Below are 217586 nucleotides of genomic sequence, written 5' to 3' on the forward strand. Positions count from 1 at the left end.
TAGAAAGGTAAAAAGTAATCTAAGCTACATATTTCTGTGAGCTGTCTCTAAGGTAATATTCACACATGGAAGAATTATCTGCCACAGATTTTAATGCAAGTTTGCATGCATAACAAGGGAGATTTATCAAAAACTGTGCAGAGGAAGAGTGGTGCAGTTGCCCATGGCAACCAATCAGATTGCTGCTTTCGTTTTTAAAGAGACCTGTGAAAAAGGAAATAAGCAATTTGATTGGTTGCCATGGGCAATTGCATCACTCTTCCTCTACACAGGATTTGATAAATCTCCCCCAACATGTGGATTTTACCCCTACTTTATTGACAGAGCTCAAATCTGATGGGAAAATCTGCAACACATTTCCATGCTGAAAAGGGCCACAGAATTTGACTGACTCATCCTGTATTGTAATATTTATTATCTTGCTCTGTATTTTTATATAAAACCATGAATGGGTTCAAAACACTGATAAAGATGCAAATCTTCCCATTATAGTTTTTTTCTTGGTCAGTTTTACAATACTGATCAAAATGTGTGAACCCAGTCTAACAGGCAGAAGTTCCGATCAGGCACATTCACATGTGGTGTATTTGTTTCTGCAATTTTCTCTTCCATCTGGAAGAGAACCGCAATGAGAACTGAATCAGGACATGTGTAAACAGGCTCGGGAGCACGTACAATGATGTCACTCACCATGTGTGCACCTGAGTACAGCAGAGGAACAGATCCTACTGGTGGGGGAACATACAGGAGGTGAGTATGTAACTGTAGTGTTTATTTGCTTTACTAACGGGGCTTTCTATACTGGGGCAACCATTATCCTTATTGTGGGGGCACCTGGCTACCTTTTTAGGGGTACCTCAGAGCACTTATAGTGAGGCAACCACCTTCTAGTGGGCCGCTACCTACTAGGAGGTACCTACTGGGGGTCCCGGGCTATCTACTAGGGGCCATTAATATACAGTCATGGGCGTAAATGTTGCCACCCCTGAAATTTTTCAAGAAAATGAAATATTTCTCATAGAAAAGGATTGCAGTAACAGATGTTTTGCTATACACATGTTTATTCCCTTTGTGTGTACTGGAACTAAACCAAAAAAGGAGGAAAAAAATCAAATTGGACAAAATGTCACACCAAACTCCAAAAATGGGCTTGACAAAATTATTGGCACCCTTTCAAAATTGTGAAAAATAAGATTGTTTCAAGCATGTGATGCTCCTTTAAACTCACCTGGGGCAAGTAAAAGGTTTGGGCAATATAAAAATCACTCCTGAAAGCAGATAAAAAGGAGAGAAGTTCACTTAGTCTTTGCATTGTGTGTCTGTGTGTGCCACACTAAGCATGGACAACAGAAAGAGAAAATGAGAACTATCTGAGGACTTGAGAACCAAAATAGTGGGAAAATATCAACAATCTCAAGGTTACAAGTCCATCTCCAGAGATCTAGATTTGCCTTTGTCCACAGTGCGCAACATTATCAAGAAGTTTGCAATCCATGGCACTGTAGCTAATCTCCCTGGGCGTGGATGGAAGAGAAAAATTGATGAAAGGTGTCAATGCAGGATAGTCCGGATGGTGGATAAGCAACCCCACACAAGTTCCAAAGATATTCAAGCTGTCCTGCAGGCTCAGAGGGGGAACAGTGTCAACGCAAACTATCTGTCGACATAAAAATGAAATGAAACGCTATGGCAGGAGACTCAGGAGGACCCCACTGCTGACACAGAGACATAAAAAAGCAAGACTACATTTTACCTAAATGAACTTGAGTAAGCCAAAATCCTTCTGGGAAAATGTCTTGTGGACAGATGAGACCAAGATAGAGCTTTTTGGTAAAGCACATAATTCTACTGTTTACTAAAAACTGAATGAGGCCTACAAAGAAAAGAACACAGTACTTACAGTGAAATATGGTTGAGGTTCAATTATGTTTTTGGGGTTGTTTTGCTGCCTCTGGCACTGGGTGCCTTGAATGTGTGCAAGGCATCATGAAATCTGAGGATTACCAATGGATTTTGAGTCGCACTGTACAGCCCAATGTCAGAAAGTTGGGTTTGCGTCCGAGATCTTCCAGCAAGACAATGACCCCAAACATACATCAAAAAGCACCCATAAATGGATGGCAACAAAGCGCTGGAGAGTTCTGAAGTGGCAGCAATGAGTCCAGATCTAAATCCCATTGAACACCTGTGGAGAGATCTTAAAATTGCTGTTGGGGCCTGGGTACCTACTATGGGACAAATATCTACAGGGGTATCTGTCTACGATTCTACTGGAAGACACCTGGCTACTAAAACCTGTGCAGAGGAATAGTGGAGCAGTTGCACATATCAACCAATCAGATTGCTTTTTACTTGTTATAAAGGCCTCTGAAGAATGAAAGAAGCAATATGGTTGCTATGGGTAACTACATCACTCTTACTCTACTTAGTTTTTGATAAATTTCCCCAATGGCTCAAATTTATTATTCTGTCCTTGAGTTAAAACTGTCTGGTTTTCCCATAACAACCAATTATAGCTCAATTTCCATATCTCCGATATTTTAGAGCTCTGATAAAATGTACCTGAGCTGTGATTAGTTGTTATGGGAAAACCAGACATTTTGGATTTCAGGTAGATTGATAAATCAAGGCCCTATACACTCACCACTTTATTAGGTACCCCTTGCCAGTACAGGGTTGCACCCACTTTTGCTTTCAATCCTCATGACATACCTCAGAGATTTTGGTTCATATGGATCCATGATGGCTTCACACAGTTGCTGCACATCCATGATGCAAATCTCCTGTTCCGCTACATCCCAAAGAATGAGACTGAGAGCTGGTGACTGTGGGGGCTATTGGTTTATAGTGACCTCATTGTCATGTATGTATGCTTTGTCACATGGTGCGTTACCTTACTAGAAATAGCCATCAGAAGGTATTTACACTGTGGTCATAAAACGACCTTGACATGGTCAGTAACAATACTCAGGTAGGCCTCAGGTAGGCTGTCGTGTTTAAATGATACTCATTTGGTGCTAAGAGGCCCAATATATGCCAAGAAAATGTCCCCACACACCATAACACCACCACCAGCCTGAACCGCTGATGCAAGGCAGGATGCTTACATGTTGCTTAACCCTTTAAGGACCCAGCCCATCTTCACCTTAAGGACCCGAGCATTTTTTGCACATCTGACCACTGTCACTTTAAGCATTAATAACTCTGGGACGCTTTTACTTTCATTCTGATTCCGAGATAGTTTTTTGTTGTTGACGTATTCTACTTTATGTTAGTTAGCCCAATGGCGCTCCTTCTCTTCTGAGCATTGTAGTTCGCCAGCAGAGCACTTTACATCCACATATGGGGTATTTCCATACTCGTAAGAAATGGGTCTATAGATTTTGAGGGTCTTTTTTCCCCCTATTTTCCCTTGTGAAAATGAAAAATGTAGGGGATATGTATCCGCCACCAAAATACCCTATGGCAGTGTTTCCCAAACAGGGTGTCTCCAGCTGTTGCAAAACTCACAGCATGCCTTGACAGTCAGTGGCTGTCCGGCAATACTGGGAGTTGTTGATTTTCAACTGCTGGAGGCTCCGTTTTGGAAACAGTGTCGTACAAGACATTTTTTATTTATTATTAGGGGGGAGGGGGGTATGTGTATATGTAGTGTTTTACTCTTTATTTTGTGTAGGTGTAGTGTAGTGTTTTTAGAGTACATTCACACGGGCGGGGGTTTACAGTGAGTTTGAGCTGCAGTGGAAAATTTGCCACAACTCAAACTTGCAGCAGGAAACTCACTGTAAACCCCCGCCCGTGTGAACGTATCCTGTACATTCACATGGGGGTGCAAACCTCCAGCTGTTGCAAAAGTACAACTCTCAGCATGCCCTTTGGCTGTCCTTGCATGCTGGGAGTTTCAGTTTTGCAACAGCTGTAGGCACACTGTTTGCGAAACACAGAGTTAAGTAACAAACTGTGTTTTGCATCCAGTGTGCCTCCAGCTGTTGCATAACTACAACTCCCAGCATGTACGGTCTGTCAGTACATGCTGGGAGTTGTAGTTAGCAACAGCTGGAGGCACACTGGTTGCGAAACACTGAGTTAGTTAACAAACTCTGTGTTTCGCAACCAGTGTGCCTTCAGCTGTTGTAAAGCTACAACTCTCAGCATGCACTGACAGCTGAAGGGCATGCTGGGAGCTGTAGTTATGCAACAGCAGGAGGCATACTACTGCATCACCCAGCATTCCCTTTGGCTGTTTTTGCATGCTGGTTGTTTCATAGAAAAAAAGGGCCTCCAGCTCTTGCATAACTACAAGCCCCAGCATGCAGAAATAGCCAAAGGACATGCTGGGAGTTGTAGTTTTGCCACCAGCTGATGCAAAACCACAATGATGGTATGACTTAGGGGTTTGCACTGGGTGCCTGCCTTAAATGTCAGGGCGTACCCGTACTCCCTGGGCCCTTAAGTGGTTAACCTCTTCAGGACCCATGACGTATGCATACGTCTTCACACCCTGGGTCTTAAGGACCCATGATGTATGCATACGTCATGTCTTTTCCTGGTCTCCGCCGCTCACCCGGCGGAGATCGGAAGCGGATCCCTGCTGAAATCCTTCAGCAGGGATCCAGGGCAAACGCCACAGACAGCCAGGACCATGCTAACGTATAGGAGCGAGGTGGCAAGCCTGCCACCTCCTCCTATACCCTGCGATCTGTCGGTTAGTTAACCGACCAATCGCAGGAGGGGGGCGGTTACTTCCTCCCGTCCTGCCCGGCCCCTGAAAGTCCGGAGAGGACGGGAGGAAGACCGGAGGACGCGGCGGGGGACGGGGGAGTGCTGGGGACCGGCCCCGGTACTTACCTCGTCCCTGAAGACCCGGATCCCGGCGAGGAAGATGGCGGCGGCGGCGGCGACAGGTGAGTATATCTTCAGCCGCGGTCGGGCCCTTTACAGCAATGCACGTCGCCGTAAAGCGACATGCATTGCTGTAATAGGACCCTGTAAACTACAACTCCCAGCGTGCCCAGACAGCCCTTGGCGCCTGGGCATGCTGGGAGTTGCAGTTTTGCAACATCTGGAGGTCCACAGTTTGGAGACCACTGTGCCCTTCCAGATGTTGCAAAACTACACATTCTCAGCATGCCCTTACTGTCCAGGCATGCTGGGAGTTGTAGTTCTGTAACATCTGGCCCTTCAGATGTTGCAGAACTACAACTCCCAGCATGCCTGGACAGTTTTGCCATACTGGGAGTTGTAGTTTTGCAACATCTGGAAAGGCACAGATTGGGAACCACTGTATTAGTGGTCTGCAAACTGTAGTCCTCCAGATGTTGCACACTACAACTCCAAGCATGCTGGGAGTTGTAGTTCGGCAACATCTGGCTCTAAAGATGTTGCCGAACTACTACTACCAGCATGCCTGAGAATGTTTAGGAGTTGTGGTTTTGCAACAACAGGAGGCACACTGGTTGGGAAACATTGTCTGTTTCCTAACTCAGTGTTTCCCAACCCGTGTGCCTCCAGCTGTTGCAAAACTATAACTACCAGCATGCACTGATAGACTGTGCATGCTGGGAGTTGTAGTTTTGCAACAGCTGGAGGTCCCCCCTTGTGAATGTACAGGGTACATTCACATGGGCAGGGGGCTTACAGCGAGTATCAGGCTGCAGTTTGCGATGCAGCTAATTTTGCGCGGCAGCTCAAACTCGCAGCGGGAAAATCGCTGTAACCCCCCCGCCCGTGTGACTGTACCCTAAAAACACTACACTACACTTACACAAAATAAAATAAAAAGTTAAAAACACTACATATACACATACCCCTACACAGCCCCCCTCCCCAATAAAAATGAAAAACGTCTGGTACGCCACTGTTTCCAAAATGGAGCCTCCAGCTGTTGCAAAACAACAACTCCCAGTATTGCCGGACAGCCGTTGACTGTCCAAGCATGCTGGGAGTTTTGCAACAGCTGGAGGCACCCTGTTTGGGAATCACTGGCGTAGAATACCCCTATGTCCACCCCTATGCAAATCCCTAATTCAGGCCTCAAATGCGCATGGTGCTCTCACTTTGGAGCCCTGTCGTATTTCAAGGCAACAGTTTAGGGTCACATATGGGGTATCGCCGTACTCAGCAGAAATTGCCTAACAAATTTTGGGGGGCTTTTTCTCCTTTCACCCCTTATGAAAAGGTGAAATTGTGGTCTACACCAGCTTGTTAGTGTAAAAAAATAATTTTTTTACACTAACATGCTGGTGTTGTCCTATACTTTTCATTTTGACAAGAGGTAAAAGGGGAAAAAAGCCCCCCACAATTTTTAATGCAACTTCTCCCAACTACGGAGATACCCCATATGTGGGCGCAAAGTGCTCTAGGGGCGCACAACAAGGCTCAGAAGGGAGAGTGCACCATGTACATTTGAGGTGATTTGCACAGGGGTGGCTGATTGTTACAGCGGTTTTGACAAACGCAAAAAAAAAAAAAAAAACACATGTGACCCCATTTCGGAAACTACACCCCTCACGGAATGTAATGAGGGGTGCAGTGAGAATTTACACCCCACTGGTGTCTGACAGATCTTTGGAACAGTGGGCTGCGCAAATTAAAAATTTTGTACAGCCCACTGTTCCAAAGATCTGACAGACACCAGTGGGGGGTAAATGCTCACTGTACCCCTTGTTACGTTCCTCAAGGGGTCTAGTTTCCAAAATGGTATGCCATGTGGGTGTTATTTTGCTGTCCTGGCACCATAGGGGCTTCCTAAATGCGACATGCCCCCCGAGCAAAATTTGCTCTCAAAAAGCCAAATATGACTCCTTCTCTTCTGAGCATTGTAGTTTGCCCGTAGTGCGCTTCAGGTCAACTTATGGGGTACCTCCATACTCGAAAGAGATGGGGTTACAAATTTTGGGGGGTATTTTCTGCTATTAAACCTTGCAAAAATGTGAAATTTGGGGGGGAAACACACATTTTAGTGAAAATTTTTTATTTTTTTTTACGTATGCAAAAGTCGTGAAACCCCTGTGGGGTATTAAGGCTCACTTTATTCCTTGTTACGTTCCTCAAGGGGTCTAGTTTCCAAAATGGTATGGCATGTGGGTATTTTTTGTTGTCCTGGCACCATAGGGGCTTCCTAAATGCGACATGCCCACGAGCAAAATTTGCTCTCAAAAAGCCTAATATGACTCCTTCTCTTCTGAGCATTGTAGTTCACCCATAGTGCACTTCATGTCAACTTATGGGGTACCTCAATACTCAGAAGAGATGGGGTTACAAATTTTGGGGGCTATTTTCTGCTATTAACCCTTGCAAAAATGTGAAATTTGGGGGGAAGCACACATTTTATTGAAAAATGTTTTAACATTTTTTACATATGCAAAAGTCGTGAAACACATGTGGGGTATTAAGGCTCACTTTATTCCTTGTTACGTTCCTCAAGGGGTATAGTTTCCAAAATGGTATGCCATGTGTTTTTTTTTTTTGCTGTTCTGGCACCATAGGGGCTTCCTAAATGCAACATGCCCCCCAAAAACCATTTCAGAAAAATGTACGCTCCAAAATCCCCTTGTCGCTCCTTCGCTTCTGAGCCCTCTACTCCGCCCGCCGAACACTTTACATAGACATATAAGGTATGTGCTTAGTCGAGTGAAATTGGGCTACAAATAGAAATATACATTTTCTCCTTTTACCCCTTGTAAAAATTCAAAAATTGGGTCTACAAGAACATGCGAGTGTAAAAAATGGAAATTGTGAATTTTCTCCTTCACATTGCTGCTATTCCTGTGAAACACCTAAAGGGTTAAAATGCTGTCTGAATGTCATTTTGAATATTTTGGGGGGTGCAGTTTTTATAATGGGGTCATTTGTGGGGTATTTCTAAGATGAAGACCCTTCAAATCCACTTCAAACCTGAACTGGTCCCTGAAAAATTGTGATTTTGGAAATTTTGTGAAAAATTGGAAAATTGCTGCTGAACTTTGAAGCCCTCTGGTGTCTTCCAAAAGTTAAAATTCGTCAATTTTATGATGCAAACATAAAGTAGACATATTGTATATGTGAATAAAATAAAATAATATTTGGAATATCCATTTTCATTACAAGCAGAGAGCTTCAAAGTTAGAAAAATGCAAAATTTTCAAAATTTTCATCAAATTTTGGGATTTTTCACCAAGAAAGGATGCAAGTTACCAAAAAATTTTACCACTTAGTTAAAGTAGAATATGTCACGAAAAAACAATCTCGGAATCAGAATGATAACTAAAAGCATTCCAGAGTTATTAATGTTTAAAGTGACAGTGGTCAGATGTGCAAAAAATGGCCGGGTCCTAAGGTGTAAAATGGCTGGGTCCTTAAGGGGTTAAGCCAAATTCTGCCCCTGACATCTTAAAGCATACCCATCAGATCCAACAAAATTTTTTTTTTTTTAATATATCACTCAGTACCTAATCCTGACCATGTACATCTAATTTTTATGTGTCTAGCACCTTTTATTTATTTTATTACACTTTTAATTTAGCTCGCTAGTCTGAATTCCTCTCAAAGGGAGGGGGCGTGGCCTCATTGTGCAGGTCTCCACCCCCTCCCTCAGTATGCTGTCTGCTCACATCTCCCCTAGCATTAGCAAAACTACAACTCCCAGCTTGTCCTCACTGACAGTAGCGGGACACAAGCTGACAGTGGGAGGATTTTTCCTCCAGCTGTGAGTCCTGCGCTCCTCCTGTCACAAGGAAGTGTGTCCATGACATAGGTGATGATGCATGGACACAGCAGGACTAGTATGTGTCCAAGCAGGCGGGGGGGGGGGGGGGGGGGGCAGTTGTTTGACTGGCTTTTTCAGTATGAAATACTGAAAATTTTCTAATGAAAGCAATTGCAAAACCTATTGGTTATACATGCTTTACAACATATCAAGAGTTTTTGTATCTGACCGTGCCCATTTAATCTTGCAGATGGAATCAAGACTGATTGGATCAGGCAATGTTCTTCCAGTCTTCCATTGTCCAATTTTGGTGATGCTGTGCGAGTTGTGGCCTCAGGTTCCTGTAGCTGACAGAAGTGGCACTTTGTGTTGTCTTCTGCTACTGTAGCACATCTGCTTCACGGTCGGACATGTTGTTCAATCAGAGATGGCATTCCGCATACCTTGGTTATGTGAGTTCTATGGCCTTAATGTCATTTAGAACCAGTCTGCCCATTCTCCACTTATCTCTGACATTAACAAGGCATTTTCTTAGGAATAACTGCTGCTCACTGGATATTTTCTCTTTTTTTTTGGACTACTCTCTGTAAACCCTAGAAATGGTTGTGTGGGAAAATACTAGATCACCAGTTTCTGACATCCTCAGATCAGCCTGTCTGGCACAAACAGCTATGCCATATTCATAGCCACTTCTTTCTTTCCATTCTGATGCTCGGTTTGAACTTCAGCAAGTTGTCTTGACCACATCTACACACCTAAATACATTGAGCTGCTGCCATGTGATTGGCTGATTAGCTATTTGTGTTAACCGATTCACCAGGTGTGCCTAACAAGGTTGTCAGTGGGTGTGTGTGAGTAGTTATGCTATGTGGTAATGGTTTGGTGGTATTATTGGTAATATTGGTCTTGTTATACCGAATTTGGTCAGTAATAGTCTGATTGTAATATGTATGGTGAAAATATTATTCCTTGTATACTGGTATTATTGGTAAGATTGCCCTCACTATACAGGATTTGGTCAGTAATAGTCTGATTGTAATATGTATGGTGAAAATATTATTCCTTGTATACTGGTATTATTGGTAAGATTGCCCTCACTATACAGGATTTGGTCAGTAATAGTCTGATTGTAATATGTATGGTGAAAATATTATTCCTTGTATACTGGTATTATTGGTAAGATTGGCCTCACTATACAGGATTTGGTCAGTAATAGTATGATGTTAATATGTATGATGATAATATTCCTTCTTGTATTTTGTTATTTAGTAGCCATAGGATGAGTATTTGAAGGGATATGGTATTATGACACATACATTTTCTTGGATATATATATATATAGGTGTATGTTTTTGAGGTACATATTTGTCTTATCTGACCAGGCACCAGACCACCTTGTCCCGACCCAGTATAAAGGTGTAAGGTTTTGCTCCTCTCTGGATCTCTCCCCCTCAGGGCCCCCTGTCCTTCCATGGCTCAGTATCACAAAGCCTGTTACCTCAGGGCAGTGCCCCCACCTGTATACTGTACACCTGGACTTCATATGACACTTTAGGGAGACCTTCCTAAGTGATGGGCGACACTGGTGCCAGGCAGAGGATGAATGGTCTCTCACACGCCGTCCACGACTGCCCCTTCTGTGACCGGCCATACAGCACACACATCCCGGGATGGTCCCGCTGCCCTCCCGCCCCTCTCTCCTGTCCGGCTGGGGAGCATCCATAGAGGCTCAGGGGGGAGGGCAGAGCCGCCTCATCTGCCTGTGAGGTGTGAGGAGCCCTGGGTCACTCAGTCCAGCAGGAGAGGGGAGGGGGCTGCCGGCTGCTCACACTGGCCCAGCAGGAGGGATGGAGGAGAATCCCAGCCGGACCCGGAGCTCCTGACTCCTGCGGAGGGGAGGTGAGAGGCCGGGGAGAGGGTCGGTCCTGGGGGGGCTCAGGGGCTCGGGGATGGCGGCTTCTCCTGCAGAAGGTATCCCGCCTCCTCCTCCTCCCGGCTGCCTCCTCTTCCTATATGTCCACGGCTGACACCAACATCATACGTGTCTATACAGCGGGGCGACATATACACAACACGACGTGTCTCACCTGAAGTAGTGACATGTTACCTATGGCTGTGAGAGCACGTACATGGGAACATAATATGTGCTAACATATAGGAAATATTTGCTAATATATATCATAGGAAAATATGTGCTAATATATATATAACATAGGAAAAGATGTGCTAATATATAGAACATATAGAAAAATGTATGAGAACACTCAGCAGAAGCTATGTGCTAACATATATAACATATAGGAAAATGTTTGAGAACAGTAAGAAACAGCTATATGCTAACATATAGGAAAATGTATGAGAACACTCAGCAGAAGCTATGTGCTAACATATATAACATATAGGAAAATGTATGAGAACACTCAGCAGAAGCTATGTGCTAACATATATAACATATAGGAAAATGTATGAGAACACTCAGCAGAAGCTATGTGCTAACATATATAACATATAGGAAAATGTATGAGAACACTCAGCAGAAGCTATGTGCTAACATATATAACATATAGGAAAATGTATGAGAACACTCAGCAGAAGCTATGTGCTAACATATACAGCATATAGGAAAATGTATGAGAACACTCAGCAGAAGCTATGTGCTAACATATACAGCATATAGGAAAATGTATGAGAACACTCAGCAGAAGCTATGTGCTAACATATATAACATATAGGAAAATGTATGAGAACACTCAGCAGAAGCTATGTGCTAACATATACAGCATATAGGAAAATGTATGAGAACACTCAGCAGAAGCTATGTGCTAACATATATAACATATAGGAAAATGTATGAGAACACTCAGCAGAAGCTATGTGCTAACATATATAACATATAGGAAAATGTATGAGAACACTCAGCAGAAGCTATGTGCTAACATATATAACATATAGGAAAATGTATGAGAACACTCAGCAGAAGCTATGTGCTAACATATACAGCATATAGGAAAATGTATGAGAACACTCAGCAGAAGCTATGTGCTAACATATATAACATATAGGAAAATGTATGAGAACACTCAGCAGAAGCTATGTGCTAACATATATAACATATAGGAAAATGTATGAGAACACTCAGCAGAAGCTATGTGCTAACATATATAACATATAGGAAAATGTATGAGAACACTCAGCAGAAGCTATGTGCTAACATATACAGCATATAGGAAAATGTATGAGAACACTCAGCAGAAGCTATGTGCTAACATATATAACATATAGGAAAATGTATGAGAACACTCAGCAGAAGCTATGTGCTAACATATACAGCATATAGGAAAATGTATGAGAACACTCAGCAGAAGCTATGTGCTAACATATATAACATATAGGAAAATGTATGAGAACACTCAGCAGAAGCTATGTGCTAACATATACAGCATATAGGAAAATGTATGAGAACACTCAGCAGAAGCTATGTGCTAACATATATAACATATAGGAAAATGTATGAGAACACTCAGCAGAAGCTATGTGCTAACATATACAGCATATAGGAAAATGTATGAGAACACTCAGCAGAAGCTATGTGCTAACATATACAGCATATAGGAAAATGTATGAGAGCACTCAGCTGCAGCTATGTGCTAACATATACAGCATATAGGAAAATGTATGAGAACACTCAGCTGCAGCTATGTGCTAACATATACAGCATATAGGAAAATGTATGAGAGCACTCAGCTGCAGCTATGTGCTAACATATACAGCATATAGGAAAATGTATGAGAGCACTCAGCAGAAGCTATGTGCTAACATATACAGCATATAGGAAAATGTATGAGATCACTGAGCTGCAGCTATGTGCTAACATATAGCAAAATGTATGCATATCTCAGTGTATACATGGCTGACTTCTCATATGCACATAGCTCAATTGTTAAGGACCAAATATTTCACACAACCATCACCCCCTCAAGGAAAATGGATTAAAAGTGAAGCAGTTGCCATAGCAACCAATCAGCTTTAGGGAAGGGCTACACCATGGTATTGGCCACTGCATGGGTCACATTACCAAAGATGCTCACGTGGCAGTGCAGCCATTGTGCACAAGTGGCTATTACCAGATGGATGGATTCATTGCAGTTGTCAGGTAGCGGTCACACATTCACTTACTTGAGGTGTGATGCAGCACAATCACCCACGTGTCACAGCCAAAATTGGCAAGTAGCTCTATCTCATTGACACGACAGAATATCCGCCATCTGAGACATTCTGTGTGCGACAGGCGCCAACTGAATCAGTGGGTGCTAAACCTTCTTAGACATGCGCTGTCTCCATAGATGGCAAACATATCTGAGCGGGTTCTGCTGAAAGAATGAATATTATTATTTCAGCAGGGTCTGAAATTTGAATCTTCCCGGCAGAATTTTCCATTTGCACAGTGCAGCATGACATGAAGATCACAATGTTGCAACGCTACATTGCATCTAATGATTATCAATGTGGAATTGATGATCATTAAAATAATACAATTTTATTTATTTATCTGTGCTTCCAATTTTTCTCTGTAACCATCTAAAAAAGTAAATAAATTATGGCTGTATTTTTTTCTGCATGTGAACATGTGTACCACGAAACTGCAAATGTAACAAACTTGCATGATTATGACCCCAGAAATCTAGAATAAATTCTACCTTCAAAGGGTCAGGGTAAGGCAGCTGTGTGCAATAGGCAATACTGTGTATTGTATGCATTAGAACTAGTGCTGACTATAGCTCTGTGCTATATGATACCTTCTCCAGATGGCTTTGTAGTTGCTGTCAGCAAAAGGGTTGGAGGTTTATTATATAGTCACACGTAGGTACTTATATACAGCATGTATACTTTGAAGCACATTCATTGGTCTTGTATCTTACACTACGGATGATTTACATTTGGATCTCATTCACAGACGACTAACTGGATGCTCAGCCTCCGCCGGACCATATGCTGCAGGGATAGACTGGAGATTCACTATGACATGCTGCACCTTTAAAGACAACAGACTACCCTCCATAGCCCATGGATGTTTTCATCTTCGGCCTTGCACAGTGTGGCATCGGGATATGTGCATGGACACATTATGTCATTCCAAAGAAAAACTGACCCTTGTGCAGGATTTGGGCATCTGTCTCTGCTGGGGGCAACGGCCCCTCTTGGAACATTTTCTGAAAAGAAGAATGATTGTGCGCCTCCAGTCTCTGCCAGGCTCTTCGTTGGCTGCTGTCCTGTTTCTCTTGATGGTGCTGTCCTGGAGGACCTGCGAAGCAGGAGACCTAAACTGTTAGTAGCCGGATCTGGGTAAACTATGGGGGCAAGATACTGAGCTCATTGCCTGGTTTTAGCTTATGCTGGAAAGAGTAGTAGTCATAGTTTGTGTAATATGAGCCTTCCCAGGGGTTAACTGCTGGGCCTACTGTAGGAATCATTTCAGACAAGGGGGGGATGTCTTTAGTCAGCAATAACTGTGTTCTTCAAAAAAAAACATGTAATGTCAGTGAAATCCAGATGAGCTTTATCCCAGGGGAATTACCAGCTGTTTATACGTGTCCTGCACTAACTGGAAGTAGAGCGGTCCTCCTCGTGAAACAAGCCAGTACAGTAGCAGACTTCTACAGGTCACCAGGCACTGTGTATTGTTAAATGATCTCTTATAGAGTATGTACTTTTAGGCAATAGAACTAATATTCTTAATAGCAAAGCTGCATAGGTATGTACACAAACACATATACAATATAACACAACACCAAATAAGACAAATTATGTGGCTGATACGTTGTTCCCCAGGAGAGGTTCCCAGTAACACTTGGGTTCCTTGAGGCCTGATCAGGTTTTGCTCAGAACCCAGAGACAATACATGTCAATTCTACAATAGGGAACGTAAACGGATTCCCCTGGACAAGAGTTATAGATTGCTTTATCTGTCCCTACACCAAGCTTATTTGAGGCAAGAATGGTATTAGGGGTTCCCCAGGAGTGGAAACATTTTGTGAGGTTCCCTGAAGTAATGATTGAGAATTATACAGCACCCACTGAATTCATTAGGCAACCAAGTAATACATGATAGCGCCAAGATTTTTTACAGCAGCCCTCTTTCCTCTATCCTCATCTTCTGTACGATTTATATGGACTAGGGTGGTCCTTATAAATTTTAAGGGGTAATCCCATCTCAAACATTGATGAGCCATCCAGTGAATATACCATATATGTTGATAGATGACAGTCTCAACTTGGGGACCCGGACATGTCTTTTGATGGAGGGCTTCCTTGCCCATTTGGCCTGTTTGCAGTGTCCAGATGTGGCTGAGAATATTTATGCAGTATACTTGAAGAGGTTTTTCCATCTGACAAAACTATCCCCACTTCATTCTTTTTCTATGAGAGCTGCAGAATCTGCCATGTCCAGTGTTGGGCTATTTCCAGCAACTCCTGTAGAGAATGAAAGGAACCCACCGCTTAATTTTTACAGATTCTAGTGATTTTGTAAGTGTGTGTTTAGGTGAGGCTTTAGTCAGATCCCTGCCATCAGCTAGTTATCCTCTATCTTGTGGATAAGGTCTAACTTTGTCAGATGGGGAAACCCCTTTAACTCTCAAAGATGTTAATAGGAATAATGTATGCTGTTTCTGTAAAACAAAACAAACCACTCAGTGGTTTCCAGAATCCTTTTTTCAGTTACAGATCAGAGATTGCGAGATAGGTGCAGATCCCAGAGTTTAGACTCACATCTGTCAGACATTTATGGCATATTCCCACTTCTCTTTTTAAAGGGGTACTCTGCTGGAAATCATCTTATCCCCTATCCAAAGTATAGGGGATAAGATGTCTGATCACGGGGGTCCTGCCACTGGGGACCTCCGCAATCTCCAGGACGGCAGCAGCGGAGCTTCTGTGTTCGTAACCTCACGCCACGCCCCCTACATTTATGTCTATGGGAGGGGGCATGACGGCTAGTATGTAGCAGACATGCCTCCTCCCATAGACAGGAATGGACATGGTGTGGCGGCTGTAGTCGCCAGTCATCTGGCACGGAGTAGAGTTCTCTCCGTGCACCAGATGATTGGGGTGCCCCAACTGAGATCGTGGGCATCCTTTGGATAGGGGATAAGATGTTTTCTGGCTGAGTACCTCTTTAAGGTGCTTTAACACTACTACAGCTTTACCTTTATACATAGACACATGCTGGTCATGTCTGGGCTGACTGTCTTTTCATGATGACAGCATCTACTCACGACACACAGCCATACTCCCCAGATTATCTACATTAGAATTATATAGAAGAAACTCAGTTGGCACTGCAAGGCTTATCAACTCCACCTGGTAGCTCAGGAGTAAGTCCAGGCTCAATCCAGCCACAATTCCCCAGGAACCCCGATGCTCTGAGGAAAAGAATACTCCAATTAAATGTAAGTTTAGAACATATGATCCACGGCATTCAGATACTGGAATTAGTCCATACTTTAATTGATAAAAGGATCTGCATCGGGATCCAGCAGAGTGACGGGACGACGACCTCTTCGCAGCATCTGCTGCTTCGACTGGTCCCAGACGGACACTGCAAAACTGTCATTGTCCCACCACTCTGCCGCCTCCTGATGCAGATCCTTTAATGAATAAAAGTATTGACTAATTCCAATTTCTGAGTGGCGTGGATCATTTGTACTGAACTTATATTTTATCCATATAGGAGATGGTTTCATGTGTCCCCGCTGTGGACAGTGGTATGGTCTACCCATTCCATCATGTTGAAATTCCAGCTTTGATCAGTATTGAAGCTGTAGGCCTGTAAGCAGGTAAAAGCAGATTTATGAACACCTCTTTATGCTTCTTTTAAGATCGCTTAAGGGTATGTTCACATGCACAAGATCTTCTGCAAATTTTGCTGCATATTTTCTGCACAGCCTGCAAGTTTGAATGTACCCTAAGGGTACGTTCACACGTGTGGATTTTCGCAGCGAATTTCGCTGCGGATCAGCCGCTGAAGGACCTCTATATGCTGCCTTTACATGTGCCTGCTCGGAGCGGCAACATGCGATGGCCGAGTCACTGCGCGCATGCGCAGTACACTCGCACATCGCTGCAGCTCTCGGCCTAGCTCATTGAGCAGGGGGAGTGACCGCGATGTGTGCGAGTACACCGTATTGCCGCTCCAAGCAGGCACATATAAAGGTAGCATATGGGAGGTCCTTCAGCGGTGGATCCGCTGCAAAAATCCGCTGCGAAAATCCGCACGTGTGAACGTACCCTGAAGGATCTTTTCACATTGCAAAACTCAGCCCTTTCTGCAGGCAGCATTTTATAGAGCTGGAGGAGTTAAGTAGATTGAAATATAAATTTGTGAGAATAGATTTAGTATAACTTGTAACTTATTGATTATTAATGGGCAGTTCTAATCGGTGACCTATATTAGGTACCAACAAAGAAAAAGCTTAGTTATTAGTCAGTCCGCCCACTGGATTTTGGTTTCGATGAACAGATGACATGTAATCCTGGAACATTTCCCACAAAACTATATATCAATCTGCTCTATAACATGCTGCCACAGACAGAAATACATTTTCAATATAACTGGTTTGCCTTGATATGGAGTCCCCAGACTGTAAAAACCTTTGAGGACTTGCTATGTTATTTTCAGAATTCCTGCTCCAGTAAGTGGAGAAATTCATATGAAAAGAGCATATTGGGGAAGTTCTTTTCTTGCTAATATATTATGTATTGACATAGGCTTCCCAAAAGTTAATATTTCTTTAAGAAAAAGAGGACAATTGTCATTGAATTCCATGCTAGCCGCCATCTGTTTGCTGTACTGTATCTGTAATTTAGTAACAGATGGAGAATTAAGTGTTACATACATACAACTTTATTCTAATGTGTCAATAGTGACAGCTGTGTTTCCATACATACTCGGTACACTACAGCCAGCTTTAAAGGATAACTGTTGGAACACTTTTATATGTGCCTGGGCCTCAAAAATAAACAAATTAAACGTATACATACCTCCCTACGAGCCCCCGTTGGTCCGGTACAGGCCTCACGGTGTGGCAGTGCTGACCTCATTCCACTTCCTGGGGACGGGGACGCCGCAGAGACGTCGGCGTATCACCGGCCGCAGCAATGTCCCACCCCGGCCTGTGATAGGCTGAGCCCACTGTCATGTAAGGAGATCTGGCCGGCTTCTTACATGACAGTGGGCTCAGCCTATCACAGGCCGGGGCGGGACATCGCTGCGGCCGGTGATACGCCGACGTCTCTGCGGCATCCCCGTCCCCAGGAAGTGGAATGAGGTCAGCACTACCGGACCGTGAGGCCTGTGCCGGACCAACGGGGGCTCGTAGGAAGGTATGTATAAGTTTATTTTGTTGGTTTTTGAGGCCCGTGCGCGGAGGTATATAAAAGTGTTCCACTACAGTTGTCCTTTAAGGACTTCCTCTTTACTAGACCACCTAAAGGTTTTTCCTGCCAGGCACCTTTTATTTTCAATTAGCACTTTGATAAAATCTTATAACATGTATCCACAAAGGCATTACAGACAGCAGCTAGAGAGAAGAATCTGAACACTTATAAGGCTGATCTAAGGAAGGAAAGCACAGTAGCCAGAAGAAATGATTTTCCCAATTGGAATAAGGTTTATGGCCGTGTTTACACATTGTATTTTGGGAGTTTTTTGAGCCACAAACTGCTTTTTAAATCAAGAATTTGAAGCAAAAAAATGCTTTTTTTTTCAGTCATTGTTTTCTTTGGTTTTCTGTTTTATAGCTATTTAAGGGTAAAAAAAAGGCCTAAAATACAATATGTAAACATAGCCGCTATCAGATTTTGCCCCAAAAATATATTTAGCTGGCGAAGCTCAAAAGTAAAAGTGACAGTATAGAGGCAGATTTTTTTTTCTTGAACGTTGAAAGGCAGCATCCAACTATTTATTTTACTTCAGGACATAGTAAATGGCACTGTGGTGAGGGTGTGATGAAGGGAAGATGTTATTACCGTAGGGGCAGATGGCATTAACCCCTTGTATTTGGGATGCCAGTGTCGTGGTTAACCTCTGCACCACCCGAGGATCCTGGGCTAGGCACGGGGCGAATAATGACTCAGACGCCAAGTTAAGGAACAATGACAGCTTTACTGAGGCAGACAGATGGAATAGTCTTTACAGTTCAGTTAGGCCCAAGGAGGTGACCAGTGATTTTAGAGACTTGTGGGCTTGCTGGGACATGTAGTGGACTTGGACAAAATGCTGCAGACCCACGCTGAATTTAGACAGACTTGACTGACTTGACTAGGACTGACTAGACTTCACCCCTTGTGTAGCTTACCAGGCTTTGACGTTCACCTGTGGTGCACTTGGTGATGGAAGCGTGGCTGCGTGACTAGGCCTTGGGTTTCCTCAGGACACCAGACACTCTCAGGTCTTGACTGTTCCTCAGCATGTACTCAAAGAGACTGAACTAGCTCCTCCCAGGGTTTATATGGGGGAGACTTTGGAGGGGTCCTATAGGTCACCCACAAGTCATCTGGTCACAGACACCTTCCCTGGTTACAAGACTTGGCAACAACATTTAAAGGCACATAACATTTTACAGACAATGCAATAGATAACATAGGGTATAATTAACCATTTATGATACACAGATTAAGGGGAACTCAGGGGACAATGCAATAGAGTCTGCCACACAGTACAGCAAGGGTACAGGGGTACAACTCCTGTACTGATCCACCACAGCACCATTACTAAAAAGGCCATAGAGGTAAATTATGTAGCTTGGTAATTGTAGCAAAGGCACAGGCTGAAGGTAATCTCTGGAGATAGGGAACCTTCAGTAACAGAGCACTGAGCTCTTATCGGTTGCTGGAACAAACATGACTAGTTTTTCTGTTGTACAGTTTTAAGAAATGAGGCCCAGTTCACACAGTGACTTATAACATATATACTTAGCATTATTGAGTATGTGAATTGAGGACTAGTGTTTAAAAATACAATGACTAGTTTTATTGTTTGTTTAGCAATGCCAAACAGCACTCTTGATGACATCATCACACTGAAACATCTGGATTTTAGCGCCATGAAGCGGTCGACACGTGAGATTGCAGGTGCCCCCCAAGTAGTGAGAGACAATGGTCTGACAAATGGCAGCCACCACTTGAACATGCAATGGAAAGGGAAGATCTGGCCTTGTGATGTACTACTCAAGCTGTCCCGACATGTTTTAGTATCTGCTTTAGGACCCAACATAGCTTGGAGTATTTTTCCTTATGACAACTGTGACCAGGATCTGAAGCCCACGGACACTCTTATTAGCCCTTTGAAGCTCTTGCAAGTCAACGTAAAACCAATGGTGCTCCACAGAGTGCTGAGATTCTTAGGGGATTTGGGATTTCTAGTTGAGATACAACAAAGTAAAGCATTATCTTTGCTGAAGAAGAGAATGTACAAATCAGGAAAACCATTGAAGGATCCCAGCATGCAGTCCATCGGTATGTGATGTGAATGGATAATGCATGACGTCTCCTATCTTCCTCTTTTGCTCCTGTTTTTCTCTGTTGCATGCTGCTTTCTATACATGAAATACATGTTGCATTGCAAAACAGAACTTTCTGCCAGACCAGTTCCTAACTCTCTAAGGAGTCCCTTATTTACATACATATATATGTGTATACTGTATATTGATGTATACAAGAAAACACAACCTCAAACACAAAAGATGGGAAAACCCCCTTAATATTGTATCTGGTGCACTGTTTTAAGTATTTTTCCTTTTTAAAGATGTTGCCTTGTGAAAACAACTGAAATAAAGGTGGTGCAGTGATCACGTGACCACTGCAGGTACTTTTTTGGGAACTCCCAGCTATTCTTCCCATGCTGCCATGGGTGTCTTGCTGCGTCTCTTATACCCCTCGCCTAATTGAGAACACATTCACACTTAGATGATCGCAGTGTGCATGTGTATTTGAGGGTTGGAAGGAATAGCTGTTGGCCATTTTCATTCCCTCAGCATCTGCTTTTGGTTGACTGTCTGTAACCCATAAATATTAGGCCATCTGCAGTCCCTTTACTTTTTCAGTTCACTTACAAATCAGTGACTAAAAAAACAAAAGTTGTGGCCAAGGATTTGAAAACCACTCTCATCCTTACAATCATTGCTGCTAGCAAGTAGGGCTGCACGATATGAATTTTAACCCATACCGCAATACCGGTTTGCCCCCCCCCCCCCCCCCCCGGCAATGAATGAATTATCAGCCCAGCGCTGTGCTGTCCCCAGAATTATCAGCCCAGCGCCCCCATCGGGGTAAATACTCACATGTCCCCCGCAAGCGCTGCCCTCCTCGTCCTCCTGTTTGTTGCGGCCGCAGGCGCTGACACTCTATACCAGTGGTCTTCAATCTCCAGATGTTGCAAAACTACAACTCCCAGCCGTTGGCTGGGAGTTGTAGTTTTGCAACATCTAGAGGTCCACAGGTTGAAGACCACTGCTCTATACTGTATCCCTATGCCCGGGCTGCAAAAGGTAAACAAAATAAACTTTCTCACCTTCCTCGTTGGTCCGGACCAGCTTCCTAGGGAATGGAACGTCGGAAAGCCGTCAGCCTATCACCGGCCGCAGCGATGTTCCGCCTCGGCCGGTGATAGGTTGAGCCCACTGTCATGTAAGAAGCGGTAAGAGCGTAAGGCCAACGTAGGAACAAGCGTTAAAGTTTATTTTTGTTTACCTTTTGCAGCCCGGACATAGGGATACAGTATAGTGTCAGCGCCGGCGGCCGCAACAAACAGGAGGACGAAGTGGGCAGCGCTTGTGGGTGATATGAGTATTTACCCCGATGGGGACAGCGCAGCGCTGGGTTAATAATTAATTTTGGGGGTGGGGGGAATACCGTTATATACCGTGGAACCGCCATAAGTTACAAAAATACAGCGATACACATATTTGGTCATACCGCCCAGCCCTACTAGCAAGTACAAGTGCTTACATTAGACTGCAATAGTTATTGGTTAAATGTCAATTTGGGCATGTACATGTATGGTACCAAAAACATTTTCTTTTTTTATGCACTCTTGATAAATATCAGCAATAAATGACGTATGGTTAATCTTGCCATGCATTCACACTGGGCATTTGTTACTTTAGCCTATCACTGTGATTGGCCATTATAAATTGGTATACAAACTTAGTGTACTCAGCATGATGTCTGATACGGTAGTGTCTGGACCAGAGGTACACAGTACACAGTGCTGTTTAATAGCTGAAAGACCATACATGCTGTATGCAAGGCACAAAAATATAGTAAGCTTCAGGACGAGCCATCCTTACATTCAGCACTATGCTCAATGTAGTAAATAAAAAGCTCCATTGTCCAAGGCAGTAACACTAAACAAATATTGTAATTCCTAAGCCTTACACCTGCCAACAGCTGCTGTCTGACACAGTTTCTTTGAGTTTCCCAGTAACAGAAGGAGCCATGTATTTCTCCTCAGTGTCAGAATGGGGTGCCTAGATTCAGGGGCCCCTACCTAAATAAAAGATATTCAGAGAGTTTATTACAATATAGGCTCAGGAAGGTTGTAAACATAAAAAAAACTACACTTACCTTCTTTGCTCCCCTGCCACTGTCCTGAAGCTCCGGTCCCAATATGCCTAACTTTCTGTGTTTGGGATGGGCACTTACCTGCTCATCCAATCAGTGGTTGCTGCAGGATCCCACCTCAGCCACTGACTGGCTGACCAAGCAACTGCATTAACCGACCCTGAACATGATTACGTGAAGTGCTTTGCAGCAGCAGGGTAGTGAGGAGGGTAAGTATAGGGCTTTATATATACCACCTTCCCGGGTTTGTTTATCTTTTAATTGCCTGTTCATTTAAGACCGTCAGAATTCTGAGATTTCTTTTTTGTGTTTTCTTTTACTAGATTCCATGGCACTATCTTGGGGTTCATATCATTTATTTATTTTACTTTAATTCATTTTCATGGGTAACTATTTGTTAGGAGGGAGGGATAACATAGTTTTTTTTTTTTTTAATACAATGTATTTTCACAATTCACCATTCAGTATGAATACTATATTAACTTTGTTCCATGGCTGAGTGCGTTCCGTGTGTGTGTGTGTGTGTGTGTGTGTGTGTGTTCTAGCATATATATAGCTTTTTATAGTTTATTATTTTTTATAAACTATAAAATAATTTAAAAAAAACTATTTATGTAATTTATAGACAGAAAGACCACACCTGACACCTCATTACGACATATTCACATTACTGTGTTGTGGTTAGTCTGAACGCTGTATACTTTATACCAAAAATGAATTGGATACCCATCAGAGGTAGGCAGGGCATCCTCCTTCATAACTTTCTATCAAGGATGGCTTTTACTGGTTTGTGCTCCTGGGATCTGTGTTTTTTATTCATATAGAATACACAGCCTCCAGCTTAAGGACTATCTAAGACATGATGCGTTTAAGGCCATAACACAAATGTGTCATAGGGTTCAAATCTGTAGTGTGAAATAATATAGACTGTAAACCACATCTGGATAATAGCCATGTTAGAACGGTCAAAGTTCTGCCCTAATCGGATGGTCACATGACTACTACATTCAGGGACTCACAGGTCACATCTTCTATGGTTTGTAGGTATTTTCTTTACTTTTATTTTGCATCTGGCTCAGACAGCTAGGGCAATTGTTGACTATACTTAGACATCTTCAGCCACTCACTTTACTGCAGCCAACCCCATCCTCTATAGCAGCTCAACCACTGTCATCCTGCTCTTATTGCTGATAATAATTCCCAACATTACTGTACCCTTTGTGCTTCCCAGTACCCACAAATACTATATTGCATATAGAGGGGTATAGAGATAACGGCAGAGTCTTAACTACCCCAGACCAAACCCCAAAATTAATTTAGACCCCCAGATGAGATTTAGACCCCCCAGATGAGACCAAAGGATACCCGTCCCCCCACACACACACTTACGCACACACTCACACACAGACTGCTTACCATGGCTCCTCTCACACAGGCTGCAGCTTGAAGAATAACATAGCCTCATGCTCTTGGCCCCCTCCCTCATATAGATTGATGACGCTCATGGACCCCTGCTGCTTAGGCCACCCTTCCCCCACTATATAGACATGATCCACCATTTCCCTGATGGGCTGATACAAGCCTTTCCTCTTGTCTTCACATACTGGCCCAGGCTTATCAATCTGCATAAAACTAAACTTTCATATCTTAAAAAGCTCTGGTATATTGGCTGTTAGGGGAAAACCAGACAGGTTTGGTTTCAAGCAGATTGATAAATCCTGAGCCACTGTTTGTTCTTACAGTGCACCAGCCTACACACAAAAAAACATAACTATATCATGCAAACATGTGTCGGAACAGTATAAGTTCTTAAAGGAGAGATATCATGTACAAAAACTCCTGCGGATAGGGGATACGTTTTAGACCGTGGGGTGTCCGACCAATTGGAACCCCAGCGATCTCCTGTATGGGGCCCCAGCTCTCTCCAGGAACGGGGCATGTCGACCCCTGCACAAATTGGTGGACGACACACCCCTCCATATATCTCTATGAGAGAGCCATTCGACTATCTTCGGCTCTCCCATAGAGATAAACGGAGGGGGCATGCTGGTGGTTGGACACGCTCTGTTCCCGGGGAAGCCAGGACTCTGTACAGTTGATAGCGGGGATTCCAGCGGTCAGACTCCCCAACCTTCCCCTCTTCCCCTCACCCCCAATCTGAAACTTCTAAAAGTTTTTGTATGTGATACTTCTCCTTTAAAGGGGTACTCCGGTGGAAAACTTTTTTTTTTTTCTTTAAATCAACTGGTGCCAGAAAGTTAAACAGATTTGTAAATTACTTCTATTAAAAATTCTTAATCCTTCCAGTACTTATTAGCGGCAGTATACTACAGAGGAAATTATTTTCTTTTGGGATTTCTTTTCTGTCACGAGCACAGTGCTCTCTGCTGACACCTCTGTCCATTTTAGGAATTGTCCAAAGCAGCATATGTTTGCTCTGGGGATTTTCTCCTACTCTGGACAGTTCCTGACATGGACAGAGGTATCAGCTGAGAGCACTGTGATCGTGACAGAAAAGAAATCCAAAAAGAAAAGAATTTCCTCTCTAGTATACACCCGCTAATAAGTACTGCAAGGATTAAGATTTTTCAATAGAAGTACCGTATTTATCGGCGTATAACACGCACTTTTTAGGCTAAAATTTTTAGCCTAAAGTCTACCTGCGTGTTATACGCCGATAAGCCGCTGCAGTTCAATGATTTAAAGCGGGTGCTTTAAATCAATGAACTGCAGCGGCTTTGCAGGTGCAGAGACCTGCCGTCGCTGCCAGCTTCTCTGCCCCTGCCTGTCCTGGGGTCTAGAGCCCTGCTGCCGGCCCTTCTCTCCCCCTGGCTATCGGTGCCGCTGCCCATTCTCTCCCCCTGGCTATCGGTGCCGCCGCCCCATTGCCGGCGCCGATAGCCAGGGGGAGAGAAGCGGCGCCGGCAATGGGGCAGCGGCGCCGACAGACAGGGGGAGAGAAGGGGCAGCGGCACCCATTGCCGGCGCCGCTGCCCCGTTGCCTCCCCCATCCCCGGTTGTATAATTACCTGTTGCCGGGGTCGGGTCCGTGCTGCTTCAGGCCTCCGGTGTGCGTCCCCTGCGTCGTTGCTATGTGCTGCGAGACGCAATGACGTCACTCGTCACTGCGCCGCGCTGTGCAGTGCATAGCAACGACACATGGGACGCACACCGGAGGCCTGAAGCAGCGCGGACCCGACCCCGGCAACAGGTAATTATACAACCGGGGATGGGGGGAGGCAACGGGGCAGCGGCGCCGGCAATGGGTGCCGCTGCCCCTTCTCTCCCCCTCGCTATCGGCGCCGCGGCACCGATAGTCAGGGGGAGAGAACAGGCAGCGGCGCAGATAGCCAGCAGGAGAGAAGCGGCGGCAGCAGGGCTCTAGACCCCAGGAAAGGCAGGGGGAGAGAAGCGGGCAGCGACTGCCTCCCCTGCCTTTCCTGGGGGTGTATCGGGGTATGCGCATGCACACACACGCACCCTCATTTTACCAAGGATATTTGGGTAAAAAACTTTTTTTACCCAAATATTCTTGGTAAAATGAGGGTGCGTGTTATAGGCCGGTAAATACGGTAATTTACAATCTGTGTAACTTTCAGTTGATATCAGTTGATAAAAAAAAAAAGTTTTCCACCGGAATACCCCTTTAAGCACATGGCACAACAGTTCCCCAGTTTTCGTGGTGTTTTTTATGGCCCTTTCCAACTTCTATTTGGTTGCTAAAAACCCAACAGTGAGAAATTTGCTAGGAGACTATGGCCCTGATTTATCAATCTGCCTATAACCCAAACTGTCTGGTTTTGCCCTTAACCGCTTAAGGACCGAGCGTTTTCGTTTTTTCCTCCTTGCCTTTTAAAAAATCACAACCCTTTCAATTTTGCACCTATAAATCCATATTATGGCTTATTTTCAAGCCACCAATTCTACTTTGTAATGACATCAGTCATTTTACTCAAAAATCAACGACAAAACAAAAAAAAATTATTATTGTGCAACAAAATTGAAGAAAAAACACAATTTTGTAAGTTTTGAGGGCTTCTGTTTCTACGCAGTGCATTTTTCTGTAAAAATGACACCTTCTTCTTATTCTATAGGTCCATACAATTAAAATGCACGAAAATTAATACTTTTAAAATTGTCATCTTCTGATCCCTATAATTTTTTTTATTTTTCCGCGTAGGGGAGGTATGAGGGCTCATTTTATGTCTGTGATCTTAAGTTTTTAGTGGTACCATTTTTGTATTGATCAGACTTTTTGATAGCTTTTTATTCATATTTTCATGATATAAAAAGTGACCAAAAATACGCTATATTGGACTTTGGAATCTTTTTGCGTGTACACCATTGACCATGCGGTTTAATTAATGATATATTTTTATAGTTCAGATATTTACGCATGCGGTGATACCACATGTGTTTATTTTTTTTATGGTTACATATTTTTTATATGGAATTTGTTCAAAACCTATAAAAAATTGTGTGAAGGAGGCCATAAAGGGGTACTCCTTGTGGGAAACTTGGTGCCAGAAAGTTAAACAGATTTGTCAATTACTTCTATTAAAAATCTTAATCCTTCCAGTACTTATTAGCTACTGAATACTACAGAGGAAATTATTTTCTTTTTTGAACACAGTGCTCTCTGCTGACATTATGACCACAGTGCTCTCTGTTGACATCTCTGTCCATTTTAGGAACTGTCCAGAGCAGCATATGTTTTCTATGGGGATGAGCACTGTGGTCATGATGTCAACAGAGAGCACTGTGTTCCAAAAAAAAAAAAAAATGTCCTATGTAGTATTCAGCAGCAAATAAGTACTGGAAGGATTAAGATTTTTTAATAGAAGTAATATACAAATCTGTTTAACTTTCTGGCACCAGTTGATAAAAAAAAAAAAAGTTTTCCACCGGAGTACCCCTGTAAAGCGCAACTGTCATGAAATCTTGGTGCAATAACCTGCACACAGGGTTTGTACTGTGTGCAGGTGGTGGGTATAGCAATGTTTTTACCTAATATTTGCAGGATTTCATGACTCCAAAAAACTGCTTTTGATCAAAGCCACTGACGGTCTGATAGGCGTGGAGCGAGGTACGTGATGCCCCGCCGCCACGCCCATCCCCAGAATGTCAGCGCTGGGACCGCTGTGTGATTGACACAGGTCCCAGCGCATGCACCCTTCAGCTAGTCTAACGTGCGCGCCACTGCGTGTCATCCAGCTAGCAGGCGCACTGAGGAGGAAGACGGCGGCGGGAGCGAGCGCTTGCTGGATGACACGCAGCGGTGCGCACGTTAGATTAGCTGAAGGGCACATGCGCTGTGACCTGTGTGTCAAACACATCGGTCCCAGAACTGACATACAGGGGGTGGTCGTGGCGGCAGATAGGCGTGGCGCGCAGTACGTGATGCTCCGCCACCGCCACGCCTATCCGACAGTCAGTGGCTTTGATCAAAAGCATTTTTTGGGGTCATGAAAGCCTGCGAATATTAGGTAAAAACATTGCTATACCCACCACCTGCACACCACCACCTGCATGTACCACCAGCTTTTTAATTTAAATGCGGATCGCAGCAGATCATTCTCTGGAGATCTGCTGCGATCCGCATTTATTAACTATACAAACCGGCGGTACATGCGTCTACACTGCGCACCCCACCGGCTTCTATATAGACTGTCATAATTCATAATCCCCGCCGCCGGGAGAGGGGAGCTCTGATTGTTCAATAGCTATTCACCAATCAGAGCTCCCGTGTTCCGGCGGCGGGGATTATGAATTATGACAATGTATATAGAAGCCGACGGGCAGCGCAGTGTAGACGCATGTACCGCCGGTTTGTATAGTTAATAAATGCGGATCGCAGAAGATCTCCAGAGAATGATCTGCTGCGATCCGCATTTAAATTAAAAAGCTGGTGGTACATGCGTCTACACTGCGCTGCCCGCCGGCTCCTGTATACACTGTCATAATTCATAATTCCCGCCGACGGGAACTCTGATTGGTGAATAGCTATTGACCAATTAGAGCTCCCATGTCCCAGTGGCGGGGATTATGAATCATGACAGCTGTATATAGAAGCCGGCGGGGTGCACAGTGTAGACACATGTACCGCCGGATTTTAGCGTTAATAAATGCAGATCGCAGCGGGTCTCTGCAGAATGACCCAGTGCGATCTGCACCTCAGCCCCTGGACTACAACTCCCGTCATGGGCAGAGTCTGTCCATGATGGGAGTAGAAGTCCTAAAAGTCCTGCAGCCGGGGGATGTGCCAGTGCCATCCCTCAGCAGCGCTGCGGTACTACAACTACTCCCATCATAGGACAGACTCTGTTCTGTGATGGAAGTAGTTGTCCAAGGACAGAGGGGCAGATCGCAGCAGATCATTCTCTGGAGATCCGCTGCGATCCGCATTTATTAACTATACAAGCCGGCGGTACATGCGTCTACACTGTGCTGCCGCCAGCTCCTATATACAGTTCTTATAATTCATAATCCCCGCCGGAACACGGGAGCTCTGATTGGTGAATAGCTATTGACCAATCAGAGCTCCCATGTCCCGGCGGCGGGGATTATGAATTATGACAGTGTTTATAGGAGCCGGCACAGCGCAGTGTAGCCGCATGTACCACCGGCTTTTTAAATGCGGATCGCAGAGGATCTCTGCAGAATGACCCAGTGCAATCTGCACCTCAGCCCCTGGACTACAACTCCCATCATGGGCAGAGTCTGTCCATGATGGGAGTAGCAGTCGTTACTGTGCCAATATAGACACTTTGGTACGTGTCTTCCGAGGTGGTGTATATTTGCGCAAGAAAACCAAACACTTTGTAAGTTCGATTCTACAGTAGAAAATCCTCACCGGTAAACTTAACCGTAGACAAGGCAATGAAGAATTCTATCAAGAATTTGCGCAAGAAAAAAAGACTCAAAAAAACACTTGCGCATATTTTTGCGCAAAAAAATAGACACAAAACAGTTCTATATACAATGATAAATTTCCCCCATTGAGTTTTATATATATAGAGGTGGACGACCTTCTGCTTTATCTTAAAGACCCTCATAATTTATCTTAAAGACCCTTCTTTGCCTTTGGATAATACTCAGGATTGACCATAAATTGGGAGAAATCAATGTTGATGCCGCTAGGACCAGGGATAGATGTGGGCAACTCTGCAGTAAAAACCTTAAAGGGGTACTCCGCTGCCCTGCTTTGGAAGCTCCGCTCCCCAGCGTCCAGAAGTTTATTGTTCCCAACGCTGCGTGCGGGCTTCCGTGTTCAGGGCCGCCCCTCGTGACGTCACGCCAACCCTCTCAACAAAAGTCACGCCCCCTTCCCATAGACTTTCGTTGAGGGGGCGGGCGGGATGTCATGAGGGGCGGCCCTGAACAATGAAGCCCGCAGGCAGCGTTCGGAACAATAAACTTCTGGACGCTGGGGATTGGAGCTTCTGAAGCAGGGCAGCGGAGTACCCCTTTAAAGGAGAATTAAAAATTTAAGTATTTGGGGATACAGATATCAAGAAGTGTACAGGAGTTCCACTAATTAAATACCTTCCCTTTGATAAGAGAACTGGAAAGGAACCCTATTGCCTGGAATAAGTTACCAATCTCCAAATCAGATAAAATACTGCTTATAAAAGCTATAATAATTTAGAAACTGCTATATTTGTTTTGTGGGACCCCTGTATGGTTTGGAGAATAAATATTTAAGTGAATCATTGCAATTTTCAAATCTTTAATTTGGGGAAGGAAGCATACAAAAATAAAGGTGGAACATAAAGATAAAGGAGGATTATCGTTCACCGAGATTAAAAATTATTTTCTAGCCACTCAACTAGCTTGGCTTATTGATTGGTGGAACGATGGATTGTTGAGATATGTATTTGAAGGTTTCCAAGGGAAATTAAAAAATATATATCCAGGGGTGGACTGTTTGACTAAGACCTGGGCAAGGCTTAAAAAGATCGAGGGAGTCTATTATAGTCTGGGAATATGGCATAATAAAAAGCTAGAGGAATTTTATAAATTAGGATAATTGAAAAATATAGAGGAGAAGGGAATTAGGAAAATTTCTGATTTGATAGAAGAGGGTAGGCTTATTAAATGGTAGAATACAAAATAAAAATTTGAATTAGAAGAAAAAGCCTGGTACGAATATGTTAAAATCAGACATGCATTTTTGGCTACAAAGGAAAAAGACCTCTTTAAAGTAGAGGCAGTTAGGGGTCTTCTGGAAAAAAATTGTAAATAATAAAATAGGAAAGAACAAAATAGTAGCAAACTTATATAAACATCTGGTAGGGAAGACCACAGAGAAGATTAAATTCAAAAGTAAAGAAAAGTGGAATAGAGATTTAGGGGAGATTGTAGAAGAGGAATGGGGGAGGATATACAGGAACGTGAATAAGTGTTCATTTAATAGTGAAAGGGAACTACAACTACAACTCCCAGCTTGCACAAATAGCTAAAGTGCATGCTGGGAGTTGTAGTGGTGCATTTGCTGGTTGCATAACTACAACTCCCAGCATGCCCGCTGGCTGTCGGTGACTGCTGAGAGTTGTAGTTTTGCAACAGCTGAAGGCACACTGGTTGTGAAACACTGAGTTAGGTCACAAACTCAGTGATACATAACCAGTGTGCCTACAGCTGTTGCAAAACTAAAACTCTCAGCATGTACAGTCTGTCAGGGCATGCTGGGAGTTGTAGTTTTGCAACAGCTGGATGTTCCCCCCCCCCTCCCCAATGTGAATGTATAGGGTACACTCACATGGGCGGAGGTTTACAGTAAGTATCCGGCTGCAAGTTTGAGCTGCGGCAAATTTTCTGCCGCAGCTCAAACTGCCAGCGAGAAACTACTGTGAACTCCCGCCCGTGCGACTGTAAATAAAAAGTAAAAAACACTACATATACACATACCCCTACACAACCCCCCTCCCCTCCCCAATAAAAATGAAAAATGTCTGGTACGCCACTGTTTCCAAAACGGAGCCTCCAGCTGTTGCAAAACAACTACTCCCAGTATTGCCAGACAGCCACTGACTGTCCAGGCATGCTGGGAGTTTTACAACAGCTGGAGGGACCCTGTTTGGGAATCACTGGCGTAGAATACCCCTATGTCCACCCCTATGCAAGTCCCTAATTTAGGCCTCAAATGGGCATGGCGCTCTCACTTTGGAGCCCTGTCGTATTTCAAGGCAACAGTTTACGCTAGGTTCAGACTACGGAATTTCCGCCGGAATTTTCGCTTTGAAATTTCCGGCAGAAATTCCGCTTACTATAATTCATAGTGTAGTGAATGGTTTTCCGTTCACAAATTCACACTTCGGAATTTGTGAAGCGGAAAATCCGGATGAAAAATCCGCTAGAAAATTTTCGCCTGAAGAAAGGGGTTGCTCTTTCTTCAGGCGGAAATCCGAGCGGAAAACATAGCAGTCTATAGGAGACTGCAGTGTCCGCGCGGTCCTAGCGCCGACTAATTCAGTCGGCGCAGGCGGAACTCAGAATCTCCGGGCGGAAATTTTCTGCCCGGTGATTCCGTAGTCTGAACCTAGCCTTAGGATCACATATGGAGTATCGCCGTACAAAGGAAAAATTGCCTAACAAATTTTGGGGGGTATTTTCTGCCTTTACCCTTTTTAAAAATGTAAAATTTTTTGGGAAAACAAGCATTTAGGTAAAAAAAATTTTTTTTTTTTTTTTTTTTTTTTACATATGCAAAAGTCGTGAAACACCTGTGGGGTATAAAGGTTCACTTAACCCCTTGTTACGTTCCACCGAGGGGTCTAGTTTCCAAAATAGCATGCCATGTGTTTTTTCTTTTTTTTTTTTTGCTGCCCTGGCACCATAGGGGCTTCCTAAATGCGGCATGCCCGCAGAGCAAAATTTGCTTCCAAAAAGCCAAATGACTAGTCCCCTTCTGAGCCCTCTACTGTGCCCGCCGAACACTTTACATAGACATATGAGGTATGTGCTTACTCGAGAGAAATTGGGCTACAAAATCAAGTAAAAATTTTCTCCTTTTACCACTTGCAAAAATTGAAAAATTGGGTCTACAAGAACATGCGAGTGTAAAAAAATTTAGATTTTGAATTTTCTCCTTCACTTTGCTGCTATTCCTGTGAAACACCTAAAGGGTTAAAACACTGACTGAATGTCTTTTTGAATACTTTGGGGGGTGTAGTTTTTATAATGGGGTAATTTATGGGGTATTTCTAATATGAAGACCCTTCAAATCCACTTCAAAACTGAACTGGTCCCTGAAAAATATCGAGTTTGAAAATTTAGTGAAAAATTGGAAAATTGCCTCTGAACTTTGAAGCCCTCTGGTGTCCTCCAAAAGTAAAAACTCATAAATTTTATGATGCAAACATAAAGTAGACATAATGTATATGTAAACCAAAAAAATAAAATATTTGGAATATCCATTTTCCTTACAAGCAGAGAGCTTCATAGTTAGAAAAATGCAAAATTTTCATTTTTTTCATAAAATTTTGGGATTTTTCACAAAGAAAGGATGCAAGTTACCATAACATTTTGCCACTATGTTAAAGTAGAATATGTCACGAAAAAACAATCTCGGAATCAAAATGATAAGTAAAAGCATTCCAGAGTTATTAATGTTTAAAGTGACAGTGGTCAGAATTGAAAAAAACGGCCGAGTCCTTAAAGGAGTACTCTAGTCCAGAGTATTCCTGCTCCTTTCTGCCCGGGCTGCAAAATAAATGAAAATGAACCATCACTCACCTCCCTGGGTTCCCGCGGAGCACCACTACAGCTGTTCGGTCCTCCGGTGCATCTCATTTATACTTCCGGGTGTAACGAAGCGTCACATGGCGCTCAGCCTATCGCCGGCCGAGGCTGAACATCGCGGCGGCCGGCGATAGGTTGAGCGCCATGTGACGCTTCGTTACACCCGGAAGTATGAAGAGGATGGACCGGAGGACCGAACAGCTGTAGTGGCACTCTGCGGGAACCCAGGGAGGTGAGTGATGGTTCATTTTCATTTATTTTGCAGCCCGGGCAGAACGGAGCAGGAATACTCTGCACTAGAGTACTCCTTTAAGGTGAAAAAGGGCTAAGTCTTTAAGGGGTTAAAGCCTGTCTGAGCCTGCTTCACTAGTTATGTTACATGGGGCTGAGCTGCAATTCCAGATGCACTCCATGGACTTTTTATGGAAGAAGGCAGTGATTCTTTTCTATTCTAATAACTTTTATGCTTTTTTGCATGATTTATATACAGTATTATTCAGCTGCTATGAATTCCATCATTAAAAAGAATAACAAGAGCATTCATTTTTAATATGAACTCTGAGACTGGGACATAGATGTCCTATATAGTCAGTCCTAGTTAAAGGGTTACTCCCCTGGAATAATTTTTTTTTTTAAATTAAATCAACTGGTGCCAGAAAGTTAAACAGATTTGTAAATTACTTTTATTTAAAAATCTTAATCCTTCCAGTACTTATCAGCTGCTAAATGCTCCACAGGAAGTTCTTTTCTTTTTGAATTTCCTTTTTGTCTGACCACGCTGCTCTCTGCTGACACCTCTGTCCATTTTAGGAACTGTCTGGAGCAGGAGAGGTTTGCTATGGGGATTTGCTCCTACTCTGAATAGTTTCTAAAATCAACAGAGGTGTCAGCAGAGAGCACTGTGGTCAGACAGAAAGAAAATGCAAAAAGAAAAGAACTTCCTCTGGAACATACAGCAGCTGGAAGGGTTAAGATTTTTAAATAGAAGTAATTTACAAATCTGTTTAACTTTCTGGCACCAGTTGATTTACATTTTTTTATTTCCAGTGGAGTACCCCTTTAAATGATTTCCTCTGTCCACATATGTCGTACATGCAATGATTGGGAAAACAATGCAACTTTATCAAGTAAAAGTAAATGCCAATCTTAACTGGCTTTATGATTAAATATAATGGGTTAATGTTCCATAGTATGTGTTACCAAAAGGCTATTGTACAGCTGCAGATGGCTGTGCATTGGTCATACAGTGGGGCAAAAAAGTATTTAGCCAGCCACCAATTGTGTAAGTTCTCCCACTTAAAAAGATGAGAGGCCTGTAATTTTCATCATAGGTATACCTCAATTATGAGAGACACAATGAGAAAAATATCCGTAAAATCACAGTCTGATTTTTAAAGAATTTATTTGCAAATTATGGTGGAAAATAAGTATTTGGTCACCTTCAAACAAGCGAGATTACTGGCTCTCACAGACATGTAACTTCTTCTTTAATAGTCTTCTCTGTCCTCCACTCGTTACCTGTATTAATGACACCTGTTTGAACTTATCAGTATAAAAGACACCTGTCCGCAACCTCAAACAGTCACACCCAAAACTCCACTATAGCCAAGACCAAAGAACCGTCGAAGGACACCAGAAACAAAATTGTTGTCCTGCACCAGGCTGGGAAGACTGCATCTGCAATAGGCAAGCAGCTTGGTGTGAAGAAATCAACTGTGGGAGCAATTATTAGAAAATGGAAGGTATACAAGACCACTGATAATCTCCCTCGATCTGGGGCTCTACACAAGATCTCGGCCTGTGGTGTCAAAATTATCACAAGAATGGGGAGCAAAAATCCCAGAACCACACGAGGGACCTAGTGAATCACTTGCAGAGAGCTGGGACCAAAGTAACAAAGGCTACCATCAGTAGCACACTACGCCGGCAGGGACTCAAATCATGCTATGCCAGACATGTCACCCTGCTAAGCCAGTACATGTCTGGGCCCCTCTTAAGTTTGCTAGAGAGCATTTGGATGATTAAGAAGAGGATTGGGAGAATGTCATATGGTCAAATGAAACCAAAGTAGAACTTTTTGGTAAAAACTCAACTTGTCGTGTTTGGAGGAGAAAGAATGCTAAGTGTCATCCAAAGAACACCATACCTACTGTAAAGCATGAGGGTGGAAACATCATGCTTTGGGGCTGTTTTTCTGCGAAGGGACAAGGACGACTGATCCGTGTAAAGGAAAGAATGAATGGGGCCATGTATCATGAGATTTTTTGTAAAAACCTCCTTTCATCAGCAAAGGCATTGAAGATGAAACGTGGCTGGGTCTTTCAGCATGACAATGATCCCAAACACACCACCCGGGCAATGAAGAAGTGGCTTTGTAAGAAGCATTTCAAGGTCCTGGAGTGGCCTAACCAGTCTCCAGATCTCAACCCCATACAAAACCTTTGGAGGGAGTTAAGTCTGTGTTGCCCAGTAACAGCCCCAAAATATCACTGCTCTAGAGGAGATCTGCATGGAGGAATGGGCCAAAATACCAGCAAGAGTGTGTGAAAACCTTGTGAAGACCTATAGAAAACATTTGACCTCTGTCATTGCCAACAAAGGGTATATAACAAAGTATTGATCCAAAGTGAGAATAAAGTCCAGAGTTGGCACTGCCACTGGGTAAAACACTGGAATAATATCACAAATGTCACTGCTACTCACAGATCATCCGCTGGTGCCGATGCTCTTCCAGACAACAAGAGCCGAAATTCAAAACAAAAAGATACGGAGGCACTCTGATATCTGCGGGTGGTTTATTTAGTGCAGGTCATAGAGCGATGCTCAGTCGACGAATCGTTACGCGCAGCTGCGCTTAATCAATGACCTCTCATTGATTAAGCGCAGGTGCGCAAAACGATTCGTCGACTGAGCATCGCTGTATGACCTGCACTAAATAAACCACCCGCAGATGTCAGAGTGCCTCCGTATCTTTTTGTTCTAACAAAGTATTGAGAGGAACTTTTGTCATTGACCAAATATTTATTTTTCACCATAATTTGCAAATAAATTATAAAAAAAATTAGACAATATGAATTTATGGATTTTTTTTTCTCATTCTGTCTCTCATAGTTGAGGTATACCTATGATGAAAATTGCCTCTCATCTCATCTTTTTAAGTGGGAGAACTTGCACAATTGGTGGCTGACTAAATACTTTTTTGCCCCACTGTATGTATACTTAATTGTCCAGCAGATACAGATGTGTGATTGCAAGTATAGTTTAAATACTGTGTGCTGAAATACACTCAGATTGATATACACTGAGGTGTCTGAAATTGCATCACTATTAGGATCCCAGTACACATGGCGATTATTGGCAAAAAAGGACAGTATTGCCCTGTGTGTAAGGTCCAACGATCAGCTGATGAACAAGCAAATTTTCATTTTGGCTGATCGTATCACTTTGACATGTTAATAAACCATTGCTCCTCAGCTGAACATCTGCCCTTGTAATAGAGGATGACTGGGAAGGACCGAAAGAAGGATCCAGTGATCTTTTGTGCTGTTCTCACCACACATTAGTCAAGCCTTGTAATAGGCTCTTTAAATCTAGGAGATCAGCACTCATAAACAGCCAACATTGGCCCATGTACTAAGACCCTTATATAGTAAGTACAGTTGAGAAAAGACAAATGTCCATCTTCTTTACATAAGGGCATCAGGGAAGGGTATAGGCTAAGTTAGAACTTTGTTTCCTCTCTGTCAATCCACAGTATGGTAAGAGACTTATGAGGCATACACCAATCTGTTCTAAATCAGTGATCAGATGGGATCAACAGTCAAAAACAAACTAACTTAAACTACAACAGTGGACTATATATACAAATTATATAGCATAGTTAAATAATTCTGAATGGAGAGATGAGTATTACGCTGTACTAATTGTACCAGCAGTTCCTGGTGAATATGAAACACTTTTTAATCGTGTGGTATTGGGGCCTTAAAATATTGATGAAAGCAAACACTGAGGTTTGTTTACATGTGGATACCTCCCTTTAGCCACTGGGAAATTGGTCTCTTTGTCTGCAATTGCAGACTTGATGTAAATGTGGTAGGCCTCTGGGGTAGTGGTAGTGTAGTCAGGGTTTTGCTTTAGTATATCAGGGGTTAAGGTTAACCCTATTGTTTGTGATGCCAGGCTGAGGGCTAGTATGCTGAGGTAATACTCCGGCCTATCGCCGCCCTTCCCAGTAACGATATGTGCATGCGAATAATGACTGAAGGTCCACAAGGTAGTTGAACTTGGATAAACTTTACTTAAAAGGCTTTCGGTACATCCAATGAACAGCAACAGTCTCATTCAAACAGTCTCTATACACTTCAGTGACTAACAGTTGTTGCGGACCTTGACTTTGGATATAAGTCTCTGAATTTCGGGTTAATTGCGAAGATCCGTCCGGATTTAGGGGATAGATAAGGTCTGGTGATCTTGCAGAGTGCTTAGGGATTGATACACTCACGGTTTTGTAATAATCAGCCGCAAGGCTCGGGCCTAACTCACTGATGACAGCAGCACAGATCCTTCTCTCACAACAGCCCAGGAACAAGAAGAGCGAGCAATGGCCGCCGCGCCCTTATATGGGAATGGCTGTTTTGATTGGTCCGAATAACTGTCACTCACCGTTACAAGGAACTATGGGTGCAATACGTCTTAGGGACCTCCAAAGGTCCTTAAGCAAAAACAATAGAGTTTACCTGATCACGTGACCCGCAGGTCCTGCTACGCTCCATACAGGTAATTAACCAATTATATATATTTGTACAATTATATTTATATAAATCCTGAATAAACTGTTAAATTACTAATACCTAGATGAGAGGTGACAAGGGGCGGACTAGATAAGAAGGACCCCGACGTCCTAGGGACTCTGGCTATGGGGACCTATATACAGGTACCGTATAGGATGCGGTACCGGGACCCCACATAAATATATGTTATTAGACCTGCCAGTTCCGTTAGGCCCTACGGTTATACTGTTAACTCCTGAGGTAGACTGTTCCACAGATTCAGATTAGGAGTAGCGAGGGCTTATCACATCTACAGAGTAAACTTTTTTTTTCTCCAGATACAAATTGATTAGATATGCATTAAAAAGTTATATGAACAAATATATATACTGGATAAAACAATAAAATGTGAAATGTCATAAAGATCTGTGAAACACCAATGGGTTTCAAACCATATATAGTTCTTAGTCTACTGCCATGACTAAGGACTATATAAAGTTCAAAACACGCTTGGAGTTTCGCTGTTTTATCCAGTATAGTTTTGTTGATATAACTTTTTAATGCATATGCAATAAATTTGTAGTTTTTACTATTTTTTATTTATTTTTTTGTTTGGAAGCTGGAAGCAAAATTACTTTTTCTAATGAATCTATTTGAATGGGATAAGCCCCGCTACACCCTGCTGTCCTGGCTCCTAACATCTAAATCCTGAATTCTGTCCTAGGTTCCTATACACATTGGGTGGTGAGCTGAGTAGCGTCTGTGTTTCCTTTTTTTTCAGACAGGGTCTTATACAACAGTGTGCCACAGTAAGTTGCTCCTGATGCCGTGTTATAATACCCTAGAAGCAATGCTTTCACAAAAAGGAAAAGCTCTGTATTATGGCATCCAACACAACCTATGTATGCATTCAAATGAAATTGGAATCATACGTGGGTGCATTAAGGTTCTTGATTCTGTACAATTGATATTTAGAAGAATTTTCCCACCAATAACATCACTTATCCATGTACTCTACTGTTTCCATTATCCCATAGACTTTGAAGTGACAGAGCGTGTATGTGGGACTATTGCTCCATTCGGACTCTTTCTCACTGTACAACTAACAAAGCAACATTGAGCATATGCCCATTCATTCCAGGCCTAGAGTAGATGGAAACAGTCTGGAACTCTGGACTCCTGTTCTAGAAAATTAACTTTAGGCTACATTCCCACCTGGCCTATACCGGCATATTTCACGCTGCGCAAAATCTGCTGCAGCAGCGGGAAATATCTCTCGCTCACCATACACACAAGACTTTCCGTGGCAGCCCTATGTGTGCAGTGAGTTTTGGAGGCGGGGCTGTGTGCCGACGTGACTCACTCACTACACACATAGGGCTGCCGCCGGAAAGCCTTGTGTGTATGGTGAGCGAGGGATATGCAGTGTATTTCCCGCTGCTGCTGCAGATTTTGTGCAGAGTGAAATACGCTGAATGTACGCCAGGTGGGAACGTACTGTTAGAGTGTATTCACACGTATAGTATCCTGGGCATCCTCCTTTAGGGTATGTTCACACATACGCAGATTTGATGCGCAGGATTTTCTGCTGAAGATTTCAATGTAAACTAAATGACTGAGCACAGCTTCTATTCTGCTGTAACAAATCCTGCGCATCAAATCTGCGCAGGATCCTGGATGTGTGAACGTACCCTAAAAGTGCAACTGTCACATCTGTACAAGATACAGAGTTGCACATTTAAACAGGGCAGATGGAGACGGGACAGAAGGTACCTTTATTTACTGTGGCTGCAGTTTATAAAGTTATATTGCAGCTGTTTTTAAGCCAGATAAACAGTCAGTGCTCCCAGTATAGAGCCCTGTGCCTAAATCGTGCAGGGTCACTCGCTGTCCTCTCCAATTGTGCGTCTGGATTAGAAAACAGACGCGATATAGCTTTACATACTGCAGCTATAGTAAGTAACTGTACTATATATTTACTCCTTATGCCCTAACTGTTAATGTGTGCAGTTCTGTACTGAAAGATGCACTTTAAGGGATCTGCAGAATTTGAAAATTTTATGCTGCATATTTCAATGTAAACTAAATGACTGAACACAGCTTTAAATCTCTAGTTTTAAATCCTGAACATCAAATATGCGCAAGATACTGTACATATGAATAGACCCTTAAAGTGCATCAGTCAGTGCAGGACTGCACACATTAATAGTTAGAGCATAAGTAAACAGACAATATATTTACTTACTGTGGCTGCGGTATGTAAAGCTATATTGCATCTGTTTTCTAATCCAGCCGCACAATTGGAGAGAGGCCAACTGAGCTGAAGCGCACACTTCCTACCTGCACGATTGGCGCACAGGGCTCCATGCTGGGAACGGGTCAGGACGGGAAGGAGGCAAGCCGCTCTGACTGTTTGTCTGGATAAGAAAACAGATATAACTTTACAAACTGCAGCCACAGTGAGTAAAGGTATCTTCTGTCCCATCTCTATCTGCCCTGTTATGATGTGCAAGTCTGTACCTTGGACAGGGATGACACTTGCACTTCAGGGCTCGTTCACACGGATGGATACGCAGTGTATTATATGCTACGGAACCGCCAACGATGGACCCTACAGTGTTGCCTCCATCTGTGCCTGCTCAAAGGGGCAATCCGCCGCTACGAGCAGACATGCTGCAATGTGTGAGTTGCCGTGCACATGCGCAGTATACCCGCACACATCGCAGCTGCTCCCCCTGCTCCCTGTGCTAGGTCGAGAGCAGCCGCGATGTGTGCATGTATACTGAGCATGCGCGCGGAGATTCGCACATTGCAGCATGTCTGCTCGTAGTGGCGGATTGCCGCTATGAGCAGGCACAGATGGAGGCAACACTGTAGGGTCCATTGTCAGCGGATCCGCAGAGCAAAATATGCTGCAGATCTGCAGCCCTAAAGGAGGATTTCAAGTGAAGACACGTATCCCTTATCTACAGGATTGGGGGTGGGTACAACCTCCTGTCATCTCAAGAACAGGGACCATAGTTGTGCTTCACACTAGAGTAGTGAGTTGAGCATGCCACCGTCACTCTGTTTGTTGCCTATGGGGCTGCCGATGATAGGCAAGTGTTGCACTAGGCAATCTTCCTCAGCTCCATAGACAATGAATAAAACGGTGGTGCACATGTGCACAGGTCCTTGTTCTGCAGATCCCTTTAATAAGGCACCAAGGTGCAGGAGGCCTAAGGCTAATGAAAACTATTCTATTAAGTACAAAAAAAGTATATTGCAAATGGACCCAAATACGGTATATGGGTATATGTTACAGTATATGGGTATATGCTGTATACAAAACAAAAAGGAATGGTCAACGTCTCCTCAGTTAATGCAAGCAAAAGCAAAAATACAGATCTACAAAACTTATTATAATTTGAGTAATTCATGAAGGATGTTACCTTTATGTAAATATTATACAAATATTTCCTTGTTAGTAAAGCTGGGTACACACTTGTAGCTAGCTCCTTTTGTGCCCGAGGCAAGCCCAGAAAATTGCATCCCCCCCAAAATGAGAAAAATAGAATAGTGAGTACAGCTCTGGGGTATAATACAGGATATAACTCAGGATCGGTACAGGATAAGTAATGTAATGTATGTACACAGTGACCACACCAGCAGAATAGTGAGTACAGCTCTGGAATATAATACAGGGATATAGCTCGGGATCAGTTCAGGATAAGTAATCAAATGCCTTTACACATTGACCTCACCAGCAGAGTAGTGAGTACAGCTCTGGAGTGCTGACCAATTAGTTGCGGGTGTGGTCGTGCTTCAGCTGTGCTGTGTGTCTGCTGTGTCTCCTGAGCTCCAGGGATTTCCATCTGTTCCACCTGGGGCCTGCTTCCTCCTCCCCAGGGAGGGAGTGGGTTTCCAGGCATGAGTGAGGGAGGCGAGGCCCAGGCTTCTGCTCCTCGGAATAGGCCGCAGGGGAGCAGTAGAAGCCAGCAAGCGGCCGGAACATCGGAGGATTTGGGGGTGAGGCGATCCACCAGGAGTCGCAGCAATGCTGCTCCAACTCCCCCCACAGAGGCGAAAAACTCCAAGGTGGGATCCTCCTTGGGAAAGCTGGGTGCTGCCAGTGGAAAGCTGGGTTCGTCCGGAAGAAGGCAGAGTACTCACGGAGGTGAAGCCGACCTCAGTGAGGAAGGCTGGGGAGTGCTGAGGACCCGGGAGTCTATTTCCACCTATACCTCCCGGGTAAAAAGTCACCTCCGTGAGTATGAAGACACCTGTAAGGCCATCAGGAGGCTCCGAGAGGAACTGCGCTGTGACCGTGCCAGGGCTAAGGTAACTCCAAAAAAGAAAAAGACGGAGATCCAGGGGCAGATAAAGACACTTATGGCTGAAATACAAGTTTTGGAGGAGAGGAGAGCAGAATTACTGGCGAAGAGTGGGCCATTTAAAGAAAAATTGGAAAATGAGGAGCGCTTCAGGGTGACAGAAGAAGAAAAAAATAAAAGGTTGATGGGGCTGCAACCTGAGAGCCAGGTGGATGATGTGGAGGAGATGGAGGAAGAACAACAGCCAGATCCACCTGGTGGCCTGCGGCAACAGCAGCAGGCCCCGTACATTGGGCCCCCTGCACAGCAGCCAGCATTATCACCTGCCGACTCAGGAGAGGACAGTGACAGCAGCTACAAGGGAGGGGCGCTAATGGCCCAGATCCGCATGCTGGAATCCCCAGTGTGTCCTCAGAACCTGGTGTTTGGAGATGAGCTCCCAAATGAGGCACCTGGGGGTAAGAAGAAAAAGACCAAGCCAAAGCAGCAAGAAGTGGTGAGTTACATCTACACCCCCCTCCCTGTATACCCTGAGTCGGCCGCAGGGTCAGCTCATTGTGCAAGCCCCGTTACCCAGCCCAGCCCGTGTTCTGTGGTGGACTCGGTGCAAAGGTGCGGGGAGAGTACAGATACTAAAAGGGCGCAGAGCTCCATGCCTGTTTGCAGTAGCAGGGATGGAGCAGAGAAGGCATCGGCCGCAAGGCCGTACAGTGAGGGCGGCTCAGCGGTGGGCATAGAGGCAGACTCCGGTGCTGTAGTTCGCTCCCCTGTGGGAGAGGGGGGTGACTCAGTGCCGGAGGTAGTAAAGGGCATAACGGACACTCCCAAAAGTGAAGAAAAACGTTTGTTTTGCATTGGTGCCGCTGATCCCATTGATCAGCGGCGCCATGAAAAGACTGGAGATGATGCTGATGAGGCGGAGGGCACTAATAAGAACAGGGCTGGGGCCTCCTCTAGACCGGGCAAGCATGCTGCCCGGTCCCTTAAAGGGCCAGCGGAGGTTGTCCCAGCCCTAGTGCCCCGTGATGCTGAGGCCGGATTATCTGTTTCTGGTCCAGCCAGTGTGAATGAGAAGGTAAATGGGGGTACGGGGTGTATGACTGGGGAGCGGATGGAGGTTAATGTTATTGGAGAAGGTGATTTTGCTGTTGCTGTAATTGGGGGTGGTGATGGGACTACAGATGATGTTATTGGAAACAATGTTGTTGGGGGAAGTGCTAATGTTGTTATTGAGGGTGGTGGGGATGTTGTCATTAGAAGTGGTGTAGGCGTAGGGTCTGGTCCGGTTGCCCCCCCAGTGGTGACAGACCATAGGAGTTATGCCAATGTCACTGCTGGGGGAAGTAGAATACTTTCCTCGTCTCCTGACTCTAGGGACGGTTTATTGCAGCGACGTCTCCTGGAAGCTCTGAAAAAGGGGGAAAGGTCGATTAATGTAGAGGGTAGAGCAGTTGATCTGTCCTTCTGGATAGAGAGACACGGTCTCTCTGCCTTCCGAGAGGAAAGAGGGGGCGATACTGTGTGGTCCCTCCCAACAGCCGGGGCAGGTAGTAACCGTAGGAATGTGGTCCGTCTTCGGTGGCAGGGCGAAGATATGTGTCCTTCAAGGACCAAAGTGGTTGAGCTCTTGCTAAAGATGGGCTTCAAGGCAGTTGATATCTTTGCCTTGATACATCCCTACGGTGCTCCTGAATTCAATATCAGTTTTGTTCGGCCAGAGGGGCTTGAGCTTTTCTGGTCGAATTATGAATTGGTAAAGAATGAGCCCGGCTGGCGAGACTTTGCCGTACAGGCATTGTCTCGTCAAAACGAAATCAAGAGAGTGACCGTTTTGACCCGTAACGAATCACTCTCTTGTGTTGACATTATCACCTGGTTAGGACGATATGGCGAGGTAATGGGGGTCCCGCAGAAGAACAGGGACGAGTTTGGCATCTGGTCAGGAGCCTGGACGTTTTTGGTAAAACTTAAGCGTTCAGGAAATACAGTTACCCATATTCCATCCTCTGCCTTTCTCGGCAGGGATCGTATCCAGATTTTCTACCGGGGTCAGCCGAAGCTCTGTCACAGATGTGGTGACCCCACACACATCAGTGCAAACTGTACGGTGCAGAAATGTGCCTTGTGTGGGGGTGTAGGCCATCTTGCCGCATCTTGTGCAGAGATTAGGTGTCACCTGTGTGGTGACTTAGGTCACCCATTCAGTCGTTGCCCTTGTTCTTTCGCTAATGCGGTCTTGTCCCCAGCGGGTGAAGATCACGAGCCGGAATCTGCTGGGGAGGGGACTAGCAGGGGTGGAGGAACTGAGGGGTCAGTGAGGAACAGCAAGAGAAAGACACCAGCCCAACTAAGACGTCTTGATAAACGCCAAAGGGATAGGGTGATGGGGAAAGCCCGGGTTACTGGGACGACCTCTCATTCTGTCCCAGAGGCCAACCTTGCTGCTGAGACCCCGAGGGATGGCGAGCTGAATGAGGAGGTCAGGAAGATCCAGAATGAGGAAGGTGCCATCTCCTCAGATAGCGTGGAGGAGGAGGATGTGGGATGGCAGAAGGAGACACGAAAGCGGGGTACAAGTAAAAAAAAAAGGGAGATTTGAGATCTTCTCCCACCCTGGTCCAGGTGCCAAAGGAAGGCAAAACTGACTCCCCTCTGGTTGGCCTTTCCAATCGATTCCGACTCCTCAGGGACATCTCCTCCTCTTCTTCGGAAGGGGAGGATGAGGGGGAGGTGGCAGAGGGGCTTCCAGGGGGCGCCGAGTCCTCTTCCCCTGGGGAGGTTATGTCCTCGGGGGAAGGGACTGGCCTAGAATCCGGAGACGAGGAAAGTAAAACGACGTCTGGTGAGATGGACACTTCTATTTCTCTGAGTTCTTCTGATGTGGAGGGTGAGAAGGGGAGTGGGAAAAAGAAAGCTGTCTAACTCAATCACCCTTGATGGCGGCACCCTCTCCGTTGACTCTGGCATCCATTAATGTTGCCAGCATTAAGTCAGATACAGCTCGATTTGCGGCCTATGATTTTTTTGCCCATATTAATGCTGATATTTTATTTTTGGAGGAGACCAGGCTAACAGATATGTCATCTATCTACAAGGCTAAAAGAGAGTGGAGGAATGGGCCCTCCTACTGGTCTCTTGGGGCCGAGCCGTATAGCGGAGTGGCGGTCCTTTTTACCGCAGCGGTAGAATGCCGACGGGTTATCGAGTTAGAAATGGGGAGGTGCCTGATCTTAGATGTCCTCATGAGGGGACAAGAACTTCGCCTTATTAACATCTACGGCCCACAGTCTAAGTGGGACCGGAAGTGCCTCTTTATGAGGATCAAGCCCTATCTTTTTACAAGTCGGCAGGTGGTCTTTGGAGGGGACTTTAATGCTGTCACGAGGCCCCAAGACAGGGGAGGTGCCAGAGACAAGCTGACTTATGATAGCGTCGCCCTTAATAGCATAGCGAGTGAGGCTCGCCTGGTGGATGTCCACATCCGGCACACCCCAGGCCACGCGGGATTCACCTATCATAGGGGTAGTTGTAGGTCTAGGATAGACAGGTTTTATTTAAAGGAGGAAGCCGTCTCTTCAGCAGTGTCTGTTGTTGAGGTGGAGTTCTCCGATCACTGTTTAATTTTGTTTTCTCTGAATGTCACAGAGACCCCCCGGATGGGCAGAGGCTATTGGAAGCTGAATTCGTCTCTCTTGGAAGAAGCGGAGATAAGACAGTCCTTTGAGGATTTTCTTCAGAGCCAGGTACCATTGCTGGGCCTTTGTAGCAGTAAGTCAGAGTGGTGGGAGATCTTCAAGGAAAGGGTTGCGAGATTCTTCCGCCAGCTCTCGGGCCTCAGAAGCCTAAATAGGTACCGCTTGTACCAGGGTCTGAGGAAGAAACTTGAGAACCTTGTCTCGACTGGAGGTAGCCGAGAGGATATCTCCAGAGTGAAGTCCTTGCTGATGAAGTGCCAGTACGATAGGCACGCATCTTTGGTTTTTGAGAGGGATTACGGGAAGTACCGCTCGCCCGACCCTTACAGAAACTGCAAGATGTCAGTGAGTAGTAAAATAGTCTCAGGACTGATTGATAGTACGGGATCCTTGAAAAGGTCCAGATCAGGGATCCTGGAGGTCGTCAGATCCTTCTACTCGCACCTCTTGGGAAGGAAGGATCTAGATCGAGATAAGGTATCAGCTTTCTTGGCTGAAACCGTCCCTGAACCAGGAGTAGACCCCTCTCTTGACGTTTTGACAGAGATGATCCGGGAAGAGGAAGTCAGGATGGCTATTGATGGGCTTGCCCTCAAGAAGTCACCCGGTCCGGATGGCTTAACATCTGAGTTCTATAAGACCTTTAAGGACACTTTGGTTCCCCTCTTGACTGCGGTTTTTAATGAGTGTCTATCCTCGGGCACTCTGCCAAAGTCAATGAGGAGGTCAGCGCTGATCATCCTGTCAAAGGGTAAAGACCCGTCCCACATTGAGAATTGGCGTCCCATAGCACTTCTCAATGCGGACAGAAAGATTCTGGCAAAAGTGCTGTTTAACCGGTTGGTGGAGTTTGCACCCCGGCTCCTTTCGGGGGCTCAGCATTGCTCTGTTCCGGGCCGCAGTACATTCAGTGCTGTGCTCAGTGTCCGAGAGGCTGTGGAGCAGGGTAGGGCTGGCCACTGGAAGGGGTACTTGCTGTCCTTGGATCAGGCAAAAGCGTTTGATCGGGTTAACCATGAGTACCTCTGGTCTGTCCTTCTGAGATATGGCCTGCCAGGGGGTTTTGTTGATTGGCTTAAGACCTTGTATGTAGGGGCAGAGAGTTTCCCGCTTGTGAATGGTTGGATTGGCCGCTCTTTTGAGGTTGGGTCTGGTGTCCGTCAGGGTTGTCCTTTGAGCCCTTTGCTGTACGTGTTTGCAATCGATCCTTTCCTTAGAAGGATTGGTTGTGGACCGTTGGCGGGGGTGAGAATGGACCTGGCGGTGCCGGATTCGGCTCTGAGGGTGGTAGCGTACGCTGATGATATCACCGTGTTTGTCTCCTCACAAGAGGAGGGCAGATGGTTGATGTCAGAGGTGGACCGCTACTCGGAGGTATCCGGGTCCAAGATCAATCAGGATAAGTGTGAGAGTCTCTGGCTGGGAGGGGGAGATCCTGATTTTAATCTCCCGGACGCCCTTCCAGAGCCCCAGGAATCCGCAAAAGTCCTCGGCATCGAATTTGGTCAAGGGGATTACCCCAAACAAAACTGGGACAGCAGGCTTAAGATCGCCGCTCAGAGGGTGGATCAGTGGAAGGGTTGGTCTTTGACCCTCCGGGAAAGGGTTAACCTGATGAAAACTTTCCTGCTCCCTTTGCTGATATATCTGGGCAGCGTATGCATGTTGCCAGAACCTCTTTGGACCCGGGTCTACAGTGTGTTCTTCCAAATGTTATGGGGGAACAGACTGAACCTAGTGAAGAGGGAGGTTACTTACCGTACGAGGAGACTAGGGGGGTTGTGTATGGTCAACCCTGTGGTGTTCCTAGTGAATACCTTTCTTAAGACCAATATAGCAAACCTCTGGTCAGAGAGGGCTCCTCCGTGGGTATCCTCCTGTAGGGGATGGTTTCGGCCTTTCTTCCAGGAATGGGAGACAGGAGGGCAAGTGAAGGATCTTCGCACACCACACGGGCATCTCCCGGCTTACGCTACCCCGGCTCTGAAGGTTATTCGTCGGTGGGGTCTGGGGATGTGGGAGATTAGGACTCTGTCGAGGAAATTCCTTGACAAGAGGGTCCTGTCTTCTCATTTCCAGAGGCCATTGGCGCTCAAGGACTGCCCAAGTCGGGATCTGGAGGTGGGTTTAGAGCTTTTGAATTCTATCAGGATCCCCTTGAAGTTTTGGGACTTGACTTGGCGCTGCTTCCACGGGAAACTGTGTGTGAGGGACAATCTGAAGTGCAGGAGCTCTGATGACCGGGGATGTCCCCGCGAAGAGTGTGGAGGCATGCTGGAAAGCATGGAGCATTTTCTGCTTCATTGTCCCTTTAACACAGAGGTTTACAACAGGGTGGGCGCTTCCATTGGTTGGCCTCGGCTGGCCAGTCTCTCCTATGCGGAATGGGCCTATGGGGCATTCAGAAACCTTGGAGGCTGGGACCAGTGCACTTTATTCCTAGTCAGCTCAGTGGTCAGGTATTACACGTGGAACGCACGGTGTTTAGTGTCGACGCAGCGTAAAATCCTCCCTGTGGGTGAGGTGGTTAGGAACATTCTTGGTGACCTGGTGAAGGTGCGTTCTCTGGAGTACGAGAGGCTGGGTGCTGGCAGGGCCTCTCGTCTGTGGAGGGGCTCTGCCTTTAAAGTGCCTTAGCCTGTTGTCTCCCCCTGGTGGTGGGCTGATGCTGGCACATTAGTCTTTTTGTTTTGTGCTGTAGATATATGGTGATATAGGGCTTGCAGGCACTGAACTTGAGCTTTAGGGGATTGTGTGATTGAAAAGCCTTATTGTTGTTTGTTTTGTATAGTTTGTATTATTTTGTATATATTTGTTTTGTTTGTACATTTATGTATATGTGTATATATGTATATATATTGTTTTTTTTCTAGGGGTTGTGTTGTGTTGGGGTTTAGTGTTAGGTTGGGTGGTGGGTAGATGGGGGGAGGGGGGTTTCTGTGTGGGACCTTTTATAAAAAATAAAAAAAAATAAAAAAATCCTGGACTGGTTCATGGACGTCTGTTATCATGTACTGGGGGCATGGGATGCGGGACCAGCTCAGGGCCAAAAAAAAATTGTATATTCTGTTTTTCTGTTTGCGGTGTTTGTTGGTGGTTTGACACATATTTATTATATTTATTATTTTGGGTGGGGAAATGCAACCGGACCAGTTTTTTGTTATTATTGTTGTTGTTATTATTATTACTGTAAGTATTATTATTATTGTAGAGTGTTTAGTAGTTGTTGTTATTATAGCGGTGTGTTTGGTGAGAATGAGGCTGGACCAGAAGATACTTGGTTGGACATTTTTGGACTAATATGGACTCATTTTTGTATATATTATACAGGTGTATGTTGTTTGTATTATTGTTATGGTGATGTTCGTTCTTTTTGTAATGTTTTATATTTTTTAATAAAAGATCTACAGGATATAACTCACGATCAGTACAGGATAAGTAATGAAATGTATGCACACAGTCACTCCACCAGCTGAATAGCGAGTACAGCTCTGGTGTATAATACAGGATATAACTCAGGATCAGTACAGGATACGTAATGAAATGTATGCACACAGTCACTCCACCAGCTGAATAGCGAGTACAGCTCTGGAGTATAATACAGGATATAACTCAGGATCAGTTCAGAAAAAGTAACGTAATGTGACCTTGCATTTACTAAAATAGTGAGATTTTGTCCTATGGGTTGAACCCATTGTAAAAAAAAATCTATCCATTGCAGTAAATGCAAGTTCACATTACATTACTTTCCGTGGAAGCAGCATGTCACTTACCTAGTCACCTAAGGAAACAGAGTTGACTAATGATGCTCCCCAGTTTCTCTTATATCCGTGGCAGCTCTGGACTACAATTAAATATGACTCAGGATCAGTACAGGATAAGTAATGTAATGTATGTACACAGTGACCTCACCAGCAGAATAGTGAGTACAGCTCTGGAGTATAATACAGGATATAACTCAGGATCAGTACAGGATAAGTAATGTATGTACACAGGACCTCACCAGCAGAATAGTGATTACAGCTCTGGAGTATAATACAGGATATAACTCAGAATCAGTACAGGATAAATAATGTAACATAGTAACATAGATCATAAGGTTGTAAAAAGACCAGAGTCCATCAAGTTCAACCTATATCCCTAATGAGTCCCTACTGAGTTAAAGAAGAACTACGGGATTGAAAAATTTATCTCCTAGCCTAAGGATAGGGGGTAAGTTTCAGATCGCGGGGGGTCCGACCGCTGGGGCCCTCCGCGATCTCCCGTACAGGGCCCTGGTTCTCTGGTTAGAGAGGGCGTGTTGACCACCGCACGAAGCAGCGGCCGACACGCCCCCTCCATACACTGCTATGGGAGAGCCGGAAATTGCCGAAGGCAGCGCTTCGGCTCTCCCATAGCAGTAAATGGAGGGCGCGTGTCAGCCGCCGCCTCGTGTGGTGGTCGACACGCTCTCTCTATGCAGAGAGCCGCGGCCCCGTACGGGAGATCGTGGGGGGCCCCAGCGGTCAGACCCCCCGCGATGTGAAACTTATCCCCTATCCTTATGATAGAGGATAGAATGTTAAATCCCGTAGTTCTCCTTTAATCCAGAGGAAGGCAAAAAACCCTCATACTAGAGGTAAAAATTCCTTCCCGACTCCTAATATGGCATCAGAATAAATCCCTGGATCAACGTTCTGTCCCTATAAATCTAGTATACATAACCAGCGATGTTATTATTCTCCAAAAATGCACCCAGACCCTTTTTTGAACTCTTTTACAGAGTTCACCATGATCACCTCCTCAGGCAGAGAATTCCACAGTCTCACTGCTCTTACAGTAAAGAACCCCTATCTGTGCTGGTGTAGAAACCTTCTTTCCTCTAAATGTAGAGGATTTCCCCTTGTTATAGATACAGTCCTGGGTATAAATAGATCATGGGAAAGATCTCTGTACTGTCCCCTGATATATTTATACATAGTTATTAGGTCATCCCTAAGCCTTCTTTTTTCTAAACTAAATAAACCGAATTCTGATAATCTTTCTGGGTACTGTAGTCCTCCCATTCCCCGTATTACTCTGGTTGCCCGTCTTTGAACCCTCTCCAGCTCCCCTATATCTTTCTTGTACACTGGTGCCCAGTACTGTACACAGTATTCCATGTGTGGTCTGAATAGTGATTTGTACAGCGGTAGAATTATTTCCTTGTCGTGGGCATCTATGCCCCTATTGATGCGCCCCATGATTTTATTTGGCAGCAGCTGCCCGACACTGGTCACTACGGCTAAATTTACTGTTAACTAAGTCTCCCAAGTGCTTTTCCACGTCAGTCATTACAAGTGTTCTCCCATTTAATACATAATCCCAGCCCGGATTTTTCTTCCCCATGTGCATTACCCTCTGTTTCCTATCACTGAGCCAGTTACTTACCCACTTGCACACATTCTCCCCCAGCCCCATCCTTCTCATTTTATGCACCAACCTTTTATGTGGCACTGTATCAAATGCTTTGGAAAAATCCAGATATACAACATCCAGCTATTTCCCCTGGTCCAGCCTGGAGCTCACCTCCTCATAAAAGCTGATCATGTTAGTTTGACAGGTCAGATCCCTCATAAAGCTATAGATAGAGCCGGTACCCGACAGCGAATTGGCCCAGTTCTCCATGAACTCAAACCCCTCCTTCCTACACCAGCTTCTGAGCCACTTGTTTACCCCCTAATCTCCTGCTGACTCTCTGCTGTGGCTCGTGGTACAGGTAATATTTCAGAAAATATTACCTTGGAGGTCCTTGCCTTAAGCTTGCGGCCTAAGTCCCTGAAATCATTTTTAAGGTCACTCCACCTACGTCTTACTTTGTCATTGGTGCCAATATGTACCATGACTGCTGGGTCCTCTCCAGCCCCACCCAGCAACCTGTCAACCCGATCTGCAATGTGCCAAACTCAAGCGCCAGGAAGGCAACACACTGTTTGGCGATCCTGGTCTTTGTGACAGATCGCCCTTTCTGTCCCCCTAATAATTGAGTCCCCCACTACCAGTACCTGTCTGGTCTGCTCTGCACTCCTCCCTCCCTCCTTACTGGAGCAGACATCCCCCTGGCGGTCAGAGGCAGAGTCCGGCTGCAGTACTGCTAGCTCTGAAATGGCATTCCCCTCATCTGCCAGCCAGGCAAACTTGTTGGGGTGTGCCAGATCAGGACTAGCCTCCCTGACACTTTTCCCTCTATCCCATTTTCTAACTGTAACCCAGCTAGCTGCCTGACTGTCCTGCACCTTCGTCCCACTATCCTCCCCCACCTCTACCCTAAAGAGTACTTGCTCAGTGAGCAGGAGACTCCTCTACAGGTTGTCAATGCGTCTCAGTGTTTCCAGTTGCTCCCCTAGATCCAGGATCTGGGCTTCCAAATGAACAACTCGCACCCATCTCACACAATATGCACCCTCAAACTGCTGTTCAAGGATTGCATTCATTGTGAAACATGGACACTGGACTGCATTTTCCAACATGGAGGCCATACTAGATTTGGGGATTGCAAAATTTAACAGTAAAGAAAAAAAAAAAACAACAATCAAATATTTAAATTTATACTCCCTGAATTTAAAGTCCCTTAATATTAAGTCCCTCATAATTTTAAGTCTCTGTAATGTATGAATACAAAGACTCCACCAGCTGAATAGTGAGTACAGCTCTGGGAGTATAATACAGGATGAGGATGTAACAGGGAGGCATTAGAAGAATGCCCATACTACATTATAGAAAAAAATACCTCTACTCACCTCCAGTGCTCCCGCTGTGCCCTGTTGGCTCAGTGTGTCATACTGCTGCTGAGCCAACCACTGACCGTAGTGATGTCCCGCTTCGGCCAGCTAAGCAGCAGCATGACACACTGGGGCCTGATGTCACTCCGAGCCCGAGCGTCACGCTGCAGCTCAGGAAGAGGATTGCATCTGGGGACCGGAGAAGGGCACAGCGGGAGCGCTGGAGGTGAGCCCTCATCCCTGTATATGGAAAAATAGAATAGTTATAGGAGCCAGAAGAGGACAATTTTAGGCATACTGATTTACATACAAAAAGTTATCATTTTTCAAACATAGTAAAATATAACAAAACTTGCATAAATTGCAAGTATCGTTGTAATCATATGGACCTATAGAATAAAGATAAGGTGTTATATTTTTTTTACCGAAAAGTGCACTGCGTAGAAAGGGAAGTCCCCAAAACTTACAAAAACATTTTTTTTTTTTAATTTTTATTTCCCCCTTCGCATAATTATACTTTTGTTTCACTGTAGATTTTGGGGTATAATGAGTAATTTCATTACAAAGTACAATCAGTGGTGCAAAAAACTTTTCTTCCATAATGTCTGGGCTGCCAGCATATAAAACAACAAATGGTACTCACCTGCCACAGCTTCCTTGGTGCCCCGGTATCTCCGCCCCAGTTCTCCACTGCTGTCTTCTTCCTGGTTGTCTCTGGTCAACATGTCACAGCTAATCGCTGGCCACAGCGATGTCCCACCATGTACTCCTAAATTGAGCGACAATGTGATGCATTGAGCCTCAGCACAAGGATGAAGACCAGGGCCAGGGCTCAATACATAACACTGTTGCTCAGCCTATCGCCGGTCAAGGCCGGTGATTAGCTGAGCTGCAGTTTGATGCATTAATCATGTACAACCAGGAAGAAGACAGTAGTGGCGATGCCAGGACACCAAAAAAGCAATGCCAGGTAAGTCCAGTTTGTTTTATATCATATCAGCCAGGGCATTATTGCTGAAAAAAGATCTGGATGACACATCTACTTTAAGGCCCTAAGGCAGTGATCCCCAACCAGGGTGCCTCCAGGTGTTGCAAAACTACAATTCCCAGCATGCCGTTAGCTGTCCAGGCATGCTGGGAGTTGTAGTATTGCAACATCTGGAGGCACCCTCGTTGGGAAACACTGCCCTAAGGGGTACTGCTGGTTAGGAAAATGTATCCCCCAACACCCCTCCCCCCATTTATCCCCTATTCTATGGATAAGGGATACATTTTCCTAACCTGAAATACCCCTTTAAGGGTATGTTCAGACGAGCAGATCCACAGTGGTTTTTACGCTGCGGATCTGCCGCTGAAGGACCACTACAGGGTGCCTGCTCGGTGTGGCAATGCGCTATGAGCAGACACACTGCGATGTGCGAGTCGCCACGTGCGTAGTGCCGCTCCGAGCAGGAACATCTAAAGGCACCATGTCGGGTTCCTTTTGGTGGCGGATCCGTAGCGTAAAATACTCAAATGCAAAAAACGCAAGAAAAAAACGCCAAACACAGGAAAATGCTGTGGTGTTTTTTCTGGCGCTTTTTTCTTGTTTTTTTTGGGGCCACAAAAAAAGCAAGTAGAAACTTAGCCTCAGGATGCAGTAATTAGGTAGGAGGGGTGGTTAGGTATGTGGGGCCTGGGGGGGGGGGGCGATAGTTGTTATTGGGGTAGGCAGGTGGGGGGAGGGAATCAGGTAGGTGGGGGGTTAACTATATGTATATGGTGACACTGGCAGGCAGGTGGGTGGGGGGGATTACCTATATGGTGGGTGGCAGGTGTTTTCAACAACAAGCCTGGCGCTGTGATATTCAGCAGCAGCGGTAGCTCAGACGGGCCCAGGACGCACTGGGGAGGGCGCATGCGCATCTGCTGCGCGCTCCTCTCTGCCGGGAACACTTCATCACTGACGTCCCGCTGACCCGCTCTACTCTCAAGCAGCCACTGTGGTACTCTTAAGGGGCCGCACGCCGCCTGGGAGGTAGCAAAGACTGCGACTCGGGAGCATGTCTGCGCAATCGCTCCTTTATAGATGCGGGACTGCGCCTAAGGAGACCCGGTCCTGGGAGGGAACACATCTGCGCCCCCTTAATGGTCTATTCACACGTACAGTATTCTGCGCAGATTTGATGCGCAGGATTTTCTGCTGCAGAGTCCAATGTAAACTGAATGACTGAACACAGCTTGAATCCGTGCAGAATACTGTACGTGTGAATAGACCCTAACAGAGGCTGTAGCAGTGCCTGTGGCGAATGCCTCCGTCTCCTCATGGCAGCTATGGCTCTGCACACTTGTGTTATTATTTCCTTCATAGGAACAGTACATGTCAAATGCAGATGATGACCACCGGACCACACAGCATAGTGTCTGAAATTTTACCAGAAAAATAGTGCAGCATGCAGTGCTATTTTGTGATTTTTGCTTTACTTTGTTACCTGTGACAGCTGTGAACACAGCAATAAAATTCACCAAAATGTATTGGCTTTACTGAATGATCACAAGTTTGTTTGTAAATTACATGCTTCTAAAACATACAGATAATGCAGGTGTCGCTATCCAACTAGGGGGGTCAGAGTCTACAACAGTTTTTTGCTTTATAAATTTGGGACATTCAGCATCAGATTTAAGAAAAAAAAAATCCTTTGTGACAGTTTTTATGCATGTGCTAATATCGGTGAATTCTGATATGTGTCAGTGCTACAATACACTTTCTATCTTGAAAGAATGTATTAAACATATAACACATAAAAGAGTAAAAGCTCCGCTAGTAGCCTTGAGCCATTTTTTTTTTTAGAACTTCATTACTTAGTTACATAGTTTTTACGGTGAAAACCAAAAAAAAATAAAAATAATAAAAACATCAAGTTTAACCAAGAACATACTATATGTCCTATCCCTTTAGTTCACAGACCACCCGATAAAACTCTTTGATCTGGTTATATAAAAAGAAAGCTTAGGTAATAGGATTATTCATGTATTTGCCTGCAGATATTCAGGTTGCCCCTTTTGATATGATCAGGTCTGACTTAGTTGCAGTGTCACGTACAATGTCTATATAACCACTTCGGTTAGTTAGTTCTCTGGCCACTGTAAATGAAATACTTTGCTGCCCCCTGTGGTGGAGTCAGGAATAATTCATAAATCGCTGCATACTGTTTCCTCCAGTGAAATAAGAAATTCCCAATGAAGAGTTTGTTATCTTGGCTGAACACTTATCATCAGCTCAAAGAAACGCAGGAAACGGCAGATAGAAGTGGAATGTGGCAAAGAACAGGTTAAGCCTGTATCTGGTTTATATTACTGAAAGAGTGAAATGACAAACTCATTGTACCTAGCGGAAAGTTTCGGGGATCACACCCATAGATTGGGCAGAGGTGCTGAGAGACTGATAACTGCCCATTGCTTGTGCATCCACAAGGATACAGATGCAGCTATGGGAGGTACCATACAGGAAATATCCGAAACCTCTAGAGGGGCCAAGCTGCTTGATCCTGCCAAATATGTGTCTGGGACAGGCCACCACCTCTCACCATAATATAGTCCCCTCCGTACAGCAGTCTGGCACAAGCAGATCCCCAGAAGGCCCATGATATGTATTCATTGCCATCTATTTGGAAGCTAGTATGAAACATAAACAATGAGGCCAAATTCCAGTTAAATCTGATACTTTGATGCATGGAAAAAAGTTGGACTCTTACGTCATAACAACCACTGCTATAATATTGAGACTGATAGCGATTTCTGTAGAAGTTTGTATAAATAATCGTTGGAAGAGGGGGACTATAGAAATATCTATTACAAACTCTAAGGCTAGGACTCCACTTGGTTTTTTTTCTGGCAGTTTTTGGATATCTGCCACTGCAATTTTTGAGCCAAAGTCAGAAGTGGATCCATAAGGGAGGAGAAGTGTAGGTCCTTCCTTTATATGTCCTATTCCTTTTGAATACACTTCTGGCTTTGGCTCAAAAACTGCAGTGGCAGTATTCCAAAAACTGCCAGAAAATAACCAAGTGGAAACCTAGCCTAAGAGGTTTTCTAGGGCATCCAGCCAATGTGCACCACAAATCCCAGACTTAACCCTGGTTACAAAACTAGGGGGGAATTTATCATTATATGTGTAAAGTAAATTCTTTTTCCCACTGTTTGCCTGTGCATAAGCCATGTGTACTCCCCCCCCCCCCCCCCCCCCCCTCCCAAAGGTGCATGTACTTCTAAATTGGTTATATAGCTTTCATCTAAGTAAGGTTTGGGTGAAGTAACATTGTACAAAACTTTGCTGAATTGCACAAAAACTGTGCGCAATCAGCACCTTTTGCAAAAATAAAGGAACATTTCACTTCATCCTAAGGATTTTTGCTCCTAAATCATAGTCTTTGAAATCTGCTGACCACTTTGGCCCATTTTTTTTATTTAAGGGATACTCCGCCCCTGGCATCTTATCCCCTATCCAAAGGATAGTGGATAAGATGTTAGATCACCGCGGACCCGCTGCTGGGGACCCCGGGGATTGCTGCTGCGGCACCCCGTCATCATTACTGCACAGAGCAAGTTCGCTCTATGCGTAATGACGGTCGATACAGGGGCCAGAGCAGCGTGACGTCATGACTCCGCCCCTCATGACATCACGGCCCGTCCCCTTAATGCAAGTCTATGGCAGGGGGCGTGAAGGCCGCCACGCCCATCTCATAGACTTGTATTGACGGGGGCGGGCCATGACGTCACGAGGGGCGGAGCCGTGACGTAATGATGCTCCGGCCCCTGCATTGCCCGTCATTACGTGCAGAGCGATCTCGCTCTGCGCAGTACTGATAGCGGGGTGCCCCTTTAAGACTAATGTTTCAAGTGCCTGTCTAAAAAAATAGATAATTGAAGTGAATTCTATGCCTCCTAATAAAGTAGTCACATTTTGAATGGTCTTTATCCTTAAAGGGGTACTTCGGTGAAAAAAAAATTATTTTAAATCAGCCGGTGTCAAAAAAAAGTTAAATATGAATTGTAAATTACTTCTATTTAAAAATCTTAATCCTTCCAGTACTTATCAGCTGCTGTATGCTGCAGGGAAAGTTGTATTGTTCTTTTCAGTCTGACCACAGTGCTCCCTGCTGACACCTCTGTCCGTGTCAGGAACTGTCCAGAGCAGGAACAAATCCCCATCGCAAACCTCTCCTGCGCTGGACAGTTCCTGACATGGACAGAGGTGGCAGCAGAGAGCACTGTGGTCAGACTGAAAAGAACAATAAAACTTTCTCTGCAGCATACAGCAGCTGATAAGTACTGGAAGGATTAAGATTTTTATATAGAAGTAATTTACAAATCTGTTTAAAGGTGTACTCCGGTGTTAAGGCATCTTATCACTGATCGTGGGGGTCCCGCCGCTGGGGACCGCCGTGATCTTGCACACAGCACCCCGTTATAATCAGTCCCCGGAGCACGTTCACTCCGGGTCTGATTACTGGTGATCACGGGGGCCGGAGCATTGTGATGTCACGGCCCCGCCCCCGTGTGACGTCCCGCTCCGCCCCCTCAATGCAAGCCTATGGGAGGGGGTGTGACAGCTGTCACGCCCCCTCCCGTAGGCTTGCATTGAGGGGGCGGATCAGGACGTCACACGGGGGCGGGGCCGTGACATCACAATGCTCCGGCCCCCGTGATCACCAGTAATCAGACCTGGAGCGAACAAGATGTCTTAGCGCCGGAGTAACCCTTTAACTTTCTGGTACCAGTTAATTAGTAAAATACATTTTCCACCGGAATACCCCATTAAGTCAGAAAATAACATCCTTACCTGTTATGTAGATGTGTGTAAATGAACTCAGGGAGGGGTGGGGGAGGGAGGAGGATTGCATTCTGCGGCCTAGCACATCCTAATTTGACACTTCACTCTGAGCTACAGCTGACAGATGCCCTTTAAAGTAGACCATGCCCACTCTCAGTAAACTACTGCTGCTTTTCTTCAAAACTTGCCAGTGCCAGGGAGAGTCGCAAATTTCTGTGTAAAGTTGTCATCATTTGCAACTGAATAATAAATGTGCACCCGTAAGTGTTGTCTCCAGATTACATGGACCAGGTTGGTAAGATTTGATTGTATGCTCCAACTGCACATTCAATCATAGAAGGCCTTTTGTAAATACTGAACTACATAACAGTCAGTAATGTTATATACCACTGAATTTCATAAGGCTTTAGTGCATTGTTTCCCAAGTGCAGTCCTCAAGTCCCCCCCCAATAGGTCAGGTTTTTAGGATTTCTTTAGTCTTTTACTGGCGATATAATTATAGCCAGTGCATCAGGCATCACTGCAAGTGTTCTCTGTATGGGATATCCTTAAACATGACCGTTTGGGAATACTTAAAGGGGTACTCCACCCCTAGGCATCTCATCCCCTATACAAAGGATCTCCGGCCCGGCACCCCAGCCTTCTGAAAATGTATATGTTCAGAACACCGGTTTCAGGCGGCCGTGGTCAGACCCCCTACATTTATGCCTATGGGAGGGGACGGGAAGGCTGTGGTCGAGCCACAGCCCTCAAGTCCCCTCCCACAGGCATGAATGGAGGGGGCATGATGTCATGACCACTCAAAAATGGTGTTCTGAGTATAAATGTTCAGAATGCCAGGGTGCTGGGCCAGAGATCGTGGGGGGTCCCAGCAGCCAGACCCCCATGATAAGACAAAGGATAGGGGATAAGATGTATAGGGGCAGAGTACCCCTTTAAAGACTGGGCTTGGCAAAAACTGCTTTAGTGCATTACTATGCAGTCAGTTTCTTTATGTTGCCCCCTTTATTATGCCACTCTTCATCTCAGTCCAGAACTGTCATGGCTGCCATCTTCCTCTGCCCAGTAGCTGTACCAGTTCTTCTCCTGAATGTGAAAGACAATACAGGAGCTCCACAAGGGCATGGATATCTGGCATTGTAACCTTTAGGTCAACTTTAGAACTTTTTTCTGCCGATTAGGGAGTCGCCTCCAAGACTCTATAAAGAATATGGGAAATGAAGAACTCAGTTTTTCCAAGTGGTTCCCTTTAAGTTTATGCTGAAGTGAATGTTATCCCTCCAGATGAAATGTGTTAACGTCACACCATGTCAGCACAATCAAATTACCCAAATCTACAATCCCGCAGAAATCATTTCTCACTACCATGTCCTATTTCCGCAAGGTCAGACGTAAACTGAAAATGTTGGAGGTCTCTGTAGCCTAATTTGCCAACTCTGTATTTTACATTGCTTGTGGGATTATACATTAGATGTTGGTTGTGCTTGTAATGACTGGGTAAAGTTCTGACAGGATATAATACCTTGGCCAAAGAGTTTGATGTTTCCATGACCTGTGTTACTTCCCGTAGGGTTATCTGTGGTTTTAGACACAGCAGATCCTACCAGGAGCGTCAGTCAGTTCAGTCTTAAAAGTCCCAGAAGGTCACAGGACTATATGAGTCGTATTATATGTTCCATTTCCACATCTGAATTCTGTCCCATATAGCTAAAATCGTCTTGAAAAAAATCCATGCACATGGGGGGAGATTTATCAAAACCTGTCCAGAGGAAAAGTTGCTGATTTGCCCATAGCAACCAATCAGATCGCTTCTTTCATTTTTGAAAAGGCCTGTGGAAAATGAAAGCAGCGATCTGATTGGTTGCTATGGGCAACTCAGCAACTTTTCCTCTGGACAGGTTTTGATATATCTTCCCCATAGTGCAGAAACAGCTTTATTAAGATGAATGGAAAGGATTTCTGCAACAAATCCATCATTGGCAAACATACCCTTTAGATCATTGTGTCCGATTTATTCTCCCTTGGTAATAGAACAATAGAACTAGAGACTTGTAGTTCTCCAATAACTATTTTCCCATCTTTAAGAATGGGTTGAGCAGTTTATCATAATTTCAATCATCGTATTTATGACTTTGAGACATTTTGGGCAGCGTCTGCCCCTAACAAGCAAGGAAAGGGCAACCATGAGGAAATCCACAGATTTGCGGAGCTTATGCTGTATGTTCATTGTCCACTCTCACTGTGAACTCCGTGTACAAAAAAAGAGAAGAGGGCATCCAAGGACAAATAAAATGAAGCTCATACTATGCCAGAGGCTAATGCTTCACGGCTGCTTTCCCAATAGCGGAGAAAGAGAATATGACTGAACTTGAAACAATGTAGTTGTGTTAGATATGTTGTGTCGCTTAATCTGAAGAATGCCCTATGGTTTTATCAGGTGCTTACTGACCTGGAAATGGACATGTAAGGGTAGATATTCTATATATAGGCATATTATTAGTGCAGGCCTGTATTTAGGCATTATTTTATATGTATCACATGCTTATTACTGTGGTTCCAAGCTATTTGGGGCTATTCTATTCAAAAATAACATTGCTATGGGAAAAGTTAAAACTCTTCCAAGAGCTTTTTGTGTATCTGTATATCCGTTTGTGATTTGTCGTCTCCTGGTCTGTTGTCAGTGGGGTTATCCTGCTTAGAAGGGAATCCTCTGTTCAGGATCCTGCCATCTTGGATAGTACCATGTTTCCCCGAAAATAAGACATACCCGTAAAATAATCCATACCAGGAGTTCTATGTATTTGCTCAATATAAGCCATACCCCCGAAATTAAGCCATAGTGGTAGGCGTGGCTTATTGAAGGTAATGAAGATGGCCAGCCCTTCTCATCTGCCCCATCTTGACAGGTACCGTAGGGATGTCCCGATACCGTGCAACGGCAGGTCACATGTCACAGTTTATCAGCGTGGGGACACTACGTCAGTGAGGCGGCGGCTGCTCCCAAGTCCCTGCGGTAGCCTAGCACTGGGAGGAAGGTAAAGTCACTGCCTTCCAGTACTCTATGGTGCATCCCCATGGGAAGGAGACAACCATACAGCAGGCCAGGTGGGTATGGTTCATGAAATGTAGGAGAAATGGAGATTATTGTACTGTAAGACATCCCATGAAAATAAGCCATAGTGTGTCTTCTTGAGGAAAAATAAATATAAGACAGTGTCTTATTTTCGGGGAAACATAGTAGCTGCAAAGAGCAGTCCTGACCTATCCCACACAGACAACCTATGGATTTAAAGGGGATCTGTGTAATAAGGGCTAATCCCCTGTGGTGGCACTGTTGGCATATGGAACACTTCTTGCCAAAGACTACAGCTGATCACTGAAGGTCCTAGCAGCAGGGCACTGCGATCAGCTTGTAGTGGTAATAACTCTATCTAAAGAGCAATCCACCACAGCAGTCTGTTAAACGCCATGGGAAAGGCTGAGAAATCCCTGTCTTTAACTATTATTACTAAGGGAAGGTGCAGACGGCCACATAATTGCTTACAACACCTCGACTGCTCTAGCTTATGGCAATTGTATGCTCTTGTACAGAGTACAGTGGTCTCCCAACAGTGGTCTCCATGCTTGGAATTGCAAAACTACGATTCCCAGCAGCCGTTGGCTGTCCAGGCATGCTGGGATTTGTAGTTTTGCAACATCTAAAGATAGGAACTTTAGAAAAATGGCAGCTCTATGATCAGTTATTCATCTTCTGAGAACCCCAGGAACTTTTACATACTTTTCTTTGTAAATGTGATGATTAGAGATGAGCGAATCGAATCTGATGAGTCAAATTCGTTCCGAAATTCATGAAAAATTTGATTCGGACCGAATCCAAACTTTGACTCTATTCGAAATAACAAATTTCTTCATTAGCGCCACACCTGTGATCGTCCTGTATAATGTATAGATACATGCGGCTTTCTCCTGCGCTCACATCTCTGCAATAGATAGGGCGATCGCAGCAGGTGTCAGGAGTGACACCTGTTGTGATCTGTCCTTAACTGCAGGAACTACTGCTCCCAACATGGAGCACACTTTGCTCCATGCTGGGAGCTGTAGTACCTGCATTAATAGACAGATCGCAGCCGATGCGATCGTCCTGTATAATGTATAGATGCAGGTGGCCGGCCGCTCTTCTCTGGTCCCACTGTAGTATGAGTATATGCCGTATATATACCTATTATTCATATTTCCTGCAGAGAGCTGGAACCATCTGGCCAATCACAGTTCTCTGCGGGAAATATGAATAAGTGATGTGAATTCTATTCACATCACTGGCCGGCCAGAGTATAGTGTAGAGATGCGAGCACAGGAGAAAGCGCTCCATCTCTGCAATAGAAAGGACAATCGCATCGGGTGTCATGAATGACACCTGCTGTGATCTGTCTATCAGTACAGACACTACAGCTCCCATCATGGAAAAGTCTGTTCCATGCTGGGAGTAGTAGTACTACCTAAAAAATTTAAAAAAGAGAAAAAAAAAGTGAAACACACATACACTTATTAAACACAATATTAAAATACATTACTAAGAAAAAAAATTACAAATGAATTATAAAAAAAATATTATTTTTACATTTAAATGGCCCCTTTCTATATTTTTATTATTGTTGGCTACATTTTTAGGTCCCTCGCTCGCCCACTTAAATTGATCCCTGTTTAAAAATTAACATTAACATTTTTTTTTTATGTTGCTTTATAATTTTTTATACACCCAAGAATGGAGTCTACATTTTATTCTGTTCTGCCAGAGCAGAAAAAATCATTAACTGCACAGGTTAAATATGTGGTTAACCACAATTAATTTGCATAATAAGTAGGTCAATTGACTGTGCTCTCACAAAAATTTTAACAGCTTTTTAATAAAAAATGATTTTGTATTAAAACATTTAAATTGTGTTGCCTACAAATTCAGGCATGGCCACAGTGTCACTTTTACATCTTTTATTTCTTTATTTGTGTGATACATAAGGAAATCCACATAGCAGACTAATTAATTGTGGTTAACCACATATTTAATCTGTGACCTTTGCAGTTAATGATTGCTCTGGCAGAATAGAATAAAATTTAGACTCCATTCTTGGGTATATAAAAAATTATAAAGCCACCCAAAAAAATGTTAATGTTACATTTTAAACAAGCATACATTTATGTGGGCGGGCGGTGACCTAAAAATGTAGCCGACAATAATAAAAATGTAGAAAGGGGCCATTAAAATGTAAAAATAATATATTTTTTATAATTCATTTTTTTTATTTTTTATTTGTAATGTATTTTAATATTGTGTTTAATAAAGTGTGTGCGTATTTCACTTTTTTTTCACATTTATTAGGTAGTACTACTACTCCCAGCATAGAACAGACTGTTCCATGATGGGAGCTATAGTACCTGTACTAATAGACAGATCACAGCAGGTATCACTCCTGACACCCGATGCGATTGTCCTTTCTATTGCAGAGATGGAGCGGCTTTCTCCTGCGCTCGCATCTCTGCACTATACTCCGGCCGGCCAATGATGTGAATAGAATTCACATCACTTATTCATATTTCCCGCAGAGAGCTGTGATTGGCCAGATGGTTCCAGCCAATCACAGCTCTCTTCGGGAAATATGAATAATAGGTATATATACAGCATATAGTCATACTACAGTGGGACCAGAGAAGAGCAGCCAGCTGCCCGCATCTATACATTATACAGGACGATCGCATTGGGTGTCAGAAGTGACACTCGCTGCAATCTGTCTATTAATGCAGTTACTACAGCTCTCCGTATGGAGCAGAGTGTGGTCTATATTGGGAGCAATAGTACCTGCAGTTGAGGACAGATCACAGCAGGTGTCACTCCTGACACCCGATGCGATCGTCCTATCTAGATGTGAGAAAGCCGCTCGCATCTATACATTATACAGGACGATCGTAGCGGGCATCAGGAGTGACACCCGGGACGATCTGTCTATTAGCACAGGTACTACTACTCCCATCATGGAACAGTCTGTTCCATGCTGGGAGTAGTAGTACTACCTAAAAAATTTAAAAAATGAGAGAAAAAAGTGAAACACACACACACTTTATTAAACACATTAATAAAATACATTACTAATAAGAATTTATTCGGATAGAATCGATTTTCTTTTTTTAATTCGGCGAATCGGCCAAATCAAATTTTTCAAAAAATCGCTCATCTCTAGTGATGATGTCTCTATTTGTAAGTTACTATATCAGTTTTGTGATTTGTTATCAGACCTGTGGTACATTTCTGACAATGTCTTCATCTGATATATGATGCTTCTGATGTTGATTCATGCTGGATTTCTGCATTGTTGTAGATAAATGTTTTATTCGTCTTTTGCAATTTCCAATAGTTACTTTAATTACTTCTCTTGTATCTGTGGGCACCAGAGCATCCTCCTTCAAGATTGATGTCACAGTTTCACAATAAAACATGCATGTAATAAAGAGCACCATGACACAATAAGTGTTATTTTAGGGGTTAAGAATGTGAGGTGGGAGAAGCAGAGTTGCCCAATCTTGGCATCTCATGGCAGCAGTATTGTGACATGCTCCTTAAAGGGGTTATAACAAGATAAAAAATTAGCAACAGGATAGTGGATAAGTATCTGATGGGTATGGGGTATAACCACCAGTAGGTTGTACACATATTGTAGGGCAATAGAATGCTAGCAGGACACCAAATAAGCTTCCCATGGCGCATGGCAGGTATACATAGAAAACATGAATCACGATTTCCTTGGAAATATTCTTCTGATTTTATTGCATAATTTCTTATTGTACAAAAATTCGTCTCACAGGACAAAATTAGCAGCATAACAGCAGCAGAAAATAGCAGCATTTCCTGTGATTTCACCAGTCATGGCACAACGTTTCAGTGACGGACCCCCTCATGCGCACCCTGAAACGTTGTGCCATGACTAGTGAAATCACAGGAAATGCTGCTATTTTCTGCTGCTGTTATGCTGCTAATTTTGTCCTGTGAGACGAATCTTTGAGCAATAAGAATTGATTCAATAAAATCGGAAGAATATTTCCAAGGAAATCGTGATTCATGTATTCTATGTATACTCACTTGCCATGTGAAGCTTGTCTGGTGTCCTTCTAGCATTCTATTGCCCTTATATGTGGACAACCCAGTGTGCTTTATAGAGTTTATTGGAGCTCTTATAGTGTGGGCTATTCATTTGGATTATAATGCCTTACTAGGAACCCAATTGTTGTTGTTTCTAACTATAACCACAAGTACCCTACTGGTGGCAAAAATGTAGGGTAAATGAAGAAGCAGCGCCTTTATTCCCCTGCTGCTCGATTGACTCTCCATGGGACAACAAATAGTTGACCACTGTGCTCAGCTATCGTTGGAAGTCCCATAGAGAGTGAATGGAACAGCAACCAAGCATGCTCACTGTTGCTTCATTCACTTGGGAACAAGGGTCCTCAATTCTTATAATTAGTGGGGTATCAACATTTGGACCGTCACTGATGGGTTACTTATTCCCTATCTCATGTATAGTGCTACGACTTAATCTTCAAATAATCCCTTTAAAGGTAAACTTAGTTTAAAGGGATACTCCGCCCCTAGACATCTTATCCCCTATCCAAAGGATAGGGGATAAGATGTCAGATCGCCGCGGTCCCGCTGCTGGGGACCCCTGGGATCCCCGCTGCGGCACCGCGCTATCATTACAGCACAGAGTGAGTTCGCTCTGTGCGTAATGACGGGCGATACGGGGGGTGGAGCATCGTTACGTCATGGCGCCGCCCCTCGTGACATCACGGCCCATCCCCTTAATGCAAGTCTATGGGAGGGAGCGTGACGACCACCAAGCCCCCTCCCATAGACTTGTGTTGAAAGGGGCGGGCCGTGACATCACGAGGGGCGGAGCCGTGACGTAACGATGCTCCGGCCCCTGTACCGCCCATCATTACGTGCAGAGCGAACTCGCTCTGTGCTGTAATGATAGCGCGGTGCCGCAGCGGGGATCCCAGGGGTGGCCAGCAGAGGGACCGTGGCGATCTGACATCTTATCCCCTATCCTTTGGATGGGGGATAAGATGTCTAGGGGCGGAATACCCCTTTAAGGAAGTTTTCTGTACTGGCCAGTTCCATCATAACTGAAGAGTCTTTTACAATGAACTGATCCCAAAGTGCCCCCCTGCTTGTCTGAAATATGACATTAAAGCATAACTGTCATATCACAGAAAAAAATGATGCTTATATATGTTACTCACTAGGTCATGCAGATACTTTACATGTCTTTTTTATGTGTAGCTTCTGTATTTGGCTGAATATTGTCTGTTTGCTGCTCACTCATTCTGACATCCACTGCTCAGAAAGAGTGTCTGTGCGTGAGCTTGCCCTCACTCACTATGCAGTCAGTTCCTCCCTGAGTCTGCTGTGCAGTGCTGGGTCTCTTCATCCAATCACTGAAGGCTGTCCTGTAACCCCTTCTCTCTGTTTTCAAACAGGAGTGTTATAGACAGAACAGGAGTGAGCACAGAGGAGTGCCAGTCCTGCCCTCACTTTCTGGACTTTGTCCCAGCTTGGACAAATATAATGTTGCAGCTGGGCAGGACTATTTTCTGGATTGTATGGGGACTCCTAGTGGTGTTTTTTTTTTTTTTTTTTTTTTTTTTTTTTTTAAAGCCATAATTTCTATAAAAAGTTAGTGCCCCTTTAAACACTCAGGAAGCACCACCACCAGGATATTAAGAATTAGAGAGTGCACATTCAATGAGATGGGTTGTCTGTGTAATGCAGGACAAGACAGGACCTCCAGAATGAGAGATACTGAGAGAGTACTGTCCACTCTGAACAGAGGAGGAGGATCCCAAACTGAGTTCCTACTAGGGCATATGAATGGGTTTTCTAAACTAGAAAACCCCTTAAAAATTAAGAGTTTTTAAGTACAGTTCATACTGAGAGCTACAACTATCTATAAAAATGTATGTGCATATGCGGTAAAGGTTAGTATATAATGTCACTTTTTGGAGGGGTCGCCCAGGCATACTCTCCTGTCTGATCTGAGAGATAATTTCACACTGGAGAAGGAATTGTCCCAAATTTAGCAAAGTATTGTGGATGTGCTGTTTGTGGACATCAGATGTTGTCTTGGTCAGTGCTCAGCTTGGAGTCACATGTCTGTTACCCAATGCCAGATTGGATGGGATAGTATGCCTGGACAACACATTTAATACCATATGTGCTTCATATTCACGGTCTTAGGGTTGTCCAGTCAGAATGGAGCATTGGTCACACATGCGCACTGCTGCTCCATTCTTTCCCTAAGGGAGCTGCTAGAGATAGCTTTGGGCGGTGCTCTTCCATCTTTGGCGCTTCCATAGATAACAAGTACTGTTCACCATGACCACTGCTCCATTCTGATAAGAGACTCAGCTCCCTGCTCTCAAGATCACAGGGGGGGGGGGGGGGGGGTTAAGTAGTGTTGCTCGCGAATATTCGCAATTCGAATTTTATTCGCGAATATCGCATATTCGCGAATTCGCGAATATTCGCGAATATAGCGCTATATATTCGTAATTACGAATATTCGTTTTTTTTTTTTCACAGTACACATCACAGTGATCATCCCTCTCTGCTTCCAGCTTATGTGGTGTAAGAAGGCTCTAATACTACTGTGTGAGACTGGTGTGCGAATTTTAGCATATGCGAATTTTCGCTTATGCTAATTTTTGTATATGCAAATTTTCGCATATGTTAATTTTCGCACATGCGAATATGCGCATATGCGAAAATAAAACGAGAATATTACGAATTTGCGAATATTCGCGAATATGACGAATATTCGTCCATATATTCGCGAATATTCGCAAATTCGAATATGGCCTATGCCGCTCAACACTATTATGCAGTTGGACCTCCCTCGATCAGACGAATATCCCTTATCCTGTGTACAGGAGATAACAGTTGGACAACCCCTTCTAATAGTGGAACAACCCCTTTAAAGGGTTATTCCAATTGCAGACACTAATAGAATTTCCATAAGATATTCCGGAAATGCGTGATAGATACTGGTACCAACAGCGATGTTGAGAGCCTTATCCCAGGGGGCAAGATGGCATACCCAGAGGGAAAATGAATTCAGAGTTGGCTGCACCTTCAATCTTGTGTAATAGGAGCCACATAAGTAGCAAACAACCTCATTGGACAAGCTTATTACAAGAATGCAGGACGTTTAAGGCTGCATTCACACACTCAGCTTTTCAGTTGCAATTATTGAATATAAAGTCAGGAATGGAGTTGAAACGCGGAGAAGTTTTTCTTTTCAACATGTCCTCCATTTATGATCTGTTCCTTGTATTCAATATTGGCACTTAAAAACCTGAAGGTGTGAACACACCTTTACCTTGAGCCCTAATAAGAGTCAAATGAATTCATGTCAAATGATAAACTCAGCTCTGCAACATCTGACATCTATGCATCGGATGCTTTATGATTTGGATTTATGTGAGATAAAGCAGGTACTACAACTCCCAGCATACCTGGACAGCGTTTAGCTGTGATAACATAGATCAGTTTCCCAACCAGCTGTTGTAAAACTACAACTCTCAGCATGCATTGATAACCTTTGGCTCTGATAACGTAGATCAGAGTTTCCCAACCTGGGTGCCTCCAGCTGTTGTAAAACTACAACTCTCAGCATGCATTGATAACCTTTGGCTCTGATAACGTAGATCAGAGTTTCCCAACCTGGGTGCCTCCAGCTGTTGCAAAACTACAACTCCCAGCACCCAGGTTGGGAAACTCTGAAGAAGATTGTGGAGTCGAAGGCTGTACATACTATATATTATGTAAAATCCCTTTTAATGCAGAAGCTGCGGTTTTCAGATCGCATCCTACTGTGTGAACATCAGCTTTGTGTTCTTATCCTGCACTATAGTGAAATTCTCTCCTTACTAGTCGTGTGCAGAACGCTGGCATTCTCCTAGTACTGCTGGCACTTGTAGTTCTACACCAATTTGAGACAGCTCTGCTACATCTGATATATGAGACTTTATGACTTGGATTTATGTGAGATAAGATAGATCAGAGTTTCCCAACCAGGGTGCCTGCAGCTGTGTCAAAACTACAACTCCTAGCATGCCCGGACAGCCTTCAGCGGGGATAACATAGATCTGAATTTCCGAACCAGGGTGCCTCCAACTGTTGCAAAACTACAATTCCCAGCATACTTTGATAGCCCTTGGCTCTGATAACGTAGATCAGTGATTCCCAACCTGGGTGACTCCAGCTGTTGCAAAACTACAACTCCCAGCATGCCCGGACAGCCTTTAGCTGTGATAACGTAGATCTGAATTTCCCAACCAGGGTGCTTCCAACTCTTGCAAAGCTAAAACTCCCAGCATGCCCGGACAGCCGAAGGCTGTCCGAGCATGCTGGGAGTTGTAGTTTTGCAACAGCTGGAGGCACCCAGGTTGGGAAACTCTGAAGTATATTGTGGATTCGTATATTATATCAGAAATGTCTGGTTTAACAGGGAACATGAGACACTGCAAATGGACAATATTACTATACAGTATATTATGTAAAATCCCTTTTAATGCAGAAGCTGCGGTTTTCAGATCGCATCCTATTGTGTGAACATCAGCTTTGTGTTCCTATCCTGCACTCTAGTGAAATTCTCTCCTTACTAGTCGTGTACATGTCCTTGCAGTTCCTACAGGAAGCAGCGCTTTATGGCCAGTGGGTAATCAGCAGAACGCTGGCATTCTCCGAGTACTGCTGGCACTTGTAGTTCTACACCAATTTGAGCCAGCTCTGCTACATCTCATATCTGAGACTTTATGACTTGGATTTATGTGAGATAAGATAGATCAGAGTTTCCCAACCAGAGTGCCTCCAGCTGTGTCAAAACTACAACTCCTAGCATGACAGCCTTCAGTGGGGATAACATAGATGAGAGTTTCCCAACCAGGGTGCCTCCAGCTGTTGCCAAATTACACTTCCCAGCATGTTTGGATAACCTTTGGCTCTGATAACGTAGATCAGAGTTTCCTGACTTGGGTGCATCCAGCTGTTGCAAAACTACAACTTCCAGCATGCCTGGATAGCCTTTGGCTCTGATAACGTAGATCAGTGATTCACAACCTGGGTGCCTCCAGCTGTTGCAAAACTACAACTCCCAGCATGCCCGGACAGCCTTCAGCTGTGATAACGTAGATCTGAATTTCCCAACCAGGGTGCCTCCAACTGTTGCAAAACTACAACTCCCAGCATGCCTGGATAGCCTTTGGCTCTGATAACATAGATCAGAGTTTCCCAACCAGGGTGCCTCCAGCTGTGTCAAAACTACAACTCCCAGCATGCCCGGACAGCCTTCAGCTGTGATAACATAGATCATAGTTTCCTAAACAGGGTGCCTCCAACTGTTGCAAAACTACAACTCCCAGCATGCTTGGATAGCCTTTGGCTCTGATAACGTAGATCAGTGATTCACAACCTGGGTGCCTTCAGCTGTTGCAAAACTACAACTCCCAGCATGCCCGGACAGCCTTCAGCTGTGATAAGGTAGATCTGAATTTCCGAACCAGGGTGCCTCCAACTGTTGCAAAACTACAACTCCCAGCATGCCCGGACAGCCTTCAGCTGTGATAACGTAGATCTGAATTTTCGAACCAGGGTGCCTCCAACTGTTGCAAAACTACAACTCCCAGCATGCCCGGACAGCCTTCGGCTGTCCAGGCATGCTGGGAGTTGTAGTTTTGCAACAGCTGGAGGCACCCAGGTTGGGAAACTCTGAAGTATATTGTGGATTCGTATATTATATCAGAAATGCAACACTGCATTGCAAATGGACAATATTACTATACAGTATATTATGTAAAATCCCTTTTAATGCAGAAGCTGCGGTTTTCAGATCGCATCCTACTGTGTGAACATCAGCTTTGTGTTCCTATCCTTCACTCTAGTGAAATTCTCTCCTTACTAGTCGTGTACATGTCCTTTCAGTTCCTACAGAAAGCAGATCTTTATGGCCAGTGGGTAATCAGCAGAACGCTGGCATTCTCCGAGTACTGCTGGCACTTGTAGTTCTACACCAGTTCTAGCCAGTCAATGGGAAACCTGCCCGTAAGCCAGGTCAGGGGTCCACCCCATGTCTGCATCCATCACCCTACCTGAATGTGTGCAGCAACAAGTGGCCGGCGGATTTCTCCAGCGCTGGTATGTGCAGCATGTGCTGGCGTCATCAGGGGAGGAGGAGGAGGAGTGTGCACTCAGACTCCACTGCTGAGGTTACAGCTTCAGGGTTACAGTGTACAGAAAAGAGAGGGAGGGAAGGAGGTAGCACAAAAAGTGGGGGACATGAAACAGAGGGATAGATGGAAACATAAGAGGAGGGATGGAGATAGAGGAAAGGAGGTAACATAAGAGGGGGAGGGAGGGAGCCCTCCTCCCCACTACACACTATATATAAGAAAGAGTTTACCATCCACTGCACAAAACACAGCAGCGCTGACGACTACAACCATCACCAACAACAACTCCCACCATCCTGCTGCCATCTAAGTCCCTGTTATCTACTTCTTCTAGAAGGGAGGTCATCCAGACAGGTGAGACTCTCAGGGAGTGATGCTGAATGTAACAGTTTGTTATTTATTGTGTGTATTTATTTGTTTGTTTTATTTCTTTATTATGTGTTTACTGTGTGAAACAAAACAAACATAAAGCTCCCAATAACAAGCAGATGCACAGTTGTGGCAGATGTTCCCATAAGCAGGTGCAGGAGTTTGTAGACAGAATTTAGTATGGTGACTTGGCTTCCTCACTATAGAATTGTTTTTTTGGTTTGGTTTTTTGCACCCATCACTTATCTGTTCCGTTCATTTCAAGCCTCAGCTTCCTGGGTGACTTTGGAGCTGCCCAGGATAGCCTTATATGCAGGGAACATAAAAACAGAAGGCAACAGGTGGGTGGACTGTGAGCTGCTTTCTCTTGGCTGATCTCCTCTGGCTCCTAAGTGCAAGCTGCTTTATCTGCATTCAGCTTTTGTGTCTGACAGCTAAGCTATCTGTCTGCTTGTTCCAAAAATCTTCAAATCCAACCCCTTGTGTCATATGTTATCCAGCATGCATCTCTTATCTGTCCTCCATGCCAGCTATGTGCCAGTCCTTTAAGTGTGCGGAGTATGATATAAGAATGTGTTGCAGACAGGTGTCCTGATAAGAAACCTTATCTCATCCCTTGGCACCCTGGCCACGATGGACGAAGGTCAGCTGTTATAGGACGTGGTGTTGCCCTAAGGCTTGAATCCTCAGCCACCTTTCACTCATTGTTAATTCAGGATGGAGGTAAATAATGATTTGGGGGGGTCATAATCTTTGCTATAGGAAGATATGTGTATGTAGGATCAGTATTGTTCTCCAGAATGTGTCATTTCAGCCCGTTGAGCACTATAAAATAGCAAAATGTACTTGTCCTGTAAGGCTGGGTTCACACCACGTTTTTCAAATACGGTAACCGTATACAGTTTTCCACAAAAAAACGTATACGACCGTATCCGAAACTGTATGCATAGAGAATGCATTGTAAACCGTATTCCAAATGTTATGTACGGTTGCATCCGTTTTGCCTCGGATACGATTTTGCCAATTTTTCAACCGTAGGCAAAAAACGCTGTCGACCACGTTTTTGCCTCCGGTTGGAAAACCGTATGCGAACCGTATGCGGTTCTTTTAACATTGTTGTCTATGAGAACTGTACACAGAATTTCAGAATACGGTTGCACACGGTTTTTCTAATCCGTTTTTGGAGTTGACACATGCGCAGATTGGAATTTCAATAGAACAATAGTAACTTTATTAAATTGCTGGAAAACTAATTCCAACAAAATAGCAAAACCGTTGGCAAAAACTGATGCAAACGGATAGAACCGTACGTACGTTTTGGAACCGTATACGGGGAAAAACCGTATACGTTTTAATTTGGAGTCATACGGTTGCATACGGTTTTTGCCATACGTTTTTTAGCGAAAAACCGTATACGGTAACCGTATTTGAAAAACGTGGTGTGAACCCAGCCTAAGGTAGTATTCCCCAACCTGCGGCTCTCAAGCTGTTGCCTACTACTGTTGGAGGTGGAGTTTTGCAAGAACAGGATGGAGAACACTACTTTTAATGTATCTGATCTTTTTAGCTTTCAATGACTCATTAATGTAAAAGGATGTTTGCACTTTGTGGTTGATCTCTATTGGGTTACATTTCTCTCATCTGTCTGTAGTTGGTGAAGGTTTACCTACATACTTTGTTTAATCTCATGTCAGATCTTAAACTAAACATAAAATGTACATTTCATATCAGTTGAATGGTGTTCTGTTTACACCAGGATAAAAAGAATGGACAAGGGGAAATGAGATTTAAGAATGTCCTGATGACTTCTGGTTCATCAAGCTTTTATCTCACTGATTTTTGTATTTCAGGGTCTTTAGTATTTGCAGACGACCAGATACCAATAACTATAAGAACTCAGTATATCTTAATTAGAAATGGGGGGTCTCTACACATTGGATCAGCCCAATGTCCCTATACCTCTGATGCAACCATATCTCTCTATGGAAAGTCCACCGAGGGGGATGACATAGATGACTTTGGAAAGAAATTTATTGGTGTAGATAAAGGAGGAATCTTGGAACTGCATGGAAGAAGACCTTTATCATGGACACAGCTAGATGCAACTCTGCATTCTGGTGGCCTCCCTTATGGATCATACAAATGGGAGAAACACTGGGGAAGCCGAGGTATCAATATAAGGATTATTGATCCAGAAACTGGTCAGGTTGAAGCTGCTGACAGATTTGATACCCACATGTTTCTGGAAGAAGGAAAGAGACTGGAAGAATTTTTGTCCAAACAGAGTCCTGGTAAGGTGGTGGCTGCAGCAGTGGGAGACTCGGCTGCAAAGAGTTTAAGTCCAGATGTGAGAAGATACTTGAGAGAATTTCTGAGCAGCAGATACATCTATCATCTAGGCTACAGGTAACCTTATATGACCTTATATTCCCTCATTTTAGTAAATGCATGGCACCTGATGTCTCTGTCTACTGTGTCATGACTTTTCACTTTTATTACTACTATAATCTGTCAAAGATAAGTCACGAATAGCAACTAGTACATGTGGAACTACAAGTTTCAGCAATCTAGGATTTGTAGTTTCAAAACACCCGGAGCCAAGCTCCTTAAAACAGCATTGTGGGCTGCATGTCCTATTTAATCTTATTTACTTCAATTGGATCCATCGGAAAAATTCACATTGAAATCAGTGGGGATCTTAATGTGTATGTGTGTGTATACAATATATATATATATATATATATATATATATATATATACAAAAATATTATGTCAGGACAAAAAAAAAACATGAAATAACATCATAGGGAACAAAACCTTGCATGAACATTTTGTTAGAAAAGAAATAAATAGCCCATTCGCACAACGATTAATATTGGCCTGTTTGTTTAGGAATTGGTTGGAGATATGCACTATAACAGTCTTAGGGTAGGTTCACACTGGCGGATTTTTTTTGTGGGTTTTCCGCTGCGTATTTGAAAGTGGGTGGGCTCTTCTCGGCTGTCCGCAGCAGATTTTCCGCAGCGGAATCTACACTGTGGAAAAGCCGCCGCAGTCCCTTCTGACTTCAATGGGACTTGGGGGCGGATTTTCCACAGCATAAATTCCGCCGCGGAAAATGTGCTGCGGACAGCGGAGAAGAGCCCTCCCACTTTCAAATACGCAGCGGAAAACCCGCAAAAAAATCCGCCCGTGTGAACCTACCCTTAGGCTGAGTTCACATGTAGTATTTTTGTCAGTATCTTTAGCTGACACACACTGTTTTCTTTGGATTCCTGGTTTTGGCTACAAAATACTGACAAAAAAAAAAAAAAGGACCACATACTATATCTGAACCCAAATGACTGCCTGGGCCCCTGACTAGACAGTTATTTATCCTTTTACCTGCTAGGGTAAAATAAACATTGATAGATGTGCTAAACCATTATCATAGCCCACCACCTTAGAGTGAGTGCCATTGCCAGATGTGTAGCCCCCCTGCTCAAAGATTTAGGCAATCCCAAATTACTACTGCCCTTGTAATGCCACCTGAGAGGGGCAGTAGTCTGAAGTCCCAATATTATGTCTACCGCTGGGTTTTAAAGGAAGATTTAAAATATATTAAAATAATAATATGTTAAATAATCTGTTATCTGCTACTTTAAATATTCTATAGATGGACTAGAAAAATCCCCAGGGTAATATCTTCAATAGGCTATTTTGCTGTGGGATCTTTAATATAGGGAAAAATGACAGGACAATTGTGTTGTTGTCTGTGTGCTATCTCTTACAATGTCTAAACTATTACTGAAGCTATTAATGAAAATTGTCCCAGAGCTGAAGCCTTCCCTATAAGTGCTTATGTGTCTGCTGGAAACTCTTAATAGCTCTAGAAGTTCTCAAGCAGAACATGTACTTGTAGGAACAGGGGAAGTCTACCATGGACAGCTCCTGGGCGGCTGATAAGATATCAGGAGTAGATAGACACTCTAAACACCAAGTTTACCTGGACATCATTCTATATGTGAAAAACAACAGCAATGTAAGGAATGTAAGAAGGGAGTCTGGGCATAGATGAGTCTGCAATAATACCGGCATAGGGTCTGTTCACACTGTCATCGCTCGCATTCGCTCCCCCATATCACACAATTACACACCTATGTATTTTGTTATAAATATTTCCTTTAGCATTGGATGAATTACAGGGTTCAGTAGATCTGAGACACGCAGGGAATTCCATGGTTGTCTGTTCTCGTCTGCTTGTAGTAATTTGCCGCTCTGACTCGCTAATCCTATAGGGATTTCTTACGTAGTTATCCATTTTAAAGTCTATACACTATGTAGAGAAGCGTTTCCCAACCTAAGGCTCTCCATCTGTTGCAAAACTACTTCTACCATTGCAAAACTACAACTCCCATCATGCCCGGACAGCCTTCGGCTGTCCGGACATGATGGGAGTTGTAGTTTTGCAATGACTGGAGTGTCTCAAGATGGGAAACACGAATGTAGATGCTATTGTAAGAACGGATGGAACGCTGATTAAAATGTATGGTGTTGGGCAAAGTCAACTTTTTAACCCACTTTTAAAAATATGGCCTTATTATGTGATGATAATACGCAACATTGCTTCAGTTTTATGATGGCATCTTTGTTTTATGTGTATTTATATATATTTTTATAGACAGCCATGGGCATTGGTTGGTATCCTGGGAGAAGGACCATTAAAAGTAAATGAGGACAGAAAACACTATGAGAGCAATGGGACAACTGGACTAGCAGTGGCAACAAGAGAATTCCAGACTTACAGAGGAGTGCACTTTACAGTTACTGCCTACAGCGGGTGGATTAAAGGTAACATGTATGGATTATACCGTCACCAACAATACAGTGGTACTCAACTTGTGATGGACATACCAACCTTTTATCGTATAATTGACATAAAGTAGCAAAAAGTTTTTTTTTTTTTTTGTTTTTTTTTTATCATGAAGTACTATAGGAGATATTGCCATTGTATAAAGATTCTTATTCTTATTTGTATATATTTGAGGATAGATAAAAATGATAGATAGATAAAAAAAAAAAAAAAATATATATATATATATATATATATATATATATTAGATGGATGGATAGATGGATAATAGAAGAAATATAGATATATATTAATTGGATAGATGGATAAACGATAAATAGATAGATAGATAGATATTAGATAAATGGATAGATAGGTAATAGATTTATATTAGATACATGGATAGATATGAGATAGATAGATAAATAGATACTAGATGGATTGATGGATAGATATGAGATATATATATATATATATATATATATATATATATATATATATATATATGAGATAGAGAGATAGATACTAGTTGGATAAATATTAGATAGATATGAGAGATAGATAGATATGACATATATATGAGATAGATAGATCGATAGATAGGAGATAGATAGATATGACAAATAGATAGATACTAGATGGATAGATATTAGCTAGATATGAGATCAATAGATATGAGAGATTGATAGATAGATAGATAGATATGAGATATATATGAGATAGATCAATAGATAGATATGAGATAGATAGATATGATAAATAGATATAGATAGATAAATACTAGATGGATAGATATTAGCTAGATATGAGATTGATATATAGATATGATAAATAGATAGATACTAGATGGATAGATATTAGCTAGATATTAGATCAATATCTATAAGATAGATAGATATGATAAATAGATAGATAGATACTAGATGGATTGATATTAGCTAGATATGAGATCAATGGATATGAGATAGATAGATAGATAGATAGATAGTAGATGGATAGATATTAGATAGATATGAGATTGATAGATATGATAAATAGATAGATACTAGATGGATAGATATTAGCTAGATATGAGATCAATATCTATGAGATAGATAGATATGAGATTGATAAATAGATAGATATATGAGATAGATAGGTAGATATATATGAGATAGATATGTAGATAGATATGAGAGATAGATAGATAGATATGAGATAGATAGATAGAAAGATAGATATACTTTTTCTTGATTTTTTTATTTTTATTTCTAATAATCACAGCTCGATAAATCTCCATGCTCTATATTGTTGTGCATATATTAGTAAATGTAAATATAAATATTGTTATAGTTCTTATAAACAAAAATAACATTTGTTTCTGGTCCCCTAAGCATCATAAGCAGCACAGTGATTTTCTTCATTGCTGGACTCATTGGCCTGTACAGTGCAGATCCGGCTGTGTCATTTACTTGTTCTAGGTTTTAACACTTTTGCTTTTCCCCTTCAGGAGTTCCGCGGAATGGGTTCCGAGTGGCAGTGTCCAGGGGCATCATCCTGACGTTAGCGGATGATGTTACAAGTTGGTTGCCTGGTAACAGGATAGTCATTGCCAGCACTGATTACTCAATGCATCAAGCCGAAGAATTCAATCTTCTTCACTGCCCCGAATGTAGAAGCAATCAGGTCAAAATTGATGGTAAGAAACTACTTAGTAAAGTCTCGGCTTATGCTCATTAATCTTCCTTAATTTAACAAGGCATTAGGGCTTCCCATCATTTATATGAGAATAATCTGCATTTTCTACATATTATTATGCGAAAGGATTATTAGTAGATGGCATGTTTACCCATTATAAAAGTGGAGTCACATCAAGTTAATTTGTGGATCACTGTGTACCGTACTTGATATCACAAATACTTTATAATCTGATTACATGCAGCGCCAAATTGTTGAAAAGGAATACAGACTCCATTTTCGTGTTTTGAAATAAAAAATAAAATATAAAAAAAAGAAAACACACAAAAAAATAATTTTTGGGAGTGAACTCCTGTTCCACCACTATAAACAGTACTTAAAGACATTTTATATGAAGTCTCACTCACAATTGGTGACTGGTATATCTGTTCCACTCACGAACAGTAAGTCTGAATAGGTCCTAGTGTCTGCTGCCTTCCTTTCGGCTAGAAACTCGTCCTGCCCGAACAATATTGCAATAAGTGAACAAAAAATAAAAAATAGATTTCATACTCATATTTGTTATAAAGACAAGCTTGCTGTTCACTCTTAACACTGCAACAGTGTTGAGTATACAAATTGTAAAACCAAATGTACATTTTATAACCCAGTTTTGATGTTTTTGTGGATATAAAATCCCTTATGGTATAGTGTAATTTCATATTGGCCACTAGATGTCATCATAGGAGACAAATACTGTTGACTAAGACCATTTCACTTTTCATCTTGCTGTGAAGGTGTTTAGAAGTGACTAGCTGCTAAAGTTCCCTATGTGCCTGTACCTGGTTCATTACATTACACAGCGTGTGACCTGCGAAAATAAGCACTCTTCCTATTTTTAGGGATTAGAGTAAAGCAATATTGAGTGATTTCTTACTTACAAAACAGGTTTAAAATCTGTTCTCCAGGCTACCCACTGTATCTGCATGTTGGAGAAATACTTGATGGAATTGACATGAGAGCAGAGGTTGGACTTCTCACACGAAATATTGTTATCAAGGGGGAAATGGAAGCCTCCTGTTATGGTCATAACTATTGCCAGTTCTTCAATTATGACACCTTTGGGGGCCAAATTAAGGTAAAATGTATTGCTCACTCCTACTAAATATCAAAGACTATAGCTGGATCAATTACTTAAAGAGGTATTCCGGCTTTATACATCTTATCCCCTATCCAAAGGATAGGGGATAAGATGTATGATTGCAGGGGTCCCGCCGCTGCCTCTGAGACAGGGACGTGACGTCAGGGCTATGCACCCTAGGGACATCACGCCACACCACTAGGGGCATGGTCATGACGTTACGTCTCGTCTCGGAGGCAGCACCTGGCACAGAATACCGGGGGCTGCACCGAAATCGCGGGGATCCCCAACCTTTGGATAGGGGATAAGCTGTATAAAGCCGGAATACCCCTTTAAATCTCCAGAATTTTTTACATAGACATATATCAAATGCATTGCATCAATAAGAAACCAGATTATGAAAATCTGAATGTTATGATGTCCATTCTTGGTATCTTGTGAGATCTTAGCTATACGTTTCTTTTTTATATAAAATTTTAATATTTGTGTCCTTTCTTCTTAGATACAAAGGCATTTTACCTCAGTTCACCTGTCGGGGGTAGAGATCACCAACATGGGGCAGCAGATATTAGGAAGTTACCCAGTGCATTTTCACATGGCTGGAGCTGTGGATGAAGAAGGTGGATACAACCCCGCCACCTACATTGATAATCTTGCCATCCACCACTGCTTTTCCAGATGTGTTGCTATCCATGGAACTCATGGTCTTCTGGTATGAGTCCTACAATTTTTTTTTTATATATTTGCTGTCTAATTTCACTTGTTTCCTGTTCTTTTGAACATCTTTTCATTCTCTGTCTGACTCTATATTTTGCTAATAAGCACACTTAAAGGGGTACATCGCCCCTAGACATTTTATCCCCTATCCAAAGGATAGGGGAAAAGATGCCTGATCGTGGGGGTCCCCAGTGGTCTCCCTTATTGCACCCGGCCTTCGTTTAGAGCATCGGGTGCAGTGCCGGAGGCTCAGGACGTCACTACTTTGCCCGCTCGTGATGTCAGGCCATGCCCCCTCAATGCAAGTCTATGGGAGGGGGCATGCCTGCCATCATGCCCCCTCCCATAGACTTGCATTGAGGGGGCATGGCCATGATGTTACGAGCGGGGCGTGACTGTTACTTCACAAGCTTCTGCCCTGCATCGCCAGTAATCCGGTATGGAGCAAAGTTCGCTCCGTGCACCAGATGTCTGGGGTGCCGCAGCCGAGATCACGGGGGTTCCCAATGGCGGGACCCGCATGATCAGACATCTTATCCCCTATCCTTTAGATAGGGGGATAAGATGTCTAGGGGTGGAGTACCCCTTTAAGCTGGCCATACACATTACCGAATTCTTCATAGATATGCACACTTGACTTGACCCTGTTGGCATATGTTATCAGCCTTAGTGGGCTCTGTTGCCAAAGGACACACATGAACCTTGAGCCGGTCCTGGCAATCCTTATTCCTGACTATCATTACTGATTTCTGTTGATGAGCATTTACATTTTATACAATACTGGTATGGTCTTCTCTTATATGGAGACTGTAGTATCTTTTTTCTTCTGTCATGCAGATAAGAGATACAATAGGCTATGACACACTTGGCCACTGCTTCTTCCTGGAAGACGGGGTGGAGCAAAGGAACACCTTCTATCATAATCTTGGACTGGTCACAAAGGCTGGCACTATCCTGCCTACTGATCGCAATGAGGCCATGTGTCTGGCAATGCGAGAAAATGTTCATGGGGGTTATATCCCTGTGCCTAGTGCAGAGTGCATGTAAGTTGTAAAAAATATATTACTCTTTTCTATTGGTTTATTCTAAGATAAGTAATATACTAGTGAACATAAAATCAATACAATGCATGTATCATGTAATTTGGTGTCAGACTTTATAGAGGCCGACCTTTGGAAGCTATTTGTAACAGTATTTTATTACCATTCATAGGGCTGTCAGTACATTTTGGATCTCAAACCCTAATAACAACTTGATTGGGAACGCTGCAGGTGGAGCTCAGGTGGGTAGAGATCAGTTGACAGAATAAAATCAATGAAACAAACTACAATTGGTACTTTATAATAGCAGGTTATCCATTGATCCATTGCAGTGATGCTTATACTCTACTGGCCCTGCCATGTATATTTTTACAATCTTCTTCTATTGACCTTTCCAGGATGTTGGGATATGGTTCATATTTCATCGAGTACCATCTGGACTTTCAGAGGGCCAGTATCCAGAAGGGCATTCAGAATTTACTCCTCTGGGGATATTCCTCAATAACAGAGTACATTCCAACTTTAAGGCAAGTCTACATATAGTATACCTTGACATATAGTTTAATTATAAATGTCATTTCACTTCGGTCATTAATTACTTCCTTTCTTTAGGCTGGTTTATTTATTGGCAAAGGTGTAAAGACAACAGTGGCGAGTGCAGAAAACCCTAGGGAATATTTAACAGTAGACAATGCTCGGTGAGAATTCACTCATTACATTGCAGTATGCATTTGGTCTTTTCAGAATTATGGTTCATTGTGGCTGTGCCAATGCAATACATGTGGCCTTACCCAAAATGTTCTTTAAGTCTGGATAAATCTGAGATACTAGTAATCTCACTGCTTTAGCTTTAGAGAACAAGATTATTGGTGTAGAAATCCCTTAAACCTGTTTAATTTGTTTTTCAGCTTCCGTCCTCACCAAGATTCAGACCCAGCCAAGCCCCGAGTGCCCGCTCTTATTGATAGACTCATAGCCTTCAAGAATAATGATCATGGTGCATGGGCCAGGGGTGGTGATATCATCTTCAGGAACTCAGGGTAAGTTATTCATTGGTTGTCATGTCAATACATATTAAAATGGTTTTCCAGGCTTTACAAACAATTGCCAGGGGGCAGGGATTTGGAGAGTCAATAAAAAAAAAAAAGTTATATAGTCCCTGATGAAAGTGTCCTGATGGCGTCACTATACACTGACCTCAGCAGTCACATGCACTTGTTATTGCTCATGATTGCATTCGTCCCATGCACAATATGCGGTGATGTAATTGCAGGACTTTTGCTGGGAACTCCAGAGCAACGGTAGTGCTGGACCGAGAGCAAGGGGTTAGTGTAATTTTAAAATATATTATATTTACCCTTCCCATTCCCTGCCTCTGGAAAGATTTGAAAAAGCATGGAAAACCCCTTTCATGAGGTAAATGTCTGCCTTGATTGGTTTGGAACCCACAAACCCAGGCTTGCAAGACAGTAGTGCTAACCACTGAGCATTCACAGTTATTTGATATGAAAATGTTTAAAGGGGTACCCCGCTGCTCAGCGTTTGGAACAAACTGTTCCGAACGCTGGAGCCGGGAGCTTGTGACGTCATAACCCTGCCCCCTCTTGACGTCACGTCCCACCCCCTCAATGCAAGTCTATGGGAGGGGGCGTGGCAGCTGTCACGCCCCCTCCCATAGACTTGCATTGAGGGGGCAGGACGCCATGAGGGGGTGGGGCTATGATGTCACAACCTCTCGGCGCCGGCTCCAGTGTTCGGAACTGTTTTTTCCAAACTCTGAGCAGCGGAGTACCCCTTTAAGGACCATATCTGAATGTTTTTCCCAGGCCAAAGTACAGGCCTTCTTATAATAAAACTATTCTTTCAAGTTGTATTGCAGAAAGAAATTGATGCCAGCGCTCACCCTTTATGATGAACAATCGTGATGTCTTTATTGAAGGTATTCACACGGTACAGTCAGATTTGCAGGTAGAGGACCTCGGCTGAGCTCCACTTCTCCCAGTCCCTGCAAATCTGACTGTACCGTGTGAATACCTTCAATTAAGACATCGCGATTGTTCATCGTAAAGGGTGAGCGCTGGTATCAATTCCTTTCTGAAATATTTCATGTCATACATGATTTCATCTGCATCTTTGGTATTGTGCCTTTTCTTACTGACAATTAAGGAGCATTCTACCCCCGGTACCGGGACCTGTTTGTTTCTATACACAAAAAAAAAACTTCTTTCAAGTTGTATCAACCCACACACTCAGCCATTTGTGTTATAGACTCCTTACTCTAACGTTATGACCTTTCTGCTCTTCTAGGTTTTCAGACAATGGAATTGGACTCACACTAGCCAGGTAACAATCCATTTATCAGGAGTTACTTTGTTTAGTAGGACATGTTACAGACATGGGAAAGTTACTCCGTATTTCTCCCACACTTGTAACAGGACTATTATGTTATCACTTGAATGCCGTATTTTCATTTCCTTACCCTATTTCTGCCACCGAGAACTTGCAAAACGCTAAAGTGTTTTCTCAAGGAAATGACCACTTTACTCTGTACATGTTGGCCACTCCTCTCTCATTCTGTCAATTCGCACATCTGGGAGATGCAACTCCCCTCCTGCTACCAAGACTTGAACATACAGAGTAAGGTCCGCTCCAGGCTATGAATCACCAGTAAATGTATGCACATCTTGTACTAGGCTTTTTTTTCCTGTAGCTAAGCTTTCTCCCTCTCAGTAATACCTGGCAATAAACCAGTCATTTTCACACCTCATAATTAAATTCCTAGAAATGTAATGGTTGGGAAGGAGACATGAAAGTATCGCAGTGTGTATAATAGTTTTATAGAGGGCGGTCAGGTTTGCTACTTTTGCTGAAGAAGTTATACGTTCTTTTCTTGCAATAAAATGTAATGGTGACACGTGAGCGTTATTGTATATTTATTGCCTTAGGGTAGGGTCACGTGCTGTATTTTCCTACCCATTGAAGTCAATGGGTACCAAAATTACCGGCAGAAAATACGTAGCAAAATGCGGCACATGCGATCCTACCCCTTAGGGTACACTCACACCTACAGTATCTGCTGTGGATTTGCTGCTGCATACATTATGTGGGAATGAGTCCAAGTCCGGCACTGCTGCTAATGCTCAAGTCCTCTAACTAGATGGTAACGGCTACACCTATAGGATGCTACTCCTTAAAGTCCAGTTATAACAAAAGCACAGTAAGCAGAAAGTTAAAAAGGATGCACTCACCCGTCTAGATTTGCGTGAAGAAATTTATTTAATAGCAGCACAGCATAGTACAGCAGGTAGATACAGAGGAGCAACCTCACAGCGACAGACTGTTTCTTGCACCCAAGCGCACTTCCTCGGGCTGAGGAAGTGCGCCTGGGTGTCAGAAACAGTCTGTCGCTGTGAGGTCGCTCCTCTGTATCTACCCACTTTACTATGCTGTGCTGCTATTGAATACATTTCTTCAAGCAAGTCTAGATGGGTGAGTGCATCCTTTTTCCCTTTCTGCTTGCTGTGAGTACGTGTGAATGAACTCTTAGATATATATTTTTTATTTCCAGTGACGGAACATTTCCAACTGATGAAGGATCAAGTCTGGAGATCACAGATTCCATCTTTGTAGGTGAAAGTGACAATGTAGGCTCACATGGTGGACAGAACAGCTACTGGGGTCGTGGAGGGTCAGGTGAACTGAGGTCGCTGCCCCGGAACAAGTATGTATTGTTCATGATATTTTTATTACTAGTTTAATTACTAATGGGCTGGGGCTACACTGCGACTTGACAGGAGTCACATGACCAGAAATCACCATGTTGCACTGTGTGGGTGGTGCTGTGTCACACCTAAGTTAAGCAAATGGAATTGATCTGTAGCCCCAGCCTAAGCGATAGATATAATGAGATTAATACAATGCACATAAATTATGGTTATGCTAAAGTAGCAGTGGCTATGATGCTATATGGTTGACAAATTGGTAACCGATGTTTGTAAAATGTATAGTTTTTGTTAATAAAAAACATTTAGTTGATGACAAATTTTTAAGTAAGTTTTCACATAAAATATTTTTGGAGGCAATTCCAAGAGCATCCTCTTCTACCACAGTAGGAGAGAAAAATAAAAAGAGGGACATTTATTAACTGCAGAATTTGGTTAGTAAATCTCGCACTCCTCTTAGTAAATCCAGCAGTGCCATGGCTGCCCTTGCGCCCAGCACAGAAATATTAGCCAATCAGGAGCTAGAAAACATTTCCTTGACATTCGGTGCCATAGTCAGCCTGACAGTCAGCCTGTCTCATGAGAGGCTGAGCCCCCTTCCAGTTCCCCCAGGTGCTGGCAGTGTACAGTGCTCAAAATAATGCTAATTTTTGGGCATAAATAGCTATTCTGCTCGAAAATCACCATTTATGCACAGGAATGAGCAACTTTTGGGCATTTGCGCTTCTGGTGCAGCTTAATCTCCCTCAATGTTTCGAATTCTAAATCTTTCTAAAATTGTAAACTTAGACCAGATCGTGTAAGAATGCACCAGATTCATCACAGAGGCTCACTCTATTTGAATATTTGATTGCGCAGCGAAACACGTTGCATTCTGTGTAATAAATCCTCAATTCACCGTTTCTGGTTGTGTCCTGTGGTTTCGGTCAGCGCTGGAATTATCCTGCCCTTTTGTTCTGTGAAGCCTATATCTATACTCTATACTTGGATATTATTAGGCTGGTCTTGTGAGAAAGGAATGATATTGGAATAAAATTTGGAAATTTTTGTTGTTTTTCAATCTAGGACATTCCCCATTCGTGGATTTCAGATATACGATGGGCCAGTCCGACTTCTGCGATGCACGTTCAAAAAATTTGTCCCAACTGCAGAGCGACCTTCCAGTGCAATTGGATTTTCCTTAAAGAATTCCTGGCAAATCACCCCTCAGAATAACATTTCTCAGGTCAAGATGGAGAGAAGCGTAAGTAAAATGTTACCAACAGAGAGGAAGAATATGTGCAGAATTCATGTGTCATTGATATTCTGCACTGGTGTGGAAGCAGTTAAACATGTGGCCATCATTACATAAAGCAGCCTGATTGTTTTTAGTAGAGTCTCTGGGTTTATAGAGGCCAAAACCAGGCGGTAAGCAGAGAGATAACACGCTGAGGAATCTGCGGCTTTTGCTGAGACCCAGTCTGATAGTTATTTGTGTTGGCAGCTTGACGCTTCTAGAAATGTATTTGGTAGCTGTGTGTGTCTTGCAGGTTGGCCTGACCTTTCTCCTAAGCTTATATTCAGCTGAGCTGATATGCTTTTCATTATCCGCAATAAAACAGGGTATTGTTTCAACCAGTTCAGGACTACACCCTGAAATGCCAAACCCGCTGAGTCTTGTAGGAGAAAGACCTTAAGTGGAATGTTGATTAACCAAATGGTGCCAGAGAAGATGCATCTGAAGAACCAGCCATCGTGGACGGAGTCTTGTTAAACATGCTTCGGCTGGCTGTTAGAGAGTTAAGATCCATAAAACTATATGCAAACATAGATCTTGAGAAAACTATTCAAACAAGAGTTAATGTCTGTGGGGAGAAAGCTATGTCCACATTTCTCCACCTTAACCAAATGACCTGAATACTGTTACAAGATGCTGACGTAGGATTAGGTTCCCCACGTAGACAGCACACAAATCTCTCACTATAGGGATTGAGTGGCAAATAATGTGGAAAGAAGAATCAGAAATTACATAGTATTCCATGGCCTGGTGCCAAAAAGTTCAGGACAAAGCACATTCTCTTTCTCTTTTATCTTTGAATTATAATATGGTTGCAGCTAGTGCAGGCTCAACTTTACCAAAAGTGTTACTTGGACTGAACTGTTATGTACAACCTGGAGGTACGATTTCTACCATAGACCTCTCATTTCTTCGTTTATGTAACTTCAGCCATAATTCATATAATGCATTTATCTACTTTGTTAGCTTTCACCAAATACATATACGGTCTACTCTAGGTTAGGCTGGTTGGTATATTACCGTCACAGCCGGTATTGTGGCCCGGTTTTTCCATAATAAAAATATCGGCAATGCAATGGCCGGTATTTATCCTACCAATCCCCCAACTCCCGGAATGTTGCGTCATATACTATACCAGTGTTTCCCAACCATAGCGCCTCCAGCTGTTGCAAAACTACAACTCCCAGCATGCCCGGACAGCCGTTGGCTGTCCGGGCATGCTGGGAGTTGTACTTTTGCAACAGCTGGAGGCACCTTGGTTGGGAAACATTGACCTATACTATATACTACTATATAGTCCAACATGATGGGAGTTGTAGTTTTCATTTGGGGCAGCTGCTGAGCCACAGGCTGTATCAGAGCATGCTGGGAGTTGTAGTTAGTAACTAACTGCAACTCCCGGATTTAATTAAAAAAAAAGTAATCAAAAAGTGACATCAAAACAAAAATGCTACTGTTGAAAACTACAGATCAGGGCACAAAATGAAGAGAAATAAAAAAGTTATAAGGGTCAGAATAGGACAAACTTTCCCCTGTATACGTGTATCCTGTGATGTTACACATATATGCAATAATAATTATGCAAATTAGCATGGCCGGTATTTTTTGGCAAGGAAGGTGGCAACCCTACTCCAGGCAGACTTGAATGCTCAGCTTTTATCTCAAGTTATGTAGCTATATAGCCATTCCAAACCTTTCCCTGCACACCACCGTTCCTTATAGTTCCTAGTGTCATCTTTAAGGCTTCTCAGGCAGAAATGTCCTGCACCATCCAGATGGGGATAGGGATGATGCGTTTCAAGGGAGCCACACCCCTTCCTCAGATCACTGATCTGAGGAAGGGGGTGGCTCCCCTGAAACGCATCATCCCTATCTCTTATTGTTTTATGCTTCGATAAAACCACTCCAATGCTTTGAATTACTGCTGGTTTGGACTACATTTCTTACCTGGGCAACAGCAGCGCCACTCTAAAGGGTGCGTTCACACTGCGGAATCTCTGCTCGCTGAATATACTTTGGCGCTAGGGCCGCGGGGCACCATTGACGGCTATGCAGTGTTCACGGAATCCGTGCAAAGAACAAACAGGTTCTTTCTTTGTGCGGAACTGTTTCAGCGGCGGAATTGTCCGCCGCTGAACTTCTGCAGAAGGAACAGGTCGCACGGAGACCCATTCACACTAATGTTAAGTTCACACTGCGGGATTCCGCTCGCGTATACTAAGGGTCGTTTTTCCTCTACCTTTGTCTACTTGCATCAGGATTGGATCATCTCTTCTCCTGGGACCCTCGACATAGCAGCTGTTCCTCCCTATATTGGTTACCCACTTTGTTGGGTTATTTGCGAATTTCCTATTTGCTCCAGGTGAGCGGCCACTACCTAAGGGCCATCTAAGCCCTTTTTTTCACCTTATTTCCTACAGGGTCTATAGTAGGTAGACAGGTCCCTCAGTATGTAGTTTTCCCAATATACTGAGGGGTAGCTTATCCTTGTAGATGGGCCCCTTTTATGTAGTTTTTCCCCCTATATTTAGGACCCTAGTAAGTAGGATTTTTGTATTAAGAAAAAGCTTGTTGGCCAGTTCACCATTAATTTAAGGAATCCCAGGAGGGTCTCAGTCTGGTAAAATAGTGATGTTATTCCCTGCAACGTACTATTACTTAGTATACCGACAACCCTTTAGGCAACTTTTTTATTTAGAGGAATCCATAACATAGAGGGGCAAGTGGGAGGTTCCTCTTAAGTCTTTCAGACCAGAAAGTATAGATTTGGTTGGAATTGTCTTGTAAGAAATATATACATAAATGCACTGTTCATATATGAGCCCTGTATTATGTGCATGTATGCTAACATGGAATTACTAATTTATAGCATATAACTGCAATGATTTCAAGCAGCAGATAAAATGTATAAAGTAATAAATTACATGTAAACAGATGTAAATATCACATTGCAGTAAGTGTTAGTGTAGAATAAGCAGGATCTTCCACATTCATTTGCATTTCCTGTGCTGGAAAACATTTTGATATTGTATTTATTTCCCAATTCTATTTCTTCACCTAGTGTGACATGTTTTCCAGGCTGCTCAGTAAACAGCTTTGGGGTCGATAACATTTTTTACATATTAGTATCAGATTACTCAGTGTTCTTAATACCTTACCATACGGTAGGCATGATTTCAGAAGTGGCACACATCTGTTTACCCATTCTGTACAAGCCTGGACTTTCGGACCAGTACCATTCCAATAGGTTGTGTCATTTTGCTCAGCACAGTAAACAGCATGTACAATTCCCAAAATGGAAGTGGTTATCTGTCCTATTACTTCTTATTTCTAATCATTCTGCCCCGGACGTGTAATAAACAAGTTGATTTATTCTGTAAGCTTAGAGCTGAGGAAAGGATTGTGTAATAGGATCTGTGAGTGTTTCTGTGCTTCCTTTGCAGTCATCAAATACCAACATTAGTTACATCTCATTTACAGTGTAATATAATTGCTAATGTCTAGTATTTGATGTTGTTTGATATTCATATAGTAATAATAATACTTTTATCTAAGTATATCAGGGGGCAGTACAGAGATCTCTCCTATGATCTCTGGTTATGATCCATGGTACAAACTATCGGTTACTATATAATGCCCAGAACCAGAGTTTAGGGTGTGCCAGGCACTGGAAAAGGACATTTGGCTGGAGTTTTATGAGTAGCGGTGTCTTTCAGCTGCTGTCGGGATGCCTTCTGATTCAAGGAGCTCAGTCAGCTCTCCCAATACATTTAAAAATAAAACACAAGAAAGCGCTCCACAGTGAAACACCACCAGCAGATAATCCTGGTAAGGCTGGGTTCACACTACGTTTGTAGCGTACGGGTGCCTGATCCGGTTGGGGGGAGCGAAAACCAGCCGCTCCTGTATCCGAGCCAGATCCGTCCGGAACCCCATTCATTTTAATGAGCCGACCAGAGTCAAACGCTGACTCCGGTCAGCTCATTTGTGCCCTGTATCCAGTTTTCCCACTATACCTAAAACTGTGGTATATCACGGTTTTAGGTCCGATTAGAGAACTGGAAATGAATGGGGTTCCGGGCGGATCCAGCTGGCATACGGGAACGGACGGTTTTCGCTCTCCCCAAAGGGATCCAGCACCGCTACACTACAAAGGTAGTGTGAACCCACCCTAAGAGAAGGTTGTGCTTACTGCAGGTGGTTGTGTAAACTCACACAACAGTGGTTTAACTGAGTATAAACATTCTGTCTGCGGCCCTCCTGCTGACAGATAACAGACAATGGAAGACTTTTAGTGGGAGCTGCAGGATAAAGAATTGGCGCTGGCTGGAACGACCACAGGTAAGAAAAATGGTTTATTTTGATACAATGCAACGCATTTCACCATGCATTCGCAGCTTCATCAGGTGTATGCCTGATGAAGCCGCGCATGCACCCTGAAACGCTTTGCATTGTCTCAGAATAGACCGTTTTCCTTACCTGTACTCCCAATACATCAGCATGCTAAAGTGTTTTGCTTTACACTAAATGGAATAAAGTAATATATTAAGTAATATAAGCAGATATTATAAACTTTCTCCCATTTAGTATGTCTGATTTTCTTTCTGTTTGGTCTGACAAAGTACACACACACTTGCTGAGCTGTCAGATATTACCTATGTGCCAGAGCCACTGACATGTTTGTCTGCTTTATATACTGGAATATGCTGGATCATACCAGACAGCTCACAAGTAAATCCAGATGCAGTAATAGATTCTCACTTTCCTGGCAGCTCAAATGTTTACAAGTGTCTATGCTATGTACAATGAAGAAATAGAATGGCCCTTATTTAGTCATAGATGGCAAGACTATGTTACGTGGTTTTTATAAGTACAGAAGACATGCTCCAAGTGAATAATGGTGATAGAAGGATTTGATGTACAGATCTTCTTAATTTGCTACTTTTTTCTTCAATCCAAATTAGTTATTGTATTCCTCTGCCTTCCAGAAAGGATATCATACCACATCTGCAAAACGGATGCCGTTGTGAGCACTTGCTCTACTTATTTGCAGCAGATGTACTGCTATGATCTGAGCAGATGATAAATATTTCTTCTAATTCACATATTAACCGCTGCACATGATATTGATAGTTATAGTGGATGTTATAGACGGTGGAATCTGCACTAGATTAACAAACACTTTAAATGACTTCTCCTATAAATGATAATGTGTTCTGACACTGCTAATCCTGAATATTTTTGCTTTCACATCCAGGTTGGCCGCAAAGTATTCTTTGGTCGCCCGGGGCAGTGGTTTGGATCCAATGACTATGATGGGGACAAAGCTTCAATTTTTCATGACTTGGACGGCTCAATCACCGGCTATCCTGACACTTTTGTTGGACGAGCAAATAACTACCTTTTGCGCCATCCAGGATGTCTTACTGTGCCACAATGGAACGGGGTCATATGCACTGGCAGATATGCACAGGTTGGTCCTAGATTTAAGAAAGGATTTTTGTTTCAATCCACTTCTCACTACTTATGTCTTTTAGTATTGTTTATTCTTTGTTAGCCTTAAAGGGGTACTCCGGTATATAGGGGTACTCCTGTATATAGGCCCCCCCTATGTGTAATTTCTCCCCACTGTTGGTAGTTCCCCCTGAATATAGGTCCCCATGTAGGTATTCCCCTCCCTGTTGGTTATTCCAACATTTATATGGGTCCCCACCATATAGATAGTTTCTTCCTCCTGTAGCTAGTTCCCCCCGTATATATATTTCCCCACCATATAGATAGTTTCTTCCTCCTGTAGCTAGTTCCCCCTGTATATATGTCCCCACCATATAGATAGTTTCTTCCTCCTGTAGCTAGTTCCCCCTGTATATATGTCCCCACCATATAGATAGTTTCTTCCTCCTGTAGCTAGTTCCCCCTGTATATATGTCCCCACCATATAGATAGTTTCTACCTCCTGTAGCTAGTTCCCCCTGTATATATGTCCCCACCATATAGATAGTTTCTTCCTCCTGTAGCTAGTTCCCCCTGTATATATGTCCCCACCATATAGATAGTTTCTACCTCCTGTAGCTAGTTCCCCCTGTATATATGTCCCCACCATATAGTTAGTTTCTTCCTCCTGTAGCTAGTTCCCTCCCTTTTTGTTTAGTCCCAAACCATATAGGTAGAATTGTCTGTTCTCTCAGCACCAAATATATGTCATCTTTTACCGGCACCAGTGATAAGAGATAACCAATGTGATTTCTTTCACCTATGGAAGTAATGTTATGGTTGGTGGGTGTAAATATACATGTAGTCAGGATTGTGATCATGTGTAGCCTGGACCCTTATAGTCATTTCCCTAAGATATGGTTCCAGCATCTTCAAGGCTTGAGTCATATGATACAGCTGTGTTTTTCCCAGAAAAGAAATGCCCCTTTGGTTACTGTGGCTTTTCCACATCTGTTCTTTATTAGGAAATAGCCTTCAATGAGATCCAATAACCATTCTACAAGCAGAACAGGTATAAAATATATCCCCTAATACATGGAGCCAGAGCTGGTACAATGTTGATTTTGATTGATGCATTTTATGGGATTACGTGTTTATCATCACCACAGAACCCAGGATAGAAACTTAACATAACGCTTTATAATACAGCACTTTTTCATCGTTGCAATTAATATTCCCAAAACCATTCCATCCAACATTGCCTTATTAGAAATGTCTTGTGCATATTCCCACAGCCATTTAAAGCCTGGCTCACGTGTCCTATTTAACTTCCAGATCATTTCTCTGCCCAGTTAGTGCCAGCAGGTCAAATGATTAACCTTTCATTTAGTGCTAGAAGTCGGCTTGTGGGAATCTCTGTGTTAGAGAATAGACTGTGATGCCTTAAAAAGTCAAATTGTTTTATAATTCCCTTCACTATTTAGAAAAGTCCCTTTTATTTATGGAGAGTCATGATGCTGCCATACACTTTTTTTCAGTTTGCTGAACTTTCCAAAGTCTAAGGTGTCTTGACATCTTAAAGGAGTACTCCACCCCTAGACATCTTATCCCCTATCTAATGGATATCCCCAGCGGTGGGACCCCTGCGATCTCGGCTGCGGCACCCCAGACATCCAGTGCATGATGAATGGCGATGTGGGGCAGATGCTCGTGACATCACGGCTGTGCCCCGCTCATGATGTCACGGCCACGCCCCCTCAATGCAAGTCTATGGTAGGGGGCGTGACACGCCCCCTCCCATAGACTTGCATTGAGGGGGCGTGGTCGTGATGTCACAAGCGGGACGCAGCCGTGACGTCACAAGCCTCTGGCGCTGCACCTGACGCTCTAAATGAACGCCGAGTGCGGCATGGAAATGGCGGGGGTCCCCAGTGTTGGGAGCTCTAGCGATCTCTAGCGGCAGAATACACAGTCAGCAGGCCATACACATTAGATAGAAGTAGGTGGTTAAATAACCATTAAACGAAGATTGTTTTGCAGACACAGCCATACACATTTTAGACCATATTGTCTATTACAGTGGCTCAAACTGGCCATACATGATCAATGACACCTAGAGAGAGATAAACTTCCTTTCTGGGAATGTTTTTTCCTGAAAGATCATTCATGGACAAAAGATTTTACCTGAATTAAAGATATTGCATCTGGTTATTGAACAAAAACTTTAAAGGGGTACTCCGGTGAAAACCTTTTTTCTTTTAAATCAACTGGTGGCAGAAAGTTAAACATATTTGTAAATTACTTCTATTAAAAAATCTTAATCCTTCCAGTACTTATTAGCTGCTGAATGCTACAGAGGAAATTCCTTTCTTTTTGGAACACTGATGACATCACGAATACAGTACTCTCTGCTGACATCTCTGTCCATTTTAGCAACCGTGCAGAGTAGATGTATGCTAAGGGCAGCATGGTGGTTCAGTGGTTAGCACTGCTGCCTTGCAGTGCTGGGGACTAGGGTTCAAATCCCACTAAGGACAACAATAAATAAAGCGTTATCATTATTATAATAACGACAGCAGAGAGAACTGTGCTCGTGATGTCATCAGAGAGCATTCCAAAAAGAAAATAATTTCCTCTGTAGTATTCAGCAGCTAATAAGTACAGGAAGGATTAAGATTTTTTAATAGAAGTAATTTACAAATATGTTTAACTTTCTGCCACCAGTTGATTTAAAAGAAAAAAGGTTTTCACTGGAGTACCCCTTTTAGCACTGTCGGCAACTTTCCAGACAAATACAGTCTGCCATTGTGTTGGCAATATGATTTTTTGTTGTTAAATTTTAGCTAAAAAATTGACTTTATATCTACTTTAATCTAAAGTGTATGGTTACCTTGTTGGGATCCTATTTGAAACAACTCTTTTATGACTGGTTATAACTCTGGAACTATATATTGGTTAACAATTGTAGATACAGATCAGAAACATCTTACATACTATTACAAATATTTAGCCTACCAAGAAAGTTTATTTTTAGTAAATCTGTGCATTACAGGTGAAAGCCAGGGAGAAATCCAGGCAGCGATGTCATGGAACATTAAACACCTGAGTGTCTTTCGCTGCCATACATTGCAAATCGGTTTTGTTCTGTTTCTATGACAATAACAACAGGTTGCATTCCTCTAAAGGGTGTAGATTATATGTTTTTCCCATACCTGGGTTTCTCACTCATGTTCTTCACCTTTGTTTTGATCTTAGACAATTCTCCACCGTATTTTGCGCTACACCCAGAGCAATTATCATTTTCTTGACAGGTATTTGTAGACAGAATAAAACGACATCTATCAAGGTTTCATATCTTTTTATACCTGCCCCTTTATAAAACACTTCATCTATGTTATCCTTATATACCATAGGCAATAGTTATACACCTACCTGCTCAAAGGTCTATGTAGATTACAGTCAAGATGTGCAAGATATATTTGCGTTATAAAAGCTGAACTCTTTTGTGATTGGCAGCAGTGACATCTACCCAAAATGCATCAGATATCAGTTTGGCAGACCAGCTTTGTAAAACATCCAGCCCTTTTCTTCTGAAAATCAAAATTATTATTAAGCCACGAGTCTATCAGGACAGGGCTTGCTTCCCATACTAAAGCAGGATCTAAATATTTGGCAAAAACGAGACTATTCAACATATGGAAATGGATAGGTTGCCATTTCCATCTGAGGCTCCTTTCACACTATATGTTGCTCCGTTTTAAAAACCTGTTATAATGTCCCGTTAAGAAAACCCTTAAAAACGGCCGTTACAAAATCCCATTAAAGTCTATGGGATGTTTTGATTATCCGTTATCAACCGTTATAGCCCATTATGAATAGCGGACGTTATTTGTGACGGGAGATAATTTAGTGCATGTAACGTTTTTTCTCCCGTCACAAATAACGTCCGTTATTCATAATGTTCTATAATGGGTGATAACGGATAATCAAAAATTCCCATAGACTTTAATGGGATTTTGTAACAGCCGTTTAAAGGCCGTTTTTAAGGGTTTTCTTAACGGGACATTATAACGGGTCTTTAAAACGGAGCAATATATAGTGTGAAAGGAGCATAATAGACCAGTGGTATGTGATTTGGCTTGTAGGCTAATTCCTCACAATTCTCCCACCTCAGCACAGCCTGGTGAACTGGAAGAGACTTGGAAATACTCAGTGTATTTTATCCATAGACACATAGACAGTAGAATATCATGTCCTATAAATATCATACATACTATCTGTAAGTACTTACAAACACTAGAATAATGATTATCTGGGGCTTGGTATGTTGACATGTGAAATGTGATGCATGGAGTCTAAGAATTTCTCTATAATTTTTGGAGAAAATGGGCGATAACCCATATAGGAACCAGGACCCAATGTTAATCAGCAGAATATTTCCCACAGAACACTGCCTCTACCTGCTTGTTCCCACAGTTCTGGTGCCACATGATGTAAAATGAATTATTATAAGACGATAATGTGTGTGTTCTGACACCTTTTTATTGGTGCCAGCCGTAACTTTTTCAGCAATATGTGCTACAGTCGCTCTTCTGTAAAATTCCTCCCTTTGGTGCCCATCACCCTGTTGCTGGTTCCTCAGTGATCCACTGCAAACACTTTGTCGAGTCATATAGCCATTTCTATAGCTCTTATCAGGGGTCAAGTGCTGGGGAAGAGAAGTGTGGGAACTCACCCAAGATTTCCACTCAAGGGTTAGTCCTGCTAATGGGAACAGTGTTCCTGCTGTGGAAAAGGTGCAGAAACTCAGTTCCCACGAGTTCCTGCAGGACTTGAGCCCTGGCTCTTATCAAACTAACTCCGAGTGTTATGGCCTATTATTCCTGCTTCTAACACATCAAATTTAAAGGGGTATTCCAGGCCAAAACTTTTTTTTATATATCAATTGGCTCCGGAAAGTTAAACAGATTTGTAAATTACTTCTATTAAAAAATCTTAATCCTTCCAATAGTTATTATTTGATAGCTTTCTATTGTGCTGCTGTCATTTATTCCTGTGCTTTTATATCCTGTACTTCTTAGAATGTTTCTTGGTGGGTCCATGCCAATGTAAAGTGTAGTATGTGTATGTTCACATGGCTCGCAATCAATACAACCTGCACTGTTTTCACCATCTCAGAACTGGCAGCAGTTCTTTTTATAATTATGCCCCAAATGTCTTGTTATGTATTGTAAACACATTCTTCAGTATATTCTTACTCCTTTTCATTTTTTTCATGAGTTACTGGGAATAAGAAAGTATTTTATTATTTAGGTTGGCACAACCTGATTCATTTCACCACCTGCTTATAGAAGGGAATTATTAGCATTTATAGAAACTGTTGCTTTCAATGCTTGACTGTGCCTTCTGTTTCTGCCCTACAGCTCTATATCCAGGCCAGGCGCCCTGAGAACCTGACTATATTGGTAGCCAGGGCTGCTTATCCTTCACATCCATTGAGACTGGTGGGTGTTAATAAGGGAGCACCATATCAGCAGTACCAACCAGTGGTGATGCTACAGCAGGCCTATACCATCCGATGGGAGGGACAATCACCGCGGGAAATCATATTGTATCCAATCAACTTTAACAGGTACCAAACACATTCCAGTTCATCTCCTGCTTCTCTTATACCTTCTGTAACCTATAGATAATTGTAGTAAGAATTCGGGTAATAGGAGTGCCTTATCATCAATCCTCATATTAGATATACCCCTTTCTTGCTATCTCCATAAATGCATTGAAGTTTTCTATTCATGCAAACAGTAGTTCCGTATATACTCGAGTAGAAGCCGAGTTTTTCAGCACGATTTTTCGTGCTGAAAAAGCCTCCCTCGGCTTATACTCGAGTGAACTCTCCGCCTGTCAATTCCTTCTCAGTGGTCTTCAACCTGCGGACCTCCAGATGTTGCAGAACTACAACTCCCAGCATGCCCGGAAGTTGTAGTTTTGAAACCTCTGGAGGTCCGCAGGTTGAAGACCACTGCGGCCTTCGTCATCATCCAGACCCCCCTTTAGTTTTCTACTCACCTCCCCTCGGTGGGAAGGGTGGGTGAGCTGGTCTGGGCCATCTATGCTGCAGGGACTGTCCTGTGCGTCGTCGTCAAGGCAACGTCACTAGTCCGGGGCAGAAGAAGAGGGCCCCCCCCCGGTAAAAATGGACAGCCGGAACGACTAACCCTCCCCACCGGACGGTCCCTGCAGCATAGATGGCCCAGACCAGCTCACCCTTCCTTCCCACTGAGGGGAGGTGAGTAGAAAACTAAAGGGGGGGGGGGTCTGGATGATGATGAAGGCCGCAGTGGTCTTCAACCTGCGGACCTCCAGAGGTTTCAAAACTACAACTCCCAGCATGCCCGGACAGCCATCGGCTGTCCGAGCATGCTGGGAGTTGTAGTTTTGCAACATCTGGAGGTCCGCAGGTTGAAGACCACTGATGAAGGGATTGACAGGCGGTGATGATGAAGGGGGGGGGGGTCTGGATGATGACGGGGGTCTGGATGATGACATGGGGGGGATGATTTATTTCCCACCCTAGGCTTATAGTCGAGTCAACAACTTTTTCTGGGTTTTTGGGGTGAAATTAGGGGCCTCGGCTTATATTTGGGTCGGCTTATACTCGAGTATATACGGTATGTTTTATTTACATACATATTACTATATACTCTTCTGTATATGTGTATTCATATGTGAACTTTTCAATAAGCAGGTGCTCTTTCCCCAGGGCTGCCTGTAGGCAAAAGGCTACTGTGCTTATAGGTAAATCTACCTGTCATTTGAAATTTTTTTTTACATTTTAATAGTTTTTATCGGTTGGAATCTTGTTGCCGAGACCTCCAACTAAAGGAAAGAAGCACACAGTAGCGCACTTTACGTGCTTTCCACATTTGTTGTTTCACTGCTCCATTATATATCTATGGGGCAGCAAGGCAAAGATTGCTGAAAGCTGGGGAGTAAAGCGCACTACTGTGTCATCATTCTCTGGATCGGTGGAGATCTCAGCACAGGTTAAAGCTTTTGACATATCTCTGTGACAGGTACATTTTAAGCCTTACATTGAAAATTTAAGTTGATAATTTTAAAGAGGTACTCCGGTGGAAAACATTTTTTTTAGGTCTTTATAAGTCAACTGGTGCCAGAAAGTTAAACAGATTTGTTAATGACTTCTATTAAAAAATCTTTACCCTTGCTGTACTTTTTAGCAGCTGTATGCTACCGAGGAAATTCTGTTCTTTTTTTATTTCTTTTTTGTCTTGTCCACAGTGCTCTCTGCTGACACCTGATGCCCATATCAGGAACTGTCCAGAGCAGGAGAAAATCCCCATTGCAAACCTATGCTGCTCTGGACAGTTCCTGACACGGACAGAGATGTCAGCAGAGAGCACTGTGGACAAGACAAGAGATTCAAGACAAGACAAGAGATTCAAAGAGAACAGAATTTTCTCTGTAGCATACAGTTGCTAAAAAGTACAGGAAGGGTAAAGATTTTTTAATAGAAGTAATTTACAAATCTGTTTAACTTTTTGGCACCAGTTAATAAAAAAAAAAAAAAAAAAAAAAAGTTTTCCACCGGAGTACCCCTTTTTAAATTGGGGTTTCAAAGGTTGTATGTATCCTGTGCCATATTCTATTGGGTGTGTGAGAGTCCTACAAGCTGGTAATTAACCTTGATAAAGTATCGCTGGCATTGCACATTAGATAGGACCTACTTACAATCTGATGTGGATGGTGGCTCCCCATGTTTTCCCAAAGACAGATTTAGAGGGATAAAAGGATGAGTATGTTAAATTTCAACTACTCAGTCCTTTCTTTCTTTAGGGGGATAGGCTACTTCCAGAGCTGTTGGGCAGTCTTCACAAACCATTGCAGCTGGTGATTGGCCGAGCGGGCCGTCACTGCCAAGACAAGTATGTCTCGGAAGGTGGTGGCCGGAACTTTTTACTTGGAGAGTCAGGTCCTCGTTAGATCTGATGGGGGGGGGGGGGGGTGTGAATGAGTGCACATTGTAATTATAGGGTTACCATTTGCAATATATGGAAGTAATTATTGGTGCCACGAGCACAGTATGTGTCTGTCTCACCGAATTCCCTAATATATGTGGGTCTGGCGGTATGTGGCTGTCACCAGTGACACGTGACAAGGGTGATTTAGACATAAGATGTCCCTGCTTCGCCTTTGCCATAAATGACATGCAGTCTGGAGGCTTCTATCAGTCAGAGAGGCAGCACGACTGACTGGCTTCCAGGCGATGATTCTTTGTTCTCTGTCATTGCTGATATCTGCCAGAACTCCCTACTCACAGCTTATAAATATGTGTTACGGCTGCCAATACATTTCAACAAACAAACGCATTTCTAAACAGGAGCGTATGGTAGCTCAGTAATAGAGGCGAGGAGGCTCATGTAAGACCAGAGACATAGGGCTGAACCTACATAAGCATCTCAGTCAATTTCCCCAGAGCAGATGAGGATGAAACATATTTATAAGGAATATGGACCTTGCTCTCAGCTCAGGACTCATGTAAGCAACCCTGGCAATGCTCAAGGAAGGGATTTGCTTTCTGTCTTCAAGTGCTTTGTTAATATCAATAATGCTGTTCATTTGTGCTCAGGAACCTCAGGATTTGGCAGCTGTCTTTGTCTACTGAATATGAGTGCAAAGCAAAAAAAAAATGTATCCATTCATCAAACAGGAGAATATTTAGCTTCAAATGGAATACTTATAGGCTCCTTATTTGTTTCAGCTTATGATTTCAAATTGTAGCTACTCAGATTGAAGCAAAAAATATGCAATATAATAGATGCATAACATGGGGTAGACCTTAAAATAAGACCGTCGCATACTAATGGTATTCAAACAAATCAAATTTACTGAACAGTTTTGAGGGATGCAGTTCTCAGATGGGGTACTCCGCCCCTTGACATCTTATCCCCTATCCAAAGGGGACCCCCGGGATCTCGTCTGCAGCACCTCACTGTCATTACTGCACAGAGCAAACTCGCTCTGTGCGTAATGACGGGCGATACAGGGCTCCGCCCCATCATGATGTCACGGACCACCCCCTTAATGAAAGTCTATGGGAGGGGCCGTGACATCACGAGGGAAGGAGCCATGATGTCACAATGCTCCAGCGAGACTCCCGTGATCAGACATCTTATCCCCTATCCTTTGGATATGGGATAAGATGTCTAGGGGCGGAGTTCCCCTTTAAAGAGAATGTGGGAGATTTATCATTGCTTTTAGAGCATTTTTTTTGTCTATGTTTTGGCGCAGTTCAGGCACAAACAGCATATTTAGCGACTTTTATGCGCCTTTTGATATAGACAGTTTCACTCTTTTTGCCTACCTGTAGAACTTTTTCTTTTTGATCATGCAGTGGTCACGTATTTATCATTTGCGGCTTTTGTCAAAAGTTGCTATTTTGTACGCAAAGTTACTTTTTTAGGTGCAAAGCTACACCACCTACCAGTAGGCGTGAGAATCACTTCTACCTTCCACAATTCAACCTTTAACCTCTTGTGGACAACAGCGTCCCACTCCCCTAATATGACACACGCTCAGGAGCTGAGCGCGGGTCATAGCTGGGTGGTCCGGGTGGCCACCAGGATCCATCTCTAATGCCAGACACCACTGATCACGGTGATGCGCAGCTTTAACCCATTAGACACCGCAATCAAATTTGATTGTAGCATCGAAAATGCAAGTAGAAATGTCTCGGTAGGTCTGTGAAATTAAAGAGTAGCTCCCACCATCCTCTTTTTTTATTGTTTTATTTTTTTTTTCTGTCCCTGCCTATTGCCCATCTATCCCTAACCCCCTCCCTGCCTTTAAATTTTTTTTTTACTATCTGAGAAATGCCTTTTTGTCTACCTGGTAGTGTGCTCACTTACCAGGTGGACAGGCAGATTTCCCCATGCAGTTGCGACATCACTGATGCCTGCTGGGAGGCTGACTTCTGCCCTTAGCTCATCTATACAGGGTACCTCCAGCTGTTTCACCACTACAACTCCCAGCTTGTCCTGACATCTGTTGGCTGTCGGGGCATGCTGGAAATTGTAGTGGTGAAACTGGAGGCAGCATGTGTTGAAAACAAAAACTTTATGGCCATGGCCACGGCGCTACCCCGAACCCCGCTCTCAGACGGAGAACAACGAACGCTGTGCCTCCGATAGAGATGAATGTAGGGGTGTTTTTCAGCCAGCTGACATGCTGGTTGCAAAACTTAATTTCCTGGAGCAGATCCGGGGCCAAGCAGGGGCTCCGAATGGGAGATTGCAGGTGGGTCCCAGCAGTTGGAATCCCTGTGATCAGACACTTATCCCTATCCGGCCAATAGGTTTGTTTTGTTTTGCTGAACATCTTCTTTAAGATATTTTGGCAATATTATAAAAAAAATTGGAATCTTTCATTTTTCATCCACTAGGCCTAATATTAAAGGGGTTGTCTCACCTCAGCGCTTCCAGGTTTTATGGCCAGCTCCTGACTGAACTCAATGGAAGTTACCCAAATTGCATAATTTCCCAATTTTAGCTGCTTTTGGTTTTCTGAACACCTGTGGTCACTACAGAGAGGCAGGACCATCCACACATTCCCCAGTTGGCGGCAAAGCATGATGACATCACCACACTTATTCTGCCCAACACTAGGCTCTTCCTACTGTCAGTCCAGAAGTGTATCATTCCTGTCAAACATTAATCTAGAATCTAGAAGGACGGAATGGTGGAAAAGCAGCTCAGCAGCTCCTAGGCTAGGAAATTACAAAAGGATTAAAACTATGGGAATGGGCAGGTGCTGGCTGTTATATATACATTAAGATGGTTACTCCACAGAGCAGCCCATCTCCTTCGAGTACAGTATGTTTCTTGTTTATATGAATACAGTATGGCTTACTGCCCATTTCCCCTATCTCTCCCAGGCATTGCACTGCACTACTTTATTATAATCACAATGCAATACAATAATCCTAGAATCCGTAGACTGTTTTAGGAAAGAAGAAAATACCTCACTCAATAAATTGTCCAACTACGAGTTATAAATAGGCTTCATCTTGGCAGACTGCATGGCTCCCATGAAGTAGGGGTAAAACTACTCTAGTGTTATGGGGGAATAGGAATTGTAGATATAATGACCTAAAAAGAACAGCATGTATGTATCTTTCCCAAATAATAAACTGTTCAGCCTTGAGAAAAGAATGTCAGGGGCGGCTGGGTTTATCTCGTAATCCTGGTTCTAATCAAGTGTAATTAGCATTGGAAGAATATTCTTGATTCCCAGAAAGCGATAAAAGAATTCACTTCCTCGGAAAAAAATAAAGTGTATGACAGCAATATTATTTACTGTGTTTCTAAATTAGTGACCCCAGTGAACTTTTAGGGGTTAACCCTGGTGGGCGATCCAGGAGATATCCACTGATTACAGTCAGCAAGGCACACAAGGAAAGGGGATCCTGTTTATGGGGATTACAGGCAAAGGGGAGCTTTACGCCCCCCGGGGGCCCTCCAGGGACAGGGCTTAGCACATAAACCTTTTCAGTTTTGATCTAATAAATCCTTTCTTAACAGCGATGTATAATAGTAATTAAAACCCAGCATGAGAGTGGCGAACGCTTGAGGTCTGGCTTCTTTTCAACTAAGGAATGTCTTCCAGATTTTGGAATTTTCTTGGCTGTGTATTGAGCTGATCATTATCCTGGATTGCTCCCGAGTTCAGACTACTGCAGTAATATAGCCCCAAGAAGCTCCCTCTGGGTTATGTCCTAAATGTTGATTTCTCAAGTCCACTTAGCTGTCACCTGGATATGTGTTCTTCATCATATGGATGTATTTTCCACATTAACAGAGTACAGTAAATCCTCTCCTTTTGTACACACAAAACTGTGCATTTAAAGTCCTGCATCCAGTATATGTAAACGAAATATTATATGATATATTAAAGTACAATATTGTTAAGATGTATGGTTATAAATGGCAAAGGTCATAATCTATATATATATATATATATATATATATATATATATATATATAACTCAATGTGTGTATGTATGTATGTGTGTATGTTCCAGCATCACGTCCAAACGGCTGAAGATATTAACATGAAACTTGGCACACATGTTACTTATATGTCAACAACAAACATAGGATAGGTGATTTAACCCTTACTCACCCCCATTTGCCAGGGGCGGGGTTTTTGTTTAAAGTCCCATACAAGTCTATGGGAAATATATGTTACTGCATAACTTCCAAACGGCTGGAGATATGTCGATAATACTTGGTCACATGTTACTTATATGTCCACTTAAAATATAGGATAGTTAATTTAACCCTTAACTACCCGCATTTGTGAGGGTCGGGGTTTTTGTTTAAAGTTCCATGCAAATCAATGGGAAATGTATGTTCCCACATGACTTCCATACAGCTGGAGATATTTCAATACCTGGTACACATATTGTGGGTTGGGATACGAGGACGGGATATGAGGACTGAATAGGAGGTCAAGATATGAGGACGAGATAGGAGGTCGGGATAGGAGGACGGGATATGAGGACGGGATATGGGGTTGGGATATGACAACAATATATGAGGACTGGATATGAAGTCAAAAGCTTCCTGCTTTGTTTATTTTCCTCCTCAACAAGGATTAGGAAGGAAAAACCAGGCAATGCCGGGTACTTAGCTAGTATAGAAATGAATATGGAGATTTTCATCTCTGCTTGTTTCCCCTCTCTTTCAAGATAAAAATCCACATGTAGCACTAGGTAATTTAAACTGCCCAACTCATTACAAAATAGTAGAATCAAATGAATTGTTTCTTTTTATAATAATATTTTATTAATAAACACTAAGCAAGATACAGGTTTGTGACTTTTAGAAATTACCGCACATTAGCAAAACCTGTGTAGACGAAGAATGGAGCAGTTGCCCATAGCAACCAATCGCATTGCTTCTGAGGCCTATGAAAAAAGCCATCGGATTGGTTGCTATGAGCAACTTGCACCGTTCTTCCTCCTCACTGATTTGGATAAATCTCCCCCATAGACCTTTTTTTTTAACCTCATAATAACTGTAACCCTTTTTATTACTAATGCTAATATGAAACCAATGGCACCAAAGTGTAAAGAAAATAAATATTTTCAATAACACATCCCCACCTTTATCTCTTGCAGAGGAGATTGGCTGCAGATTGCTTTGTGCTACCCAAAAAGTGCAGTATTCCAAGTTACAGCAGATATCTATGATCGTAACACTGGACGCTTACACAGTGTACGCCATTATTCCATGGCATCCTCCATTCATCAAGCCCTGAATGCATCAGCAAATAGACTGTATCACTTCAGTAAGGAGTCTGGGTGAGTGTTCTGCCTTTATTGTACCGTCTATTACATTAGGTGTATTTTTTATTGACATCCATATAATGACTGTTTATAATGCGATCAACATGTTATTATTGTTCACGTTACCCATTAGAAGTTACAAGTAAGCTGAAGCAGCAGAGTCAAGCTTCCAGTTCCCGTTCTGCACGCTATACTTTGCTAGAACATGTTATCCACAATTAGTTTCCCGGAGGCAGATGTTATCGTGTATCTCTAGACGCTCCCAGACATGAAGGTCATAGTGCAGTTAAGTGTCGCACCTGCGCCATTCTATCAGCACAATGGGCAGAAAACTCTTCCCTTGTCTCAAAAAGAATGCTCATGCTCCATGTATGCCGTAAATGTTCAACTCCTGCCATGCATGTATAAATTTTGATTTGTAAAATAATAATAAATGCTTTATTTATATGACGCCAACATATTCCACAACACTTTACAAAGCTTGATCACAATAATGAGAGAAATAGCTACAGTGCACTCACCTCTTAAAGGGGTATTCCAGGCAAAAACTTTTATATATATATATATATATATATATATATATATATATAAAAATCAACTGGCTCCGGAAAGTTAAACAGATTTGTATATTACTTCTATAAAAAAATCTTAATCCTTCCAGTAGTTATTAGCTTCTGAAGTTGAGTTGCTTGTTTTCTGTCTAACTGCTTTCTGATGACTCACGTCCCGGGAGCTGTCCAGCTCCTATGGGGATATTTTCCCATCATGCCCAGCTCCCGGGACGTGACATCATCATTGAGCAGTTAGACAGAAAACTTCAGAAGCTAATAACTATTGAAAGGATTAAGATTTTTTAATAGAAGTAATTTACAAATCTGTTTAACTTTCCGGAGCCGGTTGATATATAAAAAAAAGTTTTTGCCTGGAATACCCCTTTTAACTTCAATTCTTTATTCATCCACTAAAAGCAGGCAGGTTTCTGGCAGAGTAGAACGGTAAAAGAGGCCACGGTAGAGCCGGGCGTGCACGCCCGGCTCTGCCGTGGCGTCTTTTACCGTTCTACTCTGCCAAAAACCTGCCTGCTTTTAATAGATGAATAAAGAATTGAAGTTTTAGAGGTGAGTGCATTGAAGCAGTGGTGCCACTCCTCCATCTTTCCCCTACAGTGACTTTACAAAGCTTGTTGTCATCACTTACTGGACCCATTTGGGGGTGGGGGGGGGGTCTAAATTCCAAAGTAAGCTATCAGTAGGTATTTGGAGTGGGGGAGGAAACAAAAGTGTCTGGAGAACAAACCTTATGCAGATGTTGCTTTTGGTTGGAGTGTATCTCTCTCTCTCAGCCATGTTTGCAGCTCTGGGCATGATAGGGAACTCCCAGATTACCTTTAAAGGGGTAGCATGAGGTTAAAAATCATGGCTGCTTTCTTGCAGAAACACAACCACTCCGGACCAAGGGCTGTGCCTAGTATTGGTATTCTGCTCCACTGAAGTGAATGACACCGAGCTGCAATAATAGACACGCTCCATGGGAAAGAGTAATGCTGTTTTTAGAAGTAAGCAGCCATGTTTTGTTAAAGGGGTATTCCAGGCAAAACCTTTTTTTTTTTATATATATATCAACTGGCTCCGGAAAGTTAAACAGATTTGTAAATTAAAAAAGGAAAAGAGTCTCAGCTCACCTGGGGCGTGCACGGCTACCTCCAACCAAAGTAGAAAAAAGTAGAAAAAGGCCAGCGCGGCTGAATGAAATCTTCAAAACTTTATTCACGAATCCTCGTTAAAAACCTTCATGGTGGCAGAAAGACACGGACATATACAAAAGTAGAAATATTGCACATGGAAAAACAGTCCCAAACAAGGCTTGTTTGGGACTGTTTTTCCATGTGCAATATTTCTACTTTTGTATATGTCCGTGTCTTTCTGCCACCATGAAGGTTTTTAACGAGGATTCGTGAATAAAGTTTTGAAGATTTCATTCAGCCGTGCTGGCCTTTTTCTACTTTTTTCAGATTTGTAAATTACTTCTATTAAAAAATCTTAATCCTTCCAATAGTTATTAGCTTCTGAAGTTTTCTGTCTAAATGCTCAATGATGATGTCACGTCCCGGGAGCTGTGCATGATGGGAGAATATCCCCATAGGAACTGCACAGCTCCCGGGATGTGAGTCATCAGAGAGCAGTTAGACAGAAAACAACAACTCAACTTCAGAAGCTCATAAGTATTGGAAGGATTAAGATTTTTTAATAGAAGTCATTTACAAATCTGTTTAACTTTCCAGAGCCAGTTGATATATAAAAAAAAAAGTTTTGGCCTGGAATACCCCTTTAACCTCATACAACCCCTTTAAAAGCGTGTTAACACTTGGAGTATAATCCCATTTCTGAAAGTTGCTAAAGCCACCCATGTGCATTAGATTTAAGTCAACAGTGTCCTTCAGTTAAATAAATATATGTCCTACTATGGCAGTGTAATTTCAGTCTAAAGGTTTACAGTCTATTTCTTTGTTTTCTACTCTGTTAACATTAGCCCATTTTGTTTTGAATCAAACAATCCTTTGATTCAATCACACTCCATTCATTTTTACTGTATATTTGAATAAACTGTAGTGCAACCATTGAAGCTTTTATAAAGCTGGCGATTTTTGGCTTTTAAAGGGGTATAAACAGATTTGTAAATTATTTCTATACAAAAAATCTTAATCCTACCAGTACTTATCAGCTGCTGAAGTTGAGTTTTTGTTTTCTGTCTGACAACAGTGCTCTCTGATGACACCTCTGTCCATATCAGGAACTGGCCAGAGCAGGAGAGGTTTTCTATGGGCATTGGCTCCTACTCTGGACAGTTCCTGAGGCAGACAGAGGTGTCAGCAGAGAGCGCTGTTGCCAGACAGATAAGAACAACTCAACTTCAGCAACTGATAAGTGCTGGTAGGATAATTTTTTTTAATAATATAAATAATTTACAAATCTGTTTAACTTTCTGGAGCCAGTTGATATGAAATTTTTTTTTTTCATTGGAATACCCCTTTAATATTGGCTTTCCTGGAGAATACAATGAAAAGTGCTGAGCCAAAGGTCCTGCTGTAACAATAATAGGTGATGACTTTGTCTCCTTAGTAAAGACTTTTGACTTTAAAGGGGTACTCTGGTGGAAAACTTTTTTTTTTTTAAATGAACTGGTGCCAGAAAGTTAAACAGATTTGTAAATTACTTCTATTAAAAAATTTTTTTATCCTTCCAGTACTTATTTGCTTTTTGAATTTATTTTTTGTGTTGTCCACAGTGCTCTCTGCTGACACCTCTGTCCGTGTCAGGAACTGTCCAGAGAAGCATAGGTTTGCTATGATGATTTTCTCCTGCTCTGGACAGTTACAGGCATCAGGTGTCAGCAGAGAGCACTGTGCACAAGACAAAAGAGAAATTCAAAAAGAAAAGAATTTCCTCTGTAGCATACAGCTGCCAAAAATTACTGGAAGGAAAAAGATTTTTTAATAGAAGTAATTTACAAATCTGTTTACCTTTCTGGCACCAATTGATTTAAAAAAAAAAATGTTTTCCACCGGAGTACCCCTTTAAACGACAAGTTATGTGTTTAGAGTACAAATCTGACCAATCCTGTATATTCTAGTTATGGTTATTGCAGGCTCCTTGTATAATGTAACATTCTAACTTCTTTCTTTCATCAGATATCTCTTCCTTCACCTTCAAGCTCATGAGTCTCGAATTGGGCACAGCTACTGTTCTCAGCATGGCTGTGAGAGAATTAAGATCACTGCCCATTTTCCACCAGATCATCACACAGAGTGCACACATAAAATATTCCCCGACAGAGCCAACAATATTCGGTTTACCAAGTTACTTGTGTCCCAACGACTAGCCTTGCCTTGTAGGCAATGTGGAGCCCCGCAGGTAAAAAGAAAAAATGTTTGGTACAAAAACAAGTTACGTTTTATGTAAACATGTAAAAGATTATGGATATGCTCACACTTGTTCTTCTGCTGCAGAAAATCCGCAGTCAATGTTTAGCAACATAATCCGCTATGGATTATGTAGGTGTGAACGTATCCTAATTGTGTATTTTTAATGAACTGTATAAAACTAATAACTGTCCATATGGAGCATTTGCATCATGCCAGCAAGTAGAAGAAATGAATGGAAGGTCATTACTTTAATATGCTTTTCTGATAATCCTGGCATGGTAAGAACATGGCTTTTATTTGAGGTAATTATGATATTTAGTTGAATGTGACTTTATACAAGACATGGACTGGCAGCTGATGGTCTATCTGTCATCCAAGGCTTTTTAAGGACAACTTGGCAAATATCACAGACATCCCTCACTTCCTTGTATTAAAACACACTCTATCTTATTATATAAATACGTGGGCAGTGCAGCAAAAATGTGCAAGAAACGGGCAAAGTCCACGTCACCATCCTAGAGGGAGGGTCACAAATAGTCATGTGACACAGAATTATAGTGCAATAGCCCCCTCCAATGAAATATTTGATTTTACTGTCATTCTCTACTTGTCCGTGAAATGTTTGTAACGCTAATAAATCTTCTTACAGATTGCGATCACCAGCAGCCTATCTGTTAAATACACAAAGATACAGGTGCAGTCTGTACGCCGAGAGGATGTTTTAAATGGAATACAAACCGCCTTCATCAAGGTAACAATGTAAATGCTATGTGGATTTATGTTATCGACAGCTAGTGCCAGAAGAATTTAATGCTTCCAGGGCTTTTTGGAGAGCCTCATGGAAATGTAAAGTAAAACCTATTATTCCCCATCTGAACACCCCTTAGGTCCCCCTGACACAGCTTGAATGTGTGATGCCTTGGGGGGGGTGTATGGCAGTTGAGGTGTTGCTATGCGGTATATCAAGGGTGTAATTAACTCTTGTCAGCCGTGACGCCAGGGTGGGGGTTAATACTGTATAGCTTGGCCTATTGCCATCCTTCCCAAAAGTGATAGGGAGATGTAGAATAACGGAATGTCCACAACCAGAGCCTTGCTGAAAACTTTCGGAAACTTTATTGAAGATTTTCTGTAACATGGGATAACAGGAACAGTCCTTATAACAAAGTCTATATACAGCTTAGCAGAGATTAATGTATGGTTGGGACTTTTGTTAGTTCTTTAGCTTAGTAGGATTTTGTAAGCACAGATCCGCTGGATTTAGGGGTTAGTTTAGGTCCAGTGATCCTGCTAGCATTTGCGGGGAAGTTGTAAGAACTCCCTGTTTGATTCAGGCCGAGGCCGGCAGACTTTGGCCCAGTAGTTGCCGTATACAGCTGCGCAGATCTTTTCTCATCAGCAGCCCACGAGGAAAGAAAAAGATTATTGGGCGCAGTTCCCTTATATGGGCAGGGGCTGACCATTTTAGGATTGGTCCATACCATCTGTCATTCACTGTTACAAAGTGCTATGGGTAATCACATGACCCATGAACCACCAAAGGTCCTTTTACCTACCATAGAGTTCTGAAGCCCCGTCACATGACCCGAAGGCCCTGCAACGCTATAAATGTAATAACATATTATACACAGTATTTACACACTTAATTTAACAGAATATTAACTAGATGAGGGGTGACTAGGGGATGACTAGGGAAGCGGACCCCCACAGTTTCTAGGAACTCTGACTTTGGGGACCCCCAACCAAGGTACTGTATGCAATACGGTACCGGGACACCACAAATGCAAAGAGTTTTACTCCTGTGGATCCCCTAGATCAGTTGGTTAGAGGTTTTCTGGGACTTTTTAGTTGATGGCCTATCATCAGGATAAGCCATCAATTTCTGATCCGTGAGGTGCAAACATCTGGTATATCTTACATTTAGCTGTTCCCATAACTGCATCTCAGCTCCCATTTACTTTAGTTTAAAGGGGTACACCGCTGCTCAGCATTTGGAACAAACCGTTCCGACTGCTGGAGCCGGCGCCGGGAGCTCGTGATGTCATAGCCCCGCCCTCTTATGCTGTCACGCCCCTCCCATAGACTTACATTGAATGGGCGGGGTGTGACATCATAAGGGGCAGGGCTATGACATCACTAGCTCCCGGCACCGGCTCCAGCAGTCGGAACAGTTTGTTCCAAATGCTGAGCAGCGGAGTACACCCTTAACCTGACACAGCCACTGCACAATGTATGGAGCCAGGGCTTTTGAATCTTTTCACAATGTATGTCCAAGCACAGCTGCTCTGCCAAACAGCTCATCTTGGGAGTGCTAAGTATCGGCACCCCACTAGATATTGATCAGATATGAAGAAGTCCCAGAAAACCCCTTTAAAGGAAACCTGTCAGAAATGAGACCATAAAAGCAAGGGATGACATGATAAATGTCTCAATAAATTTTCCAACTGTCATTTTTCTAAATACCCGAAAAATACTTTTAATCCGACTCATGGGGTATGCTTATAGATCCTAAGTAGGCATCAGGGCACAGACCAAGCCATAACAAGTCACAACTCTCTGCCTGTATTCGCACTCTACATGCATGATTGACTTACTTTTATGCCCCGACAGCCAGTGGCGTAGAAGCCTATTAGTCGGTCAATCATCCCTGCAGAGCACAATTATAGGCAGAGAGCTGGGTACAGCTTGGTCTCCGCCTCAATGCCTACTTAGGGTTCATTAGCATACCTGTGCACCAGAGTAAAGTCATTTTTCAGACATTTAGAGCTCTCACTTTACACTACAGTGACATGTTAGGAAACCTTATTATGACATCTATTCTGTGCTTCCCTTGCTTTTATGGCCTCAAGGTAGAAAACTTTAGGCTAGGGTTAAATCTAAATTTACAAAAGTACAAAGACGTGCTGTGATTTCGGAGTGTCTTTGAAATCTTTATACAATTCCTTCAGTTTGGCTAGTTGGGAGGTTTTAGTCTCCTGATTTTAAAAAGTAAAAGTTACTTTTTCCCCAGTTGTGGTTCTTTTTTTAGTTGCATTCATAAAAAAGATCAACTAGCAAATGTCAGACTGAGATCAATGCTATATTAGCCACCTGACTGGATAGTTGGCATGCCAAAATCTTTTAGGCAGCATTCACACTACTAATAACAAATGTCACGATGCCGGCTGGCAGGAGGTGGATCCTCTGTGCCAGAGAGGGATTGGCGAGGACCGCGCTAGTGGACCGGTTCTAAGCCACTACAGGTTTTCACCAGAGCCCGCCGCAAAGCGGGATGGTCTTGCTGCGGCGGTAGTGACCAGGTCGTATCCACTAGCAACGGCTCACCTCTCTGACTGCTGAAGATACTGAAGATAGGCGAGGTACAAGGGAGTAGGCAGAAGCAAGGTCGGACGTAGCAGAAGGTCGAGGCAGGCAGCAAGGATCGTAGTCAGGGGCAACGGCAGGAGGTCAGGAACACGGGCTAGGAACAGACAAGGGAACGCTTTCACTAGGCACTAAGGCAACAAGATCCGGCAAGGGAGTGCAGGGGAAGTGAGGTAATATAGGGAAGTACACAGGTGATCACACTAATTGGTAATTGGGAAGATTGGGCCAGGCACCAACATTGGTGCACTGGCCCTTTAAATTGCAGAGACCCGGCGCGCGCGCGCCCTAGGGAGCGGGGCCGCGCGCGCCGGGACAGGACCGACGGAGAGCGAGTCAGGTACGGGGACCGGGGTGCGCATCGCGAGCGGGCGCCACCCGCATCGCGAATCGCATCCCGGCTGGAGGCGGTACCGCAGCGCACCCGGTCAGTGGATCTGACCGGGGCGCTGCAGCAACGAGGATGAGGCGAGCGCTCCGGGGAGGAACGGGGACCCGGAGCGCTCGGCGTAACAGTACCCCCCCCCTTGGGTCTCCCCCTCTTCTTGGGGCCAAAGAACCTGAGGAAAAAAAAGTCAATTTTTCCGTGATGAGGTCCGATGCACATTAGGAGGGGTTCTGTGCGGAAACGCATGAGACAGTCCAATCTTTTATTGTTAATACAATAGATGTAGAGGGGTCTGGCGAGACTGGTCACAGGGACGTAGAACCTGTTGATAAGAGAGGCCAAAAAAAATTTTCCTGCAGATCCGGAATCCAAGGAGACCATAGTAGAGAAGGAGAAGGTAGAGGCAGATATCCGCACAGGCACAGTAAGGCGTGGAGAAGCAGAGTTGACATCAAGAACTGTGTCACCTTTGTGCGGAGTCAGCGTACGTCTTTCCAGGCGGGGAGGACGGATAGGACAATCCTTCAGGAAGTGTTCGGTACCGGCATAGTACAGGCAAAGATTCTCCATGCGGCGTCGTGTCCTCTCTTGAGGTGTCAAGCGAGACCGGTCAACTTGCATAGCCTCCGCGGCGGGAAGCACAGGAACGGATTGCAGAGGACCAGAGGAGAGAGGAGCCGGGGAGAAAAAACGCTTCGTGCGAACAAAGTCCATATCCAGGCGGAGCTCCAGACGCCATCCGGAAGAACGCATGTCAATGCGAGTGGCAAGATGAATGAGTTCATGTAGGTCAGCAGGAGTCTCTCGTGCGGCCAGAACATCTTTAATGTTGCTGGATAGGCCTTTTTTAAAGGTCGCGCAGAGAACCTCACTATTCCAGGACAACTCGTAAGCAAGAGCACGGAACTGAATGGCGTACTCGCCAATGGAAGAAACACCCTGTTCCAGGTTCAGCAGGGCAATCTCGGCAGAAGAAGCTCGGGCAGGCTCCTCGAAGACACCACGGACCTCAGCGAAGAAGGACTGGACTGTGGCTGTGGCAGAATCATTGCGGTCCCCATCAAACTTGTCCGGCAGGGACAAGCAGGGGTTAAGAACGGCCGGTTGCTGCGGAGGAGTTGCAGGAGCCGGCGGAGGAGATGGTTGTTGCAGCTGTAGCTGTGACTGAAGTTGCTGTATCTGCGGCAGCAGCTGCTGTGACTGAAGTTGCTGTATCTGCGGCAGCAGCTGCTGTAACTGTGACTGAAGACGCTGTGTCTCGGAGATCAAGTATGCCAGCTGTTGATCTCGTTGGGCGATCTTTACGCCAAATTTGTCCGGCAGGGACAAGCAGGGGTTAGGAACGGCCGGTTGCTGCGGAGGAGTTGCAGGAGCCGGCGGAGGAGATGGTAGTTGCAGCTGTAGCTGTTGCTGTATCTGCAGCTGCTGTATCTGTGACTGAATACGCAGTGCCTCGGAGGTCAAGTATGCCAGCTGTTGATCTCGTTGGGCGATCTTTAGGGCTAGCTGGGCGACCAGTGTAGGATCTTCAGCGGGATCCATGGCCGGATCTACTGTCACGATGCCGGCTGGCAGGAGGTGGATCCTCTGTGCCAGAGAGGGATTGGCGAGGACCGCGCTAGTGGACCGGTTCTAAGCCACTACAGGTTTTCACCAGAGCCCGCCGCAAAGCGGGATGGTCTTGCTGCGGCGGTAGTGACCAGGTCGTATCCACTAGCAACGGCTCACCTCTCTGACTGCTGAAGATACTGAAGATAGGCGAGGTACAAGGGAGTAGGCAGAAGCAAGGTCGGACGTAGCAGAAGGTCGAGGCAGGCAGCAAGGATCGTAGTCAGGGGCAACGGCAGGAGGTCAGGAACACGGGCTAGGAACAGACAAGGGAACGCTTTCACTAGGCACTAAGGCAACAAGATCCGGCAAGGGAGTGCAGGGGAAGTGAGGTAATATAGGGAAGTACACAGGTGATCACACTAATTGGTAATTGGGAAGATTGGGCCAGGCACCAACATTGGTGCACTGGCCCTTTAAATTGCAGAGACCCGGCGCGCGCGCGCCCTAGGGAGCGGGGCCGCGCGCGCCGGGACAGGACCGACGGAGAGCGAGTCAGGTACGGGGACCGGGGTGCGCATCGCGAGCGGGCGCCACCCGCATCGCGAATCGCATCCCGGCTGGAGGCGGTACCGCAGCGCACCCGGTCAGTGGATCTGACCGGGGCGCTGCAGCAACGAGGATGAGGCGAGCGCTCCGGGGAGGAACGGGGACCCGGAGCGCTCGGCGTAACAACAAACTCCAGAGTCGCTCACTTCACCGATCAATTCCACCACACCTGCGCACGGACAAGCCGGTCCCTCCCTCGGCAGAAAGCAACTGCAGAAGAAAAAGATTGTCCAGCGCTGGGCTCGCGGATAAAAGCTTGTTCTTTATTGGAAAATTCACAGAGATAACTCGACAGAGGACAACGTCTGACGCGTTTTACACATAAGTGCTTAATCGTAGACTAACCCTGCTTATTCTACGATTAAGCACTTATGTGTGAAACGCGTCTGCCGTTGTCCTCTGTCGAGTGATCTCTGTGAATTTTCCAATAAAGAACAAGCCTTTATCCGCAAGCTCAGCGCTGGACAATCCTTTTCTTCTGCAGCATTCACACTACGTTTGCAGCTTACGGCTGCTGGGTCCGGTTGGGTAATTTCAAAACCGGGAGCTCCTGTATCCCAGCCGTACCCGCGCAGCTTCTCATTCACTTTAATGAGACGACCTGGGTCAGATAGTGACTCTGGTCGGCTCAATTTTGCACCGTATCCAGTTTTGTGACCGGACCTAAAACCATGGTATACTACGGTTTTAGGTCACAAAACCAGATACAGGGTAAAAATTAGCCGACCAGAGTCACTGACTCCGGTCGGCTCACTAAAGTGAATGGGTTTCGGCGCCAGTCCGGCTGGGATACGGGAGATCCGGCTTTTCCCGATTGTCATGACTCCCTCACGTAGTTCCATCTATTGCCTCCCCACACTGTATCCATGCTTTCATGAATAAAGAAGTGTGAACCATACCATTCCAGACCTGGTGAGTGCTCCGGCATTTTCCCCTTTGTGCTGATTGTGATTTACTGTATAATTTTGTATCTTTTCTACAAATGCAATATCCACATTATAGGAAATTAAAAACCAGTATAACACGTTTCTCCTTATTGTATATATTTCCTAGGTTGATGAGGAACTTTTCCTGTTTAAAAGGAGAGGTCTTTTCTTCTTGGTGCTCGATGCCTGTTCAGGGACCGTTGTTAGCAAAAGACAGTTTGAAATGATCAATGATGTATTCACAACAAAAGCAATTTCAAGTTACATTCAAGTATCAATGAAACAGAGGTATGTGCATACCTAGACCATAACTAAGAACAAACATAAAAATGCTAAAACATGGCCTCAGAGTTTACCTTATATTTTTATGTTTTAGATCAGTGGTTCTCATTTGCTCTAGAGATATTTTGGATACTCCACCAGGTTCTGAAATGTCTGTTTTTACCAAACTTGGATCTGCAAAACCTATAGTGCTTTATGAAAAAGGTAACATCCTGCAAAAACAAAAAAGGTCTATATTTTACAAAATGCACCATAAGGAACGTACTTACATGGAAGATTAAGGGGATCCATGGGATTCACAATGTGGCCGCAGGCAGAGATTCTTTGACAGCTTCAGTAGCTCTTTATGAGATTTGGGCAAGAACATGTTGGTGCCACATGTACCACTATGTGAAAAAGAATGCACTGTATCCTGTAATATTATATAAGACTGAGGGAATAGAAAAATCACTGAAACGCATGCCTATAAATGTACAGCAATCATACACTGCTCAAAAAAATAAAGGGAACACTAAGATAACACATCCTAGATCTGAATGAATGAACTAATCGTATGAAATACTTTTGTCTTTACATCATTTTTGTGTGATTTTGTTGTCAGCACATTTAACTATTAATGGAAATCAAATTTATCCACCCATGGAGGTCTGGATATGGAGTCACACTCAAAATAAAAGTGGAAAACCACACTACAGGCTGATCCAACTTTGATGTAGTTTCCTTAAATCAAGTCAAAATGAGGCTCAGTAGTGTGTGTGGCCTCCACGTGCCCGTATGACCTCCCTACAACGCCTGGGCTCCTGATGAGGTGGCGGATGGTCTCCTGAGGGATGTCCTCCCAGACCTGGACTAAAGCATCCGCCATCTCCTGGACAGTCTGTGGTGCAACATGGCGTTGGTAAATGGAGCGAGACATGATGTCCCAGATGTGCTCAATCGGATTCAGATCTGGGGAACGGGCAGGCCAGTCCATAGCAACAATACCTTCCTCTTGCAGGAACTGCTGACACACTCCAGCCACATGAGGTCTAGCATTGTCTTGCATTAGGAGAAACCCAGGGCCAACCGCACCAGCATATAGTCTCACAAGGGGTCTGAGGATCTCATCTCAGTACCTAATGGCAGTCAGGCTACCTCTGGCAAGGACTGTGCGGCCCCCTCAAAGAAATGCCACCCCACACCATTACTGACCCACCGCCAAAACGGTCATGCTGGAGGATGTTGCAGGCAGCAGAGCGTTCTCCACGGCGTCTCCAGACTCTGTCACGTCTGTCACATGTGCTCAGTGTGAACCTGCTTTCATCTGTGAAGAGCATAGGGCACCATTGGCGAAATTTGCCAATTTTGGTGTTCTCTGGCAAATGCCAAACGTCCTGAATGGTGTTGGGCTATAAGCACAACCCCTACCTGTGGATGTCGGGCCCTCATACCACCCTCATGGAGTCTCTGACCGTTTTAAGTGGACACACGCACATTTGTGGCCTGCTGGAGGTCATTTTTCAGTGCTCCTCCTTCTCCTCCTTGCACAAAGGCGGAGGTAGCGGTCCTGCTGCTTGGTTGTTGCCTCCTACCGCCTCCTCCACGTCTCCTGATGTACTGGCCTGTCTCCTGGTAGCGCCTCCATGCTCTGGACTCTACACTGACATACACAGCAAACCTCCTTGCCACAGCTTGCATTGATGTGCCATCCTGGATGAGCTGCACTACCTGAGCCACTTGTGTGGGTTGTAGACTCCGTCTCATGCTACCACTAGAGTGAAAGCACCGCCAGCATTCAAAAGTGACCAAAACATCAGCCAGGAATCATAGGATCTGAGAGGTGGTCTGTGGTCACCACCTGCAGAACTACTCCTTTATTGGGGGTGTCTTGCTTATTGCCTATAATTTCCACCTGTTGTCTGTTCCATTTGCACAACAGCATGTGAAATTGATTGTCAATCAGTGTTGCTCCCTGAGTGGACAGTGGGATTTCACAGAAGTGTGATTGACTTGGAGTTACATTGTGTTGTTACAAGTGATTCCTTGATTTTTTCGTGCAGTGTATTTATCATTTCTACTTTTTTTCAGGTAGCTTTGCCATGGTGGGATATAAAGGGCTATCTACCCCATCTTGGATTAAAATCATTAATAGCAGTCCGGATAAAAGAGCGGCATCCATACAACTTTACTTGCCACTGATGTTGACTGAATACAGATGTCCAACTCCAAAAACTTAGGGATAAAAAGACTATTGAGCTGGTGTCCTTCTTCATCATGAGTATCTGTTCTTCTCACAACTCCAATTCTTGTTAGTTCCTGAAAATGTTCTGACCTATAGAAGAGACATTATTATGCCTTTTTTATACTGTCATGTGTTTATATTTTCCAGTAAATAAATGTTTTTCTTGATATAAGTTCCTTTTTATGAACGATTGTATTATTATCCAGAGCCAAGTCTAAAGCCTGCACCTGCTTCTTGTAAATGGGTCAATCTGCCACTAGTTATTTAATAACTTATATCTGACTATATATGTTTCACATGACAATAATTCTGTGCACCTGCTTGTTTGGTAGGAGATATTTGTTTTTCTTACACTGTATCACTTTGCATTGGGACCGGGAAGATGTTACGGTGCAGATCGCACGGTAAGTTCTGTCCGTCATCCAGTCAGGTAAGATACAGTATTTCTAGAAATGTTGATGATATTACTATTTTTGCATTTTAGGTTGAAAGAACTAGATTTATCATAGTCTCTGAGTGCTCTTCATGTCTTACTCGATTCTATAGGAATATATGATGGCTAACAAACCTAATGGCTAATAAGTTGAATAAATAGCTCTGAAATGTTGTGTTGGACATTTTACACACCAGTGGCTCTAGATAGATATAGCCAGAGGGGTTAGATGACTGCACACTGTTCAAGTGGGGAACAAGCCTCCTGTATTTGGAATTGTAATGTGGCAAGTGTTTTTTTGTTTTTGTTTTTTTACAATATATTAGCCAATAAGGTCTACAGGTTTTTTGTTGTACAGTGTAGTAAATAAAAGCAATGGGTTGCTTACAATATATTAGCCAATAAGGTCTACAGGTTTTTTGTTGTGCAGTGTAGTAAATAAAAGCAATGGGTTGCTGTTTTTTTTGTACTAAGCTCTGTTGGTATAAATAGGCAAAACATCAGTAATATACAAAAATACTTTTTATAATTTCCAAAAGTGAACTGTACAGGCATGAAAATTGTTACATACTGTTTTGAATGTAAATGGTTGTCATGTGACCTGTCTTTGGTGTTCTGCATTATTATTCAGCATAAAGTCATTGATTAGAGAATACAGTAGTTGTAATATTGTAAACATTTATCTAATGGTAGAAATCAACCTTGGGATTTGGTTGTTGTTCATCATTTCTCTTGGTCCATATAAGTGCACCTTTGGCCAATTTCAGATAAGTGTAATACAGCCACAGCTGCAAGTCCCTACTACAGCTGCAAGTCCCAGCCTGACCGCTGGCCTTATTACGTGATCATAAGACATCATAGGTCTGAATGATACCTTCAGTTTGGGTCATTTAATCCTAGTTGGGACAAGACTTCTGGCTGTAATAGTCTTTTGGCTCTGAAACTGGCCTTAAAGGAGTACTCCGGGGCAGAGAAACTTAGACCTTATCCAAAGGGGGGGGGCCTCATTCTCCTGCACAGCAACACGGCAGTCCCCAGGAATGGATCGTGTCGACCCCTGCACTAAGCGGCGGCCAAAATGCCCCCTCTATGTATCTCTATGGGAGAGCAGGAGATACAGTGTTTGGGTATCCCCGGTTCTCCTATAGAGATACATAGAGGGGGGTGTCAGCCGCCTCTTTGTGTGGGGTTCCACACGCTCCCTACCTGGGGGGTGCAGTGCAAGAGATCACAGGGGGTCCCAGTGGTTGGACCCCCAGCAATCAGACACTTATCCTCTACGGATAGGGAATAAGTGTTCCAGCACCAGTGTACTCCTTTAGGTTCATGCAAAAAATTCATGCAAAAACATCTGAAACTGTCCTAGTCATCTGGTCAGGAAATTCATGCACACTCTTTGGGCATACAGCAGCCGGATCCTGAAGGGAAACTTAAAAACTGCTTTCTGCCATATCCTTGCCGAACCCTTGCCATATCCCATTCATTTTAATGAGGGGACCAGTGTCAGCTACAAACTCCAAATGGACCATTTCCCACCTTTTCAGTTTTTTTGAATCGGACTGAAAACTCTGGTCTGCTGCGCTTTTTAGCTGGATACAGTGGGAAAATTAGCTCCCCGTAATCAATAGCTGACTCTGTTCACCTTTATTGAAATGAATGGGACACGGCAGGGATACGGCAGGAGCTGGTTTTGGAAATTTCCCTGCCAGATTCGACTGCTGTATACCCTAAACTTGATAGAAATGCAGCCTAACTTTTATTCAATATTTTTCAGTTATAGAAAGCTCAGCAATAAATCTGCCCCATTTGAATAAACCCTTATTATGTCACATTCTTCACCAGATTGGTCTGAATTTGGACTTTACATCATTCCTCTGAAGGTTACTGTTTCTGTTTCATTCCTACGTTGCTTATGAGGCCCTTAGGCCAATGGTCCTGCCTATTTGACCATTAGGCTCGTCAGTCTGTAGGCCACTTCATTGAGGTTCCTTCAAACACTTGGTGTTGTTGTTTATCATCTTTCGTTGTTACGTTGTATTTGAGGAAGGTATTTGTTGTGAAGTTTTTTTTTGCATTCTTTTATAAGATTAGTTCTCTTTTAGCTGTTCTGTACATGTCCCTGCAGATTTTGCCAATTTCTAATAGCAAGTCAGCATTACATGTGTTCGATATCATGTTTCATCCTGTGGTTAATCTACATATTTGAGGTATTCGCTCACCAGGGACTGACTTAAGCGCAGCAAGGTGCTTATGGGCTATGTGGTATTAGGAGCTTGGCAGCTCGCATACCAACATCACCTATGGATCCATGCTGAGGATAAGGGCGGCACAGCAGGAGTTTGCCTCAAATCATAGGCTATGACAGTAATTACAGACAGAGAAGAGCTGTCTGCTAAACAACATAGTTCCTACAACAGTCCTATGATTAGACCTGATGGCACTGGCAAGGACGGCGCACAGTCACAGATGGGTGTTATCTTGACTTAGAACTTAAAGAGTCTTGAACATGAACCTTCTTGGAACACAAAGAAAGGCACTTTGCAAGCATTACATGTATTGCATAAGCCAGGGGGGCCATGTTAAGTTTTTAACTTTGAGCTCCATTGTCCTACAATAGCGCTGAATGCAGGTGATCTGCAGGCACCTCTTCTCCGCTCCAGTTTTCATTCAATCCATAGACCAGTTGGTCCAATTTATATGCATATAGAATCTAACAAGTAGGACGATATGGTGCTCTATATTTTTAAAACACCATTAAGTGCGACCCGATTTCAATAAAGATTGCACTTTTAAATTCACATTTTCTTGATATATGGGAAATAAAGGGTTTTTTTGGGCTACCCTGTTTGGTAGTCTATGAGTTAGTGGTCAAATTCCACCCTCCATATATTGGTCTCTACTAGATATGTTTTTTTCTTGGAACACAAAGCGCTTTATCCCTCCAGTCAGTCAGATCCCCATGATCACTGTCTGACGTGTGCCAGGTTGGCCTGCACTGGCATTTTCTGCCGACTCATGTAATACCGAACACTCCGCGCAGGTATGTGATTTGTCTATAGTGTACTGCACTGTGTTTTCTAACTTGTCTATTCAGTATATACAGAAATCACCCAGCTTGTTTAGTTTATTACATTTTTGCTGTTTATTGGACCTTGCCAGTGTCAGAACATAGCTCCAGGATTTACTCCCATTTGATTAATGTATTTCTCCTTCAAAGAACAAAAACTTGATGGTTCAGCTCCATCACTTAAACATGGTCTACACTTTACCTGTATGGTTGAGTTTTGAAGTTGTTTTTGCAAGTGAGGGTAGAATGAAAGGCGATAATTGCTGAGGACACGTGTGCCTGACACTTAGCGATGACAGATCCATTCATCGGTATAGGGACATTCCACAGCCGGATAACCGGGTGCCCTTTTCTAACTGTATATTGTTATTCATGTATCATGTAGAACCAGTCAACTTATTGTATTGATCACAGTAGGACATATGTTTGTCTTCATAAGTTTCCAGTAAATTGTAGAAATACGTTTTTATGAGGGTATGGATAAGTTCACTATAATCATTGACTTACATAGTCAAAGGTTAATTTGGTGTTGTGTAAAGTCTGCGATGACTTTATTATGTTCTAGCACAGTATTTTCCAATCAGGGTGCCTTCAGCTGTTGAAAAACTACAACTCCCAACATGCCCGGACAGCCTTTGGCTGTCCGGGCATGTTGGGAGTTGTAGTTTTGCAACAGCTGGAGGCACCCTGGTTGGAAAAGACTGTCCTAGCACATCCCTGCTCTAGCATGCCTTCAGTAATAGATAATATGCAATACATGTACTACTATATATATATATATATATATATATATATATATATATATATATATATATATATATATTTATATATGTGTGTGTGTGTGTATACATATTGTAAATCTTCTTCACATCCATCTAGGAATTGCATATTGCTATAGTTAGCTGTAACACAATCCCCAGACATGCGGACATGCTGGAAGTTGTAGTTTTGCAACAGCTGGAGGCATCCTGGTTAGAAAACACTGTCCTAGCACATCCCTGCCTTAGTGTGCCTTCAGTAATAGATTAAACATCCTGTATGTATGTATGTGTATATATATATATATATATATATATATATATATATATATATATATAACTCCAAAAAAGGAAAGCGGCACTCCAATGGCAGAAAAAAGGTGTATTTATTCACCCACCAAGTCAAGTGCAACGTTTCAGCCTCACAATGAAGCCTTTCTCAAGATATATATATATATATATATATATATATAGATGGGGGAGATATATCAAAACCTGGGGAGAAGCAATGTTGCCCAGTTGCCTATAGCAACCAATCAGATCGCTTCTTTCATTCTTAACAAGGCCTTTGAAAAATAAAGGAAGCAATCTGATTGGTTGCTATGGGCAACTGGGCAACTTTGCCTCTCCACAGGTTGTGATAGATCTCCATATATATATATATATATATATATATATATAGTAAATCCATTGAACCATCAGGAAAAAACATATTGCTTTAGTTATCTGTAACACAATCCCCTACTGTATACAAATAACCCAGCTCAATGATATATAGCAGTTCCTGCACTCTTACTGAATAATAAGCGCAGGAATGCTACTAATGGTGGTATTAGGCTAACCCTAAGAGAGAGAACATATGTTATTATCATTGTACAGGATGATTCCAAATACTACTGTGTGAGGTGAAATGATGACACAGGTCACATTCAGATGCGTCTAAGGGCACGTGAAATACCTAGAGAGATATCCATAAGAGCACTTTGACAGCGCCGCTAAATGTAGATGTTTTCTTGCCTCATCTGCCTGATATCCAAGTGGTTTCGATTACGCAGAGTAAAATAAAAGTGTTAGCAAAAACGCTGTCATTCAAGCAACTCCCTAACATTTTATTAAGAGCTCTCCCAGGGCATTTTGAGATCAGAGAACTTGACTTTGTTCCCGGGTATATAATTGAATGCAGTACAATGCCATGCGTTTGTTTGGTACTCAATGCTAATTTCGTGGTTGGGCTACTCACCTATAATAACCTGTCTCTTTTGTTTTGCCCTTAAAGGGGTATTCCAGGAAAAAAACTTTTTTTTTATATCAACTGGCTCCAAAAAGTTAAACAGATTTGTAAATTACTTCTATTAAAAAATCTAAGTCCTTTCAATAATTATCAGCTGCTGAAGCTGAGTTGTTCTTTTCTGTCTGGCAACAGTGCTCTCTGCTGACATCTCTGCTTGTCTCGGGAACTGCACAGAGTAGAAGAGGTTTGCTATGGGGATTTGCTTCTAAACTGGGCGGTTCCCGAGACAGGTGTCATCAGAGAGGACTTAGAAAAGAACAACTCAACAGTTGTTCATCAGCTCATAAGTACTGAAAGGATTAAGATTTTTTAATAGAAGTAATTTACAAATCTGTTTAACTTTCTGGAGCCAGTTGATATATATAAAAAAAAGTTTTTTTCCTGGATAACCCCTTATTTTTTTTTAATCAACTGGTGCCGGAAAGAGTTGTAAATTACTTCCATTAAAAATTCTTAATCCTTCCAGTACTTATTATCTGCTGAATACTACAGAGGAAATTCTTTTCTTTTTGGAACACAGAGCTCTCTGCTGACATCATGCCCACAGTGCTCTCTGCTGACCTCTCTGTCCATTTTAAGAGCTGTCCAGAGTAGGAGAAAATCCCCATAGAAAGCATATGCTGCTCTGGACAGTTCCTAAAATGGACAGAGATGTCAGCAGAGAGCACTGTGCTCATGATGTCAGCAGAGAGCACTGTGTTCCAAAAAGAAAACCATTTCCTCTGTAGTATGCAGCAGCTAATAAGTACTGGAAGGATTAAGATTTTTTAATAGAAGGAATTTACAAATCTGTTTAACTTTCTGGCACCAGTTGATTAAATAAAAAAAGTTTTCCACCGGAGTACCCCTTTAAAGTCACACAAGGAGCCAATGCTCGCTCCACTGTGCTGGTATGCAGCCTTGCTGATGAGACTACAGCTGGAAGTAATTTGACAGCAATGGTTTGCCAGGAATCCGAATATATATCCAGGGGTTGCTGCCAGGCGTCTTTCCAAGGCGGACTGTATAAAGCATCCTATCCATGAGGGAATACACAGATGGATTTAGTAAATGCTTTAACAGGACTCATCCAGCTATATCCTGACCCAGCTGGCATTATTGTTAGCTAACCTGGCGATATGTACGTTGTGATATGAAAGCGTGACTTACTATTGGACTGCTGCAAGATTGAGTGCTAGGTTTATCCAATGGAGCAAATTATAGCCGGTCTTCATAAATATTTTGCTGCAATGGATTATGTGACCAAAGCAAAGGATAACTGGAAACCAGAAGAGTGAAAATTCCTGAAAGTGTAAATTTAGCAAACAGACTTCCAGCTAAGAGGAGCGTGCACGGAGCGCGCCAGCATTAGAAGAGTAATGATGTGAGTGCTGTGGAGGTGAGCGCAGGTAGCGCCTTTCCAGTTAGGAATTAAAGGGAGAAATACAGTGAAATTGGCCAGATTGCCTCTGTGATGTGCACATGTCTGAAGAAGCATTCCATAGAAATCCAAGAAAGAAAGAGAAGCACCATATAACTTCTCAAGCTTCTTTTTTGCAGATAAGTGCATTATAGCACACTAGTATGTGTGACCTGTAAAGTCCTTAAAGGGGTTATCCAGGAAAAAACTTTTTTTCTTATATATATATATATATATATATATATATATATATATATATATATCAACTGGCTCCAGAAAGTTAAACAGATTTGTAAATTACTTCTATTAAAAAATCTTGATCCTTCCAATATTTATCAGCTGCTGAAGTTGAGTTGTTCTCTTCTGTCTGGCAACAGTGCTCTCTGCTGACATCTCTGCTTGTCTCGGGAACTGCACAGAGTAAAAGAGATTTTCTATGGGGATTTGCTTCTACTCTGGACAGTTCCCAAGACAGGTGTCATCAGAGAGCACTTAGACAAAAAAAGAACTACTCAATTTCAGCAGCTCATAAGTACTGAAAGGATTAAGATTTTTTTAATAGAAGTAATTTACAAATCTGTTTAACTTTCTGGAGCCAGTTGATATATAAAAAAAAAAGTTTTTTCCTGGAATACCCAGTCATTTTAATATTCTTAACGAATGGAGCTTTTGCTGTCCGTGAGATACATTCCATTTTACATCCATAGTTTTAAAGCCTACAACACAGTCTAAAGTTTAGTTAGAAACTGTCTTCATATCTGAATACATTAAAAAGTTGGAGGACTTAAAACAGAAATGTATTATAATATATATAACAGAAATGTATTATAATATATATTACAGAAATGTATTATAATATAAATAACAGAAATGTATTATAATATATATAACAGAAATGTATTATAATATATATAACAGAAATGTATTATAATATATATAACAGAAATGTATTATAATATATATAACAGAAATGTATTATAATATATATATAACAGAAATGTATTATAATATATATATAACAGAAATGTATTATAATATATATATAACAGAAATGTATTAAAATATATATATAACAGAAATGTATTATAATATATATATAACAGAAATGTATTATAATATATATATAACAGAAATGTATTATAATATATATATAACAGAAATGTATTATAATATATATATAACAGAAATGTATTATAATATATATATAACAGAAATGTATTATAATATATATAACAGAAATGTATTATAATATATATATATAACAGAAATGTACAGTGGTCCCTCAAGTTACAATATTAATTGGTTCCAGGACGACCATTGTATGTTGAAACCATTGTATGTTGAGACCATAACTCTATGGAAACGTGGTAATTGGTTCTGAAGCCCCAAAATGTCATCCAAAAATAGGAAAAGGTGAAGATTAAAGAAAAATAAGTAGATAACTAATATAGATAAAGCAAATCCTTACATATAAAAGTAAGAAAGATCTGCTGGGAGCTGTAAATCACTGTCTATGTCAGTGTTTCCCAACCAGGGTGTCTCCAGCTGTTGAAAAACTACAACTCCCAGCATGCCCGGACAGCCAACGGCTGTCCGGGCATGCTAGGAGTTGTAGTTTTGCAACAGCTGGAGGCACACTGGTTGGGAAACAATGGTTTATGTAGAGAACAGGAGCTTCTTCAGGGTCCTATACAGTACACAGTGTCCCAAATGGAGCCGCCCTTACTTGGTGTCCAAAGGAGCAGCTAACCCTGGCACAGGTAAGGAGTAGTACAGAACTTGTAGTTCCTCCCTGTACTGTAGGGGGCGCTACCAGACAGCCAGTCAGTGCATACACTTCAGTAATAGAGGTGATTTACCAGTAAAATGCCCATTCTGATTGGTCAGTTCCTCCAGTTGTGACACATTTCACAGATCTGGACTGTCCCCATCATTGTATGTTGAGTCTGGTTTCAAGTTACAATGGTCCAGAAAAAAAACATTGTATGTTGAAACTATTGTATGTTGAGGCCATTGTAAGTTGAGGGATCATTGTATTATAATATATATAACAGAAATGTATTATAATATATATAGCATACTGTAGGCTATAGGCATTATCTAACCTGACCTAGATACACCGGTTGTGTCTTGCTGTCTAGTTCATACAGTTTACGCATGCGGTTAGATTATTGTAAAGTTCATACCATTTGTCTACTGTTGGTTTGTAGAAGAGATAAGGAACACCGGACACATGGTAGCTAACCAAAGCCAAGTTTACATGATGTCAGAATTCTCATTTGCAAGCACTATAAAAGTGTTGAGGATAAAGCGAATTCACCATGTCAACATGAAACGGTCCTAATCTGTCTCTGGGTCACGGCGATTGACCAGGAGGGATAGCATCAGCAGGGATAGCAGAAGAATACAGCCCGGTCTTCTATAACATCTAGTGTTATCTTGTTGTGTCAGGTCTGCACACCCGTTGACTTCTCTGTGATCAGCATGTCAGGATGGGTGTAAGCTAAAGGTTGAGTGTATTTGGCAGAGGGCTGTGCATGTCATTTCAAGAAGGCCACATTATAAAGCACTGGTTGTTCAACGTACAGAACTGTCTATAAAACTTGGCCTGTAAACTAGTACAAGTCAGTGAATTGGGTCATGTCAATGTGGGCTGCTATTCAGGTAAGAGGATCTGAACAAGTATTCACCTAAATCAACCATATCTTGTGTTTTGTAGGAACGACGATCTCCCAGGACCATGACTGCTGGCAGTGTTGGACAAGTTTTGCCTTTACTATTGTTTGCAGCAATATTTACTTCTGGGGCTTACGGTAAGTTAATTCATAGTTTGAAAAGATATCACCTTGTGTTGTCTATTTAAATACATAGTAATATGTGCAGTTAATAGTAGATTGCTTTTAAAGGGGTACTCTGCCCCTAGACAGATGATAGGGGATAAGATGTCTGATCGTGGGGGGCCCACTGCTATGGACCCCTGCTATCTCGGCTGCGGCACCCCAGTCATCCGGTGCACGCAGCGAACTTTATCGCAGATGACTGGCGATGCGGGGCGGGAGGCTCATGACATCACGACCACGCCCCCTTGTGATGTCCGTACACACCCAGTCTATGCAAGGGAATGGAGCCCAGTTGCAGTCCCATACACAACCTGAGGGCAGGTGTGGTGCTGTTTTTGGAAGAAAATAACTCTGTTTTTCTATTCCAGTATAACCCCTTTAATATTAGTAACGGCTTATATACACCCCCTGACTATATAATCCCACCCATTACCTATAGCCGCTCCCATTATTAAATTTAAAGGGGTAGTCCAGTGGTGAAAAACTTATCCCCTATCCTAAGGATAGAGGATAAGTTTCAGATCGCAGGGGGGGGGGGGGGGGGGTCTGACCGCTGGGGCCCCCCACGATCTCCTGTACAGGGCTCCGGCTCGCTGGTCAGAGAGCGCGGGTTGACCACTGCATGAAGCGGCGGCCGACACGCCCCCTCAATACAACTCTATGGCAGAGCCAGAGATTGCCAAAGACTTCACTCCGGCCCTGCCATAGAGTTGTATTGAGGGGGCGTGTCAGCCGCTTCTTTGTGCGGTGGTCAACACGCCCCCTTCCCACGGGCTGTCGGGGCCCCGTACAGGAGATCGCAGGGGGCCCCAACAGTCGGACCCCCGCGATCCGAAACTTATCCCATACCCTTAGGATAGGGGTTACGTTTTTCACCACTGAATATCTCCTTTAAGTTCGTGCCCATCTGACTGATTTCTTAAAGTGTCAGACAAATTATAAATCCTCATATCTCAGGAATGTTAGGAAATATCAAGAACCTTTTTGTTGCCCACAGGTCCTCTTTAAGCATCCATAGAATTCTATAGTCCTATATTGTACCTCTGTATAAGAGTTTCTTTTCTTGTAAATTCTGTGAGAGACCGTTGTGGACTAATCTGAGGTTAGTGGTCTTTTTCTAAAGATAGGTCATTAATTAAAAAATTAAAAAAGCCCTGGAAAAGCTGTTTTAACCCTTATTGTTCCAGTCTGTATTCTGGACTGACACATTACAGTTTCCTGTACTGCTGTGTATTCTGAAAATCTTAACCTGGTCTCAGTATTATGCATGTCGAGACAAAAACTGTCTATTTCAGACACATTAATAAAATATGTGTAAAATTACATTCTTACCACATCTCTCCAACAGCCTGAAGATAAGAGTACTATTCTAATGAGTCATTCCTAAATATTGTTATGATGTATTTTTGTTAATTATCATTTTTTAATTTTTAATTTTATTTATGTTAACACATTATTTTCTAGAATTGAAGATTAGGTCTTTAATCCATTGTGTCTATGTGTATATAGTATATACAATATACTTCCTGTGATTATATTTACTATTAGATAGTTTTAATTCCCTGCCATTTGTACAAATAGCCAAAAATAGTTTAGAAATAGCCAAAAATAAGTGACACTTGGAAACGGTTGCATTGCTACATTTTCCTGCTGTGGAAATTGAATTGCAACCAATTTGTTGTATTAGGTGTTAGATCTTTATTGGCTGCCATTAAATATCATCACATTCTATTTGTGTTGGACTTGGTCTCAGAGAGAGCACATTCCCTGGAGGCCATTGAACAATACAGATATTTTGCAACCGGTCTTCTTGTGTGAACTTACAAAAAAGCTTTACAGAATAAGCTTAAATACGAACTCACATCAGTTTTGTCTGTGCATATGAACTGTGAAGCTTTGGCCAAAATAAACCGATTGCAGTCATTGCTTAATGTAGCGGCACTGCGGCTGAATCCATTGTGAGACCTTGCAGACAGTGTTGCACAAAATATGGGCAATATTGGGAGGACATCCAGTTGTCTGGACCTTAGAGGATGTCATAAATAAAAGTTCAGACTAAATAAAATTTCCCATTTTTGTGTGTTGGTGGGAATCATGACAAAAAGTCTGTTGGTTCACAGTAATGATATGTGATACAGAAGAATGATAGTAATAATTTGTAGCACCAACATATTCCATAGCACTTTACAGTAAGGAAAAACAATTTTGGTTCTCAAGTCCTCAGACAGTGCTCTTCTCCTCTTTCTGTTGTCCATGCTTAGTGTGACACACACAAACACACAATGCAAAGACTAAGTGAACTTCTCTCCTTTTTATCTGCTTTCTGGTGGGATTTTTATATTGCTCACATCTGTCACTTGCCCCATGTGAGTTTAAAGGAGCATCACATGCTTGAAACAATCTTAGTTTTCCACAATTTTGAAAGGGTGCCAATAATTTTGTCCAGCCCATTTTTGGAGTTTGGTGACATTATGTCCAATTTGCTTTTTTCCTCCCTCCTTTGGTTTAGTTCCAATACACACAAAGGGAATAAACATGTGTATAGCAAAACATGTGTTACTGCAACCCTCTTCTGGGATTTCAGGGGTGCCAACATTTAACATTTACGGTCATGACTGTATATCCTTTTGAACAGGGGTCGACCCCTACCCCCCCCCCCCCATTACTAACCTGTGCTTAGAATTGCTTAATAGGGTATATAAAAAACTGCACAGCCCATTTACGAACAATTGTTAAACCAATAAGAAGTGGCCTCTTAGTCAGGTTACTACTTACAAACTAACTTGCTAATAAACATGTATATACCATAAAGACAGTAAGGTCAGCTGCCAAAAGACCCAGCAAAAGCTCAGTTTAGTCCTCCCTTCAATGGCAAATGGTAAACTGTATAGGATTCTCACTTTTGACCACCCCCATAACAATGCTAGCCAAAAAGATAGCGGCAATAGACGCAAAAAGAACTGAGTGTGACTATTGCTATTGTTATTACTAAAGAAGGACGCACTTCTTATTCTGGTATCATCATACACTAGATGATGTGCAACATTTTGATCATTGTTATAGCAGGTTCGCAAACCAGGTTCTGGGCTACCTTGTTCAGTCTACTGGATAAGATAGTACAATGTTTAAATATTAAATGTTTTATACTGCATACAATTAGAAATGGCCATAAGTCTCAAAAATGTCAACTAATACGGCCATTATTATCCAGAAAGAAACTGACCTTGGTTACAAGTTTCAACATCTGTGTCATATATGGAAAAAAAGGGACTCCACTGCAGAGATCAATACGGGCCCCCTATCATAGTGCCAGGCTTTTTCCTGCAGGACAGAAGGATATAGTATGTGTTTCACCCAATGTACTAAACACTTTGACCGCTTCCTCATCCTATTGTTTTCCAACAGTTCTTTTGGAAAGGGAATTTTTAACACAGGTTTTTGCCACCAAGTTAAAGGAAAACTGTCACATATTTTCTCCCGCACTATTCACAGGTATTGGTGGATAGTACGGGAGACACTGATTAAAACGAGCCCTACCTTGGTCTGATCCGTGCCGCCGTTCGCCCGCAATTGTAGTTTTAATCTCTGTGTATATCCTGCTGTAACTGGCACAGGCGGGGCTTCTGCGGGCTAACTGACACTGACGTCAGCGCTGCTCATGAATATTCATCCCACCTCCCTCTGGTTAGGAGTGGCGAAGAGAAGGAGAACTGGAGGGAGGGGGCATGAATGTTCATGAGCGGCGCTGACGTCAGTGTCAGTTGGCCGCAGAAGCCCCGCCCTTGCCAGTTACAGCAGGATATACACAGAGATTAAAACTACAATTGCGGGCGAACGGCGACGCGGATCAGACCAAGGTAGGGCTCGTTTTAATCAGCGTCTCCCGCACTATCCACCAGTACAGATAGTGCGGGAGAAAATATGTGACAGTTTTCCTTTAATAAGGGAATGGAAACAACAAGTGCTGAAACCCCACACCCCAATGACACCTCGAGCAGTTTAACTTTGTAGCATATATTTTTTCACATATAACACAAATGGATACTTAAAAGATCTAGCAAACAACTCTGTTTTATTTGGCTTATTAAGTTTATACGTTCAGTGTGTCCAAAAAAACAAAGGCCCAGATTTATTAAACTGTGTGAGAGAAAAACTAGAGTGATTTCCTCCAGCAACCAATCACAGCTCAGCTAACGCGCTGTGGTAAAGTGAAAGCTGAGCTGTGATTGGTTCTTACTCCATTTTTTTTCTCCCACACAATTTGATAAATGAACATTAGCACTCGGACGATACCTTCTTCTGTTCTTCATTGGTTACATCACAGATGTTACCTTGTAAACCTTGTTGGTGATTCACGTTCTTTTTACAAGGAAGAAATTATTATTTTTAATTATATAGACATAAAAGAACATGCACATGGATAGAGTGTTAGAATTTATGACATAATGTGTTGTACATAAAAAATACATGTGATTTAGACTGTAATACTTGTTTTTTTTTTATACAAGGCATTTGCCCGCACGAAGACCCTGAATTACAGCCTTGGCGCCCAGAACCCAGTGAAGAAAATCATGTGACTATTGATGGGGGCAAAAAGTTCCTTCTGACGTCTTCTGTAACTGTACACTCCATACATATCACCGGCGGCGGTAAGCCAGATATTTCTTCTAATATGTGAATTATAGAAACACATCCCAGAGGCATGACTTTCAGCTGAAAATGTTGCTTTTTTTTCATTTATTTATTTAAACAAACCTTGTTGATCAGCTGGACCATAATATTTGGCAGCGGGTAAATTCATAAGCGGATTCCCCAAATGCTGAGTCAAATTGGATTCAGCTGTATACACATTGTAAGGATAATGAGAATAATCATAATAAGAAGTGTGAACTTTACCCTATTTACTATTAGCATTGTCAGATTAGCCATTCTATTCCAGGTTTCTGTTTAATGTGTGTTCTGAATGCTTGTGAGTACAGTGATCTCTCAACTTACAATGGCCTCAACATACAATAGTTTCAGCATACAATGGTCTTTTCTGGACCATTGTAACTTGAAACCAGACTCAACATACAATGATGGGGACAGTCCAGATCTGTGAAATGTGTCACAACTGGAGGAACTGGCCAATCAGAATGGGCATTTTACTGGTAAATAACCTCTATTACTGAAGTGCATGCACTGACTGGTGTCTGGTAGCGCCCCCTACAGTACAGGGAGGAACTACAATTCTGTACTACTCCTTAACTGTGTCAGGGTTGGTTTTTTTTGCGTCAAATGGAGCATATTTGCGCCAAAATTATCAATTGTCGTACGCAAGTTTGTAATTTTGGCACAAATGTAGCCCTACAAAAGGCGCAGACCCCAGAATTCCAGGCAGTGAATCTGACTTTGGGACGTTCTATTGTTGTAGCTATTTTCTCTGTCACTTTATTCATGGTGTAGATTTGCGCCTAAATGATTTACACTTTATTCATGGTGTAGATTTACACCCAAACTTGCGCCAAATCGAAAAGTCGCAATTAATGGATTCCAGACCAAAGAATGATTGTAACTGAAATCACGACTAACAAAGTGAAATCAGTGATTTTGTTCTAAACCATTTGGCGCAATTGTTTGTCGCAAAAAGTGACATAAAAGGAAATTTGAGACAAATCACAGTCAAAAAAACAGGGTCAAATCCTTCATACATACCCCCCCAATGTGTGTACTGTATAGGACCCTGAAGAAGCTCCTGTCCTCTATAAACCATAAACCATTGTTACCCAACCAGGGTGCCTCCAGCTGTTGCAGAACTACAACTCCCAGCATGCCCGGACAGCCGTTGGCTGTCCGGGCATGCTGGGAGTTGTAGTTTTGCAACAGCTGGAGACACCCTGGTTTGGAAACACTGAAATAGACAGTGATTTACAGCTCCCAACAGATCTTTATTACTTTTATATGTAAGAATTTGCTTTATCTGTATTAGTTATCCACTTATATTTCTTTAATCCTCACTTTTTCCTATTTTTGGATGACATTTTGGGGCTTCAGAACCAATTCCCAGGTTTCCATAGAGTTCTGGTCTCAACATACAATGGTCTCAACATACAATGGCCGTCCTGGGACCAATTAATATTGTAACTTGAGGGACCGCTGTACTCCAGAAATAGTGCAGGCGTTCATATACTGACGTAACGGCTAAAAGGGGACAGTATTTCTTATTCTACTAGACATTTGTGTGCAGACATTTGGCTGCTATAGGCCTCAGTAGAATCAGAGGACATCTGGCCATTTAGTTCAGCCGAAAAATTGTACAGTATTACATTGTCCTGTCCAATGAATCCAAAGCAATAAGGTTGGTCCAAGCATGTCCAACATTACACGTATCCTATTTACAGGACCTATGGTGGTAATACAGCACCATGCAGAGGAGCGTACAAAACACAATCTAGATCAGTGGTCTTCAACCTGAGGACCTCCAGATGTTGCAAAACTACAACTCCCAGCATGCCCGGACAGCCGATGGCTGTCCGGGCATGCTGGGAGTTGTAGTTTTGCAACATCTGGAGGTCCGCAGGTTGAAGACCACTGATCTAGATATATAGTAGCAATAATAGTAATCTGAAGGGACATCTCACAAGAGCTTACAATCTGAGAAGAAATGGGTATAACAGAAAAGCTAACAGTGCTTGTATTATACAATAGTCCATCCATCTTTTATACATCATAGGGTAGTATACACAAAGTGGCACGAGCCAGTCATCCAGCCAGTGTCTGTGTTTGCACACATATGAAGTGCATTAGGTCCAACAGATTTTATATCTCAAAATCTGCTACAAATCTGCAGAAAATATGCAGATAATTTTAGCTCTGCTTCACCGAAAGAGGTGACAACCGCAATGAAAATTTGCATGCCCGAAATTGGCATGTTGTGGATTTTAAGTACATTGGCCCTCATTTATCATTGTCTTTAGACTGTTTTTTGTGTCTAAAAAAGGGGCAAAAAAGGAGCAAGCAGGGTTTTTTTGCCCCTTTTGGTTTACACATTTCTGCTGATTTTGAGTTGCAATCCACTGATTTTAGCAATACACATGATATGGACGGGTTTTATCAACTGCGCCTTTTTGTGAAAAGGAGCAAAAAAGGCGCAAAGCCACTGAAAAATCTCTAAAACTACACCAGCCCAGACTTAGCTTAGCTTTTTGGTGTATGTGAAGAGAAAAATTTCAGAAAATGTGACCTGCACAAAATTTATCAAATGCCCTTTGACCATTTTAATAAATTTGGTGCCCCTACACATTACCAGCACACACAAAAAAGGTGTAGAAAAATGCTTCACTTACACCTACAATGATAAATGCTTCACTTACACCTACAATGATAAATGTGGGCCATATTGCTGACCAATTTCCCTGCAGAATGTTTCTCTACATTTAGATAAAATTATGTAGGAGCAATGTGATAGGCCTGTCTAAAAAAGATGGGTTTTTAGGGCACACATAAAACTATGGGTGTTGGAAATTAAAGGGGTACTCCACTGGAAAACATTATTATTATTTTTTTTAATCAAATGGTGCCAGAAAGTTAAACAGATTTGTAAATTAATTCTATTAAAAAATCTTAATCTTTCCAGTACTTATCAGCTGCTGTTATGATCCACAGGAAGTTCTTTTCTGTTTGAATGTCCTTTATGTCTGACCACAAGTGCTCTCTGCTGACACCTCTGTCCATTTTAGGAACTGTTCAGAGTAGGAGAGGTTTTCTATGGGGATTTGCTCCTGCTCTGGACAGTTCCTAAAATGGACAGAGCTGTCAGCAGAGAGCACTGTGGTCAGACAGAAAGGAAATTCAAAAAGAAAAGAACTTCCTGTAGATCAAACGGCAGCTGATAGGTACTGGAAGGATTAAGGTTTTTTAATAGAAGTAATTTACAAATCTGATTAACCCCTGAGTACCCCTTCAATCTGACTGACCAAAGTAATGCATTCCAGAGACCTGGTGCAGAATGTTAGTCTTGGGTTATTTGAGCACATTTGGGGGGGATTTATCAAAACCTGTGAAGAGGAAAATTGGTGCAGTTGCCCATGGCAACCAGTCAGATAGCTTATTTTATTTTTGAAAAGGCCTCTGAAAAATACAAGAAGCTATCTGATTGGTTGCTTTGGGCAATTGGTCAACTTTTTTGCTGTTCAGGTTTTGATAAATCTCCCCCGTAGAACCCATGTGATAGGCAGAGAGGAGGAAAGAGATATAGGGGTGCAGCACTGTGGAGACATTTGGGGGTCAAAGCCATGAATTTAAACTGTATTCTATAGTAAAAGGGGCAACCAGTGCAGTGACTGGCAAAGGCGGGAGGCATCAGTGTGGTGGTTGGACCAAATGTTGAGCCTGGCTGCTACATTCAGGATAGACTGGAAAGAAGAGAGAGAGTGGGCATTAGATAAGTAGCCATGATGAGAAGTCAGAATTTATGTCTATACAGGTCAGTGAATGTGTCATCTTGTAACCACAACTGTGTCTTCTTTTACAGGAAAACTTGTCATTAAACCCAGCAATAATCCCATCATACTCCGAACCAGATACATACTGATCGAAAATGGGGCCGAGCTACACATAGGGAGTGAGGACTGTCCATTCCAAGGACTTCTCACCATTATCCTTTATGGAAGGTAAACTGCTCAGCAGCTGTACAGTATTGTGTTGTTGGATACACGGAGACCAAGTACATGCCGGGTAGCTTCTCTTTCTTCCAGAAAACAGGGCAATCTAATATTTGTGGTTAGCGTTAGGATTTCAGTCCGAATGTGGAAATATAAACAGAGGGGCAGGCAACCAAAGAAAAGGTTAGAAAATCAGACCCAGTTATAGGAAAAGAACATTATTATGTGAGTCACAGAACACTGTGTGATGTGCATAAACTGATATTTAGCATGCATTTCATAAAACCTAACCTTTACCATCTTGAAATGGGTGAGAATATGGTGAGGGTGTTTGGAACACATAGTAATTTCTATCAAGAACTTAGTAATATTCAAAGCACTCCATAATTTTTCAGTACTGTAAAAAGAACTGAATGTCATCTTTATTAGATTACTCATTTAATAATGTTCTAAAAACAATATGGGGGACATTTATCAATGTTTACTTATGTGTTCCATTTTTTAGATTTTTTTTTTCTAACAATTTTTTTTGCTTATGTGCGACTTATTTATCAACTGGTTTCAGCCTGTTGATAAATTTCTTTCACGTAAGCAATTTTATTAATTTTTTTGCTTTGGTAGTAGCTTTTTCTAGTAAATTTTCGAGTAAATTTAGTAGGTTTTTTCATGCGATGCAACTTTTTTGCGACTTTCGCACTTGATAAATCTCTGACCACTGCAAGTCAAAAATCACTTTTGCTTTGGTAAGCAAGATTTTTATTTTTTGCTTAGGACACTGCACAATCAAAAAGTCGCAGAAAAAAGAGAGTAGTTGCACGTGCGACTTTTTTGCGACAATTTTAAGCAAAAAAAAAAAAACTAAACTACTAAATGCTTTGATAAATGTCCCCCTATATGTTTGGTAACAGGGGTGGTAGTGAACACTTTACTGTGTATTTCAGCAAATCAAATCAAATGCTAAATGCTGAAAAATACTTAAAGGGGTACTCCGCTGCTAGACATCTTATCTCCTATCCAAAGGGTAGGGGATAAGATGTCTGATTGCGGGGGTCCCACTGCTGGGCCCCCCCGCGATCTTCCGCATCACCCAGCGTTCTAAACAAATGCCGGATTCCGGTGGCATTGGTCATGACATCACGCCCCCTTATGATGTCACACCACGCACCCTCCATTCATGTTTATGGGAGGGCGCGTGACGGCCAACACACCCCTTCCCATAGACATAAATGGAGGGGGGCGTGGTGTGATGTCACAAGGGACGTGGCCAAGACATCACAATCAGGGCCTCTGGCTCCTATCGTTCTGAACAAAAAGTTCAGAACGCTGGAGCACTGGAGTACCCCTTTAACGCTTAGTAGGTGACTGTTGTATATCCTTCTCTATCCTTTCATGCAGGTCTGATGATGGAGAGCTTGCCCATGACTTCTTTGGTCATAAATACATTGGCGTGGGTAATGGAGGAACTCTTGAGGTACATGGAGAGAAGAAGATGTCCTGGACATTTCTGGACAAAACCTTGCATGCTGGTGGCATGACTGAAGGAGGCTACTACTTTCAAAAGAGTTGGGGGCATCGAGGGATCATTGTTCATGCTATTAACCCCAAAACAGGGGACGTGATTCATGCTGATAGGTACATATATATCTTGTGTGTTTGTTAATTGGTATGTCAAGAATTAAGCTGAAAATCTGAAATTTAGAGTCTTCATTGCAGTTTATGTCAAAATGGTTGAAACTGCAATTTTTTACATAAAACATAATTCTGCATGCAGCACTATTTTTCCATCAAAACTATGGACTCTTCAGCAAAACTCAACAGACCCCTTAAAGGGGTACTCCCCTGGAAAACATTTTTTTTAAATCAACTGGTGCCAGAAAGTTAAACAGATTTATAAATTACTTCTATTTAAAAATCTTAACCCTTCCTGTACTCATCAGCTGCTCTATGTTCCAGAGAAAGTTCTTTTCTTTTTGAATTTCCTTTCTGTCTGACCACAGTGCTCTCTGCTGACATCTCTGTCCACGTCAGGAACTGTCCAGAGCAGGATAGGTTTGCTATGGGGATTTGCTCCAACTCTGGACAGTTCCTAAAATGGACAGAGGTGTCAGCAGAGAGCACTGTGGTCAGACAGAAAGGAAAGTCAAAAAGAAAAGAACTTCCTGTGGAACATACAGCAGCTCATAAATCCTGGAAGGATTAAGATTTTTAAATAGAAGTAATTTACAAATCTGTTTAACTTTCTGGCCCCAGTTGATAAAAATTTATTTTTTCCAGTGGAATACCCCTTTAATGTCAGTAGGGTCCATCAAGCACTGCTGGTTTGTGTTGTACTATGGATCTGGCACTGTGTTGTGTTTTCCGTTTGTAACAGATACCACAAAGCATATATGAATAGCTTAATGGTAATATAATAGTAAAGTACTTTTTTAATTTGATCCTGTCTTTAGGTTCGATACATATAAATCTAAAGAAGAGAGCACCCGTCTCGCTCACTACATCAAATCAGTCCCAGAGGGCACCATATTGTCAATGGCTGTGAATGATGAAGGATCCCGACATTTGGACTATTTGGCAAAGAAAATGATGACCAAACTTGGAAGCAGACACTTTCTACACCTGGGTTTCCGGTAAAAAATGTTATCATTAACTTATCCTATTTCTATTTTTGGAAATGCATGATCCCTACCCTTATGCCAACCTTCCACTCTCCATACATGTAGGTTCTCTTTAAGAGGCAGCATGTAACTTTATATAGTACACAAACAGCTTTTCTATGTGAGACGCACAGAAGTCTCTTCAGTTCTTAGTTACTAAGCCTCAGTATGTGAAGAGACTTGTTCCTGGATCTAAAATACAGGACATCTCATTCATTTCAGACACCCCTGGAGTTTTATCACTGTGAAAGGCGATCCATCCAGCTCTGTGGAGGACCACGTGGAATATCAAGGTACAGAACACAAATTGAGTGGCATGTATAATACTTAGGCTTGCTCATAAACTGCAGTAGGTCATGGTTTTCAATGTTCAGCCGTGCATACTATTTACTTTTTACATATGAGGCAGTGCACCATAAAAATGGCTTGAATTCCCAGACTTTTCACCGGTTTGCTCTTGCCTAAACAAGCATAACTTTTTTTTTTATGTTATAGCGTGTAAGAACAGGAACATGTTAGAAATGTATTTTTTTGTGTACAGAATCAGGTTGTTTATTCATATAAATAACTTGTGGGAAAATATTTCTCAGGCTTTTACCAGATGAAGAACATTAACTAGTAATTAGTTGTTTTATTATTGTTGTATGTAGGCTTTACGCTGTGTAACATAAAGAAATAGAAGTAAATGTATCTAATATTCAAGAAAATTCCAGAAAAGGATAGCTTTATGCCGGATTCTCTGAGAAGAAGTTTATATGGATTGGGGACAAGCAGGGCTCAAGTCCTGCAGGAACTGGTGTGCACTTTTTCCACAGCAGGAACTTAGTTCCCATTAGCAGGAGTCCTGCAGGACCAGCCCTTAAAGGAGTACTCTGCCCCTAGACATCTTATCCCCTATCCAAAGTATATGGGATAAGATGTCTGATCGCGGGGTTCTGCTGCTGGGGACCCCCGCGATCTCGGCTGTGGCATCACAGTAAGTAATGCCCCCTCAATACAAGTCTATGGGAGGGGGCGTGACGGCCATCACGCCCCCTCCCATAGACTTGCGTTGAGGGGTCGTGACGTCACGAGTCTTGGGCGCTGCACCCAACGCTCTAAACAAACACCCAGTGCAGCAAGGAGAACAAGGGGGTCCCCAGCGGCGGGACCCGCGGGAACAGACATCTTATCCCCTATCCTTTGGATAGATTATAAGATGTCTAGTACCCCTTTAAGTTGAAATCTTGGGTGAGTTCCCACACTTTTTTTCCCCAGGACTTGACCCCTGGGGACAACATCTCACTTTGCTGGTGCTCCATTCAAGCGCTATCTATTATACCACTGTTTCCCAACCAGGGTGCCTCCAGGTGTTGCAAAACTACAACTCCCAGCATGCATGGACAGCCAAAGGCTGTCCAGACATGCTGGGAGTTGTAGTCTTGCAACATCTGGAGGCATACCGGTTGTGAAACACTGTAATGTACTATGCCTGCTCTAGTGGTGGCTGCAGACAAGCCGAATGTATTCGTTTAACATGAAGAGTATGCAGGTGTTTTGGGGCTCAGAAAAAAATTAGGTCCTGTTGCATTTAAGATATATTGCAAAATTATGAAATATTTGCTAAAACCAGCTTTTCATCTGCCAGTCTTAGCAACATATGCAAAGTTTTTTTATGAGAGGCGCCAGCCTCAGAAATCTAAGCCAGCTTGGAGCTGGCATAGACTTTTATGGCATTTTACACCACTTTGCAGGTATATTTGTAATAGATGTGTTGCATGTGGAGGCCACACCTCCTTTGGCAAAGCGACACCCCCAGTTGCAAAATGGGGGTTTGCGTAAAATTCTTTTTGATTTTTAATAGTCTGTGCCTGGCCCAAACATTAAAGGAGTAGTCCTGTCCTGAAAAACTAATCCCCTATCCTAAGGATAGGGAATAAGTTACAGATAGTGGGGGATCCGACCACAGGGACCCCCTGCATACTCCTGTACAGGGCCCTGGCTGTCCACGGGAAGGGGGCGTGTCGACCACTTCAAAAAGTGGCGGCTGACACGCCCCCTCAATACAACTCTGTGGCAGAGCCGGGCCGCTGCCTTCGGCAATCTCCGGCTCTGCCATAGCGCTGTATTGAGAGAGCGTGGTGGGTCCCAGTAGTCGGACCCTCCGCTATCTGAAACTTATCCCCTATCCCTAGGATAGGGGATTCGTTTTTCAGGACTGGACTATTCCTTTAACACACGTGTCATATTTCTCAGAGATTTCTCTATACATGCACAGTAATTGTATCAGAAGTGCATTTGGGAACACATTTTTCTATGTTGATCTCACTAGGATCATGTATATACAGGAGTGTATATACTCTATCAGGACTGTATATACTTCTGTGGTTCTAGAGGTGGACGGCTCGTAGCCTAAAATCTGGTGTCCAGCTGTTCCTCCTCTGCTGGTTGGCAGTATTATTGTTTCCTACACATCTTTTTGGGTGCACTCTTTCTTATCTGGTGTTTTTTATTTGATTAAATAAATATTGTATTTTAGCGACACCTCTTTCTTTCTATTAGACTTCCAAACTACTCCTTTAATCCCCTCCCCCCCCCCTACTGTGTTTAAAGGCTTGACATTTACTTTTAGGATAGTAGCCTAGTGAGATATTAAGTAGCTATAAAGCGTAAGCCTATAGTTCAGCAGTTCTGTCGGGTGTTACTTTCTAAATGTGAATTTCCTTCCCCAGAAAAAAATCTCCATAGTATGGCGGTGTCCTGCAGTGGCCACTAGGTATTTGCTTTCTTTATGGAAGTGCCTAGTTCCTATCCCATCAGTGCTGTCAATTATAAAGTTTTGTAACATCAAAGGGGTTTTCCAGACACATTTTATTGATAGCCTTCAGGATAGGTCATTAATATTTGACCGGTGGAGCACCAACACCCAGCACTTAGCTGTTTTTCAGAGCTGTGCTGCCATACATAGTGAGTAGTGATGAGCGGCATTGCCCATATTCGAATTTGCGATATTTCGCGAATATATAGACAAATATTTGTCCTATATCCACAAATTTAGCGTATTCGTTATATTCGCATATACGAATATTTGCATATTCGCGTATTCGAGGAAGAAAACAGTGAGGGGGTGGGCAACTTTACTATTGGTCGCTAGGGATGTTGTTGATAACCTCTGACAAGGGTATTTGCATCATTCTAAATTGCCCACAAGTGAAAAGAAGGAATATGCGAACATTCACATATGCGAATATGCGCATATGCGGAAAAAGTGAATATTCGTAATTTCAAATATATAGCGAATATATTCGCAATATTTGCGAATTTGCGATATTCTCAATAAAAATTTGAAATGCAAATATTAGTGCCCAACACTAATAGTGAGAGAGCTGGAAGCAGCTGTTGGCTGCCCGGGCATGCTGGCAATTTTGCAGAATGAAGGTCCACCGTTTGAAGACCACTGGTCTGTAGAACTTCTTTAAATACACTTACAACAATTTTCAAAGCATTTCAAATAAAAAATTGTAGCAGTCAGCCACATTCATTGTAGAAAACAGAGATAATAGTATAAAAAATAGAATTGAATAAAAATTAAATATGCAACTGCCTGCCTTATTCATAGTAGAAAACAGGGATAATGGTAAAAAAAAATAGGACTGAATAAAAACCAGATACTATGAGTAGTATATAAAAGGAGTGCACAGTAGGTCAGTATAGAAAGATACTGAAAAGCTGGAATAGTTTCTCAGGAAACATTGATAATCTTATTGTAACCAAAATAATGACAGTAATTCCTAACGGGTGATGAATTCTTATATATGTCATTTATTTTCTACATCCCTCTCGTGATTTACAGGGTTAAAGTGTCATATTTACAGCGGAGACGCCTTTCTCAAAATGATCATATGTTTACAGTAACCACTTCCTATAGTTAATTGTTGTCTGCTCTTAGACGCATAGATCCTTCTATATAAATAGAAATAATGACACAGGACAGGAGAAATATGACATTGTAGACTCGGCTTTCCTGTCCTCTATGATTTCATCTATTCAGTTACCTGCTGCAGTTTGTTTTCCTAACTCGCTTCCTCAACTATTTATATGTTTGACAGGAAGTAAAGGGCCGGCCGTGGCTCGCGTGCATAAACTTTTCCAGGCTGAGAACGGTGAACACTTTAACGTTTCTTTGGCCAGCGAGTGGGTCCAGGGTAAGTGAGAACATTTCCAACGAGTATGAAAACAACACCGGACTTCCTTAGCAGATATGTAATGGCTCATTGATAATCTGAATGATTTTTTTCTGTCTGACAAATCTGGTGCTAGTTGTTATGCCGCACATTTCAAGTCAGCGAAACCACAGTTTTCACATAAACTTCCCAGATTTTCCTTTCATCGTCCGTCATTGGCTCTCTGCTGGTTGAGGTTAGCGATGTCTTGTCGGGAACACTCGGATCATTTATCTAGGAACCTTTTGGATATCTGCAGAGAAGGCCAGGCAGTCATGTAGTTTCCTTCAGACAGGACATGAAGAATGTATGAGCTTCTAGATGGCAGGCACAGACCTCCCATTTAACTCACTTGCTCTATTTGCTGATCTTGGCTTACTGCAGTTTTGGCATTCGCCGGACGCCAACAGCACACGTACTGTCCTAATTTCATTATAGCGGCGATTTATTTCACAACCTGAGTGTCACTTGCTATTTTTGACTGAGAAAAAAAAAAATCTGTGTTTTCCTTGGCACCCGATACCTTTTTTTTTTTTTTTATTAAAGGGAACCAATCATTATATTTTACCCTATATAATGCTTGGCAAAGCGTTATATAGGGTAAAATTGTTGTCCTCACCATCCCCGGGGGACGCTCCTGCCCCCAGGGATGGTGAAGATATGAAGTTATAAACTGGTCACCGCCGCCGCCGTAAGTAGTCACCTGGGCGGGGAGCTCCTCTCACCAACTCCCGTTCTTCGGCCGGGAGCGACGCCCCCTCCGCTTGATTGATGGGCTGCGTCATTGTTCCGCTCACTGAACAGACAGAGCAGAGCGATGACGCTGCCCATCAATCAAGCGGAGGGGGCGTCGCTCCCGGCCGAAGAACGGGAGTAGGGGAGAAGAGCTCCCCGCCCAGGTGACTACTTACGGCGGCGGCGGTGACTAGTTTATAACTTCATATCTTCACCATCCCTGGGGGCAGGAGCGTCCCCCGGGAATGGTGAAAATAAAGATTTTACCCTATATAACGCTTTGCCAAGTGTTATATAGGGTAAAATCTGATGATTGGTTCCCTTTAATATCTCTGAATAAGGGACTGAACATTAATCTGGATAAAGGCAAAGCTTTACATAACCCATCTCCTTATACTAGGCTACTGATCCTGGACACGTGAGACATAATACACCTTACATGTCACCTAATGATGCATCGGCTGTCAGGACACCTATAAAATGCTTTAACAGATAAATATATTAAGTGACCTCAGAAAACCTATTCTCAACTGCATTAGCAATGTATTTTCATCTGTCTTATGGATGTAAGGCAGAAGATATGTGACCATCATAATACAATTAAGCAAGAAACATTCTAGCACTAAAATCACATGTGCAAACAGGATAGAGAGCTGTCAGCCAAATACGAGTTTGGCTGGCAGCCATCTTTCCCAACCCTATATAAACATATATGCTTTGATCGGTTTATTTCAGAAGGTGAACAGGGATAAGCTGCACTCAGTAACCTTTAGCAGCAGCTTATCTCCCGTGGGAAAAAAGGGATGCTGTTGAAAGCATGTACAATCCTTCTTTCAAATAATGTTTGCCATGGGGAGGAATTGCCGATCTTGCCAGACTGGACACTTTAATCTGTCAGTAATCTAATGTATATGGCCATCTTTATCATGAAGCTCATGGCTCACGCCCTAACCTTCCCATCCCATTGGGTGTAAGATTCTACACCGGGACTCCGGATATAAATAAATGTTTTCAAATCAACGGGTGCCAGAAAGTTATTCCGATTTGTAAATTACCTAGATTTAAAAATCTTAAGTCTTCCAGTACTTATCAGCTGCTTTATACTACATAGGAAGTTGTGTAGTTATTTTCAGTCCGACCACTGTGCTCTATGGGGACTCCTCTGTCCGTGTCGTGAACTGTCCAGAGTAGGATAGGTTTGCTATGGGGATTTGCCTCTGCTCTGGACAGTTCCTGACATGGACAGAGGTGTCAGCAGAGAGCACTGTGGTCAGACTGAAAAGAACTACACAGCATACAGCAGCTAATAAGTACTGGAAGGATTAAGATTTTTAAATAGTAGTAATTTACAAATCTGTTTAACTTTATGGCACCAGTTGATTTAAAAAAAACAGTTTTCCCCCTCTAGAGCAGTGGTCTTCAACCTGCGGACCTCCAGATGTTGCAAAACTACAACTCCCAGCATGCCCGGACAGCCAACGGCTGTCCGGGCATGCTGGGTGTTGTAGTTTTGCAACATCTGGAGGTCTGCAGGTTGAAGACCACTGCTCTAGAGTATCCTTTTAATAGGATCCTTGTGTCCCCTTATGTAGAAGAAGAATCTTTAACCCATACTCCATAGATAGCAGGCTCTGGGTACGACTTCAATCTTTGTAACCCATACAGCAATGTTTTCTAACCAGGGTGCCTCCAGCTGTTGCAAAACTACAACGGCCAGCATGCCTGGACAGCCAACGGCTTCCCTGGATGGAAAATACTGCTCTACAAAATAGCTACACATAAAGCTACAAGGCCTCCATATCCCACAATTACTTTTTTGTAGTGGGAAAGAAGACTACATAGTTATACAGTATATGCACGTTTTGACTGCTCACCTTCTATTAAGTCTGTAATACTTACAGCTGTTTTCTATATACTGCTACAAACTTCTCTATATTTCAGTGTTGTCATCCTGCTGGAAATCCTTTCATGCCTTTTCTTATTTAGTCTGTTATACTACTTGCACAAGTAATCTGTCTTGCATTTGATGTCTGTTGCGCTGTCTATATTCCAGATGTGGAATGGACGCAATGGTTCGACAAGTATGAAAGCACCCGATCCAGAGACTGGGAAAAGTTGTCGGAATTCCAGGCTCTCTATCCAGGCAAAATCTGCACCCATCCCATTGATATGCAGGTAATTATCAAGACGTATTTATTTAAGTAATACAATATTTCATGAAATAAAGGCAATTTATTGAGTAAATAAGGTAAGAAATAAAGTGAAAACTATTGACCAAATAAATCTGGATCTAGATTGTTCTTCAGCTGTAGTTCTCTTTCTGACAAAATGCAGTTTTGTAGCTTCATAAAAAGCAGAAATAACATGGTGTCCTAAAAGAACTGCTGATTTCTGGCTAAAGGGCTGGTAAGTGTTTTTTGACACAGTCCTACATAGGTACATATGGATTACCTGGTCACCCTACAGATTTAGAGAACATGTTCTCTTTTATTGCATTTACAGGTATATAAAACTATAACGTACACGTACTATCTTTCATTGATGATTAAAGGGGAACTCTGGTGGAAACAAAATGTTTTCAAACCAACTGATGCCAGAAAGTTACACAGATTTTGTAAATTAATTCTATTTAAAAATCTTAACCCTTCCAGTACTTATCAGCTGCTGTATACTACAGAGAAAATTGTGAAGTTCTTTCCAGTCTGACAACAGTGCTCTCTGCTGACACCTCTGTCCGTGTCAGGAACTGTCCAGATTAGAATCGTCCCCATAGCAAACCTCTCCTGCTCTGAACAGTTCCTGACACGGACAGAGGTGTCAGCAAAGAGCACTGTTGTCAGACTGGAAAGAACTTCACAAATTTCTCTGTAGTATTCAGCAGCTGATAAGTACTGGAAGGGTTAAGATGTTTAAATAGAATGAATTTACAAATCTGTGTAACTTTCTGGCACCAGTTGGTTTGAAATTTTTTTTTTTTGCCACCGGAGTTCCCCTTTAAACATAGCATCAAATCTGCAGCAAACACAGTACCCCATTTCAGTAGATTGGGCGGCTCATCTTGATATCCATTGTAGGTCTAAAGGCCATAGTACACGGAGTGCTTAGCGACCAAACAGGCTCATAATCATCCTCTCTAATAGGCCTATTGATCAGCTGGCGAATGAGTAAACACTTGTTCATCAGCTGATTGCATTAACCTGAAAAAAATCCCAATTCGCTGGCTGCAGATTGTCCTGTGACTGTGATATGCAGCCCAAAATAATTATAGAAATTAAAAGGGTATTCCGGCCAAAGTATAGGAAATAAGATGTCTGATCATGGGGGACCCGCCGCTGGGATCCCACGTGATTTCTGTGCAGCACCCGCATTCTATATGGGGCTGCAGCTTCAGTCTCGGAAACTTCTGTGTTTCTGGGACTGGAGATGTGACGTCACGCTTCGCTCTCTCGTGACGTCACACCACACCCCCTCCATTCATGTCTATGGGAGGGGGCGTGATGCCCCTTTTGGATAGGGGATAAGATGTTTTTGGCCAGAATACCCCTTTAAGAGCCACACAAGTGACCCACCGATCATTTGTGCACAACTGCCTGCCTAAAAAACAGAGCAATGTAATAGGATTGTTAAAGAAGCATTGATCTTTTTTGCCTGACTAGCACTTGGCAGCCCATTTCCAAAAATACTAAACCTCCCATAGTAGCAACTATGATTTACAAGTGATGTCTTCTCTGATCAGAGTCATTCACTTTTCACTTTCTTCTCAAACATTTTAGGCTTCTTTTTCCAGCACAATGCCCATCTCTTAACAAATTCCCCGTGTGTATTACCCCACACAGTAATAGTGTCTGCTTTGTGTCCCCATATAATAGTTAGGCTCCCTCTGTGTCCTCATATAGTTGGAGGTGCCCATACAGCTCCCATATAGCAGTAGGTTGCCTCCTTTCTGAAGTAGGCCCCCTCTGTGCCCCCTTTTAGTTGTAAGCCCACCGACTGCTTCCATATAGTAGTAGACAGTCTCCATTCTGCCCCATACAGTAGTAGGCCCCCTTTGTGTGCCCATGCTGCCTCCATATAGTTGTACGCCCCAACAAAGCCCCCATAGCAGAAGGTAACCGGTCCAGAGGAGCAGTTGAGCAGCAAAGCTGACAAAGTACTTACCTTCACAGCAGCCCAATGCCCATGCTTCTCCTCTGCTGTCCTCCTGCTCCACTCCTCAGGGCCTTGAAGTCAGCTACAACCAGCGGCCACTGCCCACTTCTCTTAAAGTGCATAATAATTACTATATTTTCTTAATAAAAATGTTTCTATATTTTTTCTATAAAATATATTTCTATGTAAAAAAAAAAAAAAAAACTAGATTATATGAATTACAAACATCAAATTTAAGCCAAATGCACAAAATAAAAATAATGATAATATATATTTGTAAATTGCTTTCAATTAAAATAATATTCCTTGCCATAGGTTTGGTTTTGCTGCCTGCCTCTGTAGTTAACAAAACAACAGGTTTGACACCCAAGACCGCCAGCTTCTCATTACTGACCATAAATACAACCGCATGCTGCGTATACAATTACAACCCTTTCTGTGATCACAGGCAGCATCTTAAGCTCATTTTCAATGTCTGGGTTTGCTACCAAAGGTATAATGAGGCCAGCAATGTAGACAGCACTGCCGAGGGAGCAGAAGCGTCTACATTCACTTCTCACTAGGCAGGGGATTAGGTGGAATGTCATCAAACAACCCCACAGTGAGAGGATTTGTTAGATTGTTTCATTTAACATCAGGGGAGCAAAATACCAGCTTATAACATACATTTTTTTATCAGACAAAGGCCACATTATGAGTCTATGAAAACCTCAGCAAATTCATTGTGGGGTTTTTCAAAAATATTGGAACGCATTAACCAAGGTGTTTTGTTTGAATAACTACTTCACCAGTGCACACCTAGTGGTGAACTATGGAATGGACATTTTATGTTCTTGTACTGTTTGCATATTTGTAAGGTCATGTCTGCAAATCTGGTATCAGGGAACACTGGTTTGTCCTTGCAACAAATACACATAGGACTGCAGCTTCCAATACAAACCCCTGCCCCTCGTATTGTCTAGCCCCTGTCTTTGACACCAGTTAAAATGCCTATGCTATGCTAACCTATATCATATAGTATGAGAGACTCATGTGCTCACATTTTGTGGCCTCTATCCAGTTTTGTCAACATTGTATACTTAGAACATGTGATATTGTTGCCATCTGTAACCTGCATTCTTTCACATACAGGTCACTACCATTGATGGGGTCAGTATACCAGCACAAGTCATCTACAAAGGAGGCCACGATTATAGGTTTCAATGCCGCCAGAACAACCAGGTTCATGCACAGTGCCCAAACTACAAAGTCCGCTTTCTTTGTGGAAAGCCAGGTAGTTATACTCAAAACTCAAAATCTTTCCTATGTTCACAGTATGAAGACATGTGATTGGCATTAAAATTTACCACATTTTATTGTACATGACTCCAAGAAAGTAGTGTTTCCTTTCAGCCACCAGAGACATTGCTCTTTCCACACCAAGACCTTTAAAGGGGTTCTCCGCCCCTAGACATCTTATGCCCTATCCAAAACATAGGGATAAGATTTCTGATTGCTGGAGTCCCGCCGCTGAGGACCCCTACAATCTCCCTGCTGCACCCGGCATTGGGTGCAGCACCAGAGGCTTGTGACGGCCCCTCCCATAGACATGAATGGAGGGGGCGTGGCGTTACGTCACAAGAGAGCATGGCGTTAAGTCACATCTCCATTCCCCTCCCATAGACATGAATGGAGGGGGCATGGCGTGACGTCACAAGGGAGCATGGCGTTACGTCACATGTCCAGTCCCCTCCCATAGACATGAATGGAGGGGGCGTGGCGTTACGTCACAAGGGAGCATGGCGTTAAGTCACATCTCCAGTCCCCTCCCATAGACGTGAATGGAGGGGGGTGGCGTGACGTCACAAGGGGGCATGGCATTACGTCCCATCTCCAGTCCCCTCCCATATACATGAGTGGAGGGGGCGTGGCATTACGTCACATCTCCAGTCCCAGAAACAAATAGCTGTCCGAGACTTTGCCCGGATAACCCCTTTAAGAGTTATCCTTTCCAAAGCTGAACAAAATGACATTATTATTTTTTATTTATTTATTATTATTGTTTTCTATAAAATAGGGTTGTGTCAATCAGAGTGAAATAGGTTCCCTTGACCCCATTCTGATTATTCCAATTCTCTAGTGTATTAGTCCAAGTATAAGAAAATATGTCTTCTGTTAACAGTAAAAAGGTTATTTATTCTATGTTTTACAGTGAAACCCAGACTAACAGTGACTGTTGATACCAATGTGAACAGCACCATCCTGCATCTAGCTGACAATGCCCAGTCGTGGAGGGCTGGTGATATCATTGTGGTGACCAGTACAGACTATAGCATGTACCAGGCTGAAGAGTTTAAAGTTCTCCCCTGCAGAGCTTGTGCCCCCAATCAAGTCAAAGTGGAAGGTAAAAATTTATATTTTTTTCAATAATATTAATAAATTTATAGATAGATGCTCCTAGGTATGAATGGGAAATATGGCTTTTAGTAATCGGTAAAGAGTATTTATGTGTCCTATATATAATTCATTCTGCATTCCATAATTCTAAAGCAGATGTAAGAAAGACATGTTTCCTCTCCCCTACACCTCACCACAACCACCACTATCACCACAACCTTCCTAGAATATAGTGAGGTCTATATTTCCTATAATTCTCAGAGCATAGAGCAGTGTAAAGTCTCTGCAAACCACAAAAATAGCATGCAATGTAGCTCTGCTTGAGAAGGAAAGGCTCTGACTCTCTAAACCATCTATTAGAGGTAGTGTCCTGTAGGTGGCACTAGACAGACAGCTTTTGGAGGAGAACTACTTTGCATATTTTTTTCCCATGGAGCATTGCTTGGCCTATAACACTCATACAGTGGCAAAAAAGAATATAATGTTGCACCCACCCAATATGTAGTGGATCCAAATAAAGAGTCTTTATTTCGGAATGCAGCATACAAGCAAACACAGGTTCCACATGCCGGGCATGAGAGCAGCCACTCTCTGGATGCTGGGGCACACCAATGAATAGCAACTATGTGAATTAAAGCCACTTAGAAAGAAAATACAATGATTCACAAGAAAGATGAAAAATCGTTTCTTTCATTCAATTCTATAGGACCGTTTGCGTCAGGCTAAATTATCCATAGGGCTTCTCTTTGAAGCAGATAATTATGTCGATCCTCACCTACAGAGACCACCTGTTCGAGGCCAGCAAAGTTCAAACCCACAGGATTACCTCCATGGCATTCCGCCATATGAGAAATAAAATTTCATGGAAGTAATTCTGTGGGTATGAACTTTGCTGGCCTCGAACAGACAACGTCTCTGTAGGTGAGGACCAACATTGTTATCTTCTTCATGGATAATTAAGCTTGACGCAACCGGTCCTTTAGAATTTAATGAAAGGAACGATTTTTCATCTTTCTTGTCAATCATTGTATTTTCTAAGTGGTTTTAATTCACATTTGTGGTCGTTGCTATATGACTGAAATGCGTACAACCCTAGTACTAACCTAACAACCAACTGTAACCAATAATCTATCAACCTCAACTAAGCAGTCTGAAGTGTGCCATAACTGCGGCGTAAAGAATATGCCTGGAAAAGAGGGCATACCCTGTGGTAAGTGTGATGGAATGAAAAGAAGGGGGGGCGGGTGGGAGCGAAGAACCCACGGCGTCATTGAAGGGGGGAGAGCCGTGGGTTTTATAGTCATCCCGCTCCTCCCACAATTACAGGCCAGCTGCGCAGGCCTTTCCATTTGTGGTCGTTGCTACATGACTGAAATGCGTACAACCCTAGTACTAACCTAACAACCAACTGTAACCAATAATCTATCAACCTCAACTAAGCAGTTTGAAGTGTGCCATAACTGCGGCGTAAAGAATATGCCTGGAAAAGAGGGCAAAACCTGGATTTAAACAAACATTTGTTTATTGCAGATTACAACACAAGAGACTGGAATGCGCTAGCCATTTCTTTGCGAGGGTTAGGGAAATACTGCATGTAGCATCCGCATTTCCAACATCCTAATTTCATGATTACGTGGGCTGGGACCCCGTGCTTAGAATTGGCTGTAGCTGCGCCAATACGGAAGGAGTGACCGGATAATGAAGTCGGGACTCCTCCCAGCGACCTGACCGAAATGCGTAAATGTTTGATGAATTGAGAAGTAGTTAGCGGGTTGGACCTGAGATGGAGTAAAGGGTCGTCAGCTGATAGGTTAACACAGGCATTCAACAATTTACGGAGGACTGTGGCAGGACACCCTTTGTGCACGGTGGGGAAAACCGGACAATCACAGTTTGACCCGGAGACGAGGTCTTGGTCTGACTGAGGGACAGCTGGAAATGATCAGAGACATGTGACAGCTGACTGACCTTAGGAAAGGGCGCGTTAATGGTCCGAGTAGTACACTCACCCGGTCTGAGAAACCCATAACAGGCAAGGTTCATGGCCGCTTTTAATGTGAGGCTATCACGGATACCCAATGGTGTGGAGTCTAACAAGTCGGACAACTGCCTGAACATGTTGCCTGTGATTGGTTGTCTGACTGGGCTGCGAGGGACTTCCTTCTCAAGGATGCCCTTCAGAGCGGACTTCACCAAGCGAGAAGAGAGTATAGAGTAACTACGGGTATTGGTCAAGGATAAATGGTGTTGGATACCGGCTAGATAACTCTTAATAGTATTGTGGGATAAATGCAGTGTGGTATGGCAAAACCCGACATATGCTAATAGGAAGGGAACTGAAATCTTGTCGCCCTCGGCGTGCTTGGATCTGGATTTGGAAAACGAGTTCCACGCCGTACCATAAATTTTTCGCGTATTTGCGGACAAGGCATCTGCTGCAATATTCTGGACTCCTTCAACGTGAGCACATGTGAAAGTAAATGTATGTAGTAGGGACAGCCAAACTAACCGTCTAGCCAAGCTTATTTATCTATAACATAGCTGACCGTCTAACACCAGGACAGAGAGAGAGTATCCGAAGACGTGACGGATGAGAATTGTATACGTGACTGGACCTAGACAAGTATGTGCCCGATGACAAGTGCGAAACGTTATACAAGTACCTTAACAACCTAGAACACCCTGAAGAGCATCTTTAGGAACGAGACTACACAGAGAAAGGAATGCACCGACAACGCAAGCAATCACAACCTGAAAACGTGTCAGGTTCATGAGGTGATTACTTGGACAACAATAATCAACTCTTTAAACCAGGACAGAGGGAAAGTATCCGAAGACGTGTTGGACGAGAATCGTATGCATAACCGGGCCTAGACGAGTATGCGCCCGGTGACAAGTGCGAAACGTTATACGAGTATCATATCAACCTAGAACACCATGAAGTACATTTTTGGGACATGACTACACATAGAAAGGAGCGCATCGACAACGCAAGCAATCACAACCTGAAAGCGTGTCAAGTTCATGAGGTGATTACTTGGAGAACAATGTACGACACTTTAAACCAGAACATAGGGAAAGTATCCGAAGACGTGTCGGACGAGAATCGTATGCGTAACCGGGTCTAAACGAGTATGCGCCCGGTGACAAATGCGAAACGTTATACGAGTACCATATCAACCTAGAACACCATGAAGTACATTTTTTGGGACATAACTACACAGAGAAAGGAGCGCATCGACAACGCAAGCAATCACGACCTGAAAGCGTGTCAGGTTCATGAGGTGATTACTTGGACAACACTAAAAAACTCTTTAAACCAGAAGAGAGGGAAAATATCCGAAGACGTGTCGGACGAGAATTATATGCGTAACTGAGTCTAGATAAGTGTGTGCCCAGTGGTAAGTGCGAAAGTTCATACGAGTACCATTACAACCCAAAACATGGTGAATTCCGTTTTTTGAGAACGTGACTATATCGTAAAAGAGGTGCACCGACGACACAAGTAAACACAACCTGAAGACGTGTCAGGTTCATGAGGTGATTACTTGGATAATAAAACAAATCTTATCACCTATGTGTGGCGTTATTGCTGTTCTGAAGGCGTGTCAGTGACAACCGTGCAACGTACTCCCTGCAGGCGTGGCAGGCATGATGGGTATACATCACCTATGTGTGGCGTGTCAGTCATAACCATTATGTGACGTACCCTTTCTGTAACATGACAGGCTTAACAGGTAAATACCACCTATGCGTAGTGTCAGTGTCGTTCAGAAGGCATGTCAGTACCAACGATAATGAGACATACCCCGTCTGCAAGGTTTACTGGGTCAGCCCCGCCTGTGCGTCGTGTAATAGTCGTTCTGAATATGTGTCAGCAGCGACAACTGCTATGTATCACCCTGCCTATATAAAGATGCGTGCAGAACGACTACGTGTGAAACTGTCGTGAACCGCTAAGCATGGCTATACCACCAACTTGATGAACCTATACTCGGGCCAACCATATACGCGTATAGACCACCAGTGAATGCCTGAAGCTAACCACGACCTGATGGCAGAGAATATGCCGGCAAGTAGTAACTATTATAACCACATACCTGCGTACAGGGCCACACCCCGTGTGCTGTATGAGCATGTGCGCTGCACAAAACTGCGGGCGTACGAACTTCACAAATAGCGCAAGTGCATGTACAGAACACATGCCACGAGTGCACACGCAGCCTGATTCCCGCGTGCACCCGAGTAATATGACCCTACAAACACGCGTGATACAGGTCCTGCGAGCGGGTGTGCAGCACAAACCTTATGAGTGCATACTCAGTAGTAATCCTACGAGCGTGGGCCATGTAATACTATAAACGTGCGTACAGTGTGACTCGTATGAGCGTGTACAAAGTATGAATCCTATGAGTGTGTACAACATGACTCCTACAAGAGTGTGTGTAGTATGAACCCTGCAAGCGAGTACAAGCGTGTATACCACGTAAACCTACGAGCAAGTGTACAGTATGGATGCTACATTGGTATGCACCGCATGAACTTTATGAATTATGCAAGCGAGTGTACCGTATAAAAGCTACCGCGAATGTACTGCATAATCCTAACGCGTGTAAAGTAAGAATCCAACAAGCGTGTGTACAGTGTGTACTGTGTACAGCATGAATCTTATAAGTGTGTACGCAGCATAATGCTACAAGTATGTACAAGCGTGTGTATAGAGTAAATGCTACAAGCATGCACCCCCCAAATATGCGCAAGTGTGAGTGCAGTATGAATGCTACAAGCAAGCGTACAGCATGAACCCTAAGGGTGAATGTACAATATAATCCTACAAGCGAGTGCACAGTATGAAACCTGTAGGCAAGTAACCGGCATAAACACTACAAGTGTGTACTGTATGAATCTTACAAGCGTGTGTGCAGTATAAACCTTACAAAGGGGGTGTACAGTATGACCCTAAAAGCGTGTGTACGGTATAAAACTACAAGCGCGTAGAGAACGAATGAACCCTATAAGCGTGTGTGGCGTATAAATGTTACCGGCATGAATCCTACCAACGTGTATGGGTACCAGGATGTGTACAGCATGAACCCTACGGCATGATTCCTATAAGTGAGAATCGTAGCTCCACAACAGCTGGAGGCACACCGCCCGGAAACACAGAAATATAAAATAAATGAAAAGAAAACTGTGAGGAAGTTAGTTAAGAGACAAAGGTTGAAAGTGAGCGCAGCTGTTGGTGTAGCATGCCTTAGACTGACCAGATTGGCAGCTGTGGGGGTGAAGCATAAGCCCACAGGGTGGGGCGGAGCGGTGAGTCCGATTGAGTGTAAAGGTGTGCGAGTCTCAGTATACCGGAGACACATATAGATCCTCCCCGCAGCACAGAACTACAAAATGTGATAATGATATATATGTGCAGGAGGCTGTTCACATAGAGCGGTAATGATATACATGTGCAGGAGACTGTTCACATAGAGCGGCTGTTCACGTGGTGCGGAAATGATAAAAAAAAGTAGGAGACTGTTCACATAGTGCGGTAATGATATACATGTGCAAGAAGCCTAACACATAGTGCGGTAATCATATACATGTGCAAGAAGCCTAACACATAGTGCGGTAATGATATACATGTGCAAGAAGCCTATCACGTAGTGCGGTAATGATATACATGTGCAAGAAGCCTAACACATAGTGCAGTAATGATATGCATGAGCAAGAAGCCTATCACATAGTGCGGTAATGATATGCATGTGCAGGAGACTGTTCACACAATGCAGCAATCAAATACATGTGCAAGAGGCCTAACACATAATGCGGTAATGATATGCATGTGCAGGAGACTGTTCACACAATGCAGTAATCATATACATGCGCAGCAAGCCGTTCACATGGCGCGGCAATGATATGCACGTGCAGGAGGCTGTTCACATAACAAAGTAATCGTATACATGCGCAGCAAGCCGTTCACATAGTGCGGTAATGATATGCACGTGCAGGAGACTGTTCACATAGTGCGGTAATGATATGCACGTGCAGGAGGCTGTTCACATAGTGCGGTAATGATATGCACGTGCAGGAGACTGTTCACATAACAAAGTAATCGTATACATGTGCAGCAAGCCGTTCACATAGTGCGGTAATGATATGCACGTGCAGGAGACTGTTCACATAACAAATTAATCAACACATAATAAAGCAAGCAATAAGAAAACACATACATGCGCAGCAAGCCGTTCACCTAGTGCGGTAATGATATGCTCGTGCAGGAGGCTGTTCGCATGACAAAGTAACCATATACATGCGCAGCAAGCCGTAAGTAATCATATACAGCCGAAACCCGTAAAAATGCTACCGGCGAATGCCGAATGCCGATATGTAATACGATAACCTGGGGCCGGGCTGACCAAGGGTTTCCCTGAGCTCCAGCTCACCTCCGGAGTCCGGGAACCGCCAGCGTTACCCCCGGTCAGCCACGGCCACTTACCACCACCATGCCGGCTGAAGCGACCTTCCTGTCAGCTGACTCGTGCAGTCAGCTGACCGGTGGGAACGTGACTCCACCTCCTGCCAACATCACGTGACAACCCTCAAGCGAAGAACCCACGGCGTCATTGAAGGGGGGAGAGCCGTGGGTTTTATAGTCATCCCGCTCCTCCCACAATTACAGGCCAGCTGCGCAGGCCTTTCCATATGTTTCTTTGCACTTTGTTATTTTTTTCTTTTTGTACACTATTATTTTCCCACACTAATTGTGTACATAAGCCTAACTACAACTTAGGGAAAGCGTACACTTTGGCCGGAAGAAGCGTCCTATGACAACGCAAAACTAGTTGCCATTCATTGGTGTGCCCCTGCGTCCAGAGAGCGGCTGCTCTCACTCCCCACATGTGGAACCTGTGTTTCCTTGTATGCTGCATTCCGAAATAAATACTCTTCATTTATATCCACTACATATTGGGTGAGTGCAACTTTATATTCTCGTTTGCCACTGTATGGGATTGTATTTACTTACCTATAAAAGTTAGCACCCCGAATAGGATATTAAGCAGTATTCCAGAATAGCAGAAAAACCAACTGGCTTATGTTACTCAAAGCACAGCAGTGCCTGATTGACTGCTTTACTCTTACCTTGCTCCATTGGCCTATAAGACTTCCTATGTCAGCTGGGAGACACATTAACCCTCAGAACCATTATAATTGCAGAGATACAAACATGAATCTGCGACTTTGCCATCAGAAGGCCTGGAGCCACTCCTACCCATATTGGGGGAGATTTATCAGAACCTGTTTAGAGGAAAAGTTGACCAGTTCCCCACAGCAACCAATCAGATCGCTTCTTTCATTTTTGAAAAGGCCTGTGAAAAATAGAAGCGATCTGATTGGTTGCTATGGGCAACTGGTCAACATTTCCTCTTGACGGGTTTTGATAAATCTCCCCCATTGTTCATATACATGTGCATACATTTTTAGACTAGGTTAAATGTACTGTTGTAAGACGTTTGAAACCATAGCCTGATTTTCCAGACTGTACATTAAAAGCTTCATCCAGCAAAAACATGCATGCATTATATTATATTTATGTTATGACAAGAAGATAAAATTGACAAACAAGCAGAAAACTAAACTAAAAAGCATATGCAAAGTGACTTCTAATAAGGTACGATACAGTATTTTAACCCTAATAGAGTTATATGAAGTATTGGTGCCTGGTCCCTTTAAAATAGAGGTAAATGCTATTTGACCCCTTCTTATCTTTTATTGCTCCATGTGCTAAGCATCTCAATGGTTTCCATGCATTGGTAAGATCAGTCAGGCTTTCCCTGTCACACAGCTCCATGGTAGGTTATTGTTGCAAGCACATATAATATAATATCATTTTTCACCATTTTGAGAACCCTCCTTGCATTTGTGATCATTTCCTGTAGAGAGATGGGGGAGACCTGATTAAGGTGACGTAGTAAGCTGAGAGGAATGTTCCACTCTTTATCTTCGGTATCTAGACTGCAGGGGGTATTGGTCTAGTGGAAAGTTGTATCAGGATAATTGTATCCACCCGATGTGACTTGGATTGCTTTGCCAAGGGAAAGGTTGGACATTTTTCAAAGAAAATAAAGGCGGTCAGGAAAGTGTAACAGAGAGGGGATAAAAAGCAAGAAGTGCAGCGAAAGACACAGTTCAGCCAGAGGGGCATAAACATTCAGCGAATAAGAGGTCAGGGAGCACAGTCTTTACATTCTATATATAGCATCATTTTGTGAAAACCAACAAATTATTTTAACTAGGCTATATATGCATAATATTGTAAACCACCTGCGTAATATTGTGTACGTCTCCCTCATGCTTCCAAATAGCTTTTACCTGTGAAAACATGGATTCAACAAAACCTTTGGAGATGTCATGTAGTAATCTGGCACCAAGATGTTAGCAGCAGATCCTCTAAGTCCGGTTTGTAGCGCCGTGGGGCCACCAGGCATCTGACTTGTTTTTCCACAACATCCCACAGATGCTCAGTCAGATCAAGATTTGGGGAATTTGGAGACCCAGTCAACAACTTGAGGTCTTTGCCATGTTCTTTAAACCTTTGCATGGTATACTTGGTTTGCAATGTTTAGATAGGTGAAATATGTCAAAGTAACAACCGTGTATACCAAGACCCAAAGTTTCTCAACAGAACTTTGCTCAGAGCATCACACGACCTCAACCAGCTTGTCTTCTTCTTCTAGTGCATCCTGGTGCCATCTCTTCCCCATGTAAGTGATGCACATGCACCATGATGTAAAAGAAAATGTGAATCATCAGACCAGGTCGCCTTCCTCTATTGCTCCATGTCCTGTACAGATGCGTGCATACCCATTATAGGTGCTTTCAGCAAGGTCAGCATGGGCACTCTAGCTGGTCTGCGGCCAAAATTATGAAAAAGAGAGATGGTCTCAACTGGCAGGTAGGAGATGCTCAACCCCACATGCGGTTGTGCATATATACTGGGGGAGCAGATCCTTCCCTTGTGGTCTGTTGCTAAGGGTGATCCCTAGCATAAAAATGCATACAATGGAGGATGCCTGCAACAGACTACAAGTGCCACATTAACATCCTACACCAGATAAACGGTGCGGATGTGTAGCAATTAGAATAATAACATACAGGGATAGGTGCACTACTGTGGTAGATGTAACAGTGACATTAGCTAACCCTCAACACTGATGTTAAAATTGAGACATTAGCCAGTGTATCCTTATATGAAGGACATACCTGAGCCCACACACCAACGCCAAGGTTTCTCAGGTCTGCGGCCACACAGCTCCATGTGCAGCAAGCTGATCTTTTTGTTTTTGTTTTTAATCATAGCCAACATTAACTTTTTTTAGCAATTTGTGCTACAATGGGGTATTGGACCAGACAAGCTAACCTTTGCACCCCTTTACATGCACCGATAAGCATTGGGCAAGTATAATTTTGTTGACAGTTTATTCGAGATGCCTTGACCATTTTGTATATCTATTGCAATTTGGCGCTTGTCATAATCGCCAGGATCCTAAGGGTCTATTCACATGCGTTTGCGGAATTCTGCCTCAAATTAAAGCCTAAGCAGAAATTCAGAAGTGTGAATGGGAGTGCGGAATCTAAAAAGAAGTCTATGGGCTTTAATTTGAGGCGGAATTCCGCAAACGGAAATTCTGCCATGTGAATAGACCCTTAGGCTAGGTTCACACTACGGAATCTTTGGGCAGAAAAGTTCCGCCCGGAGATTCCGAGTGCGGCCAGCGCCGACTGAATCAGTCGGCACTAGGAACACGCGGACACTGCAGTCTCCAATAGACTGCAATTTGTTCCGCGAGTATTTCTGATGAAGAATGAGCAATGCCATTCGTCAGGTGGAGATTTTCAAGCAGATTTTCCGTTCACAAATTCCGATTCACAAATTCCGAAGTCTGAATTCACTATACAGTACATTTTAGTAAGCGGAATTTCTGCCTGCAATTTCAAAGCGGAATTGCAAGTGGAAATTCCATAGTGTGAACCTAGCCTTAAATTGTCATATTCGCTAAGATCCTTACATTTGCCTCATTTTTTACTTGTATGTCTGCTATAAGAACATTTTAAATTCTTCCTAATATATCCCTCCCCTTGACACTAGCCCTTATCACAACGTAAGTGATGTTATTCACGTTACCAGTCAGCGGTATTAGGGTAAGTTACACAAGCAGAAATGGGCAAACAATTTTGACAACCAAATCATGCAGCCATTAGCTACCACATTTCTGCCACATGCAGCCGGCAACTCACATAGCCTGCCCCTTACTAAGCACTTAACAAGGAACAAAAAAGTGTAATAAAACTTTGGCCAGAGTCAATGTGTTTTGCCACGTTTTACAGTCTGGGGAAGAAGTGAAACGTGCTAGAGGAAATTACAGATTAAATAGTGATTTATCTAATGCTAAAAAAATCCAAAACAAAATACTAGAGTGATCTATAGGTAGTTTACTTTCATGTCAGACACCGCTAATCCACAGTGACAGGTCAGGTTTAATGAAAGAGTAATATGTTTATACATTAGGTCTGGCTTTCCTTTACGTTCTCTAAAGGGATGGAAATTTATACATATGTGACAGCTACAAAGAGGCTTTTCAGTATAAGAGCAGCTTGTATTTCACTATGCTGTGGATCAGTTCTAAAGCTGTTCCTGCTGCTTTCTAAACATCTGTGTTTTCCCATTTGACGCTCATTTTGTCTGATTTATGGCACATATACAGACCATGCTCTACTGTCCGCTTTAATCTGATAAGCGTGATCTCTTGCTTATGGGGACTACATGTCAAGACAGTTCAGTGCTCCCTTGTTTCATTTGCACATGACATCTTTTTTCCTAAGGCAGATCTCATCATTTCTTAAGAATTCCATATACGCCATGAAATAAGAGCACACGCTTTTAGAGATTTATACTTTTCAAACCAAGTCGTTACTACCATCTCTAAGATTGGTGCTTGTACAAAATATATTGTCATCCACAGCAGTCCAGAAAAGTATGCAAGTCTAGATCTCATTCATATGAGCAGTGGAGCTCTGTTCTATTGAGCAGAGAAAAAATACTGCAGATCAGTTTTTTTCTCTGCTCAAATCCTGCAAACCAAGGAACAATGGTTGATCTCCCTTATGCAATGGACCAGCTTTTTCTGGCATGAACAGATTCTCTCACGAAGCTCCCGAACGGAGCATCGACACAAGTGTGAATTTAGCCTAAGAGTATCTGTGTTGTATAGTCTACCAAGGGATCTACAGTAACATTTGCAATGTTTTATATCACACTATGTTACAAATATGTCAAATCTGCAAGCAAGAAAATAACAGGTTAGTTGCTTGGCAGAGTAAATATGGTTGTAGGCATAAGAGAGCATATATTAGATAATGGTTTAGATCAGTGGTGGCCAAACACCAGATCAAGATGTACCCATTAAACTCACAACAGGGATCAGTAGGTCTCAATGTGAGTAAATTGAATCTGTCTACACATTGGTTAATTCCATAGGCACTTGTAATTCTGGACCAATGCTTTTAGCAATAGGGGTGGACGCTGGGCCCTTGTGCAAGAAGTGTCATCCCCCCCTCCTCTTTTTTTGCCAGAGATTTTACACATGTCCCACAAGCTGCTCACCCAATTGACGCATGCCAAACAAAGTTGTCCCTAGTATATCAGGTACATGGTGCACACAGACTGCTCACTCGAAATGTATGTTGAACACATGAAGTGACTATAACCTGTCATTTCATTACCCTTTATAAATGCGTCCAGGCCTCTTTTAAACTCTTTTATTGCGTTCACTATGACCTCTTCCTCTGGCAGACAGTTCGATAGTCTCACTGCTCTTACAGTAAAGACTCTCCTTCTTTGCTGGTGTAGAAACTTCTTTTCTTCTAAGTGTAGAGAATGCCTTAAAGGGGTTATCCAGGCAAAACCTTTTTTATATATATATATATATCAACTGGCTCCAGAAAGTTAAACAGATTTGTAAATTACTTCTATTAAAAAATCTTAATCCTTTCAGTACTTATGAGCTTCTGAAGTTAAGGTTGTTCTTTTCTGTCTAAGTCCTCTCTGATGACACCTGTCTCGGGAAACGCCCAGTTTAGAAGCAAATCCCCATAGCAAACCTCTTCTAAACTGGGCGTTTCCCGAGACAGGTGTCATCAGAGAGCACTTAGACAGAAAAGAACAACCTTAACTTCAGAAGCTCATAAGTACTGAAAGGATTATGATTTTTTAATAGAAGTAATTTACAAATCTGTTTAACTTTCTGGAGCCAGTTGATATATATAAAAAAAAGTTTTTGCCTGGATAACCCCTTTAACTGTATTGTTACAGTCTTTGGTACAAATAGATAATGGAAGATATTTTTGCATCCCCCGGATATATTGATGCAGTTTATAAGGTCACCAATAAAAACTGGAAAGCTATGACATGGGTATTTTTTTTATCTATGCTATTTGCAGAGTTTAATAAGTTTTTTTTATTTTAGGTACATTCTAGCTAAAAATATTGCTTGCAAAAGTATATATAGCATTAAATCTTTCCATAGTAATTACTATACATCAGCGGTCTTCAAACTGTGGCCCTCCAGCTGTTTTTAAACTACAACTCCCAGCATGCCCGGACAGCCAACGGCTGTCCGGGCATACTGGGAATTGTAGTTTTGCAACATCTGGAGGGCCACAGTTTGAAGACCACTGCTATACATAATGAACAAGCTTGTGAACTGCAAAGTCCTTATTCAGTTTCAAAGCTGAAAACAGTGTCGTTGGCCATTGCAGCTAGTTTACCGATCCCTACAGTTCGTGCTGTTGAGACAGGTTGTAACAAAGAGTTGTAAGCCGCCAAACTGCGTTATGTCAGGGCCTCATAATGATCTATGCATGTTCTATCTTTAGCAATAATCCTCCAAGACTTTTTAAAAAATGTTTTCAATGACAAACAGAACCTGCCGTATAATCCCAGCAAGACAGATGTTGTGTTTGTTGTACTTTTCTGTACTTTTTCATGTAGGAAGATTGCAAACAAATGGCTATGAAATACCATGCTGAAATAAGAGCAGTGTATAGAGATTAAGCTGGATTTAAACATCTGGTATATGGCCTTTATGTTGTTTAGTGTAGTCCATAGGGAACCAGTAGGGGAGAAAAAAACATGACATTTAGCGAACTTGTTTAAGCTAAATTCAATTATATTTGGTATCTGGTTACAGTTGTAGTCATTATTCGATAAATAATTATTATATTAATGCCACCTTTGATTAATACAAGTCATGTTAGCCCAAAAAATTGAATTTTAGCTTTAGAAAGTGACATCATTTTTAAAGGAAACACCCACCTTTTTATGTGTCAGGTAAGAGTTAAAAGGGGTTATCTAGAAAGAGGCTTGGTTCACATCAGTGTTTAGAGCTCTGTTTGCAGATTCCGCTTAAATGACGTCATGACTCCGCCCCCCGAGTGACGTCATGCCCCGTCCCCTCAATGCAAGTCTATGGGAGGGGGCGTGACGCCCCCTCCCATAGACTTGCATTGAGGGGACGGGGCGTGACGTCACATGGGGGGGAGTCATGATGTCACGGACTTCCGTTCCCATGGTCGCGACCCAGTGCTGCATGCTATATTGCAGGGGTCCCCAGCGGCTGGACCCCCTGCGATCAGACATCTTATCCCCTATCCTTTGGTCTAGGGGAAGAGTTAGAGGCTCAGTAGTGTGTGTGGCCTCCACGTGCCTGTATAACCTCCCTACAACGCCTGGGCATGCTCCTGATGAGGTGGCGGATGGTCTCCTGAGGGATGTCCTCCCAGACCTGGACTAAAGCATCCGCCAACTCCTGGACAATCTGTGGTGCACTGTGGCGTTGGTGGATGGAGCGAGACATGATGTCCCAGATGTGCTCAATCGGATTCAGGTCTGGGGAACGGGCGAGCCAGTCCATAGCAACAATGCCTTCCTCTTGCATGAACTGCTGACACACTCCAGCCACATGAGGTCTAGCATTGTCTGGCATTAGGAGGAACCCAGGGCCAACCGCACCAGCATATTGTCTTACAAGGGGTCTTAGGATCTCATCTTGGTACTTAATAGCAGCCAGGCTACCTCTGGCAAGCACATGGAGGGCTGTGCGCCCCCCCCCAAAGAAAGGCCACCCCACACCATTACTGACCCACCATCAAACCGGTCATGCTGGTGGATGTTGCAGGCAGCAGACCGTTCTCCACGGTGTCTCCACACTCTCCACAATCTGCTTTCATCTGTGAAAAGCACAGAGTGCCTGTAGCGAATTTTCCAATCTTGGTGTTCTCTGGCAAATGCCAAACGTCCTGCATGGTGTTGGACTGTAAGCACAACCCCCACCAGTGGACATCGGGCCCTCATAGCACCCTCACGGAGTCTGTTTCTGACCGTTTGAGTGGACACAATCACATTTGTGGCCTGCTGGAGGTCATTTTACAGGGCTCTGGCAGTGCTTCTCCTGCTCCTCCTACTTGCACAAAGGCAGAGGTAGCGGTCCTGCTGCTGGGTTGTTGCCCTCCTACGGCCTCCTCCAGGTCTCCTGATGTACTGGCCTGTCTCCTGGTAGCGCCTCCATGCTCTGGACACTACACTGACAGACACAGCAAACCTTCTTGCCACAGCTCACATTGATATGCCATCCTGGATGAGCTGCACTATCTGAGCCACTTATGTGATTTGTAGACTCCGCCTCATGCTACCACTAGAGTGAAAACACTGCCATTATTCAAAAGTGACCAAAACATCAGCCAGGAAGCATAGGAACTGAGAAGTGGTCTGTGGTCACCACCTGCAGAACCACTCCTTTATTGGGGATGTCTTGCTAATTGCCTATAATTTCCACCTTTTGTCTGTTCCATTTGCACAACAGCATGTGAAATTGATTGTCAATCAGTGTTGCTTCCTGAGTGGACAGTGTGATATCACAGAAGTGTCATTGACTTGGAGTTACATTGTGTTGTTTAAGTGTTCCCTTTATTTTTTTGAGCAGTGTAGTTAACGTTGTGCCATTCCACTGAACTATATTTCCAGTTTTCTATTCATCCTCGCAAACATCTGTTAGAATATCTCAAAAACTAAGTTTAGTTTGACCTTGCTCTGTTCTTTATTACACACAGGCATGGAGCACAAACTTTGGCACCTCTTATAACCATCTCCACGCTCCATAACATCATTTTCAATCACTTGTCACTTAGCAATAAGAAACTTTAAATAATAATATTTCCAATTATGTTATAAAATGTCTGCGTGGGTTTATAACATCTTTGTGGTATGAGTCAGGACCTGGATTACCAAAAACACATCTAATCCAATGCTAATTGGGCTAAGACCTCTCTGGCAATTTTTCTGCATGCTCTTTACCATGATGAGACACTTAGGACTGCAGACGACATAGAGGACTACATAGAGTATGTTGTTCTAACATGAGTAGGAATGAAGTGATATTAAGTGGCTGCTCACTTGTATTGAGTATACATGCTTGCAGAGCAGCTTCAGATGGGACAAATTTTGTTGAACCATGCTGGATATTAAAAGGGATAAATCCCAGATCAAGTCATATGGCTCTTATCCTAGTGTTAGCTGCCGGTGGCATGATTGTGATCCTAGTGCCAAGCTTCAGTACTTCTATAACATCCCCAACATTTGAGAAGCCACATGCTGCCTTAGGGTATGTTCACACAGCGAGGAAAATGTAATCACTAAAATTTCCTCATAGAAATCCTCTTTCTGCTCCCTGATAAAATTAAGCAGAAATAATGTTGAATTGGCGCGGAATTTGAAGCAGAGTTTGGCACAGAAATACAAGGTTCCAATGACTTCATGGGATTTTACTCTTCGATTCTGCCAGAAAATTTGGCATGTCCATTCTCCTGGTGAAATGTGGGTGTACGGAAATTACTTTGTGTAAACAGAGTTGCGGAAATCCCATTCAAATCCATGGTAGTCTGATTCAAGGCAGAATTTGCACGGAATTTAACATGGAATCCGTGTCAAATTACTTGCAAATTCCGTCTAAATTTCCTTAATGAGAACTAGCCCTAAGTGTTCTTGAGAAATGATAAGGACAATTAGTGAGAATTTAGAAAAGCCACTTAAATTTGGTGACAACAGGAAGTGCAGCCATATTGGTTGTTACTTTTGATATAGCCTTTCACAACATGATGATCAGCTTTCATTCTGTCAGCGTGATCAATGAATATAATGCTACTGAGAAGAGAGACCATAGAGTATACAGTCATAATAGCTGATTCCATTTCTATTCAAAAACTAAAGGCTTGGATAGATGGTTGATGGGCTATGAGAATTATAGTGATCACTAGTGAACAGTGCATTCCATCCTCAAACCTGTCAGATCTAGATGACCTGAAAAAATACTTCATGTACCCTATGTTCATTGCAAATGATCCTAATATTGTACTTATGTGGCGAGAACATTTTGTTTTATATAAACATGACACTTAAACACTTGCTGACTCCTTGCAAAAATTCCTCAAAGTATCCTCCCGCCAGCTTTATTTATATAACTTGAGATAAAATAGTGTTACTTCAGTGAAAGATAAGATTTCTTCTCTAATCTTACAATAACATGATGAAAAAAGTCACATAATACAAGTTCACTATCTGTTTTAGTAACATCCAGTCCTACCAAGCCCTTCCTTAGCCACCCTTAAAGGGGTACTCCCAGTGGAAAACTTTTTTTTTTTTTTTTTTTAAATCAACTGGTGCCAGAAAGTTAAACAGATTTGTAAATTATCAATACAGTGGAGAGTTAGAAAAACATCGGCACTCACCAGTCTTCTCTTAAAAAGCTTCTTTATTGATACATACTCACAACATGAAATGCAGTCAGGGAGAGGGATCTGTGCAGGGGGGGGTAAGTAGTAGGCAATAGACTTTGTTTGGCTCGTTACACGAGCTTCATCCGGCCATATGGCCGGATGAAGCTCGTGTAACGAGCCAAACAGAGTCTGTTTCCTACTACTTACCCTCCCTGCACAGATCCCTCTAACTGACTGCATTTCATGTTGTGAGTATGTATCAATAAAGAAGCTTTTTAAGAGAAGACTGGTGAGTGCCGATGTTTTTCTAACTCTCCACTGTATTGAAGATTTGAACTTTGCCACTACGTCAGAGCACCACCACATCTCTACTGGTTTGTCCTAGTCGTATGCCCGTCTCATAGTCCAGCTTAGCCAGTAGTAGCAGTGCCGAATATCACATCTTCGCTTTGAGATTTGTAAATGACTTCTATTAAAACATCTTTACTCTTCCAGTTCTTATTAGCAGCTGTATGCTACAGAGAAAATTCTTTTCTTTTTTAATTTCTTTTTTGTCTTGTCCACAGTGCTCTCTGCTGACACCTGATGCCCGTATCAGGAACTTTCCAGAGCAGGAGAAAATCCCCTTAGCAAACCTATGCTGCTCTGGACAGTTCCTGACACTAACAGAGTTGTCAGTAGACAGCCCTGTGGACAAGACAAAAAGGAAATTCAAAAAGAATAGCATTTCCTCTGTAGCATACAGCTGCTAATAAGTACTGAAAGAATTAAGATTTTTAAATAGACGTTATTTACAAATCTGTTTAACTTTCTGGCACCAGTTCTTTGAAAAAAAGGTTTTCCACCGGAGTACCCCTTTATGGGTGGATAAGGAGGGGCTTGGTAGGACTGGATGTTATTGAAATAGATAGTGAACTTGTATTATGTGACTTTTTCATCAGAGAGCATTGCTATCTGCTAACTGCGCCTTTAGAACAATATATTCACTTTGCATTGATGTTTAGGAGAAATGAATGTTTAAGTTATATTCTTTAACAGCTTGTGTAACTAAAATGTTTTTCTAGCTTATCTCAGTAGGTATGTGTAGTCTGAGGAGACTGGAGGTATGTCTAAGAAGCTACAAGGCAATGGAAAAAGATGCCTAACTAAAGAACAAAAACTATATCCAGAAATTAATTAATATGAGGGGAATTTATTTACCATGTACTCCTGTGTTTTAGGCATCAAAAAGTAGCACAGTTCTGTATAACCCCTGTTTTGTGCAAAAAAAAAATATATATATATATATATATAATTTTTTCTTTTACATTGCCATGAATGCCGTGTTCAGCAAGTGTATCAGGTTTAGCAAATATTAGGCAGGGCTCAGTGTAAAATAGGCTAAATGAATGCATACGTTTTAGCTTAAATCTATGCCATCTCCTAGCTGGTGTAGATTTTAGTCAGAGTTAAATGGGGCACTTTTTAACACCTCTGGCTAATTTAACACCAGCAGGATGATGTAAAATGCCAGTCTTTGTGAATTCCCCCTTTGTCCCTGCAACATAGATAGGATGAAACAAGGGGTGCAGGAATTCTCAATAAAAACCCCAACCCTCTTAATGCTGGATGAGCTATAATGTAATATTATACTGTATTTATGGAGCACTGTTTTATTGCTTTTCAACCGGAATTTAGTGTTCTAAACAAAGAACGCTTAAAGCGTACCTGTTATTTCAGGTGATTTTTTAGGATAAGCTATGCTGTTTGTGTACATCAGGAGCAGCACTATTTCTTGCCATTATATACCTTGTATATGGTATTTTTCAGCAGAATTTTGCTCTGGAGGCTTCATCTCTAATTTTCAGCTCTCCTAGAGCTGGTTGGTGAAGATCCCTCCTCCCACCTCCATAGACTTGTATTGGCATGTTTTGCAGACATAGGACTAAGCTGCTGTAATTTCCAGAGTGAAATATAGTCTCACAGAAGAGGGGGAAGAAAGAAGCTTGATAACAGGAGAAAGAAGCATTTTTGTCTTATAAGATATGTTACAAAGTTACTAATTTCCGCTTGTACTGTTGATCCCCGCAAAGTTTGTTCCAATGAGCTTCAATCCTCTACAATGGAGCATGGGTGCTGAAAAAAGTGATTCAATCACACAGTTATGTCTCATCCACTTCTCCAATAAATTCTGTTTATGCATCTTAATAAAGACACTTTAACCCATTTAGGCGGAAATTCTGCTAGCGGAATTCTGACGCTGAATTCAGTTCTGCTTGAAGAATGAGCATGTTCATTCTTCAAGCGGAATCCGCTAGAAGAAATCAATAGAAGTCAATGGTAAAAAAAAATCCGCCCGACGTTTTTGCGCGGAATTCGCGCACAATTCAAACGCAATTTGTGCGGAAATCACGCGGAAATGGCTGAAAAACCCTTCACTTCTTTCTCCCCCATTTCCACGCGCAATTCCGCGCAAATTGCCCACGAATTTTGCGCGAAAATAAAATCCTTTTTTTCCGGACGTAAATTTTTCGCCATGAATTACTCTTGATTTACTCCGTGTGAACGCACCCTTAGTGGCTAAGGTTTTTAAGTTATTGTGAAACTACAACTCCCTGCATGGCCGGACAGCATGCTGGGAAACTAGAACTCCTATCATGCTTGATCCCATCAAGCTGTCGCAAAACTACAACTCCCAACATGCAAGGACAGCATTCTGGGAAATTACAACGCCTAACATGCATTGAGCCCATGGCGGAAAACTCCCAGCTTTCAGCTGTCCAGGCATGATGGAAGTTGTAGTTTTGCAACTGCATACTAGTTTGTGTTAGTCAACGAGTAGGTATTTATGGGTTTCCAAAGCTTCGTAATGTCATAATGTAAGTGTGAAACAATGATAAACTGTATACAAATATACATCATTTCATTTTTTTTTCTTTATTTTAATCTGTGATTCAATGTATGACTCTTTCTTGTTGTACTCCTGATTTTCTCTTAGAAACCCAGTTGAACATTGGCAGGAGGAATCATGGAAACTCTCTGCTCCTGGTATTGTTAGGGGAAGCGTGTGTTTTTTCAGGCTCTAAATTAAAGGCATTCCTTTTTTTTTCTCGAGTAGGTCATTAAAAGGGGTATTTTTTGTTTTAGAATTAAATGTTTCAAAATATCTTTAGTGTTGTGGGCTGCGCCAAGTCTGCAGAGCGGGTTTAATATAGCCGGTGCACTGTGCATGTTTGGCATGTTTTCGGGTGATTAAAGCTTAGCATGACCTGCATTATGATTAAATGAAAAGCATACAAGTGGGACAGTCGCTCTGCTCCACTTTACTAACAGACAACACATTTCATGCAAGGAAAGAAAGAACAAATGTTATCTTAAATTCTTCCTGGAGATAGATTTTCTGTGAAGTGGATGTAATGCTATGGTAAATTCTCAATGGAGTTTATATTAAATAAAATGCAATAGTCAAACCATATGTCTAGGTGTAGAGAGAAACACGTGCATGAAGTCTCAGTCTGTGTCTAACTTGTGATCATTTGCGAAATAAAATAATTTGGTGGATGTACAGCATCTACTGTAAAACCATGTAAGTCTATGTAGTTGGCATGTGGTAGTTCAATCTTCATTACATTTTTAAGGATGGTTCTTAAATTCTCTGCAGAATACCTGAATATGTCATGCCAATAGTGTTGAGCGGCATAGGCAATATTCGAATTTGCGATATTTCGCGAACATATGGACGAATATTCGTCATATATTCGCTAAATTCGCATATTCGTAATATTCGTGTTTTATTTTCGCATATGCGAAAATGCGCGTATGTGAAAATTAGCATATGTTAAAATTAGCATATAAAAATTTGCATATGCGAAAATTTGCATATGAAAATTTTCGCATATGCGAACATTCGCACGCCAGTCTCACACAGTAGTATTAGAGACTTCTTTACACCACACAAGCTGGAAGCAGAAAGGGGTGATCACTGTGATGTGTACTGTGAAAAAAAAATATATATATATTCATAATTACAAATATATAGTGCTATATTTGCGAATTCGCGAATATGCGATATTCGCGAATAAAATTCTTATTGCGAATATTCGCGAGCAACACTACATGCCAATAAGGACTCTTTTGTTATGCAACATATTTGATAATTGTCAGATGGCCAGAGACCTATACCATAGATTTTTTTGTACCTGGTTTCCATGTGAATATATAAGTCTATACATTTATGACTAGCCTCAGATATATGTGGGCCCTTAGGTGACAGAGGCATAGAAGGCACCCAGTCTACCACAATGTTAGGCTTCACATCTGCATCAGAGGCTTCATTGGGCGTCTCCATCAAGATTGGGTTTAACAGGACAAAAAAGACGCTGCATTGAGTATTTTCTTGTCTCGATAGAGTCTGGCTCCATTGGGGTCCATTGTGCAGCAGACCGGCTGGCTGTGTTTGCTATTACTAAATGGAATCTCTGACGAAGGCCCTGAAGGGAGCCATTTGTTTAAAAAAGGTGCACTGTGAGTTGAGCAGAGGCTAGTCATTTATGGGTTATCCAGGCATGACACAGGTGACAGTTCAAGTATTGCCCCCAACCATGCTATGCTGGCCCTGCCAGAGTTTTCCTGGTGCTGACATCGCCTCAATTAGTGCATTTACCCAACAAATATTGCTTCCATTATAGTATTATAGATTCCGGCAAATATTGCACTTTCCTAGTACAGTGATCCTTCAACTTACACTGGCCTCAACATACAATAGTTTCAACATACAATGGTCTTGTGTGGACCATTGTAACTTGAAACCAGACTTAACATACAATGTACAGACAGTCCAGATCTGTGAAACGTGTCACAACTGGAGGTACTGACCAATCAGAATGGGCATTTTACTGGTAAATCACCTCTATTACTGAAGTACAAGCACTGAATGGCTGTCTGGTAGCGCCCCCTACAGTACAGGGAGGAACTACAAGTTCTGTACTACTCCTTACCTGTTCCAGGGTTAGCTGCTCCTTTGGACACCAAGTAAGGGTGGCTCCATTTGGGACACTGTGTACTGTATTGGACCCTGAAGAAGCTCCTGTCCTCTACATAAACCATTGTTTCCCAACCAGGGTGCCTCCAGCTGTTGCAAAACTACAACTCCCAGCATGCCCAGACAGCCAACGGCTGTCCGGGCATGCTGGGAGTTGTAGTTTTGCAACAGCTGGAGGCACCCTGGTTGGGAAACACTGACATAGACATTGATTTACAGCTTCCAGCAGCTATTTCTTATTCTTATTTCTTTTTATTTCTTTTTATATGTAAGGACTTACTTTATCTATATTAGATATCTACTTATTTTTCTTTAATCTTCACCTTTTCCTATTTTTGGATGACATTTTGGTGGCTTCAGAACCAATTACAAGGTTTCCATAGAGTTATGGTTTCAACTAGAGATGAGCGAACTTACAGTAAATTTGATTCGTCATAAACTTCTCAGCTCGGCGCTTGCTGACTTTTCCTGCATAAATTAGTTCAGCTTTCCGGTGCTCCGGTGGACTGGAAAAGGTGGATACAGTCCTAGGAAAGAGTCTCCTAGGACTGTATCCACCTTTTCCGGCCCACGGGAGCACCGGAAAGCTGAACTAATTTATGCAGGAAAAGTCATCAACTGCCGAGCTGAGAAGTTCGTGACGAATCGAATTTACTGTAAGTTCACTCATCTCTAGTTTCAACATACAATGGTCGTCCTGGAACCAATTAATATTGTAACTTGAGGGACCACTGTATTGTCCTCGACATGGCACTGGAAATCTGTTAAATACATTAATTACTTTTATACACATATAATAGAGTGTGTTTAGCTAGATCACAGTTGGATTACATCAGTGTTCCCCAAACTGTGGCTCTCAAGTTGTTGCAAAGTTACAACTTTCATCATGGGAGTTGCGGTTTTGCGATAACTTGAGAGCCACATTTTAGGAAAAGCTGCCTTAGATAAGTGTTAGACGAAGCGGATCCATACCACCGCCATTGCATAAGACTGGATTCTGCATGTTTCTCACTATGTAATCTGTGCTACATTTCATTGAGAAGTTATGCTTTCTGTGTCAAATGTTTCTAGCTGTTGAAAAAGAGTGAAATAAAATGTTAATTGCTTTGGCATTCGGAGCTGTATAAATATAACGTTCTTGGCAGGATCTTTCACTACCCAGTAACTATTAATCCACAAATTCCTTATGCAGTATGTACATTTTGATTAATTAATTTACGTACAGAATCCAGGTCATTGATAGAAAGGAATTTCCCTATCTAACTAAGCCTGACTAGTTCTTGTAAACCGAGGGGCACACTTTTCTTATCATACATATGGACATGTACAATAAGGCATGCTGATGTTCTAATTCCCGGCAGTATTTATTATCTGTGTTGCATTAAAGGGGTATTCCAGGAAAAAACTATTTTTTTTATATATATATATATATCAACTGGCTCCAGAAAGTTAAAAAGATTTGTAAATTACTTCTATTAAAAAAATCTTAATCCTTCCAGTACTTATGAGCTTCTGAAGTTAAGGTTGTTCTTTTCTGTCTAAATCCTCTCTGATGACACCTGTCTCGGGAAACGCCCGGTTCAGAAGCAAATCCCCATAGCAAACCTCTTCTAAACTGGGCGTTTCCCGAGACAGGTGTCATCAGAGAGGATTTAGACAGAAAAGAACAACCTTAATCCTTCCAGTACTTATGAGCTTCTGAAGTTAAGGTTGTTCTTTTCTGTCTAAATCCTCTCTGATGACACCTGTCTCGGGAAACGCCCGGTTTAGAAGCAAATCCCCATTGCATACCTCTTCTAAACTGGGCGTTTCCCGAGACAGGTGTCATCAGAGAGGATTTAGACAGAAAAGAACAACCTTAATCCTTCCAGTACTTATGAGCTTCTGAAGTTAAGGTTGTTCTTTTCTGTCTAAATCCTCTCTGATGACACCTGTCTTGGGAAACGCCCAGTTTAGAAGCAAATCCCCATAGAAAACCTCTTCTAAAATGGGAGTTTCCCGAGACAGGTGTCCTCAGAGAGGATTTAGACAGAAAAGAACAACCTTAACTTCAGAAGCTCATAAGTACTGGAAGGATTAAGGTTGTTCTTTTCTGTCTAAATCCTCTCTGATGACACCTGTCATCAGTACTGAAAGGATTAAGATTTTTTAATAGAAGTAATTTACAAATCTGTTTAACTTTCTGGAGCCAGTTGATATATAAAAAAGTTTTTTCCTGGAATACCCCTTTAACATAGAGCCGTCTATGTAGAAAACATGTTAACCTTGAGTGTTACATTTCACACTGTTTTTACTGACATGTTTATAGAATTTGGGGGGGGGGAATGATCTAAAGGGGCTTTGTTGCACTTTATTATTACATTCATTGAATGGTTCACCATTGTTCAATTGAAGATTTTACTATTTGTAATAAAAGGTGCACTGTAAGTTGAGCAGAGAGGCTAGTCATTTATGGGTTCTCCAGGCATGACAGAGATAGTTCAAGTATTGCACGCAACCAGGCTGAGAATGTCATGTCTTGTAATCCTCTAATGCTAGAATATAATGGAATTTTATGATGGAATTTTAGTAGGGGAGAGCCAAACAGGTAACATATGTGATACACTGCTTAGGAGCAGGACAAGGAATGAAATAGCTAGACAGGTCTGATGTACTTGTCTGCCGTGTCTTTCAACATTCCTTAAAGAAACACTTTATTTTCTGCCCAGCAGTAAGGTGTTCTGCTTACTCAGGCAGACTGGTCTTTCTAACTGTGCAATGTTATTTTCCCATTTGGACACAGTTCTGGTGCCACTTAACACCCACGTGGGGGCGCCTCTGACTTTTCTCAATCTACTTTGGTTAGATTGGAACTTACTGTCTTCTGTGTATTTCTATGAGAGGACATAAAGTCTTCCAGAAGGGATAGTTACCCCTCTGTAGATAGCCTCTCTCATTGCACAGTGTTATTTCCCCCATTTGGACACTGTTCTGGTCCCAAAAAACACCCACATGACGGCGCCTCTGACTTTTCTCAGTCTACAGCTAATTGGTTAGATCTGAAGTTACTGTCTTCTATGTATCTCTATGAGAGGACAGAAACTCTCCCAGAAGTTACCCCTCTGTTAGGGGTTCTGTTTAAAGGCCTTTTTATGGGTAAAAAATTGATTTAAAGGGAAGCTACCTTTAATAGGCGGCAATATGTTCTTTTTCTCTTGGAAAAGAGCTTTTCTTTTTCCCATGGAGCATGGCATGGCTTGTAAAACTCCATATTCCAGTATGCCAGTCTCCTCGGGGAGACACACTACCCCCTTGGGACAACTTATTTTATCAATTACAAATATTTAGGTAACTCCTCCATAGGATGTTTTTCTTCAACATCAACCGACAACATCTATAATCCTTCTTTGTAAAAACAGATGCAATAAAATGGGTTCTGTGACATTCTTACCTTATCAACCATACTATGGTGTTATCCAAACTACTCACTAGAGGATACATCTTGTCATACAAACATGTCATCACGTTATATTTTGGTATATTTTGGGTCAAAAATATGTATTAAATTTAAAGGGATTATCCAAAATTACTAAAAATTGGTTTCCTTTTCCCCAGAAATAGCAGCACTCTTGTCCATAGGCTGTATCTGTATTGCAACCCAGCCCTTTCCACTTGGATAGGCATGAGGTGTAATATCAGGCCAAGTTCAAGGACGAGAGCAGTGCTATTTCTGGAGAAAGAAAAGACCTTTTGGCTATTGTAGTCAGTGTATCCATATATTTTTCTCAGACACAAGTTGAAATGACATCTATAGGGAACTAACTTGTCAGCTCACTTGTTTGCACAGTGATGCATCTTACTGGAATTTGGTGAAGTTAATGCCGAGCTAGTTAATATTAGACCATCTGTTGTTATTGGAGCTACAAGGGGATTCTGTTAGCTAAATTACAAGTATGTTTCGCCAATTCAGAGGTGAGAAGATTTCTGTAGAAGAAATTTGTTGTTGGTTTTTTTTTGTAACTAGTGGAAATTTCCTTTTCATTCTTTAGGACACGCTAAGTATCTCCATATTGGAGAAGAGATGGATGGGGTTGATATGAGGGCAGAAGTTGGCCTTCTCAGTAGGAATATTGTAATTTATGGAGAAATGGAAAAAGGTTGTTACAACAACACTGCATGTAAATTCTTTGACTTCGATACTTTTGGAGGCCATATTAAGGTATGTAATACATATATAATGGGTTGGCCAATCGTATATTCAGAAAATAACATGACATTTTACAATTATGCAATCTTGGTCAAAAAATCATTTTTGAACTTTTGTTAATTTGTAATTGATTCTTCTTGTTTCTTTCAGATTGGTAAAGGCTTCAAGGCAGTTCATTTGGAAGGCATAGAATTAAAACACATGGGACAACAATCGATGGGACATTATCCCATTCATTTCCATACAGTTGGTGATGTAGATGAAAAAGGAGGCTATTACCCTCCCACTTATGTGAAGGATATCTCCATTCATCATACATTTTCTCGTTGTGTTACTGTTCATGGCACCAATGGTTTGCTGGTAGGTATCTAAGTGTATCAGCCATAGCCAAACAAACAGTATAGCTAGAGGCCAGCATGCCCAGTTCACTTAGTGCAGTCTTTATTTTTAACAACATTTTTTAAACTGATTCCAAAGTGATCTCATGGGTTTTCCATATGGCTCATGAAGATATCCCCTTCACAACTGATCCCACCAAGTGCCTCTATATACCAGACAGAATTATGTTTGACACTTACCTTAAGAATGATCTGTTATACCAGTTAAAATCTTGGTATAAATGTACCAGACGTCGGGCATCAGACATCGAAACTGTACATTAATCCATTTCAGTTGCATGCATTAAAAATATAGAATAGGATTGCCTTCTAAATGGTTTAATTGTAGTGCCTCTGCCTATAGTTTGGGATTCTTCACTATTGTTTAGTAGTAAGTTACACATGTGGTGTTGTGTGTGTGTGTGTGTGTGTGTGTGTGTGTGTGTATATATATATATATATATATATATATATATATATATATTTATTGCTGTTCTTCTTGCCCAGGTTAAGGACGTTGTGGGTTATGACATTCTTGGTCATTGTTTTTTCACGGAAGATGGCCCTGAGGAACGCAACACGTTTGACCACTGCCTGGGTTTTCTGATCAAAGCTGGGACTTTACTGCCTTCTGACAGGGATAATAAAATGTGCAAGACTATAACTGAAGGTTCCTATCCGGGATATATAGCAAAACCCAGGCAGGATTGCAAGTAAGTCTGCATGCGATGCAGCAAATGTTAATATTAATTATATTTATTATTGTATTGCCTAGTCTTATCCAATATTTAAAAGGTCACAGTAATTTTTACAAACTTTGTAAGAAGCTTTGTGTTATATTTTGGCAAGAAAAGTGTTTCTTTCTCCTCTTATCGCCCCCCCCCCCCCCATATACACATACACACACACACACAGACACACTAAACATTAATTTGCTCTAAAAAAAAAAAAACTGCTCAGTTTCGTCCTGTGTTTTTAAGATGGAATAGTGTCTCACTGAAAGATCATATTACTTGCTGCCAATACAAGTCTGTGGACAGGGTAGTGTGTGGAGGGAGATGGGAAGGGGAGTTAGTTCATAGAGTGAAGGCAGAAAGAGAGTGACAGAAAGACTACACAATAGCTTACTGTAGTCACAGCTTAGACTGATCACTACTGCTCTATAAGTTCCTCTATACTGCTGCTTTTTTTGGTGTGTAAAGAGACATAGAAGAGCAGAATGATAATAATAATATTTATATAGCGGCAACAGATTCTGAGCGTACAAATATAGACAAGTATCAGACATTATATACAATATTACACACAAATATTTATACATTTAGAGGGAAGACTCTGCTTGTGAGAGCTTTCAAATCATGACGAGTGGGGTTAAACAAAAGGTCCTTAATTGATACAATGGTCCAGCCTTGTTTTTTAAATGTGTATATCGTTTTGTTTTTTTGTGCCATTTTGTACACCAGTCTGAAGACAAAGTTCACCACCAAATGTTTTTTTCAGTATGCTGTATACTTATTTTCCACTTGTTTTTTTCTGTTTTGCCTTCAGTGCTGTTTCCACCTTCTGGATCGCCAATCCCAATAACAACCTCATCAACTGCTCAGCAGCTGGCTCAGAAGTAAGTATATCTTTAAGTCTCTTAGCCTAGCTTAGTCATAGAACAGAAGCAAAGTCCGACATAAATTAGCGGTCCATCTGGAATAGTTTATATGTTACCTTATATCTGGAATCCACTAGAAGCTCCCGCTGAGTGTGGCTCACTAAAGCATGCTACGTAATTAGAGGCTCTATTAACCTTACTAATTCTCACCTTGATGTTCTGGCCAGGACCGCCTTTCTTTATGACCATTGAGAAGATATAAACTGTTTACATAGCTCTAAGAGACATAAAACATGAAATATCCCGAGCACCATAATCCCACACATTCTTCGTATAAAATCCCCTCCGCTGGAGAATCAAAGCGGAAAGTATTTTAATGTTTTATTATAGATTGAATACAATAATATAATTTTGTTAAAAGTAGAAGTAATAATGATATATTTTATAATGTGTGACTAAAAGCATTATGATTTTGTTTCCAGGAAACTGGTTTTTGGTTCATATTTCATCATGTACCTACCGGGCCTTCTGAGGGAATGTATGCACCAGGAAAGTCTGAACACACTCCCTTAGGAAAATTCCACAATAATCGGGCACACTCCAACTACAGGGTGAGTCTGACATAGCGGTACACATATATATCACACATAATGATTCTCACACTATTTAAGAGCATCATTTTACAGAAATAGGTCCAATCTCTTGTTAGCCAAAATGGTGCAGAAATATTGTGCAATTCAGCTTATAGCAGTGGTTTTAAAAATACAATGGACTCATAGGAGGTACAGAGTATTCCCCTCATAGTTGTCAGTCAGCTTTATTCTTTCGGCGCCACTATTGGACAAAATGCACAATATTGCCTAGTAGGAGAAAGGACCTGTCTGTGTAATATGCTGCTGTTATAAATAGCATAGTAACAGATCAGCTTTAAATCAAGTACATTTCAGGAAATGTATTGCTAGATTGTACCAATAATAAAAAAAAATTTTTATTCCCTATATTATAATTCTTTAAACAGAAAGCAACAACACAATGAAACAATAGATTAATATAACAATCAGGTGTAATTTTCATACATTTTAAATATAATACAATAAATGGAAGTGCATATTTTCATATGGTTATAAATATTAGCGCAACTCTCACATCTGGTGATTTTTTTCTTTTTTACTTTACATCTGTTTTTACCTACTTTTAGTGATTCTAATAATATCACTTGAAAGGAAATCTAGCGTACAACCTAATGTGCTCTCAGTCACCTAGGGTAATATAATAACTGCTGGGCCATCTTCAAGTGACCCATGACCCTAAGCTGGATTTCAACTATATAATATGTACATTTTTTGCTTTCTGGAGGAAATTTGATATACAGTATATGATCCAGAGTGTATAGACATTAATTATCTTAAGTTCCTACTATAGTTAGTTGAATTTCATAACGCATATGCAATGTCTATGGTGGCCTGCACACTACAAGGTATCTACAGACTCATTTCTCAAGTCCAGCTGCTTGGTTTACAAAAAGTCTTGTGTATCATTGGGATTTCTCACATCTCCCATTTCTATATTCAGGCTGGAATGATCATTGACAATGGTGTCAAAACAACGGAAGCCACTGACAAGGATAAGAGACCGATTCTTACACTTGTTGGAGCACGGTAAGTGCATGTGTTGTAACTTAACTATATTCAGGAGCTTTTAATACAAAGATCTTGCTAACAAGAATGTTGTGTAGACAGGATCAACAAAGATAGAATGCATAGCTATCGCTATACATATTGCATGCTCAGAAGAAACTGGCATATAGGCAGAATATATCAATTTAATTAAAGAGGACCTGTGGCCAACCCCAAAAAAATGGGATTGTTTTATCATTAAAGGGGTACTCCGCCCCTAGACATCTTATCCCCTATCCAAAGAATATGGGATAAAATGTCTGATCGCGGGGATCCCACAGCTTGGACCCCCACGATCTCTGTGCAGCACCCGGCGTTTGTTTAGAATGATGGGTGGGAACGGCGGGGGTCGTGACTCACAGCCAAGCCCCTTGTGATGTCACACCACGCCCCCCTCAATGCAAGTCTATGGGAAAGGGCGTATCGGCCACCTTGCCCCCTCCCATAGACTTGCATTGAGGGGCGTGGCTTGACGTCAAGAGGGGTGTGGCTGTGACGTGGCGGCCGCCCGCACCCAGTGTTCGAAACAAAATGTTCCGAATGCTGGGGCAGTGGACCCCCCCTTTAAATAGCTTAAAATGCCCTGATTCTACAGTTTTATTAAACTCTCTTTTGTTACCAAGATATGAGAGTTTATATTTGTTTGACAATTCAGGGAATCAGTCAGATGGGCTTGAACTTAATTTTAATAAAAGGAGTGATCAGGGGGTGTGAATTAGGCTTATATGAACATCAATGTACCCCCTCACACTTCCTGACTGTATAATCCCGCTCCCACCTGGTCACTGCCATTATTAAAATTAAGTTCACGCCCATCTGACTGATTTCCTAAACTTTGAGACACACCATAAACACTCATATCTGAGGAATGGGAGGGCTTATCAATAAGCTGTAAAAGGGTGTGTGTTTGATGACAGTAAGATCTCAAAAATGTTTTGCATTGGCCACAAGTCCCTTTTTAAGCTAAAATTTGAACATTAAAATGTACCTGTCGCTAACTAAAACTTTTTATATAATGTAGATAATACCATTATATGTATATTTGTAATATACATTAATTAAAAAATGTGTATATTTTTGGGTGAAAAAATGCTGTCCCTGCAATTATTGCCTGTGTGTCTTTATGAGGAATCCAAATACAGGAAGTGAGGGCAGAACAAGCAGGGATCTGTGCAGGCTCCTGGCTTGTCAATCATCCTCATGTGTGAGCCCATAGCATGTCACAGAGCCTCAGTGTACAGAGCCCTGCTTGTCTTCAGTGTACAAAGCCCTGCTTGTCCTCAGTGTACAGAGCCATGCTTGTCCTCGATGTACAGAGCCCTGCTTGTCCTCAGTGTACAGAGCCCTGCTTGTCCTCAGTGTACAGAGCCCTGCTTGTCCTCGATGTACAGAGCCCTGCTTGTCCTCAGTGCACAGAGGCCTGCTTGCCTTCAGTGTACAGTGCCCTGCTTGTCCTCAGTGCACAGAGACCTGCCTGTCTTCAGAGTACAGAGCCCTGCTTTTCCTCAGTGTACAGAGCCCTGCTTTTCCTGAGTGCACAGAGCCCTGCTTGTCCTCAGTGCACAGAGCCCTGTTTGTCCTCAGTGTACAGAGCCCTGCTTGTCCTCAGTGTACAGAGCCCTGCTTGTCCTCAGTGTACAGAGCCCTGCTTGTCCTCAGTGTACAGAGCCCTGCTTGTCCTCAGTGTACAGAGCCCTGCTTGTCCTCAGTGTACAGAGCCCTGCTTGTCCTCAGTGTACAGAGCCCTGCTTGTCCTCAGTGTACAGAGCCCTGCTTGTCCTCAGTGTACAGAGCCCTGCTTGTCCTCAGTGTATAGATCCCTGCTTGTCCTCAGTGTATAGATCCCTGCTTGTCCTCAGTGTACAGAGCCCTGCTTGTCCTCAGTGTACAGAGCCCCGCTTGTCCTCAGTGTACAGAGTCCTGCTTGTCCTCAGTGTACAGAGTCCTGCTTGTCCTCAGTGTACAGAGTCCTGCTTGTCCTCAGTGTACAGAGTCCTGCTTGTCCTCAGTGTACAGAGCCCTGCTTGCCCTCAGTGTACAGAGCCCTGCTTGCCCTCAGTGTACAGAGCCCTGCTTGTCCTCAGTGTATAGAGCCCTGCTTGTCCTCAGTGCACAGAGCCCTGCTTGTTCTCAGTGTACAGAGCCCTGCTTGTCCTCAGTGTGCAGAGCCCTGCTTGCCCTCAGTGTACAGAGCCCTGCTTGTCCTCAGTGCACAGAGCCATGCTTGTCCTCAGTGTACAGAGTCCTGCTTGTCCTCAGTGCACAGAGACCTGCTTGTCTTAAGTGTACAGTGCCCTGCTTGTCTTAAGTGTACAGTGCCCTGCTTGTCCTCAGTGCACAGAGACCTGCTTGTCCTCAGTGTACAGAGCCCTGCTTGTCCTCAGTGTACAGAGTCCCGCTTGTCCTCAGTGCACAGAGTCCCGCTTGTCCTCAGTGTACAGAGCCCTGCTTGTCCTCAGTATACAGAGCCCTGCTTGTCCTCAGTGTACAGAGCCCTGCTTGTCCTCAGTGTACAGAGCCCTGCTTGTCCTCAGTGCACAGAGACCTGCTTGTCTTCAGTGTACAGTGCCCTGCTTGTCCTCAGTGCACAGAGACCTGCCTGTCCTCAGTGTACAGAGCCCTTCTTGTCCTCAGTGTACAGAGACCTGCTTTTCCTCAGTGTACAGAGTCCCGCTTGTCCTCAGTGCACAGAGTCCCGCTTGTCCTCAGTGCACAGAGCCCCGCTTGTCCTCAGTGTACAGAGCCCCGCTTGTCCTCAGTGTACAGAGGCCTGCTTGTCCTCAGTGTACAGAGACCTGCTTGTCTTCAGTGTACAGAGCCCTGCTTGTCTTCAGTGTACAGAGCCCTGCTTGTCCTCAGTGCACAGAGCCCTGCTTGTCTTCAGAGCACAGAGCCCTGCTTGTCTTCAGAGCACAGAGCCCTGCTTGTCTTCAGAGCACAGAGCCCTGCTGGTCCTCAGTGTACAGAGCCCTGCTTGTCCTCAGTGTACAGAGCCCTTCTTGTCCTCAGTGTACAGAGCCCTGCTTATCCACCCACACTTCCTGTATTTGGTCTCCTCACAGAGACACACAGCAATAGCTGCAGAGACAAAACTATACACATTATTTAACCAATGTATATTACAAATATACATATAATGGTATTATCTACATTATCTAAAAAGTTTTTGTTAATGACAGGCACACTTTAAATACTTTTAAATTAACTATAATTTATATTTGCTCCCACTTTATTGTTATGTTTTGTCTAAATATGTGCCTCACAGAAATCAAGGGAGTGCTATAGGGGGCCACAGTACAGCCTTTTGTAATCCAATTCTTGCACGATATCATTATTCTAAGTCTGGCTTCTTGCTTTGCAATAAAACAATAAAGTGTGTTATTAGAATGCCTGCCCAGCACACTTGTTAATATCTCCAGGCCCTAAAGTCTGTTTTTTGTATCTTCTACTCTCCAACAGGTATGGGCCGCATCAGGATGCTGATCCTTTCAAGCCAAGAGTACCTGCAATAATCCAACATTTTATTGCTTACAAGAACCAGGACCATGGAGCTTGGCTGCGGGGAGGGGATGTTTGGCTGGACGGCTGCCAGTAAGTTGAGAATTTTTACAGCCTGTGATGGGAAGCCTCTTGTTTATAGTAAGAATATGTCAGATAAGCTGCTAGAATAACTATTGGCAGATGGTACTTTTAATAAAACGAAGAATGCGATATAGACCAGAAGTAGAAAACGAATGTTAGATCACATTTTATTGTGTCATTTACGTTTAACCCATTATCCTTAATACATTACTTTTATCTATACTGTAAAACAGCGAATGCTTTCTGTGTAGGTGTTTGTTCTTTTTATGAATGGTAAAACAGGATTCAAGTGGTCTTTACCAATGAATCACTGACCATGACATTAAAGATGTGCCAAATGTTCTGAAGTAAGAACGTTCGGCTTAGAGGGGTACTCGGGTGGAAAAAAACTGGTACCAGGGAGTTATACAGATTTGTATAATACTTCTGTATACAAATCGTATTCACTTCCAGTACTTACTGCTGTATAACACAGAGAAAGGTGTGTAGTTCTTTCCAGTCTGACCACAGTGCTCTCTGCTGACACCTTTGTCCGTGTCAGGAATTTTCCAGAGCAGGAGAGATTTGCTATGGGTAGTTCCTGACATGGACAGAGGTGGCAGCAGAGAGCACTGTGGTCAGACTGGAAGGAACTTTCTCTGTAGTATAAAGCAGCTGATAAGTACTGGAAGGATTAAAATAATAATAAAAAAAAGTAATCATGGCTTTGTCCAACCTGAAGCACAGGCATCGACAAAGTCCAGTAAGTGAGGGTGGGCTAGCACTGCTCTGTCTGATAGGACAGGAGAGAGCACACAGGAGTCCTATCAGACAGGAGAGAGCACAGAGGAGTCCTATCAGACAGGAGAGAGCACAGAGGAGTCCTATCAGACAGGAGAGAGCACAGAGGAGTGCTATCAGACAGAAGAAAGCACAGAGGAGTACAACTATCAGACAGGAGAGAGCACAGAGGAGTGCTATCAGACAGGAGAGAACACAGAGTAGTGCTATCAGACAGGAGAGAGCACAGAGGAGTGCTATCAGACAGGATAGAGCACAGAGGAGTCCTATCAGACAGGAGAGAGCACAAAGGAGTCCTATCAGATAGGAGAGAGCACAGAGGAGTCCTATCAGACAGGAGAGAGCACAGAGGAGTACTACTATCAGACAGGAGAGAGCACCGAGGAGTACTATCAGACAGGAGAGAGCACAGAGGAGTACTACTATCAGACGGGAGAGAGCACAGAGGAGTGCTATCAGACAGGAGAGAGCACAGAGGAGTCCTATCAGACAGGAGAGAGCACAGAGGAGTCCTATCAGACAGGAGAGAGCACAGAGGAGTCCTATCAGACAGGAGAGAGCACAGAGGAGTCCTATCAGACAGGAGAGAGCACAGAGGAGTCCTATCAGACAGGAGGGAGCACAGAGGAGTACTATCCGACAGGAGAGAGCACAGGGGAGTCCTATCAGACAGAAGAAAGCACAGAGGAGTGCTATCAGACAGGAGAGAGCACAGAGGGGTGCTATCAGACAGGAGAGAGCACAGAGGAGTGCTATCAGACAGGAGAGAGCACAAAGGAGTCCTATCAGACAGGAGACAGCACCGATCAGTCCTATCAGACAGGAGAGAGCACAGAGGAGTGCTTTCAGACAGGAGAGAGCACAGAGGAGTCATATCAGACTGGAGAGAGCACTGAGGAGTACTAGCCCACCCTCACTTACATGCCTGTGCTTCAGCTTGGACAAAGCCATGATTTTTATAAATAGGAAATAACATTTTCTTCTGAAGTATATTAGAAAGGTTAATGTTTTGCTAAGATGTACAACATATAAAAAGTTATTGATGATGCTTGACAAAGGCTATTGCTGCCGAAACATTGCAGTTTATTTGGGAATAAAGATTTCCAGCTTTTTTCACAATCCAAGACCTGACTGGTGCGGTGATTTTTGGACTTGCTATTAAGTTATTGTATAGACAGTGACAGTGCCCATTTAACACTTATGTCAAAGGAAGTTAAAAGAAAAGTTAAAGGGATTTTCTGCCTTGGATCTTCTACCTATTTGTTAGAAATAATATGCTGGTCGCAGGGTGTCCCACTGGTGGAACCCCCCCAGAAATCAGCAGTAGTATGTTGGGGAATGTTACCAGCAGAGCTGGGAAAGCGAGGAATCAAGAGTCCGGACCAGAGCACCAGCACTGGAGCGGGCGAGTTCTATATCGTGTAGTTTATTATTTTATATCCCTAGCAGGCAGCGATCTTGTTTTTAATGAAATCGGAGAACCTCTAATGTTTTCATCAAACTACTGTATATCTTTTGCTTCCGTGATGTGAGAAATGTGACAGGATCTACTCCCTTTCCCTCTGGAATGTTTTTACATATTTTAAATCTACATATTTCAGCACAATGTTATGACTAAAGAGATAGAAGTCTTACACCACCCAGTCTTTTTCTGTCCAGAATATGTATTCATATGGAGAGCTGATGAAGGATGGGTGTTCATGAATCATTATACTAAAAAGTGGTGATATATAACTTATAAATTACTTAGAAATTACTGTAGAGTTAGTGTAAAGGATCTGGCAGCTCTTCCATCCTAATTCCCAGTAACATTCCTATGTCTTACATTCCTATGTAAGTAAAAGAGAATATATCCATTATGCTATTCTGTTGTGGGATTTTAGCAATATTGCTCCACAAGTTAATGTTATAGCTGACAGGCAGTAAAGTATAACATTATAGCAGTCGTTTTGCCTATGTATTAACTTATTTTCTTTTTTTTAGGTTTTCTGACAATGGAATTGGTTTAACCTTGGCCAGGTAGTTATATTATTGAAAACTTAATAGAAACACCCCTTTCTTTCATTTTATGTAAACAAGGTTTATTTAGTGTATAATAGTTATGCAACTTTCTAATATCCTCTGGCCCTCATTTATTGACTTCTTTCCGAAAGGTTGTTTTGGGGGTTTTTTGGTGCAAGATGTTTGCAACCAATCCGTGCCAGGGCTAAGCCAGCGTGCGACATAATGCATAAAAAAAAACCACAAAACCAACCAAAATTAAACAAAACCCAACAAAGGGGGTGTGAAAAAAAATTGTATAAAAAATCTACATATTTATTAAGGTGTCCTACTCAAAAACCTTAATAAATATGTTGGGAAAATTGCTAACCACAAAATAGATAGCCGCACAAGCAGCATCGCCAAGCGGCTGCTTGAGTGATTGATCTGGCAACACTGAGGGCAGTGCAGTATCTCTAGTAATGGCGTTATACAGTAATAGAAAAGTAATACATAGTAATAGAAAAGTAATAGAAAAGTAATACAGTAATAGAAAAAGATAGCTATTTTTTTCCAAAAACAGCACCACACTTGTCCTCAGGTTGTTTGTGGTATAACAACTTGGCTCCAATCATTTTAATGGAGCACAGTCTAAGAACAGGTGTGGTGCTGTTTTTTTAAGACATGTTCAAGTTGGCTCTAAAACAAATGTGAACAGAGAAAGTTGCTAAACATATACTGTATATTGCAATGATTTAGCTGCATGCACATAAAACCTAGAAATCCTTTAAAATATTTCTCAGATGCCAAATTCTTTCTCTTCCTAATGGAATATGTTGTTTTTCTAGTGGAGGGACTTTTCCAGATGATGATGGATCCAAGCAAGAAATTAAAAACAGCATATTTGTGGGTGAAAGTAACAATGTGGGGACAGAAATGGCTGACAACGTTGTCTGGGGGCCTGGGGGACTTGATCACAGTGGAAGAACACTACCAAGAGGAGTGTAAGTCTGAATATTTACTTTTCTCTTTCTGTAATATTGTGTAGTTCAGAACTGAAATAACATGTGTTCCCTTTTCCACCTTCAGGAATTTTCCAATCCGTGGCTTACAGATCTATGATGGACCAATCAATGTAGAGAACTGTACTTTTCGCAAATATGTCTCCCTGGATGGACGCCACACCAGTGCAATTGGATTCCGCCTAAATAACTCCTGGCAAAGCTGCCCATACAACAATGTGACCAAAGTTACATTTGAAGATGTGCCGGTGAGTTCTTATGAAAAAATACGGTCAGGGGTATCCAGCAGGCAGTCATGAAGCTGTGTATCAGAAGTTTCCCTGTACATCACTTAGCTTCATAGACTATTATGTTTATTTGTATAGCATTCCGTGTATTACAATACAGCTGTAATTAAGGAGTGCTCCACTGACCAACATTAAAGAGGTACTCCGGGGAACTAAATCCATAGTCCATACTTTCCCTCTCACCAACCTATGCATTTGTCTAAATATCATTCATTATCTATATACAACAGTTTTCCTCTTTCAGCTGTCACTTACATGCAGGAAGTGTGAGAAAAATTCATTTTTTAGATCCATGTTGTCTCCTCAGTGAGAGCAGCCCCTCCCATCAAGACAACATCACCTGATCTATGTCTGATTTCTGATTGGGCTAGAGCTCTGGCTGTACAGCCTCCCCCTCCCCTTCCTGTGTGAGGCGCTTGTGAGAGAAAACATTTTTAGTGACAACTGAGCACATAGCTGCAGTTTTTCTCTTGAATATGCTGCCATTCAGAACACACAAATATTTATAGCAGGAGGAGGTATAGAAGAAAAGACTTGTACAGTGGCCCAGATTTATCAAACTGTGAAAAAGTGGAGAGATTTCCCCATATGCAGCCAATCACAGCTCGGCTTTCACTTTACCTCAGCTTGTTAGCTGGTTGCTGTGGGAAAATCCCTCCACTTTTTCTCTCACACAGTTTGATAAATCTCCCCCAGTGTGTGTGTGTGTGTGTGTGTATGTGTATATAGGTGTGTGTGTGTGTTGTGTGTGTGTGTGTGTGTGTGTGTGTGTGATCTGCAGTGTCTGCACACAGATAGTGAAAGTAGTTGGCTGGCAGCCATTACACAGAGCTGAATTCTGGGAGTTGTAGTCTATGCTGCAGAAGGGAAAAAAAAGTATTTAGGAGACATCAGGGGCCAAAGGAACTGCCAAAATCACATGAATAACTACAGGGGACACAGAACAGGTATTGTGTTGGCTTTGGGGCATTTTTATTTTTCTTAACTTCCCCGGAGTACCCCTTTAAGTTCCGAACGCTGTGTGCATGCTGCAGCGGTCGGCCATGCCCCCTTGTGCCGTCAGGCCTCGCCCCCTCAATGCAAGTCTATGGGAGTGGGCGTGATGGACATTTGACTTGCATTGAGAGGGTGTGGCCGACCCCCGCAGTGCACACACAGCGTTTGGAATCAAATGTTCCGAATGCTGGCCAGTGGAGTACCCCTTTAATGCCCCCATTTAGTATGGGGAAGGACACTATGGAACCAATTAACTCTTAGCGCCATACGTACCCATGAGCCAACATTTTCCAATGCCAGACCTTAGGGATTTTGCTGTAACCAATGCCCAACTGTTATTTTTTTGCAGCCCAACTTTTTTACTTCTGAAGCAATCTGTCACATTTGTGACTGATCATTCCAGGAAAAGATCCGTAATTATCTGATAGACAAGTATTGCAGCCAGATACTCAGGCCAAGTCTGAATGATATTATTGATATTCTGTCTGATGACATGCCAAGAAGTCATACACTGCCACTGAATTCCATCTTTTACTATATTTATATAAACTATTTATCACAAGGACAAAACCAAAATGATTGCTCGATACTTATCAGCCAAAGTTTGCAGATCAGCCTCAGCGCAGTGCATTTATCCTGTTAGCATGCTACATACACTATAGCCATACAGAGCAAAATACCTGCAGCTGCAATAGTTACATGGACTAAATGCCGAGAGAATTCTTATCGTTCAATGTTATGGCACTACAACATGCCATACCTGTATAACCAATGGGAATCTCATTTTTTGCATCTCCACCCACCTGAAGATTAAAAGTACAGTATATAGGTCTTTTGGCCTGCTGTCTTCCCACCAGCTGCTGTGCATGGAGCTGTGTTGTAGTTGCCTACACATTGGATTGCCATGAACTTTGCTAGGTGCACAAAGGACCCTTATTTTAAAGATTGATGGGGGTCTGAGCTGTCTAACCTAAATTCGTTCTCTCAAATGACATTTAGGCTGAAAAGATACTGCAATTTTGTGAATAAAAAAAGCGTACTTGCCATTGGGCCAAAACACTGCAGACAGATATATATACACAGTTTTTAGGCTCAGTAGCAGTTTTTTAGAAACGATCCATGCTTTGGGTCTGGTTGTTTTGTTTTTTTCAAGAAAAAGTATTGTTTTTCTTCACATAGACTTCTGTAAGTTAAAAAAAATTTCAGAGAAAAACCATGGAGTGATTTTCCCAAGCAACCAATCACGGCTCAGTTTTCATTTTACCTTAAAGGGGTACTCCTGTGTTCCAGTGTTCTGAACACTTTGTTCAGAACACTTGGAGCCGGAGGCCGTGATCGAGACATCACGGCCACGCCTCCTTGTGATGTCAGGCCATGCCCCCTCCATTCATGTCTATGGGAGGGGGCGTGACGTGGCATCACGAGAGGGTGTAGCCGTGACATCACAACCACTGCCGCAGGAACAAGGTGTTTGTTTAGACTGCCGGGTGCTGCGGGAAATAGCGGGGGGGGGGCCCCAGCAGTGGGACCCCCGCGTTCAGACAGGGGAATAAAATGTCTAGCAGTGGATTACCCCTTTAAGATATAAAACATGAGCTGTGATTGGTTGCTTGGGAAAATCACTCAGTTTCTGTCTCAGACAGATTGATAAATCAGGGCCCATGTGTGTTGGTGTTTTTCTCCCAATTCTTTAATAGAAGTCACATAATAGATTCACATGATAAAAGAATCACTAGACTTGTAATGAGAAAAACGCAGAGGATAAAACACCAAATAAAAAAGGCCTATATTTATACACACTATTTATTTTAAAAAATGCCTAAAAAACTGGAACAAAGTTGTCTGTTCATAGCCTTAGTTAGAAGTGCATTTCCATTCTACACAGTAATATATCAACTATGATCAAAACCTAATGTTGAAGTATTGTAAACTGATAGAGCACAGGGCTTAATCCCCAGCAATAAGATAGATATAAACCTTTAAATGATTTCCAGTTATCGGTGCCATGGCGCTGTTATTGTGCCTCCTACACACGAGGCTATATGCAATAATGGATAATAGTAGATGGTTCCAAATATAAAAATAAGCAGCAAGCACTTGTTTGTGATTCATGCCGATTATTGCAGGTCCATTATCTGTATAAATCACTGATGTCGCCAGTGTCAGGTTATCTTTATAAAGACATATTTATGAAGTAAAGTGGAATATAGATCACAGATAGGTCATCTCTAGGAAGATTGTGTTCCTTCATACATCGCTTCTAGTATACTGGGTAATAATGTTTCCTGAAATTTGGGATGACCTGCATGTCTAGATCAGTGATCAGAAATGCCTGAAAGAGAATCTGTCATCACAATGCATTTAGTCTATGTTTTTATACATGTCATAATAATGACATAATGCTGGGCGATATGACCAAATGTGTGTATCACGGTATTTTTGTAACTTTTGGCGGTTCCACGGTATATAACGGTATTTGCTCCTCCTCCTTCCCCCCCTCCCCCCCCAAATTAATTATCAGCCCAGCGCTGCCCCCATCAGGGTAAATACTCACATGTCACCCGCAAGCACTGCCCTCCTCTTCCTGTTTGTTGCGGCCGCCGGCAATGGACACTCCATACTGTTCGGTATCCCTATGCCCGGGCTGCAAAAGGCAAACAAAATAAACTAACGCATGTTCCTATGTCGGCCTTACGCTGGTGACGGGAACGTCGGACAGCCGTCAGCCTATCACCGGCCGCAGCGATGTTCCGCCTCAGCCGGTGATAGGCTGAGAAGCTCTGGCCAGCTTCTTACATGACAGTGGGCTCAGCCTATCACTGGCCAAGGCGGAACATTGCTGCGGCCGGTGATAGGCTGACGGCTGTCCGACGTTCCCGTCCCCAGGAAGCAGATGAGGCCGGGAGGTGAGTTAAAGTTTATTTTGTTTATTTTTTGCAGCCCGGGCATAGGGATACCGAACAGTATAGAGCCGTTGGCTGTCCAGGCATGCTGAGAGTTGTAGTTTTGCAACATCTGGAGGTCCGCAGGTTAAAGACCACTGGTATAGAGTGTCAGCACCGGCGGAAAACAGGAGGAAGAGGAGGGCAGCACTTGCGGGTGACATGTCAGTATTTACCCCGATGGGGACAGTGCAGCGCTGGGCTGATAATTAATTGGGGGGGTGCATAACAGCACTCGCGGGTCACATATGATTAGTTCCCCGATGTGGGGACAGCGCAGCGCTGGGTTGATTCATTCATTCCAGAGGGGGAGGGGTCAAACCGGTATTGCGGTATGGGTTAAAATTCATATCATGCAGCACAAAAATTTCGGTATTCGGTATGAACTGGTATACCGCCCAGCTCTATAATGACGTCATAAATATATTTTGCACTGTGTGCATTTTTTTCTTATAACGTATACTGACAGCTGATTGGTCTGCCACGTGACCACATATTACCTGGTAAGTAACAGTAAACATGATTGGTTAAAATCCTATCTAAAGCAGGACTATTCAGCAAGAGTGTATGGGGGCCTCCCAACTCTGAACTGCATGTACATTTCCTAATCAGTTCTAAAAGTATATGTGACTGTCTCTTTCTTGTCTTCTAAGTCATGTGGATATTTAGTAATTTGACTATTGATACACAATGCACTCGCTGTCATTTCAGATGTCCTCACGAGTTTTCTTTGGAGAGCCTGGGCCATGGTTCAACCAAATGAACATGGATGGAGATAAGACCACGGTTTTTCATGATATAGATGGCTCAGTGTCAGAATATCCAGGAGCATTTTTGGTAAAAGAAGACAACTGGTTATTAAGACATCCAGATTGTTTAGATGTTCCAGACTGGAAGGGGGCAATCTGCAGTGGAAATTATGCACAGGTACATTCCACAACAAGTGAAAATATACTATGATGATAATTCAGTCTTACTGGTGCTTGGGATCAATATGAACATTCCTTTTTAGGGTAGATAGTCTTATGTTTTAGCATTTTTTTTGGCCTTGCCCTGGATTACTAGTGGGAGACAAAGTTCTGAAGTTTACACCTTCTCTTTATTCAATTCCTTTCCCATCCCTTGGTTTGAAGTTGATGCACATGTATAATTTTAACTGCACTAAAACTAGGGATAACCATTTAGCACAGAAAAAAAAGAATCTGTTCCAATAAGCTTTAACTTATAAACCATAAATGGACAAAGTGGTCAGGTTTTATGCCATACCATGCCTTTCTAGCATGAGCATAGAAAATGATACCCTATAAATATAACTTTGTGCATAGTACTAGGTTGTAGAGGATGGCAGTATCCCCTTATAGAAGCTTCAGCCTTTTTTTAAGTTATCCAGTCAGTGCTTTGTGAATACTAACGTCTTTCTCACTCTCCATGTAGATCTATATCCAAGCACGCAGACCAGCTGATGCACAGATGACAATCATTAAAGATGAGTACCCAGAGCATCCATTGCACTTAGTGGGAGCACTTGGAAAAAGCAATCATTATCAGCAATACCAGCCGGTCATCACTCTGCAAAAAGGCTACACCGTGCATTGGGATAAGACCGCCCCTGAGGAGCTGACTCTTTGGCTTATTAACTTCCAAAAGTAGGTCATACCTGTATGTGTGTTATCCTTACTGTGGTTACAGCACTTCATCATCTAAAATGACCGAGAAGGAATATGCATGGCCCCATCTGTTTAATGGTACCATAAGTACCTAGAAGGGCAAACAGAGTTCATGAATAACAAACCATGGTTTAAGTAGCATGAACATTTCCCTCATGCCATATTATGACTGTTTTACTAAAGTTACTGTCCTCCGGAGAACGTTAGTCTCTAAATAAGAGTCCTTTGCCAGCAAGCCATTAATCATTACCGAGGTGAACATTTTCACATTTCGGATACAATTTATAAAACTGAAAAAATAAAACATCTAACCTGAAATGCTCTTTATGGTGTTATTATTTGTATTCCCGCCACTATAAAATGGTTTCCTTGGATTAATTGAAGTGTTTTTCTAGAGTTCCGTGCAATAGGCTTTCAAGCCAGGAAAAAATAGCCATCTCGAAACGTAATATTTTTCTTGGCCACTTGATTCCTTAGGAAATTTGATGTCAAGTTCTTATTACTTGTGGTAACTCATGATTCTCCTATTTTAGGAATGACTGGATTCAAGTAGGATTTTGTTATCCTAAAGGGACAACATTTTCCATCCTCTCAGACATTCACATTCGGCTCGCAAAGCAAACATTCAAGACAGGAACCTTTATATCCACATTACAGATGGACAAAGTGCACCTAGCATACCCTGGCAGGGGGTATTATTACTGGGATGAGGAGTCAGGGTATGTGATCTTTTTTTTTTTTTTTTTCAAACAAATGAAAGAAAGTTGCAAGATTTGCAAAGCAAAATAGGTAAAGGACTACACTCTTGGTGGCATCCATCACCCATAGGTTCCAACATTCTTTTTACTTGATGCCTTAGTATGTAATTGCAGAATTTACATCCCTTATCCTTATACACTGAAATAACCCTTTAATGTTTAAATAAAAAATTTGACAAATTATAATTTTTATGATCTAATTCCAATGTTCACCAACAAGTTATCATTGGACAATTAAATGGGCACTGTCCGATACAAAAACTTTGTATATGTTGTACATCTTGGCAAAACGTTAACCTTTCTAATATACTTCATAAGAAAATGTTGTCCATGCCTGTGCTTCAGCTTGGACAAAGCCATGATTTCTGTAAAAAGGAAATTATTTTTTCTTATGAAGTATATCAGAAAGGTGAATATTTTGCAAATATGTACAACATATAAAAAGTTTTTGAACCTGACAGTGCCCATATAAGTATAAAGTGACTGCCTGCCAGACGTTTTACAAATTTTATTTTGCATAATAAAAACCTGTTCATTGATAAAAACCTGTTCATATATGGAAGATTTGTGTATATTACATTCTGCATTGAAAATGTTTTTTGTCTAATATACAGTATAAATATATATATATGATCTTTCATATTTTATATGTTTACTATTTTATTCTAGGCTGCTGTTTATAATGCTGAAAGCTCAGAACGAAAAAGAGAAACTCGCCTTTTGCTCAGTAAAAGGTTGTGAGAGAGTGAAAATCAAAGCCAACATCCCAAAGGGTTCTGGTGTCAGCAACTGCCAGGCTTCAGCCTACCCCAAATATGCACAAATACCCATTGTGGACATGCCTCTGCCAAAGAAGCTGAACGGGAATGATCTGGTAAATCACCATGGTTAAGTTTTATGAGAGGCGGGGTGCAATCTTATATGGGCTCTGTGCTTTGTGGTGATGTACTATGATATTGTGTGAGGAGAATATTGGGAAATCATAAAAGTTAAGCTTTGTTTACATGGAAAAACCTTAAAGGGGTACTCCGCTGCTCAGCGTTTGGAACAAACTGTTCCGACTGATGGAGCTGATGCCGGGAGCTTGTGACGTCATAGCCCCGCCCCTCATGATGTCACACCCCCGCCCGGGCGGGGCATAAGGTCATGAGGGGCGGGGCTATGACGTCACAAGCTCCCGGTGCCGGCTCCAGCATTCAGAACAGTTTGTTGCAAACACTGAGCAGCAGAGTACCCCTTTAATAATGTTGTGATATAGGAAAACTGAGGCTCTGATTCTGATTCTGAAGCAAATTTTAAGAATATGTTAGAGAATTACATAAATGACTATCCCTTGAGATGGAATGATCAGAAATTCTCTCTATAAAACCAGGGCTTGCCAATAAATGGCTCCCTCTACTATTGTCAATCAAATATTGCATTACCAACTATATAGTGGATTAAAGGGGTTTGTGAGATCAGAAAAAATAAAAGGCGCCAATCTTGTCCATACATTGTGTCTGGTATTACAACACAGCCCCATTCACTTAGTCTCATACATTCCTGGGCTTGTGCACATGGTTACAATTTCCTATAGGATAATTCCTCAGCACAATATCTGTGTGGTAGATGGGCATGACTGGACCTTTCCTTCATTTGCTAATAAATGCACCCACAGTATAAAAACTGGGCACATACTGGTGGCATTGAAGTGTAAAGGTTGTAGACTTTATCTCACATAGACTTGCATTGAGGGGTGGGGCGTGACGTCACATGGGGGCTGAGTCGTGACATCACTATACTCCGCCCCTGTGGTCGGGAGACATAAGACTTGGAGCCTCCAGCGCTTCCTGCAGTGCTAACAGGTGTGTGCTGCATGCTAGATTGTGGGGGTCCCCAGCGGAGGGACCCCCGCGATCAGACATCTTATCCCCTATCCTTTGGATAGGGGATAAGATGTCTTAGTGCCAGAGTACCCCTTTAAAGGGGTATTCCACTTACAAAGGATCTTCTGGCATAACATTAACCCAAATCAGAAAATAATATTGTTGAAGGCTTTTTAACCTAAGACTCCAGTGACCCAGGTGCAGATATTAGGCGGCTTTTTGTGTTATATTATGCTTAACTGTATATCTTTTCCAGAAGAAGACAAAGGATCACTTACTAGAGATTAAAGTGAAGTCCTACAACACCAGATACTACCAACTGAAAGATGACTTTGCATACATCGAGGTAAGGAGCCACATGACTATTTCTATAAACTGGAAAGTCTTTTAACCTTTTCTATTCACTTTGGATTTTTCGGACATTACTGCAATATTCTTTTTACAGGTAATAGAACAGTCTGTTCTTGAATGTACTTAGCAAAGCCACATCATGGAGATGATTGATTTACGATGTAGATGGAGATAGAAAAGACATAAAAATACATTGCACCCACAGAATGCAATGAAAATGTATTCAGCATAAGACATTGTGGTGGCAGCTTCTTTACCATAGCTGGCCATACCCTTAGGACAGTCTGCAGTGTGCCTGTGGCACATTCACCATGGTTTGCCTTGTCAGTATTTTAGTAATACACTGCTCATGTCTACATTTCATGTGCTTGTCTCTAAGTAATTACATGTAAGCACCTATAAGTCACTATTGCATGTTGTTTTTCCTCATCAAAACTTCTTTTGCATTGTACAATAAGCTTCAGCTGGGGTTTGTGCGCAGTACTGTTGAAGACTATAGATCCATATGGAGTTAGCAGGACAGTCAGAATTAGAAATTAACCTATGGAAATTTTACATTAACAGGTGGATAACAAAAAGTTCTTCATGCAAGATGATGGGATACAAGTGGTTGTGATTGATGGAAGTCAAGGAAAAGTTGTAGATAGTGCAAGCTTCAAAACTGCCATCCTACAAGGAATCCCAGCTCAGTTCGATAACTATGTATCAGACATCAAAGACAAGTGAGTAGCATTCTCAGTGTATATATTTGTACCATGTGCATGAGTTGTAAGAAGGTCCTGGTCACCAATACAAAAGGGCCCCCCAGGTTTACATGCAGTCTTCAGTATCAGTGTCCTCTCATATGACTACAACCTCTGCACCTTTTATACTTACACCCAGGGGTCAAGTCCTAGGAATAAAAAGTGCAGGAACTCACCCAAGATTTCCACTCAAAAGCTGCTCCTGCAAATGGGAACAGTGTTCCTGCTGTGAAAAAAGTGCAGGAACTCAGTTCCTGCGCGTTCCTGCAGGACTTGAGCCCTGCTTATACCCCTGAAAATGCACACAGTGATGTCACTGCACAGAAATATGTCACAGAACCTAAAGAAAGCTAAACAATTCTAGTCCAACACAGGGATACTACACTCACAATCCAGATATAATACATAGAGTGATGTCACAATACAGAGATAAGATGATAAGCATAGTGATGTCACAATAAGTATAATAAGGATATTTACACAAATTTAGAAGAAAAAATAAGACATGGCCGCACATCCACATTAACCTATTGCTTCTCAGCACAATTTCAACAACTATGGTAGTTATTATTCATTTTAATGAAACTGTACAAGCCCCCTTGCTTCTTCATGGCCACCACGTTCCAGAGAGATGCTGCATATGGGGGAATACCTAGTTTTTCCCAGTCTGCAGGCAGGGAGCACATGGAAGGAGGTGCTTAGTGAACTGTTTACACTGGGGTGGTGCCTTGTGTGACACTGTGTCTGTGGGGTGTTATGGCTCAGGGCCAAGGTAGGGTTGCCATCTTTCTTGCAAAAAAAATACTGGCCATGCTAGTTTGCATAATTAATTATATATGCGTGACATCACAGGATACACATTTGAGGGGAGAACTTTTGTCCTATCCTGACCCCTATAACTTTTTTTCTTATTTTTTTCTTATACGGGCCTGTATGAGGGCTCATTTTTTTGCTCACCTTTTTTTTTTTTAAATTAAATTTGGTAGTTGCAATTAGTTACTAACTACAACTCCCAGCATACCTTGATACAGCCTGTGGCTCAGCAGCTGCCCCAAAGGAAAATTACAACTCCCAGCATGTTGGACTATATAATAGTATAGGTCAGTGATTTCCAACCAGGGGTGCCTCCAGCTGTTGCAAAACTACAACTCCCAGCATGCCCGGACAGCCAACGGCTGTCCGGGCATGCTAGGAGTTGCAGTTTTGCAACAGCTGGAGGCGCTCTGGTTGGGAAACACTGGTATAGTATATGGTGCAACATTCCAGGAATTTGAGGATTGGTTGGATAAATACCGACCATTGCATTGCCGGTATTTTTAATATAAAAATACCGGCAGGGTGGCCAAAATACCGACTGTGCCAGTAAAATACCATCCAGGTGGCATCCCTATGCACAGGGATAATAAAAATAATGATTTCACAGCATAGGGGTAATGACCACAATAAAGTAACAGCAGGCAAGCAATAATCGCAGTAATAGATAATGCATATTGTGAGATCATAAGAAGCTATTACACAGTGATGTCACACAAGCTAAACCTCCTGATGTCACAGCTCATTGCTAAAGACAATAGTGATGTCCTTATATATGGATAATAAACAATGCATTAATATACAAGGATAATGCTCCAAGTGATGTCACTGTATAGAGGTAATGCCAAAGTTGATGTCAGTACAGAGGTAAAGTAATAGTGGTCATTTAGTACCTCATGCCGCCCTATGGCCCAAGTTCACCTGCATCCTCTGCGTCCACTATAGTTTTGCCCCAGCATAACAATTTAAATATTTTTTTTTTATTTAAGCTCTATTGTGGTCATCGTATCAAAAGGAAAACTTTACCACAAAGGACCTTGGATCAAGATCCTGCGAAAACTTGGAGCTGAAGCTGATCTAAAGCTGAAAGGTGAGACATAGGATTCCAACCCTGTTTCCACTTTGTGGGTTAATTCTGCCTAGTCGTTACACCACCAAACAGCACAACAATATTGTGAAAGAGAATACAATGGACTACTAGATATAAGTCTATTGTATTCATGAACCTCACACTTCTCACCAATGATTGACTGCAAGTGATATATCTGCCTATATACAAAGTGGCCGTCATTTATTGCTGAAGGTAAGGATAAGGAAGCGTTTGCTGCATGAATTAGAATTTTTAGTGAAATTAAGAACACTTTGAATAAAACATTAAAAAGATGGAATCAATGTAGCACTCTTAGTATAACCAATGTATTACGTTGGGCCAGGTGTAGGGATTTGTCTCTGGTTTCCTTTCAATTCCTGTTTTATACACCCTCTAAGCCCTTGCATAGCACCAGTGGCGCTCTATAGCAAATTGCTGGAAAATATTGTGACCATCTTTGTGTTTGGATTCCTCCTGGTAACAGCGAAAGAGAATCTGTTAATGATGGTTCATTATGGAACTGCAAATGATGTAGTTTATCACAATTCTTTTATGTTAGAGATACGCTGTGACTGTAAGTATACTGTGATGCAACATTTTTAGAATAATCAACTGTAGTCCCCGCTCCTGGTACCCAGTAAGTATGCATAGGGGTGCTGCCCCTGCCCTCCTCCCACATACTTAGACTTAAAGGGGTACTCCCGTGGAAAACTTTTTTTTTTTAAATCAACTGGTGCCAGAAAATTAAACAGATATGTAAATCACTTCTATTAAAACATCTTAATCCTTCCTGTACTTTTTAGGGTCTGTATACTAAAGAGGAATCCAAAAAAGAAATGCATTTCCTCTGATGTCACGACCACAGTGCTCTCTGCTGACCTCTGCTGTCCATTTCATGAACTGTCCAGAGCAGGATAAAATCCCCATAGCAAACATATGCTGCTCTGGACAGTTCCTAAAATGGACAGCAGAGGTCAGCAGAGAGCACTGTGCTCATGACATTGGAGGAAATGCATTTCTTTTTTGGATTTCTCTTACGTATACAGCCCCTAAAAAGTACTGGAAGGATTAAGATTTTTTAATAGAAGTGATTTACAAATCTGTTTAACTTTCTGGCACCAGTTGGTTTAAAAAAAAAAAAAATTCTACGGGAGTACCCCTTTAAGCGACTCTCTGAATGCTGGGAACTTTATGCAAATTCAAGTACTCTGGGTATGAATCAAGCATGGGTGTGACTGGGTAGAGCGCAGAGGCTCCACCCCATGCCTACTTATCTGCATCTTAGGAGACTTACAGGCACCACATCCAAACAGCTAAAACGGTACTGGCCAGCATTTATATACTATAGAAGAGCTGGCAGGTTTGCTTTAACATATACAGCTTGTAATGTACTGTAATATGGAAAATTTTAGCCGTCCCCTTGGTTCATAGTTGACTTTTATTTGGAGCTTGAAAATATTTTGGACATTATGAAACTTTTTCAGTGCTCTTCATGACATTCCTATCTATTCTTGTGTTGTCTGCAGATAAGCTAGCCTTCATTGGATACAAGGGACATTTCCGACCTATCTGGAGCAAGATGGTGACTAACACAGAGGCTGTGAAGATTTACCAAGTTGTCCCATTCCCTGTAGAGAGAAAAAAAGAACAACTCACAATTTTCTCCCATTGACCCTGCAGAGAGGAGGCTTGAGTTTTACTATGAGCACCTGGGTGTTGTATGGAAAAAGTAGCACCCATTGGCTTCTTGTACCCACTGCACCTGGCCCCCATGTGCCCAGTGCAGCACCAGCATTGAAGAGAACTTGTTAGCATATAGAATATGTTTCCTACTAACACATTGATTCCTATGTGGATTCATCCTAGTCGTGTTCTCACCACCAGGTTAGCACAGTTGCACACTATTCACAGCTTTTCTGTGGCAGTAGAGTTGTTCCGGTTTAAATGGATTGTTTGCATCAAACAGGTTTGCCAGAATACTCAATATTTTCCTTGTAAAACCTGAATCCCCGACTTTAATCCATCTTTTGCCAAAAAGAACATTTTGCAGCAAGGGTTAATATGCGGCTCGCAAAGGCAGGGTTATATCCTGAATATACAATGAGGGACCAAAGTCTTACAGTGAGATGTGTCTGTCTCTAATATGTTGTGTTGATATAGATGGACGCGGTCATCTGGTATAACATACCGCAGATGGAAGTCATTTCTGCAGCACGCACAGACGGCAGGACTTCCTCCAGTCTACCGCTCCAAGCTTCTTGTTCAATTGAACATTTACATTTTGCCTTTAGAGATGTAGCTTTTTTTTAAGGGAAATAACCATAATTTTAAGCAGACATGCATAGGTAAAATAGCAAAGAGTGAGGGTATGGAAATACAAACCATACCTTCTATAGGTACACTTCATTAAAAGGACAGTCGGATGATTCCGTCGACTACTAGACTAGATCTAATAATATTCGTCTTCTAATAATTTTTTGTTAATATTTTGGCAGTTCTATTATTCTAGCATAGCGGGAAGGTGTAGCACACATTCTATTTTGAGATAGATTCCTATGGAGTTAGAACAGTACTGTTATGACCATCCACATCAGAGATTTAGGCTACGTTTCCACTTGGTTATTTTCTGGCAGTTTTTGGATATCTGCCACTGCAGTTTTTGAGCCAAAGCCAGAAGTGTATTCAAAAGGAATAGGACATATAAAGGAAGGACTGACACTTCTCCTCCCTTATGGATCCACTTCTGACTTTGGCTCAAAACTGCCAGAAAAAAAAACCAAATGGAAACTTAGCCTTATTCAGAATTATACAGGTTTCTCATCTCTAAGGGTACGTTCACACACGCTGATTTTTTAGCGGGTTTTCCGCTGCGTATTTGAGAGTGGGCGGGCTTTTCTCGGCTGTCCGCAGCAGATTTTCCGTGGCGGAATGTACACTGCGGAAAATCCGCCGTAAGCCCCATTGAAGTCAGTAGGGACTGTGGCGGATTTTCCGCAGCATATATTCCGCCACGTAAAATCTGCTGCGGACAGCCGAGAAGAGCCCGCCCACTTTCAAATACGCAGCGGAAAACCCGCAAAAAAAATCAGCGCGTGTGAACGTACCCTGTGTCCCTGTTGGTTCATTGTGCATGTAGAACAGTGTTTCCTAATCAGCAGACCTCCAGATGTTGCAAAACTACAACTCCCAGCATACCCGGACAGCCTTCGGCTGTCCGGGCATACTGGGAGTTGCAGTTTTGCAACAGGTGGAGGCACCCTGGTTGGAATACACTGACAATTCCACTTTATTTACATGTCATGTAAAACCGCTGAAAAAAATGTGTAAATGTTACAGTGCATTATTGTGCAGAATGCAGAATTCAGCTCTGAAGCACAATAGGGGGAGATTCATCAAAACCTGTCCAGAGGAAAAGTTGCTGAGTTGCCCATAGCAACCAATCAGATCGCTGCTTTCATTTTTGAAAAGGCCTGTGAAAAATGAAAGAAGCGATGTGATTGGTTGCTATGGGCAACTCAGCAACTTTTCCTCTGGACAGGTTTTGAAACTGAAACATAACTACATGTTTACTAAAGTACATTATTTGCTCAGCCTTTTTCTATAGATCTTGATGTAAGCTGTAGAATGGCATTGGAAGTTGAGCCTGCACTCTAAGGATAGGACACACAATTCCTGTTGTTTCTATTAGCACTACTGTAGGCCTCGATGTGTGAACATGCAGTGCAATACATTGTAATATATATATATATATATATATATATATATATTTGTGTGAACATGCAGTGCAATACATTGTAATATATATATATATATATATATATATATACATATATACATATACATATATTTATATATTTGTGTGAACATGCAGTGCAATACATTGTAATATATATATATATATATATATATATATATATATATATATATATACAACTGCTAAATAATCCTTAGGGTAAGATTACACTGAGGAATTGACGAGACATTTACATGCGTAATTCCGCACAAGTTTTCAGCTGCAGTTCCACCTTGAATTGAAGTTCTGTTGACTTTAATAGTCTTTCCGCCGCTCTGTAAACACTGAGGAATTTCTGCAGATGAAATTCCGTCACTGAATTGTATTCCGCCAGACGACTGAACATGTTTAGTCTTTTGGCGGAATCCGTGGGTAGAAGCCCATAGGACTTTACTTTTCCTGACAAAATGAGTTTGGTGCGGAATTGAAGCAGAATTTTCACGCAGAATTTTTAAAGAAGAATTGAGAGCGAGCCCATTAGACTACTGATCCTCCTCCAGATGTTTTCTTCAAAATTCCGCATCAAATTCTTCTTTAAAATTCCGAACCAATTTTGCGCCAGTTCCTATTCCAGCAGATTTGCAGAAATTCCTGCCCGAAATGATTCCTCCTCAATTCTTCAGTGTGAACATACCCTAAGGCCATGTTCACACATCCTGCATTTCCATGTAGGAATTCCGCCGGAGACTCCATTGAATTTAACAGGATTATGCTGTGCACACAGAGGAAGGTTCTTGCACAGAAATTCAATTTTCCGTGTTTGCAGAATAAATGAACACGTCTATTCTTTCTGCAGACTCCGTGTGGAATGCATAGGTGTCTAGGAGAGGACGCATCCTTGTGCGGTCCTAGCACCGGCATATTGCTCCGGTGCCCGCAGTCTCAGGAATGTCCGCACAGAGATTTTCCGGATGTGTGAACATAGCCTAACACAAATATATAATGTAGACGAACATGTCAGCAAATGATTACAAACCAACAGTGCATTCCAAACGTTATCAATGTAGTCATAATAGCATAATCTGTCATAGTTTACTCATTGTCTCTCCGAGGCATCAGGGCAGTTCTTTTGGCATTTTGTACTCACCAGGAGCACAGTCACTAGTTTTACTTACACCTAAGGGACTATGGCATTTTCTTTTTTTGCTTTGCACTATTAGGTAATTCCGCTTCCTAGTTTTAAAACCACTTGAAATTGCCCTAGTCGCTCTCCAGGATAGCTGTAGAAAAGATTGACGTGGACACAATAATTTGCCCAAACAAGCTTTACTAGTGGAATTTATAGTCAAAACGCGGTGCACAAGGATCAGCAACATGGTATTTTCTGGCACACAATCTCAGTGTTTTATGATACAATCTTGTCTCGTCTCTTTGTTTTCCATTCACCGAAATAGCTGGTCCTTTTTCGGAGATAGATGTAAAAGTACTGTAAAGTGTTTTGTATGTATGCAATATTTCGTATCGACTTTGAAAAATATATATTTTGTATTTATTTATTCATCTGGATGCCAGGGATGGACTAGATGTGTCATTATCCTGTGATTGTATAGGATTCGCTATGATTGGTTGATTTTAGATGACCTTTTTGTAAATCCGGATTTTGATTATTTGCAAGTTTAGAGACATTTGTATCAACATTTGTTGTCTGTCTGTGTATGTGTTCATTCACTTTAAGAATAAAAGTTACTTTGTGTCCATTTCTTGGAATGATTAATCGTCTCCATGTTTTCGGTCTGGAGATAGGCCACAATTTCTACACATCACAGTCCTGCTCAACCAGTTCATGTAAACATAGCAGAGTGGTCCTGGAATCTAAAGGTCCCCATATATGTAAAACATGTGTCATATGAACTGATTTTGGTGGGACTTGCCAATTACATGTTATTATTAGAGTATTATTATTATCATTATTAATAATGATCATTTGGATGGCAGCTATTTTCTGGGTATGGCTACCTTACGACACACATTAGTTTAAGGCCAACTTTCCACAAGTGAATTTTGTATCCATATTACATCCGTTTTATGCAAACTGCAATACGGAGCAAATTGTAATCTAGGAGGCCATTCATATGGCCCCATAAAATCCGGGGGTATTTTTAAAGTGCAGAATGTGCTACTTTCCTTTGTTAAAATCTCCAGTAAAGTCTATTGAAAGTGATTAAAATATGTATACATCTATATTTAAAAGGTACCTCTCATCAAAAAACTTTTGATATATTATAGATTAATGTATGCAGAATAACTTTACAATTGCATGTTATTAAAAAATATGCTTCTTTCTATTTAATTTTCCACTTTGAAGAAATGACCACTAGGGGTCTCCCTACCAGTCCTGGCAGCAAGCATTTCAGACTCATGCTGGAGTCCTAAACACTACGAGCTGCCAGTCTGCTTTGTTCACAAAGGAGAACACTCAGAGCTGCCAGCCTGCTTTGTTCACAGCCTGTTTGGCTGTGAACAAAGCAGGCTGGCAGCTCTGAGTGTTTAGGACTCCAGCATGAGTCAGAAATGCTTGCTGACAGGACTGATCGGGAAAAATACAATAGAAAGAAGCATATTTTTCATTAACATGCTATTGGAAAGTTATTCAGCATTCATTAATCTAAAATGTATCAAAAGTTTATTTGATGAGAGGTACCCTTTAATCCATATTGCATCCATACATTATCAGTATTTTCATTTATTTTGCATCCAGGAGTTAAGTGAACAGTAAACTTGTAGGGCTACACTGTTTGCACAACTCCCATTAAAGTCAATAGGAGATACGCAGATTGCATAACTTCCCCACTTCGGCAGCTTTCGGCTTCCCTGAGTACCTCTGGTAGCTGCAAACAGGCCAGAGGTGGTCAGAAAAGCCAATTGACGAAATGAGACGTCCCCTTTAATGTCTGGACCCCCATCCTTTGAATAGACTAGTTTCAGGTACACCCAGTCAAACAAGTACATTTACTCAGCTACTTTCAAAGGCCATAGATAATAATTTGTATAATTAGTAGTAGTATTATTATTGTATAGTTATATTAACATCTAGGATGTTGTACATATATAATACAGAGGGGCTTAAAGGTAAACTGACGGATCAGCCCCACTACCCTGAATATACAGGTGGTTAGGGTGGGTGAGTAAAACTCTGTGTTCCTTACCCCAATTTAGCCGTTTCCAAGACACAGCACAATCTTGCAATATGCAAGTGAAGTCTTAGCTGCACTGTAGGTGAGTTTGAACCTGCCCCTCTGATGCCAACCCCCGGGTCTGAACCCGTCATTGGCAATGTATGTCGAATAAGTTACGATGGTCTAGGAAAGAAAATTGTATGCTGAAAATAATGTAACCTGAGGCGGTTGTACCTCTCGGGATCCCTGTATATGAGGCTCCAACTTGCACATTATTCCACCAGCTAGTACAAGCCCAATAGTACAGCAGTCAGGATATCAATCACTGTAGCCTCGGGCAAGTCTCCCGTTCTGAACCTGCCGCTTAATTTAAACAAATTTGCCAGAGACATCATTGGATGTATGCTTTAAATTAAAAAGTATTCAGACTTATATAAATACTTGCAAAAATGTAACTACACACATAAGTGTCCCTGTTTGGCCATAAAAATGTAATGAATTATGGAGTTTTAGCAGTGAGTACTATAGTAAGTGAGGGGTATAAAAGCATAGAAGATTAGGCTGCTTTCACACTGTAAAATACTCCCGATAATAAACGCCCGTTATAAAATACCAGGAGATCGGCAGTTAAACGGCTGTTAGCAAAATCCCATAGACTATAATGGGATTTTCTAATAGCCGTTTTAACCCGTTATCGCCCGTTGTGACGGGCGAATGAACGGGAGAAATAGTGCATGCACTAAATCTCCCATTACTATCGCCCGTCACAAAATAACGTCCGTTTTTAATAATGGGCGATTATGGGTTAAAACGGCTATTAGAAAAATCCCATAGACTGTAATGGGATTTTCTAATGGCCGTTTAACTGCCGATCTCCTGGGATTTCATAACGGGCGTTTATTATCGGGAGTATTTTACAGTGTGAAAGCAGCATTAATAGCACAAAAAGACCACAAGAGAAGAAAGCTTTTTGATGACTGGAGGTTATATGTGAGAAGCTAGATATATTGTGGTACATGGAATAAAGTCACTGGGGAGTTGATATCTAGTGAAGGCACTGGCAGATAGAGGAGGAAATAGAGAGAGAGATTAACCAGGTTGTGGAGTTGACGATAGACTGAAAGGGTAACTACAATGTTGCAATAGCCGTACGTTTAAAACCCACGACAATTACATAGGCTGCTCTCTTTAGCAGGCTACAGAGTTGCCAGGAATTTTAAACGTGTACTGCTGCCAAAACAACATTGTAGTTACAGTGATCCCTCAACTTACAATGGCCTCAACATACAATAGTTTCAACATACAATGGTCTTTTCTGGACCATTGTAAGTTGAAACCAGACTCCACATACAATGACAATCTGGAGAAAGACAGTCCAGATCTGTGAAACTTGTCAATGGCTGAGAGAACTGACCAATCAGAATGGGCAATTTACTGGTAAAACACCTGTATTACTGAAGCGTATGCACTGACTGGTGTCTGGTAGCGCCCCCTACAGTACAGAGAGGTATTACATGTTCTGTACGCTTTACCTGTACCAGTGTTTCCTGCTTCTTTGGACATCAGGTGGGGGAGACTCCATGTTACTTTTTTAGGACATTGCGTGTACTGTACAGGACCCCTGATGAAGCTCCTGTCCTCTACATAGACTAGTGTTTCCCAAGCAGGGTGCCCCCAGCTGTTGCAAAGCTACAACTCCCAGCATGCCCGGACAGCCTTTGGCTGTCCGGGCATGATGGGAGTTGTAGTTTTGCAACAGCTGGAGGCTCCCTGCTTGGAAAAAACACTGACATAGACGGTGATTTACAGCTCCCAGCAGATCTTTCTTACTTTTATATGTAAGGACTTGCTTTATCCATATTAGTTATCTACTTATTTTTCTTTAATTCTCACTTTTTCCTATTTTTGGATGACATTTTGGGGGCTTTAGAACCAATTACCAGGTTTCCATAGAGTTCTGGTCTCAACATACAATGGTTTCAACATACAATGGTCGTCCTGGAACCAATTAATATTGTAACTTGAGGGACCACTGTACACTTAAAGAATACCTATCAGATCCCCCCCCCCCCCCCCCCAAAAAAAAATTAAATATAATGTTACGCTAATCCTGACAATGTACATCACATTTTTATGCTTCTATTACCTATATTTGTTTTAAGAGCCTTGTCCATGAGTCCTCCCTTGTCCATGACTCATGGACAAATCTGATGCTGCTGTAGGACTGGTTAGTGTCCTAGTAGGTATGGGGACCCCTAGTGGGGGTATTTTCAGGGGCCGTTTTCTTCATTAAATATAAAAATGCATCTATAAATACAAAAGGTCTTACATTTTCATCAGTAATAAGATATAAAGAGTTTTTAGATCGGACAGTGCCCATTTATAGGAGTGCTTGAATAATGGCCACAAAGAAGGATGTTGTAGTATTCTCAGTGGTATAGGATGAGGCCATATATAAGCATGTTTGTTGACCTGAGGTTAAGAAGAGAGCAGATTGTGCAGCTGGTGACATCTACTCGATCACATGAGCGCCAACCTTCAGGGTGCTATGAGAAAATGGAAAAAGTGTATTCACCAAATAAAGGGCTTCCGTGCCATAAGTACTCCCACACAGCCCAGTTACTGCCTGAATATCAGAACTGGCCACAGAATCAGTGTGCGGTCAGCATTATTATTTCACATTAAGCCTCATAAGAACTAATAGCAATAAAAATGTAACTACATTCACAGAATGTCTGTGTTTTATAGCCATGTTACATCGTGCTGCAAGACACAACAACTGGGACTAAATGAGGCCGACCTGGTCTCCTTTAATGCTCCTTCCCTATTAAAATCCTGTCACGCTTGAAAGCAGGCCAGGCTTCTGCACAGAAGGATCAATATGAACCTTGGCAGCAAGGGGCGTCCACAGAATGAGCATGGTATTGTTATAGGATATCCCACAAAATGCAAAAAAACAAACACAAAACCTAAAACACAAACCCTGCAAATATTATATTAGATCTCTTACATCAATAAGTGTGTATAAATTATGGGATTGCACACAGTGACCCATGTTTTATTCTGAATAAGTAACACTGGAGGAGGTATTTAGCACATACCTTATGCCTAATATACCTTATGCCTATGCCATGCATGTGAAGGAGTTTAAACATGCATGGGATAAGCATAAGGCTATCCTTCATATAAGATAGGGCCAGGGACTATTGATAGGATTCAGATTATTGGGCAGACTAGATGGGCCAAATGGTTCTTATCTGCCGACACATTCCATGTTTCTATGTTTCTTTAACCTAAGGACCAAGGGCGTACCTGTATGCCTTGAGTCCGTGTCATAGCAGGTCATACCCTATTAATAGCGCGTGGCACCGATTGCCAGAAAGTTAAATTTGTAAATTACTTTTATAAAAAAAAAATTAATCCTTCCAGTACTTATCAGCTGCTGCATGCTCCACAGGAAGTAATTTTTTGGAATTTCCTTTCTGTCTGACCACAGTGATCTCTGTTGACACCTCTGTTCATGTCAGGAACTGTCCGGAGCAGGATAGGTTTGCTATGGAGATTTTCTCCTACTCTGGACAGTTCCTAAAATAGACAGAGATGTCAACAGAGAGCACTGTGGTCAGACAGAAAGGAAATTCAAAAAGAAAAGAACTTGCTCTGTAGCATACACAATCTGATAAGTACTGGAAGGATTAAGATTTTTAACCCCTTAAGGACTCAGCGTTTTTCCGTTTTTGCATTTTCATTTTTCCTCATCACCTTCAGAAAAATCATAACGCTTTCAATTTTGCACATAAAATTCCATTTTATGGCTTATTGTTTGCGCCACCAATTCTACTTTGCAGTGACATTAGTCATTTTACCAAAAAATCCACGGCGAAACGGAAAAAAAATTCAATGTGCGACAAAATTGAAGAAAAAATGTCATTTTGTAAATTTTGTGGGCTTCCGTTTCTACGTAGTGCATTTTTCGGTAAAAATTACCCATTATCATTATTCTGTAGGTCCATATGGTTAAAATGATACCCTACTTATATAGGTTGGATATTGTCGTACTTCTGAAAAAAATCATAACTACATGCAGGAAAATGTATACGTAAAAAATTCTCATCTTCTAACCCCTATAACTTTTTTTATTTTTCTGCGTACGAGCCGGTAGGAGGGCTCATTTTTTGCACCGTGATCTGAAGTTTTTAGCAGTACCATTTTTGTATTGATCGGACTTTTTGATCACTTTTTATTCATTTTTTCATGATATAAAAAGTGACCAAAAACACGCTATTTTGGACTTTTGAATTTTTTTGCGCGTACGCCATTGACTAAGCGGTTTAATTAATGAGATATTTTTATAGTTCCAACATTTCAGCATGCGGTGATACCACATATGTTTATTTTTATTTATACATTTTTTTTTTATGGGAAAAGGGGGGTGATTCAAACTTTTATTAGGGAAGGGGTTAAATGACCTTTATTAACTTTTTTTGTTCACTTTTTTATTGCAGTGTTATAGCTCCCATAGGGACCAATAACACTGCACACACTGATCTTTTACACTGATCCCTGAAAAGCCATAGCTTTGCATGGATCACCGTTATAGAGGGTTGATTGCTCAAGCCTGTAGCTCAGGCTTGGAGCAATTAAACGCCGATCGGATGCGATGGGGGGACCTCTGCTCGCGTCCTAGCTGATCGGGACATCGCGATTTTATCGCGATAGTCCCGTTCAGCCTGACCGAGCTGCCAGGAAGCTTTTACTTTCGTTATAGACGCGGCGATCAACTTTGATCGCCACGTCTAAAGAGTTAATAGCGCACGGCACAATGATCGGAGGCGCACGCTATTAGCCCATGGTCCCAACTATCATAAGCCGCTGGGACCGACCCGGTATGATGCGGGGTCACGGCGTGACCCCATTTTAAATACTGGGACCGGGCGCAGGGCGTACAGGTATGCCCTGCATCCTTAAGAGGTTAAATGGAAGTAATTTACAAATCTGTTTAACTTTCTGACACAAGTTGATTTAAAAAAAAAAACCATTTTCCGGTGGAGTACCCCTTTAAGAAATATGATGTCTTTAGAACCTTCCAGTTGAATTGTTTGTTATGCCAGCTTATGATTGCTGGAGGTGGCCAAGTTTTACTATCATTGATGGTTCTATCCTGTTTGCAGAATTCAGATGAACCTCTATGGGAGTAATTTAGGCTTCATAAAACAGATGACTTCACCTTCTTTACCACTTCCGGTGGCTGCAAGAAGCTGAGCAGTGAGCCTGACATACACTGAGTTCTCCAGGTCTTGGTCTAGGGAGGGTAAGCAAGTACCTCAAACCTGAGTTTCTCAAGGGTTTCAGCAGTATGAGCAGGAATATGTAGACAGGCATTGTCATGTAACAACACAATGAGGGAGATTTATCAAAACCTGTGCAAAAGAAAATGTGAGCAGTTGTTCATAACAACTCATCAGATCAATTCTTTAAATTTTAAAAAGGCATCGTAACAACAATAAGCAATCTGATTGGTTGCTATGGCCAACTGGGCAACTTTTCCTCTGCACAGTTGTTGATAAATCTTCCCCATAATCAATGGGTGCCCAAGGCTTACTGATAGGAGCAAAAGGCTGGCCTGTCTGGTCCAATCACATAAAAGAGCTATTGGAGCACAGAATGTTGAAATAATTCATGTTGGCTATGATATAACTAACAGGGTGTCATAACTAACAGGGCATCGCAGTAGGAGGCATGGGGCTGCGTAACTGCAGACTGATTAGAGTGATCGAGCGAACCCTTATCCAAAGCTAAAAGCTCCTACATTGGGCATTAGAGCAGAAGACCTGGACTACAGAGCAAAGCAAGAAGGTGGCCTGGTGGGATGAATTATGCCCCCTTTTACGTCTTTTGGTTGAGTGCATGTGTTGTTTACCTTGGTAAGAGATGGCACTAAGATGCACTATGGGAAATAGACAAGCCAGTGAAAACAGTCTGATGGTTGGGTCAATATTCTGTTGGGAAACCTTGGGTCCTGGCATTAGATGTCAACATATACCACCTACAAAATATTGTACAGTGCTCCCTCATCTTACAATGGCCTCAACATACAATAGTTTCAACAAACAATGGTCTTTTCTGGACCATTGTAACTTGAAACCAGACTCAACATACAATGTACAGACGGTCCAGATCTGTGAAATATGTCAATAGCTGAAAGAACCGACCAATCAGAACGGGCATTTGATGCACAGTTCAGGGAGGTATTACATGTTCTGTACTACTCTTTACCTGTGCCAGGGTTAGCTGCAGGTGAGGCGGCTCCATTTGACTTATTTTGGGACACTGTGTTCTGGACAGGACCTGAAGAAGCTTCTCTCCTCTACATAGACAGTGATTTACAGCTCCCAGCAGATCTTCATTACTTTTATATGTAAGCACATGCTTTATCTGTATTAGTTATCTTATTTTTCTTTAATCCTCACTTTTTCCTATTTTTGGATGACATTTTGGTGGCTTCAGAACCAATTACCAGGTTTCCATAGAGTTCTGGTCTCAACATACAATGGTTTCAACATACAATGGTCATCCTGGAACCAATTAATATTGTAACTTGAGGGACCACGTATAGACCAAGTACTCCATTTCATAGCAATGATATTCCCCAATGGCATGGGCCTCTTTCAGCAGGATAATGTGCCCTAAAAACACGGCAGACATTGTTCAAGAATGGTTTAAGGAACATGATAAAGAGACCAGACCGATCTCCTGAGGTCCCACTGCATAGCCTACAGGACATAAAGCATCTGCTGTCCAGCATTGGTGACCCTAAACAACATTAGGCAGTGGTTTAAATGTTATGACTGGTTGGTGTATATATATATATATATATATATATATACATACATACAGTCATGGCCATAAATGTTGGCACCCCTGAAATTTTTCTAGATAATGAAGTATTTCTCACAGAAAAGGATTGCAGTAACACATGTTTTGCTATACACATGTTTATTCCCTTTGTGTGTATTGGAACTAAACCAAAAAAGGGAGGAAAAAAGCAAATTGTACATAATGTCACACCAAACTCCAAAAATGGGCTGGACAAAATTATTGGCACCCTTTCAAAATTGTGGGAAAGTAAGATTGTTTAAAGTATGTGATGCTCCTTTAAACTGTGCAGTTAAGTTTAAGCTGTGCGGCCCCGCTCCGCTGTCCCGTTCTCCCGATCGCATCATGGCGGTGGTGGTGACCACTTCTCTGTTCCTATGCTTCCTGGCTGTTTTGGTCACTTTCGAATGCTGGCGGTGCTTTCACTCTAGTGGTAGCATGAGACGGAGTCTACAACCCACACAAGTGGCTCAGGTAGTGCAGCTCATCCAGCATGGCACATCAATGCAAGCTGTGGCACTGTGGCAAGAAGGTTTGCTGTGTATGTCGGTGTAGAGTCCAGAGCATGGAGGAACTACCAGGAGACAGGCCAATACATCAGGAGATGTGGAGGAGGCCGTAGGAGGGCAACAAATAAACATCAGGACCGCTACCTCCGCCTTTGTAAAGGAGGAGCAGGAGAAGCACTGCCAGAGCCCTGACCTCCAGCAGGCCACAAATGTGTATGTGCCCACTCAGCACAACACCGTGCAGGACATTTGCTAGAAAACACCAAGATTGGCAAATTCGTCACTGGCACCCTGTACTTTTCACAGATGAAAGCAGGTTCACACTGAACACATGACAGAGTCTGGAGACGCCGTGGAGAATGTTCTGCTGCCTGCAACATCCTCCAGCATGACCGGTTTGGCGGTGGGTCAGTAATGGTGTGGGGTGGCATTTCTTTGGGGGGGGGCCGCACAGCCCTCCATGTGCTTGCCAGAGGTAGCCTGACTGCCATTGGGTACCGAGATGAGATCCTCAGACCCCTTGTGAGACCATATGCTGGTGCGGTAGCCCTGGGTTCCTCCTAATGCAAGACAATGCTAGACCTCATGTGGCTGGAGTGTGTCAGCAGTTCCTGCAAGAGGAAGGCATTGATGCTATGGACTGGCCCGCCCGTTCCCCAGACCTAAATCCGATCAGCACATCTGGGACATCATGTCTCGCTCCATTGCACCACAGATTGTCCAGGAGTTGGCAGATGCTTTAGTCCAGGTCTGGGAGGACATCCCTAAGGAGATCATCCACCACCTCATCAGGAGCATTCCCAGGTGTAGTAGGGAGGTCATACGGGCATGTGGAGGCCACACACACTACTGAGCCTCATTGGGACTTGTTTTAAGGACATTAAATCAAAGTTGGATCAGCCTGTAGTGTGGTTTTTCACTTTGATTTTGAGTGTGACTCCATATCCAGACCTCAATTGGGTTGATAAATTTGATTTCCATTGATAGTTGAATGTGCTAACAACAAAATCACCCAAAAATTATGTAAGACTAAAGTATTTCATACAATTAGTTCATTCATTCAGATCTAGGATTTGTTATCTTAGTGTTCCCTTTATTTTTTTGAGTAGTGTATTTATTTGGCTCATGCCATTATTATATTGATTAGTATAAGGACAGACTTTGATGCTTTACAACAGCTGGAGGCCTCCTGGTTGATAAACACTGTATTAGACATTAGATTAGTCAAGGTTTGGGCACATTGTGTTCCTTCACTCCAGGGTCCCAGAGTTGAAACCGGGGAAACAGAACTGGAGCTATTACTACTAGATCTCACAAAATACCATTCTAGAGTAAGATGTTTTGCTTTTGACATTCCCATGTCCCCACTGGTGTCACTGCAGAGAGAGGCTAATGCAGAATTATGGAATTGTACAGTTACACAGTGCCATCTAGTGGTCAATCCACAGCAGTTCTTTATAACTAGCGATTAGAATACTCAGAATTTCTTTAAAGTGATAGAAAAAAAATATCATGGGGCATAAACACGGAAAGTGTTGTAATAAAAAAACGGCAACCGCTGCCCAGTGGGATGCCACAGCCAGCAAAACCATCACCTACTAGTGACCTCAACAATGGAAATGTAGTATTACATTAGTATTATGGACATTAAGACTGCTAGGGAAGAGCAGCTTCCTATAAGTGGCCCTCTACTTTGTGGGTGTGGAGCAGGGGGCTCCTCTATGATGTCATATGGCCTAACTGGGCCCCCAGGGGTTATACCTTCAGAAGGCAAACCGTTTAATATCAATGTGAATGGTGTTCTGGCTGCTGTCCGATCACTAACACTGTGCAATGAGGCACTCTCTGTCACTAAATGGACACAATGCAACTTTATAGGGACCCTCTTGCTCTATGGAGACATGGTCAGTACTTGAGGCCCATACACCTTAGGCCCTGCTGACACTATTCCACACGGATTCAGCCTTGCAGCAAATTCCCATGAGAATTCCACAGCCACACTGGGGGACATATTAAAAAAACGACTGTCCTTTCTGTTCCAGCAATGTCAATTACACTTTTTTTTTTATCTACATCTTCAAAGGTCCCATGTGCTGCTTTAAAAATATGTAAGAGTTCATTTTCATCCCACTTTTGTTTTTTTGACGCTATTCATGTATTTGTTGCGCCAAAATCTCCTGGTTTCATGCCAAAATTACAGATTTTGGCGCCAAATTGTAAATCCCGGAAAATTCTGGCAGAAGAATCTGTGCAATATTCCATGATAACTCGTGTCCAGACAATCTAGAGCTGTGTGGATAAGACATGTCCAGGGGTTAAATCCGAGTGCAGGTGCAGTGACCAAAAAAAAAAAAAATTATTATAATATTTTTTTATTAATATTTGCCAATAATTATTATTTATATTTCAATAATTGATTAGATGGCTGGTAGTTCTAGTCCACAGTTTGGAGACCTCCTTATTCTGCATCATAAGATAATTTCAGAGGAAAGGTGTCAAGTGTGTTGGATTTTTAACACCTGACCCTATTTTACTGGCTGTGGCTTACCCCTCCCCATACAGAAGGATAGATATCTGATGGCCAAATAAATGACAGTCTTATATAGTTACATAGTATGGTTGGATAAAGACCATCAAGTTCAACCAAGGTGGTGAAGGGAAGGGGTATGGTTGGATGAAGGGAAAGGGATGTGATTTTATACTTTTGCATATGCATTGATGTTATTTTGTTCTAAGCATGTATCTTACTCTTTTTTTTAAGCCATTCCTGCCCTGAATAGTTCCTGAGGCAGACTGTTCCATTCACAGTTCTTATGATAAAGAAAGCTTGACTAAACTTTTTAATTTATTTTGCAAGATAGAGTGAGTGCCTCCTTGTCTTTTAAGGGGGGGTTTACCTGGAACATTTTTCCCACATATTTTATACGGTCCACTTCTATTTTTAAATAAGTTGATCATATCCCCCTTAAACATCATAAGACAACAAATATAATTCTTTTAACCTTTCCTCTCTGCACCCTTTCCAGCTCCATAATGTCCTTTTTATGAACTGATGTCCAAAACTGAACAGCATATTCCAGGTGAGGCCGTACCAATGCTTTATAAAGGGGGAGTATTATGTCCCTGTCCCTTGAGTCCATGCCTCTTTTGATACATGACAATATCCTGCTGGCTTTGGAAGCAGCAGCCTGACATTGCATGCTATTCTGTAGTCTGTAATCTACAAGTACACCCAGATCCTTCTCTACCAGTGACTCTCCCAGTTAAGCCACCAACCCAATTTTTTGGTACCCATATGCATTGTTAGCTTGATAAATCTCCCAATAGTTTTTTGATAATACAAATAAAATAAAAAGTTCCCTGCAGTCACCCCTCAGGCTATGGTAAGACTATATTAACGTTACATGGAATCTGTCGGTTGTAAATGCTGCACAGATGTTAGGTTATGTTCACACGATGGAGATTCCGCAGCAGAGTCCCATTGATTTCAATGAGATTCTACTGTGCTGTTCACATAGCAAAATTCCCATGCCAGAAACAGGTCTTTTTTTTCTGCGGACTCTGCACGGAAATGCATTGCCAGCATGTTCTGCCGGTGCTCCACTGTTCAGTGAATGTCCACACCAAAATTTTCCGTGTAGACACTCCCCTGTGTGAACATATAAATAACAATAAAACCAACAGTACCTCTGCCTAAACTGGTGGTAAACCCAAACTTTATCAATTC

General features: G+C 42.4%; 2 protein-coding genes and 1 long non-coding RNA gene across 10 annotated transcripts; 2 read left to right on the forward strand and 1 right to left on the reverse strand.

Annotated features, from left to right (window-relative positions):
* Positions 1–306: 306 nt before the first annotated feature.
* Positions 307–118635, forward strand: LOC130368387 (cell surface hyaluronidase-like). 5 transcript variants are annotated; one of them, XM_056571967.1, is made up of 25 exons: positions 307–750; positions 13641–14011; positions 19730–20200; positions 72602–72742; positions 73870–74425; positions 76680–76849; positions 78340–78528; positions 79475–79644; positions 80150–80359; positions 81202–81407; positions 81577–81646; positions 81803–81931; positions 82017–82102; positions 82313–82444; positions 83712–83747; positions 84973–85125; positions 86192–86369; positions 91660–91875; positions 97259–97467; positions 105037–105219; positions 108893–109115; positions 109776–109877; positions 116088–116248; positions 116337–116446; positions 118310–118635. In XM_056571967.1, exons 1-25 carry the CDS (start codon positions 677–679, stop codon positions 118456–118458), a joined length of 4695 nt encoding a protein of 1564 aa, XP_056427942.1. In that variant the 5' UTR covers positions 307–676; the 3' UTR covers positions 118459–118635. The 5 variants fall into 5 exon arrangements, with proteins under 5 accessions (XP_056427942.1, XP_056427940.1, XP_056427941.1 ...); XM_056571965.1 differs by lacking the exon at positions 307–750 and adding an exon at positions 10191–10585; XM_056571966.1 differs by lacking the exons at positions 307–750; positions 72602–72742 and adding an exon at positions 10191–10585.
* CEMIP (cell migration inducing hyaluronidase 1) lies at positions 71841–202449 on the forward strand. 4 transcript variants are annotated; one of them, XM_056571973.1, is made up of 29 exons: positions 71841–72004; positions 128131–128224; positions 132760–132900; positions 136764–136902; positions 138289–138525; positions 139341–139520; positions 139770–139840; positions 143636–143731; positions 146538–146659; positions 149765–149906; positions 150825–151016; positions 176879–177048; positions 177187–177396; positions 177921–178126; positions 178962–179031; positions 179496–179624; positions 180586–180671; positions 184149–184280; positions 187035–187070; positions 187880–188035; positions 188121–188301; positions 192990–193205; positions 193713–193924; positions 194479–194664; positions 195373–195577; positions 196828–196914; positions 197484–197641; positions 199465–199565; positions 201092–202449. In XM_056571973.1, exons 2-29 carry the CDS (start codon positions 128152–128154, stop codon positions 201235–201237), a joined length of 4080 nt encoding a protein of 1359 aa, XP_056427948.1. In that variant the 5' UTR covers positions 71841–72004; positions 128131–128151; the 3' UTR covers positions 201238–202449. The 4 variants fall into 4 exon arrangements, with proteins under 4 accessions (XP_056427948.1, XP_056427945.1, XP_056427947.1 ...); XM_056571970.1 differs by having other exon boundaries at positions 71842–72004; positions 196825–196914; XM_056571972.1 differs by lacking the exon at positions 71841–72004 and adding an exon at positions 121922–121936 and having other exon boundaries at positions 196825–196914.
* On the reverse strand, positions 118426–131896 carry LOC130368396 (uncharacterized). The gene is made up of 3 exons (XR_008892447.1): positions 131789–131896; positions 131475–131572; positions 118426–118553 (listed from the first exon to the last, which is right to left on the reverse strand). It is a non-coding gene; the product is annotated as an uncharacterized LOC130368396 (long non-coding RNA).
* Positions 202450–217586: the final 15137 nt, after the last annotated feature.

Source organism: Hyla sarda, chromosome 4 (assembly GCF_029499605.1).
Source record: "Hyla sarda isolate aHylSar1 chromosome 4, aHylSar1.hap1, whole genome shotgun sequence".
Taxonomy (NCBI): domain Eukaryota; kingdom Metazoa; phylum Chordata; class Amphibia; order Anura; family Hylidae; genus Hyla; species Hyla sarda.

Excerpts from the sequence above, each read along its gene's own strand:
- LOC130368387 (XM_056571965.1), top strand. The coding sequence starts at position 10,290 with ATGGTCTCTCACACGCCGTCCACGACTGCCCCTTCTGTGACCGGCCAT. Across the intron at positions 82,103-82,312 it reads TTAACAGTAGACAATGCTCG|CTTCCGTCCTCACCAAGATT; the intron begins GTGAGAATTCAC and ends TTTGTTTTTCAG. Across the intron at positions 97,468-105,036 it reads TATCCAATCAACTTTAACAG|AGGAGATTGGCTGCAGATTG; the intron begins GTACCAAACACA and ends TATCTCTTGCAG.
- CEMIP (XM_056571970.1), top strand. The coding sequence starts at position 128,152 with ATGACTGCTGGCAGTGTTGGACAAGTTTTGCCTTTACTATTGTTTGCA. Across the intron at positions 187,071-187,879 it reads ATTGGTTTAACCTTGGCCAG|TGGAGGGACTTTTCCAGATG; the intron begins GTAGTTATATTA and ends TTGTTTTTCTAG. Across the intron at positions 195,578-196,824 it reads AGCTGAACGGGAATGATCTG|AAGAAGACAAAGGATCACTT; the intron begins GTAAATCACCAT and ends TATCTTTTCCAG.